This window comes from Falco biarmicus, chromosome 8 (assembly GCF_023638135.1).
Source record: "Falco biarmicus isolate bFalBia1 chromosome 8, bFalBia1.pri, whole genome shotgun sequence".
Lineage (NCBI taxonomy): Eukaryota > Metazoa > Chordata > Aves > Falconiformes > Falconidae > Falco > Falco biarmicus.
The window spans coordinates 9,377,824-9,603,556 of NC_079295.1; the positions used below are offsets into that span (position 1 = coordinate 9,377,824).

General features: G+C 44.9%; 5 protein-coding genes across 34 annotated transcripts; 4 read left to right on the forward strand and 1 right to left on the reverse strand.

The window, feature by feature from the left end:
* The first annotated feature begins 9,771 nt into the window (after window positions 1-9,771).
* MLPH (melanophilin) lies at window positions 9,772-38,828 on the forward strand. Of its 2 annotated transcripts, XM_056350307.1 has the most exons (17): window positions 9,772-10,232; window positions 14,272-14,493; window positions 14,705-14,841; window positions 16,238-16,276; window positions 17,386-17,480; window positions 18,526-18,654; window positions 20,096-20,291; window positions 21,531-21,691; window positions 26,273-26,356; window positions 28,132-28,323; window positions 31,310-31,504; window positions 33,739-33,894; window positions 34,003-34,095; window positions 34,585-34,650; window positions 34,813-34,870; window positions 36,301-36,398; window positions 36,792-38,828. In XM_056350307.1, exons 1-17 carry the CDS (start codon window positions 10,123-10,125, stop codon window positions 36,816-36,818), a joined length of 2,058 nt encoding a protein of 685 aa, XP_056206282.1. In that variant the 5' UTR covers window positions 9,772-10,122; the 3' UTR covers window positions 36,819-38,828. The 2 variants fall into 2 exon arrangements, with proteins under 2 accessions (XP_056206282.1, XP_056206281.1); XM_056350306.1 differs by lacking the exon at window positions 31,310-31,504 and having other exon boundaries at window positions 9,934-10,232.
* A 1,287-nt stretch (window positions 38,829-40,115) lies between these two features.
* On the forward strand, window positions 40,116-41,817 carry PRLH (prolactin releasing hormone). The gene is made up of 3 exons (XM_056350604.1): window positions 40,116-40,250; window positions 41,177-41,363; window positions 41,627-41,817. Exons 2-3 carry the CDS (start codon window positions 41,264-41,266, stop codon window positions 41,791-41,793), a joined length of 267 nt encoding a protein of 88 aa, XP_056206579.1. The 5' UTR covers window positions 40,116-40,250; window positions 41,177-41,263; the 3' UTR covers window positions 41,794-41,817.
* A 1,179-nt stretch (window positions 41,818-42,996) lies between these two features.
* On the reverse strand, window positions 42,997-56,738 carry RAB17 (RAB17, member RAS oncogene family). 3 transcript variants are annotated; one of them, XM_056350601.1, is made up of 6 exons: window positions 51,530-56,738; window positions 46,430-46,589; window positions 44,878-45,029; window positions 44,314-44,439; window positions 44,010-44,103; window positions 42,997-43,514 (listed from the first exon to the last, which is right to left on the reverse strand). In XM_056350601.1, exons 2-6 carry the CDS (start codon window positions 46,584-46,586, stop codon window positions 43,408-43,410), a joined length of 636 nt encoding a protein of 211 aa, XP_056206576.1. In that variant the 5' UTR covers window positions 46,587-46,589; window positions 51,530-56,738; the 3' UTR covers window positions 42,997-43,407. The 3 variants fall into 3 exon arrangements, with proteins under 3 accessions (XP_056206576.1, XP_056206578.1, XP_056206577.1); XM_056350603.1 differs by lacking the exon at window positions 51,530-56,738 and adding an exon at window positions 50,921-51,048; XM_056350602.1 differs by lacking the exon at window positions 51,530-56,738 and adding an exon at window positions 47,433-47,575.
* On the forward strand, window positions 51,208-178,330 carry LRRFIP1 (LRR binding FLII interacting protein 1). Of its 27 annotated transcripts, XM_056350600.1 has the most exons (24): window positions 66,258-66,429; window positions 114,511-114,597; window positions 122,032-122,049; window positions 125,976-126,023; window positions 127,646-127,690; window positions 128,223-128,273; window positions 133,158-133,205; window positions 136,326-136,382; window positions 141,732-141,776; window positions 142,749-142,814; window positions 146,443-146,520; window positions 155,217-155,249; window positions 156,109-156,234; window positions 157,374-157,445; window positions 159,573-159,743; window positions 160,704-160,796; window positions 161,280-161,372; window positions 162,540-162,632; window positions 163,084-163,225; window positions 171,592-171,638; window positions 172,588-172,705; window positions 173,135-173,214; window positions 173,877-173,981; window positions 175,387-178,330. In XM_056350600.1, the coding sequence occupies exons 1-24, from the start codon at window positions 66,340-66,342 to the stop codon at window positions 175,495-175,497; spliced, it is 1,917 nt and encodes a 638-aa protein (XP_056206575.1). In that variant the 5' UTR covers window positions 66,258-66,339; the 3' UTR covers window positions 175,498-178,330. The 27 variants fall into 27 exon arrangements, with proteins under 27 accessions (XP_056206568.1, XP_056206575.1, XP_056206572.1 ...); XM_056350597.1 differs by lacking the exon at window positions 157,374-157,445 and having other exon boundaries at window positions 66,261-66,429; XM_056350572.1 differs by lacking the exons at window positions 157,374-157,445; window positions 171,592-171,638; window positions 172,588-172,705; ... (1 more) ...; window positions 173,877-173,981; window positions 175,387-178,330 and adding an exon at window positions 164,859-168,368 and having other exon boundaries at window positions 66,272-66,429.
* Window positions 178,331-179,353: 1,023 nt separating this feature from the next.
* LOC130153760 (RNA-binding protein 44-like) lies at window positions 179,354-223,626 on the forward strand. Its single transcript, XM_056349044.1, has 17 exons — window positions 179,354-183,171; window positions 183,303-183,361; window positions 184,533-184,713; window positions 185,363-185,569; window positions 185,650-185,675; window positions 186,559-186,628; window positions 186,940-187,039; window positions 187,366-187,497; window positions 188,207-188,280; window positions 188,381-188,454; window positions 188,761-189,157; window positions 189,969-190,114; window positions 190,236-190,380; window positions 194,331-194,453; window positions 195,095-195,299; window positions 213,706-213,844; window positions 222,580-223,626. The coding sequence occupies exons 1-17, from the start codon at window positions 181,690-181,692 to the stop codon at window positions 222,833-222,835; spliced, it is 3,816 nt and encodes a 1,271-aa protein (XP_056205019.1). The 5' UTR covers window positions 179,354-181,689; the 3' UTR covers window positions 222,836-223,626.
* The last annotated feature ends 2,107 nt before the right edge of the window (window positions 223,627-225,733 follow it).

A 225,733-nucleotide genomic window follows, 5' to 3' on the forward strand; every position in this document is an offset into this window, starting at 1 on the left:
AGAAATCAGAGTGCTTGGCTTGGGAGCAGCAAAAAGAGAGCTGCTTCTGCAAAGCAACAACTCTTTCTATATTAAGAAGGTCCTTTTCATGTGCTGGCTTCCCATGCTTGCTGCCTGTATTTTTTGCTTGACTCCACGAGGTGGCACAAGGAAACTGCTCTCTCCAGAAGAGCATCCCTGGGCTGCTCGGGCTCTCCAAACTGCATCTTTTGGCACTGGGTCTGCACCAGCACAGGCTGGGAGGCTTCAGCTCTAGCCTCCAGGCGAACTGGAAAAATCCTACGTGGGGATTATTTTTTTTCTTAACTCAAGCAATGCTTTGCTGGGTGCCTAGAAAGGACATGCTGAGTAGAGCAATGTGCAACACGATGCTTTTGTTGTTGAGAGCTTGCAAAGCAAGCAAGGACAGGAGGCTGGTCATATTTTGACTGGTGCACCCATGTGGGGTTACCTCCCTTTATCCAGAGCTGGTCAGAGGGGCCCTTCTGACCCTGGGTACCCGTGATGCCCCTGGACCTGGGTGCACCCCAGGGTGAAATCTGAATTACACCAGAAAAAGCTGCAAGGAAGTGAGCATGGCTCTGGCTGGGGCTTTATCAGAAATGCCAGCTAGGGGAAGCCACAGCTACAGATGCACGGAAAGTGATTTTTCTTTTATGAAGTGGAACACGCTTTCTGGCTGGGGTAAGCTAAAAAGTTTCCCTTTTCCTACCAATCCAAGGACCCTGGCAAGACAGCTTTGCCTCTCCTGCTGCTCACTGCCTTAGTAGTGCTTCTCAAGTCCGGAGTTATCCGTGTTGTAGTCTGCCAACTCCATCGTGTCCCACAGACCATCCTTTACCTCTCCAGCCAAAGTACTTCTCAAAGTATAAAAGCTGCCCTCTTCAGACAGAGCAAGTCATGCCTGCTTCAAGCCACCAGAAGTTAGATACTTCAGTTTTGCCACCTCTCTCTGAAAGAAAATCCCCAGGCTGCCATTTCAAACCATGCCACAAACGCCTTTCCTGCGCCAGCCCGCTTTCATCATCACTGTTATTCCCAGGGCAAAGCAGCCTTGGCAGCTCAGATGCAGAGGGACAGGACTCATATGACTTGCCCAAAACCACACAAAAACACAGCCAGGCTTCTGGTTTCCCCTCCAGCTTGCTCGCCTAGCCTGCCTCAACGGCTGGAGGAAAAGAAAAGCAGCTTATGTGCATTTATTACTGGGTGTAACAAGAGGATATTGATAAGCAGATGACTTATCTGAGCATCTCCAGTGGCCAAGAGAGATGAGCTGTATCCTGCAGAGCCAGTGTGTCACGGGTAGTTTGTGTGGTTTAGAGAGCTTTGCTGCGGGGGTGTTTCATACCAGCTCACTTCCATCGCCTGCCTGGTGCTGTGCAAGTCGCCAGCTCTGTCATACCTCTGCCGAGCTGGGGATGGGGAAGGGGTGGGGAATGGGGAAGGGTAGCCGGTGGTTAGGCAGGGAGATGTGGCAAACCTTGCAGAGGCTTTGGAGATGTGGCTGGCATTTCACAGGCTAGGAGGCACCTAAAATGTGGCAGAAAGGAAGGCATCTTGTCCTGCCCACCTGGCTGGGATGGTAGAGGTGCTAAGAGGATCTAAGCTGGGATCTGAGCTTGGGGACCTAGGTGCAAAGCTGCTGCTGAGCTTCACGGGCAATGCTTAGATGAAGGATTTCATCCCTCAACATTTCCACTACCAGGCCTGTGCTGCAGCAGGCTGGCAATCTCAAGTGCAAGCTTGCAGATACAGGAGGGGCAGGCAGAACCCAGCGTTGCCTCTCAGCATCGCTTGCATCCCCCTGTGCCCCAGGGAGGTCTGTTCAAGCACAGCCACCCCTGCCCCAGCCAAAAAGCCCTGCCCCATAGCGTGGAGCCTCAGGGGTGGGTAAATCTCCAAGGACACTAAGTTGTACTACTACTGCATCATACATATATATATATATATGTGTGCATCCCACAGTGACACCAGTGGCTCTGGCGCTCCACCCGGACAAGCAGTACCCCAGCATGGTTGCCCACAGCGATAGGCTGTGAGCGATGGAAAAAGGACAAGGGCTGGTGTTGGCTCCGTGGCCTGGAGCAGCAGACAAGCAGGAACTGTGACGAGAAGCACAGCAGGCCAGATCCTAGCTTGAACCTGCTCATCAGAGCTTGTTAGATCAGCAGGGAGCAGCCCTCCGGGCTGTCGCATCCCCAGGGATGGCGGGTGCCTGGGCTGTGAAATGCACCCTGCCTTCCCCCCATCACCCCAGGCAATGGTGCCAAACCCAGGTAATGCAAGGAGCTTTCTGGATTCAGGGAACAGATAATTGCAAGAAGGATTCTATCCTCGCCCTTCCCTTCTGCAGCCTCTTTGTATTTGGAAGCACAACTCTGCCTTCCCTCCCCCTGCCTGCTTCAAACCCCGGCGAGTGGCCCCCGTGTCCCAGCAAGGCAATGGGAGCCAGCAGCCAGCATGTTCAAAAGAGAATGGGAATAATGGTGCTCCCTGGCAGTACGGGGCAGGGATGGATGCATGGAAACTCATTAGAGAGCGGATCGACCAGCGAGGCTCTCCTCAGGCGACCTTGCTGGGAGCGCTTGCACGGTGCTGAGGCTGCTGGCTGCCTCCCACCAGTCCTTCCCACCCCTCCAGGGTCATGTCTGGTGGGGAGAAAAGCAACATGCTCTGTCTTTTCCAGCTGGAAGGTGTCTCACATTTTGAACGAGGAGGGCAATGAAGCACTGGGACAACTTCAGCAGGGACTAGGAAGCCCCCTGGAAGCTGGAGCTTCAAAATAGATCCTAGGGCAGGTCAGTGGGCTAGAAGCAAGCTGCAGCTCAAAGTAAAACCCGTGTCTCGTGTTCAAGCCACCAAGCTTGAGAGCAAAGAAGGGTGCTGCCTAAGAGCAGGGGAAGACCAGCGTGGGTATGGCTGCCAGGGCACCTGCAGCCAGGAGGTGCCCAGGGCTGGATGGCAAGCATTGAGCAGGTCTCCTGTGAGGGCAAACCATCACAGGGAGCTTCTTCAGGGTCTCTGCTGGTCAGTCCAAACCCAAGCCACAGCAGGTCGCATGGACAGTGGTAAAAAAAGCCACGGTATCATGGAGAGGATGGGTTTTGGCTGGACATCCATGAAGCTGCAGGCCATGGAGCTAAGCCAAAAGCATTGCCCATCTGTTTGTCCTTAGCCTTGGTGTCCATCTCCTGGGATCTGCACCTTCATTTCCATGCCTGCATCTGCCTAGTTGTATGCCTACCCAAACTTTCTGCAGCCTGAGATGTGCCTTCCTGCTTCGCACCCTTGCTCGGAGTGAAGGCAGAGGCACCCCCAAGCAGGGCACACCTGGGCAGGTCTGGAAGTGCTGAAGTGCTGCCTCACATTGCAGCAGGTTACTGGGAGCTAACAGAGGCAAAGATAATTGTTTCAGTGTTTATTGAAATTAAAGATAGCAATAGTCTGGAAACATCCCACAACATGGGCATATACCTGCAGCCAATGACTTAGGCACGATGAGCCTGTGCAGGCTTAAGGAATTAGCTCAGAACAACTTGCAGCTGCTACAAAGAAAAAAGAAAACAAACCACCCCCCCACCCCCCAAAAAAAAAACAACACCAAGGCTAATAGGGTGAAGGAAGGAGAGTTTTTTTATTGGAGCATCTCGAGATGGTTGGCAGAGGGGTGCTAAGCTGCTCTTCGGCAGCAGTGATGGGCCCTCTGCCTTCTCTGGGGGTGTCATGAGTAGCCAAGCTCTGGCCCCACTCCCCAGCACTGGCTTTAGGGGTAAAATACATTTATTTTCTGCTTAATAGTTCAGAAAGTCATGTCTTCCTCCTGGTCAGGTGCCAAAGATAGCTTATCTCTACCCCTCTGCCACACGACATGATGCTCCTCAAGGGGCTGAAAAATGCATAGTGTACAAGGTTTTAGGGTAAAAAGGGTTTAGACTTTTAGGATTTTCATGTTAGATAGCTCTTTCTGTGGACTTGAAACCGCTTGGTTACTGTTTCCAGTGTTTAAATATTGAAGGCAAAAGGAGACCAACTCCTGGTGCCCAGGAGCAACCCTTGGGAAGCAGAACCCAAGCCAGCTGCAGTCCTGGGTCCTGTGCACCCCAAACCCCTGTTCTGTGAGGTAAGGGCACTCTGGGTACATGGGTATTTCCAGGGTGGAAACCATCCCACCTAGCCTTGGGGAGGCTGTGATCTAGTCTGTGGGGTTTGCGTTGGGGTCTTCTACCTTGGGGGCTTTCATCGCAGAAGTTGTTGAGCCCTTTCCTGGTTCTTTGTCCTGATCGCTGTCTTGGGTGAGTTAAAAAGCAAAAGCCAGCTGTGATTGCTTGTGTGGGCAGTCAACAAGACCTCGAGTAGAGTTTCTGGTTTGGTGTTTCCCTCGGGTGGGAATGGCCTGCTTTCCCTATTCCCAGCTATGAAGCCTTTTCCAAACTTCTTTTATGCTCAATTTTTCCTCTTTTTGATACCTGTGGATCTCTCCTGATGTCTGGGATCTTGCCTTCGGTGGCCTTTAGACATGTTGAGTCTTCAGTTATCATCTGTTTCGTTACACTGTCCCCCCAAAATCATCTCTCAGCAGACAGACAGTAGCAAAGGACAGATTTTTGGGGTCTGTTTCCTCTTTGCAGTGATATCAGTTTCTTGCCAGGATAGAGACCCCTCTGGGCTTTAGCAAAGCAGGAATGAGTTCAGCAATGACAGCCTGTGCCTTCAGACAGCCTGGAGCAAGTACCCTAGACATGCACAAGCTGCTTCATTTCTCAGGCAGTTAGCTCTCTAAAACCGTGTGTGTCTCATTTTTGACCCTGCTAATTGTCTGAACAGGAACAGCCAGTTAGTGCCTTTACCCAATAACTCTGATCTTCGCATCTTCATAGATGCTGTTTCCAGTGTAACTGGTGAAGCCTCCAGCCCCTTTCACAGCATTGTTTTCCATATGGATAGTGTTAATCCAAGTCCTGCCTGCAGGCTGAAATCCCAGGCACAGCATAATTAAAGATTTAAAGGGAGGAGGAAAAATTAAATTGTCAGGATGACCCTCTTGGACATTTGCTAGGATTGCTTGAGTTTGATGTCCACAGCAAAACTTCCACTTCATTGTCAGAACGGTGTGAAAAGCTCTACGTTTTACTGCAAACTAGATGGGACTATCCCAGAATGGTGCAGCTGGTTCATCCTCTGCCTTGAGAGAAGATTACTGTGGCTTACGCTGTGTTTAAGCTGTTTGCAAACACCTCCACCTCTGCCAGTGACAACTGAGGAGTCCTCAAGCTACTCTAGGTTATTGCAATGGGGGGTGTTTGAACAGTGGGTTACAGCCCAGCCCTCCGAGATAGACTAGGACGTAGCCTCCAGAGGGAAAGGGCAGAAACCTGACCTTTGTGATCTGGTCTGGCCTTCTTGTGGAGCACTGGGAAGGACAGGGGATCACTGTTCTCACCATCAGCTGCAGAGAAGCGGGAATGGCCTGGCCTCTCTCTCTACCCTAGATCTCAATCTTTGAAGTGTCAAAGTACTCTTGACCCGATCCATCAGCATTTTGTATTTAAGATGTATTGAACTGTTGGTCTCTGACATAACTCCTACATCGGTGTTCAAGTCGGTGATGAACTTTAGCGGGAGCCAGGTGCTGACCCTGAAAGTGTTTTTCAAATCTCATCTCCCAGACTGTTAGTAGGATTTGTGTGGTCTCCACAGTCGATGTAGCCCAAAATGGTCTTTCTTTTCATCCATTGCTGCTGGGTTGCAATAGGACATAATCCATTAAGACGCCTGTATCAGAAGTGACCTTGAATTCATGTTGGCTTTGTAAGAATTTACTTGCGTTCAGCTACTGTTTACCTTGGTAATTCCTGCAAGCCGTAGAGGGTGATGGCCTTTGCCAAGTGTTTTACCACCTGCCCAAAGGCAGATGCTTTAATTATATTTTTGATAACTGCAAATTATGTATTCCCATAGGACCAAGCTCACCTAGCTTGCTAGGGAAAACGCAGTTCCTGTGAAAAACCTTAATTTCTGGTGAAAACTCTCCCCGTTAGCTTTTTGTTAGGCAGGTGTCTGGGTTTCTCCTCACATGAAGGCACTAATCAGTGAATAGAGGTGGTGGCATTCACTCCTTTGCGAAAGCAAGCTGGAAACAGGATAGGAATGGTTCAGTCTCACTTGTGTTGGGAAAACAGGTTGGGAAAGTGGAAATAATACCTGATACATGGGAATATAGGGCTGTGAGCAATATGAGGGCAGTACAGTGAACTTGGATCAGGTTTTGGTGTATAGTCCTCTGTAAACAATGCAAAGATGCATGCTTCTCATTTCAGATTGACAGTAGGCCTGTGGCATAATCCATCAAAACTGTGATTAGATCCATATTAGAAAAACTGGGGTAGATAAGAGAAGGCAGAGATCACATACCCTACCTCATCATCATCCAGACTAAAGCTCCATGATGTCCACATGGTAGGAAAAATGTCCTTACAGCTTCCACCCTGCAACTGATACTCCACACACTTTATTTTCAAGTCTTCCATGACAGTAGTTTCCTAATTGCAACAGATGTCAGAGCATTGTTGTCCATGATAATTAATGTTGAATGGCCATTTTCTTTAAAAGAGGCCATTGGGGTGATTCCAAATGAGATGTGGTCATGCCGTAACATAATTAAACAGTCATATTAATAGATAAACCCCCTAACAATCCCTTGTGAGTCACATACAGAAATAGCAGTGGCATTGTACACCCCTTCCCTGTCCTGCTTGTTCTGCTTCGGCATGATGGGAATGATAAAAGGTCTTTGTAAAACTGCCATGAAGCTGAAGGGAGAAGGAATGCCATCCCAGTCCTAAGACATCTCATGACTCAGATATGACTGCAAGGGGATGGTGGGAGAGGCAGAGGCACCCGTGAAATCACCTCTGCCAGCAGCAAAGGCTTCTTTAGGGTCAGCAGCAGTATGTTTGCTGCCTTCTTGTTTGTTTGGAGCTGCCCTGCTTTTGCTATGCTCCTGTGAATAAGGCTCTTGTGTCTTCTCTGCCTGTGGCTAGAGATGGGCTGGAGCTGTTAGTGGATGCTCCTCGTCTGACTCCATCTGGCTTTGGGAAACTCCCCTAGCTCGGCTGGGTGCTTGGGATGACCCTATGCCGATGGGAGCCAAAATACCCATTAGAGTCATCCATGGAGTGAGGAGCAAAGCTGGAGCTGGTGCCATTGTAAATCAACCCACCCCCCCAGGCATCATTTCAGCAGCTTATCCCAACGAGCCTGCTGGCTCTTGCCTGCAAAGCCCTATTTCCCACCTCTGATGCTGTGGGTGCACCCACTGTGTCATGCTGCAGTCACCCCAGCATGACAATCCACCAGCACAAAGCACCGCTTGTGCAAGGTAGAAGCAGTACAGCATGTCCTTCTCCTGCATCCCCAAGTGCCATTTGACTGTCTGTTTCGGTTGCAGCTGCCTGCATGCACCAGCACTGGCTTTACATGCAGGGTGATGGGAATCACGTTAAGGCACGTCTTCCCTCTGCAGCACTGGGAACAGCTATTTGGAAAATCAGGTATAGCTGTAAGTTATCAGAAAAAACACTGTAAAATGAATGACTGGAGAACGTCCAGGCCACTTGTTATGTATATCAGTTCAGTTTGACAAAAGATTATCAAGAACTGCAAAGATAACAGCTTATGTGAGTATTATTTTAAAAGAGAGGCCCTGCATCTAGAAGGGCGTGTTTCTCTTAAACAAGATTCCCCAGAAATTTCTCTTAAAGGAGATACCCTGCAGCCCATTCTTTTATCATCTGGCAAGGCAGAAAATCAGAAATCCAGCCCGAGCTCCATCCATACCTGGTTTCCCAGGAGAGGCTTAGCTTGTAACACTTCTCTCACATTTTGGCACCCAGGGTGCCTGGACCCCCAACTCAACTGGGCTTGAGGTCCAGCTGAGCCTCCAGCTAGTAGGAAACACATAACTCACCTTGTCCTTTGAGTCCCTGCTCCTAACTTCCACTTCACACACGCACATGTGGTCAGCACAGGAGAACTTCACGTGCTGAACTTCATATAGCATCATCTGGCCCTACAACACGCGACAGTGTCTGTGTGAGTGGCTCTGAGTTGGGCTTTTTTTCTTCTGCATGAGTTCATAAGATCTGGAGGCCTTTATTCGTGGTTGGATGATGGGGGAAAATGCTGAGGGCAGGCAGGTGTAACTGTCCTTATCAAAGCAGAGGACTGCTGGAAGCTGGTGGGTGCTGGTTCTGAACTGCTACAGAATTCAATAAACTGCTTTGAAAGAGAAGTGGGGAGAAAGTTTCTTTGCTGGTGCATGCACCACCAAGCTGGGGCGGGGGGGGGGGGGCGCGGGGGGAGGAGAGTTTCTCTAAAGAGACACAGTTCCCAGGCCAACATAATACTTCACATTTATTCTGTGGACCTGCGCTGGGCTGTTTCCCAGGTGGTGGATCTCTGGCTAAGCCAGCGCTTTTTGGGGGTGTCGGCACTGCTGAGCACTTGCACGCTTCATGTTTTCCTTGCATAGCAGGCCACATGTCCCCGGTGTTATTCAACCTCCTTATCCTTTCAGGGAAGAAAGTATTCGGATCTGGGCAGCACAAACCCCAGCGTTAGAGCTCCTGGCAATGGTTGTACCCACAGGCCCTGGAACAGGCTCTCCTTGTGATGTTAATCAGTATCTATTGACCCGCTCTGCTGTTCAGATGCAGCGGGGCGCTCTCAAATACACTTACGTAAGGGTCAGCCCAACTGATGTCTGGCTCCTGCCAATAAATTAATTGCTTTTGCCAGGACCGCATCTCTACTGGAAGAGGAGTTAGAAATCAATTTCTGGCTGCCAGTGAAGATCATGCGTTCCTGATATCCCGGCTCAGCCTTGCATCTGTAATCATCACCTTTTCTGCACAAAATTAATCCAAGTTTGGATTCAAAATCCTTTTCTGGCTTTGTTCATAGACTTTGATCTGATCTTTGTTTCTAATGTGTTACTGGGGTGGATAATTCCCTGCACCTGTGGGAAAGCACAGTGTCTGAGCAGCAGAGATGCTAGTCCCACCAGGCAGAATAGTTTTTCTCTCCGGTCTTGTCTCCCTGCTTAGATACCTCTCAGGGCAAAAAAAGTGTGGTTAGCATTCATATTTGCTCTGATGAAGATGAGAAACAGGTTTCTTTTAACATCCAAGGTCTGGGGAATTCCTGCTTAGACACACAGGGAGTGTTTTACTGAGCAAGGGAAGAGCTTTGGTAGTTGGATTATTGCAATATAAATCCCTTTGGGTATGTGATGTTTTTAGCATTTTTCTTGAAATCCTGTCAAACCATCTTTTCTTGCTAACTGTAAATGAGGGGAGCACTGAGTCCTAATTAAGCTGTTTGCTATGAGCAAAGCTGAGCTTCCCGAATTGCTGTGAGAGTGGTTAGCAAATGCGGGAGGCCGGTCTCCGGTGTGGTTGTACCGGTGGGGGGAAGCCAGACGCTATTGATTTTTTTCCTTACAAAGCTGTTAGCAGGGAGGGGGGAAAGAGGTTTAACAAGATCAGACACAGAGGAGAGTGGGGGAGCGAGCAGCAGGGGAGCAGGGGGTCACGGTGGGTCGGGACCCACCGCGATGGAGCCGGTTGCCCTGGGTGTGCAGGCACAGCTCCGCCCGGGGATGCTCAGCCCCCTCCCAAACCCGTGGCCTGCCTTCCCCGGGGAGACGCTCGAAGGTTTCATTTGATCCACACACCCTGCATAAAGCAGGCAGCTCCGCCGAGGGTAAAGATCTCCTTTAAGCCCAGCCGGGTGGAGGAGGTCTGGAGCTGCCTGCAGCCCTGGGCAGGACCCCGGGGGAAGGCAGGGCTGCCCGCCCGCATGGCGGGGTGTCCCGGCAGCCGATAGGCACGGCGCCAGCCCTGCTCGCCGGCCGCCTCGGCGGGCAAGCTCGCCCGGCAGACCGGCTGCGGTGCTGCCAGGAGCCGGCTGGCCTGCCCGCAGCTCTGCCTCTGCCCGGTTACATGGGCAGCACGGAGGTGGGGCTGAGCTCTTCCCCCTCCGTCAGCATCCCAGGGTACGGGAGAGCGAGCGTGCGGGGTGGCGAGTAACGGGATCGGCTCCAGCCCTCGCCAGGACAAGATGGGGAGGAAGCTGGACCTCTCCAAGCTAACCGATGAAGAGGCCAAGCATGTTTGGGAAGTCGTTCAACGGGACTTTGATCTGCGGAAAAAAGAGGAGGAACGGCTGGAGTGAGTATCTACTCTCTGCTCCGTGGGGCTGGGAGCAAGCGAGCCACAGCTGCAGGTCCCCGTACGCCCTGCTGCGTATGGGTTTGAGCAATAAAGCAACGCATTGAGTCTGTGGGCGAGGAGGAACAGCCGGGATCTGGCTGTGAAAATCAAATGCAGTAGTTAATAGATTACGTTATCGGTGGCAAGGTGACGTGTCCGGGCTGCAAAGGTGCAAACCGGCACTGTGCCATCAGCGGTGATGCGGATCAGTGTCACTAGGGAGGTTTATGAGGACAAATACCTGGCCCCCACTCAGGAAATGCCTTTGTGGGGCTTGACGCTGGCGTGGCTCTCACAGGGAGACCTTGCCTGGGAGCAAAGGATGGAATTTGGCTGCCTTGCTTTTGTTTCATGTGATAGTTCTTGTGCGTTTAGGACAGGAGAGGTATTCAGTGAGTCCTAGGAGACTACAGACTCCTGAAGGATCCTGGAAAAACAACTGAGAGGAGTAGTAAACTTACTGTAGTAGCCTTACATATGCTTTACCAGGGGGTTGTGCCGTGCTGGGAAAGTTTTAGGGGGCCACAGATTGGGAAAAGATTGAAAATCACTGGAGCAGCAAATGACTGTGTCTTCTAGGTTCGTATAAACAGGTCATTTGACAAAAGTGCAGTTTAAAAAATGTTTGGTCAGATAAGATTAAGTTCTGAGCATGATAAATTGTGGGGAGTTAGGCTTTGGTTGCTAACTATGTCAGGTGCTGAGCTAAGTATTTTCTTAACTTTATTTCAAAAAGCTGCAGTGTCCCTGTTCAGGGTCTGGCCAAGTTCTCAGTATTATCCCAGTGGGATGGCCTGTGCACCCAGGCTGAGTCTGGGCTGTGCTGCACTCCCACCGAGCCCTCGTACCCTCGTAGTTCTGAATTTTGGAGCCAGGGCTGGTGCTGATGGCATGGCAAAGCCTGGGGACCAGGAGCTCATTGGTTCTGCTATCAGATCCAAAGGGAAGGGTGAGGGGTGAGAGTCATCCTTCTTCATGTGGGATTATCTGCATCTGAGCTGTTGAAGCATCCCCCAAAAGCTTGCCATTGTGGATTTCCACAGAAGGCTGTGTGGGAGCATCTCCATTTACACCACCAGCCATGAGAAGCTCTCAGTCATATATTTTTTTAAACCTCCTGATTGCTTTTTTTGCCTAAGAAAACCCAGCCTGTGTAGGAGGCAGAGATAATTCAGTATCATCATCTACTGCCTTCCTCTGCTGGTAGCTCTGAAGTACAGGACAGAGATCAGACAAGGGTGTTTAAAACATTATCACCCTGGAAAGGGTGAATGTCTGCCTTGTGATGGATCTGAGCTCTGCCTGGAGGAAGGAGGTGGGGATCCACATTGCTGTGCCCTGCAGAAAAGAAGTGGGCGAGGTGAATTCCTTACCTACAAGACCTTGGCGCCAGACTGGCTTATCTGGGTCCGCTCTGATGCCCAGGAGGCTCCCAGATCAAGTGCCATGGTATGGGAGGTGTAAGACAGGGGGAAGGTCTTAGGTTGCTTGGACCCTGCTGCTGTCTCTTCTCCTAAGTAGCATTCCCTCTGTCCCAGCAGCCGTGGGGTTTCTATTTTTTCCCCCATTTTATCATTGATTCCTGCCCCACAGAGGGCTGGCATTTAACCAGAAACACCTGGCACTGCCCAGGTCTCTGGGGTAGAGCAAGTTACCCAGTCCAAGGCTTGGTTGCCTCTCTCCACAGGCTCAGCTAGGGCCATACATCAGATATTTCTGCAATACCTGGCACAGACCAGACCACCGATCTGGGAAAGTCTGCCACACTCCTGCATGCTGGACACGGAGCTATGTGAGCATTTTCTGCCTGTAACAAGCTGGGACTTGATGTGATGTTACGGGAGACCCTGCAGCCATTCACCCTGCTCCTTGTGCTCTGACCATCCCCATTTGTTTTGCTATTCATTTGCTTTCCTATTCACTGGGCTTGTCTCAACCTGCAGGCCTTGAAGAAATGTTCCCCTCCAGCTTGGTCTTTTTCTTCCTTTTCTGCTGCTTCTCTGCATTTTCTTTTTGGCAGAAGCTATTCACCGACAATGGACAAAGGCTTTAGCTGGCCAGAAACTGCACAACCATGCAAGGGTAATGCTTTGCCCAAGAAATTAAATAATGGCCACTTTGTGGGGGCTCTCCCTGCTTCACTCCATAAACATCCCTGCCAGCAACCTTGTTTGCGGGGGATGGTTCCCTGCATCTCTCCTGGAGCTCAGCTGGACCAACCCTGCTGCAGTTTGGCATCCCACCGCTGCTCATTTATTCTGCAATGAGCAGGGCAGGGAAAGGGCTGGCCTGTGCTCCTGCCAGCAAGAGGAGACGAGAGGCATGCGGTTCCTGCGGGTTTTAAACTGGTTTGGCCGAGATTCGTCCTTCCTTTGGCAGGTCTTGTGGGTGAGGGAAGGGAGGTGAAGGGATCCGACCGGTCTCTGAGAACCAGAAAAAGCAGTCCAGTGAAAGATTGGATCCTGCTGGAAACAGCTTTAGCATGGGAGTAGAAAAGGAGCAACCCAAGGGTTTTCAGCTTGGGTTTTTTGTTGGGGTTTTTTTTTTTTTAGTAGCCATGTATAGATTTACTGCTGCATATTTGCACTAGGTCATTCAAAACAGCTCTAGGATGGTGAACAGCTGAATATAAAAGCTAGGTGCCCTGTCCAGTCTTCATGCTGATTTTCACATGTCCCAGATCCTTAGTTAATGCCAGTCAGTAACACTCCTGTGTAACAGCGAACACAGGTGTGCTGGCAGCGAGCTGGTGAGAAAAGTCACCCCCGGAAAAAAAACATGAGAGCTTATCCCTAATGTACAAACTGATTTGGTTAAACAGAGATCAGCTTGATTTACGTTCATGTCATTCCCATGGACACCCCGGCACCACACTGCCACGCCAATAAGGCTCCTGCTGCGGCCACCCTGGCATCAGCCCATCTCCCTGGCAGCTGGGGGCACTGGGAGCATCACCAGAAGCCTTGTGGTCCACGCTGTGCTTCTGAATCAGCCTCCAGACACAACTGCTTGAGGTTTTTGGCCCAGGCTGGCTTCTGCTCTGAAAAATGCAGCTTCCTTACCCTGCCTAGATAGAAAACAGCCTTCTAGGACCTTCCCTACAAGTCAAACATTGCTTCTCAGCCATAGCCCCAAAGGCAAACATACCTGGGGTGGTGCGTGGTGCTGGGAGCAAACAGAAAGCCTTTGGGTAACGCACTGGGCCCCCACCAGCTCAGCAGGCATCGTAGCTGGCCCTGGCTGTCGCTGGGGTTCAGCCTTACATGGGCACCTTCTTGCACGGGGACCTGCTCTAGCAGCCAGGACTGGATAGCGAAGGAAGCCTGTAGTGACTGACTCCCAGGAGAAGGTGGTCTTGGAAAGCGTTCATGTTGATCAGGCTTTCATGGGACAGTCACGGGCATCTCCTCCTGCTGGTGTCCTCTGAAGAGTCAGAACCTCATTGCACATCACTTCTGCCCTAAATAAAAGGCTCTGCTGAGTTTAGCATTGAAAGACTAGATTAAAACCCCTTTTAACCCTTTTTCATCTCAGATTGCTTTTTTTTGTTGGTGATTTTTGGTTTTTTTTTTTAACTGAGAACTCCAGAAAGCTTTTAATTCCCAGTTGGACTTCAGGCTCAAAGATTGGGTTTGGTTGGGATGCAGACAGGGACTTTGGGAAAACCCGTTCTCCTGAGATTCATGATCAATACCCTGTGAAAAAACTGGACAGGTTTTGGCACAGCCGGATCTGATCTTTTATTTAACAGTGGCAGATCCTAATGTACAGTAACCTGCCCTGAATCTGGAGCCCAATTCTTTTTTTCAGCTTATTTAACTCATGATATGTTGTTTATTAGATTTGCCCTACAGCTGTTTCCACAAGCTGCAGGACTTGGGATGTTCCCTGGAAAATCATTCCTGAAATGATTGAGGCGTGACGGGTTTGCCATATGAGAGTTCACAGTGAAATGATAACAAAAACAAGTTCCTGTGTTTTGGGATGTTTTCTGCAGGGAGCTGAAATGTAAGATCAATCAGGAGAGCAGCAAGAGAGAGTTCCTGACAAATCAGTCCCACCTCAATGAAACCCACTGCGTCCACTGCCTCCAGCCCTTCAAGTTCCTGCTGAACAGCAAGCGGCAGTGCCTGGACTGCAGCTTCTACATCTGCAAGAACTGCAGCCGCTACAACAAGAAGGAGCAAGGCTGGGTCTGCGATCCCTGCCGCCTCTCCAGGTACCGCTCCTGCCATGGAGGGCAAGGGGCAAGGCCAGCCTCGGGGCTGAGGCTCAAGAAGAGTCACCCGAACTCAGCTTACCTTTACTTTACTTTACCTCTTTAGAAAAGAGGCTGTGTTTTTGTTAAGAGAAGGTTTCTGGGTGAGGGTCTGGTCACCATGAGCGTGGCTAGACTGGCTCACCTGTGTGTGCATCCTCTCTTTGGGCAGGATTGTGAAGATCGGTTCCCTGGAGTGGTACTACGAGCACGTGCGATCCCGTTTCAAGAGGTTTGGAAGTGCCAAGGTGCTGCAGTCCCTGTACGGCAGGCTGCAGCCAGGGCAGGGGGTGAACTCCACATTTCTAGGTGAGGAGGAACACCAGGGTTTCTCCTGCCCTGCTGCACACGGGGCATCCATGTGGCACGGTGTTGGGATGCACCACAGGAGGAACATCAGCATTGATGCTGCTCTGAGTGCCATGTGGTTTCGAGACCGTTCAAAACATCTTTGGGAGGGAGCGGAGGCTGGGAGTCGTGTGTTCATACTGACAGCAGCAGAGCAGATGTTCTCGGTGGATTTTTTTGTCGTCTGCAAAGGTTCAAGTTTTGACTTGACAGACTTGAGAATATCTTGCACTTAATTTTAAATTAAGTCTCATGTCCTGCGCTTTGTAACTTATATCTCTTTTTTTTTTTTCTTTCTTTTAGTGCTTTTCATCACAGGGGAGATCTTGTGAAATTAACCCAAATTTAACCTGCAGGTCCAAAATATCCAGCTGGCTGGATAAAGCCAGTGCTGTTTTTTCCCCCATGATTTTCACAGCCAATCTGATGATGCTCTGGCACTGACAAAACTGTACCAAAATTAGCAAGTTACTGTCACCATAGCTGTTTTCTTCAGAGCCTTATGGATCTTCAGTATTTCTGATATTGGTCCAACAGTGCATAAACATATGCTGAAAGCTGTTGTTGGTACTGGGTAGCTCCTAGCTGCCGTTCATTCAGGTCCTGCACTGCTTTGCCTACTGCCTTTGAAAACCAACATGGTTTTTATTTCCATCTTGAGGAAACACAGAAAAATTTACACAAATACTATAGACATGTGCTGATTCAACTGGTCCAATCACTCTTTTATCTAGACCGCTCATGGCGGAAATATCAGAAAGTGGAGGGTAGCAGCATCGAATATAAAATTAATGGACTGAGAGGCAATTTATGCAGCATTCAGCCTGGAAATGCAGCAGACCCCACAGAAAGGACAATCCAAGAGAAAACCAAGCCAAGCATGAGGATAACTGTGCTTTAGGCTTCTTTAAACTGAGATTCTGATGGCTTTTTAAAAAAGAAATTATTTTGTTGTTATTACTTCATTAACACTAGCGAATTGGCTTGACCTTTGAGCAAGCAAGAATCTCCTCCTGGATTGTATCCCTGGTTGCGGGAGGTACAGCAGAATGATGTGAAACCATTGCATTTTGTGCAGCCATCTGCTGTTGGCTCTGCCTTCCCCTGCTGCTGCACTCCCATGCATGTTGCATCAGGACTGTGGAAGTGGTGGCAATAAGCTCTTTGACTTTTAAAAGTCAAGTCCTGCCTCCAAGTTCCTGTTTTGTTCTCCCTAAAGAGCTTTTCTGATGATAGTGCTTTGTGATGTCTAGAGAATGAGAACTCCAGTTAACCATAGCTCTGAGGCTTGTTCTCTGCAAGGTACCTGGAGAAAATGTGCTTATTCATTTTTCCCACCATTTTTCTTTTCATTTAGGTCTTCATGACAGAGTTTACAGCCTGCCAGACATTAACAGTAAGTAAAAAAAGAGAACTGCAGCATGTGCCTGGCAGTTCAGGAGAGGTTTCCAACGTCTTTTTCTCTTCACACCCTCTGGCTATGGGCACTCCAGCGCAGTTTGGTGTTGCTGGGCCAGGGAGGACATCTCTCCGCTGCGGTGGAGGTGGACTGTAATGCTCACCTCTTGCACTGCAGTACACCTGGGGTCTCCAAGGGCGGACTCAGATACAACGGGGCTTTTAGTTACATGCCAAACTTGAAGCTTCCCAATACTAATCATCTCAATGCACCTAAGTTGTATGCTCGTAAAGCTGGCCGTGTTCTTAAGGAAGCCACTGAATTTAGGACTTGGGTTGTGTTCCTTAGGAGCCCTTGCAGGAAAGATTTGCTGCACCTTGGCATTTGATATAGGAAAGAGCATTTTGCCTACCTCGACTTTGGACTTGATCAGGCATTTGTGCTGTTCCCAACGTACTGCTGGGCTTGGCAGTGATCTGGCTACAGAGATGGGGACCCAGAAAGGGACAGGTCACTAACAGATAGTGGAGCTGGCTGACGGGAACCAGCAGAAGCAGAGCTGTGCTGGGCTGAGCCATAGTGCCTTCAAACACTGGAGTCACACCGGTGAACTTCAGGGTGCTCTCTGTGGTGCAGATGCCCTTCATTTTCCTGCAGTGGTCACTTCCACATCTGTGATGGTGCACAGCTGGAAGGGGAAGCTATGAGAGGCCAGCCAAGCTTTTGCAAGATCAAGTGCTAAGACTGGGTGTCTGCAGTGCTGCCTGGGAACTGCACCCCAAAAAGCCTCTACCCTACAGACTTTAGACAGTGGTCACTGCATGCCAGCTGCAGCGCTGGGGCTACCTTAAAATGTTCCTGTCCTTTTCCCATCCTTTGTCCTCTTCCCTTTACTTGTGCAACCTACTGGCCATGGTGTAGCATGTAAAAAATTAAAAAAAAAAGAAAATGTTGGAAGTTATTTCTAATATGGACCTTTTCATCCCATAGAAGAAGCTTGGGCTCACCTACGTGCATTGGTGAGACCACCACAGTGGGGACTCACCTCCTGCAGGAACGGGGTGCAGGAGCTGCCCATACACAGTGTGCCATTGTCTCCCCTCCAGGTGAATGCCAGTTCCTCACCAGCGGTGACATTGGGGATGACAGTGATGACGAAGACAATGTCCTTCGTGGAGCTGAAGCAGAGTGCTACAGCAGAGTAAGCGTTTTGTTCTGGGGCCTCTTCTGCTTCTGTGCCCTCAGCTGCTGATGACCTGCCTTGGGCGGCGGTGGTGGTGGTGTTCTATGCTGCGTTCCAAACTGGGCCTTTCTCTTTGTTCTCCTCTCAGATATGCCCCTCTCCCAGTTTGTGTAGAAACAACCAAGTCAGTAAAATCACAAATACTCGGTCCTCTGGACAAAAGACCCACTCCTGACATTAAGGGTGTCCCCAGTTAGTATAAAAGTTCCAGCTCCTACCCATAGAACAAGAACACACCTGTTTTTTTCATTAGAATAAGAGATACCTGGTAGAGTAGCAAAGCACAGCTGGGTTCATGAGTATATCACATTATCTCCTGAGTTTTTCTGGGACTATATGAGCAGTGTAAGAAGGGCGATGTGAAGTGTATTTGTCCCTGTAGCATGTGTGAAATCTGCTGGTGTGTTTGAAATGCTGGTACAGTTACATACGTGCTGTTACGTACACACCATCTGAACCTGTGGCTACGGGTATGTGCTGCATTTCACGTACTTGATACTTCATTTTGATCTGCTTCTGAAGCCTTGGAGGTTTGCCCAAGCTGTTCCTGACCCAAGGAAACCGATGACCTCCCAAATATCTGGAGATCTGCCCACAGCTTCCTTTCTCTGAAGAAAACAGGGAGATGCTTCAGGACTTGAAAGCATCTCCTGGATCTCTCTCTGAGCTGTAACCTGGCTCAGATTTCCCATAGTGACTTTATAAACCAGGAGAGAGCTTCTCGCTGTCTGCTCATGGCCACAGTCGTGAGCCAGAGTGTGGGAATCAGGAACCCACTTTTCTCTCGGTGCAGCATAAGCACACACTGCCTTCTATATATTTCACCTGGCTCCCTGCAAGCAGGGCAATGTCTGACCCAAATGTTCTCTGCAAAAAGCAGGAGCCTTGTTTTGGGCTGTGCAAACTCAGGCAAACTAAGGAGACAAGGGCCCTTCCTCCCCTTTTCTTCAAGGTCAACTGGGTTTTATGCTGAATTTTCCTTTCTTGCACTTCCTATGCTAAGATGTGCAAGACAAAGCGCCTGCTGTCTGTCCATCCCTTTGATTTTGAACTGGACTCGGAGTACTCTGCTCAGTCTCGCCGCCAGTCTGTGCAGCTCTCTCCAGCAGCCAGCAGCCCGGATGCTTTCCAGGTACTGGGGGGGGGGTCCTTTCCTCTCTTCTGCCTCCTTGCTACCTCTGCTATCTCTTCCTTCAGCTATGAAAACCCTTCAGCTGGTGTTGAGAGGCAATGGTGCCAATCCCTCCTCCCCACAGCCCCGCTTGCTATCTCTCCTTCCATTTGAAGTTCTTTGCCTCAGGCTGAGTCAGTAGGACATGTGACTGAAGCAAGGATGAGTTGTAAGATGAGATAGCAGGAGATTCTCTGGCCTTCTCCCTGCAGATTTCTTTGCTCTCTGCAGACAACAGATTTTTCATGTTGTCTCAAGACTATGGGGCACCCTGGTTTCCAGTGAGCTTGTGAGGTTCAGTACTCAAGGGATAAAATGAAACTAGACTCTTCTCCCATCATGCCATCCAGTCTGGGGATGGTTTTGCCATGTGCTGGTGGCAGGGACGTAGCTGGCCAGCAGCTTCGTGGGGCACACAACCTTTGTAAGGTTGAGAAGATGAATCCCGCAGAGCCAGTGTGATTGCAGCAATGGCACCTGCATGGTGAGGGCCCCCAAAAGTTAGAAGGGAGAACACAGGGACATCAAAAACTGCATGAACACTGGTTATTTCTATATAGGAGACTGTATGTGTCTTAGTGTCAGGAGGTCCTGAGCAGAAGTGGGACCCACAGACAGCTACAGCACAAGCAACAGCAGTGAGCTGCACCCCGTGATCCCACCAAGGGCTGGGGCTCAGTCATCGCCACCTTCCAGCTCCGGGGAGGAACGCAAACCAGGCTGCCCTGGATGTGGCAAAAGGTCTTCCAGCCTGATATGCTTCAAATCAAACTTTTTTTGGGCTGCTCCTCTTTGCCTTTCCTGTTGAAATTTCACTTTTAAAACATCAAACAGCTCCTTCTTCCTTCTAATGATACTGTGACACTTTCCTCCTGGGTGGGAGCGGGATGTGGTAAGGTGTGCAACAAAGGCTTTAAAAAAAAAATCTGCTGAAGGCCGCGCAAATTGCTAAGAAGCTGGGGCAAACAAGTAGATTTGTTCTTCCTTCATATAAGCCCGTCTTTATGCAACAGAATTCAACGTGAGTCTAGGGAGGGCTGGCCTCTGTCGCGATCATTTGAATCAGATTTATCGGTTGCAGATTTTCGGAGGGGCAGAAGGTGGCTGGTGGTTGACTAAGTGGGAGGGCACAGCCTCTTAAAAGCCCAGAGCTTTTTGCAGCCTAGAACTCTTAGCCTAGCTCGTGACAAAATTAACAGTGCCCCCTGGCAGTGACGAGAAGAACATTGCTCAAGGTTTGCCAGCAAGGTAAAGTCTTCAAAGTGTGTATTATTAGGAACTAGCGTCATAAAAGGTCACTCGATACGTGTATTGGAGGATCAGGCTAGGAGCTGTTAGCGAAGGTCAGGAGAGGCAAGGAGTCCTCACGGGCAGCTGCTCAGCAGCAATCCTCCTTTCTCAGTCCTTCCCAGATTTCCCCAACTCAGCTGAAGATGCCTCCCAGAAGGAGTCCAGGATTGCGGATGCAGATCTGGTCTTCCACCACGTCTTGCAGGAGCAGGGACGGGGCGTGAGCCCGCCGGAGCAGCACTTCAGCACAGAGGTTCGGCTCACCGTCAATTCACGGAGAAGGAGCCTGGACAGAAACACAAAACCTGGTAGGTGCCTCTGGCCAGGCTCTCTTCTATCCTTTCGAGGACAAGTGGCTGCAAGTGTTGGACCAAAATGAAAATGTCTTTGAATTTTCTGAACAACCTTAAAACCGCTAAAAGGCCTGAGGGTCAAGACAAAATATCCATCTGCAGAAGTGATTTTTCTCATGAAAGAATCGGCTGAAGTTATCTAGTTGTAATGGGCAGGTCCTGCTCCCCACAAACACGTTTCTCAAAGCCAGAGGGGTGGTTCTTAAGGTGCCCGTCCCTTTCATACCTAAAAGTCCTGTCCAGGGTAGAAACCAGATACAATGAAATGGATGCTGCTAGAAACAGGAGGACGTGTTTCCTCCTGCAGGCAGCGGTACGTGAGTTCAACTCCTTGCCAAAGGGTGTTGTGGGTGCACAAAGTTTACTTTCAAGGGGACTTGGAGTAAGACTGAACAAGAACGGGAGGCAAGCACTGGGGGTTGCTAAGTAGCATCCTTGTAGCTGGGCAGGACACACTGGCAGGCTACAGGATCCCTGGTTTCTATAAAGCCCCTCACAAATGATGGTGCAGAATTTGCCTTTTCCTACAACTGCTTTTCCTGCTGGGATAGCAGAGCCAGGAGGGCTGGAAACTGGTTTGTGTACATGCAGCTGTAGGATATAACCTTCTGGGTGTCCAGCTGCTTGGTTGTATTTTCAGGGCACCAGGAAACACTGGGTAAACCTTACTGCACATTGTTTAATTTCCCACTCTGAGCCCTGCTGGGGTGACACTCTGGCTTGGTAATTCCATTTTGTCTCATTGGTTTTGTCTCATTTGAAATTCTCCTTTAAAAGGGAGACTTTCCACTCTTCAGTGGTCCATCCTGGTAGCTCTCTAGCCTGATCTAAACAACTTCCATCACCTGGACAATGCAGGAAGGGCAGCGTCCAAACCTGGGCTCTGACAAAATTGGGAAGGCGGTAGCAGTTTTCAGTGAGGGTCCTGGCTGCTTGGGGCAGGACAGCGCCAGGGTGGGACCGTGCTGGGCCTGGTGCTGTGTGGCCACAGCGGGTGGAGCTGCAGCCTGGTCCAGCGTAGCCATCCTTAACCTTGGTCTCTCTTGCAGAAGCATCTTCAGCCAAAGGATAGAAAGTGTGATCTGGAGAAGTGTCTTATTATTTGCTTGTCTTAAGGCTGGGGCCAATGTCCAGCAAGGACCTCAGGGGTGTGAATCTCTTGTACCTTTGTGCTGAAACCTTCTCTCTCCAAAGGCAGCCCCTGGAACGAGCAGCCCCAGTCCCGGTACTCTGCAGATATGGACACCTCTGATGAGGATGTGAAGGGAGCCCAGTTCCCTGCCTACCCACCCCATCACATGAAACGCCGGAACAGAGCCTCCTCCCAGGAGAACATCAGTCACTCTGGGAATCAGGTACCAAACAGCTGTTGAAACTCTTGTGAGATCAATTCTGTGGCCAAGCCTCTCTTGCTATAAATGGCAGTTGTTATCTGTGAGGTACAGGATGGTTCAGAGAAGAGAAGCAGTGATGGCAAACTAGGGTGCGACCACGATAGTCTCCTGGCCTGGATGGATGTGGAGCACAAGCAGAAAAGGTGGTGTGCCCTAGGTATCCACACAAGCACTGCCCCTTCTGTGCACTGGTGGTTTGGTGCCTGTGCTCCCCATGTGCAGGTCCAAGAGGGAGCAGAGTGGGTCCCAGATCTCTGCAGACTTGAGATCCCTCATCCTCTTCAGCTCAGGAACTGAAGAAACTGGGGGTGTAGCCACTTTGCATTGCCAGAGCAATACAGTGGGCCTGTGGGATGACCTAAAACCTGGCTCACCTAGGTGCCACCACCAAGATGAATGCCCAGGCCATGTCCTGTGCACTGTGTTGTGAGGAACCTGCCAAGGTGCTCATGAAATGGGAACAGGACATGAGACCTGAGAAGGTGCATTTAGGGCTCCTTCATTCATCAAGATGAGGGAGAGTAGATATTTCTCTGCCCTTTTAGGATGATGCAGAAATACGCTGGAGCTCTGTGCTTCCTCTCCCAGGTTCTCCTTCCAGCCCTTCTACTTTTGCAGTCATGGAAAAGAGAAAATCAGGCACTGGTTGGTGCTGCGCTCCACCCATGCTGCTGCCACAATAACCAACCTGCCTTCTTTGCTGTTAATTTTCCAGCTTGTCCTTATCGATCTGTGAAATACCTTGGTTTTCTGTGTCCCCAAAAAGGCTTTTTTCAATTGAATGTGCTGGTGCTTTATGATTAGGCAGAGGCTTGGAGAGAGATGTTTAATAAGCATCAAGATCCTTTTCTTCCTTTGCAGCATGTAGTGTTCCTGCCCCAGTAGGACTGGGTCAGGACAACCTGTCACATATCACTCCTGAATGATGATAATAGGGGGAGCACTCTGGAGAAAGGTGTCAGAAAGGCTGCAAGCTTGTGTTTTAATTGTCAAGGAAGAACTTGCCGTTCCTGATGCCACTTTTGTGAAGGGTGGGTGGTGAGAATGGTAAAGCATTCCTCAGACCTCTTGAGCAGCAGAACGCAGGGTGATGTTTGGCTACAGATACACAGGGAGAGGCAGCTGCCAGCCTCTGCTCACAGCTTGTAATTTTACATGTCCTGAACCCCATCCAATACCCTTGGGTTTGGGTAATCAGTGCAGGGATCTATAACCACGACCATCCCTCAGCACCACGCTTCATGTGTCTGTGTAGGGAAACTTTTCCTATGCCTTTTCCTTCTCTCGGCACATATTTTAATTAGTAAATGCCATTCCTTTTTGAGTTGGCAGTAAATGGAAGAACCCTGGACTGGGTGTTCTTAATGAGGCCACGGTACATTAGGCATGAAATGTGCACCATGCTTTGCAGTCGGGAAATGGGGCCAAATTCCTACCAACCCTTCAGATGACTTCCTCCATCAGCTGGGCAAGCTCTCGCTTCAGGGCGGTCCAGCAAGCTTTGTGGTTTGCTGCATCACACCAGTGCCAAGGCTGCTGTGGAGCCTTGTAAATCTCTAATGGTTACGAGACATCTTCTTACTCACAATTTAACCCCATTTGCTCTTATGCCAACATTGTTCATTAGCTTAAATGGCTCTTTATCCTTCCTGCCCTTTGTGCTGCTGATGTGTTTACAGCTAGCAACCGTCTTCCCACCAAGCCTTCTCCTCACCCAGCAGGAAGAGACCCAGCTCTGTGCTGGACCATTAACTTCAGAACGATGCACATGTGCGTTGTAGTCACCGTTGGCCAAGGAGAGGCCAGGTACAAGCCCAAGGAAGAGAGAAGGCAAGAACATCCAGGTTTCAGTGCTAGTCAGCTCTGTTGTATCGGCAGAGCTGGAAGAGGTTCAGAAGAGGCTGGTGTCCATCCTCTTGTCCTGAGATTGGAGGAGACAGAGGGGCTGAGGCTGGCAGGAAGGCAGAGACAGGCCAGGAGGGATCTGGGACAGTGAGAAGTGGACTGCATTCTCCTGAGCAGTGAAGCGACAGCTCTTGAGTTGCTTGCTTACAGGCACTTCCAAGGTATGTCATGTAGCCATCATCAGGGCTTCTGGGGTATCCCAGTCCCTGATGAGACATCCCAGAGAGCAGCGAGCTTGGCTGAGTACAACTGGTCACCCTGGCACTGCACTTCTCAGAGGCTGTGCCTTCTGGGGATTCAGGATGTTGGCCTGTGAGGTGTAGGGTCCAGAAGCATGTTTGCTAATTCCCATTAACCCTGTATGGAATCCCACAGCCTGGCTTCCAAAGCAATGCTTTCCTGGTTAGACACCTTGTTGGAATCTGAAGGTTTCAAGAGGTGGAGAGCTCAGCTCTTTGCCCTGCGTCACTTTGACATCACAGGTGAAAACCCTCTTCCCTAAAGGTGCCTTAGGTGCAGGTTTGTCAAAATATGTTTGATCTGAAAATTGGTTTTGCTTTAGTTCTGGAAGGAATCCACTGTTCAGTCTCAAACACAAGAAACACTAACAAAAACAGCTGCTGTTCCCTAGCCCTGTGACTCCAGGTGTTAAAGCAAAATTTAAAAAGAAAACCCAAAACACGATTAGAAAAAAGCTCTCAAACCTGATGAGACATAAAAAGAAGCCCTGAACCGGTAACTGTGCAGGTCTGTTGCCTTTAGGTCTTTAGAAGCCAGGCAGGAACAGGACCAAGCCATAAGGAATAGTGCCAATTTACCAAGTTTCTCCCCAAAAGATGTTCTGCTGTACCTCAGGGGAGCTCAGTGGTTCTGGATTCCCAAAGCTGTGATGATGTCTGGCTCCTCTTCTTTACATAAAGGTTCTCTTAGAGGTCTTGAGCATTTGAGAGACTGAAGGCAGCACCTCTGCTGAGTAACCTGTCTTCCCTCCCCAGGAGCAAGTGATAGTTTGCCCTAACTGATGTCCTCCTTATGTGCTGTGTTTAAGTTTCTTCACTTTAAATGTTGTAACACAGAGCACTGTTTGCCAGCCTTTGTCAGGCAGAGAGCAGCGCAGGGCGGTCCAGCCCCTCATGCGGATGCACCCTAATGGTGACCACCGTAAATTAAAACCAGCCTTGCTTGGCAAGGAGAGTGAAAGCAAGCTCTTCAGCTCCTATCCTTGTTAGCCCATCAACAGCAGACTGTGCATTATGCTCTGACCTCTCCCAGCTTCTGCTTTATGGAGACAGGGAAGTACCAGTGCTCAGTTCGTCACCATCTCTTCCTCTGAAGCTGATGGCCCATCACAGACTTCTCATTGTCACCAGGAGCGATGCAAGACTCAGGCCTTAAACCGTGCTGAGAAACCACTTAGAGATGGATTGGAGAGGGACTGGATTGCTTCCTGTCTATGGGTTTAATGTTGCTTAAAGATACATTCAGTTTGAGATGGTAATTACAGAGCTCTGCTCTCCAGTGTCAGGTTTTTACATTCATCTTCCCTTACAAAGGTGCAATCTGTTGTGAGGAACTAATGAATCAAACACTAGCAAGCACAAAAACTAAGTGAGAGGATGGAAATGTTACAGAAACAAAGCCAAGCCCTCACATATCTCTTTGTTACTGCATTTACTTACTGCATTTGCTGCTTGTTCCCCTTTGAATGGGAGGCAGCCACTCAGAAGAGCAGTGATGTGGGAGGCAGTGTTATAAAATGGGCAATATTTCTCATCATTTGTGTTTTATTTGTTTGGATCAAAGGAGAAAGATTTTTTTTTTTTAAGAAAACAAAACTTCAATTTCTAAAAGGAAAAAAAAAAAGCTTCCTTTAATGTTTTCATTGATTTAACCACAAAAGTTTGTCTTGGTTCTTGAGCATAAATTAACTTATCTTTGATTTTCCGATTTTGTCTGTCTTTCTCTTCTCTACTCTTCTCTCCATGCCCCTTTATTCAGCTGGAAGAGTGAGGGAGAAAAAAGGGGCAAGCATCTTGGTAAATCAATGCATGGAGAAGTCAGAGAATTTCCAATTGTGTTGGGGAAAACTTTAAGTTTTTCTATCTGGAATTTTTCAAGGGAAATTCTTACCTTCTTCCTTCTTCCCTGCCAGCACTGTATTGGAAGTGGGGTGATGGGGTAGTAGCTCCCTGAGAAACATGTTACTAGGAAGTGAAAACTGATGTTGACTTGAATTAGAGGCAGCATGCAAATGATGGCAAGATAGATGGCTTTGTGACAGCCTGATGCTATTGTCTGGACAAGGTACGCAGCAGGGCCGGGATGCGGGTTTATGTTCGCTGCATCAAAGCTACCAATGTTTTGTTGGGAATCGCAGTGTGCTGGGTACTCAGCATCGCTTTGAGTTTTCCACATTCAAGGAGAGGCTGTGCACCTCCTGGAGCTCATCGGCATATCCAGGGCAATTTTTAAAAGACATTATTTTTTAACATCTTTTAACTTGGCACACGGTGGCGGTGTCTTGCTGCTTGCTTGCTTCTTCTGTTGGTTGCACTGTTTTCTTACTGCCTTGGCAGTGGTGGCTGGTCTGTTCTCTACTTGTTTTCTCTCTCTCTCTCTTTCTCTCCTTTCCTTTAGATTCATGAGCTCAACAAACGCATGTCTGCAATTGAACGCATGCTGAACCGTTTGGAGGAAAAAATCCTGGTGCGCTCTGATGAGGTAACAGGGCAAAGCCGGGGCACTCTGCAGGGATGGAGCGTGGGCTGTGCTGGTCCCTTCCCTTGCGCTTTGGAGGGGCTACTCTGAAACAGCCAGCACTGCAGGGAGAAAGCCAGGCAGACAAAAAGACTCAGGTTGGTTGAGTTTAATCCTCTGCTTTGGCCTTGGAAACTCTTCCAGGTGGTGGAATGCCTTAGAAAACACTGCATGGCAGAACAGAAACAGAAGCGAATTAAACTCGTGGCTTTTAGGCCCCCATGCAAGCCAGTGCCTTCCTTGGCCCTTCTGCACAAGGAAAATTTGGTTTCAGGTTGATACTCTATGAAATGCTAATTTCAGGAGTAGGGTTAAGTGGGTGTCACTACATCCGCAGAGCTGTGACAGCTCATTTGAAATCATGGGAAACTCAGTTAGTACATATGAGGAAGTCACCTGGTTATTGTGAATATGAGATCTGAGTCAAGAAGGATTTCTGTCTCTCTTCTGAGCTGCCCTTGTCTTACCATGCCATCAAGCTTGGAACAAAACAGTTAAATTAAGTTAGAGCTGGGCAGGGATCTAGAATCTGTGAATACTTAGGTCGCTTAACATTGATTTCGGGTTTCTAATTTTAAACTATGTACTCTTCTTTTCCTTTGTGTGAACCCATCACCATGAGCTGCTCTGGTGGCTGATGGCTCAGTAGAATGGACAGTGATAATTATGGAGAAGTCCCCTAGGCATAAATGAAACAATGCAATGTCTTCTTTTTTCTAAATTCTGTAATGGGGATGGCCGTGTTTGTAATCATTCAGTGTTTGTCAGTAAATCTGACCAAGGGAGCAGGAGATGGGCACATTTGCAGGTTCCTGTGCTTTAGTCCCGTGTCTAGGGCAGATCAGAGTAGAGGCAACAGGTCTAAACTGCTATGGGACAGGTTGAGGTCAACTTCTAAGCAAAGCTTTCTAGCAGAAAGGATAGCCGAGCCTGGGAACAGGCCACCTGGCAGAAAGATTGCCTGCTGCGGATGCCGCACCACTGTTCAAGGTCATTAAGAAGAGCTTAGGCAAAACCCCACCAAGTATGACACAGATCATTGTCATCCCATCTTAACGCAAGGGACAATGAGTTCAGAAACTTCTGGAGATCCCTTCCAGTGCCTGGGAGCTTAATAGCATTATTGTCCAGGTACCATGAATTGTACATAACAACAGGGTGAGGTGGAAATATGCCATCTATCCTACAGGAAAACTTGCTGTGTGTTTTCTCATTGCAAAGATTAGCTAGAGGCTCTGAAAGCTACCTCGAGGAGTGGTATTTCATGTGGCTGCTTCCTTTACCCTCGTGGACCATGTCTGTGTGTCGTTGTGATCTCTGTGCTCGGAGCCACCAGCCAGGCTGTGGTTCCTAATGAAAACGCAGTATTTTTTGGCCCCAAATCCCCCGTGCACATCTTTTTAAGAGGGGGGAAAGGCAATTTTCCAAAGGAAAATCAAGCATGTTCTTGGGGAAGCAGAAAATGGGAATGGAGGTTCATTAGATGAAGGGTTTGCACTCCTCAGCATGGAGTTAGAGTGTAGCTCGCTGGGTTCTGCTGCACCCCTGGGCAGTCTGACCACCCCTCGGAAAAATGGGTGCAGCGAGGGGGGCTTGAAGTCCCCTTTGCAAAGTCCATCTGTGGTCACACTCATTGAGCTCCTCTGCTGGCCAGTCTTGGTGAGTGTGTCTGGACCTGGGCATGCCCTGTTGTCCATCACAGGAGACACTTACACAGCTCCCTTCTTCTGCTCCTTCAGTCTCCAGCTGCAGACTCCCAACTTGATCCTGATGCCGAGGAGGAGGAGCTGAAGAGGAAGCTGGAGGAGTTAGCGAGGAACATCAGTGACAAAGAAGTCTCTTCTGAAGAAGAAGAGCGTGAAGAAAAGAAGAGAGCAAAGAAACCAGAGATTAGTTCCTCCAGTGATGACGTGGCCAGAGATGCTCAAAAGGTAATCTGTGTCCCCCCACCCATACCATGCTAGGCTACATCTGTGGTTCCTTCTGCTCTCAGTGGTTTATGGCTTACACCATAGTGCAACTCTTCTTCTGTCCCACACCTCCCCCTTGATGCCTTCCAGGGCTGTGGTGTGTCTGACTTAGCTGCCTGCTTTAACACAGTGTCAAAGGATAGGGAAGTCCCAGAGTGTTGGATCTGGACTTTTTTCCTTGTAGGCTCTCCCAGTCTCATCCAAGAGTCAAAAGTAAAGTCTCTTATCTTAAAGGTCTTTTCCAACCTAAATGATCCTATGAGTGGAGGTCTTACAGGCTACTGCCTGTTATGGGGAGGCACACAACCTCCACATCTAATTAGAAGACTTGTCTCAGGATCTGAATGTCACTGTGGAGAAGAGAGTACTGGGGTTAGAGAACGGTTCGGTGATGATTGAATACTGGCAGCCTTTGTCAGGCACCTGCTACAGCCTGAAATGTGTCTTCCAGACCTGTCAGTGCTCCTGAGTCACAAAATCCCTGGTCCCACTTCCACTCTGCTTGGTCAGCATCTCCTGTACTTACAGCACTGTGTTGGCTCCTGTCCCCTACTCAGGTGTGGCTGATCTGTGGGGACATGGGTCAGGGAGAGGAGGAGGGATCACAGCATCTATACAGCCCTCTTCCCAATCACCCCAGAGAGTCCCTCACCCCCATGGCCCAGTGCAGCTCTGATTTATCCCCCTGCCTGCTGGGTGCATTTCAGAGATGTCCTCTCTCCCACTGTATCCCCCCAGCAGGGCTGGAGAGGCGTTCGTTGGGGTGCAGCCTTGCAGGGGAGAACTGCTTCCCTGGCAGGAGAGCAAGGGCAGAGGTAGGCACCGGACCCCTTCCCCCTCACCTCACCCGGCAGGCACTAGGGCTGGGTGACAGCGCTGGGGACGAGCAGCCGATGACAGCCCAAGTGACTCAGAAAGAAAAGGAGATCTTGTGTGTCTCCAGTTGCACAGAGCCTCCTGAGACGGTCCATTAGCGCGAAATGGAGAGGTCAGCATTCCTTGTTGGGTGTCGAATGGCTTGTTCATCCCTTCCCTTCTGCCATGGCCATGGATGGGGTACGTGTGTGTTTTGCTCAGACTCATCCACCACTGGTGAGCACGAGGAAGCGAGCAGGGCCCGTGCTGTACCCTTCCTTTCCTGCAAAGCTCCTTTCATCCGAGGTTGCAGAGTGTCTCATGGTGCCACGAGGCCTCTCCTTAACGTGGTTTTGTTTCTCAGCCTCGCAAGGCAAAACCCGGCTGCTGCTGGGCTTGGACAGTGCAGCTGCGCGTGCACATGGTGCATTTAGCAAGTCTGTGTCAGGTATCAGTCTCTGCATGGTTCTATGTAAAATCTCAGGATTAGAGCAAGCAACTATTCCTAGGACAGCTTCCCTCATGGTTTTTGGAACCATTTGCTGCCCTCTTACTGCCACTAGATCAGCAGTACACTGCATCCTTACCAAAAGCCTCCTTTTCTGCCTCCTTTTTCCTGAAAGCTGCTTTTAGATCATTGCTGCAGCCAGACTTTACTACTACTCATGGGTTGAACAATGTGCATCTTCTGAGTAACCATTTCCAGTTACTTGCCACACAGAGGTGGTAACTCACCAAGCCAAGGGGAGTTAATTCCTGTGTGAGCTGCTGATCTGTGGCAGACAGAGGATCAAACCCTGACCTATGCTGAGGAATAAGGAGATGTCGGTAGGATATCAGTGTAAGCTTCTTGATTCTCATAAAATGAAGCCTGGATTCACCAGATATGCTACCTTCTTTGACCAAAACCCAGCTATGAAGCAGGGAGGACACAGGCACAGTTGTCTCTCAGTGGGGTCCTGCAGGCAGGTGACACTCTTAGCAAAGAGAGACCCAGCTGCGTTGCAACAGCACAAGCGGAACCAAATGTGAGAAGTGAAACAAAATTCAGCTTTTTGCTTCACGGTAACACTCAAATTAATTTGGGCAGTATTGAGTTAGAAATGCCCTTATATACCAGATCCAGGCTTGGGTTTTGCATGATTCTGAGTTCAGTTTTATGTGAGTCCCCTCTCCGATCAGGAGGAAGTCTTCTAACTGGGGACACTGTGATGAAAGCACATAGTCCTAATGGAAAATGTGGAAAAAATCTGCTGTACCATGAAGGTACCATAAAATGATTAAAATGTCAGCTGGACTGAGTTAGCTGGTTCTCTGCAGGACGGCTTGCCTGGAAATACGTGCAGTCGTAAACACGACTGTTTGTTGCCAGTGCATATATCACCCCCCATCTCCTTGGTTTCTAGGGAATTATCAGTTGAGAGAGAGATGATGATTTCTTCAGTCTATTTTTACATGTGGTTAGTGCCTTATCAAGCGAAAGGCAGCAATTAGGAGTATTATTGCCATCAGTGCTCCTTGGCATGGGAAGAGAGGACTTTAGTCCCAAGTTCTGGCAGTGTGGCAATACAATAATTTTATGGGTTTGTTTTGTGGTTGTTTTTTTTTCTTTTGCCACAAACTTAAGGAGTTATTTGCATCTGTGCTGGGGCCTGCTGAAGTGTAAAGCAATATGCTGCAATTAGATCTTAACTGCAATTAGATCTTAACTGCTGAGTAACTGGGTGGCCTTCAGGTGGCCAGGTGCTGCTGCTGTCAGACAGCTCCGGTTGGCACCACTTCCAGCGAGTGACACATCCCTGGATAACCTCCTTTACAAGCCTTTTGAGATGACTTCTTTTGTCACAGCCATCCTCCAGAAAGCACGGGCTGATATCAAAGCTCTGCTTTAGCCACGCATCTGTCTCTGGTGGAGAGCCCTTCAGGAACAGCGTAAGCCCTTTAATTATCGCTGCTTCATCTTTCTACAGCTCCTGAAGGTCCGATGCCCGTCTCACCCCCGACTTGCGCTGTTTTGTACACCACGTTAAAATAATGTCCTTATTTTTTTCCCCCTCCCACCCTCCGCTTTGGCTGTGACGGGCGTTTGCAGAGGTCATCGGCTCAGGCTTTGAGCGAAATCACGGCCAAAGTGCTGAGAGCCATAAATGCCACGGAGAAAGCGGTATGTGAGTCGTTGCACGGAGAAACCCAGTGCAATGATAGCTGTGCCCTCCTCGCGGGGCAGCTTCCCAGCCTGGGAGACAGCAGAGAGGTGGCCGAAGTGTACCGTGAGCTTGAAGAAAACGTAAGGTTCATGAAAGCTTTCATCAAGCAGGGAGGGCACCGGGGCGGGTTGGGAATACGGGAGAAACTGCCCCAAAATTCTTGTTAGTGGGTAGGTCAGCGTTTCAAGGATGGGCACCACAGAGGGATTAGAGTCCAGTCTTGTCCGATGGTGGCCAGGGCTGTCTTACAAGGGAGGTGGCAAAACAGCAGGTGGCAATGCCCTGCCTGGTGTTTTTCTTTGCCTGGGTTCCTGGTTCCCCCAGGTGAGGGCCAGGGAGAGAGGACAAGTGCAGTCCCCAGCTTGCTGTAGCATTGTCTTGCTGGACTTCAGCAGTCCTGTGCTTCAGCTGCAGCAAAAGCTTTTGTCCCGCTTCTCTTTGGTTCCTGCCCAGCACTGCTTTTCATCAAGGCTTTCATGACTGAGGATAGCATGACCTATCTGTTCACTAAGGCTGACTTCTGCCTGGGGCTGATGGGCTCATGCAGGTGATAAGTTTACACCTAGACCATAATCCCCTGCTAGGTTTGCATGACACTGTAAAGCACAATAAACAATTTTTTTAGCTACTGCAAACCCGAATGAATCGATTCCCCATGGGAAATGAATTGAATCCACAGTGTCATTTACCAAGCACGGAAGAAACAGTTCAAAGATGGGACGAACAGTCACATCTCCATCTGTATGGTCAGGTTTCACTGTCACAAACACACTGCACTGGGGAGCAGGGTTTTATAATGCACTCTGTGCCTCATCTCTCGTTGGAGAAAGCTTATACATAAAAGCAGGGAGCTGCTGGGAGAAGTGCGTGCTCAGAAACTGCACCACCCAGCTGGTTGCTGGCCAAATGCAGTGTCCTAGGGGACAAGGGGTGCCTGCATGAAGGTTTTGATGTTCCCCCTCTCTCAGGAGAGGGGATAGGGCTGGGAAGGATGTGAACTTTGGGTTTAGTGCTGCTGCCGTCAGCAGCAGGGCAGGGGCAAGCTGATGGTAGGCGATGAGGTGCATGCTCATCCTGCGCTTCCCTGGGGGGCCCGGCTGAGTCACGGCTGGCTCCCCGCTCTGCTCTCCCAGGCATGCCACCCACCTCCGAGGGTGCCAGGAGACTCTGATGGCCCAACACAAATTGTGTCCCTGTGACTCATAGTTTGAGCAGCTTCAGGGATAGCACCCACAAACAATTGCAATTTGTTATGTCTTCAGGGTTTGCACTGGGGTGAGTGGGACCTGTGGGATGTGGGGCATGTTGCTGTGATTTGGGTGGACGCTCTGTACTTTGGTGCGTGCAGGGGCTCATGCCAGGCAGTTTTGCACAATACCCAGCCAGGAAAAGCAGAGAGGTTTAGAGGAGCAGGAACTGTATTAGCAGTGCCAAGATTTTGGGACCAGTCAGCAAAACAGTGGCCACAACCCTTCTGATCATCTTGTGTGATTGTACACCAACATATCAGTGTTTCCTAAATTGCCCTGCTTGGACTTGCATCCTTGTAGTAGCCCAGGAGAAGGCAAGTGATGGTAAAACCAGTGGTTTTATTGGGATAGGTCCCTCTACCCTTCTTACCTAGACAGCAAAGGCAGCATGCTGCTTCCAGTAGCCACTGTGCGCCCCAGGCTTCCTATAGCCGCTGTGCACCCCCAGTCAGCACCCCCATGTTCACTCCACTGCTGCACTGGGCTCCATTTGCACGCATGTTTGTTGGGGCTCTTTGCCAGGACTGTTCCTGGGCATTCAGAGCAGTTCCTGGGCAAAGCTGCCTTCTGCACGGGTTGGGTTGTTTAACTGCCCAGAGCCAAACTCCCAAATCCTGACCCTACTCCCAGGAAACCCAGCAGCACAGACATCCTTAAAACAGACTGAGTGGATCTGAAAAGTCAGTCTGTCTCCTTCCCAGCTCACTGCCACCACAGGACGTGGCAGCCTGCACTTGTTTGCCGGTACCTGCTTCTCCTCTGAGCAGACAGTGTAATGATGCTGATGCTTCTTGAGCAGATGACTGACTTTTGGTCCTTCCTGTGTTCTCACTGAGCTTTTTACCACTTCAGCTGGTTGGTAATTGCTCTCAAAAAGCCTGGGGAAGGGAGGAAATGAGATGAAAAGCCCTGCCAGAGCTGACTGGTACTGTCTGTGCTGCAAGGCAAGAAGGTAGTCGTAAAATAGGGGCAGGAGCTGTCGCGTCTGGGGCTGCAGCCACATCAGGAGAGGAGGACTCCAGGGAGGTTAATTCTGCAGTGTGTTTTTTTTTCTTGTATTTCAGGTGTACCTGACTGCTGGGAAGACCTACCGGCTTGAGAAGACCCTGAAGGAACTTGAGGAAGGGGCTCAGCACAGCGGCACTACCGACTCAGAGCTGTCGGAGCTGGAGGACAAAGTGGCTTCAGCAGCCGTGCAGGTGCAGCAGGCAGAGAGCGAGGTGAGGGCTCGGTTCTGAGAGCTGCTTTGCCCAGCCAGTGACGACAAACAAAGCCAGTGATGGACCCTCTGGCCACCATCTGTATGGGTTTTTTTTCCTTCTCTAAAGATATCGGATATCGAATCTCGAATTGCGGCTCTGTCCGCTGCAGGGCTGACAGTGAAGTCAATGGAAAAGGCGAAGAAGAAGTCCATCGGGCAGGTGAGAATGGAGGACGGTGGGTATGAGAGGTGCCAGCCCCGAGATGTGTGTGCTCCCCTGGGTTGTTGCTGCTGCCCCTGGGTGCTGTGAAGGGCTGCCTGGCTTGCTGAGCTGTGCCCAGCTCCCTCCCTGCTGCCTGGTACTCTGCCCCAAGGCTCTGAGAGTGGATGTCTCACTGAGGACGGGGGACAATGCTGATCCCTTACAGGATTTTGTATCTGGGGACCAGTGCTCTTCCCAGGGCTGCAGGTAGGGCATGCAGGGCTGCTGCGTCCTCCACAGCCTGGACTCAACTCTTGCATTTCCATCCTGATTTTTATAATCACAATTCCTCAGGCAGAGTTACTGCCGTGGCAGTGCGCTGCCTCTTTTGCTCACCTTAGGATCAGTCCAGGCTAAACAAGAGCTGAAAATGCAAAGAAAGGCAGACCAAGTTGTCTGCCTCTTCTGCACCCCCAAGAGAAACCTCTGTCCTTCCTCTGCCTACAGGCTGCCTGCCTCCACTCTCCCGACCCCACCAGCAGCAGTCCTGGGGAGTCTTCGGATGACATTAAAGTGAGTATGTGTTTAATCTGTGCCAGCTAGTGCATATGGTATGGCACTAAGCCTGGAGACAATCAAAGTCTCCAGGCATCTGCTTTCAAAGAGGTGGCCTTGGAGGGGACCTCTGTCCTCCCACCCCCGTCCCCGCAGCAGGCTGCTCCTCTTCTCTTGCAGGGGATGCCCGGACTGCAGGGGTTCAGGAGGAAGTTCAACAGTCCCCTCGAAATCACCAGTAAGGACCGCAGCTCTGCCCGTGGGAGGTGGGGACGCGTGGGTGGATGGGCTCGCTTTGGGGATGCTTGGTCCTCTCTCTCTGCATCCAGCTGTTTATCTGCACTGGGGGTTCCCTCGCCTGTGCTCGTGGCCTCCTGTTAGAACAGCCACAGGGGAAACCTGGGGTGGCTGACTTAGAAAGGAGGAGACAACTGGCAGGATCAGGGACAGTGACAGGGCAGAGGTCAGGCTGAGCTGGCTCACTCCTCCAAGAACCAGGACTTTCTCTTTAGCCTGGACTCCTGCCGCCTCCGAGTCCAGGGAGACACCTGCCTTACTGCATTTGTGGCATCCCGTTGGTTGTTAGACCTCAAAGCCTCGTCCAAACCCATCATCTCTTCTGACAGCAATTTCTTCCTTGCTTGGCCACCTTGGGAAGGTATCCTCCACCCTGTTGCCTACCTGCCTCAGTCACTGATCTCTGGTGGGGGGCAAGAGGCCCTCCACCGCCCAGCTATGCAGCTATGACAAACAGCAACTTGGGAGTGCTTTAAAGTAGATGATGACCTGAAACTTGGCACAGCACCTTGTGTGGTAGGGGGGCAAACGCTGGAAATATTTCACCCTGACCGATATAAGCAAGCCATTAGGAAATGACTTTTCTATTTCTCTCTTATCTCACCTCGTAAGCTTACAGGCAGAAAGAATGGCTCTCCTTCCAGATAATGGAAGATAAAGGGAGGGAACAGGAGAAAGATCATTTAATGCAGAGAAGGAATTGCATTTCCCCCACGCCTGCAGATAATTAACAGTGCCGTTTCCCAAGCTGAGGCTGGTAGGTAGAAAGGTCTCTTCTCCTCATGCTGAGGAGGAGTCATCTGCTCTCCTTCCTGCAAAGGGCAGCCAGATAAAGGCAGCCTGGGGAACATGTCAGCCCCACGAGCAGATAGAGGGATGTGCAGTCAGCACAGATGTCACCAGGCAAGCCTAATCCGCTATGCCTGGCCTGGGCGATGGGGCGACTCAGTCTCCTGACCACCCTCCCTGCAGGGTAGACTTACAAAGTTGGGCCTGCAAAGGTGCAGCTGGCAGAAGCTGGTGGCAGAGGAGAGGAGATGACTTAGTAGGTCAAGACAGTGTTGTAGGCTTGGGTGGTGAGAGCTCCTCGGCTTTTGCTGTACCGTGGAAGTTTCTAGAGCAGAGATCTCGACTGTTGACCGCTGGCAGGCTGACACAACTCTCACAGCACTCTGGAAACCCGAGTAGCAACAGCTTTTTCCTCCCTGTTGTCAAAGGGGTTCCCACCACCCTTCTGGAGAGGGAAGTGCAGGGATGCGTCCAAAACCCATAGCCGGCAGGGGATAGTAAAACCCAAGTGACTTGGTGGGTAACTGAAACCTCCAGTGAGGTGGATGAGGGATGAGGCTCACCTCCCTTCTTTCACTACAGGTCTCGATGATTCCTTTGACCGCAACTCTGTTTACCGTGGCTCCCTGACACAGAGAAACCCCAATGGGAAAAACAGGAGAGTGGAGAGGCTTTTTGCGGTATGAACACGGCCACTCAGGAGGGTTGCTGGCCTGGGCTCCCCACGGGACCTGCCTCCCTGGGCTTGCACAGAGGAACCTGTCCCTGCCTGTGCTCTCCTCGAGTCAGTGGAGCCCTCAGCTGTAGGCATTGGTCTCTCCATGCTGGCCATTGAGGGCAGGCATGCCTGGGCATCACCCGCTGAGGTCTGGGATGTCATAAGCGCCAGGGTGGGGGGACCAAACAAGACATACATCTTTGAATTCCTGCTGCCTGCATGGTCCATGGGATGGGGCAAGTCCTCCTGCCATGCAATGGCAGCTGGAGGGGACAAGGAGAGCGCACTGGCCTCCTCACCTGGGGTGATGCGGGCCCAGCGGTGACCTGAGGTTTCTCCCTCTGGTGCCTTACAGAAGCCTGTGATGACCCACCTGTCCTGAGGAGAGGGGGGACTCTCCTGCCACTGCATTTCACTGACCAAGACAAGACCTCAGCACAAAGCTTCACCGCCTTCCCCCCAACACTTGCTCTTCCTTCTCCCATGCCGCCTCTCCCTGAGACGCCGGACAGGAGGGAAGCCGGAGGCCATGGGCAGAAGGTCTTGCCAAGAGCTGCCAAGGAGAAGAGTGAGGCACTGGCATGCCAACAGCTGGCCAGGGGCTCTCATGGGAGAATGCAGGCATGAGACCTTGGCCTTGGGCAGCTCTTTGGTACCAGATCAGCTAAGGGGACCAGAGAGGTGCAGAGCAGGAGTGACCTCCTCAGAGGGACCTAGATGTCAGCATGACTTCTCAGTATGGGGACTGGGGGTGGTGACATGGTCATCACTTGGTAAAAGCTGTCAATGCCTGTCCCTGCTTTCTCCCAAGCTGGTGCTGAGCAGGGATAGGAGCTGACAGTGGGTGAAGGATGCCCTTAGGGTACCCCAGGTAGAGCAGGAACCCGGGCATCCCAGGCTGGGAATCACATCCCAGTGCTGGTCCAACTCGCTGCGATGTCCCTTGGAGCATCACCTCCCTTCCCTGAGCAGCAAAGCAGGGTGAAAGCAGTGCCAGCTCCCTCCCAGCAAGCACTTGGCCAACAGATCTCTGCACAAAGTCATGCTAACACCTGCTGAGGCTTCTTGCCACCATGCATGAAGCAGCTGTGACCATCTGAGGACGTGAGTGAGGCAAGGCTTGCAGGAAGCAGTGGTAAGAAAGGTGGAAGAAAGGCTGGAGGCTTGCCGGGGATTGGTTGTTCCCAGCTCTCAAAGATATCCTCTCTCCATGTCAGGCTATATCAGCAAGTTTAGAAGGACTCCAGCAAGCAGAGCATAGGTGCTTCTCTGGAGGCTTTCCCTGACTCTACAGAGGGGTCAGCCTGTGCCAAGAGGTGCTTTGTGGACAAGCATGTCCCCTGTCCCTGATGATGGGATTGTAGAACCCCTCTGGTCCTTGGAGAGGGGCTGTGATGGCCTTTGGGGGCTGCGGTGGCCCTGGGCTCCTGCCAGGTGACAGCAGCATTGGTAACACCCTCCCCCAGACACCCCAAATGTTTTCCCTCCAAAATTTGTTTCTTCACATCCACTAACCCTGGTGGATCAGTTCCCAGGACATCAGGATAGGGAGAGGATTGTTTTCTCTTACAGGTCACCCTGGAGGAGATTCATGTTAAAAAATTTTGCTCAGTACCTGCTTGTCCCTGTCCTTTATAGCCCCCACCTTCCTCCTTCCGCAGTGGGTGACGTGGGGAGGATCGCTTGCAGCCGGAGCAGGGATGTCAGGCTGATACTGGCAGTTTCCCATCGATGACCACTTAGGCTGGACCATTCCTGTGCATCTGAACTAAAACCACTTTAATTATGAGCGATAGTATGCGTTCTCATGCAAGTAACACGTATGTTTAGCTTTGGTAGTAGTAGAGACTGCTAACTGCCTAGAAATTGGTCCTGCCGTCATCTCACAGCCTTGTAAGTCCTAAGTCTGGGCTTCCCAGCTGGAAAAAAAAACAAAACACTTTCTTCTTTTAAAATGAAATCCTTCTGGCCTGAAGTTCAAAAGGGTAAGTGCAAACCATTGGTGGTGTAGAAACTCGCCCAGACACCATGGCATTGCTGGGTGCATCTCTTGCCACTCAGCTGGCCTCAAGGCTAGGATGGCAGCTCCTCGGCTGGCAGAAAGGAGCTCCACCAAGATCTGGGCAATGCTATGGGTTTGCACCCACCCCTCTGGTACAAGGCTTCAGCCTTCACCCCAACCACATCTCAGCCATAACTCAAGTCCTTCCATGCAACCGCTCAGATGCTTGATTCTGCAAGGGAGTCCTTGCAGCGAGCCTCAGCAGTGCAAACTAAGGCATCGTCCAAGCTGTAGTCAGCCACATTGTTATTTGCTGGTTTTCTGCCCCATCTGCCTGTGTAGAGATTATATATATGTACACTAAATCATGCAATAAAGCCAATTTTAAGTCCAGATCCTAGAACCCGTTTTGCAGTGTCTGTTCTTCCAGCTCACTCGAGCAAAGGCTCCTTTCTCTTCCCATCCTCTCCTTTAACCAGCTGGTGCACCCCTTACTTTAAAAGTAGGCAGGCAAAAGTAGACAGGAGCTGGATCGGTGGCGTTGAAGCAGAGCAGGGGGAGGTGGTGATGAACAGGACCGCAATATGACTTGCCAGATGCTGGTCACAGAGCTGGAGGTGTGATGAGCGTGGGTCAGTGGTACCCAGTGGGGAGGCCAGGTGGGCAAAGGGGATGCACAGTGTGGGAGTAAGTAGGGGCTGATCCTGAAATGCGCTGCTCTGACTTGCATGGAACACAAGCCCAAAACATCAAGGGGTTGCTTTAAATCTGCATTAAATAATAGCAACAACCCTGGGGTGGAGAAAGCTCTGCTGAGCTCAGGGTCCAGCTTTCCTTGGCTAATGTGGGGTTTTTTTCTCCTCTCTTCACCCCTTTCCCTGCCTTTGATGCCCCTCTGCAGCAGCCACCCTGGGTCCCACGCCACTTCCTTGACTGTCCCTCAACACACTGTGCTCAGGCATCAGAGCTGACCATGGCATGAGATGGAGATTTGTCCCAGGGCAATGCCAGGCCCCCTGCCCACACCCCACCAGTGCTGCTGTCTTTGCCATCCTGCCAACAGAGATGTCCCTGTTTCAGGGTGTCTCAAGTCCCAGTCACTCCAGTTTAGCCTGGGGGTGCACCTGTGCTTGCATACCTACTGGCCCTGAGCTGGCTCCTCCAGCATCACATCCAGCAGGACAAACATCATCAGGAATCTTTCCCTGGGTGCGGTTTAACCCATTTAAAACGGGAGATATGAAGCCCTCCTGCAGTGGGGACAAGCCCATTCCTACCAGCCCACATGCCCCAGCAAGTTGCCTTCCCCTCTTCTCTGTATGGTTTCTTTAAAGCAGCAGGGTTTTTTTGGCAAGGGGGTGTTGAAGGAGAAAGGGTGGTGGCATCCAGCATAACTCTCGCAGTGGAGCAGGTTTGTGGCAGCAGGACCCCAGCATTTAGGGCAGCATCACCCACCAACCCCCACAGTGGGCGGTGGGTGAGGAGCTCCCCACGGGCAGGGTGATGGAGCAGAAAATTCCCCCTTGTCTGAAATAACACTGGGTCAAGGACAGGGACTAACATATTCCCAAGCTATCCGCCTCAGCTAGCATAAAACGCTGGTCTCTTCTGAGTCACAAAAAACCCTGTGCTGATTTGATGAGAGGGGACAGCGGGGAGGGGAGATGCCCTGGCTTGGTCCCTGCTGGGGCTCGCCTCTGACATCAGCACGAAACTGGCCATAAAAACGGCACCCAGAGGGGACTCTGGCTCAGACGGTGGCCGCTTGGCTCAGCGGGACGGCAGCTGGGCACCTCGCCTCACCACGCCACGGTAAGTGCAACCCTGGCAGAGGGGAAATGCTGCTTTTCTCTCCCTCTCATGACGCTTTTGTTGCTGGATAATTTCCTGAGCGCTGCTTTGCCTCTGTGTCTGTGTCCTTGTGTCTGTCCAGCCGGCTGGGAGGTTTCCAAAAGGGGACTGTAAAAAGTCGGTGGCCGCAGCAAACCTGAGCTGTCAGGAGCCCAGTCCAGCTCCTGCCTGGCATGCTGCAAACTTCTCCTTTGCAAAAGTCCCTGGAAATAAAGCTGCTGCTGGGTCCCCACCGCATCTTGCTTAACCAGCTCTCCTGCTTCTCCCCCTTGCCCTGCTCCCTCATTGCATGTGGCTGCAGAAATCAAGCCCATTGCTCAGCCCACCCTGCAATGTCCCACTCATCTCCTCGGTGCCCTAAAGCATGTTACAGGGTGCTGCCGGGTTATCATTATCAGCAGCTGGGTCCAGGGGTGGGTGCCAGGGCTGCAGAGGTGGCCACAGTCCATCCATCACCCAGCATCTGGCAACAAAACCCATTTGTGCCGCTGCAGCCTTTGCTTGGTGCTGCCAGCCCTGCATTTTGGTGGTGGCCCCTCTCCCCATCTCCTGGACTGTGGGATCTCATGGGCACACTGGGGGTCCTAGAGAGAAAGAAGAACGCCAGGCCTGGCCTAAGGTGCTAGGCTAGGACAAACACCTGTTTTAATGAACATGAGGTTTGTACAACTCGTGTTTGCAGGGGATATTTACCCCAGAGGTGTCAGCCCCATCAAAACGCCCAGGTTTTGATCAAGCTGCCCCAAGTCTGGGGATGCTGTGACGGTGACAGTAGCCCTGCGGCAGCAGTGATACAGTCACCCCGTCCCCTCCATGGCAGCCTTTCCCTCCAGAGTTTAAACCAAGCAGAGTGTCTCTGCAATAGCCAAACCTCTCTGCTCTCACAGCCACATCGGAGGCCACCGTTTTTGCGGCACCAGTGGGAAGCACCGGGAGGCTTTGGGATCAAGCCACGCAGCCAGAGAGTGCTGGGGATGAAGCTGGGGGCCGCCTGCCTCCTGTGCCTACTGCTCACCTGCCTGACCCTGCCTGTCACCCACGGCCGCATCCACGAGCGCTCCATGGAAAACAGGAGTAAGGGACTCTTCCCACCATCCCCCTGCCTCCAGACCCCTCTGCATCCCCAGATTCAGCTGCACTAGTGGGGGGTGAGGGGGGCCACTATGCAGAAGCAAAGCTTGCTTTGAAACAGCCTTTGCAATAGCTTTTATCCCCCTCAAGCCCCTTTTCTGCTCCCTTGGTGTGTCCTCACCCCAGTCCATGGGTGCAACGCCCTGTTCCCCCCTCCATGTCCTCCCCCATCACCCCCTGATGGTTCCTCTGCTTTTGCCTTGCAGACCCGGACATTGACCCATCCTGGTACACAGGACGCGGGATCAGGCCCGTGGGGCGGTTTGGGCGGCGGCAAGCCCTGGGTGAGGGCACCCATCCTCGGGGGGCTGGCCGGCAGCAAGTCTGCGCCCCCCCCCCAGCACCCCCTGGAGGAGCGGAGCCCCTGAGCTGAAGCCAACAATAAAAGCCCTTCTCCCTCTCATCCCTATGTTCCAGCCTCTCTGCTCTGAAACACAGCGGGGGGGTGGGGGGGGGGTGCGTGTGCAGGTGGGCATGAGTTGGGGATGTGACCCCAAAAATTGCTGATGCTCACCGTGGCTTTGCAGTCTGCCCTGGCAGTGCATGCAGTGTGGCAGCACTTCCCTCTGCGCAACACAGTATGCTTATAAGCCCACAACCCCAAAAACACCCTAAAAATAAGCCCCAGAGGGTTCCCCTTCCCAGGTGCATCCCATGGGATCCCCGCATCATGCTGGCACCCATGAGTGCCCCCGACACCTTCATTTCAGCAGCGGCGGGGTCACAAAAAGCCAACCCATTTCCATGGCTTGGGTCAAAAATTCTCAGGGAGAATACAGGGCCCTTTCCATTGCACTGCATGTCCCCAAATGTCCCCTCATAAGCTGTATTCCCAAGCCAGACCATTTTACTCCATCTCCAGTCTGAAGGCGAGAGGGGCCACAGAGAAGGGTGACCTTCAGCATCCCTGTCTGCAGCTCCTGGTGCAGCATTGAGGGGCTAGGACTGTTTGGGGAGGGAAGGGTTAATCTTGGGAGGGAGGGGGCAGGTGAGGGGATAAGTGGCAATTAGCACCTAGCTGCCCTAAAGCAGCTAAAGGGGATTCAGGTAAGAGGAGGCAGCAAATCTGCCTTCTTGCTGAGATAGAGACCTGGTCCTGCTTCAGGGTGGCTCAGCCTGGGGAAGTGTTGCAGGTCAGCGTCCCCAGCTGGTGTAGGGTGCTGGGTGGTCCTCAGCGGGGAGCTGACCTCGCAAAGCCTGACAAAGGGAACTGTAGTCCCCCTCTTCTCCATGGGGAGCATCTTCAAGGGTGTCTGCTGCCTTATGGCTGAGCTCAGCCTAGCCAGGCCTCGTCCCATGGGCTGGCATCACCATCAGGGCACACTCCAAAAACTGAGTGGTTACGTTGTGCTGCAGGCAGGGCATTTGCTTTGGCCCTGCTCTACCACCAGACAAGGCTCTTACATTAGTAATAAACTGGTGATTTCTCCAGAGTATGGGCTGTGATCCCTGTAACAGGTTGGGTGGGGGCTGGTGGGGTGAGGGGAGCCCCAGGTCTGGTCTCTGCCATCTCTAGGCTTCCTGTGGCCCCTTCCTGCAGGCTAACATCCAGGTCAGGAAAAATTAAAATAACACCTTCAGGGCAATAGTCTCTTTATTTGCAGCCTGGGTTTAAAGCCACTGGGATGCACCTGCTTTGCTCTGGAAAGAAACCCCTCCCTTTTTAGACAGGAAGGGAGATGGAGGAGATGACATGCAGCTGGGGTGGGGGGATGTTGCCAGTCAGGGCTGGTGGCAGTGGTGCTGGTAGATCATGCTCCTCTCTGGAAGCAGAAAGTTGATGGAAGAAACCCTGTGCTTTACCTCTTGGATGAAGCCAGTGCTAGAGGGTTGAAGAGGCCCCTGTGCCCCCAGGATGGGCTCTGATGTTGCTCTGAGGGGGAGGGTGGTTGGTCTGAGCTGCTTCTGTGTCCCCCCTGTTTTGTCATTGCTTCTGTTGGAGACCTCATCCAGCCACTGCTGAGGTCAGAACTGCCCATCTTCAGAGTCAGCAGCACCCTGTCCTTGCCCTGCTCTCCCCCAGGTCAACTGTTGACCTCCCGTGTAGGGATGGGGCTGATGCCTTCTGTCGTTCCCGCTGCAGGAGCTCTTGGGCTAGGAAGAAACACAAGGTGAGAACTGTTCATTTCTCTTGCTAGTGGGGTAGGATGTGATGGCTGTCCCACCTCAGGGGAGCCACTGGTGGCCACTGGTACCATCCCACAGTAAACATGTTAGACCTCTCCTGAACAGCTATTCTGGGGACACCGTTGCACCTAGACTGGATGGTAATGCAAACCAAAATTGTGGCTTTGGGAGAGGGCCTCAAATCCATCTGTGATGTTGGAGCATCCTGGGGTGGATCCGTCCATCTTTCTGCCCCAAGCGGTGTGGCACACTTCACAGAAACCATGGACTGTTCTGGCTGTGACCCAGGCAGCTGCCAGGTGTGGTGCAGGCTGGAATGGCTGGGATGAAGATCTCAGTGGCAAGTATGGGCAATGAAGGGGGTCAGCTTTGAGGGTGAAGGCATTTACAGCCTTAAAGCAGAGGTTTGGGGCCTGTGGTTCACCTGCCTGTGCTCTCACCTACAGCCATCACACTACTCACCTATGGCCATAAAGATATCATTTACTTGGTGGTTGGATTTTGCAGATGTCTCCATGAACAGGAGGCCTTTGGTCCTTGCAAACTCTTCTCCCTCCTAGATGGAGACAAGCAAAGTTATTCCCCCAGCCTCCTCTGAGGCTGCTTAGGTTTTGTTACTGTGGCATTTCATGGCAGGTCAATAATTGCACGGGGACTCTGGAGGCATCTGAAAGCCTTTTAAATTCTCAGCTTTTCTAGGCCATATCCCAGTGCTTGCTGGCAAGGGGGTGATGAGGGGGTCTGGGAGCTCACCACAGGCGCTCACCTCGGTGGCAACTTCTCGCTCAGCAGCAAGGTCCATCTTGTTGCCCACCAAAGCAATGACTATTTCATCAGGAAGGAATTCCTTCTCCAGGTCCCTCAGCCACAGCTTTGCTCTGTTGAGTGTTTCCTGGAGACATGGAGACAAAACTATCCAGTGATCTGGTTTTGATTCAATCCCTTTGTCTTGAGCATAGCAAAGCTGGATGGGTGGCTCCAAACCAACAGGGGTGGAAGAAATGTGTTTAGGAGGCTTTGATTACTCTCTCATTGAAACAGGTCATTGGACCTCAAACTGATTCCTTTAGGGATAAATCAGCCTTGGATGGTATGTACCCTTTCTGCATGGCAGCAGAAATCACCCCTGGGGTGGTGGCGTGGTTCTGCATGGGCAGGGAAAGCCCCTGGCATGTCCCAGATGGGACATTCATCTTCTCCAATGGTTGCTTGCATGCTGCATTCTGCTCTACCAAGGACAAACACCATCACCTGGACACCTCTTCCCTACCAGTGCTGCTGCAGCACGGCACAGTTCTGGCAGGGACAGGATCAGCACCTCCTGCCTTACCTTGTTAGCGATGTCGTAAACAAGGAGAGCAGCATGGGCACCCCGGTAGTAGAGGTGGCAGACACTGTGGTACTTCTCCTGGCCTGCTGTGTCCCAGATCTCAAACTTGACAGTGGCTACCTCCAGATTGAGTGTCTGTGTGAAGAAGGAGCCTGCAAGCAAGATGCAGGGTGCACGTTTGCTTGCAAAAGCAGAGAGCTCAAAACCATTGCCATGAGGTCAAACGCATCCCAAGGGCCAGTAACAATGCTCTAATACAAAAATTGGAATGGGTTTCTCACAAGCGCTGACACCACTGATGAGGCGGTGTGCCGCAAGGCAGGGCAGCCTGTGGCAGTCTGGGAGCCCTTCCTGACAGCAGACTTCGGTGGATGCACACCAGTTTTGAATCGGATAACTCTGAGCTTTGCAGAATAGCCCCCAGATAGAGCCATCTCCACCTTGCTGGTGGCTCAGATCTGAGAGCTGTGAATAGGAATATCTACCGAAAAGGGGCTCACACTGGAGGGGGTCCTCCATCACTTCTCCCAGGGAGCAGATGGCTGCTTGTGGACCAGCCAGAGCCATGGCAGAGGTACGAGGGAGCAGCCCCGCAGCACCTCGCTCTCCTCTACCAGCTAGCTCTTCAGGCTCTATGTGGGACTACAGCCTCTGTGCTTGCTGTGCCGCCTTAGGGCAAAATGCAGGTACAACGTGTAAAACAAACATCTATAATGTCTGGGTGCTGTAGGAAGCTGTGCTGATGCAAATGCATAGGGGAGGCAGCTTGACCCCAGCAGGTATGCTAGCCCGAGGGAGGTTATAGAGGGAGCAGGACTCTCGCAGCTCTCCAGATAGTTTTCATCAAAGGACAAGCAGGCATGTGGCCTGCCTTTGGATGTGGGCTGTTCAGCATGGCTTGTCAGGGCAGGATGCACAGCGGCAGATGCTTTCCCCTTTGCCAGTGGGGCAGAGCGTGGGGCTTGCAGCCTGGCCAGGGTGTGGGGAGGTATGCACTCTCAGCTCTGCTGCAGGCTGGTGGAATGAACCTACCCACTGGGCAGTGCTGAGGGGTCCTCTACAGCTGGCATCTGCCTCCTGGGCTGTCCTGCCTGCTTTGGAGGCCCAAACCTCCCTTTTCCAGCAGGACACTGAGGCTGGAGCAGCTCATGGCTCATGTGCAGGGGAGACTCTCCTGGGGGCGTCTGCATAGCTGCAAGGGCAGCACAGGACCAAGCATGCAAAGTGCAGATGAACTGTACCATTTGGACTCCAGGTTTCACTCAGTTTGCTGATTACCTGCCTCCAAGAAGCAGAGCTAAGCCAAACCTGTGCAACTTGGTTGTGGCTTTGCTTACAGCCTGGCACTGAGGAAAATGGGCTGCAGAGACCTGAAGATGACAGCACAGAGGAAGGTCTGGCTCTGGGGCAAGTCCATAACATGTTCAAAAGTGGGTCTGTGCTGCTGCAAGATGTACCAACTGGTTCTCCCGCATCCCATCCCACTGCAAGTAAGAGCATCAGGCCTGGTCTCTTGTCCAGAGCCATCAAGCTATTGAAGCTACTCACTCACATCCCACGGTTGGCAGTGACTCTTTGAAGTCATTTTTCACGTATCGGTAGGCTAGGCTTGACTTTCCCACTGATGTGCTCCCCAGAAGAACCACCTTGTAGATGTAGGTGGGGCGAATCCCCTCCAGGAACGTGCCTGGCATTGCTTCCTGTGCCATGCCCTGCAAGGAAACCAACTCTGTTAAACGTACATCTGCAGTGATCCCAGGTCCATCAGCTGAGCCGCCTGCATCAGCTCCTGACTGGTGGCAGTAAGGCAGGTGGGGTTTAACCTCAAAATAGGCTAGAATAAAATCATTAATATCCTGAATCAAATTCAATACATCAAACCATCTGCCACTGTCTGTTACGACCAGAGGGTGGGGATCTTTAGGAAGAAACTTGATGCAAAAGGCCACCTTGGATGTAGACAAGGAGACTAGATTGGATGCATCTCCTTTAGAGAGGACATGCTGGAGAAAGTTAATGGCAGAGTGACATCACTTATGAGTGTGCCTTGCTCTCGAGTACGTGCCCTTTACCAAAGTCCTGGTGAAGAGCTTAGGCTGATGTTCCATTTTTATTGTGGGTCCCGGTTAGAAGTTATACTGGGGAGCTTAACTCGCACCTGAGCTCACCTCCAGCCTGGAGATGATGCTGCTACCAGCTTGCTAAGGACACTGCCCGGGGATTGGGCTTTGAGGCAGCACCGCTTCAAGTCAGCATGTCGCCCACCAGGGTGAAAAAGCAGCAGTGAGAGGACCTGACTCAAGCATCCTTGGGGTCAGCAGCACATGTAGCAGACGGCATATGCTCCTGCACCACAGATTAAGAAAGCCCAGGCAGACCTAGCCCATGAAGTCTCATGCCCTCATGACCATTGCACCACCAAGTGTGACTGTGCATCACTCGGGGTGGAGCTATGCTGCGCAGTGACCAGGGATGGTGGGGGAGCATGGTCCAAAATAATGGTGGTTGCCTCAAACCTGACTAAGAAGAGAGATGCTGCAGAGCACTGGACATACCCTGGGAAGAGGATGGCCGGTGTGAGCCCTCCTGGGTGGCACGTGTCCCCTTCTCCCAGCCTTCAGCTCAAGGAAGTGATGCTGCCCTGCTGTCTGTGGGAGCTGTCAGCGCAGGGTGGCGAATAACACCGCCTCGCAGCTAGCCAAAGCTTTGCCCTGGCTCCTCCTCACAGAGCTCCTCCTCCAAAAATACTCTGCTCATATGGAGAGCTATGTAGGAGAGAGGGAGGTTCATGCAGAGCTTGAAGATGAAGGGTCACAGAGTGTTGAACTGAGCAGGAGAGGGCATGAGATGATGCACTTGCATGCGTTTATCCCACATGCAGTGGCAAAGGGGAAATATGCCACCAGCAAGCCCATAACTGCTGCGTGCAGAGATGAGGTGTGCCTCCTGTAAAGTTCTAATCTTCTAACACCCAAAGGCAGCAGAGGAGCCTTGTGAAGGATGCTGAAATGTTTGCGTCCTGCTGCTGGTCCCTGCCTGTGTGTCCTGATCCTCTCACCACTATTCCATGCGAGATGAAGAGCCTCCCGTGCCGGTGTGAACAGTGCCTGCCTGGGGTGCTTCCCTCCACGTGTTTTTGAGGAAAGCTCTAGTCAGCCAGAGAGCAGGGACCTGCAAGACTTATAATGAAGATTTGGTGCAATTACTCCAACTTCTACCTGGGGCTCACAGGAGTTTGGCATGCAGAACTTGCAGGTGAGCAAGAAGTACCTTTATAAGGGCATGTAAGAGCGGCACTTAGCAATGTCCTGGCCAGGAAAGTGTCTGCAGCTCCCTTGTTGTCTGACAAAAGCCTCTTGTCCTGCACACTGCTCATGCCACGTGTCTCCTTTATTTTGCCTGTCTTCCCCCTGCAATCTGGCAGGCTCCAGACCTTTAATTCTTCTCCCTTCCCTGAGCTGTTATCAAAGCAGGTTGTCATTAAGAGCATTCCTTGGTGCTGGCTGAACCCAGCTCTGTATCTTTAGATGCAGGTGGCTTTTCTGCTTAGTGAGATGGGCTTTCATCCCCTTAAAAACCAGAGTTAAGAATCTCCTCCCCTAGCTCATCCAGCCCACCAACGAAAAGTGGGATTGCAGTTTGTGCAGAACAGCTAGTTAGGGGTGGGTTATGTGGGTTTTTTTAAGCAGGAAAAAGATAAACCCTGCGGTACAGCATAAGGGTGCTCCTTGTGGTATTAATTACATATATTTGCTTCTTTCTAGGCCTGGAAATAAGACTTCTATCCTTTCTGAGCAGTTACGTTAGCTACCGTAGGTGATAAACTATAAAACTCTGTAGGGAAGCAAGAAGCTGCAGGAAAAACACCCAAGATTGCCTATATTAAACTCAGTTTCTCATTATTTCACTCTGCTCCTCTCTGTTTAACATTAAAAGGCTGTATTGGTGCTGGAACAAAGCTCGCCTGAGAATTACTGCAATGACAGAAATTTCCTTGCAAACTTTTCATGCTAGCAAGCACCTATTAGAGATGGGGAGTTTTTCCAAAGCTCATTTGAAACAATTTCTGTGTTGAGGCAGAAAGTGAGTCTTTCTCTCAATCTGAGGAGAACAGCAAAGAAGCAAAACAAGTGGCTTATTTCTGATTCAATGGAAAATAGGATTTAGGGGAAACTGTTTTCTTCATCCTTTTTTTGTTGAAAATGGACTGTACAGAGTAAAACCCCATGCTCACTGGCTAAGGGACTGGCAAAAGTCCTGCAGACTTCTCACGTGGCTGGTAGTCACCCTTCTGTGGTTGTTCCCTGCCTTGGGGAAGAGCCTGTTGGCAAGACTCTGCTTAGGGTTACAGTCAGCTCCACAAATCCAGGATGCTGCTCCAGCAGGGTCACCAGTCTCTGCTCTAGGTGCAGATAATGGTGCTGCTGCCTCGCAGCAAACAGCTTCCCTGTCCTTTCAGCCAGCACCTGTGCTGCCAATGAAGCAGAAGCTCCTTCTTCAAATGAAAACCCCGACTTCCCTGGGATGACTGAGCATATCCAGGAGGAGCATTTAAAGCAACTTTCCTACTGATTTCTGTGAGTTAAGATCCAGCAAAGTGCACCTGAATGTCAGGAAGCTTCTCTCAGTCTGACTAGAATAAGTTTTATTTATCTCACTACAGACTCAAAACTCAGAAGTCACTGATGCTTCTGTGCAAAATGGCTTTGGCAAATGTTCCTGCACAGGCTTTCAAAGGTTGGGGTGTTACCTGAACTGTGACTGCTTAGCTGCTGGATTTTGGGACTTTTTAGTCTGATCCTGGTAAAGAATAACTTGGCAATTTAGGGTGCAGCCTGGGCAACAGCTGTGGTGTTACAAGTCCTGTCCTCGTGCCTGAAGGCCACACTGAAGGGGCAAGGAAAGCTGAACCTACTCAGATTCAGTATAAAGAGCCAGAGATTAGCCTAGACTAACTTCTCTTCAACTGTAAAAATCATGTTGGTGGATTTAGTCTCCAGACGCAGCTTAATATTCTGAGACCACTGTGTCTAGCAGTAGATATTCAGGGCAGGCTTGACTGATCTTACACTTACCTAGAACATGCGTACCAAAATGGCCATGACGCAGATCATTTCTCTCTTCCTAATGGAGGAAATCGTGTTCTCAGCCATACATCCCCATTCCCCTGTCTCGATGTCTCCTTTCCTTCCCGTGGGCAACGGGGTGGGTATGTGGAAGCAGTTCCAACCAGCGTTAACCAGCTTCCTCTATAAAGCCCAGTGGTTTAATGTAAATCAACTTAAAGGTAATCTGTTTGCTGGGTACAGCTGCAGCACCAGATCAGTGATACTGCACTTGAACTGCCTGCTCTCACTGTTTCCAAGAAGGAACCTGACAAATCTGTTTATGAGAGTGACTCAGTTGTTTATAATTAGCAGGAAAGTGGACTTTATCTAAGGGGCATCCTTTCAAACTCATGTTTTATGGGCATAAATACAGCAACATGAGGTGGCAAAGTAGATATTTGCACTGGAATGCAACAGCAAGGGCTTGGCTTTTGCCAGTCAACCAGTAGGTATCTCTGCAGTATTTTTAACCAGGAAAGGGGTCGGTGGGGATGGGGGTCTGGACCTGGTATATTTATTGTTGGGGCATAAGCTTTTTATTTCCAAAGAAAACAGTAAAAAAAGAAAAGAATTGCTACTGTGAAGTGTTGTTTAAGACTATTTAACTTCCTGGCAAATTAATGATATTTAAGTCAAATGATGTTTAACTGATGTCTAAGCTTTTCTAAACCACAAGATCTAAGAAGATCCTAAAACCATTGAAGACATTTGCTGAGTTTCTGCAGGGGTGCAGCAGTGAACAAGAACCACAGTTAATGAGCTCCTTCGGGGTGGGGTGAAACAGGACTCCAATGCTACCTATGTAAGTCTGCAGTATCTAGCCTTGTAATTTTTGGACACAATGCTTTAGGTTTGTTCAGATTTAGGTGTCCCACCCCATTCTGTTCCCTGCCCCCAACACCCCCACCCCACCCCAAGAGTGATCATGCACCTACCTCCCCAATTAACTTCTAGCATTCAGCTCAAAGCATTCCTCTGCTTTTGGGAGCCTCCTCCTACCCACTAAAGCTCTCGCACCGCTAGCGTAGCAGCACGGCCATTTAGAAAATTCGCTTAAGCCAAGGTTACCGGGGGATACAAAAATCCCAACTGCAAGGACTTAATGTGTAAACACTGTCAGATTTACAGAGTGCTGATTTCTCAATGCAATCAGCTCTCCTCAAAGCTAAGGGGAAGAGAATAAGGGTCATAACTGTGCAGCCAGAGTGGGTTGGGGAAGTAACGCAGCAATAAACAGAGACTGTCCTGGGCTGCGGGTGAGACCAAGTGCTCTAAGACCTTCGCAGCAGCTCTTCGGCTGCTGGAGAGGATGGGGTAAGGACAAAGGGTTTCCTAAGTCTTCCTAAAATCTCTTCTTTTGGGCAGGGAGCCACTGAGGACAGTGCTGCCCTCCCTGCTGGAATCCCCTTTGCAGCTGGGGTGCGGGGCTGCTTCCCCGTGGGAGGAGGACAGTTCTGGGAACTTGTCTGGGAAAGGCACCTTGGAGATGGTGGGTCGGGGCTGGGCCTGCCCTGATGGAGTTCCCCGGCAGAGGATGCCTTTACCTTCTGAAGCCTTGCTCTCCTCCCAGTGCTCCAGTCCGTGGTGTCAGGGGTGGTGGGGCGATGGCCCCCTCCAGCTGCCCAACCCTCTCTGTGCCAGGGGTGGATAAAAGCGAAACCAGCCAGCAGCTCCTGGGGAGTGGTGTCAAAGGGAAGAGACGACCGACCGGAGATCAGTGAACCTTAGACCTGCTGGCAAGCCAGGCAAGCTGGGACCACAGGGCTGCTGTCACACTGAGCGGGGTTGCTGGCCATGCCCCCTATACTCCCTCCTTCCCGCCCCCCCCGCCCCCGATTCGCATACTGGGGTTTGAAGGTGGGTGGGTGGATAGATGGATGAATGAGTGGGTGGGTTTTTCCCCGTGCCTCAGGATCTCATGGGGAGTAAAAGCAGCCCACAGCCTACCACTGGGGTTTGAGACAGGGGAGGGCTGGTATTGGGCTGGCCGGAGCCACGGCGTGCCAGGGATCTGGCCTTCTCTGGGTTTTTATAGTACGGCAGTTTCTGCTGACGCACGTTAGACCTGGCTTTGGTCTGGTGCCAGGGTACAGGCTCGGATAACTTGGACACAGGATTGCCGGGGCAATTTGTTTTCAGGAGCTGGCTGGTTTACCAGCTGGTAGGTGACAGCCTACCCGCTTCTTTTGCGAAGCACTTCAGCAGATGAGCTGGGGAAGTGCAAAGAGAGCAAAACCTGAGCTTTTAGGCTTTTACTGCCTTTAATTAAAGGAACGGCTTGTTACCACAGGCAGCTGGGGCTTGGTGCTTTGGAGAAGGCTGCTCTTGTTAAAGCTCTAATAGCTTGAGAATGAAATCACAGCAAGTTAATGCATTGGGATAACAGGTCTGGAGTAAGGAGAGGAAGATCTGATAATTAAAAATCTAAATTAAGATAGTTTTTGTATTTCTGTCACTCATCTTGTCATAGGCAATGTCTTTCCTTCAAGTAACAGCTCCTAAAGTTTTCTGGAAGTGAAACAGACTTTACAAAATCTAGTCCTAATAGCTACAGGGAGCAGGGTGAAAAGCAGGAGCCCTACAAGCAAGCTTAAAAGAGCACATCCTAGTTTTGAAAAGAAGAGCATGTCTCGTGACTTCCAGGGCCTGGCTGCTCCAGCTCAATTACTTCCCATTTCTATGATGAAATGTCATGTACAGATGCCTGAGAGTTGCACAGGCTTCATGCAGCAGTGGTTCCCGCACCAAGTGGTATCACTATGAAAGGTTTTGGTCTGCAAGCCAAATGAGTGTTTCCCTTTGCTCGGGAGTGTGTCCATGCATGGATTTGCACTGTCACAGCAAACCTGGCTTGAGTATACCCACGTACACCTCCAGCCTGAGAGCAGATCTTACCCTGCACACAGCTTTTTTTCCCAGAAGGAAAGTGTTTACCTTCCCAGGTCTATTCCCATCAGCTCTGCAGAAGCTAGAATGGGATTTGGGGATCTTTTGAAGACTATTCCTACCAACCCTATGAAAGCCCAAACCATCTGAGGCTGGTATTGCTTTTTCAGCACAGAAACAGTTTATGTGCTCCCATCCTCTCCCATAACTTTTTTCACATGGTTGTGCTGTAAAATGAGCTGACTTAAAACCTTATTTTTTTCTCCAGTGCTTCGGATAGATCAGTTCTTCAGCAGGAGTCTCACCATGACCCTGTGAACAGTCCCACAGGCACAGTAGAGAGATAGAAAGGTGTTTCAGGGTTTGGGAAGAGCTGGAGGCATGGATACCTTAGGCTAGGATTGCTGCAGCCACAGATTCCTTGCCCACAGTGAGGAGTGATGCTCAAAGGCAGTCTGTTCCCATTTACCTGCTGGTTTGGACCTACAAACCGCGGTAACATCACGCACCTAAACTAAGCCTCTAATTCTTAACAGAAAATTAAGCTCTCAGTCTCGGCTGGAAGGCTTTGAAGCCTTATGAAAGGGTTGCCTTGTAGCTGCTAAGGGAAACTTCATTTCTAATTTGTGCTGCTGCAGTAAGCACCAGTCTCATGCTCTGTTATTTTCATACCAGTCTTATCTGCCCAAGCAGATGTTACGTCTTGGATGCCTTTGTTAAGGTCTTTTATAAAAGGAAGTGGTGTAAAGGAGTTGCCTGCACAAAGTGCTATGGCCTGGCTGGTATAGATGCCCCTGAGTCCTCTGGACCCCAGGGGAGCGTGCCCCTTGCATGGGCTGGGGCATCTGCCTCCTGGACGAGCCCTTCTCCGGCTCCTGGTGAGCCAGACCCCACTAGAGGGCACAGCTCATCTACAATTTCAAACAACGGCGATGCGGGCTCCTCGTTGTCGTTTCTGAACGGGACAACCAAGTAGATACAAATCAGGGAGGGTGACGAGAGAGATGGCCTGGGGTCTCCCTCTGGAATTACATCTGGACAGCCAGCTTTTCTCTGGGGGGCTCTGCTCTGCCAACAACTGGGATGTGAACCTCTGCGGTAAACACTGTTGCAGTGTCGGGGAGCCAGAGCTTTTTTGCACAGTATCTTGGTCTGCCTGCCCGCTTCATGAGCACGCAAATATCTTGCTGTCCTGGATGCTCAGGACCAGACCTCCTCCAGCAGTGAGTGGTTTGCAAGTAAAGATTGTAGCTGCATCAAAACTGGATTGGTAGAGCACGTGGAGTGACCTGCACAAAGCTAGGGATCCACCTTGCTCAGCTGCGCTTGTGCAATGAAGGGTTCCTTACCCGAAACAAAGTTTATTGGTAAAAGCTGGGCATAGGTTGTTTTTCCAGGGTTAGGAGTTGCATTTAATTTTATGCTTGCCTGATGTAATTATGCACAAGAATTTGCAGGAGAGGTCTGGCCATGTGGGTGGTAGGGATCAAATATTCTAGCTTAGCAATGTGTGATCTGAGCATCTGGAACCCCCTTGTAGACCTTCTCCCACTGTTCCACCTCAGCCTTTTCTTTGATTTTTTTAACAGTGAAGGAAATTGCGATGTTTCAGTAGTGCACAGGAATGCCAGAACAGGTCAAAATAAAACTCCTAGAGAAAATGTGTGAGAATACTTCCAATAATCCTGTATTTCTGGCTCTGCCTGCTGTGTAACTTCAGGAGGGCCTCTCCTTCTCCCTGAGTAAAAGGAGGCACAGGGACACAACTTTCTGGAGCAGTTTGGGAGCTCCCGGACTCTTTTTTCAGTGATTATGTTGCACTTGGTTCCTCCTGACTCTAATTGCTGTGAGGAAGCATTAGCTCATCGATATGAGCGCTGTAAATCATCCCTTGCTTAGGGAAGAGCAGTTGGGTGGAAACGGCAGCAGGGTTTGGTAATAAGGGCACTACCATAGGCTGAAAACAGACTAAAACCTCAGCTTTGCCACTGCTTTGCCCATGGGAAGATTATTTTTTCTCCCCTGATTTGTTTCTCCTGCTCTCCTTGGCTTGTCCATTTGGTTTGTGTGTGCTCCCTAGCGTGGTCTGTGCCGGCAGCCCAGCACAAGCAGGTCTGATCTCCATCGAGGCTCACATAATGCTGAAACAACATGAAGACCTTGTACTGCTCCCAAACTGTTAACTGCTTAGCCTCAGCTTTAGCATTTTTGGACCCCTGAGATCCCTGAATACCCCAAAGTTGTTTCTGATGGGCCTGTTTTCATCTAAAATGCTCCTGTTGTGTTTTTTTGTATTGTTATTATTTGTGTGTTTCAAGAGTACAGCCGTGGTCTCGGCAGCCCTGCTCAGCTGAGCACTTCGTGCCATTAGCTTGGGCATCTCCAGGCTCTTTTCTGCTCACATTGCTGCACCATTTTGCACAGGGACAGGGGCTGCAACCTCACTCCTGAGTTTGGCTGGTCTAACAAAGAACAGCCACAGATACCTGAGCATGTTTCAGCTGCCCAAATTATACCATGAGCACCGCTGTCCGCCTTGCCTTTTGCTCTCCAAAGAAAATGTCTGAAAGCACAAGTGGCTTTTCAGGTTTTTTTCCCGCTGGTGGATGTGGAGGAGCAGAAAAAGTGTGCTTTTTACACTAGAAGGGCTTTGTAAAACTTCTCTGGCCTAAACCACAGAGATGGGGTTTGCTAGAGCTGCTTTAGAGTTACACCTGTACAGACTGAAGCTGCCACAACAGGGATAGAGCAGTATGAGCTTATTGGATATGGTAGCCTGGAAATCCTTATTTGCTTTTTCAGAGACCCATGTATCTATAATATATGTGTATACGTACGCAGGCATTTTAGAAAGTATGGGGGGTGTATTTGATAGCGTCTGAATCCTGCTGCTGTTCTGTGCCATGGTCTGGTGGCTTTTGGGCTCTGGGCTGTGCTGAAAGTCCACAGTGGCCATGGGCTACTGCTGACCTGATGTAAAGCCGCTGCTGCTGGAGACTGCTATATTTATAGGCTCTGATGGGCTGCTTCTGTATTGCCAGGCTTTCTGAGAGCGTCACCCGTGGTCTTGATGCTGTTGCAAAGCCAGCACTTTGTCTATTGTGAAGCTCTGGCTAGCTGGAAAGAAGTGAGGTTATGGTCAGATTTAGACAGTTGGCAATGGGCATGCAGAGCCCAGAATTAACGGTCATAGAAACGTGGTTTTTGTTATGACCTTGCCTAAGAGATTTTGGCTCCTGGACCAGCTGTAGGACAGACAATTTGTCTCTCTTCACAGCCAGCTTCAAAGGAACCAGTCACTTGTGTGCAAGTATATATAGCATGCCTTGTTTTGGGGCTGTAATTATTTTGGTTTAGCTGGAATTGCTATAAATGAGCTTACCAAGCAGAGTGCACCTGTGGTCGTCACCCTGCTCTTGCAGAGCAGCTCTCCTCACTGTGCTCCTTTGAGCAGGGCTCCAAAACACTGAGTGTTGGTCTGGGGAGCCCCTGGCCAGCTTTGGTAAAGGTGGGCATGCCGCCTCTTGCTGAGCAAGCCAGCCTGGCCCTTGTCAGTGGCCAGCAGATATGAAGCCTCAGAAATAAGATGGGGCTCTTCTATTTTTAAAAGCCTATTTGTTTCAAGAAGAAACATCTGGAACCGTGGTAAACAAAATTAATTCAAAATAATTGGTTCGTCCAGTGGTCCCAACATATTATGTTCTCAAAACTGTTTGCCATATCTGTGCTGTTAAATAATGTGTAATCCCTTGTTTGCATGATGGTTCTTACAGAAAACATGGATAAGAATTTAATCACATAGGCCTAGCTTGGAATGGAAATGCTTTTTCTAAGCACCCTGGGCTTGCTGTTTCTCCTTTTCTGTGCCTGCAGTAATGTCATGAACTGATGCAATAAGATGAACCCCTGAAGTTCAACTCAGCAAGTTCAACTCCTGAAGCCTGAAGATCCATGGTAGCCTGAAGGCCCAGGGTAGCCCACTAGTGATCATACAGGCAAGGTTTGTTTTGTTTGATACTGCAACAGAGAATCACGAGATCATTTTGTCAGTTTGTCAGTTTTGAGAAGAGGAAGGGATGTGGCTTTGTTAATGAAAAAAAAGAATGGGCTCTTCACTGATGCACTGATGAGAGAGTTAAGAAGTATTTTGAGGATTGGTGGAGTTGTAACGATGAACAGATCATTTACACTGAAGCTCAAAACTGAGCCTGAACTGCTTCAGGCTTCTAAAATGCTAGTCTTCCTGTATTAATTATTAACATTGCTAAAACACTCCAGAGATTGGCTTGGAAACATTAAACAAGCTTAATATTAATGACTCCCAGATGATAAGTGACAGTGAACATTAGCATGTGTTAAAGACCGAGGAGGGAAAATAACTACTGACTACAATAAACATTTTAAGTATAGTGGGATTAAATTACAAAAAGAATACAAGTGTGAACCACAAGAAAGGCTTTCCTATAGCATTGTCTGCTACATTTGAAGAGACAGTTAATATTGTTTCCACCTTTGAAATTACACTTAACAGGTCACAATAATTAGACTTGAAAAATAGGGATGCACTGAGGTGGAAAATGTCTGCCACCAACTTCTTTACTCTTGAGAGGAGCCATGCTTTGGCTAGAGACTGTTGCAGGCAGCTGCCTACCCACACAGGTTACCTGCTAGCTACAGTCCCTTGTGATTTATAGGGGATTTCTCAAAACATTTTTTTAATTATTTGCTATGAACATCCCCTGCTGAGGGTGCTGGAGGTGGGGTGGAAAGAGATATAATGAAAAGTAGTCAGTGTTCCCTCTCAGTGCACGGAGAGGTTCTTGCCATATGTCTAGTAAGTAAATTGCAACTTTTGCGAAAGGAATATGTGGCTTCCCCTAGCAAGAATGTCTTCATCGAACATTTTGCTTATTTTAGACTTCATGTTCTTTTATATTCAGGGGACCTTGGCCAGCAGGACCACCCCCGACGAGTCCAGCCCACCTTGTCAAAACAGCTGCTATGCAGAGACCTCTGGCTCTAGCTTGGGTACCTGACTTCAAAGGGACAGCCAGCTCCTCAAGGGTATGGAAATGAAGGAAGCAGTGCTGTGAAATAAGAGACATTGTTATCTAACAAGGTTCTGGTTTTGCAGCATTTTACATGATTAAAGCACTTAGGCGCTCTCTTCCACATGGATGGTCTGGTGCCTACCACAAGCTTCACGTACTGCATTTTTGCCAGTGGGGATATCACATTTGGGATGGACCTTGAGCTCTTCGATAAACTTGGTGGCAACAGGCCAGCTGGCTTATGCTACTAGTCTGGGAACTGTGAACACTTACAGAGTGATCACACATGTTCCCTTAGGAAACTAGGTTAAAAATGGCTGTAGGCGGTACCTTTCTATATGAAGGGCTATAGAGGAGCTCACTGTCAGCCAAAAGTTGCTCCCAGCTTAGTAATCTATCCAGAAGTGTTTCATCTGTCTATGTGAGACAGTTGTAATGAATGCAACTGAAAATGGTTTGCTGGTGCTTGGAAAGAGAAATATTTAAGTAATGCTGTCTAGCACAGAGTTGGAAAGTTCATGTGGGTGCGAATATAATTTTATTTCCCCTGAAATCCCCACCCAGCTTTTGGATGTATAGTACAGACACATTCATAGGGCATTTGATGATGCGTTTTGCCTCTTCATGCTTTGCAGCAGACTGGTGGCCACATCGCAGTCCTGCTTTCTTGAGGTCATGTCTAAATATTTGGCTGGTTTTCAGTCTCACACACTGGGTGTTATAGGCATGGTCTCTAAAGGCACAAGAATAGAAATTATTTCACCAGTATGAGCCTGAGCAACCTCGTTTAACACCAGCCACTAGTAGTAAAGCAGTCAGCCTTACACAGAGGTGAAATGAGTCATCTGTTGCCAATAAACTAGGAAGGAACAAGGATGCCTCTGGGGTGAACCATTATCTGCTGTTACCTAGAGCAACTCTTTCTATAATTGAAAAATATATTAAAAATTATTTTGGGAATTTCTAATTAGTTGAGTTGAGCCACTAATGTGCTCAGGATGTTTCAGAAACTTAAACTAGTAACTGCCCCAAAAGAGGCCACTGCAGAGAAGTATTTTTCCACAGCTGCCACCACAGCTACAAGGCTAGGGAAGATGAAAACTTCTGTAGAAACTGAGGTTGGGCAACAAAGGCGGTATCTGTCAATCCCTGGGGAGATGCCCCCTTCTAACAGTGCCCAGCCTTACACGGATTAAAGCTGGAAACCCTGTAGTAAGTAGCGATATATCGAGTAGCTGTTCTTGGGGAAATGCACAGCTAGGAAAGGCAGAAGGCAAAAGAAAGGAAAGGCAGAGTCTTGTGGCTGAGGCCATTCTGTTCCTGCCTCTGGCATCTGTTTCCAGCCCAGTCCTTGACATGCCATTCAGCTGGCTATGGAAGTTGGTGGTTTCTAGATGCAAGCACGCATTTTGGTTTCCGTGTCCATTTTGGGGTATTGAATGATTTATTTATTTATTTATTTTTATATGCAGCTGAAACAAAAGGGTTCTGCAACAAGCCCTCATGTCTGGGGGGGAAAAAAATAATCTTTTGTTTATACAGTCAGAGGGAAAACTAAACACTGGAGAATTTGACAACATTTGCTTGACTGTTTTAGCTCTTTGTTGATGGAGAACAGAGGAGCTAATTTCTTCACGTTCCTATAGGAAAGGATCAGAAGGGGTTTAGTTCCATAATAATTAATGTTGCAGAAAAGCCTTACATGAAAATTGCAGAGCATGGTAACTGCTGCAGGGCTGGGATCGGGTGCAGTAACTAACAGATGAATTGGCTTGGGGGTGCACAGTGAGGCAGAGGGCAGGTAAAGTGCACTGGGCAGAAGAGTCAATCCCATGTGTCACTGTGCAGAGCAAAACCCAAATGCTAGGGATGCCAGAAAAATGTGTTATGACTTAAAATTAGATGCACCGGCTCTAACACACAGTAACATCTGAAGAGTTCTGTCTCTGTTTCCTCTAATGTTTTGTTACCGGTATCTTCTTTCACTTCCCAGTTTAAGCAAACTTCTTTATTTCAGGAAACTATAATGACCTGCCTTCCTGCCCTACTAGTGATTATCACAGCTGGAATCTGAAATCCTTTAGCACCAGCATGGCTTACTTTAGGCAAGCCAGGAATTGCTAGCTGACACCGCTGGTTTGCTACTGTTCTGTGTAGGTGGATGACTGGAGATGGGGTAGCAGTGATGCACAGCTTCAGTTCATAACGCAGAACCATGAGAGATCAGACCCAGGTGCTCTTCTGCCTGATGTTAAGTGCTTGGAACCATTCCCTGAGAATAAACGTGGCAATTTTTCATTTTGCTATAAAATACATCAGTGGAAAATACCTCTTTCCTGACAAGCATGAAAGACGGTTAGAAGCACAGCACGGTTAAGTTCTGCTGTGCTTGAGAAAAGGGATGGTTTTGCCTCTGACTTGCGCTTTGGATGAATCTGGATAGATTTCCACAGGGACAACAAACGGCACCTCCTTCCCCCTCTTCCGCTCCAGCTGAGGGAGTTAAACTCTGATGTGGTTTCACATAAGCTTTTCCAAAATGATGTTCATATGCCATTTTATGGAACAGTATGACTAATTAGCGCAAGCACTTGGTCTGCTACAAACAATTGGTTGTTTTTAGACCATGTGTTGTGGCTGTGTTTTACTGCTCTCCAAAACAACTGGAGTTTAAGAAAACCTGGAGGGCCAGATTGGAAAATGTGGCTCAGCTTAACTCTGCAGCATTTGGGATGGGCGTGGATGAGGCCACACAGCATGGAGCAGAAAAAGCATGGAGCAGAAAAACCACGGAGAAAAATCAAATAAGTAGGCAGCATCAAGCCCTACTTGACTCTGTAGCAAGGCCATGTGATTGCTCGCTCTTGTGTCTATGCACTGTCAGTGGGGCAAGGACACTGGCACAATGGCAGGAGGAATGCTTTCATGTATTAATCCCAAAGTGATGCAAAGCCAGTTCCTCAGCTGCTTCAGCTGATGTAATGCACTGTTTTCGCCAAAGCCATCCTGATTTCGTCCGGCTGAAGGACTACCTAGTTCAGACTATTGTTTTGGACAGATGTAGAGGCTGTATTCCCAAATTAAATATGTATATTGACCTCTTGCCTGCCTTCTGCCCAGGATCTGGAAAGAAAAGGCAGGGGGTATGCAGGTCTTGTCACTGTAATACCCATGCGTCCCGCAGTCTGGAATGGGTTTTATCTCCATAGCACTTGAGGTAGGAAATGAGGAGTGTTTTTAGGCTAGGTGGAAGAGATGCATGATATATTTTCTTCTGAAAATAGCCTGGATCTCTCTTGAAACTTAGCTTTTTTTACACAGCAAGAGGGGAAGCCAAAGTAGAAGAAACAGCCAGATTTTGCAGCTTGCTGCGGTGCTGTGGCAGGCTGGGAACAGCAGATAGGAGCGCAGATAGCAAACAGCAGACCATAACAGGCTGCCTTCGTGATCCAGGCGTGGCCATCGGTTGCTATTCAGCAGCCTAGGATAGGTTTGGCTCCCTGCAACTACAGCTGCTGTGGAGCTGGCTTCACTTTGCTTTGCGCTGAAACACTCTGAGCCGCATGTCTGCTGCTAATTAGATTAGGTCCACAGAGGCTGCCTTGAGCAAGTTCCCATTTTTAGCTCAGGATGGGCAGTTTTCAGCAAGCTCGGTGACAGCTTGCAAATTGCAGGTAAGTTGCCTCTCTGGCACAGTAATGGAGAGCTTGCATGTGTTGGTCTGGCTGAAAGCTGGCTTATGTCCTCCAAACAGGAGCATCAGTAGGGCCAGAACAACGTCTCTGGGGCTGTTGCAGTGTCATCCATGATGGATATTCATCTCCCAAATTTAGTAGCAGAGTAGAGAGCCCACGGTGTTTGGGCTAGCACTCGTTAAGACATAGACTCTCAGTATAGTGCTTATCGCAGACTGAACGTACTTCACCCCAGCTACCCAAAACCTGCTTTAGGATGCATGTCCAGAACTTTGGCAAGAAACTTCTGATTTCCAGACAACAATTATATATGGCCTGTTTAGCTGCTTTTGTGCTAACTTGGCTCTAAGCGTTACATAGCATCATCCCTGCCCCTTTTCCCCAAAGTAGTTTATAGAAAAGACACACAGTTCTGCCTTAACCTCTTCTTATTCTTGTATGACTTTATCCTCCTTTATTGGTGATGCTTCATAACACTCTCATCAGCTTATTTCATTAGTGCTGTCATACTTGTGTCAGGGTGCTAATGAAAATACTAAGTGAACTCAACCCCAAGGTTAACCTTTGAAAAACTCCCTCCAAAGGAAGATTTTTTTCTCCACCTGGGAAGCAATCTAAGTCTGAGACCCCGAGATCCCCAAAGTGGAATCTTCAGTGACCTGTGAAAAATTTACAGATAAAAACTATGTCTTGTGACACGCCACAGTGACTAGAGAAGGCCACTAGGTCATTGAGGAGTTTTGGCAAGATGAAGACGATGAATAAGCCCTCTTTGGAAAAAACCACACTTTAGTGTAGCAAGTAAGTTGCTGTAGATAAAACGGAACAAGGTCATAATCTGCTGCTGTTGTGGGATTCTTCCCCACCCCCCCCACCCCCAGCCCCGAGTCCTCCTAAAGCTTGTCTTGGAAGCCTACAACTTTATGGGCTGTATTCTCCTTGGTCAACCCAAGCTTATGGATTTCTTTTCTGGACCACCTGAGAAGACAGTCATCAGATACCGCTCTGCCGTGATGAGTCGCTGTGTAACTACAAGCCCCAGGCTAGCCAGAATGAAGCTAAGCGAGGTTCCCAGCATGACAGAGCTCCACTGATGCAAATAGCAACTCTGCTGGCTTGAAGAGATGAAGCAACAGTAACGAATCTCATCCGGACAAAATTTGCATAGGCACTAGCAGTCTCCTAAACCCTGTTTTGACACTGCTCAAATGTGGCAACATCATCTGAAAGATTTTCCCAGGAGGTCTGATTTGCTGAAGAGGATCATCTTGGGCTCCTTAGGAGGTCTAAAATAAAGTACAAGCCCTTTAGTTGCACCAGTGGTTGTTTTTTTCTGCAGTATTTCAGTGCCAGCACATACTTCTCTGTGATGTAATTTTTTCCCATTAATAAATCCACAGACCCTGCTGGATACCACTGCTGTTATGTTAGTAAAATGTAACAATGCTAATGGAGCTCTGCTCGTTTCACATATCTTGACAATATGAAATATTGGCCTCCTAAGCGTAGATTTCCCAATGTATTTAAGCAAAGCATTGCACTCTCCTTGGACTAATGGACATCTTGTTAAAGCCGTCAGACTTCATTTCTGGTTTGGCAGATGCTGTGATCTTATGGTGGAGTGGAGAGGTGCCCTGGTGTTTTCTTTAACGCTGTCGGCTAGCCACTGGATTCCCCTACACCAGGGCTTGCCGCTAATAGAGATGTAATCATATTTTGCTGCACAGAACGTAAAACGATTCATTTTATTATGTAAAAGCGATCTGTTGAGTACATCAACAGCAGCAGTTTTAACAGCCAATTGCTTGTTCTGATTTTCAAGAGCGAGGTGTTCCAAGATGGTTTGGTTTAAGAGCAGCACAGAGGGAAAATTGTATCTTTGGGGTGGGCTCAGCATAAAATGGCCTCCTTGCACACAGGATATTGGAGAATGAGGTACGTATTATGTACTTAAAATAGAGCCCTTTAAACTGGCACAGGATACTCAGTCTTGTCCAAGTATCATCAATCACAGTTATGACTCTCAGACAAAACGAGCCTCGACTTCACGTTGCTTGTTAAAATAAGAAATGTACATTTCAGTATTTCATTTTCAAGCTGCACTCACTGTGCTTCATAGTGTAGCCAAAACTAACGTGTTTGAATCATTGTTGTACATTTATTTGGACAAATTCTGTATGTGTAGTATTTTTATAACAAGGTGGCTTATTTTGACTGTATTAAAAGAAAAAAATTACTATACATGTCTGGAATGCAAGAAAAAAGAAGGATTTCTTACACTGCAGTGCATGTTCAATGTGTGATTTAAAATCTGACTGCAGTCACGCAATAGCTGCTTCTCTTCCAATTTCTCTGCTTTATTTTTAAAATTTATTTATTTTTCTTACTTTCTGTCTGCCTTTCTTACTAAGCCCTCTCAATAGTAGGTTTTCGGGCATAAACTTGTCTAGACCAAGCCTCAGTTTGGCTGTAAGGCCAAGCCTCTGTAAGGCTTTCAGCCAGTAAGGCAAACAGCACCAGTGCAAATCTTACTGCACCACTGAACTGGAAATTCCTTGCAGGGATATGGTGATGCAGCTGCACAGGTGGCTGAGATCCCTGGGTAACACAGGCCTAAAAATAAGGCACTGCCCCTCCTCTTTAGCCAGAATTCCTCAAAGGGCAGGGGCAAATGCAAGGGTAAGAGCTCAGAGAACAAGTTATGCAGAACCTGAAAGGGTGATAGTGCTAAGCCAGGTCTTGGGGAGGTGAGGTTGGAGCTGAGGTGGCTGAAGAAGGGAAGCCTGAAGGATACCTAGGAAAGCCAGGCACTGCAAGGCTTTGCCTCTGTAGCAGGGTCAGAGCTCACTTTTAAGGCCCCTGCGCTGCAAGGTGCTTTTTTTTTCCCCCACTTGTGTGGGGTCAGAGTAAGCTTGATGCCAAATCTTAGGATGTGACACACTTGCTTTTAATACCCAAGTAGGGTGGGGAACTCATCTATCTGCTTCTACTAACAAAATAATAATTTGGGGTTTTTTTAAAGATAAATAGTCCCAGGTGTAAGAAGCAGTTATCAGTGCAATAACACTACCCAGTGATCAGAAGAGCCACAGTTCCCAATACAGCTGGAACATGAGTGGTGAGAGCATGCACAGCCGAAACACTGTCTGTAAAAAAGAGTGTTTCAGTGTTCTGAGAAGGTCCTAAACTTTGAACGAGAGCTGGAGTGATGGCAGGGTAAAGGAGAGGGTGGGCTTCGAGTTCTCTCTTGAAAGCGATGCTAAACAGGAGAAAACTGTCAAAAATGGAAAGATTCCTGTTCAGGCTACCCATCCCAGGGCTAAGAAGAGGGGACCTGCCTGGTGAGGTGGCTGACCAGGAGGACTTTGTTAGGAGCTCTTAATTACTCATCTCTGAAGCCAATAGCTGCCCCTCAAAGTTCTGTGCAACCCCCTGCCGAGGTCGGACCCCAGTGTTTCCAGTGGTGGTGCTGGGAGCTCGTGGGTACCACGCTGCAGAGGAGCAGAGGGCAATCTCATGGAGACAATCGCTTCAGCACAGGCACCAGCTATAAATAGGCACCTTGATGTCACTCATATAAAAAGCGACATGTGAGAATTAAATACTTTCTGAAGAACAAGTACCAGCCTGGGACTGACAGAGGGCATCTGCACGCTCTTGGGGAAAGGGATTCTGCTAAAACTAGTTGGTTTTTTTTCTTTTCCTAATGCAGCCACCAGTTGCTTTATGCTCTGACACATGCCCTCGTGAGAAGAGATGATATATTAAGCTGCTTGACACAGTTTTGAATTTGAGGATGACCCAAATCTCACTTTTTGTACATGAAAACTGCCAGATAAACACTGGGCTGACCAGAGCAGGCAGGCATTGCCTTTTACCTTTATCACGCTTGAATCCATGGTAAAATTAAGTAGTCAAGACTAAACACAGCTTGCTGGCCTTAGTCAATAAGGGGGTGGGTAAGTTTCGCAGCCCTTTTTTCCTGTCACACATCTGCGTAATGCATCTGGTGTCCTGAGCTTGAGAGAGTTATAATTCATATTTCAGGAATTATTGTGGAAATTGAGGTAGAAGGGCTGTGACAGGATTCCCAGATTATACATGCTCCTTGTCAATGTGAATTAATTAAGCACTCACATATCTGACACAGGAATTAATCACGTCCACTTATACTTAATAGGAAAATTAATCGCTGAAGCGATCCCACAGGGCTACGAGGCTGGGCGAGGGTTCAGGGCGTGAGGGGACGGGTTTCTGTCCCAATCCCCCCGAACTGGTGGCACAGAACCTCCCCCAGGTTTATGTCTAGTGAGATCCTGACGTCTGTTTCCCCGATTTCAGGGAAATTTTCTTCGGCTTTACAGGCAAGAGGCCTCGGGAGGGCCGGTCCCCGGAGGGCTGGGAATGCCGGGCAGCGCGGGGCTGTGCCCGGCCGGGGGTGCGGGCACGGCGGCCCCCCGCGGTGCGGACCACGGCTGCGGGACCTGCCGCTGAGGTTGGGCAGCGGGCGGGCCGCCCCCCCTCATCCCGCATCCCGCCGCCGGCAGCGCGGCCGAGGGGCGTGAGGCAGCGGCCGGCCCGTCTCCTCAGGGCGGGGGGCGGCGGCGCATGCGCACGGCGGGGGGCGGTGACGGCCGCGCTCTTCACGCCGGCGCCGGCGAGCGGCAGAGGCGGCGGCAGCGGCGGGAGGGCCGGGGCCGGCGGGGAAGAGCGAGGTCCGCCATGGGGACGCAGGGGACCGGGCGAAAGCGGCTGCCGAACCGGGAGCGCCTGACGGCGGAGGACGATGCGCTCAACCAGATCGCCCGTGAGGTGAGCGGCGGGCGGCAGCCCCAGCCCCCCTCTCCCCCCCGGGCTCCCCCCGCCGCCGCGCACGCGCCCCCGGGCAGTGGGCGCAACGGCCGGCCAAGGGCAGGTTGATGAAGCGCCAAATAAAATTCGCATTAAATGGCATTTGTCCCGGCGGTGTCGGCCCGCTTTATGGTCCGGGGGCACCGCTTCGGTCTGAGCCGCTTGGAGCGGTTATCGGTGAGGGAAGGGGCTGCGGTGCCCGCCCGGGCACAAACCCCTCCCTGCTCCAGCCCCTCCTGAGGGAAATTAATTGTCTGCCGCCGCCGGGCTCGGCGTTAATGACTGAGGGCCAGAAAATAGGCCACTCGGGGGGTTTGTGGATACGTATAAATGGAAAAAAAGCATAAGCCAGAAGACTGGGAGATGATGCTGGGTGTAGGCATAAGTGTACAGTCTAACTTGGAAACTGGCTTATATTTATTTTAATGAGTTAGGCTTGCTGCTGGCGAGACGCGGCATTGTGCTTGGTCTGACTTTAAAGGGTTTAAACCAGCCTATGGCTGTTTTCTCTCTGCCTCTTTATTCTTACTTGTTGTGTACAGTTGCATTGGTTCAGTGGCAAACTGGATGACCCGGATTCGTTTTTTTGCATTTACTGGATCTGACACAGGTTGTTCAGCATCTTGGCTCTCACAATCTTCCAGTGGGGGGACATGGGCAACCCCCAGCTGTGGTGGGGATAAGTGGCTGTGGGGTTGTTCTTCACCGTGTCTAAGCTGATCTGGTGTGGACTGCTGCTGGTGGTGGCCATCCTCTTCCTTCAGCTGGGGCTGTGTGTGTCTCCTCCCTGCCTTGTGTTGGTCTGACCCTAAGATGGGTTACCTGATAAGTTGCTCTTCTAGAAGAGATTTAAGTCTCCCTTGGTTTCCTTTCCTGAATCACAGTTGCATCAGGGTCAGATGAATGCTAATGTGCCATTTATTTTTGGTAGCAACTGGCTGATAGATGGAGTTAGTTGTAACATTGTGCACCTCGGGTATTATCACTAAAGGCAGCCCTGACATGGGAAGCCTTTACTATTATTGTATACCATTTTGAAGGGGTTTGTAGCATCTTCGGAATATGCACAGTAGACAAATTCCTGCGTGAGTGATTCGGATAGTGTGTTTCCTGAAGTCATGTTTTCGTGGCAGTATCATGAGAAGATGAGAAAGTTCCTAGGGATGGCGTTTGAGGTAGGAGGACAAGAATGTTTCATGTCCTGGACATAAGATAGCAAGTAAGAGTGATTGTGCTGTGCCTTAAAAGTTTGAGTCACGATAATGGCCTAGGAATTGCTTTGGGATGAGAGTTAAAATTCCCTGACTGTGTCCTGGCTGTGCTGTTACTTGAGCAAGGAAAATGACAGCCTACAATGCGGCATAGGTTGTCCTTCTCTGTTGCACTTCTCCTGCTTTCGCTTTTTTTTTAGCTTATATACTGCTTTCCCCTGTATTGTGCAGTGGTTTGAGGCCTCAAATATTGTACTGTTTTCTGGGTTTGGGTTGGTGGTGTGTTGGTGGTTTTTTTTCATCTTCTTTTCTTCTGGGGATTGTTTAAAGGACAACTCCACTTGGTCAAAAAGCCCAACACAAGCATGTCTTTTATCTTTTTCCCTTGAGTGCTAAAACTGTGAACTGCCAAGTTCAAGGTTCAGCATTTTCCCATATTATTTTAACTCTTTGCATTACTCTGTCTTGGGTTTTATGCACTTACAGTAGTTTTCTCGTTTAACTGCCTGTTCCCTGCACAAAGGATCTTGGATGAATCTTTCCATATGATATTAAGAATTCTTAAAAGGGTAAACCAAGCGTTTTGTCTCCTCCTAATAAGGATGTTGAGAGTCTTCATGTTAGGAAGGGTACAAGGGTAACTGTTATTTTGGCTCTTCCAGCCTTCCTTGCAGGTTGGTTAGGCAAAGCTGAGACACAGATGTATTGTGTTTGTGCGTAGGTTTTCACCCTTCTTTTTCCTTTGGTCTTTGGTCGTCTTTGTTATCCTGAAGCCACAGGTAATGACTTGCAAGTCATTACCAGATTGTAGAATATCATTTTGCTGTGTTCAGGTGGGAGCCTGAAAACATCCAAACCAGGTGTATTCATAGAGGTACTTTTACCTTGGGGTCTCTGGGAGTGAGTTGAAATGTGTGCATCTACTCTTCTTCTGGCTTTCCTTCAAAAGGATTGTGCTGCTTTGACACATTCTGATTTTATTTTGTAATTGTCAGAATATCTTGAAAAATCAACAGTTCTCGCTATACCATGTGCTTCTATAAGGGCACATTAAGACTTAAAACTCTTAAAACACATAAAAACTCAAAACTCCGGCCATTTGAAGCATAAATTTTTCTGAACTTGCAACCAGGATGTCTTGCTGTGTATGCATGGTCTTGCGTAGACTGAAAGAGAGCCTTGTGTGGTGAAGAAGGCAGTCCTTGCCCCCACGGTATGTGAGAACATTCTTAAGAGGAAGCAACTAAGCAAGCAGAAGGAAATTGTAAAAGTGAAGCATATTGTAGTGACAAGATTTTAGTAGCAGTATTAGTCATGTTAATCAGTAGTAGTAAGCTTTAACGTTTGAGGCAATTTCTGAACTAGATCAGCTGCAAGTAGTTTATCACTTTGTCTAGACCTGTTTAGAGTAGAGATAGAAGGTACAGTTACTGTCAACCACCTTGCCCATCAGAGAAGAGTAGTACTGTACCACTAGATCTGACTGTTGAGTTTCTGACTTACATGGTAATTAAATGGATGGTAAATACATAAATATAGTTAACATAAGAACATGGTGTCCTGAGTTTCTAACGGATGCAGATGACTGCCACTTGGGATTTGCTGTATGCACACCTACCTTGTATCGCTAAGGTTGTTTTTTTTCTGGGTGTCAGCTCTTGCAGATGAGAGCAAAGCTGATCAATGATGGTTTTGTCTGCTTTCAGACCCGTGTTGACGCCAGTAGATTATTCTGTGTTTAGGTCAATGGAAACTTTTGGGCTATTTTATTCCTCTCCATGAATACATGCCAGCAGTGTTTGCAAAATCTAGCAGTTTGATACTCCTCGAGGTCTGTGCCAGCACAACCATTGGGTATGCGTACTGTGCAGTCAGTCATCTGTCCGTTCACTTGGGCCAGTGTACGTGTGGTTCAGGAAGACAGAGTCCTGGACCTTGCAGGGACTGGTTTCCTGCTTTTATCCTGCTTGGGTTAGATGAGTTAAATGTGATAACTTGAGACATTGTTTCTAGGGCAATTTTTTTTCCTTCTTGTTTCTAGGGGATTTTTTTTTTTCTTGATCCTCTGCTATGTTCTTTGCTAGCTACAGTAATAATGTGTTAAAAGAACAGAATGAACTTTGCAAATCCAATGAAGGACTGCTATCTTTATAAACAAGATATTTCTCTTATAGGCAGATAATATTAGATACTGGGTTTTGTTTTGAATGATGAAGAACAAGGTAAAGGTAAATTTCTTGGTCTTACTAGGAAGGTCACTTACACCTTGTTTTGCTAGTGTTTTGGAAACCAATATGAGTTATACTGCTCAGAAAAACAATCCTGCCTTGTGATATCCATGCTAGGAATCTTCTCTTTTTCATCCAGGAATTTACACAGTAGAACTCTTTAGCTAGTAATTAATTCAAAGTTAATAATTCAAGCAACATTAGCTTTATTTTTACCGTTAAGGAAAGTAATGTTACAAGCGTTGCTGCTTCACTGTTTTTGTGCTGTGTGTCATTTCCAAAATTTCAAGAACTGTCACCTACATACTTAATAATTACTTTTTAAATAAATGGCATGATCAATTTATGGACTGTAAATTTGATTGTTTTTACTTTGGGCATTGACATGCTGTCTTAGCGATCCAAAAATTGGCCTGTTACACTCCTGTGAAGGAACAGAAAGTGTAGCTGATAAGAAATAGTTCAAAATGCAGGTGAAACCAGCTAGCCAGCTTTATTGGTTATGGTGAGAAGGCACTAAGTAACTTTGAAAGCCTACATTGGAGTTTCAGGACCAGTGAAGAGATGCCATGATCACTGTATGTGGAATCTAAAGGCCTGGCTTTTGAACTGAGGGGATAATCTGAGGGAGGATTCTCTGGTTTATACAACAACGGGGGTGACTTTGATAAACAGAGATGGAAACAATTTGGTACAAGTTGAAGCTAACGCAGAATGGATATTTATATATGGGAATGCAAGCTTTAATGAACTGTTAATGCAAGCCAGAGCATTTAAAGCAGTGTATTCCCTAAGGATGTACTAGGTAATGCCCGTGTAAGGTGTGTGCCTGGTTACTATAGTTGAACTTTTTTGAGCAGTATTTGGCATTAGAGATGTGTGAAGACTTTTATAAGCCAGATAAATACACCAAAAGAAGCCTTTAGAAAGTTTGTTTTATGTAGCATCAGTTGCTTGTACTTGACTTACATTCTTCGCTTCATTACTTTCTGCCTTTGAGTGTTAACATATCAGCGCAAGAGAACAAATGATGTGGAAAAGCATACCTGCCTCGAGATCTCTCTTCTAGAATAGAAAGTTATGAAAGCAAGGGATGCTTATGGAGGGCTTGACTTGGCCCTGTTGATCTAAGTACAGGAAGGAAGGAGGACTTTTGTAGGCAATGCTTGCAGTGGGGTGTGGAGTACTGTTCCAACATTGAGATGATTTTATGTAGCAAATGTGCTCCTCTTTATTGAATGCTCCTTTTTCCTGATGTTTTATGTCTATATAGCCAACAAATGGCATTGGCGTCACTTATAATCTTTCCCAAAGCAAATGTGTGAAGGAGCAGCTTTGGATGATTTAGGTAAGATGAAAACCTTAAGACCCATCTCATTTTAGTTAAATGGGTGATTGTAGCCTGTCTCCTAATGCAGTCTGCCTAACAGTATGCCTATTGCAACTTTAAATAATTAGTTGCCTGTTTCTGTGCCCACGCCTGGCCTGAGTCCTCTTCAGCTGTTCTCTTGCTCTCCGAGGAAACAGCTGTTTAGGAACTGTGATTCCTATTTCAGTCAAGCAAGACACTACTGTTAGGATTAACAACATGGGAAGCCCAGCTTTTTTCTTTGCAAGCCCAGATGCTGAGCTTGTCTGCAGGATGTAAAACTAATCATTACCTCATCTAGAAGGATGTTTTTCCAGGCCTGTTGCTGAAGAAAGTTGGAGCTCAAGTGTACTTGCAAGGCTTTCAACACTGTCCAGTTGGCTTTTTTTTTTTTTGATCCTTTGATTGCAAGGAGCATCATCCACATAGCATTTTGGGCTTGTGAAACAAGGTATTTGTCCCTTCTGTCAAGTCAGCAGGTTGCCAGGAGCAGTGAATCTGTCTAGCTAGACATAAGCACTCACAGGCAAACCTTAAAATAGCAGCTCTGAAGTATCAGCTGTTGTCTCACTTGTGTTGAAATACTTTTTGGGGGAGAAGTTGCCCATGGGAGTGGGGGGAGGAGGGAAGGGAAAGGAAACTGCAATAAGCCAAATTTTCCTTCAGATAGTGGTAGGGTGGCTTTGAGAGTTTTGGTTTGTTTGGTTTGTTTTTTTTTTAATACCAGAGGTGCTTCTGAGGAGGATAAGTGCATGGTCTTTTCATTGTGGAGCTTACTCTGCTTCTGGTGTTACCTGGTGCTCTTGCTCATCACCCTGAATCTACTAGAGATGAATAGCTGGCCTTGCACATCCTAGGAAAAACAGCTGATGTTTGGGCTTTCATAAGACAGTAAAGATGAGGGAAGTGCTTAAGGGCTTCTTATGGGAAGACCCTGTAACCATCTACTCCCAAGACACTCTCCCTAAAGGGAGCAAGGAGTAGGCTGTAAAACTTTCCCAGCTAAAGCTGGAAAAATAACTTGCATTGAAACGAGACTATTACATTGGTTAAAAATATATTTAAACAGCAGCCGTATGAGTGGACTTGGTCTTCAGTCTTGCAAATTAGTGTTGGCCAGTTCCTGGTGAACACGTTTTTTATACCAGGGGTAGCTGAGATGAGTTGCTGTGGCGCACATCACTGCGGTTCAAGGTTACTGTGACTGCTAGATTCCAGCCTGGCATCTTTGACCGTAAGTCTGTTAAAACTTAAAAATAATGTGCTGTAAGGTAAATTGCTGCTGGTGAAGAGTGCTGTATGCTTCTTCATCCGCTGCCTTGTGAGGAGTATAACCTTGTACAGGAGAATGAGACTAGTGACTGGAGACAGTGATCTCCTAAACGAAGTAGTCTGATGTGCTGGAGCTCATTTGCAGGCACTCTTTGGTGGTTCTCCATCCTCAGAATACCTGGTTGCTGGTAGGTAGCAAGAAATGTAAGGTAACCCTTAAAGGCCTGGTTGTGGAAGCTTTGACTGTTGAAATTAAAGCTTGCTGTGGCATGGTAAATATTAAATAAGGTAATACCTCACTGGTAGGAATCTGAAAGTTTTTGTTGGCCAGTTGTGTGAAGTTCAACAAGGTTCAGAGCCGGATCCTGCTCTTGGGTCACAGCAACCCCACACAATGATACAGGCTTGGGGAAGAGTGGCTGGAAAGCTGCCTGGCAGGGCATTCAAAAAACATTTGGCTTTATTATTAGATATAAAAAAAATTGAAAGTTTTAACAAAACCAGCTATTTCTGGGTTAAGGGAAGGTTGGATGTTTTGGGTATTGAGAATAATTGCACGTAAAGGGCACAACCCTGGTCTTAAACTTTGGAGTGACTAATTCAGACTTGGAAGCTCCACTGAATAGATTGAAATAAGTTTGGTTTTTATTTTTTTTAGTTTAGGGACTAAAGATACTGTTTGGTGCCAACAAAAATGAGTGTCTGAGCTAATTGCTCATTAAAAATTTCTGACCTAAAACTGGAAAGTTGATTGTTTCATGATGTACTCTCAGTAAAATATCCTGAGTGATCTGAGAAGAGGTGGATTTGTTCAGTTGCATCTGCTTTGCCCTTCTGCATGCCTGCAGCCTGTGAGCCAGCAACTTGGCATGGGCTGTGGTTTTATCCACCTAAATACTGCTGCAGTGCTTAAGTGTTCAGCTGGAGACAGCGGACAGGGAAAGTGATCTGATAGTGCCAAATCTGAGCTGTGTTCCAGTCTCAGATGTGGTGAGGAAGCCTTTTCATTTCCGATTGCTTCTAGCTCCTTGCTGGTTTGTCACTGCTCTCTTTCACTGCTCTTTTCTCCTTCCTGCATGCTGCTTTTGTGTGCAAGATGAGAGTTTCCTTTGCGATACAGCTTACTCATGACATTATACATGCAAAATCACTGGATGCCTTCTAGTTCTTCAATGCTTTGTGAGTGTCTGTGCTACGAGAAAATATTTAGATTTTATTTTTGTATTATATGTTGCTGTACAAGAAATCAGAGCCTTTGGTAAACCATAATTGCCAGGTGCATCACCGCTGCTGTGTTCCTATTTTTAATACCTGCTAATTAGGTGGGGAGTGCTTGTTATTTTTGGCATGTGAAGAAATGCAAAAACAACAGTTAAATTTCAGAGCAACAACTTTCTTTCCTCTTAGCTGTCAGAAGGTTTATGTGGATGCGAGTGGATTATTCAATTTTTGTATTCAAACTTCTATTAAAGAAACAAGGAAGATGGTATCTGCAACTGCTTCTGGCTTCCTCAAAAATAGATTCTCAGAGTTGGGGATTTCCTACCATAACATCATTATTTGCAGTTTTTATATGTAATTAGTCAAATTGATTTATTTTTCCCAGAACAGAAGAGCTTACAGGAAGAGAGTTCCACAAAAGCTGTTTATTTGTGTGTTTACTGGTTTAGCTGGTTGTTCAGTGACTTCATGTTTTAATATTGCCTGCAATGAAGTGATGATGCCTCTGTCCCAAGTGGTCCCACTGGTGACTCTTTGCAGACCGTTCTCACAATCCCACAGATCTCTCAAGTGCAGAGATCTGCACAGACAGCAAATAGAAAGGAATAATCTTTCTTCCCTCTTGGTCTCTGCTGTTGCATATCTTGTGACCTTTCCCTTCGCCAGTTTCTGCTTTGTGGTTTGGTTTTTGGGGTTTTTTTTCCCTCTTTGCCTTCCTCCTTTAAGTACTTCCTACATCCCAAAATATCCTTTCTCTAATCCCGCATTTGAATACCAAATTTAGTTGAGTCGGTCTACTTTTGCCAGCCTCTTCCAGTAGACAGAGATGGAATACAGGAGTATCTGGCATGCTAAAAGGCTGGGACAGGTTTTTAAACTCGTTCCCTCAGGTCAGATAGATTTCAGGCATCCCCACTTGGGTTTTCTAATTATGGAGCATTTATCAGCTAACGTACTAGGATGACAGGAGAGCAAGGGAAGGCTCTTGGTATGCTTCACGTGCAGAAAAATCCCTGGGCTCCTGTCTGCTATCGGACTCCTGTACCCTAATTTTTCCCTGTTAAAACACACATAACTTTATATTCAGGTACTTCAGATATGGCTGTTCATACTGGTGCCAATGTATTACAGTCTTCACATGCTAACATAAATCATATTTGCTTTTGCTGACTATGGACAGTAAAAGATAGCAACCTACTGTTTGGGGTTTTTTGTGGTTTTTTGTTTTTTTTTTTTAATCTGTGTATTGTTTCTTGTTTCTGGTTGCTAACTTGAAGCTCTTTCAGTTGAGTTGCTATGAAAATAGTAGATATAACTTCACGTGTCTTTAGAAAATAAGTCAGTTTAAATTGTAATGGTCTACAACCCTATTGCTTTGCTCTGCAGCTGTGCATTTCACATAAGCCTTTTTCTTTAAAATGTCTGTTCTCCCACATGAAATGTGTGTGTGCTGGTCTTGATTTTCTTCCTTCGCTGAATGTGTTGCTGAGCTCTGACAGGATTTACATTGACAAATATGTTGAATCAACATCTGTTGAAAATTGAAGTGGGCTTTTGGGACATTTTTTGTGATACCCAAAGGTCATGCTATTCCATTGTCTATTAAATATGAAATTTAAATCTGCCCTGATGTGAAATGAGTACATTGAAACAGTGATGTGACCTAACCTTTACATGAACTGTGGAGGAATCTAGGGGCTCTGGGAAATAGTGTGCTTGTGTGTGGATACAAGGGATAATGTTGGTATATGTAGAGAATGTTTTATTTATAGAGGGTTAAACTCTTTTAGTAATATTTGTACATTCTTATCTAATTACCCTGGTGGAAAAAAAAATATCATTATTTGGTGAACTAGAGCAAGCAGAGAAGGGTTCACTGTATGTCCTGGTAAAATGTTTTTGTATCAGTGATGGAATAAATACATACTGTCAGACTTTGCAATTTTCAGGCTAGCAGAGAGGCATCTGGTAACACAGAATTTGTTGTCTAACCGAGCAATCTACAAATTTAGCCTCAGAAGGCAAAGAGCAGCGTGTTTGTAGTGAGTTTTGCTCTCAGCAATCCTTTTTTTTTTTTTTTTTTTTTTTGGGGGGGGGGGGGGCGGGGAGTTCAACCTGTTAATACAGAAGCAAGCTTCTTACAGAGATCTGCATTACCTAGAGTTGCTTCTCTGAGGTCTGCTACCTGTGCTGCTGGCATGGCAAGGCTTCTGTTTCAGACTTTCCACTATAAAATGAATACAGTGTATCGAAAGATGAGTCTAATGTCTTAGAAACGAGATCTGTGAATACAGCAATTGGGTATAAACACCTTACGTCTAAGATTGCTGAGTGCATCTCAGGAGCTGGTAGTAAACCTTCAGGGAATTGGGTTTTCATTGTGATTTCCTCTAACAGAATGTGATTCTTGAAGGGTTGAGCTTTTGCTGCTGTTTTATCCTGTTCTCTCACCACTTGTGTTATGTACCGTTTTTTGAACACAGCTGTTCCTGACATGAAATTAATCGATCAACACAAAAAATAGACTGAGATTAAAGTTATAACTTTATCTGCTGGGTGGTAATTGCTGTTAGGGAAAAAAGTAAGCAAAGGAAGGACCTGACTGGAGAGGGCTGCCCATCTTACACAGTTAGTGTATTCTGAGTGGCATTCTTTGATTTCAAGAACTCCAAGAAATAGCTGTGAAGGTCATTTTTCTTGCACGACTAAACAAGCCTGGTAGTGTATTTCAAATTGAACTCATTCATTAGTAAGGGTTAGGACACAGATTCTCCAGGTAATCCATTACAGCTCAGACCCAGTTTGGATACAGTAATCCTGTCCCACCCCCACACAAAAGCTGTCCAATCATTTCTTCAACAATGCTGGTTTTTTAGCTTTAATCCAGGCTGATGGGTTATTCAGTTCCATTTCACTCTGGGCAAGTTGTCGTGACGTGTCCTGGCTCTCTCGGGGAACTCCACTTCCCATGAAGTTGTGGAACAATAGCAAACATGAGAGGGTAGCTGCTGGCCAGGTAAGTATCTTGTTTGTAGTGATGATGGTTTTTTGATGATGAATTGATTGTAGTGGTGAGGTATGGTGAATAGTGTGATTTTTTTTTAATTGTTTTATTAAAAAAATTAAATTGTTTTTTGACCAGTTGCTTGAAATTGCTTGAAAAGTATGATTTTTTTAAAATACTTCCTCTGTGAAATTTCCTCTCTGTGCTTTTTCTGCAAACAGAATGTAGAATGTGTCTCCTCTCCTGAAGAGACATGGTTAGAGTACTGTTACTAGATGTTTGAAGTTTGGTATTTGTGCTTAAAGGACAGAAAATCTGGTAAAGCACAATGTAGTAGAAGCTGTTACCCATACAGCTGCAGTGTACAGCTGTACTAACAAGAAAAGACATTTTTACCAGGCTTTTTTAAGGTGGATTGTCTGGATAGACATCAAGTTTGCTTACATCAGATTTGCTCAAGCAGGTTCTGGCATTTCTTTGGTGGATGAATTTCAGCCTGTATTTGAAGTGTCCTGACTCTTCAGTGGCAACATAAGTAGCCTTGAGAGATTACTGCAGGCGACATCTTACAGCAGAATATCTAAGTTAACCAGAAGCACAGTCTTTCTGCGTGAAGGTGGTATGTTTTGAAGAATTACATGTAACTCTTTTCCACCTAACTGTCCCTAAACACTTTTTACATGCGGGAGTGATCCAGTGTTTAACAGAAGTATGAAGTAGTGGGGGACATGAAAATCACAATTTTTATAATAGTTCTCTTGTATATGGTAAATGTGTGTACATGTTTTATATATAAAACAAAAACCGTCTCCTCTGGTGATGTCCCTTGTAGGTTCCTTCGCGCAATTTATATACTAGACTTCTGATCTTCTCCAGTACTTAACGCTGACTTTATATGAAATTTAAAAGAAGGACCTACAGTCGTCGTAGTTGAAGAGGTAGTGAAATACGGTGCCTTGAAACATGTAACCGTTACACTGTAGTGCAACAAAACATCATATTGTAAACACAATAAAGTGGTCTATTACCAGATTGCTTTATTAACTCTAATCAGTCTAAAGAGCTAAAGTTAATTTAACCTGCTTGCGGATGAGAACATTCCACCAATGGAAAGGTGCACTAAAGGTCATCTCCAGTTCTGAATCTTAACATTGCCTGTAAAAACCTGTTTTGTCTTTCATTTGCTTGAAGCCACGTGGGAATGTAGCTTTAAGGATTTTTTTTTTTATCATTATTATTTGAAGTGGTTTGATCTCCCTGACTTTTTGTGACAGAAGTGTACCTATAAGCTGTGAGGAAATACTTTTGTGTATTCGATATATTAGTTGTAAGTATTTCTTGCTGAAAGTGCTATGCCAGCAAAGTTGAAACACCGTTCTGGCTTTATACTTGAATGGTTGTGTTTTGAGCTCCCACTTACTAAAGTACTTAACTGTAAATAGTAATTTGTTTTTTAAATACCTTGAATTTTAGGTTAGCCTTTTCCAGGGAGAAAGGCTCTTAAATGAGGAAGAAAGAGAATGGCTAGGAGGTAACTCGCTGTGTAGTTTTTCTATGAGATGAAACTACTCCTGAAGTAGTTTGTTTACTTCTATGCTCAGATCTTTATTTCTGCCACTTTGAGTGAATGCCCTGTGAAAGGCTTTTACTAACTTAAAGAAATTGAATAATCAGGTAGAAGTGGTAGGTGTGACAAGTCTTTCCAAAGGCTGGATAACACTTTTATTTCTGCTTTATATGCATTCTTGTTCCTTGAGAACTTTATGGGGTGCTTTGGTCATTTGAAAGTAACTCCAAAGGGAGACTTTGTTTTTTCTTCACCCAGGAGAACTTGTATTTAGTGTCAGGCAGGCCATATTATTGAGACATACTGTGCACCAGATAGACAGTTTATATATAGAAGCAACATGCTTGTAGTACTCTTTAACGTGCTAAGCTTGACAGAATTCCATCTGAGTAAGTGGTTACTCTGTCTGGATTTGCTCGTTGGTGAACACTGGGAGGAAAGAGGGAAAGTATGGTATGGCAAATAAAGACAATCTGGATATTTAAGATCATATGTTGAACTGTTTCCTTCAAAATATTATACTTGCTTTAGGAACGGCTAGTATAGTAGTTATGTGATCTATTTGTTTGTTTATTGTCAGACTATCTTCAGTTTGCTTTTGCTTCAGTTCTACAACAGGAATGTAGGCAGGCTAGGTGCAATGAGGTGTGCTACTCATCCTAATACTGCCAAACCAGGCCAATTGTATAAATGGATTTAACTCCCAATTCTGTAGCATTGCCGCGAGTTCTTTCTGAAGTGTGACCTGATCGTACAGGGAATGCCTCGACAAGTACAAAACAGAAATTTGTTTTTATATAGCATTACGGGTCTTGTTGACAGTATTGTGCGCTTAATTATTAATTTGAAATAACTTTTCTTGCACAATAGTTTTTAAACCAGGCCTATTTTTATAGTGCATGAAAATACTTAGGCTGGGTGGGAGTTGGCAATAAATACTTTTATTCCCTAAAGTGATGGCTCTTGGCCAACTTCTGTGCTCTGACTCATCAGTTGCTTGTCTTAATTCTGCTGAAATAAAACTTTTTTTTTTTATCTCTGAAGAGCAGGAATAATTTTTTATGCATGATTCTTACTCCTGAGTGTTGGTTCATTAATAAGATGCTGAGATTCCTTGGTTCTTGAGGGCGGTTTGTTCAGGAGCCTGGCTATGCCACTGCCATCTATGACATTGTGCAACTCAATACAGATATTGGCTTCAAGGTGTCCTTGTTTCTTTTCAAATAGTATTGGAGACCCTTGAAAGATGATATGGTTGGCAATGCTCAGTATAATTTTTTTCTCCATTAAAAAAATAAAATCAGACTTTCAGCATAAAGGTCTCTCTTGGTGAACAATCTCCAAACGGAAGGCTGAGTCTGAGCACAGCAATGAAATTTCACAGTGTTGGTTTATCTCCTCATCCTGTTTGGTTGCTTATGCTGTGAGATTACACTACATGAAAATGAAATCCCAAGTCAAAAACCCCCCAACACTCTACAGCTTCCTAGAAGCCTTTTTAGTTTGTTAAGCAGTGCTTATTTTAGAAATGGGCTAGTTCAAGGGCATGAGAGAAAATCATGGTAATGCCATCAAATGCTTCAGTAGTCAGATGTCAAAGTACACTGCGTTTGTTTTACTTGAATGCTTTTTAATGTTACTGCTTTTAGAAGATAATCAATGTTCTGTGCAACTGCTTTCTCTTTTTCATTTATCTCATGTTCATGTCAGCTGTCTTCATTATGGAATATTCCAAGCTAATCAAATCAAAAAGTTTTAGTCGTTTTTTTTTGTGCATGGTAGTTTTTTGGGGGTTTTTTATCACGCTTCACTCAAATGTGGAAAATAAAAGCCTGTTTTATTCTGTTGTCTGCTGGCTTTTTCTACCATAGCGTTGTTGGAAATTCCAGGGGAAGGGGTTATGGCTGAAATGGAAATGGAGAGTGAGCTTTCCTCACTTTGACATTGAGTCGAAACAAGAACAGAATGATTCTGGCAGACTACCATGAGAAAATATATGCTTCTGGGGCAGTCAAATACTATGTTGTACAAATGCAGTGCTTACTCAGAAGGGGAAAAAAGGAAAAATAAGTTGATCATGCAAAAGAGGAGGAAAAAAGGAGGGAGGAGTCTTATACCTTAAAGTAACTTTGAAAGCAAAGAACTGGTGTTGATTTTAACAGCTCCTTGGAGTTGGGGCGTTAAGGGAAGGGGCATGGTACTGAAGGTCCATCCAATATACCAGTAAAGCAGTTGCCCTTCTGTAAGAGATGGGGGGGGGGGGGGGGGGGGGGGGCGGGGAAAGCGGTGCTTGAGTCTTGCCTGACTAGCATAGACATGAGAGAAGAACCCTGTTAATGGTGCATCTTTATTCCCTGTTTCTTAACTCCCAAGCTCGATTTCCTCACCTTGGTGTTCGCTCTTGTTTGAGAGGTGAACCAGTGCCAGCGCTGGCAAGGCTTTGGGGTGATGCCTGTGGTTTAGCTAAGTAGGGTGTCAGAGGAATGAGCTTCCTGCCCTAACTGTTCTGTCTTCCCCTCCCTCTGATGACTCATGTTTGCAATCAAATGACAAAGTTAACCCCTTAGAAGCACAACACCCCCCCCACACACACTTTTCCGTGAATGCAGAAAAAGTAATGCTTTTTTTTTTCTTTTTGAGGTTTGTGTTTTACCTCGGTACTGGAAATGTACTGACTGGCTGTTCAGGATGAATTGGGTCAAAATGTGAAGTGGCTCAGTCTGTAACAGTTCGGGCACCACAGGCAGGCGGCAGAGGTTTTCTGCATGTGTATGTTGCTGGCTAATTTGCAATTCCATTCTGAAACAGATTAGAGATCTGCAGCAGCTTTTTGGGGTTCAGCATCTTGACCATTAGTGAAAGCAGTATGAGAAAGGCCTTTTTCTTTGTAGAAGGTCTGTCCTTTCTTGCCTGGATTTGGCAAGCTAGGAAGCCAAAATTTGAAGGATTATTATTGAGATAAATTGACTGGAAGGTTAAGCTTGATGCAGCCAGTCTTTCACCTATCTCTTGTCAGGATGTTTTTAATCTAGTGTTGGTCTTGAGCATCTGAAATCTATTATAAAGTGATTACATTAGATGGAATTGCACTTTATAAACTACGGCCTAAGTTCAGCAAAAATTGCACTGGGCCTACTTGCTGTGAGTATAAGCTCCCTAGTGCAATGGATGTTGTATTGTGATACCTCTAGAAGACAGGGATATATTTAGAAGCAATACTGATTTATTAATAAAATCTAGAGAAAATGAGCTTTTGTGCTTAACAGGGTTTTTTTTCCTCTAATACATCTATTTTCCAGTACACATTGGAGGGCGCATGTGTATGCGTGTCCCCAGGTTTGGCAAGTTCAAACTGTAATTTTTAAATATCTCTTGAGAAAAGAATCAGTAGGGTTTATGAGTTAATGGGTGATGTGAAAGAATAGACAAGACAAGAGACTCTTAGTAGTTCTAGCTGCTTTTGTATGTTGTGTACCTTTTATTACTGCGTTTGGAGTGGTGTCATTTCCTCGCATCCAAGATTTTTGGCATCCTGGCTCTTCTCTTTATCTAGTTGTAGAGGCTTTAGACCATGGTTGCTTAGCAGTAGTCTCAAAGAACTTTTTGAAAAGAGCTAAAAAAGCATCCTGGTAAAGGTCAGGAGCAGAACTATCAGCTTCATCTGTCCTCCAGCTCTGAGTGACAGAGCTAGATGTGTGAAGTGTGTGCAGGCAAAGGGAGCAAGCATAGCTCAGTTGCTGGCAACAAATGTCATACAACTGTGAGCAGGTTCTGTAAGTTTGTGTACGTCTACTTCTGGTAAAAAGACTGAATGACAGTGGAAAAACTAGTTTAGAGCTTTGCACTGTGATTGCAGGGTTTAGGTTTTGTGAGGGATTTTTTGTTCCCTCCCATATAGGAAGGCTGAAAGCTTAGCTGATTTCTTTTCTAAGATTATGTTGTAACCATGTGCCATATGAAGCTACAGCTTTGTCATTTTCAGTGTCTTTTTTTGACAGGTGAGAGCTCAAAGAACTTCCACACCTGGAAGTGGGGGGACTTGTCATGCTTGTTGCTGTTGGCGTGCTTTTAAGGGCTTAATGCAGGATTCTCTGAAGACTTCTCCCCGCTTTACAGGTGCGATAATAATGTTACCATATGGTGAAACCAGGCAGTAGTTTTGCAAATGTGGTCTGCAAGAGTGAAGTCTGCATTACAGTAAATCTGTGCATAACTACAACTGAATCATCCTCTCCTCTGTACCACCAGTTTGAGATGTCCCTGCGGCCTCCCACCTTTACAGCTGCAAGTCCCCCTATTTCTCCTCCTCTTCAAAGATGGCAGCATCTACTTTTCCTGTTACAACAGTCTTCCTCTGGGCCCGGATGCTTGCAGTCAATCAGGTGTCAGTTGAGGCTAGCTTCTTACCTAAAAACTATGTTTCCAAATAGCTACAAAACGTCATTGGACCTCAGATGATATTTTGTAGCTATTTGGAAATATAGTTTTTAAGTAAGAAGCTAGCCTCAACTGACTCATGTGGAAGTAACACGATTTATCTAAAGGCTTAAGAGCAGCATCTATTCTTTCTGACACTTTCTCTAAAGTCCATTTCATATCTCCAAGTGAGTTTTGGGATTTGCTGAAATGGGAGGGGAAAGACTCATATTTAGATGATAATGCTTGTCTACAAAGATGCTTGTGTCTACCCGTTTCAGCTGCTCATTGTATTGCGTGTAGTAGTTCCTGAGCAATTCAGTGTGATAGTTTATCAAACTGATTCTTTAAAAAAACCAAAACAACCAACCTCAAAAAAGTTACTCCGAACGCTGATTTGTACGGTAATTGCTACTAAAGACCTCTCTGAATATTATCGTTAATGTTAATAGCCTTATAAATGTAATCCTCCAAATTTAATTGAAGGAATTTACATGTCATAGCAACTTCGTTATTATCTCTCAGTTGGTAAGGACTAATAGGCCCTAGCAGAGCTGTGATTTTAAAAACAAGACCTCACAGAGAAAGTTGTAACTTTCTGGCAAAGATTTTATTGATACTTCTAATTTGAGGAAATAATATTATTTACATAACTTATGCATCGAAATTAATCATTGTATTGAATAAATTCATAATAGTAAATATGCTAGGTATGCATACTCATGTAAATAGTGTTGAATTTCTGGAGTGTAAGCTGTAATATTCAAATAAACTCTCCTAATCTTTGTAAGCAGCTTTGTAGTGTCCTAGTGTGTCCAAGTCCTTAAAGCTGCTTTTTCAGATGGTGTCTGGATTCTCAACACTGAACTTCTAATGGCACTAAGTCGAAAGTGGCTTTACCTTTCATGAAAGTGAAGACTGTGTGCTTGACAAATAGAAGGGGCTTTAAGATCCCACATCTTTGGCGAGGCTGCTTGTGATTCACTGGCTGGGGAGTTGAAGTTGAATTCTATCAAACATTCACATAACTTTTTTTTCCTCTCTCCCAGTGTTGCATAGTCTTCTAAGAGTCTCCCATTAAAGAATTTTCATGCCAGGACTGGTCAACGCTAGTATCTCCAATCTCTGCTTGGATTTTTGAAGAGTTGAAGGATAAGTTACTTACGTCCTCTTGAACCTGATCTCTCTTCGCCCTTGCCCTGTTGGATGGGAAGGGTGAGAATGTTTCCTGCAGTCATTCCCTTGCAGGGAGGTGAACAAATAAGGAAGGATTGTGTTACATGCTGTAATTATGAGAGTTATTTGGAGATGGCAGAGTTGGTCAACAGCTGCAGCCCTCTGCTGTAGTGTGAATGGTTTGCTTTTTGCCACACTGCTTATTTTAATGAACTCCATCTGTACATAGTGTAGTCCATAATAGAAAGCAGATTGCTGGGCTGACAGTGTCTACAGTGCAGTATAGTTGCTAAGAGTTGTCCAGTTTACTGGGTTGCAGATGGAGGTTGAATGAAGGAAATGAGGCGGATAACATTTTGGAAACTACTTCTGCACTAAACAAAAAGGTGAAACTTTGCCTGAAAAGGAGAGAGATTGTGGGGGGAGGCAGCAAAGGAGCTAACATTTTTCTGAAAGTGGGAGCTCATAATCTCTGAAACTTGTTTTGTAGTTCAGTCCCTGCGGATTTTTGTTGTGTTTTTGTTGTTTCCACACCCCTGCCAGTCAGTTGCGCACTGGCTAACCATTTGGGATTTCCCCACTACTGAAAGTGATCTTTTTCTTTCACAGAACCACAGAAAGATCAGGGTTGGAAGGGACCTCTGGAGACCATCCAGTCCAAGCCATGCTAGAGCAGGTTATCCCAGAGCAGGTTGCACAGAGTCATGTCCAGGTGGGTTTTGAACGTCTCCAGAGAAGCAGACCCCACAGCCCCCCTGGGCAGCCTGTCCCAGCGCTCTGCCACCCTCAGGGTAAAGAAGTGCTTCCTCACATTCAGATGGAACTTCTTGTGTTGCAGTTTGCGCCCGTTGCCCCTTGTCCTGCTGCTGGGCACCGCTGAAAAGAGCCTGTCCCCATCCTCCTGCCGCTGCCCTTAAGGGATTTGTGTACATTGATAAGATCCCTCTCAGCCTTCTCTTCTCCAGGCTGAACAGGCCTGGCTCCCTCAGCCTTTCCTCATCAGGGAGATGCTCCACTCCCCTAGTCATGTTTGTAGCCTTCTGCTGGACCCTCTCCAGTAGTTCCCTGTCTCTTGAATTGGGCTTTCCTCCGGTCCTCAGGCATGTCTTCTGTCCACCACGACCTTTCAAAGTTGATGGAGAGGGGCCCTGGATCTGTGGGTGTCACGTTCACTTAAGTGTTCTCTCACATGGTCCTCTGGGAGAGTCTTCCTTTCTCCAGATTTTCTATCTTGTCCCCAGGGTCTGGGAAACCAGAGTGCCGGCCTTGCAGTGAAAACTGAAGCAAAGGTGGCATTCAGTAACCCTGCTTTCTCTGTGTCCTTCGTCACCAGGGCACCTGCCTCATTCAGCAGTGGGCCCACCACATTGTCCCTTGTCATCCTTTTCCTGCTGGTGTGCTTGAAGAAGCCCTTCTTGTTGTCCTTGACCTCCCTTGCCAGATCTAATTCCAAATGGACCTTAGTCTTCCTCATCATCTCCTTGCATGTTCTGACCACATCCCTGTATTCCCTCCCAAGTGGCCTGTCCCCTTTTCCACGTCCTGTACACTTCCTTCTTCTGTTTGAGGTTTGCCAGAAGCTCCTTGCTCATCCATGCAGGCCTCCTGCCCCCTTTGCTTGATTTCTTACTTATGGGGAGTCTCTGGTTTTATTCAGATAGTATTTTGGTGTAGAAGTTTGACATCCTGTCCCTTAAGCTCTTGCTAAGACAGATACAACAAAGGAAACAGAATAGGTTCATTTTAAGGTAAATTCCAACCAAAATCAAAGCACTCTTCTTAATCAAAACAGAAATAAGAAAAATATCTTTTAGGTTAGACTTCATTAATAAGACTTAAATGACACTATTTTTTAGCTGCAGCTTGTTCAGGTAAAATTGCTTCTGCCTGAGTCTAAATATATAAAGTATGGCATCCAAAGCCATAGTTGGCTTACTGGGAATGTGTGGTGTAACATATTTTCCTTTTCCTCTGCCATAGGTTGAATATAAATCCTCAGACAGCTTACCATACCAAAAAAAAGGCTGTATAAATAGTAAAGTTATTTTTCCATGCACTTAGCAATTACAACCACATTAGAAATTAAAAGAATTACTCAAATTCAGGCACTCAGTGGGGACTTCTTAAATTAGTAACAGTTCTGTGAACCCAAACATCCAGATTTTAGGCAGACTTCTGGAAATGAGCAAGACAGTGCTGGCACGTCTGCTGAGATGACCATTACTGAGTTGTATTTCAGAGGAAGTGTTTGACAGCTTGTAACAACTTCCAACAGCAGTCATTTTTCAACAAAAGGTGTATGCCAAATTAGGTAACTTTATGTTGCTTCTTTTCCTCTTTATATTCCACTTGCTTCTCCTTAGATTGCAGCATTGTCATAGAGAATGCATAACTTACTCTGTGACTGTCTGAATCAATCATGTGAGCCCTTTTAATAAACTTAAAAGTGGTACTGTGGAAGGGAATTAATGCCTTAGACTGTCGTTAGTGGGATCTGTAAACTCTCATCTCTAGCTGTCAGGTCTGTTTTGATACTAAGGAAGATGCTATTGCGGTCGGATGTCTGTAAAAGCAATTAGGATGGAAGAGATGCAGAAAAAACTCGCCTGTGAATCTTGGGATAGTTCATTGATGGAGATTTCTTGGTGAGAGGAATTAATGCTCCATCTTTCCAGGTGGTGTTTATAAGGACTTTAGGATTGTGGTCTGTTGCAGTGCTCTTGCTTACGTTGGAAGACTCTCAGTCTTCCAGGCAGATTTGTGAGTAGGCAGTTTGCTAGCACTTTTCCTGTTAACAGAAAGTTATCACCACCTACTCGCTACGAAGGCTGTGTAAGGAAGGAAGGGAGAGTATTTTACAACTTCTTCTGATTGACATAATTGAGAAGGTGCTAAAATTCTAGATCATATAGTTGTCTTGGTCCTGTTCCTTAGGTATTTCTTCAGTTTAGTTAAAGGTTAAACATGAGTTTAATGTCTTAACAAAATACAGGATGTTCATTCCTAGATTTTAACCACAGAAAACCCTATTGTTGCTGTGCTAGACTAAATCTGAGATTCCTTTGTCTGCACTATGGAAATGCTTAAGTGTCACTGCGCCTAAAGTCACTTGGCCTAGATTTCTGTCTTTGTTGCATGAGGGACCAGGAAACAGTCATTCCATTTCTTGGACTGATAAATTCCAGTATTTTCATAATCCCTTTTGTCTTAAATAAAACTAGCTTCAACTCTTTGCTTACACTTTATACTTTTATTTTAAGACTGACACCTCTTGGATTTCAAGATGAATTCATATGTCATTTGCAAAGGTTATAAGTCATGAAGATAAACTGTCGTCTTAGTTCTGATCTTCCCTTTCCACCTCTGCCTGGGAGTGTGGTGCAGTCATCCCCAAAAAGGTATGTAGGTTCACATGGCATCAAGGAGGAAGGGCTTAGAATAACTGCTCGTTAATTCTTTGAGTTGACCGAATCTTCTTGTGGGTCTGTGTAAGTCCTGAACTTACTCCCACAAGAGCTGGTGAGAATTATGCGAAATATGGTAAGGCCTGTGGTGTTGGCAAGTCTATAATACATCTACGGAAGGGATCAGGAAGACAAGTTGCAAAATATGTTCAAACCCTCGTGTTCAGTTGAGCTGTCTGTGTCTGGCATGGTTGAGTCTTATTTCTGTTAGAAGAAAGGGAAGCTTAGGTGGATGCTGTTACTCTTCTGATGGAAGCAAGAATACATTGTTGTGTCTCTGTAAAGCTTTTTACAGCAGACGTGCTTTCATCACTTCCAGCCCTGAAGCTGAGAATAAAAACATTCTTTCAGGTGAAATCAAGTGTTCAAGAAGAATTTAGCCTGTTTAGATTTTGCTTTGTAGGATAGAACTTCTTCCATTGCTCCCAGAGCTACCCATCTTACCCACTGCTTAGTGTGAGAGAGACGGGCTTTATTTAGCGTATTGGTTGGTTTTGTAAGCCTGTTCTTTTTATGTTTGTAATAAACAAATACTTAAGTATGTGAACAAATTAGCAGTGTCAGTTGACAAATGTAAAACCTAATTCTAAACATGGGACGAGAATAAAAGGCGCTTGACTGGATTAACCAGGATTTTGCTGGAGAAATGGGTTAGAAATTCACTGTATTGTGTACCAAGGTTCCTGTCTTGGTGAATTTGCTGAAATGGTCCATTTTTATAAGTTGTTGCAAAACCAAAACATTATTAGACCCTGCTTTACTAATGATATACCTGATGGATATTTCAAACTTTAACATAGGCTGTTGTTGATGTTAGTTTAAATTTAGATTTGGAAAGATCAAGACGCTGCCCATTTTAAAATATAATGTTCTGTAAATACCTCTGCGTTAACAGGGCTTAATAACTTGTTACTTAAGACCGCTTTGTCCATAAGGTCTTTTGGAGCAGCATGAATGCCTTGAAACCTATCAACTACCAGTGAATTGGAAATCAAAAACCTAAGGCTCAGATCCATGAAAATATTCTCCTGGCTATCTGGGTCTCAGTGACTTCAAAACCACCTTGCACTTGCCTCATTGCTGTCTACATTTTTTTTCTCATGGGCATGCAGTTAAGGCTTAGCTTGGAGACCTTGGAGCAGGGTGCTTAGGCTGATTACCTCTCTCCAGTGTGACTTCATTGCATTGGGGCTTGCCTAAGCTTAGCAGCCTGACACCCTGTTTCTTCCTTTCAGTAGCCAAAGGTTTAATGAGAACACCGCACAGATCCTGATCTTGCGCTCTCTGGCTGCTTTAGATAAATGACTCTTGCAGGTTTGCATCTGTGAGACTGAAAACCTGTTCAGAAGTATGCAAATCCAAGGAAAAAGGTTCACATTTAAAAGGCTGAATTCTCATAATTTCCAGTCTGAGCAATTGCTGGTGACAGTGGTGATAAGAAGAGAATCAGTGCTTGTATTTTAAAATAATAAAAGTAAGAACTTCTCAACAATTTTGTTTTTCTATGCAGCTGTTTCAGTTTCTTTGAAACAGTTTCCTAGAAAGCCTGGTATGTGTATATAGACCCTGGCTTAAGGAGCTGGGACTGAGGATGCCTGGGGGCAGCGTAGTATGAGTCTAATGGAATGGTCTTTGAGTGTTTTAGTGAACACATTGGAAGGATAAAAAGCACAAGAACTGTGCTAAATTCAGGATGCCCCTATAGTGTGAAAGGTTTAAATGTCACTGTGAGGAATGAAAAGCTGATTTAAGGAGTAAAGACTTATTTTTATATACAGCTAGTGCATTAGAAAAAAATGTTCCTGCATACCTGTCAGTTCTGATGCTTCTTTAAGATCAGGAATGTAATATTCTAATTATGTAGCAGGACTCTTCCTGTGTATGGACACTTGAACATTTGTTTTTATTGCCCAGGCTATGGGCAATTCTGTTGGATTCAGAACTGTTCTGGTGCCTCATGTTGCTGAGGGATGATGAGGTTGGGGGCTTTGGTACTGTTTATTCTGTGGTAACATAGAAGAACCCCTAGAAAACCCCTAATAATTATGAAAAGCATTGATACCTATTAGACATGAAGAAATCTATTTTTGGAGGGTGATATATGCTGTGAGGAACACACAGCTTTCTAATGTCCTCTTTTGGCTTTCATGTCATCTGAATGGCATTTGTTAGTAGTAAATGCATTTAACGAAACTAATTTTAGAACTATAGGTCAGTATTTGAATTTTCTTTTTCTCTTGTTAGTCTCGCAGCTAGATCACGTCTTAGTTTTTATAATAAACAGGGCTTGGAAGCCTCATCTCTTCCCCCTTTGCCAGATGCTGTCATACCAGTGAGCGAGTGTGTTGTTACCAGTTGAGTAGCCGGTACTCTTTGTAAGTCAGACTCCATTTCTTAACACTTGGGTCATATTTCCAGCAGTAAGGTGGGTTTGTTTTTTCTTTCTTTCCCTTTCTTACTCAATTTTCTTTTTTTTCCCTGATCTTTTCTTTTATTAATGACAGAAATAACTGTTGCACAAATCAGCTGTGTTGTCATGGGGAAACTTCACAGCATGAATGTAATGAAAAATGGCCAATTTTAATATTTTTTTTTTCTTTCTTTTCATACTGAGATACCACGGGAGAAATAACAAAGAAGTTGTTTCCTTACCGCCCTATGGGGGAGTCTGTGGATGGACAAGAAGTGATGGGCAGTCTTGGTTCAGCTGTGCCACTGCTACTGGATTTGAAAGCTGAACAAAGGAAAAGGGAATTGTAATCTGTTGTCATATAGGAGTATCCCTTAGCATCTGTCAGCAGTCCAAGTCAGGCTTTTTTCTTAGTGCAATAGATTTGTGAAGCCGTGTATCTCCCGCAGAAGGGAGCACATGGTGAGTACACTTTTGCCATCTGTCCCTTGTCGCTTGTATCCATCTAGTTAAGACCGGAGCTGTCATTGCTCTGGAGGACAGAGCAGGACGAGTGGCAGCTGCTGTGCTAACAGTGTGTATTAATGCCCTAAGGAGATTGAATCAAGCAGTGGCTGCCCACGAGCTGTGAAAGGGGAATAGTGCAGGAGGTACAGATTCAGCACAGGACAAATGTGTGAATTCCTCTTGTAAACACCAAAGCTTTCACCATGTGAATATTCAGGTTCTGCAGCTGCCTCTGTGGGCTGGTCTGTGTGTACCTACCTCATCGATCCTCTGGATAGAGGTTTTTATGGGACTGATAATAATCGGCCTATTTAGAGTTCTTTCTGTTACAGTAAAATTGATGTAAGGACATGGCAGAAGCTCAATCCTGAATATCATTAAGGGAAAATAAACGCTTCGTGGTGGTGAGGGATGGCTGTTATTTCAAGTGATGCAATATCATAGCAAAATTTAAAAGGTTAAATAGATACAGTTTCTTACATGGGAAGAATGATCAATACTCCCAACAGTATACTTACGGGAAATCTACAGGACTAACAAAAACTATGCAAGGAGGGAAAGATGATAAATAGTTTCTATATACTTCAGTTTTTTGCATAGAAGAGATGGCTAAAATGAAAGCTGTATGGTGGGATTATTATTTTTTTTCTGAGGAGGTGGGAGTATACAACTCTGCAGTGACTGTGGCGGAAAGCTTTCCTTTTCCAGAGTATTTAAGACACAGGGGTCTCCATGAAAGTGGGGAGTAGATTTTAGTAGTAGCATACTAAAGCTGTCACCTAGTTTGCTATCTGTGTGTCATTCTGAGAACAAAAGCTGAACAGCTTGAAACTTCTAATATAGAGCAACCATCATGTTTAATCTTGGTCAGCCAAGTAGTTTATGTTGACCTGGTAATGGTATCAGTGTTATACTTGGTCGGCATTGTCCATCACAACTATAGTACTTACATAGTGTAAATATTTAGACAGGTGAGTTGTGATCTCAGTTGGACTCTGAATGCCACCAAAACATGAATGGTTAAAAGGATATTTTACAAATAAGAGTGCAGAAGTAGATACTTACTTGTGAAGTGTAAATATTGCAACAGAGCTGTAATGATATTCCATTACGCTTGATCTGGATGATTCATCTTCAGAAGTGTTAAACCTGAGCCTGGTGAACAAACTAAGGGCAATTTTGTATCAGGAATCAGTATCCAAAATTAGTCAGCCTGCTTGTGTTTCTAGTAGGAAAATCCTCTGTCAGAGGAGGGCAGGTAATGACAAATAATTTCTGGTTCAGAAGTGGCCGCTGGAGAGTTGGACTTGTAAGCATGAGCGTAGTATGCTTGCAGTGTGTGTGTTGCACCCTTTACAGCGAGCATTTGGGTGGCTAGGCTTTCCTTTTAACTTGTATTTAAAAGTGGCATCTTCTGAGTCAAGCTTGGACATGATTCTTCAAAGCATGTGGTTTGGATTTTTTTTGTTTTACCATCTGCGATAAGCTTAGTAGTGCCCTGTATCTGATGCAGAAAGTAAAATGACATCAGTGTGTAACAGGGAGACACAGGGCTTATTTGACTTAGTGTCCAAGTGTAGTCCCTGCCTGATAGTCTGTACATGGCTGGCTTCAGTCTCTGCCGGGAAGTGGGACAGCAGGACATCAGCAGAGTGCTGCTGGGCTGCCTGCCAGGGGCCCTGGAGAGAAGCTGCAGTGTGCCCAACGGGAAGGCATGCAGCCCCAAGGCATTTCTTAAGGATCGGTGTTTTGTGGATGTTCTCTACTGAAACCACTGTGTATCTCTGCTGCTGTTTGGAAATGTTGGAGAACAGAGGGGTATCCCTCCCTCCCACCCCTCAAAGCAGTATTTGGGGTGAGGATGCCTTATTCCGAAGTTGAAGTGGAAGAACTGGCCAGTGAGTAGAGGTTGGGCTGAGGAGCTCCGTGGCCTCCGGCTGCCGCTTACCGGTGTTCGGTATCAGTGCTTAGCATTTAGCCTGCTGTAAAGCACATTCTGATATGCGCTTAGTGTGAAGTGACCTGTTACTCCTGAATTGGACACTGCCTAAATTCTTCAAAAAACAGGCTGTCTCTTGCATAGCTAAAGAGCTATTTCCACGGGCATATCTTTGTATGTAGTTTCCTTAAGATGCTGTTGTGCATTAACTTGTTTCTTAATTAATGAATGGATTGCTTTCCTGCTGTTCAGATAAAAAATAATACGGGGTATTGGACACACTTAGAAATATTATCTGACTTCTTAATTTCTAGCTACTATGATACTTTGATACTGATTGCTCTGTGACCTGTTCTTGTGTATAAAGTTTCCTTGTGTTCAGGTAATTGCCAGGATATTGGCTGTAGTGTCTTTGCAGGTGTAGTGTGTCACATTATGGTGACCTGATGGAAATTCTTTTAGCATGCGAGTATCTCCAAGCAGTTTTTTGCAGCAGAATGGTTATAATGACATTTTTTGTCAAAACCTGGATTGTTTATCATGCTTATTTCTAGTATATAGCTGGGTTTATGGCAGAGCTTCTTCCATTTGAAGAGATTTACCCTTGCTTTTCCCAGACCTGCTATGGATGCTGTACTGGATTTGTATAAACTGTAGTTGCATACTTCAATGGCTTTTCCAGTCTTGGTAACATAAGCTTTGAGTAAAGCAGACTTTGCTGACTGTGGCTCTTGTCAGGCCATTAACGTAACTGGGGAGTGTCCTCTGAGCATTCAAGGTTGTTTCCAGATACCCTTGACATTTCCAGAATTTCAAAAGCTCCGAGTTAATAATGATGTAATTCTGCAGTCTCCTTATGAATGGAGCAGTGACGTGATTTTGTGGTACTGCTACCCACTGTGAAGTGATAGTTTCATTAAGTGCGTCATGGTGCAAAAACCCTGCAGCTCCACATGTTTTATTTGGAGGAAATCTTAAACCTGCTGTTAACACATGCCCAGTGTACTAAGCTGACTGCATTCATCTGTTGGCCAAATACTGAATGTTTCTAGCTTCTGCATTCACTTGTTTAAATGTGTTTTTCAGAGCAGCAGTGCATTGCTCCCCTGTTTTACTTTGCTCTGCTTGTCCTCTGGCGGGAGCTATATGAGGAAGTGGCTATATAGCAGGAACACTACATCTCCTAGATAAACTGAGACTTGATGACCTCGAGTTTTTTAAAAAACTTTTTTGGCACCTTTATCTCTGTGTATAAATAGCTCACAAGTCTGTTCCTCAGCATTGGCTGCACCTATAGTGTTAACTGCTTTTGCAAGGTGAAAGTAGGCTTTCTCAGTTACTTGTAGATGGAGCATATCCAAGCTGTGTGCTATATTTACACGCTTTCATTCCCTAACAAGTTTTACTCCGTAAGTTGCATGCAATATCTGGAGATTCAGTAGGGTGTATTTAAAATGCACTCCTAACTAAAGATTTATGCTGGACTTAGACAGGTAAGTCTTTCCATAATTCAGTTTGTGTCTAGTTACTGTCAGAAGCTCTATCTTAAACTTATTCATGCAGTATTTTAGGTAATATTTTGATCTGCAGCAACTCTTGGATCTTTTGAAGAGCCATTTAAAATGGTCAGGTAGTGCTGCTTACTTCACTGGTGCTTGCTGTGAGTAGCTGAGTAAGTTTGGCATTTGTGCCCTTGAGTTGCAACTGATTGAATTTTTTTTCCTGTTTTAATTGGCTTGGCAAGTGTACATTTTTATCAGCGCGCTGCTTGTAACGCAGGAGACAGGAGTGCTTCACAACTGTATAAAGTACACTGGCACAATATCCTCATGTGGCGGCCAGGGAAGAACAGCTGGACATTTGGAGTCCAACAGACTAACGGATTTATCTGCATTTGCAAAAGGTCACGAGGAATTCTTAGTGACCTCAAGGATATGTTTTTCCTTTTAGGCAACATCTTGGGTTTACAAGGAGCTCCATTACTCCCCTGGTTAATTGGTCCTCTTGAGCCACAGAGATTTGCTACCTATGAAAAGCATCATTGCTTCTGGCGACGTGAAAGGCTTTGAGGTCTTCTCTCCAAATTTTATTTGGTTTAAACACTTGTGCTGTCTGACTGTGTGAGATGATACAGCTGTAAGCATCACTAAAGCTTTGGAGATGCTGCTGTGAATCTTTTCTGAAATGTTACTCTCCATGAAACACGAACTGTAATCAAGAGCTAAGAAAATAAATGGAAGATATTCTGGTATATAACTTCCTTATGTATTGCTTTTTTTTTTTTCATAAAACCTAGAAGCCTACTCTAGTAAGTAGACTGTATTGTGACTATTAATATTTGACATCAACATTTTTGAGTGGTTACTAGCAAGTCCTTTATTCTCTGGCAGCCATGTCTCTCAAACCCATTATGTTTTGTATATCTGTGGCTTAGAGGAAGTTTGCATCCATAGCAGATGGTTTAAAAAAGTCAGGGAAGTATGAGGGGTGGTCAGAGCTTTTACTGAAGTCTCTGTTGGAGCAACTGACGTGTGTAAGGTCTGTTCCCAAAGGAACCCAGAACATGTAAAACTGGGTTGGGTTTTGGGTTTGCTTTGTGTGTTGGGTTTGTTTGTTTTTTTGTCTGTGATACTGACTTTTTAGCCACTGCACTGGATTTTGCAGATGAATGTGAAATGCTCACTTTTTTTTATGACCCAAGGCATAGTTTCAATTAAATTTAGATTCCTACTTTTTCCCCTTTTTCCGGTGAGTAGGGTGTGCATATAATGAAATACCTATTGAGGACTGTGGATAATCCCTGAGGGAGAAACCTGGGAAGGGAGAGCAGTAACAAAAAGTGCAGGGGGGATGAGAAGTTGCCCAAACTCACCCTTCAGGAGCTGCTAGAAAAACTGATGATGGGAGACTCTGCCACCTTGGCCTTGCTGTATGGGGCTGGTGGGATGCCACACTGGCAGGCTCAAAGCCCGAGGGAGCCGTTCCCCAAGCAGAGGCTGTATGGGGCTGGCTCCCTGGCACTGGGTGGGTTGTAGCTGGCTGGTGCTGCAGCTCCTACAACAGCAGCCCACTCGTCTGCACTTTGTTGGCCCTCCTGGGACTGCCTTAGAGCATGTAGATAAATTCTATCTCAAAGTATTCTTCTGTCAAGAATTTTCCATCAGTCTCCCCTCTCTATTGCAATTTATACTTGAATGTGCTCTCTTTAAAATTCCTGTTCTTAGCTAGGAAAAGGCAATAAATTAATAATAGGTCCTGAAATACTGGGCTGGGAGGTAGGAGACAAAGTGATGTGAGGTGTTCTGCCTCTAAGCATTTAGCTGAGTCTTCAGCTGCTGTTTTGAGCTCTGAGGAGCTCCTATTTTTTAAAAAATAAAATCTTTTAACTGTCAGCAAAGCATGTTGCTGTCTTATTTGTTTCTATTCTTTCACTTAAAAACAAGGCTGTCATCTGGTTGCAGGAGCCTGCAAGAAACAATATTGTGAACCTTTTCAAACCTCTATGTTTTTTTTCTGCTCTGTTGAAGCGATGCTGAACACAGAAGCTGTTGCCTTTTGAAAGGCTGGTAGTTAAAGTATGAGTTTTGTTGAGGTTCTTCAAAAGCATTGATGAAGGAGAGAGTGAGGATATAAAACCTAAATTACTGGCAAAATAAAATTAGCTAGGATTTGTGGTTTTTTGGGGGTCTGCGGGGATCTGGAAATTTAACACAAATACTAAATATCCCCAGCCCCCCGCCACCTTTGTTTGTTTGCTTCTTTGCACAGGTGGTTGAAATGCACTTGGGAATAATTAAAGGAGAAATTACCATGTCCTCAGTAGGAATACAGAGGAGTATACCTTCTGCTGTGGTCTCTTAACCTCTTTGTTATCCCAAGGTCAGATGAAAAAGTTGCAAATAATTTTCATCCACATCCTCAATGACTGAATAGTCAGGTAGTTAAACATTTATACTGAAAACTCAGGGATCCAGCTTTGTGTGATGGAAGTGCTGTCTCTTTAGAAACACAAAAAAATGTTTGCTTTGCTTGATTGCTGCTCCCTCTTGTGGGTTTCAGGCCAGTTTAAGTAAGCTTGAAGTTCATTCTCTGTCTTTTTAGATAGAATAATTAATCAGTAGTACTCCTCTGATACACTGTATGCGAGATTGATCCTTAATACTTGCTTCACCACATACCTCTACAAATTAGAGCATTCTTTTGTATAAAGAGGACTAAGTCTGTAAAAGCATTTAATTCACTTTTAAAATTTAATTTTTTTTTTCAAGAACTTACCCTGCTGTGCTATTAGTATATAGTCTGATTTTACTTTTTCATAGAAGCAGAGAGAAATCTCTGTCATAATGGTACCAGATTCGGCAAGGGCTTGCTATACTGAGAGTGTTAAGATCTCTCTTGTATTTCCTCTCCTGTAGTCAGGGCTTCTGAGTTGCAATTCACAGGCTACTGCACTTGTCTGCAGAGAGCTGCTATGTTGCAGAAGTCGCTCCTGAAAACTAAATTCCCCAAAAGAGCTCTGTTTGCTTCCTACGTGCTGTCCTGTATACCCAATAGATACAAACATTGTAGCTATGTGAAAGATTAATTTTTCTTGTAGTTTCTCAATTGCTCTGCTGGCATAAAATTGCCATATGTAATGTGTTGTGTCTGAAGATTTCAAAACACTACTTGTATTTGTTTTCCGTCAGAGGGACGTATAGTCTCTAGAGAAGAAACTGAAGCACAGTGGAATTCTGAATTGCTCCTAATTGATGGCAAAGACCTGTGCAACTTCACTGACTCGTTCTTGGCACAAAGCTCTTTAAAAATTTCCCACTGAAACTTTAAGAGACAAATTGTTCTGACCTGTTGCGAAATGGAAGGGTCCCACATTAGCATGACACTGAAATAACAGCAGTTCACATACTAACTTCAGTCTTACACCATTTCAAAATAATGATACAATTTGTCTTAGCATTGGAAGTTGTTGATGTTGAACTGTTTTTGTACAGGAACTGGAAATGGCTATGAAGTCTTGACTCCCCCAGGCTTTGGTGCTTATATCCTATGCTTTTATTAGGCCTTCTTTTTTTCTCCCCCTTCCTGATTTCTCATTTTCACTAGTATCTTATTTCCCTTCCCTCTTGTGCTCTCTTGTTTGGTATTCATCATGTATTTAATCGCTGATGTTTTCTGCATACCCCCGCTGCATGCTTTGTTTGCTCTGCAGTATTTTCAGCAGGTTTTTTTTCCTTTATCTCTTATCATCTTTACTTCACACTACCTGTTTGCATAATTTTTCAATACTATATAACTTTCATGGCCAAGAACTGGACATTTCATTAGTGTCTGACCAGCTATTGGGTATTTGATAACATTTGAAATCTATTACTGCCTCTGTACCTCTTCAAGAGCATATAATAAGGGACAGCATTCAGGATTACCTGAAACTTCTGATCTTTATTTTACTTGGCTTTAAAAGAATAAATCAGTCTGACACTTGTCTGGATACAAAGACTGTGCTTCTGTGGAGACCCAGTGGTGTTGGTGGACACATAATTCACTGTAAATGTATTTTTTATTACTGTAATGCAAGTAAAGGTGGGGTTTTAGTTGCCTTTTTGTTTTTCTTTAAGGTAATTGAACCAAAAAGTAGGTGCAGTTGATTTGAGAAACAAAATAGAACTGAATCTTGTATTTATGCCCTTTCTTAAAGCTTTATATCACTTATTGTCACAGACTGGGTAATCTCTAGAACAGTATCAGTAATGTTTACTTCAAAATTTGTGTTTTCTTTTCTCTGGTTTGATAGTTTGAACATAGTTTTAAAGAGTTGCTGAGGTTTGTATCCACATTTTAATGTGCTATAAGTGCAGAGCTGTGATCAAGATTTGCCAGCTTTTATTCAGATGAAATTTGCAGTTCGGTGGAGACAAGAATGAGGTACCCACAGATTACATTGCTTGTAGCAGTCCCTGAATTTCAGTTCTTATTTATACTCTTATATTTTTACCAGTCAGGAACAAAGCCTTTGTTTATGTCCATGCTCAAAAAGATGTTGGCATTTGCCCAGCCCCAGAGCCCTCCCTAACCTGTGTTTATGTTGTGAAGAAGCCAGATGAAATATTGCTGTTTATTGCAGGCTCCAAATTTGATTATTGTGCTTACTTTCTCTGTGACCATGGTCAAGATAAATGCTTTTGCTCTTCAGTAACACGTACAAATGGATGAAATAACTTTGTGTGCTTCTTTACCAAGAGTCTTTCTGCTGACCTCCCTGTGTGCTGGATGCCTGCGGACTGGTCCTGGTGGGGAACACTGGTTGTAGCTTTTCTCCCTTGCTGGAAAGAAATGGCATTCAAGCACCAAGAGTCTGAAACATACTTCAACTTACTTACTTAATTGTGATATCACATGAAGATAGCTATCTAGCAAGAATGCAGGGTCATTAAAGTGGTAACATATCCTTCATCTTTCACTTTATATTTGGTTTAAACAAAAGTTACCCGGTTCTGTATGTTACAGATTCATTTGTGCTACCCGGATAACACCAGTGTCTGTATTACAAGTAGCGTGCTGTTTTTTATCTCCAAAGAAAGAAATCCAGAATGCCAAACGTAAACATTTTGTAATGAAGAAAGATTTAAAGCCTTTTGAGGTGTACATAATATAGACTTACTGTGGGATGGTCTTACAAGCTTTTATCTACCTTAGGTACCCCCTCTTTGCATAGTGCCCTTCTTTCAGCCAGATTGCTTTAAGCCCTCTAAAGTCTGCAGTGAACTCTGTGTGACTCTAATCACAAAGGCTGTTCTACAATCACAGAAATACAGTATTTAAAAAGTGCTCTGGAATACAACCATTCTACTTGTGTGTTTTGACGTTCGGTTTTATCTACATTTTAAACAAAGAAAACGGTCACTGCAAAACACTGCTGATCTAAGAGGGAGAACTGAAAGGATCTGTGTGGTCACTGTAAAAGAGAAATTTCTTCTTTGTAAAGAAGAAGTTGGGTAAAGCAAGTGGAAGAAACCACTGAATGTAGTTTCATGCATGTAAGTATTTCAGGAGACAACACTGCGAAGCTTTGTATGCTTTTCTTGTGAAATTCTAGTTCATATTTGCCAATACTGTCAGTTAGCAGTTTTTGTTTATTTTTATCCTTCTAGGTATCATAGTAGCCTCAACAGTTCTGATTTATTTACTTGAATGAGCAATCCAGCTGTTTCAAAGTTCAATGTTGACTCCCTCAAAACTATTTTACATGAGTAATAGTCTTGATCTAAAGCATATGAGTGTAGTATTGTACAGGGTGTATAAAACGTGTGGTTTTGTTCTTCGAGATAACAGCTGCAGAGTGGTATCCAAATTCTTCTCTGGTGGGAGCAACCACTTACTGATTAGAGCTATTTTGAGAGAAAAAGCCGGTTGAAGTGACGTAAATGTGGTTAGTTGATACTCCATTAGTCCTCTGCCACATACACTACCTATAGAAAATTGGTCAGGATTTAAAGCTGTAGCATGCTTCTGCAGAGCTGTCAGCCAACAGCCTGTACTGGAATTGTTCCTTCATCCCTATTCTGCTTTTTCACAGAAACAAGTTACTTCTTGCTAAATATCAGTTGAAGTGGTATGCTCTATGTATACAGTAATCTTCCCATCTCCAGGCTCTGGAATCATAGATTCATAGAATCATTTTGGTTGGAAAAGACCTTTAAGGTCATCAAGTGCAACAGTTAACCCAGCACTGCCAAGTCCATCACTAAACCCTGTCCCTAAGCACCACAGCTACACATCTTTTAAATACCTCTAGGGATGGTGATTCCACCACCTCCCTGGGCAGCCTGTCCCAGTGCTTGACCACCCTTTTGGTGAAGAAATGTTTCCTAATTCCCAATCTGAACCTCCCCTGGCATAACTTGAGGCCGTCTCCTCTTGTCTTGTCACTTGTTCCTTGGGAGAAGAGATTGACCCCCAGCTGCCTGCAACCTCCTTGCAGGCAGTTGTAGAGAGTGATCATGTCCCCTCCCTGAGCTGCCGCCTCTCCAGGCTAAACACCCCCTGTTCCCTCAGCCGCCCCCCATCAGACTTGTGCTCCAGATGCTTCCCCAGCTCCGTTTGCCCTTCTCTGGACATGCTCCAGGGAGGGCCCAAAACTGAACACTGTATTTGAGGTGCAGCCTCACCAGGGCCGAGTACATCCCACAGTAGAGGGATGGTCACTGCCCTTGTCCTGCTGGCCACACCGTTTCACACACAAGCCAGGATGCTGTTGGCTGCCTTGGCCACCTGGGCACACGGTTGGACACACGGCTGGCTCACATTCAACCGCCTGTCCACCAGCACCCCCAGGTCCTTTCCCTCCAGGCAGCTTCCCAGCTGCTCTGCCCCAAGCCTGTAGCGCTGTGTGGGGCTGGTGTGACCCAGGTGCAGGACCCAGCACTGAGCCTGGTTGAACCTCATACAGCTGGCCTCGGCCCATTGATCCAGCCTCTCCAGATCCCTCTGCAGAGCTTTCCTAAAGCTGCAGTGGAGCTACAGTGCTTATGGAAATCTATTCTTACAGGATTCTCCAGAACTACTTTTCTGTAGAATTTTGTAATTTTCTTCTGAATTTTGCCTCTGAAGCCACTTTGAACTCTCTAGCATTTTCTCATGGAGAGGGTTTGTTTGAATTGAAGGACACTTCTAGGATCTATGGAAATGATTACAGGATATGTCACTTCTAACAGGTGTTTTAAGATCAGTTCCTTGTGGCAGGATAAACTTTTGGTAATCCATGCAGGCTCGTGGTGGAGTTCAGTTTTTGTGTAGACTATATTTTTAGCATGTGACTGCATGGCAATATAATTTATGAAGTAGGGCACAACTCCCTAATTGTCTCTTGCGTTGTAGAGCTGTACATGCTGTTCACTGCAGTGTTCTGCAGAATAAACATTATCTTTCTTTATGGGGGGAAAAAGGTCTGTGTCAACAAGACTTTCCAGGCTCTGGTCACGTGCTTAAATTATATCTATGAGATGGGTTTTCTGGCAAACATACAAGCAAATGTTTCTCTGAAGTGGACAACGTTCATGTGTAAATTCCTCATTAGTTGTGGATCTCTTCCCATCTTCCTCTTCCCAGCCTTTGGCTCAAAATATTAAGCAAGAAGACCAAGAATGCTGACCCCTTAAACACAGATAATTCGCAGCAGCACCATCAGCATCTCAGAGGGGAGCGTCTGCCTGTTCGTACGTACACCCTGCTCCTGGCACTTGGGAATTAATGAAAAGAGAAAAACAAAGCTCTGGCATTCTGGGAAACTTTAAAAAAAACAAAATAAGAAGTGAGTCTTGGAATGCCTTTGCAAGAAAAACTTCCCATGAAAAAACTTCTCATTTAGTCTTCTACCAAACTTCAGTCTTGTAGGATTTCATCATGTGAACGAGCCTGATGCGGGGGAAAAATAATTTTAGGTTGCAGCTAGGGTGGTCATGGGAAATGCCATAACAGTTCTTTTGGTCAGTTTTCTTTTGTAGATGTCCTTATCATCCCCTTTGAGAAGTGTCCAATTTTCCTGTACAGAGTGAACCGTTGATTTTTTTGGTAAGATGTTTAATAAGGAGATTCATCAGTTTTTTTCAGAGGATCTTCAAGGTGAAGACATGATCGTTGTACATTTAAGATGTCATACTAGTTTATTCTCTGTAGTGAATATAAGCAAATATTTGGGTTGAAACCATAATTATAATTAGCTGTAAGTCTTAATTTTTGGACTTGGCAACTAATATCCAGTTCACACAGTAAAAGCCTATTTTTGTGTGTGTGTGTGTTGAGTTGGAGAGCTTCATGAGGTACCTGTGCCACTTCCAGTTTTCGAATTCAAACACTGCTTGTGTTTCCCCACCTAATGTCCCTGATGGGGTCTAGGTCTGAAGTGCAGAACCTCTGCCCTTCTGTGTGGTATTCTTTGAAACTACTGTTGGTTTTCTAACTTGCAAAATTTGCAGTCACGGTGGAAATGTTTAATGCAGCTTCCAACCCTTGAAAGCTGATTAGGTTTGAGGTAGAGCCTGGGAAATGGCAAAGCCTAATATTGTGGATACCCCAGCAGAGGAGCACTTTTCTACAAGTCTCTTACTGGATCATTTTTGTGTGTGTATATTTTAGACAGATGTCTGTATACTTGAGTCCTGTAAGATGCTTCTAACCAAAACTCGGGGTTTTGTGGTCTGATCTTTTTAAAATTCTGTAGATATTTTTTTTTTTCATTGTTAAGCAAAGGAATAGAAAAGTTTAAGACTAGATAAGGAATTTATTGGCTTATGGCAACTATTTTAAAATCTGTCTCTTCTGAAATGGAAAGATCATATAACTTTTCATATACCCATATTTCAAATTTCTGAAGCTTTCTGTTAGTAGCTGGGCATTAATAGATTTGATATCCAAATGTTCATGACGACATTGCTTTTGAGTTTGAAACTGAATGGATTCCCTGAGCTGAATGCTAAACATGCCACGTATAGGCTACCCAAAAATCTCCTAGCTTCCCCGCTAGCACGATTCGGTTTGTCTGACTTAAGTGTGGTGAGAAGCGCTTGTGCCTGGTTCAGCAGTTTCCTTCCTCCTTGCTGTGTCACATTCTAGCCTCAGTAGAAAATAATCTGTTGATACTGGCAGTACATTTTGGTGATGAAAACCGGACATTGTTTTCCTAAGAAGCACTCGGTTGTGTATACTTGAGTTCATTGCCTTGGTTACGGTTTACAAGGAGGTTTTGTTAACTTTGCCAGCTGAGCTGCAAGGGTGCCAGGATGCCCACAGCAGACAGGGATGATGAAGTGAGATGTGTGCATGGTTTTTTTCTGTCTCTGTGACTTCAGATGGGTGTTACTCCATGGATTTTTTTTATAGACTTCCTTGAACATCAGAAGAACAAGACTAGGGGCAGAAGGGGTAGAGTAACCTCTCTATTTTTCTTCTAATATTAAGTACTTTCCAGCAACTTTCTCCACAAAACGAGACTTTCTTTGTCTGTTCCCACTGTTTGGAAAGCCAGTTGTAAATCTGGTATGTAGGGATGCTGCCGAAATTCTAAGAATCATGGAATTGTTTAGGTTTGAAAAGACCTTTAAGATCATGGAGTCTACCCATTAACCTAATGCTGCCAAGTCCACCAAAAAAGTTACTAACTGAAGAAAATAAAGGAAACGCACAAATGTTTTAAGCTGAGTTACATAATGGATAGCGCTGGGAGGTGGCTGCTGGTATTGTTTAAGTATTAATACTGGGGTGTGCCAAGCTGGAGCCAATATGCTCTGTGTTGCAGGTTTTTTCGGTGTTTAAACCTGTCTGTAAAAGTTTTGTCTACTTTATTGCTACTTGGATCCCTGCTTCTATGTCTTTTAAACTACCTCGGCACAACACATCCTGAAGACAGAAATAATCAATTGAGTGTGACCTGTGTTAGGGGCCAGGCGTCCTTGGAATTTGCTTGCATTATCAGTGATCTTAATATTAACTCGAAAATGACTGTACAGTCTTTTCCTCTTCCTTTTGATGCAGCTCCTTGGTAGTTATAGGTAAGGGGTTGTGCTTCTGTGAAACTGATTTTTAGGGTTTAGGTCTATTTGTGGAGGAACGCATTCTGTTGTGTGCAAGCATGCTTTTTTTTTCTTTTTTTTCTTTTCTTTTTTCTTTTTTTTCTTTTTTTTTCTTTTTTTTTTTTTGTGGTATGTGTATATATGTTTGCAAAGGTGCGGTGTGTTCCCTATGGAGAAATAAGGAGTCTGTGTAATCAGAAACTTAGCTGCTGTCCTAAGTGCAGTAATTTTTTTTTTATTTTTTTGGGGGAGGGGGGGGGGGGGGGCGTTCTGCTTAGGCATACCTAAGATGAACTCACAGTTAATCTACCAGGTTTCTGAAAAATGTCAGCTGATTCTCCACCCCCTGCCAAATCTCCCCTGTTGCCTGCTTTTCTTATGCTCAACTTAGCATTGTAGTACTTGTAATGCATATTTCCGTCGTGAACATTCTTCCTGCTTATATAGCTCCCTGAATTAACATCCCTCTTAGTTCAAATGGGAAATGCACAGACACAAGAATTGTGCACTGAATTCACAATATTTAGCAGAACTTGAGGTACTTCAGCTATCTTTCTGAATATGATGGAAGTATGACTAGATAGACCCTTCATTTCTGAGGAGGTAAAAAAAAAGATAGACTAGTACCCACTTTCAGTCAGTGTTCTGTAGGTGCTCTCTGTACCCCCCTGCTCCCCCAAGTGACATAGCAGCAGCTGGAAGGGCAAGGGCTAACCGCTGTCAGCTTAACAATGCTAAGTAGCTTTAGCAAGCAAACAAGTAAAATGCATCACCAGCTTCCTAGATTGTGGCTCAGCTCCTGTAGTTACAGAACTGTTATGCTTGCTTTCTATTTAGCGTTGTCTGAAGGGTTTGGTGGAATGTCAAGTGCCAGGAGGGATGAGGAAGACTGTATGTGGGTGTGCAGAGAATTCCTGTTCTTGGGAAATCTGTCAGGACCTGCCTAGCAGAATGGGCCTCGTTTCATAAAAGATCAATTCAAACATGCTAAAGTGTGTGTTTTGAATGCTGTCAGCTCTGTGTTGCTGAGAAATGGAAGTTTGCTAGTATGAAAAAGACCTCCTGGCCCTTCTTCAGCTCCTGCCCAGCAGATCAACAGTACACTTCTGTGTTTGAATTTATCCTGAGGTATGGATGAAGTGCTTCCTCAAGTAAAACCAAATAAAAACAAACATCTTGGTTTCTACGTGGACTTAGAAAGTAATTAGAAGGTGTGTGGGTGTATGCGGGTCCTCAGTAATTTATGCCTTCTGTAGGAATTACTCACATCTCTAGTGTATCTTCCAAGTGACAGTACAGAAACTGTACAGATTTCTCAGTGAATGTAAAGGGAGGTTAATTCTCATTAACCAAGCAAACCAGAACAAATTGTCTATTTTCAGCTAAAATGAAAATATGCATACTTTGTCATGCTGCATTGTTAACGATGCTTCAGATTTACACGGTTAACGTCACTCTCCTTCCTTTCCCTTCTCTGTTAAAACTTCTACATATAAGGCAACACATGCTTTTCCTGAAGACTTAAGTTCAGTGTCTGGCCCCTGGCTACCTTGGGGTGAGTTGCCATAGCCCAGAAGTGCCTTATTCATAACTGGTGGCGATTTCTGGATTTCTGCAATGCTTGATACTGTTTACTGCACCACAATTAAATGCTGAACAATCTCTGGGAATTAGGGTGTAACTTGTCTTGGGCTCGAGGCTGTTCGCAAAAGACAGACTTGCTCAGCATCGCAGGGCAGAGCAGAGAGGTTGCCGGCACTCGGGGTGGGTCTCCAGGCAAAGTCAGCCAACTGTCTGGGGCAGAAAGCACCACTACAGGGCATGCCAGGGTCTTCCTTCAATTATTCTAGATTTCTGTTGCTCTTTGCACTTGCTGACAGAGGATAAGGGAAACATAGCAGACCAGGAACTTCATTAGCCTTAAATAATGGGTTTAGGATTGTGGGTTATACCACCCGAACAGGAAAGTGTTTCCTGATCATGTTACTTTGGCCTGGTTCCTGATTTCAGTATAAACCATACTGGGGGATAAAATGGGTGTCTGTTAAAGACAGATTTAAATTGCAGGTGTGTTCTCGTATTGCATGTTGAGTGCCTGTGAAGCGTGCTGGGCTGACTGGCTTCCCTTTCCCCTTTCATTTCGCGCATTTGGTTACACAGGCATACCTGTCATACCCTCCAGCTAGCAGGCTGACCAAGAAGAAATTTAACACAAGGCTATAGTGTATCACTGAACCTCCATTATCATCTTCCAGAGTAGCTTAAGCCTGTCTTTTTTCTAATTAAAAAAAACCCAAAAAAACCAACAATACCTTTGAGGCATGTGAATACGTTCCAGCTTCACAGGAACAGGTATTATTTCTGTATACATTAGTTTCTTTATTTTCGTACACATACTGAAGTGGATTTAAGACCGTTTGGATTTTCTTTTAAAAGCAAAGTTGGGTCCTTTTTTCTGTAGTGAAGAGAAAAAAAATAACTTGTAGACTCAACAGGTGATTTTGGAGTTTAATGAAAGATGGAGACTTCAAAGACTTTATTGCAGAGAGAGAGAGAGAGACTTTTTACCAGGGCCTGTAGTGATAGAACAAGGGGCAACGGCTTTAAACTGAGAGGGTAGGTCTAGATTAGCTATTAGGAAGGAATTCTTTGCTGTGAGAGTGGTGAGACGCTGGCCCAGGCTGCCCCGAGCGGCTGTGGCTGCCCCATCCCTGGCAGTGTTCAAGGCCAGGCTGGATGGGGCTGTGAGCAGCCTGGGCTGGTGGAAGGTGGCCCTGCCCGTGGCAGGGCAATAGGAACTTTGTCATCTTTAACATCTCCCTTCCAACCCAAACCATTCTATGATTCCATGACTTTTGTAAAACCACAGTCTATTTTACAAACACAAAGCTTCCCCTCACATAAACAGGGTTTCTCCTAGAGCCAGGGTACAAGTTAGACATCCGTAATGCCTTTTATTTAAAGGAAGCGTGTCTGGCCTTTCCAGGGGCAGTGGGATATGGCTGGGGTCCAGGGTCTGTCAATGAATCCGGTTGAAGTATTGCCACCAAGATGTAAAATAGTACCGGTGCTTGAAAATTAGCTAAAATATTGCCAGCAGCATGGCAGCATGTGCTCTGCCCAGTGTGAAAGAACAGCTTCTCCGTACTGGGCTGGCAGCTCATGGAAAGAATGAGCTCAGTGGGGTGGAGGCGTCGCAGGGCTCCCCAACCTGCCCGGGCTGACCGGGAAAGAGGGTGCAGGGTTTGTTGCTAAGGAATGACCTGTTGTGCCTCTCTGCAACCGGAGAGAATCCGCTGCCAGGAAGAGATGACTCTCCGATGTTCTATTGTTGCCGTCGCAAAGTTGCAATGGATAAAATGAGCTGCGTAACCTTCAGTAATTCTCCCTGCCCTTTTGTTGATGCCACGGGTGTGTGTGCTTCGGATGAAATTGAGGGGAATCAGGGGGTGGTTTGGATGAAATCGGGGGAATTGAGAGATGGCATTAATTTCCGTGGAGCCAAGATTTCTGCTTTGACTGTGCCTTGAATTTTTCTTGGGCATTATGCCATTTCAAAACACTTGTTCTCTAATCCTCCTGATTTTTCCCTTCGTGTGTTGTAGGCTCATCCAGGTCATCACAAGACACCTTTCGAAATGCAGAATACATTTTGTTTTTTCCCAGCCACTATTCCTGATTACTTTTCTGCAGTACTTTCAGACCTCGATTATATGCGCTTTTTTTCTACCTCCGGCCTTTCCTTTTGCCCCATTTTTTTTTTATTGCTTAGAGTTTACACTCTAAACTCTTACACATTACTGCTGTTTCTTAACGAATAAACCAACGCCAGTGTATCTGCATCAGACACCCCTTTTAAGCACAGCTCTGCACAACCCAATGCACCATACCGATGCCGTCGCAGCAGTTTAACAACAGTTAACATGGTTTATTTCAGTGATGCAAATGGTAGTTGGTGTGAATATGTATTTATAAGCGTATGTTCGAGTGCTTCTGAACCTTATCTCTGGCATGCCGGGAGAAGCAGGTTGGATGTGCAGCCCGGGGGGCAGATGTACACGGAGCAGGGAGTTGCTGGGTTATTGCTGGAGGGTTTTATCTTCCAAAAAGGAGGTGATGAGCTTTGAAACCGTTTGCAGAAGCGCAGCGCCTGATGCAGCCGGCCGCAGGGAAGCCTGTCGCACGGCTGCGGGGGGGATTTCCGACTGGTGGCCGGTGGCGCAGAGGCAGGCGGGCTGGCGGCGGGGGGAGGGATCCGCGCTGCCTTGGCCACCCCGCAGCTGGGGCCCGGGGCGGCCGGGAGCGGCCCCCCGCAGCCCGCCGGTGCCCCGGCAGGGCCGGCCCCGCAGCCCCGCCCCGGAGGGCCGGGCCGCTTCCTGCAGCGCGGGGCGGCGGCGGCGGCGGGAAGCGGGGCTGCGGGAGCCATGGAGGCGGCGGCCGACTGCCTCAGCCCGGCCGCCCGGCAGCAGGTAAGGCCAGGCGGCGGGGCCGCTCGCCCGCCCCCCGACCCGCTTCGGGGGGCCCTGGGGGCCGGGACCGGCGGCGTGTGCGCCCGTGCGGGGCTGCGCTCCGCCTGCGCCGCCGTGTCCGCGCGGCCGGGGATGGGCTGCGCGCCCCGCGCTGCTGCGCGCTCCTCGGGCGCGGTGCGCACCTGGCAGCCCTGCGGCGGTGGGTGCTGGCGGCTACTGACAGCTGCGTGAGGCAGCTCACCGCAACGCGCGGGGCGTGCGGTAGGGCTGGCCTTTAAAAATCAGACGGAACCGTGCGCCGCTTACCGCTCAGCTTGGTACGGGAGCAGTGACGGCAGCCCAACCTGTTAAATGTTTTCTAAACAAAGTTTCCAAACACCCCCGTGGACCGTAAAATGTTAGTGGGGAATTAATCATCCTTCGACATAAACTGTCACTCTGGGGTTCGCCACTGTCACTGTACAAAGGGGAGAGGAGCTGTTAGGCAAACCTGTCATGGGCCCGTCTGTCTAACCAGCAGCACGGGTACGTGGGCATTAGAAGGGAATCCTTATGCGCTGATGTGTAGGCAAAGATTCATGAATATTCTGCCTTTAAATACTAATTTGCATTTAAGAGAAAGGTGGGGGATTAGGGAGGACGTGGATTGACCGAGCCCAATGTGATTCGTAGGGTCATTGTCATATGAGTAAGTGGTGCAAAGTGTGTTTATATTTATAACTCAGATGCAAAAAATGTCAGGTAAATATGCTGGTTTGACCTCTAAACTTAGAAGTCATTTATAGATGCTCTTGTTTCTGCGCAAAGGAGTGCATGATGACTTGCAGTAAGCTCCTGAAACTTGCTGGTTTAAGTCACTTGTTACTCAAGTGGAGATGAGAAAAACATTGCCGTGGGTTAGCGCTAATTTTACCTGATAGCAATGCTGGTCAGCTGTGTCACAGGAGTATTGCAGATCAGGTGTTGCTTGCCTACATAGGCTTTAAATTCTGTAGAAGTACAACAAAGCTTATTAGATTTGTTTTGTCTGATGAGGTATGACTTACATAAATACAGTGCATATTTGAGGAAAAACCTTTACATGCAGAATACTGGAACAGGAAGGCATCAATTATGAAAAATTACGCTTGCCCCCAAAATGACTTGCTGCCTGTATCTCAAGCATGTTGGCAAGAAGTTTAAATCAGCCTGGTAATTGTTATTGCAGAAATACATAGTAGCACTTGCATACAGGGAGCAGGTAGGTGTAGTTTAGTCAGCAGACTCGTCTTTCAAAGCTCCTCTTGACAGTGGGATCAGAGAAGCTTTTTGAGTACGATTTGCTGCTGGCAAACTAACACTTCAGTCCTCCACAAAAAAATATGATACTAACTTTGATTGCTAGTCTTTGAAGCAGATCACTTTTGAGTACATTAGAATTAAGGGGTTCTTTGTATAGATCGAAAACTCTTACGCATGTAGCTGCGTGGCAAGTCAACATAGTCATTTTTCACTGCTCAAAAAAGCAGCATAATTTCCTGTCTTTGTTGGCCGTTTCTTGGGGCTTCCAGTTGAACAATGAACTCTTGGACATTTCATAAGGAAAAAGCTGTGAGAATGCACACCTTCAGGATGTATGTCATTAGCCTCTACCTAACCAAGTCACCTAAATAATTCTGTCATCAAAATGATAATGAATGTGCAGCTTCCCCGACGCTGCGCTCGGGGCCAGGAAGCCGTCGCTTCCGTAACCATTGTGTGTTACACGCTGGCCCCGGCAGCGCTGGCTGTGGGTACAGCCAGACCTTGCCTCATCTTGATGAGTGGTATTTAAAAAGGGGGTGTGTGGGGGTAACTCCTCTGCAGTTGCAGATCTCATACTCCCACTTCCCAGCGCCTCGTGCTGCAGATGGCAGAAGGTGCTCCTCACCCTTTCCCGCTGGTATCACATACCTGCTTTGGCTTTTTTTCAGATGCAGTTGTACTTCAGTAGTGAACCAGGTTACAACCTGCTTTAGTTTTTCCCTGTTCGGAGCTAAATGTACTGAACTTCTTAAAGCAAGGTAAAGATCTGCTGCTGCACAGGACTGGATTTTTATTTTAAAGCTGAAGTGACCCTTAAGCAGGGGCGTCAAGTGCTGAGCAAGTGGACCAACAAAAGCAATGAGCGTTTTGCAACAGCATACTTGTTTCAGGGCTTAGTGGGTATAAATCATTCCAGGCGACTACAATAAAAAGACAAAAATGCAGGCTGTATTATTGTAGTATTTGAGCAAGTCACGTAAATTAAGGCGATTATTCTTCAGCTGGTGTGCATTTCCATGTTCATCTTGGCGGTGTGGTTGCCATCTCCTCTGGTTTTGTTCTCGGGGCTTTACAGAAGCCCCTTGGGAAGATTTTTTTTTGACATGCACAGTGTGGCTGAAGCTGCCAGTTCTCCTTGTCAGATGAGCAATACTTCATAAAAGGGAAGTTACAAAAGCTTTGTAATGAGTGTAATTAGGCTTCATGTTTTTATTCTTCTGTTTTTGCCAGTGATCTGTCACTTTTGATCGAGGCCTGTATTGCTCTCTGAGTCACTCGTGAATTTTAGATGATTTTAAGATTACTTCCTTCAATCTTACTGATTATTTTTTTTCCTCTTTTGAATCTGTTGAATAGATATTTATGCTGGCAACCTTGAGACTTTCATTTTAGCTTTTGTAGTCTGAATTTCCTGAGTCTGTATGAATTTACTGGTGGTTTCATGATGTTCAGTTGTGTCTCTTGCAAGCTGTGGTGTCTGTGTTACTGCTGCTGCCCTTAGAGGTGACTTGGGTCTGGGCTCTGACAAGTGCTTGAGCTGGATGAAGGCCAAAGTCATCCAGGCAAAGCTTGTTTTGGTTTAGTCAGCGCAGAGAGAGAAATGTGAAGTTAAACTTGCTGTTTGCAGGGTGTGCAAGAAATCAAGGTATTTATAGCACAGAAATATTAATGTGCTTATTGTACTGATCACATCGTTGCACTGAAAAATTTTTCTCCTTGTGTATTTCTTGTCGTCTGTAGTCTCATTTTGTTGTGCATTCAAAAACGCGTTAAGAGTTTGTTTCTTACACATCACCTTTGTCAGGCACAAATGAACTCAGACCTCCAGCCGGAATGATTCTGTAATTCTTTGTTTTGATGTGATAAAGTTGCTTTAAAATACTAGTGTTCTGGGTGGAATAACAATTTGTTGATTTCTTGCACAGGTACTAGAATGTAGCAATGGGAGATTTTTAACTTTAAAAACTTAAAAAGTCATTTTAAAGGATCCAGGAAATATTGCTTCTCTTGTTTGTATTGAAGGATACTTCATGCTAGTAAGCTGTGTGGTTATGGAAAGAAAAAGTTCATAAATAAAAAATTATGCTTGTTCCAAGATGTAAGCCATTTTTATTCAAAGATACTGAGTGAAAATGTGTTTCTTACTCTTGCATGATGTCTTAGAGGTTTGCAGATTGGCTTTGATCGAGCAGGTAGAAGACAGCAAAGCTGAAAGAGAATAGAGACACCCCATGGATTACCACTTAAAAGTGAAATGTATCCTAATAAATGAGAGGTTACGTGTATGAAGTTGCACAAAGTAAAATGAATTTAACTTAACTGTAGTTGATGTTGGTATCTAGGGAACTGGTGAGCCTTGCTTTCAAGAAGGCCTGAGAAAAACTTGCTAAACTCCCATATCCCCTCCCCCTGTCCATTTTTCAAGTTGCTTTATTTCATTGTATGTTGTGCTCACTTCTGGAGGATACATAATTCTGTAACATAGCTAGCAAGCATATAAATCCTTTGGTCCTTCTCCTACAAGGAAAAGGGAAGGGGATGTATGTACACGTGAAGTGCAATGCCTGAATTTTACATACAGGCATCTAGCTTTTCTAATGTGAAAGTTCAGCTGGCTATTGAAATTCATCAAGATGACATCTACAATAATGTTAACATCAAAATAATCTTGTTTCTGTCTTTTTCTGGCAGGAGAGGGAAACTGGACACAGTTCTGTACTGTTTGGTATATTTTGCTTATGGAGGCTTTAGGGCCCTTTTATTTTCCATAAAGGAAAAATATAGCTAATTGCTTGCACTGATGTTGTTCTTCACCTAAATTAGGTGCAATTTGCAAATGTTTGTACAGATTTAAGTTTGTTTGCTTTTTGTTTTTGTGCTGTTCCTTGAGACTACTTACAGTTCGCATTTCAGGATGAGGGAGTATTTCTCTAAACTGTAAGGAGGGAAAGGCATTATCTCCTGTTCCCTCTCTGCCAAAAAATCATTAATGAGCTGGAGATCTCAGGGCAAGATTCCCCTTCCTTGGGGTAAATGCATGCCGTTTGAGTGGCTACTGGCAAAAGATGGTGGTCGTTACCCTTACGCAGCATCATATGAGTCACCTGGCAGCCTCTTGTGATGCTTAGCCGGGAGCAGTCCTCATCTCTGACTCCATCCTGCATTCACAGTGGTACTGACTGTGGGATAGACTCACAGTAGCGTTTCTTGAGGTACTGCAATGGATCACGTCAAGTCAATATCATACTTGTTCCAGCGCTGTGATTTCTTACCTTTAGCATATGTCCTAGAGCATGTTTATATAGTGGGTGTCATAAACCATTGCAAACACGGCAGGTAAATCATAACACTGCCTGGCAGGGATTCCATCTCGTGTTTGCCCAGCAGCAGGGATGTGGGTTGGTTGTGTTTTTTTTTTCTAGACAAACTGCTTCGGGTTGGCAAGTCATGGTCCCTTGAAAACACTTGTGGTAATAGTATGTCCCTGCACCCTGGAGCCTGCCAGCATTTGGCTCTGTAACTGATGGCACCCTGCAGTGATGAGAGGGGGACAATTTTTGGGTGCAGTGTGGAGGTGTCCTCTAAATATGAGACTGTGAGTGTGTTTTGCAGTTTCTGTCCGTAGCAGAGCCAGTTACCTCGAAATTCAAGCAATGAACTGAAAAGAGAAAGGGCTCTGTGCAAAACCAACCCTTTGTTCTTTCTGCCATGGGTGTGTTTTATCCTCTGAGAAGGTTTTTCCGTTGCTACAAGTAATTTTTCAGGCTGAAGTCTGTGTTGCAAGAATTAAAAACTCTGTTCATTTAAATAGAATGTATTTGCACAACAGGGAGCTGCAATAGTCATCAAAAGGAATCTGCCTGCCTACCAGTTTGAGTTTAGGGGCAGTGCAGTAAAGTGGGGGGAGTACTGATAAGTGAACACCATTTTTTTTTTATTTTATTTTATTTTTTTTTTTAATTCTGGCTTTTCTTCTGTTTAGATGTCAGTAAAGATGCTGGCATCTTGATTTTCTGTATGCTTGACGTTGATAATATTGCAGCTTTTCCTGATAAATTGGATGCTGTACTTACAGTAAAGGTTTCAGAAGCAGAGGAGCTGGGTGTAACACCAGGGTGACTAGCTGAGCCATGCCTTTTGTTCCCTGCTGAGCTATTCTGAATTCTGCTGGGTGAACTGCTCGTGGTCGTGCTGTACCAAGCCTGAGCTAATCTTGCATTTTTCTCTATAAGACTGGCTGGCTTTGCCTGGGATTAAAAGCAGAATATTAAAAATGTTACTGTATAGCGTGTTCCAGCACTTCCAGTGGGGCTGAAATGAGGAAGCACTGTAGATCTCCCGAGAGGCCCGTTCTTGGCAGATTTCCACTCCAGAGAGGTTTGGACTTGAATGTGGACGTCTGGGGACTTTAGTTGAGTTAGTGCATTTTCTCAGGTTCCCTACTCCCTAACCTCCATCATTTCAGTCTTAGTTGTATGTGGTCATGCTGAACAGCAGTGTTTACCTAACTCCTGTGCCCGTGTATGTGTGTGCAATGTCAGCGGTTAGGAAAAATGGCACGTAATGTGTTTGCTCTTGGTCAAATTAATTCATCAATAAAAAATAATCTGCACCACGGGGTGGGGGGAGGGTAAACCTCACCTTTCTTAAATAAATCTCGCTGTTCCCTCTCTATCCACACAAATAGTAATTAAGGAAACACAGAGTACTTTTAATCACAAGTGCTAACCGATGGTAGTGCCTACACAAGGGTGTATTACCTGACTGCGAAGCATAACAAGTTATGGAAGGCAGGGCCATTACTTGCAATAGGGAATTAACTCCTACAGATGTGTTTACAGTCTTGCCGAGTCAAGTCTCCTTACTTCATGCCTTGCTTGACAAGTGTGTTTCACATTGAATTGCCCGGCTTTTATTTCATTGCTGTGTTCCCACTTGCAGGCTGAAGCAAGACTTGCAGCAAAGCGAGCGGCACGGGCAGAGGCACGGGAGATCCGAATGAAAGAACTGGAGAGACAGCAGAAAGAGGTATGGTCGAGTCTTTGGGGGGTGTTTTGATCAGCTTTCCTGAATGTAATCAGAGATCCTGGAACGCAACATTAATCTGTCTTTTATTGAAACATTAATAGTCTGTGTAGAGATAATGTTGATCACAGAACAACAAATAGCGTGGAAAAAATGGGTTTTGGCAAGAATTTTATCTCGGTGAAGCAAGTATAATTATTCACAGAAAATACTGATGATTAGTTAGTAATCATTGTTTAATATTAAACTTTGAAGTATGCAGCTTTTTTGTGTGCGCATTGGAGGGAGTGGATTCTCACTTTGTTAAAGTCTATGAACATAGAAATCTACATATACATTATACAAGACAAGGCCCTTGTATAGCTCTACTTGTAAGTCGTTTTCCTTTGTTGCTATGAAACTGGCATTGTGGTCTCTCCTGTTTTGTAAAACTGATGGTCTGCTGTTGGCAGGAGTAATGATAGAAACTGAACTTGGCAAAACGTTACCTTCTCCAGAGTGTTTAGATTAAATGCTTGGTATAGTCTCTCTCAAATTCTGGAAGAGGTAGTTGTTTCGTACCATCAGCAAGTGACATGCAGAGGCATAGTAAGAGTGTGGAATATCATGGGCTTCCAGCGTAGGAATGATCTTGAAAACCAAAAAGTCTTGTTCTTCTCCTGCTGTGTTTGACAAGTGGGAGCTGTACTAAATGTCACCCCGCTACAAGAAACTGAGAGCAGTGTTTGTTTTGAAGCTCTAGAAGCTGAACTATTAGAATGGGGCTACAAGCATGGGTTGGCATGTGTGGACTGAACCAGAAGGGCTTAAAAATTGTATTTGTTGATGTGCAGTTAATGAAATAGCACAGTTGACGTAACAGGCCCAACAGTAATCATAATTTAATCTTTTTCAGATAGATTTTGAAGGGAAGGGGAAAAGTAAGGCATTTTGGGGCAGCGTGTAGGTATACGTAGTAAGTATAAATGTACACCTATGCTCTAGGGTGCAGAGGAGGGTTCAGTTTCATTTTTTAAACGGTGGCTCGGGATGTGCTAGCAGGCTGGTGTTGGTGCAGGCTGCAGTTATCAGCCTGTAAAAGAAGCTCTCGGGCAGCTTGCCCGTGCTCAGCTTTGTGCTGGAGTGTCTTGCCTAGCTGAGGCATGTCTGGATGTGTCTCAGCACCCCGTAGCCACAGCAGGGTTAGATATACTTGCAAACACACCGGGAGTAAGAGTTGTGGGGGAGCACTGCTGTAAGCACAGTGCTTGTGGAAGAGAGGAGCCTTTTTCTGCTACAGTTGCTGCTTTTTGAAGGATGTTTCTTGCAACCTGGATCACAGTCAGAAAGCCTGGGCTGCAGATAAGCATTGGTACTGTCAAGCTGCCTGCTGTGTCTCAGCCTGAGTGATGGGACTTGCCGAGCAGCCTGTAGAAGATCCGTGGTAAACAACCACTAAGCGTTTTGTTTGGGCAGCAAAGTAAATATGGGTGTCATGGCAGCTGACAATGGTGTTGCCATATAATTTGCAGATAACCTTAATGGAGCTGATGACCCCTTTGAAGATTAAAAGCTGATGCTGTAAAGAGTGTCTTAGTAAATTGAAGTTTTGGTATGAAAACTAAAGCTTGCGTGCATGTTCCTGCAGTAATACCTGAAGAGCTAGTGATCTGAAAACCTGTGAAAACTTCGTTGTATATATAGACATTGAGTAGCGCAGGTTATCGCTCTGAAATACTAACAGTGAAAGCTAAGCCAGATATCCACTACAATCTGTTTTGTAGTTCACTGGCATAAATGACATGATGCAACTACACATCTATTTAATATTTTATAACTTTTTCAGATAGTTTAATCTCACCCCCCCAGGTGCAAGGTAGAGCTAGTAAGGATGTCTGCAGGAAGCTTTTTTGTTGCCACAAGTATCTTGCAGGTATAATAAAAACCCCCATAAATACAGAAAATGCCAAGCAGTGAGCAACACGGGATTTGGCACCTACTCCTTTCTTGGAGGAGAACGTACTGTGATACTGGTGTCTGTACAGCTTGTTGTCTGCCATCTTCAGTTTCCATCATGAACTTGTCAGAGAAAGAAATAACACATTCCCACTACTGCCGTGTTTAATAACCAGAACTTTAAGCACTTGCTTTACTACTTCAGAGGCTTTTTAGAGCCAGTTATGGGAGTTAAAAAGCAATAAATAGATTTATTGCGTGTGTGTGTGTGTACTTGTTCATGCTTAAAGAAGTATACATGCCCTGACAGGCTTGTTGTGGAGCACGGGATACTTGAGAATATTTTTACATTGTTGATCTGGGTTAAAAGATTCCAGATGCTACCATTACAAGCTAGAATCGTGGCAGTATAGCTCTCACTGGCTGCAAAGTAGGGTATGTTGAAGATTTGGGCTGGAAGTTGGCTCTTCTCCTGCCTACCATCTAGTATTAATGCCTTTTTAAATCTTGTGCTTTATTTTCTGCATTTTTAAATACTTGGGTGACTTACATCATAAGCCCGCGTATGTGATTTAGCTAATGTTCTGCTTGCCATTACAAAAGAAATACCAATGCAAAAGCACCTGGTGCCTGAGATTTTTGTTGTTATGAATGTTTCTGTAGGTAGAATGAGCAGCCATCTCATCACAAAGCTATTAAAATGCCCTGTGCTGGTTCCGTTCGCTAGCCACATGTGAAGAGTGCACCAAAGTCTAGTCACAGCTGTGTAGTAAAGCTCATATAGGTAAATGGTGAAGACTAAGCAATATCACACCGAGCTCTTCTTTTTGGCAGAAATTATTTCATGTAAAACACAACTGACAGCAGAAATTGCTGCATAGTCTATTATTTTGGAAATGTAAAATTGTATTCACAATCAGCCACGCTGTTGATGAGTTCCTTTCAAAAGGAGCGTACCCTGAGAAGCTTGTGGCAGACAGCTTGGCCTTAGATGGTGGTGAGCACGCTTGGTGCAGGTGTGGGCTCAGCCCTTGCACAGGCTGCCGTACCTCTTGCCAGTGGTTGCTGCTATTCATCTTGTGCTCTGTGTGCTTGGAGGCATAGCTTTAGTAAACTTGGTTTGGAACACAAGGTGACTCCAAGAATTCTTCTGCAAACTTAATGTGAAGTTACATACTGCTGTAGTAGAGCAGTAATTGGAGATGTTATATAGCAGAAATAGGTGGGCTTTTGGAAGAAAACAGTCTGCACTGCAGTGCGAGATGTGGGAAAGTCACTGTGGAAAGCTGCTGCCATTTGCTGTGGTGGGGCGGGATTGCAGGTGTGTTGCAGAGGCAGTATCATCTCATCACCTGGCATCATCACCTCATGCCAGGCAGCAGAAAGAAGGGTAAGTGTGCCAGTGTTTTGGGGTGGGGTGGGTTTTTTGGGGTTGGTTTGTGGGTTTTTTTTCCCCAGGGGGTGGAAGGTAAAGAGGAGAGCACAAGTACAAGTTTAGTAGGGAAGTATAAACTAGGTAAATGAAAAGTGTTTGCTGAAGCTGAAGAAAGAAATTGAGCACAAAAATTGTGATCTGATGTATGCTGACTTGGAAGATACAGCAGTGATCATGCTTAAATCGCATATATGTGTGTGTATTTATATGTTTAGTAGAGAATGGGTTCCTGGTCATGAGGCTCCAAGAAAGGCACAGATCTAACAAACATTAACGCTTGAATGTTTCTGACTTACTCTGTGCTGTGTTGTTGTTGTTATCCACTACAGGTGTAAATAATTAATCTGGAGGTCAGGGTAGGTTTTCTGGGACGCTTCTGCGCATAGTAAGTCAGTGCAGGAGAGCGCTCCTGTGAGGCAATGCCAATGCATGTTCTAAGCTGAAAGGACAACTGTAATAGATGGTACTTGCTCCTTGTGTGTTTCCATAGCGCTCGTACTCACCTAGCTGGTGGGAGTCAGAGCAGTGATGGGTCCTGTGTGGTGTTCGTTTTCTTGTTTGTTTGGCTTTTGTCGGTGTTTTTACCATACCATGCTGCCGTGGTCTTCAAACATTTTGCTTCCAGTTGCAGAGCCTAAGGCCGGTCCATTTGGCTCATACTCTAGAGTTGTGTTTGCTACTGAGACAAATGCTTGCGTGCAGTCAGATCCTTGTTTTCAATGCACGTAGAAGAGCAAGTCAGGAGCTGTTGGCTCAGTTTTTCTGAGTAACAAATTGTTAATTCTCGTGGGGCTACTAGATAAAGTGGAGTGTGTGTGGTTTGGTTTTTTTTCTTAGAAGCTTGGTGTAAGATACATTAAAGCCTTTTTCCCCCAGAAATATTTAACATTAATGTTACGAGACGCATACAAGCTGTAGCATTAGGGCTAATTGTAGAGAATGTTTTATGTAGGAGTACCTTCTGTGTGTTCTGCTGGCAAGACTTAAAATGTCTCTTTGAGGACTGACACTTGGAGACCACAATTTAAGCTGATATTAAGAGTCTGAAGTGAAAAGAGAACGATCTCCCACTCCTTAAGCTGCAGGATAAGAGTCTTCCTTGCCAGTTTGCACAGTGGATGAGCCTGTACTTCTAGTTCAAGGCAAGTGCATTGTGTTTGTCTCCTAGATTCATTTTCAGCTCTTGCTTTAAGGGCACAGAACAAAACTTGCCTCTGCTATTTTGTAAATTTGTTCTTTACATACAAATAAATATGTTAGTACTTTTCCTCGTTTGGATTCGTATTTTTTTTGAATAAAATGTGTTATTAGTACTTTGTCGTGGGTTTCTCTTTTTCCATGCCAGTTCCCTGAGCATGTACTAAAGTTAGTAAACATACTAAAGCCAAGTTAATGTGGGCAAAAGACTTGCAAACACTCCTGATCTGCTCACCCATCCTGTTGACTGTGACTTAGGCCTCTTCCCTTGCTAGGATTTGGTACCCACAAGTCTGATCCAAGTCAGCAGGTCTCATGGTGCAGCTGGCATTTGGGATTGGTTGAAGCCATTTGAAATCACAGGCAGTGCAGGAAAAACTAGAGGAAAGCAGAATTCTTGTGGCTTGAACAGAAGGGGTGAAACTATGAAACTTGGTGCTTGCATATGCAGGGCAGAAATTAAGGAGTTTTGTGATGTAGTTAATCTCTGTCTTTCTTACACAGCCAGTGTGAAGATGCACAGGAAAATTTGGAGAGGGACCATGCTGAAGGTGTCTTTAGTACACTCTACATTTCTGCCTTCTGCTGCCATTTAACCATGCTTCACTGGCTTGTTCTGTCCCATTCTACAGTTACTGTACGCAAAACTTTATTTTTGTGGGAAAGCTGCTGCAATGAGGAAACCAGGAAAGCAGGCTGCCGCTAATACTGTGGACAAAATGCTTTGCACTTTTTTTTTTTTTTTTTCATACCATAATACCCTAAATAGCACTTTCCTGTATTTGACTGCTTAGATGTCTATTGACTCTGTTAAGCTCTTTGTGGGGGACATACCTGCAACAGAGGTTGTTTTTTAAAAGTGTTTTCTCCTATAACATACTATTGAAGGAGGACAGTGTGCTGATGACGGATCAGTCACTTTGGAACAGAGCTCTTGTAATGCCTGTTTAGCTAATGGATGACCAAAAAAAAAAATCCAGGTTTTATAAAATGCTGGAGCAGTTATAATGATGCACGTGGCTTCATTCCTGTGCCCCTCTTCGTTGCCCTCCACAGTGTCTAGCCCTGAACAAGGACCTCGTTATCTTATCCATTGTCAACCTGCGTCCTGGGCCCAAGACTTCTTACGTGTCTCGCTTTGCACTCAATGGGAATACCTGCTATGCCAAGCCTGAAGCATTGGGGTTTGAAAAACAAGACATCTGTAGTGTTGCCTCAAAGTGTGGGTGAAACAACAGCATTGGAAAGTTAAAGCTTAAAGGTTAAACCAGCTCCATGGTAATTGCCGTTTAAAGTGGCGGCATTTGGCTTCTGTGTATGGATGAAAGGTGTTCCGCATGTGCAACAGAGAAGCAAATGATCCGGGTTGGTATGCAGTCGTGGGAAGTGTGGGAGGGTTTAGTTAATTTTCTTCTTCAGAGTTTTCTTAGTAAAAGGTAAGTGAGGTGATTGGTTGTGTGGGAATGCTGGTTTTAAATGTGGGTCCTCATCATCCTCCATGCACTTGTAGGAATAGGAATTAATGCTCCTAAGGTATCAAGCTGGGTTCTGCTGTTGTCCTCCTTGGTTATGAAGGGCAACCTGATCGGGGGGCAGGGACTGAAGGAAGCACGCTTTCTTTCCTAGCGCGGGGATCCGGGTTCGGCTGAGATGGCCCTGAAGAACAACGGACAGTAGGGATTCCCTGAATATTCCAAACTACGGGAGACTGTCTACCCTGCTGCCTGCTGACCAGCTGCAGGATTGGGGTCAGAGCAAGACACTGTTCCCCTGGGTTGCACTCTAGGAGCAGAGGCTGCTGGTGGTGCTTATTCAGCATCAGTTCTTATCTAAGAAGATCAGCAGCAAGGCAGCTTGGGCTTTCGGACCAGAGCTGTGATACGTTTCCCACAGATAAATGCTAGGTGTTCAGCAGAGAAGTGGGGAGGATGAAACGGCAATTTCCTTCTGGATTTGTGTATCAGTTAGGTGGTTTGGAACATGAAGGGTTTCTTGCTTTAGAAGTGCTACGAGACATGGAAGAATAAACATGTTTTCTGTTTTCACGTGAATTTACAAAGCTGATCAGCCAAGGGCCATTCTCCACTTAAAATTCAGATATGTTAGAGTGGCTGTAATGCTTTTGTGTATTATTAAAATTGTTCAAGACTATGGAAGAACTTTGTAGAGTCAGCAGTGCATTTATTAGGGCCTGCAAATGGTGTGAGGCTCTGTGGAAACATTAAAAATTGAAAAATCAACCTGCAGAGATCCTCCAATGCTGGCAGTATATGTGCAAGATATTTTGAGGGAGTTTTAACGAGCTGACGCTGTGCTGTACAGGGGTGAGAGATGTATAGCATTGATGCTTTTGTAACTATGCTTCAACAGTTAAGGACAAAATTTGTCTTTAGAAGAACAACAGTTTTTCTGTAGTGAATGTTGTTTGCTTTTGTTGTGATGGTAGATGCACAACTGTCATCCCAGGTGAATATTTGGGCATCCATTACTTTGAAGGAGGGAGGATGGAAAAGCCAGAGGTCCTAACTCACAGCTGGGTTAGGCTCTGGTCTGGCACACAGTCTAGGGAGAAAATGTTGCATGTGCCTCCCAGAGCCTAGCAGGTATGAGAACAAGAATGCTCTATTTCAGCTGGGCACATGGAGGGAGCCTGGAATGTAAATGCTGCTTTCGTTCTACCGAACTATAGGGCTTCAATGTGCACATTTTTGTATTCGTGTTTTGCTGCATATTTTGTATAAATGATTCCTGCCCCCCCCCCCCGCCCCCCCCCCCCCCCCATTGGAACGAGCTATGGAACATTGCATTGCTATTTATTCATTCACACTGGCTTTTGTTTCCTTGTTTCTTTCCTTTCCCTTTTCCCCTAGATCTATCAAGTTCAGAAGGTAGGGATTGCTCTCTTTCATTCTTGTTTGCATGTGTTCCCACATTGTGAGTCTTGCTAGCACTTGAAAAAAACCTCTAAAGAACAGAAGATGCACAGCAGGCTTTGTATTTCCAAGCAATTCCCCCCTTTCGTCCCATAGTCTTGTGGGGTGGATAATAAAGGGGAGTGGGGGAAGATGACCTGTATAAATTGTGTCTGGTTAGGCACTTAATATAATTTTTGTTACAGACTGTTTGGCAAGGAATAAGCAGTAAGTGGAATGGTAATTTGACAGACCAGCAGTCATAGGAGAGTATGGTGGCTCCACATGTCGCCAAGAGCCATACAGACATTTGGGTGTGGAAGGCCAAGAGTATTGCTGGAAATATTTCAGGCTGGGCAAGCTTTTAACAGGTGCCAGCAGGAAGAATGACTTTCAGATGACTTTGCAGAAAGTTACTGAAGTCATTCAGGTATGCTGTGTTTGAATTGATCATCTTTTGGTAAACAAACTGTATGGCCTTTCTTCCAATGTGACCTAAGCATTATAAATGCTTTTGTGTTCTTTAATCCTCTCTCACCTGAGTTTAATGTCCTGATCTCTTCCCTCCTCCCAATTTCCTTTTCATACTTCTAAATAATGGCAAAGATGATGATGATAATCGCTCCAGCTGAGCTCACTTGCTATGTAACAGAGTTTTTGGGTTGTGTTACGGTGTTTGGCTGTTCTATACTTCCACTATGTGAACCACGTGGTACCTAGAAAGTGAAATAACTGTAAACACGCCTTGCAGGGAGGAAAAAAGCATATATTTCTTCAAGCTTGCCATGTTCTACCTTATTGAATATTTGTGTTTTCCTGAGATATTTTTATTGCTTGCTGAATGTTAAATGTCTCATAAACCCACAGCCTGTTTGTTTTTGTTCTGCTATTCCAGCTGCCTTAACTGCATGTTTCACTTCTTGACCTAGCAGTGCATGTGCTTCTTGGAAAAGCTGTTCTCCTCTTTAAGTGTGTATGTATATGAAGACAGCTACTCAAATCATGTGCTCTGGTATTTAATCCTGACCCCATCAATTTGGCAACAAATACATCTTACTCTTGTTTTTATTTGTGGAGTTGACTGTGTACAGAGTGACTGAAATTAACATCTGCCCGTGGATCAACAGGCTTGTTATCAATCTCCTTTATAGGAACTAATTTAATCCTCTGGTACAAACACAGTCCCATGGGAGACACGGAGGTTGTTTACTGTTGGTGTCCTGACATGGATGAGAAGATAAGTGGGTTATCCTGACAACGTCCCATAGCAAGTTTGCAAGTCTAGCAGTTTCGCTGCCACTTAGTGAGCAAATCTGATCTGGAATTCTCTCTCAATGGTATTAACGTCATTAGTTATTTAATTGTAGTATCACTTTTCAGGGTAGAAGGGAACTTGAGTCTGGCAAAGGCTTCTAACTAAAACCCAAATGACTGGATAAGCACCACTTCTTCCTTTAACCCATGCGGCCATTGAAACCAGGCCCCCGGGGCAAGACAGAGGAGTGGACAAGAGAAAGGAATGGGAAGTGGCTGAAGGGGCAAAATACTCCAGACTTCAAATGCTGCCAGTTCGGTCCAGTGTGAAATGTGCCGTTAAAACGATCATGAATTAAAAATAGTTTCAAGGCAATTGCATTCGTTAACGTTTTTGTTTGGGGTATTAAGCGTGTAGATGTGTAACTTTAAATGGTGGAGGAAAAGACTGTGAGTGGAATTTGTGATGTAAGACTTTTAAGAGGTATCTCCTTATCTCCCTTTTGCAAAAGTGAATTCAGAAGCCTATGTCAGAAAGTAAGGAGAACAGAGGGCAGGAAAAGGAAGCAGCAGACCTTACATAAATATTATTGGCACGTTTCTGGATCCTTCCTATGTGTGAGAAAGGATTCTCCATTTTCAGTGTGTTTTGTAAAATTGATTTCTAGTGTTGGAAAATGTTATACATCTCTTGGGGGAAGGGGAAGCCTCTAATAAGGCTCTACCCGACCTAATTTATTATAAAGCATATAATCTGTAGGTTCTGATCACGTACACAATCCTGACCAACTGGGGTTCATACAGTTTTCGGGGGTCATTTTCAGGATGTGATGTGCGTAAAACTGAGTTTTGTAATAGGCTGTTGTATGCGTTATGCTTCTGCCTGGAAGTAACTAGTCTGAGCGCTGCTGAGGAGGTGTGTAATGCCTGAAGAAACAGCGTTCATGTCATGCACTCTAATGTAGTTTAAAGGAGAAATTTCACTTGTGTGCAATTTGGCGAGGCATTGTATAGGGGTAGTAGATGTGTTTGAGCACAGACTAGGATGCTTTGCAGGGAAGGCAGAGGGGAATACTTACTTTCCTGTTCTCATAGGAATGTGGTTAAAGAGCTTGTTGAATCATCATCTCTTTTTCTTGTCTGAGAGAGATGTTTGCATAGTATTTAAATCCGCAATGCAGTAGATTGATTTCCTGTTTTCAGATCACTGGCCTAAAACTTAGTCTAATGTTTTTTCCTAATAAATGGGATTGCTGTGAGCTCCTGCGTTTTCCCTATTTGACCCCAAAGCTGGCAGTGTTTAAAGGTACAGTTTGGGCTATCCCGGATGTGTAAATGAGCATCATGCTGCCTATTCTATTTCATAACAGACTTTCCTCTCTCCAGAGCTGTTAAGATGAGTAAGGCTATGACCTTAATGAAAATAATTTTGTTGTTTGATGAGGAAGAACACTGAAGTGGGAATAAACTGATACAGTATCAAAGAGCACACAGCTGTTTTTTCTAGCTTATTAATAAACGGTGAATGAGGTTTTAAATGGTGAAAGTAAAATTACGTTAATACCATTGAGCAAGTGCTAAACACACAGTACAATACAGGTTTCTGATTATTTTATTGTTACCTAAGGTTTTGACTTGATTCTCCTACCTCCTCAAGTCTCTAGGAAAGCTGGCAAGTACAGGCTTGTTTTCCCACAAATACATGAATCTCAAAGCACATAATCTCAATTTTTCTTATATACGTATTATGCTTCCTTAAGCAGGATTTCCACTTGGCGATTGACTGTACTTTAAGCTGGTGATTGTCCTTCACACAGAAATGTTATGGTCACTATTATAAATGCAGACTTCCTGAGACTAGATTTGAAGCATGTCCTTGGGGAGGAAGAAGTTCTTGTGGATCTTTGAACAGTTTTCTGTCTGGTGGAAATTCAGGTCCATTGGGAAGTTTCTGATGTTGTGCAAAGAAACTGTGAACTGAAAAATGGTTCAGAAGACACAGCGTACTAAGAAAATGCATGGCATTTGGTATTAAAATGCAGTTTTCCAGTCTTGCCTGCATTGGTGAAGCATGTCCTCTTCCATCCTTGTTGGTGATACCACCACTGTCAAGATGCCTGAACTGTAGGCAAAAAGGCTCATGCCCTGCAAAAGAGCTCTGGGGCATTCTGAATACAGTGAATAAGAATGCACAGAGGTTAGTTGTATTGTATTCACGTTGTCTTCCCCGTTTGACAAATCTGTACAGTAAACATGATTTGACAGCATTTTTCGTCCTGAAAGTGTTCTGCGTTCAGATCCCTTGTAATGAGTCTTGACTTAAATGGGTCAGGAATTCGAGACTCATTATGCTCCTTGCTCCTGTCCCCACAGCACTGGTTGTTTGGTTTGCTGGTTTTTTCTTGCACTGCTGAGAAAGAAGCTGTTGAGTACCCCGGCTGTACCCCAAACGCCCCTCTTCCTTTGCTGGGCAGCTTTTCCTGGGCACATGCTGTGGTGGGCTCTGGTGGCACTTGGCATGGCTTTTCCCTGGCATGTTTGTGTGTGTGGAGCTGTGTGGCTCAGCCAGAACCCAGCAATGCATGTCTAAATGTTCTGTGTTTGCCTTTCTCATCTAAATGCTGTTTTTTTCCCTTTTCTGTCTGTAGAAATATTATGGTCTGGATACTAAATGGGGAGACATCGAGCAATGGATGGTAGGCCTTCATCAACGTAGCTAAACAGCTTTTACGTGTTCCATATAGTTCATAGAGTTTGAAATCCCACGAAGTAGGTATTTTTATGTTTTGGAAATGTGAATTCCACTGTCATTGCAAGTGCTCTTGCAGTCAATACTTGAAACGTGGCTTTTGATCAGCTTAAAACTGGTAGGGATTTGGATAGAGCCATCTTTTTTTACAGGCCTCTGTCTTCACTTGAACATTAGATTAGCATATAGACTTGTTAAAACTACTTGTGGTACGAGGAATGCATGTACTCATTTTACTATTTGTGTTTTTTGTTACAATTTGAGTTTTCTCAAATCTGCCTTCAGGTGAATTTGGGGCAAGTTTTATCCTTGCGTCTTCAGCTACCTTTGTACTTAACTGGCCCAAGGGTACTCTTCAGTATGTTATTACTGCTCCTGTGGCAGTGCTCGCTTTTTCTGGTAATACAATGGCCTGGATTTCATGATTTGCTAAGCCAGTTGATACCAGATACGGACTTGGCCGTTAGCAACATCTGACTGTTTTAACACCCGTGATACAAGTGCAAGATGTTGCTAAAGAGCTGGAAGACGGTGGCTCCAAATGTTTTTCAAACATAAGTTTATGAAATCGCTTATCAGTGATGACACATGAAAAGTGTTGTTTGTGGCCTTGCCCTACAAGCTGAGTGGTGCACACTGAAAAAGGCAAAACTGAACAGTTGGCTTCCAGTGTGGAAGATAACTTTTCATACTCCCTGACTTCCTTGACCTTTTGTAATTAATTGGAATAAATGCTAGTTTGCTCTATGCCTTCTTGAAAGCCTGCTGCCATATGGTCCAGCCATCCTCCAGGATGCTCTGATCTCACCAATAAGCCATGAAGTCTCTTCAAGTCCTTGTTTGGTGAGCTTAGCTCTACCTTGCTAGGAATTCCCTTGCTTAGAAATAAATTCAACCTGTGGAATCTTTTAACCACAATGTTGAGCCCCCACCCCCACCCCTCGGGTTTTATTGCTGTTTCTAAATTCCATGTAAAATGAGTTTGTTAAAATCAGTTAGTTGAAACACAACGCATCCTACAGCATTTCCAGCATTAACACAGCCTTTGGGTGGCACAAAGCAGCGGTGCTGTGTGTCTCAGAGGCTGTAAGCAGAGCACAGATGCTTTTGGTCTGGAAGAAGGGGCCAGGCTTTGTCCCTCTGGGATACGCTAGAGAGACACTGTTGTCCTGCCACATTATTTCAAACAGAAGATTTTTGAGATTTATTTGGAAGGACTGCAAACTGGAAAGCCCAATTACAAAAGCACTGTAAGTATGCTGATACCCAGATGCAGAGAGACGCACTTGAAACATTTTTTGAGATAGAAATAAAGGTGTCACTGCATACAGTTTTCTACAAAAGTAATGAAAGTGTGTAGCAGCATAAAATGGAGGAGAAGCAAGCTGGGATCACAAATGAGGGGAAAAAATGCGTTTTCTGACCTGACAAGGTGTCACCTTCCATTACTTGGTTTAATCTTTCTGACTCCTAAACATTGCTGAAGTTCACTGTGTGTTTCTGAAAGCACTGTGGTGTGTCTGTCCTTTCAACATTTCACTCTGGTTTTTTTCTCTGCTGCCTTGGTAGGAAGACAGTGAGCGTTATTCCCGTAGAGCCCGAAGGAATGCCTCGGTTAGTATATATTTTTGCTTTTTCTTTTTAGCTAGACATTTCAAATTAAGAAAACAGACGTGTATAAGGCAGTTGCTTTTTAAAAGAAAGAACAAAACAAGTTCTCCCCACCCCAGGCAAGTGAAAACCCCAAAGCCACTTCCTGACTTCTCTGCCCTATCCCCAGTCACTCTGGCCAGGGAGTTTTTGCAAATGTGCTAGAATTAAGGGGGGGCAGGGAGTGGAAGGTGGGGAAATAACCTCCTTGGAGTGTTTAATGTTTGTTTATTCAGACAGTGGGCCAAGAGCATAGAGCAAGGAGCTCCCAAGCAAGCTTGTCATTCATCCTGTAGTAAAATGCTTGACAGTTTATTGGGCAGGGTATGATTTCATTTACTATCTGCTTACGGTTTTAATGTAATTCTTTTTAAAGACGTTTATTTTGTATGTCTCTTCTTTCCTTCTGTCACATCAAAGTCATCAGCATTTACTTCGCTGCCTGTTACTTGTGTTCTTTTCATTGTTTTCTTGTCTTTATACTTTCTTTTGGTAGGCTTCGGATGAAGATGAGCGCATGTCAGTGGGTAGCCGTGGAAGCCTGAGGGTTGGTAAATTATACAATTTAAGTGTGCATGTGTGTATACTGATGTTGCTGTCCTCCTGTACCACCAGACTGGTTATAATACTCTGATATTATCATTCTTCCAAGGTCTTGACATATTCCACGTTCAAGGCATATGGGGTTTTGTTGAGTACATGTAGGTCAGTAATTCTTCCAGCCAGGGGAATTGTCAGATTGCTGTGCGCTTGTGCAGGAACACCAGCAGAGCATGTGACTCTCTAGAAACCTTTCTGGTAAAGGCTGTTTGCTGTTACTGTTGCAGGAAGTACTTAGCCAAAACCTTGGTAGATGTAGCTATTTTTTGTACGCACACTGTAAGCTCTCACATTTTATTACTGATACTGAGAATTTGGGAAGAGGAAGTGCTAGCTTACTCCATGAACAATGTTTATTAGCTCAGGAAAGCAAAAAGAAATTATCAGTGAGAATAAGTCCTTTTGAATGGCAGGGGAAGGCTCTCCTGAAAACTGCTGTAGAGATACTTGAAGTTCATCTGCAGACTTGAGTTTTGTGGAGGGAGGGGTTAGTAGGGCACAGACTGCTGTAGTAGTGCACCAGTACTCATCTGTAGGAAAAGTTCAAACAGTTTTTTTCCTCAAAATATCTGGAAAAATACCGTATGGATAATACATGTGTACAAATCTCCACTCCATTCTAGCATAGATACAGTCAGCTGTTGTAACTGTGAAGACAGTTTAAGCGATTTAATGGTTGTGAATGGTTAATGCTATTGTCTCGGCATGTGTTGATAGTCTTCAGGAGACATCAGCTCTCATGGCTTCTGAGACCTATGGAGAAGCACTCAGCTAACCACAAAACCAGAACAATCTGTAACAGCACTATGGAGGAAGCTCTCACAGTCCTGAATGTGAATCAGCTGCAACTAGTTTTTGTTACGGAGTCATTGTGCCTAAAACTGTTGTATTTGAGAATAATCTGTTCTTCTACTAATTTGTTCTTCTACTGATGTTGTCCCTAACTTATTAGTAGCGCTAGTTATGTGGGTTAAGCTGGATGATCAGGTCTATTTTTATAGAACAAGCAAGACCTATATCATTCATAGCAAGACCTTTATTTGTAATCCTTAGTCTCTGGCTTCTATGGAGACTTCATGCCATAAATTTGGGGATTTTTTCCTCTTTAAAAATTTGCTAATAGTTACCTAGGCTAGAACAACTACTTCTTTTTGTTTGTTTGTTTTCCTGAAAAAGTATCCCCAAAAGAACAGGATTGAGTGGAACACCTGATATACCTCTGAAAGAATCTGGAAGATGAAGAAAAGTAGGGAAAAAAAACCCAACAAAAACACCCCAAAAAACCACTACTGCAGAGCCTGCTCAGTGATCCTAATAGAGTTCACTGTAAGACAGCACAAGATGCACTTTTTAAGTGTTGCATTGTTCCCTTTTTTTTAGTGGAATCTTTATTGCTACTTACGAAGTGCTGTTAAAATTTTTATTCTTTAAGGTTACAAACTTATTTGAGTGCCTTTCAAAGATAGAAGGTGCCTTAAAGCTCCAAAGATTTGATGAGGAAAAGCTTATCTTCACGGATGAATGCAAAACCTGATGTTTATTTTACTTGGATTTGGGCATGTTTATGAAAGTGTATTTGGAGGGGGAAAAAATATCTCTAAATCAGTTGAAATTTCAATTCTTTCTATTTAGAAGGTGATTATGATACAAATGGGTTGTTCAACCGTGGCCTTAACTGTGTGCCCCTTGATGTGGCAAGATGCAGGCACACTGGCACAGTACTTACAGCGGGAGCTCTGTTCGTCTGAAACACCTTTTGTTCATGGAAAACCACTACTGATTCCTTTTGATGTGTTTTTGTAATATTTAACAATGAAACAAAGGATCATATATTTTAACAGCAGAAGCTTTGTGTTCTGCTTTCCCCACCATCCCTTGAGAAGAAGGCTTCTCTGACTTTTTTTTTTTTTGTGGAGCAGCCAGCCTGGGCTGCCAGCATGCCTTCAGGCTGCAATAACCACTGGTGGTCTGGTCAACAGCAGCCTCCAGCTGTTCATGGGATGGGCCATAAATACCTAATACTTTTGCAAAGAATGTCCTTTTCTGACAGGAGGATCTGGTTGAAACTTTTTATGCTGGTATTTCTAGTGATGTTGCACAGACTCCCACTTGTCCCCATAAAGTAGCATTCGGTGAGTATCTTATGCAAGCTGACACTTAGGCATGCACAGGAAAAGAGTTTTGACAGAGCTTCCTTCCCTGATCCAAGTGTCACTGGGATTGTAGAAGAAACTAAATATTTGCTAGTCTGAACTGAAATTTGCCCTTCTACATATTTTAGTAGCTTTATTCATGATGAATTGATAGTATGTACATTGGTCATTTTACCTAGTGTGGGTTTATAGCAAATGCTTTTAATAGTTTGACCACATCTCTGTCTGGCTATTTGTGAAGGTTTGGCTCTTGCTGTGTGTGTTTTCAAAACAACAAAGTAAAAAAAAAAAATAAAAAAAACCCAACAAACCAAAAAAAAAACCAATGACCAACCTAAACAATTATCTCTGAGGAGTAGGGTTCAGTTTGGCTTCTGAGCTATTTTAGCATGAAGAAAGCACTAAAAGCTATTGCCTTGTGTCCACAAAGGGTTTATAAAACTAGTCAGAGAATTCTGAATGCTCTTCCTGTTCTGGATATTTGAAAGCTCTCCCTCCATCGCTGCAGGATGCCATTGTGACTGATCTACAAGACTTTGAATTTCTGAAAATTGATCTTGCATCTTTGGCACTTGGGCTCATAGCACTCTGAGAGGCTGGTGGTGTTAAGGGTTGCTGCTTTTCTGTACAAGAAGTTTTCAGTTAAATGAGCCTATTTCAGAAATCCTTTTCTCCATAAAACTTTACCACCCTCCTAATCTGGGTGGGTTTTATACTCTGGATTTTCTCCTAGAGTATTGTCTAAGTGGTTGTCTGTACTGCAGGCACCGGAGATCTGCTGAGCTAGCTTTTGGGGAGCTGGCCCGGATGCATCTGGCAGAGCAACCATCAATATGGACTGCAAAACCACCTGAGATGTTGATTAGACCAGGCTAGCAAATTGATTTAAGCTGCATAGCTGTGACTGTACTGTAAACTGTGGCCTAGTGTGTTGATATAATGCTAGCTTGAGTGTATCTCTGACTCCTGCCAGCAGATCCTCAGCTGTGATGAAAGAGCATCTTTAATAGTTTTTCTGTGGCTCATCCTGAACCCATCAAAAGTGTTCCCTCTCTTCAGAAGTTCTGCTAGCTTGATTCTTTATCGTGCAGTTTTTCTTAGGGAAGCTCAGTAACATCATTCTGTGTTTGTTGAGACACTTGAGACTCTTTAGTCTCTTTTATACTGCAGGTGTCCTTGTTCTCCCACTTCTCAGCTGGCTGTCTCTATTCTGACACCATCCAGCATGAAATATTCTTGTGTTACTAATCACTCATGATGAAATTTGTGCATTTTCCTTCTTGTGTTTGCTTCAAGGTTCCCGATTTCTGGCTTTGTGCAAGAAGTCCTGCATTATCAAAGTTCTTTAGTTGTGATTTATATTGCTGTGCCTGGTTGTTGGGGGTTTTTTTTTTGTTTGTTTTGGAGGTTTGTGTTTATTTGTTTTGTTTTGGGGGATTCTGTTGATTTCTGTAACTTGCTTCAGTGTTTTCCTTTGTATTCTGATTTTTCTTTCCTCTCATGCCTTTACAGTCTCATTTGGAATATGCCAGCACCTACCCAGTGGTGAGAATAGTCTGCAAGTTGCAGTGTGTGTTAAAAACTAATCATGAAGAAGAAACTAACATGAATTGTGATAGTTGGACTGAGATAAGGGATGATCTAAAATAATCCTGAGGCAGTTTGTGGTCTGTGATGTGAAAATACTGCTTCCCTCGCCTGCTGTTCTGACGCAGTTCAGATGAAAATCGCTGAATGATTAGAGGGACTTAAGCTAGGCCTAGTTCAGTAGCTACCATTACAACAGAGCAGAATGGCTTTTATTTCCCCTAACAGACTTTCTCTGTTACAGTCTGTCTGTCCATTGTTTGACCAGGTATGTCTGGTTTTATTTCAGCATAAATGTGAAAAAGAATAAAACTCGCACAAACTCGCTCTGAATAGATCTAGCAAAAGTGACAGGACAAATACTCTGCCTACCAAAGCTGTAGCTTGTGTATTGAGCTGTCAGCTTTGCTTTGGAGGACAAAATCAAACTCTGTAAGTAATAATAGGAGGAGAGCAACTATTTGCATTGAACACGTTGGAGATGAAGCCGACTCTAGGAAAAACAAAAAGGATGTGGAAGGGGGAATGAGGATTGGGACTTCAAACTTAATTTTAAAGAAAATTTCCTTGTACCATTAGCAGGGATGTCTTGTGGCAACACTGTGTTGAAATAGAGGTGTCTCAGATCTGCAGAAAGCAAACTGGGGAGAGCAGTTTTTTACAGACTCTAGCTTTTTCACTCTCCTTCATTCCCTGTGCTATTTCACATTAGGAATGCAGTGTATCTATTTGTGAGCGACCTATATACAGAAATAGTTCAAACACATTTGGATTTTGCATGGATGTATTGATGTAGTAAGTGTAGACAGCTGGTAGCTCTTTTAATTGACTTAACCCAGCAAGCGTGAATGATTTTAACTGTGGCTACTAAATTTAACAGCACTATCATCACTTTTAACAATATTCTTTAATAAATGGTCAGTTGACTTTGAGATTTGATTTTTTTTTCATTTGTGCTCACTGAGCCGTGTTGTGTAGAGCTGGAGGAAAACTGGACTGATGTTTTTGCATGTTGATATGCATGCTTGGCTATGGATGGGTGCACATAAACTCATTGATCTTTTCATCCTGCATTCTTAATCTCACTGCAGGCTGGATTAGAGAATGAGAGGACCAAAAAGAAGAACTACTCCAAAGCAGTATGTATCTTGACTGACTGTCTCAGCGGTTTTTGCATACAAAACTGCTGTGATAGGACAAAGAATACGTGAAGTTTGTTGGCTCTAAGAGCTCACCAGCCTAATGTCAAGGATACGGTGTAACTATTGGGACTATGTCTGTGAGAATACTGAGCATCACTTCATCTGCAAAATGTGGTATAATTCAAAGATGTCAGTGTTGTACATGAAGAGCATCTTGAAAAACTCAAAAGCTGACCTAAGCTTTAACATTAATCAGAAACAGATGATACCAATAGAACAGGTATGTAGTAAAGACTGCATCTTTCGTAAAGGTAGTTAGAATATATATGTAGTACAGCAAATTTTCTTAAAGGTAGTCCTAGGTAGTATCAGTGCCTTACTAGCACCTGTACAAGTAGGGCACTACTTAAAGCACCACAAAGCCAGAAATGGATGGAAGGTAAAAGAGAATGTGCTTTTACGCAGTCAGGATTTTAGGTGAATCTCATGGGGAACAATTCCAGGGAGGGAAAGAGCGGACAAGATGGGGCAAATTGGTGTACCGCTACTGCAGAGGGAGGGCTACTCATAGCAGAAGGAGGTTGCTGGGCTGGGTTGGGGTTCTTCAGTACATTGGAAAGGAGCAGAGAATTTTCTGAGAAATGGAAGTTGGATGTGTGATTGAGGAAGCCTGAAGAAGCAGCGTTAGCCACAGTCTAAAGTAAAAGATGTTACAAGTATAAATGGAGATAATGGCAATGAGAAAATTTTCTGCATCTGTTAAAAGCAAGAAGAAAATATGGAAAAGAATAGGGTCAGTTGCACATGAAGGGACAAGTAAAATCTGTATGTTTTAGCCTCCCCAGGATGCAACTGTCTTTGTTCTAGTTTTCATAAAGGTTATGATCAGATAATTAACATGTTAATGTAGCGTAGAACAAAGGTCAGCAAGGTCCGATAAAATTGACCCTGTTCTTTAAGAGTGTCTGGAGCATTTGGATTCAAAAATGCATGCTGGAGAGGATGGGTCATAGAGACAAGGGAAATGACCTGAGCTATGGGGCTTCAGTTTAAAATCTGAAGGATACAGGGCAAATACATTTAGAAGTGCCTGAAATCAAGTGATAAACAGTTAACCTGGATTTGTGGAAAATTAATTGCGTCAATTCAACTTAATTTCCCTAAGCAAGGTAAATATTTAAGGGCATAAAGGAAAAGCATTAGATGTGACTTCATGGCTCTTGGTTGTGTCTCTACAGTGCATTAAGTGAAGCCTTGGGCAAGATGTTCTTGTAAAAGAAATGCACTGTTAGTTGAAACATAACTGTTAGAAAATGAGACAGCTGGAAAGGATCTCCTCTGGTCTCTTGCATCTAAGGCAGCATCATCTGTTTTTAAAGGAGAAAGAGTTCTACAGGAGTCTGTATTGCCTAGCTGTCCAAATACAGGGAGTGAAGGTGGGTTTCACATGTGGGGTTAGAATAAAAATACTGATGAGACAACTTCTCCATTAAATAAATTCATTATTTAATGGAGAAGTAAAAATAAATGAAGTAAAAATAAATGAAGTAAAAATAAATGAAGAATGCCACATTTGGGAAAAAGTAAATACACTATTACAGAGTAAGGAATTCTGCATAGGAGTGGCTCAGATAATGATCCAAGGTTACTTTTAGTCAATATTACATAGCTGAAAAAAAGGCAAACAATTCCTCAGTGTAGTAATGAAAGGTAATTGGTCTGCATGGTGCTGTTGGGGCTGCAGCTGGAGTGTTGCTTTCAGTTGCTGAAGATTTTTTTTAACCATTCTTCAAGAAAGTATTAAAAAAATTCAAAGAGCTGGAAAAAAAAATGGAAAGAAGCCAAGGTGCATAGCCTGAGAAGGCTATAGCAGTATTTCAAACCAGTTCTTCCTGAAAAAAGAAACTGGATGTTGGCCTTCCATTTGCAGTGATAATATTGCACTTCAGTAGAAAATCTTTAGTTTTCCCAGACGTTGCTTTACCAGCTTGTGTCTAAACTGGTTTCTAAGATAATTTGTTTAATTTTTCCGTGGAAGCTCCGGTGTAGTATATGATGAATATTTTGTTTGAAAATTGATTCAGATTGGGTTTAGTGGATTTTCATTTTGGGAATGCATTAAAACTTGGACTTCAAAACTTAATAGAAATGCTAATAAAATTTCCACTAAAAATACCACCCCAAATAGAGAGGGCTTCCTCATTTTCAATGCTAAAGCAGGCCTTGTTGTGTAGTGATACCAGAATAGTGAATTACTTGAGAAATCTGAGCTTTTAATGGTATTGATTGAGGTGACTTCTGCGTCTATCCTCTTTTTCTTGAACACCATGTTTCCAGACTAAAAACTGCATTGTAGTGATAATTTTCTTTTATTCCTGACCGTGCTTGTGAAATGCTCCTTCTGAGCCTGGTTTTTTGCCTCCTTTTAAGAGAAAACATCTTAATGACAACGAGGCAGGCTATTGAGTGTGATGGAGGGCAGCTGAACTGACTGAAATTTCTTAAGTCTTTGGACTGCCACACAAAATACCGGGATATGGCAGATGGTCACTGTCTGGGTTTAATGTTGATGTAATTGGGGAAAGCTAAAAAGAAGAGATTTCATACAGCGTTGCATGTTTACTAAACTGAATGTCTCAAATATAAACGTAGAATTTATTCTTCTGCTACATTTTGTTGCTTTTTAATGCCTTAGCTGCCAGAGGTAAAAGTAACTACAGTGATAAATTTCTTTTATCATAGTCCATCACACTTGTTGCCCGCTTTTTGTTCTGTATTCCCTTCACAGTGTTTGAAGAGACAGGTGCTCTAGTGCAGTAATAATAGGGGAAGCAAAAGTGTTTCTTAACAAGAAAAAAAGGGGTCAGAAAAGGCAAGCAGGAGTATCCTTGACATTTTTGGCTGGTATACAGGTACTGACAGGCACACAAACGTTCATGTCCTCATGTTTGAAATCATGACCTAATCCTGCACTTCTCCTGTACCTGGTGTATCTTTGAAAAGTTCTCTCTCTGCCTTTGCTTTTCATAAGTAATGACCTTTGCTAAAAATTTCCTTTTGGGTCTGCATCATTTTTTTACTCTCCTTTTTTTCCCTTTTCCTTGCCTTCCATAACAGACCAATGGTTATGAGGAAGATGTGTATGGATCATCCCAGAGTAGAAAATCTAGCAGGGTTAGTAGATGATTTATATTGCTATAAAATCTATTGCTCTATTTAATGGGATTAAAGCTAATTAGCAGATTCATTTCTGTGGTAAAGCAGGTTTTTCCTGTCTTGCATGTTGTGGGTTTTGCAGTTTGTCAGATGTGGAGCTGCAGCAATAAGCCATCTAAAATAATTTTAAAAATTAGGCCATGAGTGGGAAGAGAAGTCTCTGAATTTGGTACAAGTAGAACTTGGAAGCCAGAAATGCTTCATTTTTAACTTTCACCCAGTTTTGTTTACATTTTGACAAGAACTGGTTTGGCAGCACCTGGCATGGAGGTTTCCCCTGTGCTGGTCAGCAGAATGATTGTTTTCCAGCCTGTGTAACATGTTCATGTTGTGATCCAACACTGAAACTCCCAAGCTTCACCAAAAATTTAGTCCATGTCTTGGGATTTGCATTTGTAAAGTGGACTTTGGATTTTGAATTTTCCCCAAATGTCTGCTGCTTATTTGAAGTTTGCTTAACTAAATACCATTTTTTTTTCGTTTTTTCTTTCCTATTGTATAAACTGTATCCTAAGATTTCTCGAAACTCCCAAAGAGGTGAACAAGTGTTGCTGCTTAGCTACTTACCATTGATGTACTTCTATTTCTAGAAATATTCTTGTCAAAAAAAAGCTTAATTATTAACTGACTCCATAGTGTGTATGTGGGTCACAATGTTCCCTTCTGTTCCAGCACAGTGTTTTGTGTCAATTACAGGAATTAATTGTCCTGCTTTGTTAAATATTGGGGTTTGCAAATTATTTAAAGGTATTGTCTCAAGTGGAGCCTGAGTGAGGAGGCAGGGAAGGGAACAGTTTTTTCCTTGCCTTTTATTTTATCAAAGGCAGACAAAAGCTCAGAGCCTGTTGATATTTATGCTATTAAGCTTCTAAAGCAATTTAGTGGCATGCAGACTAAAGCTCTGTGTTTAGGGGAAAAGTAAATTACTTCTAAGACTCCATTTAGCTACGTGTTTGAGCAATACATGCTAAACATGAGATAGACTTAAATGAGCTATTTGTAAGCATGAAGTTAAGCAGGCGCTTGTATAAATAGTGAAATGGGACCTTATATTTCATGTCCATTTAAAATTGTTTCTTCCATAGGGTTTTATGCATTTAGTTTGCATATATGGATAAGAGACAATGAAATACTGTTGCTTAAACCGATAAGAAAACAGTATGTCCTGTTGTTGGCACTCGTGCTGAACTGCTTAACAAGTTCAAGGAACTTTATTATGTAGCACTTCTGACAAATGATGTTCTTAGTCTTTAATGACATACTCCAGAGCTGCAGGAAGAGCAAAATATCTGTAAGAAAGTCATCCAGGGAAAATAAGTTGTTTGGTTTCCATTTAAATGATTTTAAATCATCTTGGTTTTAGGGTTTGCAGCATGGAAGTTTAGTCTGTGTAGAGCATAATTGTGGCAACATCTTTAGTTCCTTGTGGCTTTCATTATTAAGTGTAATTTAGAGTAATCATTGCTTAGAAGGGGGAAGAACGTTTAGGGAAACAGAATAGCTGAAACTCCAAAACCAGTTGATGCCAGTCTTGCTGCCATTCACCCGCAGGAACACTCTCTCCAAAACCTCCAAACCTAAACGTAAAGATTGTCAAAGTGACAATGAAAAACTAAGAGGAGGAAAATTCTTCAGTGCAGCAAGGAAGTGATGAGTCTGCTGATAATAGCTGTTTCCAAAATAGGTGTCCAATTTTAAGTCACAAAATGGAGCCATGTCTACATGGAGATCAGCCTTCATACACTGTACTTGCAGTATCACAGGTTGATTCCTTAAATATGAATCAGGAAAAAAGAAGCAGAAAGATGATTTTTTTTTTTTTTTGAGGTTGGGTTTGTCCTCAGCATATACCTGTGGTATTGTGTCTTATCCACAGATCTGTTTGCTTGCAGTGACAGAAGTCCAGTGTGAAAAGCAAACAAGTTACTTGTAAGTTGCCAAAGATATCCCTCATTTTTAAATGGAGTTAACACCTACATAGTTTATAGCGATGATGTAAGGATTAGTTAGGGTTTGTAAGAAGGCTGAGTAATTGCTGACTACTGGAAGCAGCGTATCTTGGTTGTCTGGACCCCCACAAAAAATGACTGGAGAAGTACACTGTTGGAGAACAGCTGTAAAAGGAGAGCTCTGCAGTGTAGCACAGAAGGTAGAGGCATGCAGATCTTCCCGAACAACCATTCCCACCAGCATGCACGCACCCATGGGGAAATAAGGAATCTAAACAGTGCCTGGGAGGCTTTGAAAATACCTTTGCAACTTGCGTGTTATCGCAGGGCTAGTTATAGGAGACTGCGTGAGCACAGAAGTCATTCCACAAGGGTGGGGATGCAGGGAGGTAACGTCTCCTCCCTTGGCCCTGCACGCTGGCTGTGGCAGCCTGGGCTCGCTCCTAAGCACGCCTTCCTGGCGTGGCTTTATACCCTGCCCGTTTGGCTCAGGGCTGCATCCGTTCCTGGCATGGCAAAGTAACTATTTTATCACATTTAAAATGTGTTTTTAGGCTGCCATTTCTCTGAGAATAAGGAAAATACCAAGGCTTCCTAGTATGTATTTTCTTTGGCTCCAAAAGATGCATAATTGCTTACATGGATTTCCAATCTGCATTGAAAAGACCTTGATTTGTACATCTAATATTTCTGCACATTAAAACCAGCTGATTATAACAATTTAAGTTGTTCATAATGTGTTGTTGCAGCCTTTCTTTAGACATGTAGCACATCTACGGGTGCTTTTTCTAAAGCTCTTAGAAGCTGAAATACTGAGTTCCACTCAATATTATAAATATCCTACTGCTGTCAGCCTTCCTGCACCCTGGGAAGCCCTACGTGTCTGCCTTGTGTTGAAGCGTTTGTGCAGCAGAAATTCTCACAGCTAATACACGACAGCAGAAAAGCTGAGCTGGCATCCTGCACTCCAGTACAGGTGCTGAGGCGGGTGAATGGAGATATTGTGTACCAGGCTAGGTAAATAAGGTAGTATTTCAGAGGCTAAAGGTGATTTTAAGTCCACTGAAGTTGTCAGTCAGTCACTATTGATTCTTTTGGTATTTAACTTGAAGTTGAATTAAGATCTCCCCATTCTTGGGGAGACCAAATAGGTGGACTGGAAGTACAAGGTTGGCTAGATGCTAGGTAAGAAGCTGCATAAAAGAAGGTGTTTAATGTAGACAGTCTCACTTCTTACAGAAAAGTTTTCTTTGCATTCAGTCTTGCCACACCTGGCAGTGGCAATTAGCCCTATCGTCTGCTGCAGCGGGACTGCACATGAAAATAAATAAATCCTTTAAGGCAGGAGCCTGGGTTTTTAAGGTATGAAGCTGTGATGCAGCCATTTATTCTGAACTTAAGTCTGGAAAATAAGGTTTCCAGCATCTTTTAAATAAAATGTTGTCGATTCTGTTTTGCAGAAGCTGGAAATATGCTGGTTAATACAGCTTCACTTACCTAGAGTTAGGATGAAACATAGGTGCACAAATTGCATATGTGCTACTGAAAGTATGGTCCATTGTCTTCCAAGTCCCATACAAACCATGTCCCAACAGCATACTGTCTCGTTGGGCCATAAGCAACGAGAGAGGAGGAGGGAATGTGAGGATTTGAAACCTTTTCAGTGGAAAATAAACCAAATGGGGGTATTGTGTATAAGATGCTGTAGGGATAGAGGAAAGGCCTTTTGTATATTTAAGTAAACTTCTACCTTACAAATAGAAAGGGCACACGATTTTCACACATCCTTGTACCTTTAATGCAGTTACCTCTTCTTTTTGCATCTGTGACCACTTTAATCCCTTGCAGTTTGTAATCACGTAATTTACTTTTTGCTTCCCATTTAGAGGAATTCAGAAGGTTCTTATGTTGCGCAGCCAAGTTCTTAAGGGTTTTTTTTTTGTCTGTTATTGATGCAGGCTTCGTACTACTCAGATCTGGGTCTCCACAACAGCAGCAGCTATGCTTCCACATCTCAACCTTCTTCCCAAAATGGAAATTGGGTCTGTTGCCCTCTGGCTTTACCTGGCCTGGACTTGTTCTAACTTCATTTGGATAATACAACCTCTTGTCCTTAGGAATTAATTTGGACCAATTGTCAAGAGCCTCTGTAGCTCTTTTTACTTAAAAGATCCCCCAAACCAACAACAAAACCAGTAAACCCAAAACCAGAAACCCAAACCAAACAAAAAAAGCCAACCCAAACCAGACCTTTTAAGATGGTAATGAGTAATGGAAAGCGGTTTTAAAATGAGCACAATTAATTTCCCTTTGCTGCTTCTCCCTTTCCTACGGTTACTTTGTTTGCTTTTGGCCTCAGTTGGTCTGGCAAAACAAGGGAAATCACTCTCTTCCATTTGAGGCAACTTCTTTGCTCGCTGTGTCAGTGTAGCAAGCTTAAGACAATCTATCTGCATAAAATGAAATTGCAAGCAAAGAATTCACAGGCTGCAAGAAGAAAAACCCCTGAAGCTTCAAGATCACCTGGGAGGTTGGATTGTCCTCTGTGTGTGGGCCAGTCAGATAGCCAGTCAGGTGCTATCAGAGCAGTGCTGGAGCAGTGGTCCGCAGCCTCTTCCCGATGGGCAGCTGCACGAGGACGTCGCCTGGTGTTTGTGGCGGCCGGCGATGGGGCACTGCAGATGTGGAGGAGGAGGGTGACTTGCAGCAGGTTGTTGCCTGCAAGCTGTGGGCTGGGGACCACTGCTGGAGCATCTCTTGCACCTAATGATGCCAGATAACAGCTTGCGCTCTCTGAACTTGATTGCTGCGTATTGTGAACGATGATTACTAACAGCAAAGTAATTTGTTTTATGGTGCTCTGACTTAAGTACTCATAATTTTGTCCTGAATTATGTAGGTTTTCTCTGCATTTTTGTTTAATAATGAAATACACAAGAGATGATCTTGCACTTGTGTGAAACACTTAAAACGTGTATCTTAAAACACTTCTGTCTTTGTATGTAGCTGCTCTTCTGCCTTTGGTTGAAGTGAGAAACGCCCTTTCTGGCTGCTACACATGAATGTGTGTGTGACAATAACAACTTAACAACCTAAAATTAAATAATGCTGTTTTGCTTTATGCATACTGTCGTGTCCTCCCTTCCTGTAGGAAATGCATGTGTCTGCTTGGTATTCTTAGTCTTTAGGAGTTGAGATCTAACGTTTTTATGGTGCAGATGACTAATATTCTCTATGCTGGGTTTCCTTCTGTTGTAGTTTAATAATCCTAACCTCTTATCAAGATGGTTAATTCTGCTGTAGGCGCTTTTTTTGTTTCATTTTCTATGCAAAAAAGTTTTGTGCTTGTTTTCCTCAGCCCTCCTTGCTGTACAGCGATGCCCTGCCAGCCAGAAGTTACAGGGTTTGTTGTACTAATGCTCTAAACACAAATGCCGAAGCCACTCACCTTCAGCCATGCATATGTTGTCTCCTACCTCTGTAGTTCCCGTTGGGTCCATTTGTTTCACACTCTGATGTCTGATGCATCTGAATGCACGTGTGCAATGGTGTTTGTACAGACCTGGATTTGCTGATGATCCTTCTGTTTATTCCTGTTGGAACTGTGCAACCACTGCTTGTGGGGTTGTGATGCTGCCACAGGCTTCTCTCTGGATGGAGACGATTGTTTTGGTGTGTTAGCTACAATGTGCAGGAGTGGGCCAGAGAGAGGCAACATCAATTCTTGCTGGTTGTGTAACAACTAACAAAAAAATCTGTTTAAAATTTTTTGTAGCCAAATTCCACCGTTTGTGTTTAAACTTCAAAGTGAGCTCAGATTTTTTTTTTTTCTCAAAGCTTAAAGGTAGAGTTTCCTACTCCCTCAGTGTTTCCTGAGCCACGCATTTATATGCTAAAGTGGAGCCAGTCTTAAAATGTGCATCTTCCTCCTCTCTTCTATTAAGTTAGTAAACTGGCTAGTAAGTGAAGTTCATCAGGTGTGGTTTTTTTCCCCATATTGCCAGCATCAGAAATGAAGGTTAAACAGATTTGAACAATTTAAGAATTGATGTAACCATTTTGTTGGTAGGCAGTATGAACTGTTGAATTGATGATTGGGAGAACGGTTAGAAATGCATGACTATGTGATGGACTGAGGGGGGGTGTGTGTCAGATTTTGCACGTGCCTCATGGCATTTCCTAGCTCACTGACTTCAGGTTGTGTTAGATCTTCACTTGCATGTTGCTTGTGGTTGCATACGGATGTCCCTGTCCTTGCACATACTGCTTATTCTCCAATGTCCTTCGTGCTGCACCTTGCGAGTTTGTAATTCACTGGACTGAAACCAGAAACTAGGTCTGCCAGTCCTGTTCTGACTCTGTCTTTTAATTGTAGGCGTCTGTGTATGACGAGAGCGTTTACAGTGGGAGTCGTCGGTATAGTGCCTCTAGTTCTCGTGCTGTAAGATGTTTTCTGCATTTCCCTGTTGTCTTGTCTCTGTCCTCCAGTAACCTGTGTGTACTAGAACGCAGCCTTTTCTGGGCTGAGGAACATGTAAGATGGACCATGGGAGGTTTATAGCCTGCTGTTGTAGGCAAAAGTATGAGCACCATTTCCGTGAGCTTCCATGAAATAACGAGTCATGACTTATCTACTGTTGTAATGCCTGGCCTCGCGCAGACCAGCTCTGGCTGGCACTGACAGAGCCCAGCCCTGCGGCGAGGGGAATTCAGCTCTGCCTCGCTCTTGGTTTGCAGATAAAACACTTTGGAGAGGCAGTACATAAAGTCCCTTCCCTTACCAAGATGTAATTCTTTTTTTGAAAACTGAGAATACAATTAAAACAAACAAAAGTAATTCACATCTACATTAGCACTTACCTGCTAGTATGTAGTAAAGGATTTTTGTGAATGTATGGCTTGCTTTGTTTTGTTTCTTGGGTTTATATTCTGTAGTGAGGTCTGGGTGACTGGTGATGATGTTTTCAAAACACATGCTCCTGTGAGTGGAGGGCTCTGTTATTTATGGGGAGCAACAGTATGAGGAATGACAATATAAATTGTTTTCTTTCAAAAAAAGAGCAGCTGCAGGACTCTATTTACAGATCAGAAGGCAGAAAATCCTCTCAGATGGGGCCTCTGCGTTGTGGTGAGCATTTGGGCCAGGCAGTACATCTGCTGCTGTTGTAATGGCCTGGAGAGGAGGGGAAAAAAAAACCAACCAAAAAAAAACCCAAAACAAAACACCACAGTCGTCTTTGATTTTTAGATTCTGCTCTGTGGGCCCACTGCTGATTCTGTCTGAGATCTTCCCTGATTATCAAAAAAACCCCAGTCAAACAAAAAAACCCCAAACAGCCTGACAAATAAACCACCACCACCTAAGACCTAACAGAAAAAAAGTGTCAAGACAAAGCATTGATACTGATTTAACCTTAAAAGTTACATTTTACTAGCTTGGAGAAGGAAACACTTTCAAGAATGCTTACTAAGCACTTGTTAGTCTTTAAAGGGCTATGCTATTCTCTTGCAATCACACCGATTTCACTAATTGGGCTGTGCATCTTACTGCGACTGACATTAAGCTTCAGATCACTCTGTTTCACAATTGTGCCTTGTTTTCGTTTGGCTACTGTGGAAAATTCATTGATACTTATCCTGTTGTGGCAGCCTGCAATTCGGTGATTTTGTCACTGAGGCTGTGCTGAACTGGTTGCAGCCCTTTGTTTGTATGGGATGTCTTCTTTTTTTTGAGATAAGTCTCTTGGAGGTCCCGACCATACACTTCTCTTGAGAGAAATCATTTACAGTGGGCTCCGAGCCCAAACACTGGTTTACAAGTCTATCAGCCACTGTTAATGGCTTGAGCAGGGAACACTGAATATAAGGTTGCTGCTCATTCCCCTTCCTCCATCCCACCCGGTGCCACAGGTATTTGGAAGCCCGTGCATAATGCAGCCTTTCCAGTTTCTGTTGCATGGTTGCCTGTAATAATGAGAGAGTTGGAGTACGAGGTTTTTGCCTCAACGGGAATGGCCTTGTCACAATTACTAAGGCTAGCTGTGGTTATTTTCATGTCTCTGAGCCTCCTAGAACTTTTAACCTGTAGAAGGTGTGCCATTTGGGTAGTTGTCCCCAAAGAATGTTTTTGGATGATCAGATGACAGGTGAACGCACAGGATGAGGCTGAAACTGGCCTTGCTTGGTCTCAGCCAACCGAACAAATGACACTTACTTCCATATTCTGCCCTGCAATACACAGGGAACAACTATAGAACAAATAGATCCTCTGAAACGTTAATATGGGACTCATCAGCAGTTAATACTTTTTCCCTGTCACGTGTTTCAAACTTATTTTACATCCTTGTTACATTAAACATAAAACAGCAGTGATGGTGCAAGGCTTCTGTGCTAGAACTACTTAATAAGAAAACAAAATCTAAATATTTACTTCAGTGCTTTTTGTTTTTAATTTAGGAATTGGCGTGTCTGTGACTGAAAATACTTGTAGACTTTGTGCAACAGTTCTAAACTGTGCATATTCTCATCTCTGGAATGAAGCTCAGTAGTTCAGGTGCATGAAGCCAGTGTCACTTCATATAGGACATCTGAGGACATGGCTTGGTCGTGTTCTGCCCTGCTTGAGGAGCTTGCTAAGGGCTGAATACCTTGGAACGTAATGCTTTGTGGCTAGTAGCTAAGCTTATGGTTGTACTGTAGCTGATGTTATTTCCAGCTTACCCTGTTATCCTCTGTTAGTACTGTAAGCTTAATTTTCATTTAATACTGTGCCGCTTTGTTAGCGTGGCTAATGATGCTGAAACAGTCTTCCAGTAGCTTGGGGAAGACCTGGCTGTCAGTGTAACTGGGAAGTCCAGGGAGTTCCTGTAATGGCCAGGTAACAATAGAAGAAACCTTAAAAAAAGACAGAGTACATGCATCTCAAAAGTGGGGTAATTCTTTAGATTTCAGTGGGTTTGTATCTGAGTAATAATCTTAAGTGCCTATAAAATAAATTCATAAAGGTTATTGGCAGCATAGTCTGAGCTGTTGAGCAGAGCAGTTCCTCATGCTTGTTCCTGTCCCTGAGCTGCCCCTGCCCATACATCGGTACGAGCTTTTGCCCGTGAAATGTGATGGATTGACATGCCTCTTCACAAAGGCTGCGTTCAGAGTTGCCTTGAGGCAGCAGCAATACAGAAATTGTCTGATAAACCTCAAAAACTTCTTTAATTCCTTTTTTTTCCTGAATGTATCAAAAACTTCCTTTTACATATGCATATGCATATTTCTAAGTACAAGATTGAGTGTGAAGCTGCTACTCTGAAATCTGTGAAGATAGAGGGAATAATTCTAAAATGCATTTCCAAAATAAGTTTTAGTTCAGTTTCCCTGACGCTTTAAACTTTCATTTCCCTTCTCTGCTTCCACTGAGTTATAACCTCTGGAAACAAAACAGTGTAGGCACATCCTTTGTCCTTGTCAGCAACAAGTCAGCCCTGTCTGTTCTGCATCACTGCTTAGATGTTTGCTTTTTAAGAAAGACTGAAATACTTTCTTTGGCAGGAGATGAGGACTGCAGGTGCTGGAAAAGCAGGAGAGGTGCTTAGTCTCTGAGCTGGTCTCAGTTTTCACTTTAATTACCACATAGATGGATGTTTCTTGCTTTGGCCTGTGGAGCACAAATTCATTTTATATGTGCAGTGTTGGAAATGTGGGAAGGTGGCTCACCAGAGAACCTCAGAGCGCTTGAAGAGTAGTAGGATTGAGCCCTTTGTGTAAAGACTGAGTTCTTTACTTGTGACTGGTGTCTTAAGATACATAAATAAATCATTAGTATCCTGTCATTCTAAGAATTGAATCAAGATGCTGCTTGGTATGTCAACTGGAATTGCTACTTGCCTTAATGTTTAAATTAACAGTTGAGGTGTCTGTTCTCTGACTTTCACTGCTATTCTTTTGTCTAGCTGCATGTAACCATTTTTGTAACTAACTTCAGATGTAATGCTCTAAATCTTCTTTCACTTCCCTTTCCAATTCTAATGCTTTTCTCTTTTCTCCGCTTGCTATTCTTGGTTTACCTGCAACAGCCTTCCGAGTACAGCTGCTACCTTGGTTCAGGATCTCGGGCATCTTCAAGAGCCAGCTCTGCTCGGGCCAGTCCAGTGGTGAGCTCCTCTATTTTTCTTTGTCCCTAAACTGCTTGATTTCTCTGTTCTTCAAGGTCTTTTTTGTACAAAGAGGGCACTGTCCCTTCTGAGATGGTTTATTATGTATGGTGTTAATTGGACCTTCCGGGAAATGCTGAGGATGAAGAAGTGGTGAACCAGCCAAGAAATTGCAAAAGTAATTTTTTTGATGAACATGCTTTTACAATAGAAAGTACACTTTGGATTCAAGTGACAATGTTAATTTTTTTCTAAGTTGGGCATAAAGCATGCTGGCAAGGTTATTGTGAAAAAGCTTGGGTTGTTGATGCTAGTTTGGTTATTAAAATCAGGAAACCCTAAATCTCACTGCATCATTCAAGTAGTTTAGTATCTCCACACTGTGCAGTATTTTGGTGTTGTGTTGCTGCAAAGCTGCAGGGCTATCCAGAGATTGGATTTGAACATATTTGTTGGGCTGTAGATTGCCAGGCACTGCTGAGTCTTTAGCATGGTGAAGCGCTAGAAGGATTACGTGTACTCAGCATGCCTAGCATCATGAATTCCTAAGCAGTCACGGCTGAACAAGGCTCAAATGCTAAAAAGCTTATCCAGCCCCTGTGACTGTAGTTGACCAAGTTATGTTTTTCCCCTGCTTTTTACAGATATAAAGTAATTGCCTTCTATTTTTTCAATAGCATATTGCTGCTTTCTCTTTTTAATTGTTCCGTATAGCTGTTTACAACTCTGAATATCTTTCCTGATTAATTTGAGAGCAAAGCTTGATAGTGTGGTGATAGCAGAGTGTGGTAGCACGTCTCTCAGAGGAAATGTGCAGCTTACAGTAAACTGTTCTGTAACAAAATTAATCTTCCGTGGAGAGTGAGTTTTGAAGTGTTGCACTGAGTTTCGGTAAACTGGCTTTGCTTCATGGAAGCGTTCCTCCTGGTGAAGTCTTAATATGCTTGTTCTCCTGGGACCTGTCACATACTGCCTACTGCATCCCCGAGATACAAAGTGATGAGGAGGGTTATACTGTAAATTACCACACACGATGTACTTCCCTAGTCATAACATCCTGTTGCCTTTGTTGCTTTGCTGAGGAGCTGAAACTTAAATACTGTAAGGACTAATGAAAAAAGAGTATCTGGATAGTCAGAGAAGCTACAGTAAGCTGTAACGCAAACATTTGGAGTGTTCCTCTTCAGTAAACACACATGGTCTGCACTAAGGAGTTGCTTTGTATCTCATGTCCCCTGGCATGCTGGTTCCCCCTTCAAACGTAGCCTGTGATTCAAAAACCTGGGCGCTATGGGGATTTTTCTCCCATGATTAGAACCGTGCAGTAGGTCTGCATCCCATGGTGAAGGGTGCCTGAACGCTCCACATGGGGTTACTTCTTGTCTTCAGGCAGGGAACTGGTGAGCCTCTGGATCATCAAGCCAGCGCTGTCCTCCTAACTGAGAAAGAGCCGAATATATTGGCTGGAGCAAAAGAAAATGGAACTGATAGAACAGAGCCATATGCTCTGAAGTTTTGGTGTTTATCTTAAAGGCAAGGGTACATCCACCTTTTAAAATTATTTATTTTTTTAAATGGTTTTAATTTTTTAAAGGGTTTTCATCAGATAATATATGGCAGCTGGTGAGCTATAAATAAATTAGTATTTTAATTAGTCCCTCAGCCCGAGTCCCTGAGCTGTGAGTTCTTGCAGTATGCATCTTACATTAGTAATACTTCTTAAACAGCTTTGCAAACTGAATTTCAATTATCCCCAAAGCAAAAAGTAATCAGAATAGCCAGGGATTCCACGGAAGTTTTAAGTGTAAGAATTGGGTATGCGTACATTGATGTTGGTTTTGTATGCAGTTTGAGTCATTCATGCAAGTTCCTTACGGTAATCACAAAATGCAGCTTGCCCCTCCTGGGGAGCTATAGGGGATTTTTTGGCTTCTATTTCTCTGCTCACGCTTTGGACCGTTTGTGTGCAAGTGGCTGGAGATGGTTAGCTGTGTCAGCGCCAGGCTGAATCTGCTCTGCAAGAAGGCTATAGGCACTATTTTTATTTTTTTTTTTAATTAGTGGTTTATTGCAGAGTGTGAAGAGCTTCTGTTATTTCCATGGCCTTGAAGAGCTGAGAGTTAACACCATAGTGGATCTCTAACCACTGCAGGCAGGGGTTTTGCTTTGCTGAGTGCAAGGTAGTATATAGGCCTTGTTAATGGCGTGGCATTGCTCTTAAAAGTTCTAATTACTACACGGGGTCAATGCAGCAGCACCCTGTGATTTTATTTTTGTAATTTTTTTTTCCTCCCCTGTATTAAACGGACAGTGCCTTTTCCTGTAACTTACATTAAGGAATCACTTGCCTTGTTTTTTACTAACAAAGGTTCCAAGGCGTTTTGGTAACATTTTCAGGTCTGTACTTGATTTTGGCAGTAAAGATGCTGAGAGCACCCTGTCTTCTCAGTGGGTTTAGCAGTGTATTGCTTCTGCTTCTACAGACCTGAAATGTCATCTACTTGGATAGAAGAATGAAGAACTCCTTGGACGATGGTGATAACTTGAAAGAGGAAAAAAGTGGCTGGTTTTATCTATATTGAGTCTACAGTAGAACTGTTGCTAACCCCAAAAACTGAGTTGTTCCATGCCTGAATGTATTGAGCCATATGCTTTCTTGATTCTGCTTTATATATATATATATTCTGGCATTTACACACATAAAGATTTGGTTCCAAGTTTACTTTTTAAATGGCTGGTAGAGGAGGAAGGAAAGGGGAAGTATCTGTTGGGTTGAAGAGCTGGGTTTCCAGCATGCTTATGTCACTTGAGTGTATGATAGTTTACGAAATCCATGTACTGTAATCATGAGTGCTTAACACTGAAGTTAAATATGATTTTCATGTGTTTTCTGCGTAATAATACCCATAAACCAAAACTGAAATGTTCCCAACTCTGGCTAACTCATGAAAAATTGAATCATTCTCCATTCTCAATATATAATTTCACTTTCTAAATTAAAGCGTACAGTATCTTGTCACTGCCTGCAGCCCTTAATTTTTTTTTAAGAATTTTGTTTACCCCTTCCATCACTGTTTAATGAACAGTGTGCAAAAAGCGACAGTAGTTTTCCTGCTGCGCACAGCTTTGCTGGCGTGTGTTCCATTTGTGTTGTCATGTTTGTGACACAGTAAAAGCTAGGAAGATACTTAAATGCAACGTGCGCATATTTGTTTATCTTTGTATGTATTTTTAAGAATTCACTATATCTGCATGAACTTTGCTGTTTGATTATTTTTCTTCAACATCTTTCCCATTATCCCTAATAGTAATTATTGTCTGCTGTCCTTGCAGTTACTGCAGATACACAAGTTTAATATTAAAGCCTATATACTTGATATAAAATACAGATCTTAAGACTGCTGAGAGCAAACATTGGGCCCATCTGTATAAATGGAGCTAAATCTTGTGCCTGGGCTAGTGGCATGTTTTAGCTGAGATGGGCTGTTTAATATAAATTGCTGGAATTCTTTTCTTAAATTAAACTACTAGTGAAAAACAATTATCTACAAATTTGAAATGGATTCAGAATACAATAGTATTTCTTTGAAGACTTTCTGAGCAAAGGCAGGCAAAATAATAGGAGAGGACATGTTTTGCTACCCTGAGAACATGATCTCTCGTATTAACTCTCTCCCTGCTGACTCTTAACGGCAAGCACAAGCAGTTGGCCTGCAGCCCATCCAGACGGGCTGGTAGAGACAGCAGCGTGATCATACAAAGTGCAAGACTGAAAATGCAAGTGCCACTTGGCAAGTGTGCAGTCCTCAGGTTGTACGTTAAGGCACAGTTGTAAATAGCTTTTTTCATTTGAAGAAGCTTATCATGTTCTCACCAGTAATAAAACGAAGACAGTAACAGATGGAACTTTCATGGGAGCGGTTATCAGCATGCTCAGGTTTTGCCTTCTCTCCTCTACACTTAAAGGATTTATGGCAGGCTTGTATCCTGGCCCAGCCACTGACAGTCTGGGTGTGTTTTCGGCCCCTCCAGAGTGAGGATTAGCTGCAGTGCTAACTTGCATTTCAGAGAGTGATAAGTTTGTTTAAGCAATGACGTTTGGCGTAACACTCATTCCTGAGTGAGGATACTTCTGACAAATCTACTTTAGACCTGACAAATTTCAGCAGTGATTTTCTCCTGCTGACTTTTAAAGGCTTGATTGCTAATTGCTAGTGTTAAGGTGGCTCTCGCTGGAAAAACACGAAGGAACTCTGTGTTACCGCCTGCCCCAGCCCAGCTGATCAGACTGGTAAGATGGGAATTGTAGGAGGGGTTATACTGACTGCAATACTTCTTTTTTTTTTAATTCTAGTTTTAATATACGCACCATCCTGTGTTCAGCACTACCTACTGCGAGAATTTTATTTTGCTATGGGCTGTAATTCCATTTCAAACTGTGCTGTACTACTTTAAGAGCAGGAAATTATCTTAATTTGATTTGTCACTGAAAAAAAAAGGGACCCTTGCTTTTATGAGAAAGTTGATCTAAGTATGAGATCTTCGATGGAGCAGAGCAGTGAGAGCCACGTACTGAACATGCTGAAGTTACTGTTCTCGTACGTGAGCACAGGATGTGGCGCTATCGAACAGCAAGTGTTTCAGATTTCCTTTCTTCTCTAGCCTTCTTTAGGAGGCTGGAAGCTGAAATTGTGCTTTAGTCTTGATTCTTCCATTAATTTAAAGATCTCTTTACTTGCAGCTGGAGCGTAATGCTTAACTGTCCCAGGCTGTCTGTTCTTTTTGGTAGGTTCAGTTTGGGAGTCATCTCGTTGGATGCACTGTGATAGTGCTGAGGGGGCTCTCTTTTGGCCTGTACACTCACTGGTGGTAAAGAGCTTCAAGGGTTAACCTGCTAGCTGACTGCAGAGTAGAGAGAAATGCTTTTTCAAGCATTATGCTGAAATGTTTTTATTATCTATGAAAAATAGGCAATATATCCATATATAGACTTGTAGGGTGGTTTTGCTCTTGTTAAGTTTCCAGCTGTGGTAAGCCCCTGATATTGCTGACATTTTTGTAATGTGGCTCTGGACTTATTCCGAAATCACTATCAGAAGAGGCTGAACTCTGATCCCATTGTACTTTTTTCGCAGGGAGCAACCTATTCCGCTTGCCAAAACAAAAGTTGTGCGTGCTGGAGTTCCTTGGAAAATTACTTCCTTTTCCTGCTTTTTTATGCACTAAAGTACAAATTGCCCATACTGTTGGTGAAGAGGAAGGTAATTTGTGATTAGAGACAGACCCATACCCTTGTGGAAAAGAAAAATGATATAATGTTCTATAAATTAAAGGTCTATGAATTGCTTTATTGATCCCCTCTTCTAGCAGGAATTCTGTTAGTCCTTCATATTTGTATGTGGAAAAGTCCCAAAGCCGCTGTATTTGTGTGAAGGGATTTGCTGACTATGGTAGTGTGTAGGTGGAGAGGTTGTTTTCAGTCCGTTTAATCGTTACAGTATTCTTTATTGACTGATAATATGGAAGGTGAGTCTTTTGGGCGAGAATTTTGCGCAACTTCAAATACATATAAACATCTTTCCTGAGCTTTCTTTGTTTGATTTCTTACTGGATCGAATGCCAAAGGGCTTGTCAGGGACCAGGTGAAGGCTGGAAACCTGGAGTTCCCTCTGGTGGCTGACTGCTGTTGGGGAGAGCACAATTCATTATTTTTTTTTTAAAGGAGTGATACTGTGAATAAGAGTGGACTGAAAACTGTGTAAAATACTAACCTAAAATAGATTTCTGTCTTTCTGCAAGGCAGTCTTCACAGCTTTTGGTGTATCACTGCCATGTTACCATAAAATTAAATGCTGCTTCTTTCAGACTGACTTTTTGCATAGAAAAGTGTTGTGTAGCAGGAAGCATCTTTGTAATGAAAGGATGCTATGTTAGAATGAGGAACTGGCTTTTCTCAAAACAGATTAAATTTTAAAATGTTAATAGTTGAAGAAATTGGTAGTGGTAATTATTGTGTCTGAAGAGAAAGTGCCCTGAGTATTCCATTCACAGCACCAGACAGATGTATGTATGAGAGCATTGCTAGGGAAAATGAATTTCCTAAGGGTTTTTTGGTTTGGTGTTTTGTTGTTGTGGGTTTTTTAACCACTTCAAGTTCAGAAGTCACTTAATAGCTTTAATTACTAAAGGTGACGCTGATGTAGAGAATTATTAAAGACTGTTTTGCAATAAATGTGTTGCAAGCTTCACAGGTGTGGTTATGAGTGCTTGGAGTAGAAACGTCCGCCATATGTGTGTGTCACCACATTGTCTTCAGCAATTTACCCTTTGTAAATGGAAGCTTTTATTTGACATATGTGCATCATTAAAACAATCTCAATATTTGCTTCCTTCTTTATCTTACTAAAAGCTGAGATTGCACGTTTTTTCAGAAAATAGAGGATATTCTGCAAATGGCTTAAGGAAAATAATGTTTTGAGATGTGCCCTGAAACCCATAAGGTTGACTTCACAAAAGGATGTACGTCAATTTCTGGATGTAGATTTGTGCGTGTGTGTGTGTGTATACACTAATCTGTGGTAACATGCCGATATTTACACTGCCACAACACAGTGTTTGGTCAGACTAGGAGGCTGCCAAATCCACCACTTGGAGTTGTCTGGCATGAAAATAATAAGCTGTTTGCAAAAGTCACTCCGTCTTGTTTATTGGGTCTGAACTGATTCTCTGCCTTCATTAGTGACCTTCTCTCTTATTGCATCCAAAGTCAGAGACGTCCATCCTGTCCCCCAAGTACTTTGTATATTCAGTGTCCTTGCAAAGTTTGTCTAGTGCTTTAAGTCTGGCTTATTTTACTTTAGAGCCTAAGTTTTATATTTTCTTAATGCTACTCATAGGGAATTTATGATATAAGATGAGTTATCATGTAAAAAGCTGATTTGTAGTAGGTACCTTTCAGTCCTGGGATTATTTTTTTTGATAGGGTACCATGGGTAATATGAAAAATAACACATATTACTCTGTGTGATTCAAAGAGGAAAAAAAAAAAAAAAAAAGCCTGTGCCAAATGTGAACTGGTTGGAAAGAGATGTAGTTTTTGAGTATGTTTTCAATGTCTCAGTGAAGCTCACCAACTCAACCTCAACTGTCCCCTGTCTTCCCCAGAATCAGTTCTCTCTTGATTTTTTACTTTTCTTTTTTTTTTTTCCATCCAATTCAAAAACACTGTTCCCTTTGTCTCTTGTCTCTTTATCTGGGGAAGCTGTTAATTTTCCAGAAGTCTTTTGGGAAACCATCTTGACCGTGGTGCTGAATGTTTCCAGAAGAGGCTGACATCTGGACTTTTGAGTTCTGTTGAACTTTTTGTTTCATTCAGTCCTTTTTACACTTAGTTCCATTTTAGATGGAGGTACTTATAAAAAGAATCTGTGGTGAAACATACTTCCTTACCCCCCCCATCTCAACAGCAAAATGAATAATGACAAAACACTTGATTTGGAATTTTTGCTTTTGGGAACTTGTTTATTTGGTTTCAGAGCAGGAAAAAGTTGAAGAGATGGTTCCCATCAAGGAGAAAGAAATCTGCTCAGGTTGTTTGTGGGTTTTGCCCGGTAATTTCCTTTTAAGTATTTAAGCTGTCTGTATCCATGGTAATTTTCTGTACTCCTAAATGCTACTTTGGCGCTGTTTTGTTTCTTCTAGACTAGTTTTAGTGCAGGATCTCTCTTCTGAATCAGTAAATTCCAGTTAACTACTGAAACAATAAAAGAGCTGTTTATTTAGACTTTGAACTGGTCCCCGATATTTGTCTTAAGGGTTTTTGTAGTCTCAGCCTTACTTGGATCTTTGCTTGAAGTCACAGTCACCATTTGTCGCAAGCAGAGAATACTAACCAGAAGATTTAAGCTTTAGATTTCTTTTTTTCTTTTTTTTCTCTTTTCTTTTTTTTTCTTTTTTTTTTTTTCCCTGTTCTTTTGGGAGTGGTGCAGACACAGTACAGACCTTCAAGTCTAACTTGGTACCTTGCTTTTGGAAACAGGGGGGAATGTACTAGCAGGCTTCAGAGGTAGCCCTTTTTTTTAAGTTAAGAGCCATAAAAAATGTAATTTCAAGAAGCTGACTTGGTCTGGAAATCTCTTGATCTTTCAGTTAAAAAAACTTAACCTCTCTACTTAAGTAAATTGCTATTTGGGGTTCATTTGAGGCATGTTTTTAAATTGTTCTAAAGTAAACAGTGGTAGCTGCATATGTCAGCACAGCAGTTGCCTGCAGCTGGCTTTATGTCCAGGGAAAGATATCTGTGGCTTTGAGTTCATGCCTGTGTAAGTCTCTGTATTCTTGCACTGTTAACTCATAGAATGCTTGCCATCTTCATGTTTGAAACATTGTGATGTAGAATATCAGGGGGAAAAAAGTATTCCTCTGTCTTACTTAATAGACCAAATTGGTTTTTATCGATAAGTATATTCTACTTAATTACCTACTGCTTAGACATTTGGGGTGAATTATCCAGCCTTGCGCCCTGAGAGAACAGCCAGGACGCTGCTGTTCTGAGCAAGCTGGCTGTTTTTGAGGGGCTAGAAATTGCTAATGAGAAGTTTTTTACAGGTTTAAGAATTCCCTTTGTGATATCTTACTGCCGTCTTTTGTTCTTTATTGATTATATTAATGATTCCCTCTAAATGTTTGTTTTACAGATTGAGGAAAGGCCAGAAAAAGACTTTGAGAAGGTAAGAAGGATCTTAAGAATTATTCTCGCAATAGTTCTTTCTTCACGTTCTTTTTCGTAGGTAGAACTCGCAGTAAATGTACAGAAATCTTCTATAAAATCCATTGTGGATTTGAATTGTAGGAGCCTTCTACTACTACTGCATTTTTGAGGACAAACTTTTCAACCTCTGGTCATTCAGATGTTAAGTAGTTGACCATCAACAGCAGTTGGCTGAAATTACTTTAGGCTAAGCCACATGAATACTGTGTTTGTTTATTAGATTGTAGTTATGGTATTATGCAAAAAAAATAATGATAAAAAAAGAGGAAGATACTGCAGTAGTGAGAAATTGGCTTAATGCAAACCCTCAGTACAGTAAAACAGTTCATGTGGCTACTGCTGCAGAGTAGCTACATGTCCATGAAAGGAGAGGAGCTTGGGAGGTAGGCAAAAGCATCTAAAAAATGTATTATTACAAGTTTTGAAAATATCTGGCAAGATGATACTGGCCCCTAAAGAAAGATTTTGTCTAATTAAGCATTAATTATTAGAAGCTGAGTCATGCAAACTCCTCTTACAGTAGTGCTTAAATACATCTGATCTGCCTTTACTCATTAGTTTCCCTTGTTAAATCTTGATCTTTTGATTTTTCTTGGTAGACAGCTACATTTTAATAGAATCTTTAGAAGTGCAAGTGCTAGCGTAATGTGTGTAATTAAAAAAAAAAACAAAAACAAAATAAAAAAAAAACCAAAAAACAACCTCCCCCTCAAATAAAAAAAAAATCACGCACCCCCCACCCCTCGAAAAACATACAAAAAAACAATGTATCTAGAAAAAAAAAAGTTATAACCATTTTTGACTGTGTGTAATTGTAGGGAGCGCGTACTGTCTCAAGTTTATCAGCAGCTACCTTAGCTTCTCTGGGTGGGACTTCTTCACGAAGAGGCAGTGGGGATACATCCATCTCAGCTGATACAGAAGCATCTATTAGAGAAATAAAGGTGAGAAATACTTCAGACTAGCATAAATTATTAAATACCCTTTAGACTTCTTTCCAAAAAAGAAACTGGCTTGTCTCCTACTCCTGATAGTTCTGACAAAATGCATCGTATGCTGTAAATGGCAAGTGAATAGCTTTATTAGAGAGATGCTGCTGGAAGCTAGTGTGTATCACGGGATTATTTGTGTAAAGTCCTACAGCATGTGATAGCAGAACAGGCTGATAATAACAGACACATCTTATCCTAATGTAATGAAATAGGAAGTGGACTCAACATAGCACACTGATAGGACTGAAATAATGCAAGAAGCGCTGCACTTACTGGATGCTAATTTGAGGAGGGGGCTGTATTTTCTAATCTAATTCATGATTCTGTGGAGTTAGACACATTTGAATAGCCTATAACTATGTGATCCAGTGTTCGTATCAGGTGCTATTCTGAGTAGTCCACAGCTAAATTGTTTTTGTAATCTGTTTTTAAATGCTCCATCCTGAAGACTATTTTAAATGGGGAATCTCAATTTGGTTAACCTTCATGCATGTGACTTGCAACTCTTCTGAAATGGCAGCCAGTTAAAACACCTGGAATTTGTATTAGGACTTCAGATACAAGCAGGTCTGTTCCAGTTTCAGCATTGTGAAACAGCTGAAAGAGAGCCATTTGCTGGTGACCGAGGACAAAAGAGAAGAGACAGTGTGAAATAGGGCTTACAATTAAATTTTGTGTGACATACAGTTTTCATAGTCTTTCCTGTATCTCTAGTACAGATGTTTCAGGCTTGCTTTGGCAGCCCTCACCCTTAATACCAGAATTCCTCAAAGAGGGTGATAATCAGTGAAAGGGGTTGAGAAGGGCTGTATGGCTGGAGTATGTAATTGTTGGAGGCTTTGAAGCTGGGTCTGTGTGTTGTCCTTAACATTGAAGATTTCATGTTTTCCAGTCAAGAAGAGCAGAATTAGCATAAACTTCTAAGCAAGAAATGTCAAAGTCTGGCAAGGCTTCAGGTTAGGATCAAACCCCTTAATCTGTGTGGTAGAAATACTTAAATGAGAATTTTGCATACTTGCTGTTCCCTCTCAGCTGCACTTCTGCCCCTTAGTTTCAGTGGCATCATTCATGTTTCTCGCCGTTTCTCTCAGGATATCTATGAGTTAAAGGACCAGATTCAGGATGTAGAAGGCAAATACATGCAGGGACTGAAAGAAATGAAGGTACTGGTTTACTGCAGACTGGGAATGTGATCATTAACACTAGCTAAACATTCAGAGAGTCAGTGTGGGACCTAGAACTGACCTTGCATGCTGTGCTTCTGGGAGGGGTTGTAAATTGTGTGAAAAGCATCTCATTAACTGGAAAAGTATCTGTTATGACCTGGACTGATTGTGGTGAGAAATGCTTCCAAATGTTAACTGAAAGGCTGCTGATTACTATTTGTTGCATGCCATTTTTATTGTTTTGAGAAGGTGATAATTTTGTTAGCAAATTGAAATTATTGGGTTTTTTTAATAGTTTCCTAATCCAGGAAACTTCCCAATATTGGAAGATGAACTAGAAGTCATGTCCTGCAGTGCTATAAAAAATCGGAGTTTAAAAGCTTTGTTTTGATAAGGTCTAGCATGCCTTTGAAAAGTTGTGCATGTGAGGTGGCAACTGTCATTCTGTTTTCATATTTAGATTACAGAAGACACCCTTAAACAATTATTGTAAAAACTGCACACTCTTCTATCTCAGTTGGCACTAAAGGAGTGCTTACTACTTCCATGAAGCTGTAAAGGGGTTTTGGTGCAACAACTAACTTGTGCATCTGTGTACCACCGCTTCATAAGTGAGCAGCAACATCAGCTGCGTTTTTTGGAAAAGGCAGTCTTACAAATATGTGTGTAGAAATCCAAGTGTGTAATGCAGCGTTTATCAGCATTAATTGCAGACTGTGTCATCTGCTCGGTGCTGTGACAGGTGAAGATGCTGCCATCTTGAGTTGTCAATGGAAAAAGAGGAGTTTGGCCCTTTTCCTGTAAAATCTGTTTTTTCCACTGATCACTGCGTAGCAGGTGCAGCAAAATAATCACAGTACATAAAACTTGCAGGGCACTTTTCAGTTCATGTCCCTTAGGCTGCCTTTTGTGGTGATTTGTACCTAGGCTGCATCGCTTGATGCCAAGGCAACACAACAGCATGCTGGAGGAGTGGTGCAGCAACTGCCTTAACTTCTAACTTGCATATACTTCCTTTTCAGCAAATTTCTGAGGCTGCATTATACGGCCGTTTCCAAATCCTGGTGGCTTTCCTGTGCTTGGTGTTTCTCATCCTTGGGCTGGAAAGTGCACCAAAACACAGTTTGTGTTTGGAACTGTACAAATTCATGTCCTTAAAGACAAATTATCTTATTTGTTAATAGAAATGTGAACTAAACTGATTCAGACTTAATTTTGTCTCATAACTGTCACCCGTGTTAAAGGGAGTATATGAAACTCACCTCTGCTTTTAGATGGAATTATTAGAATTACTTAAGTTCCAAGAGAAGTTGCTTGACCTCTAAACTAAAATGTTGATGTGAGTGTCCTCCTTGTTTGTGTATTGGCACTGTTTATGTAACACTTTTATTTCTGTATTAAAATAGTGCAAAATTTGACCACACGATATGGAAAATCACCTTGATCTTTATTTTGCCATCATTTGTTTTTATAAATATCTCCGTATCTTATATTCAGGTCAAGTTGATAGGAGGGGTTTTCAAGACGCTGGGTATTGTATCTTACAGAGTAAATTTGTGAAGAAGGGTTGTGAGATAGGAAACCTAATGAAAAATGATGCATCAGGTCCCAAAAGCTGCAGCTTTTTCACAGCAAATTCTAATTCCTGAGTCAGTGTATTTACTGGTTCTCACACTGCAGGGATCCCTGAAATTTCTGTGAAATGCATTAATTTCAGGCCTAAGGCATCTAAAATGATCTTATATCAAGGCCAGTTTACCTTTAAAAAAAAAAATATTCCAATTTGTCATCTCGAGCAGCTGCTTTGAGCTGCCAGTATGCAGGGGCGGGGGGAGGAGGAAGGAAGAAAACCCTGAGAAGGCAGAAGCTGAAGCAGCAGAGAACAGGAAACGTTTTATCCATCCTGAGGTAAGGTTCCTTGCTTGTAGACAGAAGTCTGGTGGGAACAGAGGGGAGGCCATCCTCACCTTGAGAAAGTTGGTAAGCCTCTCTAGCACATGATTGGCGTTGGTTTCCATAGGAGTAATTAACATTCTTGTGGTTTAGTATTTAATTTTCTTGTTGAAGGTCTTGACTGGCAAAGTGTCCTTTATAACTGACTCTGTGGCTGCTTATTCTTTGCAGGACTCTCTAGCCGAAGTTGAAGAGAAGTATAAAAAGGCTATGGTGTCAAATGCTCAACTAGACAATGAAAAAACAAATTTCATGTACCAAGTAGATACCCTGAAGGATGCACTCTTAGAGTTAGAAGAACAGCTGGCAGAATCCAGGCGGCAATATGAAGAAAAAAGTAAAGTATGTATATACCTATGGCATGTTATTTAACAGAGGGGTGTTGGGGGGGGGGGGGGGGGCAGAGACCTTTGGGAGGAGACAACTTAATTACTATTCAAGATTTTAAATAAGTTTTATTTAAACTGTTTTAGTTATTGTGAAAGCAAGTGGAATAGCAGCACATCGTGTGTTTTGTGATCGTAAATATGGGAATCATCCCTAAGTTCCTGTGTTATAAAGCAATTGCTGAAGAAGTGAAGAAATGTTTTTATATAGTAAAGCTACATTGATATTATCACATGTCCTTTTATATCCCATTTTTAAAATAAATACAAAAGATTTGTTCATAGTGACTTCTGGAGCATTTTTAGAGAGTCTCTTCCAAAGCCCTCTGAGAGAGTTGTGCAGTTTATATAGTTAAGGCAGCTATGTGGTTGAGTGTTGTTAAGTTTTATGTGCAGCATCTGACAGTGAGTTGGTGTTAAATAATAAAGCTGTGGCTTACGTTAGCTGTTCAGAACTGGCATTTTAGCTTGGGGCATTTGACCTAGTGCACTTCAAAACACATAGTTCCTAGAAGATAGTGTGGGGGTTTATTTTGGTTTTTTGGTTTTTTAGAGTCCACAATGTCTAGGTAACTTTTAGGACACAGCTGTGTAGAAAGATTGGGTTAAATTCCCATCCATTCATCTCTGAAGTCTGTAGGACCTAAGTGTAAGAGCTATTGATGGCCAGCCTGCTGCCTAGCTTATGAAACTGGCTAAACTATGTCTGTCATTTCTATATTTTATGGAATAATACTTTCTTGAAAAAAGGACAAATAAGATAAAAATTGTACTCTTGTGGGACGGTGATTAGAGGAATATTCAAGAATTGCATTGTAGTAAACATTTTCATTGTGTTTAGGTTTATTTTCTCTTTTTTCCTGTGGGATGCTATTTTTGATTAATAAAAATGTAATTAATATTTCATTATTCATAGGAATTTGAGAGGGAGAAGCATGCTCATAGCATATTGCAGTTTCAGTTCACAGAAATCAAAGAGGCTTTGAAGCAAAGAGAAGAAATGCTTGCAGTAAGTAACTTTTTTTTTTTATGACTTCTTTGATTGGTGTGTTGGCGGTTAGCAGTAGGAGTGTAGAAGGTGAAGCATGGAGAATTTTATTCCCTACTCAAATATCTCACCTGAAGAAATCTTAGTATGTCAGGCTGAACAGGTTCAGAGCTGGCTAATGGAAATAATACTTTCATAAGTATTATCTGAAGTTGGACTGTTTTGCCTTGTCCGTAAGATGATACAAGCTGTGTTTTGAACAGCTGTTTGTGGAGATGCAGGGGAAACTGATGGAACGGTCTAACTTGTTTTAAGTCATTTCATGGACAGTAAGATTATTTTCAGGAGCATAGGCTTAGTTGAGATGTCAGAAACTGTGAACCTGTGCATGCAGATACTCTTTAGCACCTGACTTTTTTCATTCTTTGGCATCACTGCAATCTTGACCTTCTTTGTTAATCTGTTACCTGCTTTCTGTCTTCTTGTTTTGCTCCCGTCTCTCAGGAAATCCAACAGCTGCAACAGAAACAGCAGAGCTATGTCAGGGAAATTTCTGATCTTCAGGAGACAATAGAGTGGAAAGACAAAAAAATAGGGGTAGGACTGTCAGCTTCTGAAATGCATTCAGAGTGGCACTGTCATTCTCCAGCTGATCCCGCTTTTGCAAAACCTCATGAATAAAATCCTCCTCAGTGACCTTGCTTGGTGTGGCTGTCTTACTAAATTACCCGTGAACTAGCAAATAGCAAATTTTGTCTTTGGCCAGTATCATAAAATCCAAGAAGAATTTAGCAGCTGGTCTGATTTCAAAACCTAGGGTAATTTATTTGCTGTGGTGCATAATTTGTATTTGCCATATTGAGAAAGGAAGTGCTATTTATAACGCAATTCCATCAGCACTGAATTTTCGCTTATTCAGATGTAATCTGCAGACTGAGCAGAAACTGGAGTGGGATGAAGACGCAACAGAGCTATTTATGGGCTATTGGGATGAAAGCCTCCATGTCTCCCTTGCTTCTCATCCCTTCCCACACTCCATCAAAGCCAAATGGAAACCCACTCTTAAAGAAAAGCATGGCTTTCTTTTCTAACCATGGGCACTGAAAGACTTTCTGAATATAAGAGAAAGAAATCTGATAACTTGCCCGTGCTTACGATGTCCAGCAACTTGCAACTCCAAATTGTTTAATTTCTGTTTCTGTTCCGTTTGTACTTACATAGACCTATTGGGGGGGATTCAGTAGCAAAATATGCATTTGCACATGGTACGTCCCAGTCTAAAGATGACTTAATGGCAGCTTGCAAATTAATTGAGATCTACTGCACCCATGGTGGTAGCCCATGGAATAAAAGGGCTATTAAAATCCACTTTCATTCCCTTCTGTTAACACTTGGGAATGGCACTGGGTTTTCAATGTGTGTGTTGAAGTAATAAGGACATGAATTAACTTGTCTAGCAGAGAAGAATGAAAAGTGGATCCTCATTTGAAGGATCCCTAATGAAAGATTGGACTCTGGATGTCTTTAGCAGGAATTCCTGGTTATTGAATAAGCTGTGCATTTCTTGGATTTGAAGCTTATCTGTGTGTTTGTAAACTTGGTCCTTTAACCTGTAAACTTTACCTTTTTCATACATGCTGATTCCATCAGTCTGCGAATATCTTCAATCTACTCATGCTTGTTTACACTTGCTGTTCATGGTCTTTACTTGTCTCCCTTCCTTTCTTCATATCTGCTCGCCCTCTGTCTGTGTTGGGAACTCAGGCGTTAGAGAGGCAGAAAGATTTCTTTGATTCCATAAGGAGTGAGCGGGATGACCTTAGAGATGAAGTGGTTGTGCTGAAGGAGCAACTGAAGGTATGCAAGAGGAATAAAATAAACTTATATTCCACTGTTGACCTTTTCCTCCTGTGTGTTTTTGCAGAAAACATAAATCTAGCTCACTAGCAGCGATTCCATGTGTCCTGTAAGTTGCTATTTCAGGGATTTTCAGTATGAAGTCCTTCCCTCTAATATTGACTGTGAGCTTTTAGTATAGACTATAGTATTAAGTAGTTGCTTTTGTGGGAGATGCTTCTCTGAGGGACACTTTATGCAGCAGATTTACATTTACAAAAAACCTGGGATCACATGCTTTCTATCATAAAGGCTAAACTGAGAACTGTAATATTCTGTGCTCTTTTCTGACTTCCAGCCATGTTTAATGGAGCAATTAAAGCAATTGTTTATTCAGAATATCAAGAACACTTGAACAATCCTCCCCTTTCTGAGCAGCAGGCTCTAAAGCATTGCTTTTGCTTCTCCACAGAAACATGGAATAATCCCAGACTCTGACATAGCCACCAACGGGGAGACGTCAGACATTCCTGATAATGAAGGACACTTGGATTCTTCCAAGACTGTTCCAGGCACAACTCAGGCATTAAAGGCAGGAGGAGATGGGACGCTAGGTAAGTGCTGTATTGTCCCTTCATGTCTTCCTGTCTGTCCATCCATCCATTCATTCATCTTTGCTTGGAGTTTGGGCATTTGTTAGTGGGACAATTAACGCATCACGCAGCATGCTACTTGTTGAATCACTTCCTGTGCATTTTTCTGCTTAATATCGATTACCACTTCAAGTATGTTGTGCAGTTTCCTGCAAAGGCAGGGTTCATTTCCCATTCAAGGCAACAAAGGATGAAAATACAAATATTCCATTACAGATAAGTAGCCATCATTGACATTACTATTTAAACCCTGCATCTGAAAATTGTCCCAGAATAATCCTACTGTTGTGCAATATTTTTCAGCACATACCTTAAAGAATCAGGAAAAAAAGCTTTTTAGTTTCCTATAAAGAACTTGTACGTTGGTTCATTGATATACAGGAGAACTGCAAGTGTCTGCTGAACAACAGTGCTGTACTATTAAGCAGTTAATCATAATACTTACTCATTTTTTACTTGTTGGTTTAACACTTAAATTCAAAGAACAGAAACAAGATGGATAGCATTAGGAAGGAGAAATCTGGTTGGCAAAAACACTCTTTACGCAGTTGTGGTGAATGGCCACTCTGAAACTTTTATACTAGTGTAAGGAAAGGAAATAATACATTTGGTTATGGGGGGTGTTTTGTTTGTTTTTCTAAATGAACATGCTAATAAATAGCAACAGGCAGCCAACTGTTGTAAATGCAAGTTACCTTGCTTCGAGCTGTTTTTTCTTAATCAGTTTTTGTGTGGAAACAATACAGAACATGAAAACCAAGGTAAGGGTGTATTTTTAAGTGTAATACGTTTTCTAACTCTCCTTATCCTGTTTTTTTGAAATAGCTACAACATAGACCCAAAAGCTAACTGCTGAAACCACAAACATTTGTTTTTATATCCGTTGCTTCTAAATCTAAGTTGAAGAAAAGCTGTTACCTAAAATAAAAAAAAAAAGGTAAAGTTTATATCCAAAAAACCCCACAGAAGTTCCCATCCCTTTGGGTGGATGAAGTGGCTGTAAGGGCCACTAAGTACTTGAGCTTTGATTGGTGTTGGTAATGCTAAACAGCTGAACCATTTGCTTGCCAATCAGATTTTATGTTCAGTTTGTCATGATGCATCACTGATGATGCCTGTTTATGATACTTAGGAGCAAAATATTACAGAATAATCTTTCATTGCTTCATTATAATGGCATCAGACATTCATGCATGCATAAAGTGGTGTCAGGGTTAAAGCTGTAGAGAGCAGTGCTGAGGGAAAAATCATCTTTACTTCTAGTGTTACATCTGCAGGTATTACTGTTAAATTGCACTGCTTGAAACAGTTGTTCTCATCTACAAAAGCTGTAATTCACACAGCCAAGAGCATAAATTTTTTACTTTATGAAGATACAAGCCAGCACCAGAGACTTCTTGCTTTGAGAGGGTGGTGGTGAATTTCACTGATCAAAAACCCCAGACCCTTACTAATTCAATCGCTGCTTTGCCTCACGTAATTGGCAAAAGCTGATCTCTTATTAACCTATTCTTTGATTCATTCTCTTTCGGGTTTTAAATGGGGAGGTAAGTGCAGTGGTCTGGTCCCTTCAACTTTCTCAATGGTCTTTTAGGCAAAGCCAATGAAGTGGACATGAAAAATGAGATTTTGGAGGATGTGGGGAAAAGAGAAATCTTGCAGAATACTGAGCATGAGGAACACAGAGAGGAGTCTGAGGAGCAGGAAGTACAGACATTGCATGCTGATGAAAATGCAAAGGCAGAAAAAATGGTTGAAGAATGTGATGCCTTGTCAACAGTGATGTTATCAGACAGTAGGTGTACAGAACAAATTGTAAGCCTTACTGAACGTGTATCAGGGAGCACTCCTTCAAATGGTGATAGTGACGCAGATGATTTGAGAAAGGTGACAGAGTCTGCAGGCACAGCAGTCCAGCAGCCTGTTAGTATGGAGGCTGAACACTGTGACTTAAATGCAAGGATAAATCAGAACTCTGATCTGGGTGCTCTGCAAGTTCATCGGATTTTTGAGACTCCTCAGGAAATGCATGGTGACTTCAGTACGGAGCATGAACTGGAATACGCTGCACCCAAACAGGAAGAACAAGAGGATCTTAAAACTAGGTGTGCCTTGAGTGATAATGAAATGGATCAAGAAGCTGACATTACAAGTGAGAGCTGTGAGCTGGTTTCTGACCAGGCAGGGCTACCGGAGATTACACTAGCAGGCATGCTTAGCAAAGAGGTAAATGTGGAGAGTCACACTGAAGAACTCCAGCATTCAGAAGAAAGTGCTGAAAACAAGGTTACAAATGTCTCTGAGGAAAAACTTGCTGAAAGCAAAGGCTGCACTGATGCAAGAACCGATGAAACGGCAGGTTATAGAGCTGAAGAAGAAAATGAGGTTGGAAACGCAGCTGAGATTCAGACAAGGGAAACGGAGTCTGTGGGTTTGGAGGAGACACGACGATGTGAAAGTGGTGTCCCAGCAGATACAATTGAAAAGGAAGGTGGAGGATATCAGGCACATATCCAACCAGTTTTTTCAGAGGACAGTTCTTCAGCATCATCAGAGGAACAAAACATGCAAAATAAAACTGAGCTTGAAAATGCTACGGCTAAAATGGACAGACAGAAGGCAGTATTAGTAAAAGAGTTAGAGATGTGTTCAGATTCTGCAGGAACAGGTAGGCAAGATAAGGCATCTGTGGAGGCTGTAGGCTGTATTACTGAGGGAAAAGAAAGTGTGCTGCAGCAGGCAGAGCCAGACACAGACGTTGTGAAGGAGGTGATGGCTCAGGAAACCAGTTTAGACCCAAGTCTTTTAGATGACAAAATTAAGAAGTCAGAATTGGAAACAGGGGATGAGTCTGGGAAGGAAAAGGGAAGTAGGAGAGAATGGGTAGAAGATTTAAAGCCAGAGGTAGAAGTTCAAACAGTTCAGTGTAATGAAGAAACAATGGGGGATACAGTGGGAGAGAAAAATACCCCTTTAGACCACGAAGTGCAGAATGTCGTTAAACAAGAGGAAGGTGAATCCAAAGAGGAGTCAGCTGTAGTTGTTAGTGTAACTGCTGAAAACAAAGTTGATAAAGAAACACTGGAAGAAAATGAGCAAGACTTAAAGCTTGCAGGCCACCATGGTGGTGGATTTGTTTCTGAGGAAGGTGCAGATAATTCCCTGGCACAGAAAGCAGAGCAGGATGAAAATGTTAGTGAAAAAGTTGAACTGGAGGGTCAAGCAGAGGAAGGACTGGAAGATGATGGTGATGCATTTGATTTTGATGAGGAGTCAAAACAGATACTAGAAACTGGTGAAAAATGTGATGGAGAGAAAGCTGATACACAGAAAGAAGAGGGTGGTGGAGCAAATGGTGCTGTTGGAAAAATTGCCCAAACAGGTGAAGCTGGAGAAGGAACAAACAAAATAGAAACTGAAGATGACAGCTTGCAGCATAAAGAAGGAGATGAGCTTGAAGAAACAGGGCTCTTGCAAGGGGAATCATCATGGAAAACTGATGAGAAGACTGATGTGATGGAAGATGAAATCAAATCATCAAACTCTACTAAAGTGGGAAAAATACCAGATGAAAAAGTTTTGGAACAGGATTTGGAAAGTGCTGACAATAACAAGGATGAAAGCAAGGAGGATTTGCAGGGTGGTAGAAGGGGTAAGGGTAAATCCAGAGATGACTGTACAATATCATAAGTTCAAAGTCTCAAGACTACATGAGTTATATGCCATTTGATCAGCCCCAGTACAGAAGCATGCACTTTGCACAATACATCAGACCTTAGGAATACGCTTAAAGTTTTGTCTTTATAGGTAACTCTCATCATAATACAACGTTATATGAAGTGGTAATTATGCAAGTATTAAATTATTCACTGACATACCTAGCCATAAGTAATCGTGCATGGGTTTGGTTTGCTGTTTCTCAGGTTAAAAGTTTTATCACCAAAAGAGCAAGCTTTGCAAATCAACTATTCAGACTGTCTTGCAATTAAAGTACTTTTAGTGTGGATAACTGCTGCTGAGGAATTTCTATAGGAAATTATATTTTTGTCTAGCCTAGATGATAGGTGTCTTGAATGTACTTATGTGCATTGGACCTTTGAACTTATATGCATACTTCTGCGTACTTACATGCATTAGGTCTACAGGAAGCACATTAACACTTCATGAAGGAACTCGGTAGATCAGCAACACTGATCTGATGTTGAAACTTCTTTCTGCATTATTAAAGCCTTGGAACCAATTTATTTTTTACTGTGGAAAAGATACTCTTATTCCACTTGGTGTGTATTTCTAATATGGTCATATTCCAAAGTATAGTTAGATCACTGTGAATCTGCATAGTCTAAACACTTTGGAAGAACAGTTTGAGGAAAATGTAACATACAGGTCTTAGTTTGCTGAAAGGAATGAATATGTACGTGTTTACTTCTTCTAGGCACTTTGTACCACAATAGGCCTTTTGCACCATGTCTCACATGGGTTTATTTTTTCTGAAGAAAGTGTCAATATACACTGTAATGTGTACTTCAACTTGCTATCAAGTACTGCCTAGCTATGAATATATTAAATATCTATTTTTCCAAGTATATTTTTGTTTAAAGTTGCATTTCCTTACTGCATTGTATTTTTTTTGAAAACTATGATTCTGAAAGAATGTTTTTGTCTCTGAAAAATTCTTACCTCTTCCTTTCTGGAAAGAAGATGACTTTGCATGTCTTAATTCTTGTTGGATATTGGACCAAAGACGATTGTTGTGTATACTAGCCCCCATGCCTTTTTGAAAAGCTGGATTGCTTTGAATTACTGGTATTGATTAGACCCTTTGATACCATTGGTGTATATTTTTTCTTGCATCATTGATAGTGTTCGGGATGCGTATTTTAAGTATGCATATTTTGCATACTTAAAACAAGGTTAAATGAATTTTTTAAGCAATGAATGTCCCAGGGAAATGGGGATTGAGGAGCTGGGGAGGGGGCTATGGAAGGCTGTACTTTGTGTTGATGTTACACAGTTGATGAAGCACAGACTGCAAAATTTCAAGATGTATATCAAAATGTACTGAGCTGTATATAATTGAAATAAACATATTTTATACTTTCAATTGCCTGTCTAGAGCACTGTTTATAAATCTGCATAAATATTTATTTGAATCTATATAGTGTCAAATACATTTTTCTGCAGCTTTGTTAAATTTACGGTGTTGTGCTACATAACTAGAAGAGCTGTTTTACTGGGAACAGGCAGGCTGTTCTGAATAGCTGCTTGGGGCTGCTGGTGTGACTTCATGGGATGTCTTCTCACCCTCCCAAGTACAGTTTACCCTTTTTATTTGCATCAGGACCAATTACTTGCTGGGCCACACATTATGCAAGTCATACAGATTAAAACCAGCTGCTTCTCACCCCATGCTCCCCTCCAAGCAGGAAGAGACATTCAGGATCTGTGGCTGATTAGGGGATGTTAGGTCAACTGTACCACTGAAGCAGCACCCTAGTTAGCAATACCTCAAGTCAACCACAATGCCAAGGTAACACGAGTAGTTTTTTACTTACAAACAGGCCTGTGCAATAGCACTGGTAACCACTACCACCCCCTCTCTGTGTCCTGCTTTCCCAGGCCTTCCCAGGGCCCAGCTCCATGCATCAGCCCTCTGTTAAGCTCCTTTGCTTAGGAAAACCATGAATTGGTGCAGTGAGTAGCCTGGGAATCGTTGTCAAAGTGAAATTTAAGTGAGATGAATGTCACACTCCAATTATTCATTGTAGTATCTTTGTACAGCCATTATCCTTATTTCACATACAGATGAGAATTTTAATTAGCTGTCCTAATTCAGTAGATTGCTTTTTTTCTGCTCACCGCTTCTCAAGGTCCTCAGATCCTTGATATGTTGGAAAAATGTCTCCTAAATGCAAAATTAAGGTGACTCTGCAGAGATACCTATTAAAGTTAGTGTTCTGTGTTCGTGTGGTTTCAAGATAAGTGAAACCTAAGAGACTTTCATCTATACATGCAGAAAACTTTTCTACATGAATGGCCATTTTAGCAAACTGATTTTTGATGTGGTCTTGTGAATCCTGCTGCCAGCATGTCATCTGTCACAGTGGGGTGCATAGATGTCTATAATGAGGGGAGAGAGAACTGATGGTGAGGTGAGATTTGAAGGTTCATCCCAAAATGCTGACATCCGTTTTGCAGGGAAGGAGGTTGTGAGGAGCTGATCACTGGAAGCTGCAGGAGGTGTCCTTTCTTCAGGCAGGCATTTCACCCCACAGTGGTGGTTGTTAATGAAAGTTACTTAGCGGTGTGCACAACTAAGTTATTTTCAGGAACAAGGTGGATTATTTGGCCCTTTTGGAGTCAGTAAGTTCAGGCTAATTTTGTAGTGGCCTAGAGGTTTCCTTCTGCATCAGTCCTCGTTCTCTTTCTGAAACTTAGAACTTAATTTTTTGGTCTCTGCTGACTTGTGACTCCTAACTCTCTGTCCAAGTCTGAATATCTCAGACCTTTCTTTTACTATTTGCTCTCCTCATTGACCTTTATTTTTCCTCTCAGTCTTTCATCTTTTACAGAATTTGTCTTAAACTTCCTTTTCTTCCCATATAGATATGTGAAATTGTTTTATAATTTTGAAGGGGGTTGTACTTGTAAATTTCTTACTCGTGATAGTTTACAAAAATGTGGCTTGTTTGTTGTTTTTGTTCATTTTGTTTTTCCATAGCAATGCTCAGGTGTAACAATGTTGGGAGTGTTACAAATGGCTAAAAAAAAAATTAAAAAAAAAAAATAGGACTTGAGGAGGTTCAAAATGAACGCATAGAACTGCGGAACTGGAATGTCACTTTAAGATCTGTATTTGGGTATTGCATCAGAAGCCAAGGTAAAGGTTTTATTTGGTTCTTTAGAATGACGACTGGTGTATGGGAACTTGTATACCCAGAAGGGGAATAACATACTCCATTATTACTAGCTAACAAGACTGTACATGTCTGCAGTATAGAGGGACAATCTTGAGAACAGTTTTCCCTATGATTTTATTCAGCTCTTTACTCCTTTTACTGCTGTGTTAACAAGAAAAAAGGGGGAACCACAATACTTTGACCTGTTCAGGATTTAACAACAAATGAGAACTGGTATTTTTAAAGTTTTTCAGAAATAGTTAAGTCTACCAGCAGAATTTCTATAGTAAAAGTCCACCAGCCTCTTACCTGTAATTTGTCAATTGCTTTCCTTAAGTTTACAAAAAGACCTTTTCCTTGAGTGATGTTTGGATTGTAACCATTTCATTAACAGGGCAGGCCTTAGATGTGCAGCTGAGCTCTGAACACCCTGGGTTCTGCGCAGGTGGATGCTTGCTGGCAGGGAAGGCAAGCTAAATAAACCTGCAATAAACATACACGTCAGACTTACGGAGTGAGACCTGTCTGAGGGCAATATATCCTCTTCTGATAAGTGTATTTGAATGCTATGTTCCAGTGTACTTCCGTTGAGGTGTACCTGAACAAACTAAGGTTATTAATTAATGAGGTAAAGCAATTTTAGTGATAAGGAAACTTGTGAGTACCTGCTAAAATGCTTTCACATTTTGCACCCCGCAGTAGGGAAGAAAAAACCCAAGTGATTTTGTTATTTACTTTCTAGGGTTTTTTTTCTCCAGTTGTCTCATTCTATAGTGTGCACTTTATTAATTAATGCCACACATATCCATGTGCTGATCTGTAGTACTTGCAAGTTCAAATGTAGCACAACAGTTGGTCCAGATTGCCCATCGCCTGCTTGATGTTTGACCAGGTGAACTATGAAGGATTAAAGAGAAAAGAATGTTTTACCAGACAGCTGAGTTTGAAACGAAAATAATTTAACGGGCAAATGTTTTTCTGGTCATAATACTGGAGATAACAAAAGTGCCATTGCCATGCTGTTTAGTAAAAGAAGTGAAGATTTAAAGGGCTGAGAATGTGCTTAGCTGTGATTATAGGTGTTTACAGTATTTTCATTATGTTAAACTATAAAGATTTGTGAGATTTTGTGTTGCAGTTGTGTTTGACCCTAGAGTTCTTGCATGCTAACCTAACGTAGAAGATTAGCCTCTTTGCATGCAGCTCGGTGCTGCTACTGCCGTGACAAGCATGTTCTGTGAGAATGACATAACCTCCCCTGGCTGCAGCCCCTTCCCAGCCCTGTCTGTGGCCTCATTTCCTGTGGTACGTGCATAACTACCTTCATCATTAGTTTCACTAATCTTAACTGTTCAGTCTTATATCAGATGCACTCTGAAATGTGTGGCTTGATCAAATCAGCACTGAACTTTCAGTTTTCTCTTTCAGACAGGCTGAAAAAACTCATTGATGAACGAGAATCCTTGCTAGACCAGGTAATCACAGGAAAACTGAAATGCCGTGTGTTTGCTAAATTATGATAAAGAATAGTATAGATTAAGAAAATTATAAAAAAAAAAAAAAATAGCCCTGACGTAAGGTATAGAACAGCAGTGCCATTTTGCCTTTCAGAACGTGTGCTGGGTTGCTCTTGCTGTGGACTTGCTGCATTGCTTGCCACTTTTATTCTTCCTCTGCAACGTTTCTCCTGCACGTTAACTCAGGATACAGGGGAAGAAAGATACGACCCAGTGTGCCTGTTCCATATTGCTAACCAGTCGCATTCAGTGTCCTTAGTCACCTACAACTCCTTTTCCAGGACTGCTCCTGAAAAATAATGCTTCAGATTGGCCAAGCACAAGGGAAAAATAAATATGGTACAGAAATTGTAGAAGCAAATTTTATCTCAAAGAGTAAGCCTTCCTGATTGGTGGGTCTGTGGGTGACGGGCTGTTCAGAAAAAATGCTGGAGGAGTTATAGTAATTGGATAAATGGCAATGAAAGTAATTATTGCTGCTACCATGGTATTCCATAGCAGATTATAAAGCTTATTCAAAAAACTTCAGCTGATCTGTTTCTCTGCAGGACACTGTGCTTTCGTATATGGGCTATATCCTTGGCCTTGAGACTTCACACACAACCAAACACAGTTTGGGGATTTTAAGAATGTTTTAAGCGAATGTGCCTACAGAACTTTTACGGCTTTTTAATAAAAGTGTCATCTTCTACTCATTATGTTTGGTCCTGAATTTATACATAAGCACTGATACTTAAAATATGATGAGTCATTTGTCCAAAGAATTTCTAGGAAATGATCTTGTAACAAAAATTTTGTTTGAATTTACATTTTAAAAAATAATTTGTTTTATAATACTTGAGTGAATGAGTACTGAGCTACAGTTTTCCTTACTGATTTTAATAACTGATTATTTTGTGTCCTTCAGGTTAAAAAATTAAAGGGACAACTGGAAGAAAAGCAAAAGAATGGCAAGATGGAAAACACACAGTCAGAAAATGAAGTTCTGGAAAATGGGACAGACATGCACATGATTGACCTCCAAAGTGAGCTGCATTTTGATTTTAAGGGAACTTTTGTGTCCTGCATGTGAGTGAGAAAATGTATCTGTATGATAACCACGTGGCTCAAAGTGAAAATGAGCCTTTGGTTCATGGGAGCCAGCCATGCACCTCTGCTAGAGGTGAAGGAACAATTATCCTTGGCTTGAGCAAGATTGCAATTGGCAATCTCCTTCATGTTCCCCAGGAGAGCTGGGCTGGGTTCCTGGTTAATTCTGCTTTCGGGGTGGTCAGAAGGGAATTGGGCAAGACTGGGAATAGCGCCTAATCCACTGGGCACTTTTTGGACATAGAGCACTTGCTGCTCTGCTGCTGCCCCAAGTAGATTCCGGTAGCATGGAAATTTTATGACAGACTTACTGGACACTGTTAACGCTTGTTCTGACATCTTTGATAAATCTGCAATTCTTGTAGGAGATGCCAACAGACAGATCAGTGATCTCAAATTTAAACTAGCAAAGTCTGAGCAAGAGATAACAGCATTGGAGCAGAATGTAAGTTTTTAGCTTGTTCTGTTTGTTTAGGCATGGTGAGAACACAAAGAGAAATTTTATTTTATTACATGAGAAATGAAATAATGATTCATGTGACTTTCCCTTAAAATAAGAAGCAGGAGTGTTGGCGCATCAGGGCTACTAAGAGTAAAATACTTTCATTTATGTATGTGGAAGAGTGAATATATGATTCATCTTCACTGAAGGAAAAATATTCAAAGTCAAAGGTATATTGAGAGCATGTACTGAACTCTTCAGAACACTTTCTTATGCCTAGCTATCGACAATTTTTAAATGGCTCCTGGCATGTGGTGTCCTGTATATGGATTTTATACAATACTCTTCCATTTTGACTGTTTGCTATTGTCCAGAGTATCTCAGTGATACTCTTGCTAAGATAAATTTAGTCAATAGACTGTATTTTTTGTTTCTGGATGCATATTAAATATGGGTATGTATAAAAGGTCTGGAGTAAGTTACCATGGCCAGGCTTCCTTGGTGTACATATATATTTCTTTCTATTTTCCTCAAAATATGCCTTTATTTTGTTAAAGAAAAAGTGAGCATCTCTCTGGTTATTGCTTAACTACTAGCGGAAGAGTAAAGCTTTAGAGTAACTTCATGGTACAGCCTTTTATTCAAAAAATTTGCCTTCACCTTAGGTAATACGATTGGAAGGTCAGGTAGCCCGGTACAAAACTGCTGCTGAAAATGCTGAAAGAGTAGAAGATGAACTGAAAGCAGAGAAACGCAAACTGCAGAGAGAGGTAAGTCTAAATGCAAACTGCCATAGGCTAGCAGTCATCCTGCACCACACGGGGGGAGACCCTGCTGTCTGGTGCATTTTAGAGGAGGAACTACCCTTCCTGGTAGAGCAAAGAATAAACATCTTTTTAGTTATTATTTAGTGCTTTAGTTACTCATTCTAAATGTGTAACCAAACTTTCTGTACTCAAACTGGAGTAACAGTCACAACTATGAGCTCCCACTGCCATTTCACCATCCCTTCCTAAACTGATTTCCAGTGCCTTGCTTTGTACCAGAGCTGGTTCTCCGGAGCAAGCTCAGGTTTTGCTTGTGCAGCTTGAATCTAGAAGCAGCCTTCAGATGCTCAGATCTGCACGCTGCTTTGCAGCTGTGAATGTTCCCATGCTTCGACATCCATCAAGCTGAATTGCTGTACTTGTCCTTTGTTGTACCTGAAGGCTCATTACTTTGGGTGGTATAAATACTGAGTTTGTAAATACAAATCACTGATCTTTTTAGAATATGTGATTCAGAAGTTACAGCAGTAGAAAGCTGGAAATCCTGCTGTAAAGTTAATTTGGAAACTTCATTATTTAAGCACAGTGCCATGCCTTACCTGGAATGACAGTCTAAACTGTCAAGCTTCAGAGTCTAAACTTGAGCGCTAAATGGATGTGAATTGTTCTTATTGAGCCTGTTTTCCTTCTTGTGTCAATCTGTTCATGCCTGTTTGCTGTAGTGTTTCTGTCCACAGACTGTCCATGTTTCTCTCTCAAAAAATGCATCTTCAAGCTGTCTGTAATTTTGACCTTATTTGTCTTGCCAGACTTCGTGTTCTCTCCAAGTGGCTGCTACAGTCAGCTTAAATATGTTTGTCAGCTTCTTTCACACTCACCTCCTGAGGGCTTTGGGATTTTTTTTCAGTGTGACTCTGCTTTTTCCAAATACTCCTTCTGCTGTGCTGCCTGTAAATACTGCTCTGTACAGTCCACCTCTCTCTCCCTACCCGCATCCCGTGGTGGGTTTTATACCAATCTCAGGCACCAAAGTCACAGCTGTGGCTGTAGTTCTGGGAACCAGAAACATAAAAGCCAGGCAGCGAGACAAGTGTATGTCACCCAGCAGGTATTTCTGAGCATGCGTGCCTCTGAAGTTGAGGCAAACTCTGAGCCATTTGTTCAACGTTCTGTAAATACCTTGGATTCCTGGCACCATGCTTAGAAAATATCTCTCTGTGTGGCCTTCAGAGTAGTTACACAACATCTACTTTTAACCCTGCTAATAAGAATTTTCAGCTGCTTTATCTTGTAAGGAAATTCTAGCAATATAATCAATTAAGTGTTGGTAACTACAAACATTGCTTTATCTTTAGAAAGGGAAAACGCTGTGGAAGTTACAGGCTTTTTTTCTGCTTCCTTCCTTCAGCTTCGTTCAGCATTAGATAAAACTGAAGAGCTTGAAGTCAGCAATGGCCATCTAGTAAAACGCCTGGAGAAGATGAAAGCCAACCGGAGTGCTTTACTGTCTCAGCAATAACCACCACCTTTCGATGGAAACTACTACTACTTGATAGAATCAGAACAACGTCGCCGATGCTTCTGTCTCTTGCTGTCTGGGATGCTTTGTGTCATGCCTTCTGAGAACAGACAACCCCAACATTTGCTACGTGCCACCCGGCTGCGGTTCTCTCTACGCAGACTCAAACCTACTGCACTATATACATAGGAGTAGCTGATCCAAATGGCTGTGCCTGCGGGAGCCCTTCCACACCGATCATTGGGTACCTTCGAAGTACAATATCCATCTACGGTATAAGAAGCACATCGGGCATCGCGTTAAGTTCTCCATCCAGAAGGCACAGCAGCCATTTATTGCCATTTAAAATGGCATTCAAAGAAAACATATAACTGGACTGGAATTTTGTGTCTTGCTGAAAATAAAACAAACAAACAAAAACAAAAAACAACAAAACACTAAGTTTTGGACTTTCTCATGACAGTATCTGTAATGTAGTGACTACAGTAGAGTTATTCATAGTAGGTTTTTTCATTTACAAATCACTGTGGAACCACAAGCCATTACAAAGCAAAACTCCTTCAGTGGAAACCATGGAAGAAGATGGTCTTGGAAGCAAAAGTGACCTTAAATGACTTTGCCAATAAAACAAAGGTGTTTGGAGAGATTTTTGCACCAGTGAAATCATAAGACTATTTTATTTCAGGGTAAATAGGCAATAGCTTCATTGAATTTTCAACTTTTATTTGTATTATTTAATCTCTGCTCTTGGAGTTGAAGTAAACTACTTTTAAAGGATGTAAAATTGCATTAATAAACCAGCATAAGGCCATGTTTTAAGAAATGGGGGGGTTTGCACTTAGATCACTCACTCTGGTGCATTTGTCAAAGGAAGTGTCATTTGCCTAAACAAAACATGTATTGGGTTTTTTACATCAGAAACTATCTACTGGTCCATGAACTACTAGGAAACTATGCCGCTGCAAAATGCAAGTCTAATTTTTAAAAAAGTAACTGATACGTAAAGAAGCACTTTAGAAAATGTTACTGCCTATGGTTTTTCTACAAGTTCAGAAGTAGCAAATTATTTCCTTCTAAGGCCGTTACAAAGGTTTTCCACTTTTCATTAAAAATAGTGTAATAAATTAAGATGTTGCAGGCAATTTATTATACGCAACTAGCACTACAGCTCTGGTTTATTGGAAATTACTCTGAATGTACTACTCAATGGAGAACATCAGTTACCTGAAGAATAAAGCTGTCCTTTCCCCTTCAGCCCTAACAGAAAAGCTTGTGAGTAAGGTAGGCAACCAGTTGCTTAGGAATCTGCTCATGCAATGAAGCAGCATCTCCTGTTTGACAGGAGCAACCTTCTGTCGGTGCTCACTGCCTCAATAGATACAGTTCTATCAAGCCAAATCCAAACTCGGGAGACCATTTCTTCTTAACTTGGTCTTCAGACTCTCCGGTCCATATCTTTCCCTAGCCTCTTCCTTGTGGTCTGGAGGTTAGAGTATAAACCGCTGCTATTTTCAACGTAAGGGGATCGCTGGTATCTTCTTAGAGCACCTTCACAAATGAAATAAACCAAAACCAGTATCTGAATGTGTTTCTCTGGTTTGGCTAGAAAATAACACCTTTCTCTTCATCTCTTCTGAGTGCACCCGGAAATTTAGGAATGAAGTACTGAAATTAATATTCCAGGAAAAGGATGAAGAAGGCTTTTTTTGTGCCCCTGGGGAAGTAAGTATGTCCTTGTTGATCAACTGTGGTGAAACACAGGGATGAAAGGAATCTTATAAATGAAATTTCCACTCTAGCTAGAGCTTTGGGTTATTTTTTTTCTTTCTTTTTTTTTTTTTTTGTTTGTTTTTGAGAGGAACATTCAGGTGAAGAGCCAGGTTTCTTGTGGAATACCTCGAAATTGCTGTGGATACCAATTTACAATTTTCTGTGGTTGACTTGTGTAATTTCTGGTGTACAAAGCCTCTGGGGCCTAAAAACTGAACTAAGGGTTTATCAGAATGCAAACAAATTTACTAAATACAGCATCTTCCTAACTGATGTTGAGGTGTGTGATTGCCAGCAGTCATGTTTCTATTTGTGATAGTGGTGAAAACGGTCTCTTCTGGCAAGATTCAGGAGAAACAACCTAGCAACTAAGCATTGGTCCAAAAGGCTAAAAAATAATACTTTGCTCATCAAGAAGTGATGTGTTTTATCATTTCAAAGTAGGTTGCATCTCAAACCCCATAAGCATGAAACTTCATGACAGAAATCAGATGTGTATTTCAACCTGGGTATGCTCTTAGTAGAAGTCTTTGTGTGTGATAAAGTAGCAGAATGTTGAAGCCACATTTCCCAGCCCCCAGCCCCCACCCCCCCCCCCCACCCCCAAATTTCCAGTATGACTTAGCTTTAGAATAAGGGAAGAAAAAATAGTGGTTGGTTTCCTGCAAATTGTTTTATGTTTTCCTGTGAAGAATGTACAACAACAGGGCTTTGAATGGTCATAATAGCACATGCCCCAGTTCTTTTAATTGATCTCCAAACAAGAGAGCCTCAGTACCCATCCCGCTGACTCACAGCGGAGCCGAGGTGGTGGCAGCCTGGCGAGGAATGGCTCCTGGGGGAACCAGGACGGGTTTTCCTACAATTTCTATTTTAAATTGTTATCCTTCGGATTATTTTTAAATGTTAAATATTTTTATTGTTTGCAAAAGGAATGTTGCCCAAAATGTTTTTTCATTTTGTTTTGTTTTTCCAACCAAACTGTTACGAGATACGAGCGTGGAAAAGGAAATTCATTAGCAGCACTCGCCAATAAAAATGTGACTTGTTTGGGTAGTTTTTATGGAGTGGTCTGTCATGATGATGTTACTGGTAAAAGTTCTCTTGGAAAATACAGACTTTTGGACGATACTGCTATAAGAGCTCATTTTCCTTTTTGACATACTTGTGCAGACACAAATGTGAGCAATGCTGCTTGTAAAATGTACAGAGGGGCTTGTGTGCCTGAGGGCACTGGTGTGAGACATACCTCCAAATACTAACGTTTTTAATTGCAGGGTGCACTTGGGGAGGGGGGAGGGGGGTGGGGCGGGGGACAGATGGATGGACAAGGGACAGTGTCCCGTCAGGAAAAAAATGTAATGGTATTGCTTACTGGGTTCATTCTCCACTTAAGAGTATTTATGGTGAACATATAGCTAACCCACATGGCAACTTTCCTTGGAAGAGTCCTTTAATGAGGCAACTTGCTTCATCAAAAACGTGTCAGTTCTAGCATGAAACTTGATGTTGCATTGGCGATACGGGTGTTTCCTATAGAGGATCTCTTACACTAAGTGTACTGAGGAGGTTAGTGCTTCTCTCTGCTTTAAATGCTCTAAACAATTGATTATACAGGTTTGGGGGTTCGTTTGTTTTAGGCAGCTAAGTGATGTTTGACACACTTTATTAGGAACTTTACCCGTATGTGTTTAAAGGAAGAAGCAGGGAAACTGTAAAAATAAGGTGTACATGTACAATTGCTAACCTGTGTAGCAGGTATTTACCAAGCAAGATTCCCCAGCTCGCTGCATTCGTTTCCACTGCCTGTAATACGCTCCTTCAGACTGAAAGCCTTCTAGCAGCTGGGTTTTAAGAGCAGGTTTTAATCACGGCACGAGACGCCGGCCTGCCGCTGTGCGGGACGCGCGGCCGCCGCCTCTGAGGAGACGAGGGGCGGGGTGGTGGCAGCACGCGCTTGGCGCTGGCGCCCCGCCGGCCAATCAGGGGCCGGAGCGCTCCCCGCCGCGGCCAATGGGCTGGAGGCGCGGGCGGGGAGCGGCGGGTGGCGGCCGTTGAGCGCGTGCCGGGCGCGGCGGTTGGCGGCTGGGCGCGGCGGGGAGCGGGTAAGCGGCGGGGGCGTTACGGGACGCGGGGGGTGCGTGTGGGCAGCGGGGCTCCCTGGAGCCGCGGTGAGGGCTGTGGGCCGCGTTCTCTGCCCGGGGAGTTCTCCTTGGGTGCTCTGGGGCGCCCCCCTGCCTCCCCCGGGGCTCTCCGCCATATGGAAGCTGCGCTCTAACATCGGTGCCGCTTTCTAACCGGCGCAGCTACGTCGGTAGTAGGAGCAACAAGGTTGTTACGTGCCTGGGGCACAGGTAGAGCTGTTTTGATTCTTGTTCCCCTTAACCTGGTCTTAAGAAGTGTGGGGGGAAGTCACTTGTCTGTGATAACACGTTGTGATTTATGTATGGGTATCTGAGCTCTGCTTTGGTAGTGTTACAGCAAGATTTTTTTAAATTTAATATTATATATAATTAATTAATTAAATTTTTAAAAGTTGCCTAATGCTTCAGTGAGAGATGAAGTTAAAGTTAACCATCATAAGAAAGCTCACGTTTTTGAAACAAAAATAACGTTAGAAGCACATAATGAAATCATAGTAAGGTGTGTGGGGTTTTTTGGAGGGTGACTTCTATTGATGACTTCTGGTAAATGATTAAAATTACTTTCATTAAGTGATTTTAAACGGTGTCACTTTAATGACGATGCTCAGCGGATGCGGGCGCAAGAAACAAGCCATGTTTGCCTGTGAGGAGGGGCTGACATGAAGTTATCCCTTAGGGGGGTCCGTTTGCAAACCTTCCCGTGCGGGCAGGAGGCCTGGATCACGCTGTTGGTATCGAGTGGGCAGAGCTGGTGTAACCTGTACGTTAATCCCAGAAACAGGGGTAATGTTCATTAATTAAAATTGTTAAGCCAAGAAACGGGTCTGAGCTTCCAGTCTCCCCTCATGCTCCACCTGCAGCTTGTGTTGTGCTCCAGTACGTCACTCAGTTCCTTATGAACTATGTTTCACTGCTCTGGAAACTTCCTCTAGAGTTTGAGTCGGTGACTTGCGTCTTTAGAAGCATGTGAAACCCAGTTTATGGGCCTGTTGGTTGGTCTGCATGCCCTCGCAGGGGGAAGAGTTACAGACAGGACTGTAATTTGCTGTGCTGTATGTAAGATTATAGTTGGGTTGGAGACCAGTGACTATAACAGAAAACTTTTGTGTTTTACGTAAATAGTTCAGAAAGCATATGTAACAGAAATACGTCTTAACATTTGTATATACCCTTCTCTTCGCTACAAGCTTCTGGGGAAGATGGAGAGGAATGGACGAGTATGAGAAAAAAGCTTCACAGAGAACATCTTCCATCTCTAAGTGCTTTTTCTCTTGTTTTTTGTTCATGTTTGCTATGAAACTAGGTTTGTTGCCAGTGCAGAGCAGGTGTATTGCTTTGCTTTGGTGTATTGTCCAGCTTTCTTCTTTTGCTAAAATAAATGCTCTGATCCAAGAAGCCATCTTCCTGTCCTCCTTTATGACTTACGCTTTCTGGTTGTAAAGATTCTCAGGATTTCTTATGGTTCTCTGCTTGATAAACATTTCTTCTTGTTTCCCCAGAATTAAAAGTAATGTGCTTCCGTTACCCCCTTGTCCAACACCTGAAGAGTGTTTAGTTCTCAAGGTACACAGAGCTCTTAAGTTCACCTCTCGACTCATTTAAAATTTTTATAGCTCCTGGACTGAAATATAGTCCCTACAGTAAATATACTGGTCGTGGATCAAGAAGGTGTAAGCTTTTTGTGGCAAGGAGTGCTTAGAGGCCAGTATACAGTCAGGAATGGTGTGAGCTCTGTTTGCAGTCACCGAGTCCATTACCATCAGCATCTTGACTTTCAGAGTCAGTATGTGCGTCTAAACACCTCTTGTGCTGTCATGGAGTTAGCGTATGATGTAAATAGTTTACTGTGTATCAACAGGGAGTCTGATGATTCACCAGCCAAGAAATGCTTCAGCGGTAAGAGGATGGAAACTTCACCCAAGAGTGTAAGGAAATAGGATTAATTGGTCTCTGAGGATGCTTTTATTTAATTGAAATCGAACAAGCAAGAACAGCAAATTCGTATTACAACCTTCCATGAGCTCTTAGAATTTCTTTGGGAACACGTCATGTAATTCCTAGCTTCTATACTAGTGTGCAGTAGGTAAAAATAAGATGGTTAATTTAATTTATTTTTTAAATAATAATGTCCTGTATACTATGGAGTATCTCAAACTTCTCTTGATTTTTATTAAGGTGAGAAGCTGCTAGGAAGAGACAAGCTCATGACTTTGAGAGGTTGAAGTAGAAGTGAGTTGTGTGGATTACTTCTGAGGAGGAGGGCTTAAGTGTTTGTACCATGGAATTAGAAAATAGCAGCGATGTTAACAGCAAAAGGAAATGCATCAGTCAGACCTCCCATCTTGTTCCTTACTGTGAGGAAGCTGAATGCACGCTCGTCAGAGGTGTTGAAGCAGGAGCTAACCACTCAGGTTTTGGCCAGGAACATTCTGCCAATGTTTCAGAATTAAAGTTGGCAGAGGAAAGCTTACCTTATTTAAGTTCATCTTTAGATGCAGATATTGATATGTATAATACAAAGATAATGAGAATTTGCTGTGCAGAGGTAGATGTTAGCAAGAAAGAAGCTGATGTGTTGGAAGGGGCATGTGACAATGAAGGGTGTCATGACAGCAGACAAAGCCATTTAAGTGAAGATTCGGAGTATCTTAGTGTTCATGAGCAAGATTTTGATGATAGGAATAGCTCAGTTGAGTTTTCTGAGCCAAGGGAAACTATAGGAATTGAAACCTTAAAGCTGATCGATCCAGTTCGTGAAGTTCCAGGGGATGGAGTCACACAGGAACAAAATCTTGTTGATGTGTCACAAGATTGTTCTCCTGGTTCTGAGTATGGCGTAGGTGACCAGACCTGCCCAGAAGCAGCTGTACCAGCACTTCCCCACCTGTTTCGGGACTCTCTGTCTCTGCCAGATTGCAATGGCATGACTTGTGATCATCAAGAAGAGCAAGCTGAATATCATAGTGGTGTTTGTGGAAGTATGCTTGGAAGTCATTCTTGTGGGAATGAAGGTAGGGTCTGGCCAAATCTGCTGGTACGTGACAGTATACAAAATGGCGAGGTGAAAGACACAGCACTGATTGATGGCACGCTGCCACCCCAAATCTTTACAAGTGAAGAAGTGTCTGAAAAGAATGATGGATGCATTCACAGCATCTCGGTGAAGCAGGACAATCCTTTACTGTCACCAAGGGAAGAGGCCCCTGCAGAAGCTATGCAATTTTGTGAATGTGCACGGGACTCTGATTTCTACAGTTGTGAAGAATCTGGTGTGTGCGCACATGGTACCAGCTGCACTGACTGCACTACAAAGGATGCTGAAACCCAATTTGCAGTCTCTGAAATTCTCACTAGCAAGAATATCTTTTTTGGGGTGGAAGTTGCAGAAGAATCCTCCCACGGAAAAACCAGCTGCCTGAACTCCGAGTTGGAGCATCATGAAACCTTGAAAAGTGTTGCCAGTGACTCTATGATTAACCAGGCTGTTGATGCGAGTTCTGATTTTAGAGCTTGCTTTACAACAAGCAGAAGTACCAGTGCTCAGGTTTGTGTCTCATCAATGGCTATTAATACAGAAATAACAATGATGAACAAATCTCGACCAGTGGGAAGGCGTCCTGAAACCTGTGCAGACGTTGCTTGCAATACAGACTGGTCATGTGGAGAGGGTAGCACAGAGGAAATTCAGTCACAGCTTACTGACATGCTGAAAAAACATGCCATTGGCAATACTGCAACAGCTGAAAGTTCACAAACTCAGGTAATTTAAAAAAAAAAAAAAACCACAAGCAAACAATTTTGGTATCTAGAACTTTTTAAAGTTAAAGTTCCTCAGAACTTGTCTATAAAAATGTTAATCTGTAACTTGAAAATTTTTGTTTGTTTGTTTAGGAACATCAGGAGTCAAAAAATGAGCTGCGTAGCAGTGGTGTAAAGATAAGCACTGACAGGTGGGTTGTGGGTTGGTCTTGGTTTGGACTTCTAGATTGAGGATAAGACTTTCATCATGATTGAAAGGTGGGCCCTGACTTAGCAAAACTGATGGTATTAAAAGATCGTTGGGCAGCAGTTCCTATGCTGTAGGGTAGGCAGGGACCTGGACAAGCGAGAAGAATGAGCTGAAGACCTCCTGAAGGTGAACCAAGACTGAAGCAGCCTTGCTCCATGGTTGCAGACTGGCCAAGAACAAGTCAAGTGTAAGTCAGCAGTGCTCCCATATGGCAAGGAAGGGAAACAAACAGCATCCTGGGGGTGCATTAGAGCACAGCCAGCGGGTGGAAGAAGTGTTGATTCTTCTCAGTTTGGTGCTCGTGAGATTGCATCTGGAAAGGTGTCTCCAGCTGTGGGCCTTGTAGTGCAGGAGATTGGTGGACTAGGGAAAGCCCACAGAGATGGCGAGGGGAGCACCTGATGTGTGGGGAGAGCTGGGGGCACTGGGGTTGGTCAGCCTGGAGAAGGAAAGGCTGTGGAGGTGGGGAACCTCCTTGTAGTTCTTGGCAACCTGGTGGTGGGTTGCAGAGAAGTAGGAGTCAAATTCTTTGCAGAGGTGTGTTTTGAAAGGGCAAGAGCCAACAGTTACAGTGGGGGGAATTCTAAGTGGGTGTAAGAAAAAGGTTCATACAGTGAGAGTCATATTGGCTACCATACCTTGGAGTTTTAAAACAAACAAAAAACCCCCCAAACCCAACAACAAAGCTGAACTGGCTAAAACCCTGAGCTAATTTTGAAGTTAGCTCTGCTTTGAACAGGGGTTTGTACTGCAGACCTCCAGAGATACTTTCCAACCTAAATTATTTTGTGACTCTGGAAAAAAATAGGTGTGTCTGTAGATGAACAGAGTTGCCACGTTTATGTTCATACAACTGCAGGTTATGGATAGAAATTCTGGTGCTCGTGCAGTTCCCACCTCTCAGTTAAGGTTGATTATAATGTGAAAGCTACCGTAAGACAAAAGTTTTTCCTGTATAGTGAATAGGAGGAACTGGTTTAATTTTTCTTTTCCTTTTTTCCTTAAATTATATCAGAAATAGCTTCTGGAAAGCTACATGTTTTAAAATAAAACATAATTAACTTAATTGATTCAAGAGCTTCAAGATTTTGTTTGTTATTATTATTTTAAAGCCTGGTACACCTTGACAAAAAAGCTGTGAAGAATTCTGCATCAAGCTACTGTCAAAAAATACTGCAGAGAGCAATTGAAGCAGAATTGGAGGTTCTGAACACTCATTATCAGATGTGCTATCAACACTGCTTGAAGATTTACAAACTGGCTTTGGAGGAAAACACAGATTTTAGCAGGCACGTGCTTTAATGTCTTTTTAGATTAAATGGATAACTTGGTTAAAAGGCATTAATTGCTAAATGCTATTGATGTATTCCATCTGTAGCTTGTAATAGTATTTAAAGGTAGTGGTGTTGTCCAAAAGAGTTTACGTCCTTGTGACTGCCAAGCCTTTATTTTCAGCCTAAAAATTTCATAGCATTCACAGACCCAGCAAAATACAGTTTGTTTCCAGGAATGCCTTTCTGTACAGAAGGAATAGCACAGAGAATCTGCTCAGGAGTGGGCAAGATGCCCTGGTAAAGGAGAAAGAGAGAGGAGGTGCAAAACTGTTAGGAGGTGAGGCAGACAGGGGGTAGTGATTGCAGTCTCCAGCTGATAAAGCATACGACCTGTAACGCACCTGGAATTCAACCAAGAAGTCCTGCCTCCAAAGGCTTTACTGGGCCATGGGTAAGCTACAAAACCTTACTGCCATCTGTAGTGTCTGCTCTGTGGCGTGCGGGAGGGTTCAGGAGAGCAGGTGGTAATGCTGTGAAACAGAGTACAGCTCCTGAGAGCGGCTGTGTGCATTAGCAGTGAGCTTATTGTGTGTCATGTGGGGGAATATTTAAACGCTATAAAATGTTTGGGCAGTTCTGGAAGCAGTAAAATGAGTGAAATGTCTAAGTTGATCTTGTTTTCTTATGCATATTTTAACAGATGTAATGGAAATACTAAATTATATTCATCTCTCATGTCGGTTTTGGAAGAGCTAAGAAAGAATTACAACAGTATGAGAACGAAAATAAAAATGGGCATATCTTTAAATGCACTTCCACCGCTATCAGTTGAGATTAAGTTGTTCCCAATCTCATCTTCTTATGTCCCCTGCAAGGTAACTTCTTACTTGCTTTTTGGTTTTAATATAAATTGTTTCCTTCAGAAAATTAAGACAAACCTTTTCTTTTTTGACAGTTGATCGGAAAGGATCTTTGCTATGAGTAAGTAGTTCTCATCTGTGATATTTATTAAACTTCAAAATACATGAGAAGTGAGTTTAAAAGGTGTTAAGCTTAGAATTTCTTTATTTCAGGATGTATCTTGTTGTTTCAACCTATTTAGCTGAAAGACTAGCATAGCACTTTAGGTACAGGGATTTTAAAGAAATTTTTACTCTGTAGCGTTGTAGTATGCAAACTATGGAGTTGTATTTTTACTGTCTTTATAGAAAATGTTTTCAATTTACATGTAATTTTCCCAGGTCCCTAATTTCACTATTAAGATCATTGTCTCTAATCTTAATGCTGTCTATCTTAAAAAAAAAAAAAAAAAAAAAAAAAAAAAAAAGACTCTGTTGCCAACAAAGATAATATTAGGCATATAAGAAGCTGTTCTGGATGGGGAAGATAACTTCATATTTCGGGCACGCACATGGTATTGCATGTTCAAGATCCACATCCTGTTACTTTGTGTAAGTGGAGATTAAACCAGATTTGGCAGTAAGTTTTTACTGTGTCAGGTAAACAGCTAGAGATCTTTCTCAACTTTCTTGTTAAGCATTAGTAAAATTAATCAAAAATTTCACTGAGATATCAAATTGTAAAGACGTGCATAGACACATCACACAGAAAGCCATCTAGTTATAAAGGAAAAAGAGCCTAATATACGCCTAGAACATAGCTTTATATTTCAGATTGCAACCAATGCTTTTATAAAACACAGGTTTCAAAAACCTTTGGTTCTCATTTTAAGCTAAGATTTATTAAGCACGTGTATTTTACTGTGAGCTTTTGGAAGTATTTAATACTTCACATTACTTGGTATCATTGTAGAATTTAAAATTGCTGTGCCATATTTTCTATGGAATTTTTGGATCTGTTTTAGTTCTGTTTCAGAAAGAAAAGCTGTCTTCAAAGCACCAAAACTGCAAGAAAAGATGATCTCTGTTGACATGGTAGGGACTTCTTTGTTACTGAGTTTCAGAGACATTAACGTGGTGAAGCATAGTCTCCTTTTAGGTATATGCAAATACAATCACAGTCTTCAGGGCTGAAGCTGGGATTCTCTGCCAGTAATTGCAAATGCAGCTCACGTGACTAGAATTTTTATTGTCCTTTCAAATAAAATAACTTGGAGGGTTCTTGAAGATGATCAGTAGGTTAACTTTTTAAAATTCACCTGTTCAATCAATTAATATTCTGAAACATATAAAAATAACACATAATCAAATGCAAGTGCCATGACATAACTGAAACATCGTTGTAGGACTGTCCACAGACTGTATGTTCAACTGCTGCTGGTCAGCCAAGTCACTCTTCTTCATCCAAGACATTTGAGAAACGTAAAGGTCAGGACACGGAACGTGGTAAGCGGTCGACTTCTAGTATAAACACTATTTTTTGTTAGCTGCGTTGTTGGGGAAAAAACCAAACCCTGTGTAAAACATATACAGATACTCAACTGTCCTTTCTGTGGTGGAATGCTTAATGTTTTATCAGCTCTATGTTAATTTGAAAAAAAAACTTTGCCACTTAAATCACAAGTGAAGAGTAGTATGTGTCACCTCTGTGTAATGTAGTACCAAGTCATAGAGGTAGGTGGAATCCTCTTAAACACAAATATTTTATATTCATTTGTATGACATACCACACTCTGAATTTTAACACACTGAAATTTTTTTCAACTGTCAAGACTCTATCAAAAAAGAAGAAGGGAATGAATATTGGTTTGATGCTAAAGAGGACGTGACAATAGCAGATTCTTCAGTAACAGCTGAAGAAAAGAAAAAGCAAAAAGGAGAACAAGATATGATTGATTTAAGAGGTAAGGTTGTGTGCTTTAAGCTGCTATACCAAATAATGATTTTTATGTATTATTTGAGTATTTTCTGTTCCTTCTACAAGCATAAATAAACTTGGAAAAAATGCTAGCTGGATTTCAGACTTACTTTTTCGTTGACTTGCAGTGAATCCTTGTACGGATGTTCAGCTATTTTCATCCACGTTTTTCCTTGAAAACTTTACCTACAGTGGTTAAACTCAATTTAGTAAATGTCCAGCCAGTTGTGTAGCTGGAAATCTTTCTTTCTTCTCCTCCTCTTTCTGCTTCCTTCCCCATACTTCCTTCTTAAGAGTTAGCTGGGAGTGGTCTGCGTTTGGGGACTTGGGTCCCAGAGACAGGCATGGTTTGAAGTCCCAGTGTGTTGCAAGCGGAGAGCTTGTGTGCTCCGTGGTGGGGACTCACCGTACACTGCCCATGCTTTAGCACTGGTACCTGTTAGTTCATACCAGTGATTTCTCTGGTTGTATCTTTTCTGCCTCTTCAACCTCAGGAAATACTCACAGAGAAGAGATTTCACAAACTAAACTGTTCCACTTCTCAGGATGCCCATTTTCTGGAGAAGATAGCCTTTATTCTTTTAGATTTCTAAAAGGTTTTCTATCTACGCTTTCCAAAACCGACAGAGATGATGTTAGCTTGAACTGGAACAATAATAGTTAGTAATGCTTTACTTTCTTACATTTATTATTAGCCGCGAAGACAATGGAGAGTGGAAATGAGTATTCTTTTATTCGTGTTGGTGGCCTTTGTTCCTCGGTGTCAGAGGTATGCCTGTTCTTATCTACATAACAGTGGTAATGTCTTGCCTCCTTTCTGAATCCTTTCATACTCTACATTTGCAACCAAATGTGCTTCTATTTTGTAGGGTGATTTAAGATCACATTTCCAGAAGTACGGGATTTCTGACACTCTTATCTCTGTGGATTCTGGTAACTGCAGGTATATTAATACAAGTTTTACTTGTTTCAGACTTCTTATCTGTTGAAGTGAATCATAGGAGATAGGAGGGAGTTGTTCATGAATTTGTTTCAGTAATTAATGTAGATACAGATAGGCTGACAAAAACTTGTCGTTCCAGACAGCTTCTCATCTTATGAGAAGGTAAGGAGTCTTGAAATTTTCTGTTGAGTTTAATGGAGATACAGTTAATATTGAAAAGATGAGAACTGTCATGTGTTCTTACTGATAATAATTTAATGTGCTTTAATTAGTTTCTTTTTTTTTTTTTTTTATTTTATGCCTTAGATACGCATTTCTTTCCCTTAAAGACACTAATAAAGCAAAGTTAGCTGTAGAGGAAATGAACCAGAAAAAAATAAAAGGAAAACCAGTAAGCGTTGAACTTGTAAATACTTCATCACAGACTAAATATTCAGTTTCCCAAGTACTCACAAATAAGCTTTGGCAGGAAATTCAACCTGTTGATAACGGTCAGAGAAACAGTCAAGATAAAACACTCACTTCAGCCTCCAATTCTGTGAAGGCAATTGACACCACCTCTGCTTCTGAGAATATGCATCTCCTTCCCATGACTTCTTCAAAAGTTTTTTGCTCTGCACAAGTACCTTCAGAAACAAAGTGCCCTGCTGTGAAATCATCTCCTGAAATTTTGGCGCATTATTTGCTTGGAGTTAATAAAAAGGTAAATATTACTGAGGCTCCTTTATGTGGCATGTTAAAAGCAATACAGCTTCTTGTCCCATAGTACGTTAGATTTAATACATGTAGAGTGATGTTAGGATATGAAAACACATTACGCATCGGTAATAAATTTCTGGCATGCTGCAGAAGGGTGAGAGCACTATTCATTTACCCCTGTATCGAATTGTGGTACTCACATCTGTTTTTTCTTAATCCTAAGCCAGTTGGGAACCTGGCCATTTGCACTAGATGTTTTTCATCTTGCTTTTCTTCTCTTTTGAGCTTTCACTTATAACACTTTTTTTTTTTTTTTTTTTTTTTTTTTTATATATATATATATGACATCTGGTGATTTTACACAAGGAGGATTTTGGGATACTGGAGGGGAAACTCCTGGGTTTTTCAATATAAATCTAAAACATCTATGTGTAAATACAGTACTTTATATTTCCTTGTATTGGTTGTTGGAGGATAAGGCAAAGTTGGTGACTGCTGGATTGCTGGTGTTGCTCTCTCAAATGATAGATACAGTACTACTGGGGATTTAACTTTAAGCATGCTAGTCCTCTGGAAAATGCAAATTGATCTAATTTAAAGTAGCAGAAATGTCAGTTACACATAAATGCATATAGTCATTTTATTTGTGATTTACAGATTGGATAATATGACTGGTTGTATTAGAATAACTTACTGATCTAAATCTGTATTTGTCATTTTTTCTGTTTCTGTAACAACAGTGTGGCAAAGATGTGTTGTATTCATTGTACAATACTTAACCCATTCACTTTTTGCTTATTTTGTTGCGATTCTAGGATACTGGAGAAAAATTCCTGCAGAAAACATCTGCTCCTTTCTCCACCAATTCATACAATGATTTCATTTCTCCTGATGCAGTGAACTCGAGCAGCTTTACCAAATTATTGAGGAGGCTTCAAGAAATTCATCCAGAGGCTAGTAGGTGAGAGTATTTGGTTTTAATTTCTGCCCTGATTTGTAATGGATCCAATATCCATAGTAACTAAGTGCTAAATGTGTTGCACAAAATGTGATGTAGACAGTTACTTCTTTTACTTATACAGAGCCAAAATCGTGAGTGCTCTGCTGGAGGTGAGGAAGAACAACAAAGGTATCCTAAGTGGCTTGTCCATCAGTTCTATTGTGGAAAGGACCTCTGTCATTCTAAGGAAATCGACACCCACTTGTGGGTGGGAAAAACAATGTAAATAAGTGAGTATTCTAGCCTACAGAAATGTGTTGAACTAAAACTACTTGAAAGTGTGTAGCTGTATAGCCTGACTAGATTAGTAAGTAACTTGGTATAAAGCTCTGAACAGATCCACTTAAACAATGGTTTCTAAGGATTGTTCGCTGTTTTGTGGAACATCTGTAAACAGACTGGCTTGCTGGCCATGCACTGCTGGACTCATTAACTTAGTGGAGACAATGTCTTGCATCTTCTGTACAACGGTGACATCTAATGGCCAGTCCTTGCGTACCATGTCATAGAGAAATCCCAGCATAGGCTCATTTTTGGTTTAAAAATTGATGATTTTTATTTGATGCATGAAATGCAGTTCTGGACTAGAAGTCTAACAGAGCAGGGCTGTATGTCTTTTAGGTTTTTTGCGTTAAAGGACATCTTGTGTGGTGACACGGCACTGGACACTGCAACAAACTGAACATGCTAAAAATGCTAAAACCACAGCCCAGAATTCCAGGGGTGTGAATATATATATATTCTCCTGTAGGAGACTTCCTTGAGTTGGTGTTTATTTCGATCTCCTGCTAAGCCTGGTATTCTGCTTGCTTTGCTGTTAGCAGTGTGACTACTCTGTTTCCCGCACTGTTCTTAGTATGTTCTTAGCAAAGCAATGCTCCAGCTTTGCTTTTGCCCACAAACAATCTGTATGGTATTTATTCTTCTGTAGTGTTTCTTCCCAAAACTGCACCAAATTCTTAATGCTCTGATTTTGCTCTCAGAGCTTCAGTTTCAAGGTTGTCCAGAAGTCAGTTTGGCTTTAACTGAAGCCACCTCTTCCAAGATGAGTAGTATTTGTGCCGATAGTTTTACCTATCCAGGTGTCTTTCCCACCCATTGAGTGTTGGTTATCAGACTAAACTCCCCCGGTCAGATGCCAAGGCAGATGTTACCGTCTTGCACGAGTAAACCGTAACACAGCCTTACCCTGGACAGAACTGCTGTGCGTTACGTACTCGGACTGTCATAGAAGCAGAGTGATTCTGCCCAGAAAGGCAAAGCAGAAGCCTGGGCTAGAAAAGCTTCCATGGGTACATGAAATATACAAATAGATGCTTATAGGTCATCCGTCTCAGTCCTGCTCTGGGAAGGAACATCAGTGACCAGGAAAGTCCTTCAGAAAGACTTGACTGTAATGGCATTAAATACATGGAGACATAGGACGGGACTTCACATACAGCGTGAGACTGTAATGAAGAGCACGAGCAAGTCTCAAGCGATATGCATGTTTGGCCGAGTTCCTTTTGAAAGGATTAGTGTAGTTTGGCATTTCACTGCCCTCTGAGCTTTTACAGATGCCTTTATGAGTCAATATACAATTTAATAAAGAAAAGTCTTTGTATTAATCTACTGACTGATTTCCTCAGGACTGCAGATATGGACGTGTACTCATTTAAAAAAAAAAAAAAACAAAACAAAACAAACAACCTTACACTTAAAAGTAGTTTCAATTAGTAAGGTTTTTAGCAGCCTCAAACATGTTATGCTTTCCCTGTCAATTGATTTTTATTTTTTTTCAATGGTGCATGGGCTTTACAGTTCTAACTGTTCCTATGATAGTATTTTTTTTCTGTTGCTTTGCTAAAGAGATGATGACCTATAAAAATTTTTACTTTCATCATAAGGGAGCTGTGAAATAGCCAAGTCGCTACTAAGTAATGGGGAAAAAGAATTCTCATCTTTCCATAGTAAGAAATAAGTACGTGATACATTTAAGAAAAGATGATTCTGCTAAAAGCTTATCTGTGCTCCTGCTGGTATGTGCATAGCTTTAGACTTCCCTGAAGGGTAAGTGTCCAAGGAGAAATACCACCTTGGAGCCTTGTGTTCTTGCAAGCTGATGAAATGTCCACAGTTGTACAGATAACCCTTTTACATCAAACTGTATTACATAGTATTTAATGTATAACGACTTAAATTCAGCTTTGAAGTACAGCACGATATAATCTTGCTTTTTTCTTTGGCTGACTTAGCCTGGAGTTGGACGTCTGAATGTTTATAGATCTTGTATATTTGTTAGTTTCGAAGGAGTAAATTCATTAGAAATGAGAAGTTAGATTTTGGACTGAAGTCCTTTTATTCTCATTAGTGAGCAGTTGTCATACAAACAGTGTGCTTAACCTTTTTCTCTTTTCTAAGCCTAACGGTAGGCAGCAGTTAACGGGAATTGTGATGCTATAAAAGTTATTCAGTGCAGCATTAAAAACGGCTGTTTCCTTAGATTTTATTAGTACCAAATGTCCATGCTTGGAAGCTTTCTGTGAAATTAATAATCTGCATAGTAACAATTTAAAAACAGGCCAGTGGAGATGGGTCTTACCAAAGCATAACTAACCGGGCTTTGAGAAACATACAGAAATGCATAGACCCTATGTACTCCTAAATGAGGATTTGATAACTTAATTTTGAATTAATTGAATTAATCAGCAAATCATATCTGGTGATCCTTTTTTTTTCCCCACAAAGTTTATGTGTTTTGTTTTATTGTAGTAATTTCTTTCATGTGGTTCTTGAAGATAGGAAACCTCAGTCTTTTGTGTACTTCTGCAGTACAGAACAAAATTGTTACAGCTTCTGGAGTGGTTTTCTGGGGTACTAAAACTGCTGACGTTCCTTTTGTTTCAGCTTGAGCATGTACACGTAAAACTTACCTACTGCTTTTTTGTGTGTATGTGTTTGTTTTTAAGTAGATGGCTTCCTAAATTTTGAGGAATTGATCATCTCCTTTTGGAAGACTTTTGAAAATTCTGCTTGTTCCGGGATCGTACTGTATTTCTTGTTGGAATTATTTCTGTGGATCTTAATGAAAACTCAGGTAGTGTCGCTGTATGATAGGCAGTCTTATCCAAAAGAATATAACCTGAAGGCCAGTTTGAGATGTTCTTCTGTTTAGGTAGGTATTATATGATTTTTCCCAGTTTTGTTGTTCCTCATAGTTGGTTCAAGCATGTCAGTGGTTTTCTCTAAGGTAGAAAGATCACGCTTCAGCCAAGCAAGACTTCTGTAATACGGGCAGGGTTTTCTAGGCTGAGGTACACAACCGTTGGTTCTTGCGTGCCACTTGATTTTAGGCATGGCGGTAACCGCTAAGATGTTCATAACAGCCAGCAAGCTTCTGTTTTTCCAGATAATCTGATTCTGAATAGTCTGTAGAAATTTCATGTATCCCTTGAATACCAGGGAGGCAGCAAGGGCTTCATTTTAGAAAACCAGGCTTCAGAGCTGGCAGCGCTGGTGGACACGGTTACACAATCCATGCTGCAGCAGAGTTCTCTCATGTCCATTTTTGACTCAGAATTGTGTTGCATGCTGCAGAGCAGCGATGCAGCCAGTGGTTCCTTCAGGTTGAAGCCTGGATTTGAATTTATTATTTTTTTTCAGTGCATGGCATTTTCTTTTGTCATATTCCACTTCTGTTGGTGCAAGCAGAGGATGGGCTTCTGAATCCTTTTTTTTTATTATTTTTTTATTTTTTTGTGTCCCAGTGCCTGGTATAGTGGGAAGCACACATTCCCCAAGACTTTTGGTTTGGGTTGATACAGGGGGAGCAGGAGGAAAGCTGCAAGTATCCAGTCTTTCACATTTGCCTGTGTCATTACCATACAGAAGAGGTCTAGATTTTAAATCCTCTTCTGGTAAACAAAGGGAAGGCAGCTTAGGTGTACATGTCTGGTCAGGGGGTGAGGAGAATTATCCTTGATTGATGTGGACAGGCTTATGCTCCGATATTGCACAACAAGACAGTATATTGTTGTTGTCCATCTTTGTATTTTCGTTGTACTTTGTTCTACATCCTGGCTGCATTTGCTGCTGAAAATAGCAGCCTTACTTGTGAATAAAGGTTAAAATTCCTTCTTCAGAAAGTTGTGCCCCTGTTGTGCTGTTTTCTGATCTCATCTGTTCCCGCTCCTCTTAGCAGAACTGCCGCAGGTCACGCTCTCTGAGCGCCAGCCTTGCCTCCGACAGCCAGTGCTCGAACTTGGACCTGAAGCTGCACATGGGGCCTCATATCAAGATGAAACCAGGGGCAGGCCTTGCTGTACCACATTATTAGTGGCAAACACTGCAGTTTCCATTCCCCAGACTCTGTAATTAGGCGGGTGTTATTAATAGTTTAGGATAGAGCTGGCTTTCTGGCATGCAAGCTGTTCTGTTTCTGTTGGGAAGGCAGAAACGTGTATGATGTGAAACGAGTCAAGTTGGCACCTGTGGTGTTCGTTCGGGTGTTCTTGTGCCTTGTGAGCTCACCCCTTCACAGGGAGACCAGCTTTCAGGGCAGTGCCCACCGTGCAGCTGGAGCCCTCACCTGCTCCCGGGGGGCTGTCCGTCCCGCTCCCGGGGGGCTGTCCCGCTCCCGAGCAGCCCAAGCGGGCGCTCGCCCGTGCATCGGCCACACTCGGTGACCAGCTGCAGGTGGAGCTGTGCTCGCTCCGCAATGATTTTGCTCTCGGTTAAAAAAACCCCAAACAAATACACCCACAAAACACTTGTTTTCCCATCCTCTGTAGAAAGACGGCAGGCGGGATCCTTAGCCTCAGGCTGGAGCCAAGTGGCTGCGGCGGGAGGAGGCTGCGGGGTGCGTGCGGCCCCGCTCCCGCTGCCCGCCGGCCCCGGGGCGAGGAGCCGGCAGCCGCGCGGGGCGGGGCGGCCGGGGCCGGGGCAGGTGCGGCCGGGGCCGGGGCCGGGGCCGGGGCCGGGGCGGTGTGTGCCGGTGGGCCCGCCCCCGCGCCGAGCACCCGCCTCCGGCGGCCCCGGGAGCGCAGCGGGGCGCGGGGGAGGATCCGGCCCGCCGGGCCGCTCCGTGCCGTGGGGCGGCCGGGCTGGGGGCGCGGCGTGGCGGCGGCCATGGCCCTGCTCCCGCGGCGCTTCCTCTGCTTCGTGCTGGGTAAGTGCCGGACCCGGCGGCCGCTGCCCCCCGCCGGTGCCGGGCGCGGCAGGCGCGCTGGTGCCGGGAGAAGCCCCCCGGGCAGCCCCGGGGCGGTTGCGGGGGGTCCTGCGCCTTCCCGGCGGGAGCGGGGCCGGGAGCGGGGAAGGGGCTTGCGGCAGCGCCGGCTGCCTGCCGGGGCCGGTCAGGGGCCGCTCCGAGCGCTGGGGCGCGATCCAGCATCTGCCGCGGGCTGCGAACGGCTCCGGCAGCGCTGCTGCTGCACGCAGCCTGCTCGCCGTGGGGTTTCCTACTTGGCAGGTGAGATTTATCGAGGCGTGCGGGCGCCGGGAGACGTCCTCTGCCACTTGCTTCAAAAGTAGAAATTAATTACGAAGAGATTGCTTTAGGAGTCTCTCTTTTCCTATTTCTGAGCCACAGGGAGAGGCAGCCAGAAGCGCTCGTTCAAGCAGGCATTTCTAAGCTGAGGTCAGATGTCCTGGGTTTTGCGGATGCTTGACTTAAAATCAGGTTAGAAATGCTCGTGTTGCCTGATGATTTTCACAGGCTGCAGCGTGCTGTGGTTTCTTGGATGCGCCTGGCATTTCACATGCAACAGGTAGGGACTTGCGCAGGCTTGTAACCCGTGTGCCGGCAGCAGCAAGCTCGGGAGGCTCACGGATGGGTACTCTGGAACAAGTGTGCTGTTTAAGGTTGCTTAAAAGGGAAACCGCGCACCCCCATCCTAAAGCTGATCTTCCGTGAAATCAAAGTGCTCTCTGAGGAAGCGTAGATTTCTTTTCCCTTCTTTCTCCTGTGCCGGTTTTCTCCTCCAAAACCTGGTGAATAATACATTGAGCTCTGCTGCACGTAACGGTCTTATCTGTACCGTGTCATTAACTATTTACTACTCTTTCGCTGGCGGTTCTTCACGGGGAGGAGAGGGCTGTGCCGTTACACAAGGAGCACTCTCCGTGCTGGTTGCAGGCAAGGCTGCGGGTCCCGGGCTGAGGTGGGAGCAGTCTCGCACAGAAACCCCAGGCGGATTTTGCTGCCAGTGAGCACTGATTCCTGCTTGGTTAGGATTTCTTTCAGCTCTTGTTTTTCCAGTCCCTTTGCCCTTTTCCTGCCCCTTCCTTCTCTTGGTTTGGACGCTGCAACTTCAGAAAGCAAAGGGAATAGGAGCTGGGGATACTCCAGGCTGCTTTTCTTCATCTCCAGTAGGCTTCGTCACAGCAGGACATCTGCCTCTGTGCAAGCCACTTAACCGGTGACAGCTAATCATGATGTTGAGTGGTAGATGTATTTGTTTTTTGCTGCATCCTCCTCCTGCGATTTTCTTTTTTGAGCACGTTCTGCACTACTTTTTAAAAAAAACCCGAAAAACACTAAAACAACCAACCCCCTCCCCTGTTTGCGTCTTCCTGCTCTGCGGCCCCGCACATAACCAGGGCTGCACTGAAACTGCGAGTGACGACTGAGAGAGCCCAGCAGTCACAGTGGAGCCGTGAATTTTGAGGTTGCTGATGCTTCTGAGGAAGTAGGTATTGTAAAATGAAAATACTTTTTTTTTTAAAAGGGTAAGATAAAAGGAGGGGGAAAGCTTTGCTAATACGTGTGCCAGGATCTTGCTAACGTGAACACTGAGGCAGCAGACAAACCCTGAGTGCCTCTGCTCAGCACCAGGTCTTAACGCTCACAGGGGACGCATCGCCTCTGTTCCTGTAAATCGTGCCACGCACCGTTGCAGAACATCTTTGGCCAGGCAGCAGGCAGTGAGGGCGAGTTTTATGGCCACATGTTGGTATTTTTACTGCTAGCTCATGAGCCCTGCCACTGCCTTGGGACATGCTATCAGACAGCTTCCTTTGTCGCTAAAGCTCCTTCCCTTGCAAATTGTTGAGAGCTTTATGAACGATGAGTCCTGAGCGGTGCTTTCTGGTGCTCTCCTCCCCAGAGCTGTGTTGTGGAGATGTGTCTGTCTCTGTAGGCAGCTCACCCTGAGCTCGGGGGCTCAGCGCCCGGTACCGTCCCAGCTCCTTCTCACTGCGTTTAGCTGCGGTCTGCTGCTGCAGCCCCCAAGAGGATGCAGAAGTGGCCTGGGGAGGCTATCTTTCTGTTTCAGAAGACAGAGATACCGTGCGAGATGCCTGGATGGCATCTAAAATAGAACAGGGGGAGCAAAGTTAAGGCTGGTACTGCTTTGTCATGCCTTTGTTGAGTTGGTCATTTCTGCATCAAGTCAGAGTGCAGCAACTTCTGCTGCCCGTTGGGAGCACCCTCCCTGCCTTGTGACCACCCCTCTGCAAGTGGGGGGGGCCTGAGCCCCTGGCCTAAAGCTGTGCGAGTGTCCTGCCTGACTGGAGAGCTTTCCCTGGCAGCTCAAGGCTGTTGACTCGCAGATTTGAGTGTGGTCCAGGCCACGAGAGGATGACACAGACCCTCTCCTTGTCATCATAACCCTCCGGCTGTACTGAGGTCGGGGTCCGGATCTTGGCCTGAGCCCCTGAGCTCTCTCCCTATGCAGGAAAAGCCTTTCTCATAAAGCTCAAGCTTCAAGTAACCTTGCAACTGGCTGCAGAGTCAATGTGCAGTGATGGTCAGGGTATCAGCTGCCTAAAAATTATCCCAGTCTTACTCAGCAAGCCTGAGATCCAGCAGTATCCCAAGATAACCACTTCCATTAGAGGTAAAACTAGGCTTTTTCTGGTTTTCGGCTGTGGCTCCCTGCAGAGGCTGCTCAGACAGGAGGGAACAAGCCACGCTTCTGCTGGCTCTAACTGCGAGTAGCGATGGTTAGAACCACACTCTGCGCTGCAGCCTTATTTTGGTGTTTAAGGGGTTACCTGAGGGCTGCATTTCACAAGGAGACTCATTATTGCTGGTGACGATGGATGAAGTGGAACTGTGGCTCGGGAGCCAGGTCAAGGTCGTGCAGCTGAGAGTTAACAGGCAAACCCTGTTATTTGTGCTAAAAGCCGCGCAGGTTTGCAAGGAGGTGGGCTCACATTGATGGCACTTCTGCTGCACAGCTTGACGGAGGTGGTGCAGGGATGTGCCAGTAGCATCCCTCCCGTGCCCCTGCGTGCGTACCCATGGATGCTGGCTGGCACGAGAAGGGCTGGGTGATGCCCGGTGCTGCTGCTTTCGGAGCTGTGCTGCCTCTCTGAAACATGCTAGCAAGGTGGCTGGAGATCCCACAGGGATGGATTTTCCTCTCACCGGTGTCTGCTGTCGGTTCCTGTGCCTGTTTCTGGTTGCATGCAGTGCTGTGCTATGCTGCTTTGATTTCTTTGGGGTTAGGTAGCTCTATTATTGAAAGAGATTAGAGAGAATTGCAAATAAGGCCAGTAAAACATTAGTATCATATTGATTCCTTGCATCTTCTGCCTGTGTTGTATAGCATGGTGTTTGCATATTCTACAGAAAATGATGCTTTCTTCAAAAGCACAACAGTTATTGGCACTATTTATGATCTGTCCTGGAAAGTAGGAAATTCCAAGTGCCTTTGTATCTTCTCTTCAGCTGCTGGGACCCCCGGAGTTGGGAGAAAAGGTAGCAACTTAAAACCTTTGGAGTTGTTCAGAGTGCCTTAAATTTGACTTAACTGTATGTATGAACAATGTGACTTTGCTCCAAGATGCCTCTGGGAAACGAGGTGGCAGAGAGAGGAGATGCTTTGGGTTTTCTGTATGTGCTTGGGTGCCTGTATGTTCCCTTTGCCCTGTAACCTATCCTAAAACCACTATACCCTGCACCACGGTACCATCAATCAGTGCATTGCAGGCTCATCACCTGAATTTCCTGGACTCAAAAATAGTAGTAATAAGAAAGGATTAACACTAAAAGTAACGGGAAAGGGAACCCTCTGCCTGTCAGCAGGAGCAGCTCTGTGAGATTGGCAGCTGCACCTCTACCGCAAAATTTTGCAGAGCGTTAGGGTGATTTGTGCCTTCCCTCACCCCAAAGCACGCTCAGTAATGCCTGCGTGTGATTTGAGCTCGGGCGCCTCTTTTAGAAAAATACTTAGTCTTGCTTTAAAGACTAATTGAAGGCTACCGCTTCTTTGGGGAAATCCTCCTAAATATTTAGAGTGTGTCATGTTATAAATCCCTGACAATAAAGTCAAACGTTCCTCCTCCCTTTCAGAGCATCTCTGAGATGGAGAGGACTTGAGGCTTCCTCTACATTAAAAGAAAAGCATGTGAGTAGTGAAAAATAAATTACTTCCACTGTGTAATTTCATGTACCACTCCCATACATGCCAGCTCTATTCCTATAGAAACCGGTGGCGTATGGGTTTGGTAGGCTGCAGCAGGCTGTGTTATCCAGTCAGGAAACCACTTGGCTTTGAGAAATTGAATTGCATTTATTAACTCTGAAATGCTGTTGAATTAAGCAGCTGTTAAGCACCAACACTGTAATCTCATATTTATAATGACCCTGGAGGTTGCGTGTAATGAAAATATAAATGCCATGTCCTGGAATGAAATTAGAGACTTCATAATTGCTAAAAATGGGGTTGGCATCCTTCGTGTTTTCATAGGGCTGGAAATCGATATGAGGTCATTACAGAGTTGAGGGAGGTCTTGGAAACCTGCGGGTGGAAATCCAGAGTTACTGCTCTGCACTCGCACGTCCCTTCTGCCTCCCTACCAGGCTGTAAAGTCTGGCTCTGTCGGTATTAGCGGGCACACTGGGGGGAGGGTTTGGCCCCAAGGTGACGGCTGTGGTCGCAGCCCTTGCTGGCACACGCCATGCACTGAGCAAGGACTGAAAACACCACGGGGCAGCACGGGGGGTCGAGGGAGAGAAGCATTAAAAGCTGCTTTGTAGAGGGATATGTAGGGTGTTCCGACTTGGTCAAATAGCTAAATACCTCTTTGTCTCCTAAAGCAAAAACATGGCCAGGGTTGCTGGGCAAATTCCTGCCGTGGCTAGGGGAGTACAAGGGGATCTTGAGCCCGGGGTGCCGTTGCTCTGCCGCTGCACTGCTGTGGATGCTGCCTACGAGCTTGCTGCCTTTAGTCAGCAAATCCAGTAATGAACCTGCTTCACGGTTTCACTCCTTTTGTCTCTGCGCTTCTACAGCTTGAGCTTTTGAGGATTTAAAACCACAGCCCGACACCTCAGGAAAGCATCCCGGTGGGGCTCTGCACTGGGAAATGGGCAGCAGCCTGGCTGAAACCCTCCGGCAGCACCGGATTTCAGCCAAGGGCGGGATACAATCCCTCTGGGCTTCCCCGTATCATTTAGGTAACGTTTGTTGGGAAAACAGCAGCACTCTGTGTGGGTGAGTTGCAAAGAAGTGCTATCTCTGTGTGTTATTCAGCTGGAAGGAAAGAAAACCACATGGATAAAACTCTCTTAAAAAAGAAAATATATTATTCCCGGGTTGCTCACGTGGCTCAGCAACAGATTTTAATCTGGAAACTGTATATCGAAAGTATTTCGTCAAGCTACCACTGTTCTTTGCAGCCTGTGAGGAACACCAACAAGAGTGTGCAGCTGTTTGTTTTGGTTTTCCCCCTAATTAGTTTTTATGTTTATTATGTGCTTTTTTTATAGGCAGTCTGTTTGGGTAAATAACATTTGCCTGGGAGCTGATTTTTTTATCTTGTAGGTAGTTGAGTAAAATGGTCCGTAGTCCCATGCACCAGACCAGAATAATCCGCGTTTGAAACCTGAACCAGCAGGATCGAAGCGTGTTGTCTCCAGGCTGATGCCTGGCACTTTTAACCTTGGTGTTAGTTTCCCTGTTCTTATTATAGTCTCAGTCAACTGAAATAGCTGAAGGAAAAAAATAGTCTCGGGGGTGGGAGAAGAGCGCATTTGCCTTTAGCACATTCTTGAGATCTTGAGCATGGTGGCCACTCGTTTCTCCCTGACTTTCTGCAGCGAGACCAGCTTTGGGACCGAGCCGACATGTGGCCTCTTTTGGCATCCCGTGCTTTGTTGGTGTTTTAAAAATAACTCGGAATCACGGGTCTAATGCTGGGTTAAGGTGTTGGGATGACGATGCTGGAAACCGCTGTCCTCCCCTGGTAGGCAGGAGAGATGCAGCTGGTTCTGGGGAGCAGCATCCCTTCAGCCCCTGGCAGCCGCTGCCAGCTGTGCGGGCTGTTTGTAAAATACTGGTGTGCAGAATTAAACGGGGATCCCTGGTTCAGCTCTTTTAGGTCAGCGAGTGGGTATTTGGTGGTGGTAATAGCCAGACTGATTTAAACTAGGGATGGGTGAGGCCAGTGAAGTCAGGGCTGTACTGCCCCGCATCTCCAGTGCATGTCTAAAACCTGCGGTTTTGCTTCATTAATTTAATCAAGGCAAATTATTTTTAAAAAGACCCTGCTATTCACTAAGGATGTAATTATCTTTATAACTAACTGCTCATGGCAGATTTTTCCCTCTCCTGATTTGCAGTCAGCCAGCAGTTGGTTTTCAGCATGTCTGGGTTTTGATTTCCTTTCTCCCTCCTCCCTTCTCAGCTGGTTTTGATTTTATTTTACTTACTAAATGAATTTTTTGGGGGAAAGAAAAGTATTTGTCATTCTGCCCTGTGCAGAATCAAGCCTAGGGACGTGTAAGGTAAGTCCTGTTCCTGGAAGTGTGCTTGGCAGCTGCTAGTGGGTAACAAGGACTTGCTGTAACACATGCTAATATGTTTGGGAAACTGAGGCGAGGAGAGAAACTGGACCAGGGTCCTGGCTTTTTGAACAGTGTATTTAGTAGCTAATATTATTTAACAGCAATACTAGGTGGCAAAAAGCAAACCCCTTGTGAACCAACTAAGCAGGACTGTCCTGCACTGGGCTGTGGGTTGCAAAGTACCGGCATTTATTTTGCATTATAATTTCGGTCAAATATTCTGCATCTTCCGGGAGCCAATTTGTGGAAACCTGTATCAGAATGATGTTAAATTAGCCTTCGGTGGGGAGGGGTTGGCTGTTGCGTTGTAGGTGCTCCAGAAAATACTGAACTTGGAAAAGGTATGACATAGTGCAGCAGTATCTCTGCTACCCGAGCATCTGAGCATGGCCGAGGGGCTGAGGAACCTGTTTTCTGTGGGCTTCTTGAGGCAATCACCTGATAAGGTTTGAGAGTCGCTGTATTGTGTAGTGATTTAGTACTTTGGAAGCCTTACAGTATCCCAAAGTATTTCCATGTGTCTTAAAATCCTCAAATCCTCAGAAAACTAATCACTTTCCTGTTTAGAACTGGACTTGTCCTTTCCATGCAGAACCTAAATGCCTTTAATCTGATTTATTAACTCGATGTAGAAAAGGGGGACTTCCACCAGTGGGACCCTGCTCCTGGAACAGTTACTCGCCTTCGTTTTATTACGCAAAACAAAATAAATAGATAGGGTTGGGTTTTTTTTCCCAGCCAGTGCTAATGAGATGTAATGAGATATTTTGTATACAGCTGAACATAATCGTGATACCCAAAAGGATTTCTGAGCTTTTAATTTTGGCATCCTGTTGTGCCTGCGAAGGAAGGGATTTATCCATCGAGCTGATACTTTGATGATTTGTAGTCATTTAGGTTTTTGCTGGGCTGGGGGCGTTTGAGTTTTTGCTGTCATTTTATAGTTATCCCAAGCATTACAAGACAGCACAAAATAAACTGTGTAAAAATAACTGTCAGTGAATTATTGGTTGAAGTTGAGGTAGGAGCCAGCTGCCTGAAAGCAGTGCTTATTTGGGGGCTTTTTTCTTTTTTTTTTTTTTTTTTTTTTATTATATTTTTAAAGAAGTACCATATTAAGCTGATGAGGCAGGACAATTTCAACCAGTGGATTTGATGATATTTTTGTTAACTGGTGGTCGGGGTTCCCACTCAGGCCAGGCTGTGAGCTGCAGGGAGCAGGGGCAGGGTGGCACAGGTCACCCATGGGTGGGGGGATGGCAAGGCAGGAGCTGTGCCGTGCAGATGCTGGGCAGGAGGGTTATCGGCAGAGGCTGGCAGGTGAAATCCCACGTGAACAGGCTGAAGGCCCTGGTGGTTTTCATCTCAGTCTTCCAAATTATTTCCTCCCTACAGAGCTGCCACCCCGGGCGCAGGGGGCCCCGTCTCTGGCAGCAGCACCCCCCAGTGCCTGGGGAGAAGGGCGGGCATCTCCAAAAGATGCTTCAGGCTGGGTCCCTTGGCCTGAAGCTGGTGCAGCAGGCAGGGCTGGTGTAGGTCCCCGGGGGGACGGGCAGGGAAATCTCCGTTATTATGTGGCCCCTTTGGCAGGCAGCGAGAGCCAGGACTTGTGAGGAGGTGTCACGCTGGGCAGTGACATTGAAGGCAAAGGACTCCCCTGTGTACCAGCCAGCTTCGTTAGCCTGCTGCTCACAAAGCGGCCATAATTAGGGACCTAGCTATGGAGCTGATGGGCACAGCAGAGCGTAACACAGCCCCGCTCCCTGTGGGGCCGTGGAGCTGCAGGGGGTGGCAGGGTCCCCTGCGGGGGGTGGCAGGGTCTGGGTGCTGGCTCCAGCAAGCGGGGACAGGGGCTGCTCTGCTCACCTCTTGCCACGGCCAAGGGAAAGCAATTGGAGTGCTCGAGTGCAATGTGCTTTGGTAAAACTGTGGTGCCTGTACTGCTTCAGAGTGAGTCGTAGATGGTGTGTTTATTGAAAGGTCATCAGGCTGCCGAAAAATAGGTGGGGATGGAGCCAGTGGCAGCGCTTTGGTGCTGCGTGCCCTGTTTGCAGGTTTGGTGAGGGGACTGGGAAACGCAGCGTGCTGGGACGGGGCTGCTGCGGTCACTGGGCTGGTGCCCGTGCCCAGAGCCGCGTCCGGCTGCTGGTGTGCAGCTGAGCTCGAGCCGATGCTTATTTGCGATCCGCTTGTTTCCGTTTGACCTTCTCCTGTTACTGCCTTTTACCGTAAGTAAATCTTCATGTCTGCTGATGTTTATCCCTAGAAGTGTTTCTGGAGCGTCATCACACTCCTGCCTGGCTTGTGCAAGACACACTGGTTCTGCCCCTGCGCTCATCCGGGCCACATACCCCCAGAAATGGGACTTCTGGGGATGCTTCCCTGGAAGCGGCGGTGGGATGGCACTGGCAGGACTGCAGCATGCTCTTCAGACCCTCCACATGTTGCACTTTGTTCCTGATGATGTGGAAGCCTTTGGCTTCTTTAGAGGGCATCTGCCGCCTGAGCTTCCCGTGTGGCCAGGTCCCCAAGAGGGGACTGTCCCCAGCCTGGCCGAGCAGGGACTCATTTTCTCTACTGATTCTGCACTCGGGTATCTGCTGTCTCCCGGGCCAGCAGGGTTTTACACTGCCCCTTGCTGCTGCTTATGCCCTGCCATGGCACTTATGCCATGGCACCTCTTGCCGCAGTGTGTATTTGGCATAGAGGTCTGATTTTGCTGGGGTTTAATGGAATCGGCTGGGAATTATTTATTCGAGGTTGGGGGAGGCTGTTTCGTGAGCAAGCCAGGACGGAGGGAGATGCAACGCAGAGACCTGGGGAGCCTGCGGGGGGGCCTGCTCGGCCCTGGGCCTGCAGTGCCTGCAGCTCACTCCCCAAAGCGGCGTGAGCAAAGCCACAACCACATGCATGTTTTTCAGGGGAGTACCTGATTTCCTATAACGGAGGTTTCCCAGCTCTCTTTCTTTTCATTTCACGGTTTTTCCCTGCTGTGAGGCTTTTTTTCTCCCCCCAGCCTGAGCGACTTACCTCCCATTCAAGCTTCCCGAGTCCTCAAGTCCTTTGAAAGCTTTTGCGGCTTCATGGCAGTGAAGCTGTCGAACGTAAAGGAACGTGTCGAGGTAAAATACGGGGCAAGCCCTCCACCTGCAGACCTCGCTGGGGAGCTCCGGCCATGCTTTGTAACCACATCCATGCTGTGCTTACAGACCACTCTGTTCAAGTAAGAGCTGGGTAGTTTCCTTCTGCTGCTCCATCTGCAGCCCCACGGGGTGGAGGGGAGGCAGGGAGGGGGGATGATGCTCCTTCTGTTCTTCAAAAGGAGTGGTGGCAGCATGTTCCAGACATTCTGGGATCAGCCTTCACGGGTGCTGAGAGATGGGCAAATGTTCCCCCCACCTCCCAGCATCTGCTCTGCCTCCAAAATCCTCCCTGCGCAGTTGACCTGGGGGCATGCTGAAAAATCCCCACTCCCTTTCAGCACGTGAAAAGCCCTGAATCCCTTGAATTCCTTCTTAATTTATATCCTGAATGGTTACAGGTTGGGGTGGGAAATCCTGTGGATTAAGGCACAATGTCATAACAAGCCAAGTGAATGAGCGTGCAGCAGGCAGGGGAGGCAGAGGGTGCCTGGCTTTGGGACCTGAGGATGCTCCAGAAGCATCGGGGAGCATGTTTGGGACAGAGCAGCTCTCTGAATTAATGCTGCCAGGATGAGAAATGCCCTTCTCACATGAAACAAGATGGTGGGTGACTGCTTTGGGTGACCAGTGAGTCCCTCCTTGTCCTGACTGTCCTTGAGCCTGACAACAGCTGCCTGCCAGTGGGTTGTCAGCGTGGGGGACAAGCTCTCCCCATGGGCTTGCCCTTTGCCTGCCAAGCACCTGCATCCCTATGGTGACTGGGAAATAGGAGCATCTCTGCGAGAGCTTTGAACAACCACCACATATTTTTGAGGTCTCCAAACTGGATGTGGGGAGCCTGGTGCGTTGCTGTGGTGAGAGCTGTAGCAGCTTATCCAATCGTACATTAATAGATCATTTTTGAGATGCTTTAAGTGCTACATATCACCCATTTTCCTTGGCCAAATTTATTTTGTCAGAGGTGGTCGCAGGGTAGTTCTGGCAGCTGCAGGCCTGGTGGGTAGGTGGCTGTGGGTTTCTTTTCTGTCTGTTAAATAACAATAATGGCTTTTCTGCATCTCCAGCTGCTTTACAGAAAAGGCCAAGATGCTAGTTCTTGCCTGCAGTTGAGGCAAGGGAGGTGCCTTGAGTTAAAAGCTGGCACTTAGGGCAGGAGAGTGCCATGGGCAGGGAGCTATGCCCAGGGAGAGCACTGTGCCCCGCACTCTCCTCCCACCATGTGTGCTGGGCTTGGGAGGAAGAAGTGTCCTGAGCTGTAACACAATGCTTCTCTAACCAGGGCTTGGAAAACACCAGGAAGGAAATACTGAAAGCCTCCACAGATGTTCCTCTGCAGGGGGCTGGTAGCGAGAGGGAAAGATGCTGGAGATGAAATAGTGACAAGCTGGGAAGGGAAGAGGGGACCAGAGAAGCTGTCTGGGGAGAAGTTAGGCTCAGCCTTCACAGGAGGCGATAGGGATGGGATGGGATTATCCTGTGCTGGTGGTGGAGCTTGGGCAGGCTGCTTGAGAAGGGGACGGGTCTCTGTCTCCCCAAAGATCACCTCCACCCATCTGGCCATTCCCAAGCTGTGGCACAGCCCTGACAGCCCCAGGAGCCACTGCTGGATCCCAGCAGCTCGGGGTGGTTGCCGGTGCCCCCAGCCTGACGCAGCTGGGCAGAGAGGAGAGACTTTAAAAACACATTCCCATGCAAAACCAGGATAGAAATAGCCCTGCCAGGGCTCGGAGGTTTCATTTGACTGCAGGGGTCCATCCCAGGCTGTCAGCAAGCAGAGGTGTTGGCAGATGGCTGCCTCCTTTCTCATAGAGACATAAATAGTATTGAGCCAGCCACCCTGTCCTACACCAACATCTGCATTTGCCTGTTCCCCAGCTCCAGCCGAAGGGGGTCACGTGTTTGCGAAGTGCCAGCGTTGGTTTTTTGTGGTGAACCAACGGAGTGTTTGGAAGCTTTGAAGTCTTTGCTGAGCTGGCAGCTGCCTGAAGCGGGCCCCGTGGGAGGCGTATATTTTTAAGCAGACGGTGCTGGACCGTTCCCGGTGGTTACGGGGCCACAGATGCTGGAAGGGGCAGTTCTGCCTTTCCTCCTGCTTCTCCCCGGCTGGCATGGGTGACTTCCCCTCTCTCACATGTTTCTTGGCGTGAGGTTTCTTGTGCAAGATCTGAGCTTCCTGTTACACAGCGGTTTGGTTTTTAAGCACTGTCTGGAGCTGTACTCCATACGGGTCTTCAGAGCCTGGTGCGGAAGGTGCTCCTTGGATGGTGAGCCCAGCCCAGCCCTTTATGTGTGAGCACTGCGGGGAGTGGTGGGTTTATTTTTCAGTCCTGAAGCACTTGCTCTGTCCACGACAAAACCATCTGCTGTCTCCAGCGGGACTCGTTTGTTGGCTTTAAGTCAACAAAGCAAACCTTCCCCCCAAGTTTTCAATTTTTTGGCTGCAAACCAGGATGTTTTTCACACTCATCTTCTGCCCCCGTGTTCTCTCCCCGCCCTCCCACAGGTGTTCCAGGTGAGAGGTTTTGGGCTGGGTCTGATCCTACCCTTGGCTTTGTGCTTCAATCAGGATAGAGCACCGGGTTGCTGTGAGGTGACTCGCTCTGACATGACCCAGAGATGCTCCCAAGGGTGCCTGAGCCCTTTTGGGGGAGGTACCAGATGCTCACCAGGCTTAGGATGAAAACTGGATCTCAATTATCTTGAGTTACTAATCAGCAGTGGTTCTACTGAGTGAAAGCAAATGTGCTGAGAAATGCACTTGGTGAGGACCGGCTTAGTTTGTAAATGTGTGTCCCAACATGAAGGGAAGGGTTGAAAAGCAAAATGAGGCAGCCCAAAGCTAATGAAGATGCGCTCCCCATGTACAGAGCAGCTTTCAAGGCTTCCCAGGGCTGTGCCTGCAAAATCTCGCTGCTCAAAACTTGCTCTCCCTGAGCCATTCAGTACCTCCAGTGGGCTTGCAGGGCCGTGGTTCCCACTGGAGTTATTTGTCACCAGGGCGAGTGGCCGGGCTGGGATGGCTGTGTGTCGGAGGTGGCCAGGGGATTGGCCATGAGAGAATGGGACAAAATCAGGTTTGGGGTTAGCTACAAGTGACTGTCGACTTCCCAGCATCGTTCACGGGTGGCGAGTACCTGGTTTGCAGCATGCAGCACATCTGCCTGGTTGGGCTTTGTCTGGTCTAATCTCACAGGTCTGTACCTGCTGGGGCAGGATTCATCCCGCTGGATGGGGACAATGCAAAGGCAGGGCTCAAAGCACGCTCGATAAATGAGCTCCAGATTTCCAGCTCTTGTTGGGTTTTATTTTGCAACCAGGCCCAAACCATGAGGCTTGTTCTCAATAAAACAGAGCAAACCACCACACCAAAAGGGAGAAGAAAACAGACTGTTTTCATCTTGGGCTTGTTGAGAGAGCTAATCATTTCACACAAGGGGTCACAGCATTTGGGAGAAGATACTGGGATGAAGCTCTCCGAGCCCAGAGCTTTGCTGGTGCTCGGGTTTCGCTGTGTGTGGCTTGTTCATTGCCAGCCCTGCTGTGAGCGTCACTTTGTGATTATCTGCAGTCTTTTGGGGTTTAATGTGACCTCTAAGCTTTTAGATGAATAACTGGCTATTTTCTGCTCTTTTTCTATGAAGCCCTGAATGGTTTCCACCAAAAAAACCCCCTGCTGGTCCAGCCACCGCCAGGATGGTCTGGTGAATACTTTGCATGCGTAGTCAAATAGTTTCATCCTTCACCCAGCACCATCAAGGGTTGCCGAGGGCTTGGGGGAGTCGGGCTCCCCTGTTTGCTGAACAGCAGCGAGCTACAGCCGTGCTGCACGGCTCTGGCAGCCCCTCCGCTGTGAAAGGTTCACAGATTTGGGTGCCTTCAGTTCCCATCCTATGTAAGAGCCTCCATCAAGGGCTTCTTTCTTGGATGAGAGTGCAAACGGAGGGTGCAGTCCAGGCACTGGGTGAGAAGCCTTCATCTGCTGGAGCCACGTAGCTGATGGCTTGGGGCTGTTCTGGCTGCATCTGGAGAAACCCAGCAGGCCCAGAAGGACACGGCATGTTAGTCCATCTTAATGGGATCTCCCCAGAAATGAGACTGACTTGGGACTTGCTGCCCTGAACTCTCCATGTATTTATTCCCAACAGACGTATGTCATGGGCAGCGCGCAGAGGTTGAATGGTGGAGGGCTGGGGCAATAAGGGCTGAAAAAAAGGCTCTGTCATGATGCCTGGGAACGGCGTCCATCAGCGTGGGCACGGCTTTGACCTTCTGTACCAGGCCAGCTTGAAGTACTCACCTGTTCTCAGGCTTTGCGGTCCTCCCTGCCTCCGCCTCCCCCATGGGGCTGGCTGCAAGACAAGCCCAAGAAGTCCCAGAAAACTGAGGAGAAAATGGCCAGAGACCAAAAAATTATGCAGAGGGGACAGTGATGTGAAATGCGAAACTTTTCTTGCAGAGAAAGCTCACAGCTTTCTGGTGGTGAACTGTCACTGTGGCAAGTGTGCAGGCTCTGCAGCGGTGGCAAGAGGAGGAGGAAGAGGAGGTGATGTCCACCAGGTTGTTCTCTGGAGCTGTGAGCCCGGAGCTTTTGGCCCAGACTCCAGCTGTAAGAAATGCAACAGAAGAAAGTCCAGTTATTTTCCTATAGTTTTTGCAACAGTTCAGGGCCAACACATTTTTTCTGCTGAAAGACATGACAATTTGGGGTTTTTGCAGCTAACCCACAGTAAGTTGAACCCTAGTAGACGTTTGCTGAGACGCTCCAGGACACCAATCCCAGGGCAATCAAGAGGATGTGGGATGCCTGAAGAAGCCTTCCTTCCAATCATTTCCTCACCGCCGCTCTCCGGATGTTCCCTGTGAGGAGGCAAATTAAGGATCCTTCAAGTTACATGTTTTAAGAGGCAATCAGTGCTCCTCTCAGCAGGGAAGGGTGTTCATCAGCAGTCACGGAGGTCCTCGTGCTGAGATAAACACCCCATCGGATGGTTCCTCCTTCTAGCAGAAGGTGTCTTTGCATGCAGGAGGCAGCATGCACACACACTGCAAGGATGAATTATGGATGGCTTGCAGTGGCATCAGCTATACGGATGCACAGGCTGGGGAGGCATGGGAGGACAGACATAACCGCTGCTCCATGTCTAGGTGGCACCTAAAGACCAAGTGGGGCTTCGGAAGTACCGCATGGCTCCAGTGCAATGTTCCCAGAAGACCACTGCATTCCTGCAGCTCCCAATGCCATTTTTCCCAAGGGAATGGGAGTGCCGGGGGCATGCAAGAAGAGAGCTCTTGGAAGCAGGTCAGCCTTGGTATAGTCAGGTTTTGGAGGTGATTTATTCAGCAGCTCTGTATAGCCTTCACAAATGGATGCTGCTAAGCACAGAGACGTGACCGCTCTGGAGCTCAGTTATTTACAGCTCACTGCAGCTGACTTATGCCGCCTCCGTCAGCCAGGCTGAGGTGGGGAGGAAAACCTTCTGAAATGAGAGCCAGGAGATAAAAAAAAAATCCCTCCCTGCTTTTTTTCTCCTGTTGTTACAAACCCTGAGCCTGTCATGTTGATGAATGTGGCTTTGGGGGAAATCTGGGAAGAAGCAGGGAAGTATCTGTGGGTTAACATGGGCACCATTTGGAAACACGTCCAGAGCTTCTCCTTGCTTTGAGCTTAAAATGTGCATTTAAAGCTACAAAAGAGCTTTTTGGCCTCGCTATGCCCTGCTCCATCCTTACAACATTTACACAACAGGCTCTACTGAGCCTTGCTCCTCTTGGATGCTCTTTGCCTCTGATGTATAAAACAAAAGAGTCCTTCATGATGCTAAAAGTCAAATGACCTTGTAAAGTATCTTGATCACTGGCTGATGGGTCAGTTTCCCCAGTCCCCTGGGGAAAAGGATTTTCAGACAAGACCCCACGTGTAGGTATGGGAGATGTGGTGGGAGAGATGTCCTCCAGGAGCACGATCTGTGCGCCGCAACTTGGGGTTACCAAGCCAAGCCTTGGCTGTTGGCACCTGCAGTGTTCACTGCTGCTGAAGGCAAGTCCTCACAGGGAAGACAGAACTCCTGGAGAACGTCGTGCAGAGCTGCTGGGTGGGAAAGAAAGGTGGTAACATTCCTGTGAAGGACCTTCAGAGCTGAGACAAGAGGTAGGAACAAAGTCCAAATGCATGAGTCATGTGCTCAGGGATGATGAAGCCCATGAGCTGGCTCTCTCCCGGCTGCCCACACCTGTACTCAGCCCACGGCCAGCTCCAGTCCAGCAGTGTCTTCTGAGCTGCTTTGATTGGCAAGTGCCTGAAGCTCCCCAGAGTTTTGGTTTCACTTGGTTTCGGTTGGTTCTTTAATTTTTCTTTTAATAGGAGGGTTCATTTTCATGCTGACTACCAGATATACATGACTTGCAGCTACTCAGGCAAGCGTTGCAGCCAGTTTGCAGTTCTCAGTTGCTTCAACCCCATGATTTATTTATTGTTTCTCCTTTCTCCACCAAAGATGGAGCTGCCTGTTAAGGTGTTTTCCTCTAGGTCCGTTCTGCAGAAGCAGCTGCATGGTTGTCAGGAAGCGTCTGGGCATCTGTAAGGATGTTGTGGTACAAGTGATGACTTGTCTTTAGGGTTATCTGTGCTAACTGGGGGTGGGGGGAGGGCAAAACCAAGTTAAGGGCAGCCTGGCCATGCTCAGTTAACTTCTGCTTCTCTTTCTTCTTGTGCTGTATTGCTGTTGCATTTCTTAAAGTGGCTTTGTCTTCCCGAATTTTTCACCACACTTTGCGTGTCTCGCTCATTTCTGCCTGGCTCCATTTCCTCCTTTGCTCCTCAATTCCCTCAGCCACTTGTCTGGCTGCTTTTTAATCTGTTCACCTCCCCTGCTCTCCTTTCTCCCCTTCACACAGCTCTGTCCTGCTCTGTACTTGATGTGTTTGCTGGCGGCGTTTTCTCTGCAAGTTGGTTATCCGGCTGCGTGATGGGTGTAGTGTTTGCAGGGTGCTTGTTCTTTGCAGTCTGGTGCACGAGCTTCACTGAGGGGTGGCCCCTCGGGGTGGCCAGAACCTCCCTTGGATGCTGGTGCTCACTTAGTTGTGTCAGTTCACTGGATTCATCCAGATTTGAAAGGATGGGAAGCAGGGAAAAGCCTCCCAGCCACCAGTCATCCCCGAGTCTGCCCAGACTGAGATTTGCAGTCCAGCTCTCATGTAAAATTATTGCACCTTCCCTCCGCCTCCTCCTGCTTCCCTCTCAGTGCTTTGCTTCAGCATCCCAAACTTTTTCATTTTAGAGCAGGGCTTGTTTCTGGCTGAGGTTGTGTTGTGCAGGTGCTGTTGGGTGAACTCCTGGGTGGTACCATTTAGGGAGAGCTTTAGATTGTGATAAACTGGGTTTTATTATCACAACAGTGAGGATTTAATGGTCCTTAACTCCCTTCTCTTGGCTTGGTAACTCATATCTTATCTCAAGCTGGTCTGCAGCAGCTGCCACAGTGGGAGGCAGTGTGGGAGCCCTGCACCCTTCCAGAAACCTCACCCAAGGGTCTGGGGGTCTCTCGCCACCCAGATCCCCCCACGGGTCCTGAGTTCCCACCCATTGCCATAGGATGCAGGTACCTAAGGTGTAGCATTTGGGGTCTGCAGAGGAACTGCTCAAGGAGGGCATCCCCTGGGCAGGAGCTGCTGGCGATGTCCCATGGCTTTCATATGCAGACCACCAGATAAGTAGCTAAATTCTGTTAAAAAAGAAGATAAAAATAAAAATAAAGCCCCACTCTTTCGCACAGTTATTCACACGTACCAGAAAATATAGCTGCCTGCAGTGTACTCCAGGAGCTGCAAAGGCACTAGCTGGCACTCTGGGATCGAGGGAAAGAGATTATTTATAGCCAGGCTCAGTAAATCATTCCTCTGAAGGTTTTTTTTTTCCTTTGAGCCTGTTCCCTTTTCCCTTCATAGCATTACTGGCCTTTTCCCTTTCTCACTAATTGTGCAAAGACTCGCAGGGAAGTAAGCAGCATCCCTTCCTCCTCTGCTCCCAAACCAGAAGGCACCATGTATCAGGGTTGCGTACCCAGAGGTGAATTATATCAGTGCCATGAAGCCAGAGATGAATTTCACCACGCTTGGCCCTGAACTGCAATGGAGACTGATACTTGTTTCCAAGTGTGTCATTGTGCAGATGATTTTTAAGGGGTCCTTTGCTCAGCAGCAGCAGAATCTGGCTGGGAGCCATGGGGTTATTCCCCAACTTCCCCCACACCCGTACTCTTTCTGTAAACTGAAAAACTGGGAATTTAAAGTCCAGAGACGTGTGTCAAGGGATCAGCAGAGAATATATCTGCATCCTTACTTATTTATGACTTGCCTGGCACATTTTGAATAATTGAATTATCTAGCATCAAGCAGTTGGGAGGGTAATGGAGGAGGATGTTGCAGGGTTAGAGGGATGTGCAGAGGGAAATAAAACCCTGAGAAGGAGGGTTTGAAGAAGCGGATTGAGAGTGGGGTTGCTTTTATGTCCAGCTTTGCTTTGGCAGATGCTGTCTGTGTGAAGACTGAGGGGGACCGCACGGTGCAGGGCAAGGGGCTGTCGTTCACCATGCCCCACCGCAGCAAAGCCTAACCCTACTTGCCCCTCGCCTGTCTTCCAGCCCATCACTTCATCGCGGTGACAGCGTGCCAGGAGGCAGACTATGGCTGGATGATCCGGCACTACTGCCTGAAGCAGTTCCAGCTCAGCATGGAGGGCATCGGGCAGCGGCTCTGGTGTGACTGGGATGAGACCGTGGGGTAAGTGAGATCCTTGTGCTTGCCCTTCCCTCCCTGGCATCCTGGGACTGCCTGCACCCGTCTTTAATTCTGGGATGTGGGGACATCAGCGGTGGGGTTTATTTCTTGGGCAGGGGGAAACAAATGTGCCATTTCACTCTGCTTTAATGCGGATGCTGCCCTGGCTCCATCGCTTCTGGGTCCAGCTGAAGGGGCTTCTCCATCCTTGTTGCTCATGGAGGGGCTGCAAGGTGGGCTTGCAGGGGGAGAGCAGGGGAGTCAGTGAGGCTTTTGACACTGTCTCCCATAAGAATTTCACAGACAAGCCGCTCAAGTGTGGACTGGATGAGCAGACAGTGAGGTGGGTTGAAAACTGGCTGAACAGCCAGGCCCAGAGGGTGGTGTTGTTGGGAAAGGACTAGTTGGAGGCCAGCAACTAGTGGTATACCCCAGGGGTCAATGCTGGGTTCGGTCTTGCTTAACTTCTTCATTAATGATCTGGGTAATGGGGCAGAGCATACCCCCAGCAAGTTTGCAGATGACACCAGACTGGGAGGAGCAAGTAACACACCAGAGGGTCCTGCTGCCATCCATGGGGACCTCAACAGGCTGGAGAAATGGGCTGATGGGAACCTCATGCAGTTCAACAAGGGGAAGTGCAAAGTCCTGCACCCGGGTGGGAACAACTGCAGGCACTGGGACATGCTGGGGGCCGTCCAGCTGGAAAGCAGCTTGGTAGAAAATGCCCTGGGTGTCCTGTTGGACACCAGGTTGAACATGAGCCAGAAATGTGCCCTTGCAGCAAAGAAGGTGAACAGCATCCGGGGCTGCATGAAAAGGAGTTTCCAGCAGGCTGAGGGAGGTGATCCTTCCCCTCTACTCAGCACTGGTGAGGCCACCCCTGGAGTGCTGGATCCAGTTCTGGGCTCTCCAGTGTGAGAGAGACATGGACATACTGGAGAGAGTCCAATGAAGGACCACGAAGATGATGAGGGGACTGGAGCATCTCTCCTATGAGGAAAGGCTGAGAGCTGGGGCTGTTCAGCCTGGAGAAGAGAAAGCTCAGGGGGATCTTATTAATATCTGCAAGGAGGGTGCAAAGAGGGTAAAGCCAGGCTCTTCTCAGTGGTTCCCAGGGGCTGGACCAGTGGCAGTGGGCACAAACTCAAGCACAGGAGGGTCCCTGTGAACATCAGGAAAACACTTTTTCAGTGTGAGGGTGACCAAGCACTGGCATAGATCACCCAGGGATGTTGCGGAGTCTCCATCCCTGGAGATACTAAAAAGCAATCTGGTCACAGTCATGAGCAACCAGCTTTAGGTAGCCCTGCTTGAGCAGGGGCGTTTGGACAAGATGAGGTGGCTCTCCAGAGGTCCTCTCCAACCTCATCCATTCTGTGATTAAATGGGCTTTCAAGGAGACCAACCTAAGCAGTGTTTGGAAATCAGGATGGTGGTCTTGCTCAGTACAGTTATGTGTGCATGCTCCAGTGATGGAGCTTCAATAGGAGAAAACCATTGTTGTCTGCTACATGTTGGCATCGATGTGTTAATAAGGCAGTAGATCGGGATCCCTGTCACAGCTCTATGGCCTCTTCTGGTGACTCACTGCTTGGACATACTTTCCATGAGATTTTCCTTTTTTCTCAGCACTCGGGTTCTCTGGACTGTCCAAAGTGCCCTGACTCAGCTTCAAAACTCCATAACCCACTGAAATGCCCTCAGACCCTCTCTATGATTAAATCCTAGGCTGTCCCACGGGACCTGCTGGCTTGCCTGCTGCTTCCGAAAGTTGCGTATTGATTTTTCTTAGTGACTATAGGTAGAGGCTGGCATGGTACGGCATGGCACTTTTCTGTTAAGCCTCCTGTTTGTAATCAGTGTTAGGGAATCAGTGGTGATTTATGACTTAGGAGAAGCAGAGATGTGGTCTGCTTTCCTGCTGGAGCACTCAGCAGCATCCTTGGGGGGATAATGAGGGCGATAAGGGAACCCTATTTAATGCAGCAGGAAGGAAAGGGATGTTGCATATGGGTAACATGCTGTTTTGTGGGACACTTTTTGGCTTTTATTTGGCATTTCTTTCATTGTGTTTTGGGGTTTTTTTTATTTTTTATTGCAAACCATTGCAAATCCATTTCTTCAGATTAGCTCTTTCCCATTTATTATCAGCAGAGCTGAATTTTCCAGTACAGCCATGGTGTAACCCACTGTCCTGGTGAGATGGTTTTGATTAAAGTTGCAAAAACTGGTCAGGGGTGTCTGTGCATCGGTGTGAGGGCCTGAAAAGAGAAAATAAAAACCTGTTCTCCACTATGAGCTGGCTTTCCACATCATATAGTGCTGTTGTGCCATGGCCTTTCTCTAAGAAAATGAAGTGGTGGACAAAAATGAGCTTTGGTGACACAAGTGGGGATTGAGGTCAGTTGGAAATGGTGAGCAGATGTTGTTAGTGTTTTGCACAAAAATTGGAGTTTTTTGTAAATTTTGGTTGAATTCCTGCTTCATGCCCCTCTGTACCATGTTAAAAACTATATATATGTGAGTATGTAAACATACACACATATATAGACAGCTTTTGAAAAGGACAGCTTGAGTTTTCCTTCACCTTTCAAAATGGAGGTGAAGAAAAGAGTGGAAAGACTGTGGGAGGTTTTCTGGTTCTGAGAAAGGTCAATTGGTCCTCAAAAATGTCCAGGGCTGCTGAAGTTCTCCAGCCCCTGGATGCCTTGGGGGGCTCTCCAGGACTTGTCCCCCTCCGTCGACACCTTTGGAGGCAGCATCCAGATGTGGTGAGTGGCAGGAGAAGGGGATAGCTACCTCCCTGGGTCTTCTGGCTGGACTGGGGGTGAGCTGTCACCCCTGGGGCCATCCCACCAGAGCTGTCCCCAACCCAGGCTGTCCTCGTGCAGGGGCTGAGTGTGTCCCAGGAGCAGGACTTTACTTTTGGTCCTGGTTCAGTGCTAACTGCAAGCTTGATGAGATGCAATCCATCTCTTCCTCCAGACCTTTGCCAAAGCCATTTGCACAGGAAGCAGAGGTGTATTAGAGTTTGTTCTTTATCTCCGACATCCTGTTTCTCTTCTAAATAGCTTCTACTAAACTTGTTATCCTTGAGGCACTTGGAGGAAATGTTGATAAACTTGCAGTGTTTAATTTGATTGCGTGGGTCCACTGGGGTTATTTAAGAGATGACATTCCTCTGATCCTCCTGTGCCCTCAGGACACTGGGAAAATCAGGTAGAAATAGCTCAGCTACTGCTGTAAATAAGCTATTCTGCAAAGATATGCATTTCAGGTGGCCATCTCACTCAACACCCCTGATTCCTGGGTGTGCCATGAGCTGGCTGGTTGCCCCTCCGGCTTTAAGGGGAAGGACTTGGCTTCTACCAGGCTTGAGATGAAGAAATGGGAAAAAACACCTGCCTACAGCCTGTTTCCTCTCCATATCTTCCCCCAAACCAAGGAATGTTGATGCTTGAAGCCTGTTTGAAATGAGGAGAAAGCATTTGAAGGGTTTGCCTCTGACAGGACCCGTACCATCAGCTGCATTGGGTTTGGAGCTGTGATTTCTTGTATGTAGCATTTAACAGGGAAATGCCCATCGTTTACTGCTCAACTGAGAATGACATGATGGGAACATCTGGATAAATGAGCTGCCTCAGCAGAATTTGTAATTGCTTTATTTGTTCTAGTGATAGGTTGTAGATTATCCTTCCATCTTAGCCTCAGAGGTATTAACCGAGCTCTTGCATCACTGGTACTGCTGTGTTCAGATGTAGCGGAGGGGTTTCTCTGGAGCGGGAGCGTTTGGTGAAGTTGGGCTTGGACCACATAGACAAGCACCAACTCTCTTGAGAACGTTTATCCAACTGTGGTTAGGCTCTGCTGGCTTTCTGCACCATGCTTATCTGGGGAAAGTGATGGGTTTTGATGTACAAGTCTTTATCATGTACCGGCGAACTTGTGTGAGCTGTTACATGCTTTGGGAATTGGATGGCAGGTGCTTTTATTAAAATAATTAGTTCCAGAAGTTGGCCAGAAACACTGTTTCCTGGGAAGGGAGAAGGACTGAGAGGTGTCTTCCCTTGGGTCATCCGGTTTCCTTCTCTCTTTTCCTCCCCAAAGGACAAGCAATCCAGTGTGGCCCTGGATGCTCCTGCTGGAGCTGTGCCCACCGGTGCCTGCTGGGTCCAGCTGTCTGTGGCTGCTCACCTACCCTCTGGAGTTGATCTCTCCGGCCCCTCTGTGGCATTGTCCCATGGATCCCTGGCCTGAGAGCAATTCAGACCAAGCACCCTTGTGTTTTGTTTTCCAGGGCTTGCAGGTGCCCTGTTATTTAAAAGCCAGATGATCATTTAGCTGGAGCGGCATCGTGGGCTCCTCTGCTTTACGGTGGCAGCAGAGCTGCTTTGACCAGGAGCTCAGCTGTGCATGACTAATGATCCCAAAGATCAACTTGGCTATTTTGATTCCAGGTCCAGATTCATCGGTGGGGTGATTGAGCTGGGGGATCAGCTGTAGTCCCCCTGGGGGCAGCTCTTTTGGGGACATGGAGCACTGCTGGCAGAGCTGGGGCTGCTGGAGGGGTTAGGCTGCCAGCCACTCACCCACAAATGCATCAGCAGGAGCTGGAGACTTGTAGATATTTTTCCTGCACAGTTTTGGCTTGCTGGCAGGCTGTGGCCAGGGAAGGGCTTTGCACGACAGTTTTCACTCAGCATTGGTGCATTGGGCAGCAGTGAGCGGGATGGGGGAATGCTCGCTGCACTGGGGAGTGCTGCAGCTGTGGGTGTCACTCCAGCCCAGCCAGGCGCCTTCATCCCAAATATATCTGCCCCAAGGCAGGCCTAAAAATCTCCAGGGAATGCTTTCCCCTCACTGCGTGCATCCTGCAGGGAAGGAGCTCCCCAGTGTGAGCATGCCGGTCTGACAGCTGCAGCCGGGTCCAGTAATGAGGGATGCTGCTGCCAGCTCCCAGCACGCCTGGTACTCTGCCTTGCTCCTGCCCCCTGGCTGAGGGCTGCTCGCACAGTTGTCAGTATGCTTACAGCGTGTCTTCAGGTTATTTATCCATTATCTCATTATCTATTTATTTATCTTTGGGTTGCCAGGTTCCTTCTGGATACGCCCTTTAGCATGTCTCCAAGCTCGCCTTGCAGAGGAAGAAATCGGGTTTTTTTTCTTTTAATTTACAAGGCAAAAGGAAAATCTTGTGTTGTTTTTTGGATTTGCTGGGGGTTTTTTTTCCCCCCATGTAAAGCAAGGCATTTGGGGAAGATAGGAAAAATCTCAATAATCATGGCAAAAGGGAGAGCTTGTGATCCTGTGAACCCCAACTAGTATCTGCAGTGTTAACACTGTCTGCACTCAGGCACTGGCGAGGAATAAATGGGAGATCAAATTCCAGTCTTGGTTGCAGTGATAAAAAACCAGAGGCATTGCTTAGGATTTACAGCAGTGTAAGCATTCGGATCCCACCAAACCATAAATCAGTCCTTGATTGCTTCCCACCAGCAGCCCAGGCCCATCCCAGTTCTGCCTGTGGGTGTTCGTCTCCATGTGGTCCCCACTGCTTGGCCTCCTGCAGCATCCTTTAAACTCAAACTATTTCCATGGTGATGAGGAAAACAGTTTTAATTGCAGTTCGCATTGAGTAAATATTTAGAACTAAGCAAAGCTGTACTTTCCAGTGCAGGCTGCCCATCTCCCTGCCCCACAGCCTGTGGTTGTGGGGTGGCTTGGGAAAACCTGTCCTGTTCCCAGTGCTATCCTAACATCAGCTCAATAATCACAATGTTTTAATATTTTTTTAGTAATTAAAGCTAGACTTTTAAGGCATTTTAAAGGAGGATTTTAAATTAAGACGCTGCCATTTAAGGCAAAACCAAGGGAGAGGAGGGGCAGAACAAGAGGGAGGTGCCATGGGGGCAAAGGTGCCTGATGGAAAGGCTTTTGTTGCATCCTCTAATTCCAAATATCATCTTAACGAACTCCTCTCTTGCCTGTCTTCTCTCAAAGAGAGTTTTCACTCTGCAGCTGAGGATTACACCTCTTTCTGGACTCCAGAAATAGCGTGATCATCCTTGCAGCTCCTGGAGCTCAGCTCAGCTGTGCCTGGCTGAGTGTGACGGGGGGCACCTCACTCTCCCAGGGTGGCAAGTGGGCTGTGGGGGGCCAAGGGGAAGGCAGAGCAGCCACGCTGGGCAGCATCATTAGCACAGCCTGAATTCCTTGATGGGACCATGCTGGAGTGGTGTGAGTATAATAATGCAGCTCTGCATGTGGGGAGAGAGAGAAAGAATTAGATGTCACTCTGGAAACACAATGGGATGAATATTTGCCATGGCTGTGGCAGGGCCCTAGGCATCAACATTGCTGCTCTCCAGAGGGATCTTGACTCCCTTCTGACAAGGCAGCCTGGGTCTGACTGGTCTGTTTTATCCATATCCCAGCAAACGGATCCCTCTGGTACCCCTCTACAGTAGCTGGTGGTGTACCTGTTATGAGAAGGTCCTCCATACCATGTCTTGGTGTTCTGCATGTGAGGATAGATGGGCAGCGTTTTGCAGGACTGGTCTCCGAACACCGCGAGACAGGGCAGCTCAGGACCCACACAGCTGGCAGGGATGGACTCAGCTGGTGGTTGGCAGCTTGGGTCTATGGATGGCCAAGGGTCTATGAGATAAAGTGGAAAACATTAAAGCACTTGGCTACTGTTGAGAGTTTGGCTTTGCTTTTAGTTGGCTGGTCATAAAACTATCATTGTCAAATGGTGCTTTGTGTAAGCAAAGGGCAGAAAAAAAACATCTCTTGAAGAGCATCCAGACTTGCTTTCCCTTGGCCAAAAGCTCAGCAGCCCTCGCTGTCACTTCTACATTTCCAGCTGTTGCTTAAAATGTCTTTTCCCTCCAGGCCTCTCCTGCTCGCTCCCCACTGGGCTGCAAGGGTGTGTGCAGGTGGCCTCCTGCTGAGGATGCGATCCCATCCAAAGCCAGGTTGGCTTGAATGAAGATGGGGAATGTGAGAATAAAAGGGACGAGAGCTTTAGGGTATCTTAAGCTGCAGATGGCCCATCAGCATGGAAGGACCTCCTTCCATGCCTGGACAAGACAGTTATAGCCCCATGGCCACCCCCTTGCCCCACTACACTGTAGCTGCCCAGCTCCTCTCCTCAGATCTGTGCTCCCCACGGCCGGTGCACACAGAGCCATCTGAGCACTGACATATGGATGCTGCCTAAGTGCAAAGTGTCATTACAATCTATCCTTTCATTTGCTGACACCATTTTGCTTTGGCCACTTGCATGTCTTCATGTATAGTGACAGAGGCAGCTATTTATCAACACCGAAGTGCTGTCTGAGCCAGGGAAGGGCTAAGCCAGCTGCTTTATGGCCCTTCAGTTTTAAAAATAACTTTTATTCGCTGCTCTTAACTCTTTCCCTCTGGTTCCCGAAGATGCTTCAACTCCCGAGATCTCCTAAGGGTGCTGATAAACTGGAAATGGTAATTTTGCACATTGGCATGCTGAGCAGAAGCTGCTTTTAGTAGCTCCAGGCACTCTCTTAATTAAATCATCGGGTACCGCTGGGGCTCCCTCCGGCACTGCCCGCTGCAGTGTGCCTGTAGGCACAGCAAGGCAAATGCTGCCTGCCCGAAAAGCCAGCTGATGAGATGCAGAGAGGCTGCATCGAGTAGCTAGGAAGCTGCTTATAAAATATTTCTTCCCCCAGGCAGGTTTTTAATTGGCTAGCTGGGTTTTGGGTTGCTCTGCTTCTCTAAGAGATGTAATTAGGACAGGGGAAAAGAATAATATATATATACTATTTTTTTATGCATAGCCAATTTTAAAGCAGGTAAGATTTGAAACCCATGGTAATACCTGTCCTTCCAGAGGATGGATGGTTCGACCAGCACAGGGGCAGTCCTCTCCCTGCAGTGCCTCTTGCTCAGGGCTGCTCCTTGTTTTCCAAATATTTGGGGGGGAAAAAAAAAGAAAAAGACCCAAACCCCCTCAAAAAACAGACTTGCTGGCCATTGCAAGGTAGGATGAATTGTGGTCCTGCAGATCTGCAAAGTGGGATAGTGCAGAGAGACGAGCTTCAAAAGCATGCTGTTGGGTCATATGCAATCCTCCATTTTTAGGCAATTAAAAGGAGAATTTTAAGTAGATTCAGTGTACTTACTTCTGTCCCCTTCTGGCTGAACCTGCGCAAGCTAAAGGATTGTGCCTCGAAAGCCGGCAGCCAGGTGAGCTGCTCCATGGCTCTGGATGGGTTTCCTGAAGGTCTTTGCCTAAAAGCGCCAGAGGGTTATGTGGGTCCGACTGGTATTTTCTAATACACCAGTTCGGCCACGAAATGCTGCAAAAATTAACACAAACCAAATCAAAAAAGACTTGCTTCTAGTTATTTCTATAAATATTATTTCTGTTTTCATTTACTTCTGTAAATGAAATAAATGAAAACTCCTTGTGCTTTTAGCTGTGGGTGAGCACTAAAAAGTATGATCAAAGTGGCAAAACCTGATGGGAATTAAAAACCCCACATATATTTTTACACCTATCTACCTACAATCTCAAAAAAGAAAATGCTTAAAAAATTCAAACGGGCTCAAATACAATCTCAAATAACAAATATATACACCTATCATAGGAAGTATGTAATATTTTCTGTTATATGGGTGGGGGGAGGTGGCATGCTCGTGGCTGGACGCTGGTCCCTGGTGCTACCCCGGTGCCCTTGTCTGTGTTGCAGTACCTACGGGGAGCTGACGAACTGCACAGCGCTGATTGCAGAGAGGCTCGACTGCTACTGGCCCAACCGCCTGGTGGATGAGTTCTTCGTGGCCGTCCACAAACAGTACTTCAGGAACTGCTCTCCCTCCGGCCGGGCGCTGCATGACCCCCCCAACAGCGTCCTATGCCCCTTCATCCTGCTGCCCGTCCTCGTCACCCTGCTGATGACGGCACTGGTGGTGTGGAGGAGCAAACGCAGTGAGGGTATCGTGTAGGGACACCCGGCTGCCAGCGCAGGGGGGGGACTGGGGGACCATACACACCCCAGCACGTGCCTGTTTTCTGGGAGGATTCTGGCAGAGGAACAGTCGGTGGGGGTACCAAGCCCCGGAGGCAGAGGCAGCAACACCACCACTCCTCCCTCACTGGTACCCTCCGCACCACACATGTGGCGTTTGCCCAGTGGTTTCCAAATAAATACATCATTTAAGACGCAGTTGTTTGGCAATATGGGATGCCAGTGGCCGGCGAGGCCACCATGAGCTACCCCGGTGGCAAGGAGCCCTCTTGGGGTACTGGGGAGCATGGCTCACCCTGGGCATGGGCACTGCTGCAGCTCTGCTCGGCCTTTCCCAGCTGCTTCCTTCTCAGCATCCCCCAGCATTGTGTGCCAAAAGAGGAAATTTTTTTTAAAGAAAAAAACCCCACCCAAAACCAGGTCTGGGGTGGAGGGGTTGAAGTCCTGCCAGCCCTACAGTGCCATCATGGCATCATGAGGTGCTGGCAGGTGTAACTGCGAGGCTGGCGGGTCTGGGTACAACCCTGGGTATCAAAACTACCAGCTTGCTCTTTTTGTCCTTTTTTGTTTCCACAGCAGGAAAGGCATCTTCCCCCCTGGTCCCCAGGACCCTTGCAGGGGGTGGGGTTTGCCTAGGAGATGGGGAGCAATAGGTGACAGCTGGTGGCACTGGTGGTGGCCTTGGCGGTGCCCTTGGCAGTGCCCTGGGGCTAACAGGCAACAGGAATAAGGTGCTTTTCCTACGTAAATAAACACATAAATAAACCAGCTGCCCATTCTCTGGTGCAAATCCTCAGCGCTCGCCCCCGTGAAGGCTGGGCTCTGGTCTGAGTGGATCAAGAGGCCATCTGGACACCCCCTTGCTGCCCCAAAGGAGCTTCTGCGATGTTTGAGACCTGCGCCCCACCCCACAGGCACCCTTTGGGGCAGCACTGGAGGTCCCATGGATGGGGTGGGGAGGGGGCGGTGAGGGATGATGGAGTGGGGTCTCCTCTCTGAGACAGTGGGGTCTCTAGGGAGTTTCCCTGGGTGTGGGTGGGCAGGTCAGGGGTCTGTCCCTTCAGCAGGGGCCAGGAGTGGGGTCAGCTCCCTTGGTGGGAGACTGGGCAACATCTGGGATTTGGGGGTGGGGAGGTGGGATATAGCACCCCAACCTTGCCACTGGTCTCTGCCATCCCCAGCAGCTCCAGACCCCCTTCAGCCTTGCTAGCTGAGGATGGGCTCCCCTGGGGAGACCCAGCCACCATTCCCCCTGGCCCTCACACTTCCCAAAAATTCCAAATTGCAGGTGCCAGGCAGTGGGATGCTCAGCCATCTGCCTCACTCAACCTGGCCTACCCGGTCCCAACTCCTGTTCCTCTTCTGGGATGCTGCAGCATTTTATTTTCTTTGCCATTTGTTATTTGGGGCTTTTTTTCAGGGGCAGTTGAACAATGAAGAAACAATCAGCACTATTTGATGGGGAGCACTCAGGGCTCTGGAGAACATGATTCCTGCAGCCAGGAAGAGCTGAAGAGGCTTTCTGGAAGGTGGTTTACCTACCTAAGACAAAAATAATTTAAAAAAAAAAAGAAAAAAAAAAAAAGCAGCAAAAGCTGAAGGGGAGTTAGAGAAGCCAATTCCTGTACAAGAACTATTTGCTTATGAGCCTCCACCCACTGACAGGCCACAAGGGAAGGTGACACTTTGGGGACTTATGGGACAATTTCCTTTTGCCATTGCAGGGGGTCCATCGGGGTGCAGGATGGAGACAAGTTCCCCTTCAGATTTCTGTAGGAGTTATTTTAGCCACATGCGGTGAACTGTGCCCTTGGCAGCACCCTAGCTTACTGCTTCAGTGACAGGTGGAAATTGAGGACGTGTAGAAGGAGTATACATTAGTTACATCTACACAAATATATATATAAACATAAATATATATACACACACATATATGTATATAAATATATGTATATATATGTATATATATACATATATGTATATGTATATAAAAAACCCCAGCTCCTCATGTTCAGGAAAAAAGTTATTCCATTTATTTTCCTGGACTGTGAGCTGATGGGCTCTTCTAAGATGAGGTGTAACATTTTTTACCCCATGTATTCTGGATGGGAAGAAACCGATGCTCAGGTCTTCTTGTACAGTATTTAATAATATCCAAATTTTAATACATCTCCTCTAGGTAAGCAAAAAAACACGGTGAAAGGATTATACAGCAGGACTGTACTGGGAGGTGGGGACTGGCTTTGATGACTGCATCTCTAGCTCTGTGCTCGCACAGGCTGCCAGTACTCCAAACCCGCTGCACACCCTGACACAGCTCTTCCTGGCTGTCCATAGGAGCACCCTGCATTTGCTCTGCCCTGGGTGCATCTGCAATGACTTCCAGAGAAGACTGGGGAGCCACGCATGGGTGACAGCCAAGGAAACAGGGACTTTTATCCCTTTTGCTGAAGGTGATAACAGTACCAGGGTGCCGCTACAGCAAGGAGCATTCATCTTCATTACAGCAAACCGGTTCAGCGTTTTCAGCTTGAAAACAAGGGAATCCTTCTGAATCAGTAAGCAAATGAAGGTGTTTTCCAACCTTTCTGGTTTTGTGAGTGTTTTATTCCTTACCTTCCCTGACATTATTATTTTGACAGCAAAGGCCTCTCACTGCAGTTGCCTGCTTAAAATAATATGCTGATTAATGCTTCATTTTAAATAAATGCAGTGGCGATATTACCCAGAGATGAAGCTTACGATAAATCTCTCCTCCTGCATGCCAATCCCTGCATTTCATTCCCCTGCTTTCCTAGACCTCCAGTAACATCTACAGGAGTCTGTGAAGCTGAAAGAGAAAAGGCGCAGGGAAAACTTGACAAGCAAGGCTGCC

Coding starts and splice junctions, on each gene's coding strand:
- MLPH (XM_056350307.1), top strand. CDS start 10,123: ATGGGGAGGAAGCTGGACCTCTCCAAGCTAACCGATGAAGAGGCCAAG. Junction 20,292..21,530: donor GGACAGAAACACAAAACCTG/GTAGGTGCCTCT, acceptor CTCTCTCCAAAG/GCAGCCCCTGGAACGAGCAG. Junction 21,692..26,272: donor TCAGTCACTCTGGGAATCAG/GTACCAAACAGC, acceptor CCTTTCCTTTAG/ATTCATGAGCTCAACAAACG.
- LRRFIP1 (XM_056350572.1), top strand. CDS start 66,340: ATGGGGACGCAGGGGACCGGGCGAAAGCGGCTGCCGAACCGGGAGCGC. Junction 156,235..159,572: donor CATCTATTAGAGAAATAAAG/GTGAGAAATACT, acceptor TATTCTTTGCAG/GACTCTCTAGCCGAAGTTGA. Junction 160,797..161,279: donor AAAGAGAAGAAATGCTTGCA/GTAAGTAACTTT, acceptor CCCGTCTCTCAG/GAAATCCAACAGCTGCAACA.
- PRLH (XM_056350604.1), top strand. CDS start 41,264: ATGAAGCTGGGGGCCGCCTGCCTCCTGTGCCTACTGCTCACCTGCCTG. Junction 41,364..41,626: donor GCGCTCCATGGAAAACAGGA/GTAAGGGACTCT, acceptor TTTGCCTTGCAG/ACCCGGACATTGACCCATCC.
- RAB17 (XM_056350601.1), bottom strand. CDS start 46,586: ATGGCACAGGAAGCAATGCCAGGCACGTTCCTGGAGGGGATTCGCCCC. Junction 44,104..44,313: donor AGCGAGAAGTTGCCACCGAG/GTGAGCGCCTGT, acceptor GTCTCCATCTAG/GAGGGAGAAGAGTTTGCAAG. Junction 43,515..44,009: donor TGATATCTTTATGGCCATAG/GTGAGTAGTGTG, acceptor GTTTCTTCCTAG/CCCAAGAGCTCCTGCAGCGG.
- LOC130153760 (XM_056349044.1), top strand. CDS start 181,690: ATGGAATTAGAAAATAGCAGCGATGTTAACAGCAAAAGGAAATGCATC. Junction 185,676..186,558: donor GGAAAGGATCTTTGCTATGA/GTAAGTAGTTCT, acceptor GATCTGTTTTAG/TTCTGTTTCAGAAAGAAAAG. Junction 213,845..222,579: donor GACTGGGATGAGACCGTGGG/GTAAGTGAGATC, acceptor TCTGTGTTGCAG/TACCTACGGGGAGCTGACGA.